The sequence below is a fragment of the Festucalex cinctus genome, chromosome 11 (genome assembly GCF_051991245.1).
Source record: "Festucalex cinctus isolate MCC-2025b chromosome 11, RoL_Fcin_1.0, whole genome shotgun sequence".
Lineage (NCBI taxonomy): Eukaryota > Metazoa > Chordata > Actinopteri > Syngnathiformes > Syngnathidae > Festucalex > Festucalex cinctus.
In genome coordinates, this window is record NC_135421.1 from 10,728,144 (window position 1) to 11,016,501 (window position 288,358).

The window sequence follows — 288,358 nt, forward strand, 5'->3', positions numbered from 1 at the left end:
AAAGGAAAGGAAAGGAAAAGAAAAGAAAAGAAAAGAAAAGAAAAGAAAAGAAAAGAAAAGAAAAGAAAAGAAAAGAAAAGAAAAGAAAAGAAAAGAAAAGAAAAGAAAAGAAAAGAAAAGATTTTGAAAACCTTCACCACCCTGGCCTAAATAATCACATGCCTGGAAGAGGCAAAATATCAACAATAGCAGATGAATATCAAAGTTGAGGTACTAAAAATAAAATAGAATAACAGAAGGAGATGGAACAAGCAAAAGATTATTATTTTTTTTGTCTGCACTCCACATTACACATTTCAAACTTCAGTATTAGAAAAACAATGAATATTGTTTAAAAAAAACAAAATAGCATACATGATTTTTTTTTTTCAAACTGCATAGAAAAAAAATGTAATGCCACTGTTTATGTGGCCTAAAATGAATGTTTTGTATTCTATCATACTGTATAATGTTTACAAATTCTCGCTAAGCAATGCAAACTGAAAAACTGGGAAAAAAAAAAAATCCTTTCCAAACCAGCTATCTGGTCTGGTAGGATAAAAACAAACACTCCCACGATGGCTTTTGCTTGCTAGAGGTTGGACGCTCAAATGAGCCTTGATCTGATTTCATGCTCTGACTTTAGCCTGCAGCTTGGTATGTGTTATTGGTTGTCTTTTTATAAATACTTCTCTGTGATGTGGATGACAAAAACTGAGGAGGTACTTTTAGAAGCCAAGGTTAAGAAATGTGGCACACTTGGTTAGTGGTACAACTTGATGTTTGTCTGATGAAAATATGTTCATTTCCAGTCGAGGGGGGTGCCTACGAATCTGAAGGAAGGACCTTGTTTTGAGAATTTTCCATAGATTCATTAATAATTATTAGCCATTTATGTTAAATCGAGAGGTATCAAACTTTGCCGGCGTGCTCCACCCATACACAATTACAAGGAAAAAAAAGAAAAAAGAGCAATTAATGAACTGTAATGCCTTTGCGGTCAGCCACATTTGCTGATGCACTCTTTATTGTGATGAGACAAAAAATCCAAACCAAATATAAAATGGAATCATTGCAAGGAGCTTCTGTAGTCCGCCAACTCATGCCGAGACTCTCAACACACACTAACCAACTCCAGTGCCATTTACTAGGCTACACTACGCCCCTTAAAGGCACTCATCCAACACATTACGAACAATAACATTTTATAAACTACTTGTTTCTTTACATCCTCTTTTATATTTTTTTTATGATGTCTATACAAAACAGTGCTATTGTTTTATTTGTTGTTTTTTTTTCATTGAAAACAAAATATGGTGGATTTTGTGGTGCTGGAATAGATTAATAGTATGGGTCTGTATCTCTCCAATAAAATATGATTTAATAAGTGTGATATGATTCAAAGATGGTGATGAACTTGTCAGTACTATACATGTGGCATTGATTTAAAACAAATACCTTAAAAAGACGATTTGGTACATAACTCGAATTCTCGATATATTTTAAAGTGGAAGTATTTCATTTGGTTCGTTTGTTGCACTCGTTTCTTTTAAATCAGAACCGATTCAAATTGTTTTTAAGTTCATTTATGAAAATTGATTTTACACAGCTTTAAATTAAATTATTAGCTTGGTCACATAATGAATTAAACTTGTAAGTCAAGGTACCACTGTACGTAGTTGAAATTTGGTTAACCAATCAGACAAATCAGCAGGATGAGATTCTTTCTGAAGGAAACCTGCAAATGAGCCTAAATTGGCCACTTATAACCAAAATAGTCCTACGTGTTTTCCTGCATGGTTCCTTGAGACTTGTGGGTCTACTTATGATAGACATTCCTCTCCTCAAATTTCATGGTCGTCTGTGAAACCCTCAAAATGGTGAGTTACTTGGCCTGTTAACAACAAAGCCGGTTCATCAACAGGGCCGAAAATAGCGACATACAATACAGTGTATATGCATCATGTTTACAGTTGGCAGTGATTTTGAAAAAAAAAAAAAAAGGTGTAATGCTAACAGACGCTTAGCTCACAGGGGTGCCTGTTGTTTGTCTTAACAGGACTTGGAGGTTGATGGGTGGTTATATTTAGTGAGGAGCTTAGCTTTTAGGAGGTTAGCGTGTGGGGAGGGCCACTGTGTAGAGCAAGACTACATTTGTGTGTGTGTTGGGAGCTGGCGTCAGTGGACAGTTGAAGAGCTTGGCACTCCACATGCCAAACCGTGTGCGCGTGTTTGTGTGTGTAGAACAGGTCTATGGGTCTGGACAATCCACCCCACCCCATCCCATCTCCACAACCCCACGCCCCTTGCCTCATTCCAGTCAGGAATCTGCCCTTTAGTTTATTAAAAGCTGGTGAAACAATGGAGGGAGGTGAGGTCGGGAGGAGGAGGGGGGCAAATAGAACATCATGACGTAAACGGAGGCACGTTGCAACAGGGGAACAAATCATACAGCCGGGTGATGTTGTCCTTGGGAAAGACAAGTAGAGAAAGAAAAGGTTTTCCTTTAGGGGATAAAATGGGAACATATAGGTGTCGATTTTCTGTCTTCAAAGGAAGTGTGAAAGCTGGAACGGAAGTGGAATGTCGCCAGTGTGTAAAGGTACTAAATCTGAGATTCAACTTCCCGACGAACCCTTGAATAGACCTTTCCAGGGAGGCTGAGGAGTGTAATCCCCCTGTAGTTGGACCACACTCTTCTTAAGAAGAAAACCACCCCTCAGTATGTCACTCCAGAGGTACTCTCTTTGCGCCCATGTATTGTTGCAAAAGCGTGTCAACCAAGAGAGCCCCAGAACATCCAGAGCCTCTAGGAACTCCGAGCCGATCTGATCCATCCCAGTATCTTTGCCACCAAGGAATTTTAAACACCTTGGTTGACCTCAACCAGCGATAAGAAAGACCACCTAAAAGACCCAAGATTTTGCTTCTTCAAGCAAAAGCATGTGGGTGGGATTGAGGAGGTCTTCGGAGCACTGACCATCTTACGGCCACATCTCCGGTGAGACACCTCAACAATGAAGGCACGGAACATGGTCCACTCGGACTTAATGTCCTCAGCATCCCCCCGCAACGTGGGTGAAATTCTGTCAAAGGTGGGAGTTTAAACTCTTTCTGACTCTGCCAGAAGTTCCCTCACAACAATAACGGTTGACTTTTTAACCTTGGTTTCATCGGACTACAACATATTTTCCAGCATTTTGCTTATGGTATCGATCCCATGTCAAAAATGAATTTGTTTAAATGTAATTGTACAGGTTGTAGGTCACATCACTCGAGGATAAAGTTTGCAACTTATTTATCTTGGTCTCATTTTTATTTTTATTTTTTTATTTTTTTTATTTACTTGAATTCCTGAACGGGGTAGATAAGTGGTTGAATGTTATGTTTGATTTATTTATGATCTGAGAGAACCCCAGTAAGCAGCCTCCAATTTAGCGATTAAAACAAATGATGTTCAAACAGATAAAATGTCAAGACCTAAGTAAAATTGAAAGAGTCCTCATTAAGGCACTTCATGATGCTGGATGTGCACTTCTCTTCTTCATGACAGGTGATCTAATATAGTTGTTTCACACCGTACATTGGACTGTGCAGTCAATTTGGAGTCTTTGTTCTTGGTCTGTGTGATGTTGCAACAGACAAGACTATTAATAGTGCAGATGATTGATAGAACAAAAGATGAATTAGATATCTCTACTCCGTCCAAAGTCTAAAAAAAAAGTCTTAATAAAGAGACGCAAGTGAAACACTGACATTATGTGTCTAAATGGGACACCATGACGTCCCCCTCCACACACAAGCACACACACCACACTGTTGCAGCCATATGTCGTGTGCAAGAGAAGTTCGCGGTGTGCGCATGGATTCGTTCCACACAGCAGGGCACACGTATAAATATCCGCGGCCCACTTAACTTATGGCTTTTGTGTTGTCACATTTGCAAAGCTGCACTTGTCAAAAAGTAAGTTGTGTTTGCTCCGTGGCCCTCCACATTGCTGGGATGCTCACCGGATGGCACGTGGGGCAGGCGCAATGAGTCGGATCGTCACAGGGATCTGCAGCTTTATTGCACGGGTCGACAAGCCGGCAGCTGAGTATATTGAGTGCTCGACCGAGGATGGACCTGGTCTTTCAGGCTTAGAATTTTTGTGCCCGGATATTAGACTTGCATGGTGCGTGGTGAATCATCAAAGAGTATACCACAGGCCCATGACGTATGTAGGCTGAAACCCACCCATCTGTCTAGGATACCAGGTTCCAACTAGGACTAAATGAGCCAATTTATCTGGTTGGAGTTTTAGAAATTACAAGGCCTGGTATTTCCTACTCAATTCCAGACATGGTTCCTTGCGAGACTCTTTCGTCTATTCTGTTCTGATAGACACTTCCACCGAATTGTGTGTCATTCGGTAGAACCTGTGTTTGGCTGCTCTCTTTGCACCGCCTGGTGCTGTGTCCCTAAAATTCACATGCAGCAAGATGGCTGACAATGTAAACTGACAGGATATATGAAGTGAAAAAGCGGGATGCTATAATTTTACCAACGTCCATCACCCGTCAATTTTCGTCAATGGATTGGGGCGAGTTTGTTGTAATGTCGACATGCGGAACAATCGCTAATGCTAAATGATATATTGGTTGATTCTTCAACAGCGCTAAACAAGTCAATGAAGTGCACTCACCAGCTATTGGACGCTAGCTGTGCCGTTTACCTCGCGCTGGTCACGCAATGTCAATGAAAATATACCACTAGAAAGTTTAGCTTGCGTTGTGTAGGACTCCATTTCCTATGATTCTTAGAACAGACCTGTTAAAGTCCCTTTTAACTGGTTTATCGTATGAATCGTTATGACAACTGTATGATTGACATACACATGGCAAAATACAGGACGCCTGGACACGACCTGCTTAATAGCGAAATTCGCCATGACCCGGGATCCAAGGGAAGTCTGGTCTCCCTATGACAATGACATCTGCATTAACATGCCATGGGCCTGTAGCATCCTCAAAGATGACCTCGCAAAGGTGTTGCGCTCGCAAATTGACCGACCCAAAATAGTAATCATCAAGGCTGTAATTTATAAAGGCAATTTTAAATCATTATGACCATACTTTTATTTCAGAAAAGATGAGTGTGAAATGAGAAGACAGAAAAAGCAGGCAGGGTTGATGCTGTAATGTTTCTTGTACAGTATGACCATGACTACTCCATTAGCCGACAACCCGACCTCCCCCTTGCAAAAATTTGCCTCCCAGGGTTAGCAGTCTGACGTGCATTCCTGAACAAAAAAAAATAATAATAATGTTTCACTGGTTGACTATTATACTTGATTAATGTATGACTTCTCAGAGAAGCCCCGTGAGCCGCCTCAAATTTGGCAATAAAAAGGTTGAAGATGGTAAATCGTCAAAAGGTCACTGACAATGAAAGCACTTCATGATGCTAGATGCTATCTGAGATAAACAACCTCAATGGTCTAATAAATTTCTTAAGCGCTGAAAATACAAGACAAGGTTAATACTTGACTATCTATTATGAATATTGTACTACTGGCAGGTATTAAGTTTAGGGTTCTTTACATCAAAGATATTTTTACAATATATTAGTGCAAGGGTCGGGGAAAAAACTTGTATATAGGAATGAAAACACAAAAGCAAATGCCTAAAAGCAAAATTGCATTCCAGTAGTTGTTATTAGCGCCCGGCCATGTCCGTGTGTAGCGTATTTCCCACCTCAGCCTCCCCGTAGAGATGTCATCGTATCTGCTTGCCTTTGGTGTGAAACAACTTCTCATAACTTGGTAAGCCCTAAAGCCTCCCAAGCTGAGGGATACGGAGACAGATCGTCTTGCGGCTTTGTGGTTTGGCTTTCCTGCTTCTTCTTAATAATGCAGAGACAAGAGGCCACCCTTTGGCCAAGTTTTATTGAAAAGAAAATGAAGCAGGATTGGCAAATGCTAATTTTCTGTTTGAGTTACAATCCGGATGTGACAGTTACTACATGTTTCATGTTGTTTAATGAGGCTGGTGCCTGCGGCTCTCTGGATTTTGGTTGCAAATTAGTTCTGGGATAACAGAAATGTCACACAAGTCAGTTTAAAGAGCAAACAGAGAATATTTTCAGTGATGGGCTCATTTCACGGAATCATTCATGTCGTATTTCGTTTCAAAGGAAAAGTTACAAAGAAATGCAGAACACTTGCAAAGCTCGGGAATTAGAATCAGCACGGTACACTTTGAAAAAAGTAACCCCAACCATCCAAATAAAAACCTAGCATGAGTTACACTGAAATTCTGACAGTCCACTTGGAAATCTCAAAGTCCAACCTCAAAACACACCAGTAAATTTTAAACAATCAATATGACTGACAATGCAGACAATCGAGTGCAGTTTTTTATTTCTTCATAAGAAAGACTGGTTGTGCTAACAACTACCCTAATCTTCTAGTCTCAATCCTCAGTTTTAGTTAAAGTAAAACGCCCTGATTGTGTGGAAAGGATCTCTGACTTTGAATCATTCTTATGAGGACGTGATGAAATTTGGACAAGATGTATATCGCTACACTAGGTTGTTTTAATATCTTTTATACAAAGGTTCACTTTTTGGGGGGCTAGCTGCAAACATAAATTCCAAATACAGTAGACATGTACAGTTTCCTGGCTCACATCGAGGCAGAGGTATCATCCTGGCTATAATGGGTGTCTACCGATACCAGTTATCGTATCGGTGCTAATACCAGTCTTATTTTAAGGTATCGGTACTCACAGCGGTGACCGATACCATTATTGACTGCCCTCCTGCAGCCATTTTACGATCAGGTGTATTCGTCATTTCTTTTAATGGAAAAACAAACACATAATGGCACTCTGCTTTCATGTAATGCATGCAAGGTTTTTTATTTATTACAATGACAGAACACCTGCATGTAGATCCACATCTGCCACCGCGGCTTCAGTGAGTGACCATATATGCAACTACAAAACGCACGACTTTCTGGTGATCGGAACCCACGAATGAATCAGCACACCAGACACTGCACCCCCACTCCCCGGAATAAATAAATAAACTTCAGTTGCTGCTTCAGGTCTTTTCGGTACATTGCTGTTGATATAGCACCTCCATAATGGCACAATGCTGCAACTGCAGTTAAAATACATTGCTGCCAAGCTCAATTAACACACCTGGGGCGCTATGTTGAGCGATATCAGTCCCTCAGGTTGGAGGTGGCGAGCAAATTAAGTGGAGGTGGCCACCTCTGAATTTTGTACCCAGGAACAACCTTGAGTAGTCTGTAGTTGTCTTGTCTTGTTTGTCTTCCTAGTTGTAAATCTTGTGATTCCAAACTGAGGACTAAATTTTGGTCTCTGCTTTTTAGTCATAGAAACCAGAATTAAAACCATCTGAATGAGGTCAGAAGAACATTTTACAGATCAGCCTCAGAAACACAATTTGGATCAACGGATCAAATGTGGTATTTTTCCTGCATAGTTCTAGGTTCTTTTTAAGATATTTCTGTACAAAACAACACTGTAGCCATTCATTCATTCATTCCTCTTGATAACAAGGTTACAACAGCACATTGCTGCTGGACACACTACAAACATGATAGAACACAACTGATACCTAGTTTATTTCTCAGAACTTTTTATGGAGTACAGTACTTGAAGCCTGAACAGTGCAGTGTCTGTTTTCTCTCAAAGTTGTATTTACTCCACCGGATCTCAGAGCATGGGCTGCTGTGACTTGCATGAGATAATAGGTAATTTTCCTTTACCTTGAAATTTTACTGTGTTGCTTTGTCTTAAGTAGCCATTAAGTAAATTTGTTTACTTTAATTGATCCGATCATGGATTACTCACAATAATCCACAATAAAAGACGTTGTTCTGCTGCCAACCTAGCAATTGTTTTGTTTTTTTGAGGGGGGGGGGGGGGGGGTTAATGATCAAAGATAGAACCCAAGGTGACTGCGTTCCAACAAAACCGAGCATGAGCTGGGTCCAGCTGTTGTTTGGAAGCAGCCAGGCCAACATTAATCTGAGTCCAGTGCGGGAGTGGGAAAAGATGGTGAGGGGAAGCCGTAGACATCCATAAGATAACCAATGTAGCCAAAATATACCCACTTAAACCTTAGAAACATGAACATAAACTTTTTTTTTAAATAGTAGTGCAATGTCAAGTGTATCACTTTAAAAATAAGAACACATTAGCCCGAGCCAGAAATTGTGAGCTAATGTTCATTAGCACGCCTAATAATCAAAATGCTAAATTTTGGGCATAGTCATGGAATTTTAACATATTAATATAGGGGAAGTCAAACCAAACATATTATTTACAAATTACAATAATTGCAATTGTGACTTTACTACATCTTTGTGTCGGTGCCTGAGGAATTAACCATCCGTAACCCTGCATTAATGGGGGAAAAATTGGCAGCTTTTACAGGCAGAGTAAAAGTGACCAGTATTGAGGAACACATGATAAAGTATAAACTATTGAGGCAGTCTGAATTTATAGTATTTGAGTAGACAGGAATTGTTTTGATTTACCCCTAATGCTTTGCAGCAGAATACAAATTGCGCATTTTATTTTATTTTTTTGTGTGTTTGTTTTTAAATGATCACATGGTTGTTTAATCAAACTGAACTCAGACAACAGTCAACAGACAAGCAGAGGTCAGCGGGTGTTAGGCCATAATTGGAGTGTCGTTTGGTTTTCCAGTTCTCTCTGCTCGTAATGGCGCTGTCATATGTCATCTTAATGTGAACTTAAAGGCCACAGGGCATGTACATAGCGTACAGGATGGGCAGTAGGGTTCAATTAAAGCTCAGTAGGAAATTTCCATGAGTTCCCTCCTGAGGCTAAAGCCTCATTTATGCTCTAAAAATAGATGCATTTGTTTTGAACATTGTAAACGTCACAAAAGCACATCAACATTAAATAAAATACAACTAATTTTCATCAGGAATTAACCATTTATCTGTTTTCACAATTTTTTTGGGTGGCATTTCCAAACATTTAGAAAAGTTAAGTAACTCATGGTAAAGCACCCCATAATTCATGACAGTCATGACTATTGGAGATGATTGTCAGAAGTGTGGATGACTGAACAGAAGTGATGCTTCTGTTGAGGCATGTGGAGCGTTAGTTATTGATTTTTTTTGGTAGATTTCTACTTCCTGTTTTTGTTCCCATTTCTATTGGCGTAAATAGATTATTTTCCAGATACTGTATTCGCCAGCTTTTTTTTGTTTGTTTGTTTTTTTAATGAACAAAAGACTTTGATTTTCAGCTTTTATAACTGTTATATAATGTATTTGAGTCCATCTGTTTGTGCCATCTGACAATAAGTAAAGTTGAGTGAAAATATAGACAGCTATGTTATCCTCTTGCGCTAACAAGCTAACCACTTGACTGACTAGACTCCATGTATCTAACATATAATATAAATGAGAAAATGGATTTTGTTACGTTTAAAGTGTATCTAAGTTATTATATATTTTCTAAAATGCTTCACACTCATATGAACTTTAAGTGAACTACTTTGCACCCATTTCTTCAGATGAACTGTACCATACAGTGTGGCTGTGTTAAATGAGTCACACCGTCTCGGGCAGAAGCGAAAACGAGAACTTTCATTGCTAATGGATAATCACATGCTTACTTGCAACAAACTTACATCCATGCAGACAGACATGTTATTCTAAAATAATGCAGCGTTGCACTATTGCGCTTTCCCCACCACTTAGTAGTGCAACGCTATTTTTTGTAACCAGATAGGAAACAATCCCAAATAAAAAGAGAGGAAGCAAGAGAATTGTCAGAGCATCTTTGCCAGTTTGTAACTGACAACTCTGCTCTCCTCGCTGCGAGTAAAAACCAAAAGTATTGTCTTCTCATCCTTGTTTCTCTGTGTTCAATATGTTTTGGTGTGTAAACCTAACCGATTTCTATAACAGAAGTAATTAACATCTACTGTATCTTAAAATGGCAGACAAGTCATTATTATGTATCTACTGTCTAACATGTTTCTACTTGGCCATAACTACACGGAAAACTTCATATACAACAATGATCACAAACACAAAAGCTACCTGAATGACCCCTGAGTTCTATAACAAAACAAAAAAAATGCTAGCAAGTCTAACGAAGAGAGCAGTTTTTGTGTAGGGTTTCGTGTTGAAGTGAATGCGCTTAAGGTGCTGATTGGTGTTGGCGGTAATCTATCTTGCAGCTCATTTCAAACATCCCGGCAAGCATTCATTTGAACAGACCGCATGCCAATTCTCTTTTTACCTCAAGCGAATGGCGTTTGATTTGAAAGATTTGGCCAAAAAGACGTTATTACACTTTTATTTGAACTCGTTCGGAGAGGAAAATCAATGAATTCACAGCAGGGAGTGCTCATAAAAAAGCTGAATGATATGATTTGCCATTCATGTGCCAAACACTCAAATTCTCCCACTCTACATAACATGATATGTTAAGTACATTTTCACAGGCAAACGAAGGACACATATACTTGACTATTTACCACTACCATGTTTTTTAAAGGTCCCTTAACAGCAACAACCTTGGTGGGTTGGATAGTGGACAACAACATGATGATGAGGAAATGCCCCGAAATATTTTTTCTCTCTCTTTTTTTTTTTTTTTTTTTTTTTTGCGGAGTGTATTAATACCACTCAGACCTGAACAGTGGATTCCTTCCATAAAACAGCAAAAACAATATTTTAGGAATAGCTTTTTAAAATTCACAACGAGAAGTGTTAGGTCGGCCAACACTCCTCCCTGTTGAAAAGCCTATTTGACAAATACATCAGTGGCAGAAAACTGTGGGATTACAGTTGACAGAATTACATATCCACAGCAGTTAATGGGTTATAGGAGCAATTTACATAAAAATGTTACTTGGGTGACGAAATGTCTTATACAGTTAATAAAGGCACACAATGACCTTCAAACGGACTAATTCTATTTCTATTGTTTCCTTTGGTAAACAGATTGTAAATTTAAATCAATCAGAAGTATCAACTAAAAGCTTACAGACCCTATTCTTAAACCTCTGTGACTATGTGCCCCCCTCTAAGACCTGTGACCCGAGACATACATGCAGGCCACTTCTTAATTCACAACACATTGCCTATTAGCACAGCAGCCTCAGCTGAACTAACTGCAGCTCTTAACGCTATTGTCTGGAGGACAGTAAAACTGTGATCTTGGAAAAATACTCTACATAAATACATGTGAAAATATGCTGTCTGACTTGGTGGAGGTTTGTTGCAGTTGTGAGAGGTCTTGTTGGGAAAACTATTTGTTTTAATGAAAAAGAGAGGAAAGGGTTTGGCTGCAGGCTGTTTGCGCATGGCTTAGGTTTCTCTTCCATAATAAAAAAACCGGAGACGTGAGCGTCAAGGGGGGCATCCGCTAACAGAAACGACAGATTTCACGATGCGTCACAAAGTTCGTGCATAGTGCAGTAGTGACTTAAGAGAAAAAATTGTATTGTTAAGCAGCTGTTCAGTTTCCTTCGTTTCCATGTAAAATGGTTATGTTGATGTTCGTTAAGCCTAAAAGCAATCACTGTTCTATGTGTAAGGCCCCGATACAGAATGGACGGTTGAAATAGACCCACAAATCTACAAGCATTAGAGATACTATCAAACACGTAACAGAGGTGGGACAGTGGCTGTTTTAAAAGGGAATGCTGGAAAGGCAGGACTATGGTGTGAAGCTTAAATCTGGCACTCACCTCTACTGCATCATGTTGAAAGCATGTGTCACTCACTGTCCAACTATTTTATGTCACACCTTACACTGACATTGGTGTCATCTAATTATGTGTGAGCAAATCCTGGCTTGATCAAGCTGTATAAAAAGGGCTAAAGATATCTTTGTGTAAGTTGTGTTGTCCCGTTTTCATTCAGGTTGTACATTTTTGTTTGACTTTTGAACCATATATTTCTTTCATTTTTAGGTCAAAGTCTTTCCATTCCAAGCACTGATGTTATGCTGTATATTTGTCCTCAACCAGACTGTGTTGGATCAGGACAATTGGAGATGGAGAGGCCCTATGACGTGAACCCTCCTCCAAGTTTGTTTCTACAGCATGCTGGACTTGAAGATCCATTATCCAAGTAGTAAACAGTGAGCGAGATCAAGGCATCATCGTTTTTGACCTCCTGAATCCAACTTGTGCAGAATACTTGCCGGAGAACCTTGAACAAACACAACAGTGTCGGAACGCCTTGTAAGGACCCAGCACCTGAGGGTGGTCCGACCATGAAACCTTCAATCAGAGTGGGCCCGCCCTCTGGCCTCCTGCTGGTCCTTATGTGCTGCCCCCTGCTGGGCCTGGTGCAGTCTGCCAGCAGCAACAAGGCCAGCGACAATAGACGCCCCTTGCACATGAGCGACTCGGACCCGCAGCGCTGCATGAGGCATCATTTTGTTGAGACAATCAGCCACCCCATTTATAAGTGCAACTCCAAGGTAAGACAGCAAGAATGACATAAAAACTCCACTTGTGATTTAAATTTCCACTGTGGTGGCTATTTTTTGGTAAAGTTGTTTAAGCTAACACAATCAGTCCACTCTGGAAAACATTTTTGTTCCGAGCATCCAATATGCACAAACAGAAGCTACTGCCAACACAATCAAAGGGCACTGAATTTGCCTTGCATTTTTATAAAAAGGAATATGCGGAGGTTATGTTTTCTATGGTTTGGATTTATGCTTAGTCAGGGGTTGAACAGAGGGTGGACCTGTTCAAAATACTTTGGCTAAGTCAAATGCAACTCCCTTAGCACTACACAATTATAAATAATAATAATAATAATAATAATAATAATAAAATAAAAAGGGTGAAATACAACCTTCAGTCAAAGCAACACCTTCTAGACAGTCTGGAAAGTCATTTGTATTAAGTGGTTGCTGACTCACCTCATAGCACAAAGGTCTTGAGTTTGATCCCGTGCTTGTTGGTTCTTTTTCGGTGTGCTCTGGCTTCCTTCCACAGTCCAAGGGCAGGCATTTGTTGAAGACTCAACCCCTGCTCACCACTATTGAAATAGAAACAGACAAAAATTGTGTCATGTTTCATGTAAAAACTTCTTAAAATGGCTCTCATAGTGAAAAGACCCTCATTACTGCATTTTCCAACTTTGCTATAGCAGGCAGCGAGTGCCAGTAAGTCACACAAACGAATAAGGTTGAAAATTGAGTGTTGATTTACCGTGAATGTGAGAGATACATTACTCTCCGTAACTAAATTCCCAACCAAATACACACATGATGAGAATATTAATAATTTGGATGAGACCGGGATGATAAGCCAATATTTTCAGCAGGGGTTGTGATTGCTAACTGAATTCACACTGAAACTTTTCAAAAACCCAAAGAAACAAAATCTGATCAGTTTAAACTAGATCGTTCTTGTATAAACTTAGCATTAATTGATCATGTGAGTGTTTGTAGTAGTCTGTCTTGAGATGGATGATCACTCCAACAGCCCATTTCTTGCACTTAGTAATTGGGTCTCTAGATCCTTACTATTTTGGAAAACTTGACTGACTATAAGTTATTCCTTGTGCTGTTTGCTTTACCATTGAAAATCCCCACTAACATCTTCCTTTCCCTTCAAATGGACTAGTACAGTGGTTCTCATTGGTCCTCGAATACCCCTATCTAGCCTGCTTTCCATGTCTCCCTCAGCCAACACAGCTGAGGATCATTATCAGGCTTCATGCAGAGCTTGCCGATTAGCTGCTCGTTTGAAACACCTGTGTTGGCTGAGGGAGACAGGGAAACAGGCTGGATAGGGGTACTCGGGGACTGCGGCTGAGAACCACTGTACTTAGTAGAGTCTGCTTGATAGAACGGAAGTGGTTGGCTGAATTTAGACTACATGGTTCAAATCACCCACTTCAGATTTTTCTGTTTCCTGGCAACACAAATGGAGTGTTACTCATGCAAGTGTAAATAGGGCTAAAAATCTGATAAGTATCTCCCAATGCAAGTGCAGCTTAAAAGCAGTTAAAGCACAAATTGGTTAGATGCCAACGTCACTGAAATTGGTGGCATATGCACAAAATTAATAAACACATTCAAAAACATTTGCCTAATATCTAATCAACAACAAACAAGCATAGTCAATTGACTATGATGTAAATATGCTGCATTAGTGGTGCATCAATCAACAATTCCACAAAATAACTGATGACAGTGGCCATTGTGGAGATTACCTTCATTTAAATAAATACAATAAATGTAGACATCCTGGATATGTGGCAGTTGAAATGTAAATGGAAATTGACAAATAGAGAAGGACTGGATACAGGTATTAAATTGGAACTGGGCACTTGGACATTGAGTATAAATCCAGCTTGAGAGTTTCCGGTAGAGTTTCTGCTTCCATGTTACTACACTTGGAACATTCTGCAAACTTCACTTTTGCTTGAAACTGGATGTGGATGTCTCCCAATTTGCACTGCATCTTCTGCAGTTTAACGGTTGGATTCAGAAAGACCAAGCAAAAAAAATTTAGGCCCAAAAAAAAAAAAAAAAAAAAAAAAATCCAACTGGATACAGTCTCGTGCAAAAGTCAATGGCAATTTTCTTGTCTTTTGTTTAAATGCCAGCACAGTTGTTAATTGTGCGTGAGCGATCAGGCGTTGGGTCTTTTTTTAATATTGTTGTCCTGAGTGTGTCGAGCAGGTGGCCCGAAGCACAGCTCAGCTGAGGCGCGGCGGCACACTCGCAGCAGGAGTCGCCCATTTTCTATAATGGTCCTCTGGGAATTGGCTCGGAGGCGACTCTTTTACACAATCCACCTGCACGCTCATTGCTCATTTTCTTTTCTCATACTATATGTGCCTAAGTATGTTTGCTGTGTCTGCACCTACTTTTGTTTTATAATCTAAAGAAATAATTAACATAATAAATGTAGTTTGTACACAGTCAATTTTTTATAATAAATTTTACTCGAGTCTAAACAGTGGAAAATTTACACTTGGAAGTAAATTTTATTCAGTGTTTTTAGTGGGTATGAGAGAATTTGCCTATCCCATGAAATAACTAGTAAAGATTTTTACTCAGAAATCTATGAAAATTTTGCAAGGAGAGAGACTGACTAAATTTTACTTGGTTTATCCATCCATCCATTTTCTTGACTGCTTATTCCTCACAAGGGTCGTGGGGGCTGCTGGCGCCTAGCTCAGCTGGCTCTGGGCAGTAGGCGGGGGACACCCTGGACTGGTTGCCAACCAATCACAGGGCACACAGAGACGAACAACCATCCACACTCACAAGCACACCTAGAGACAATTTGGAGCGCCCAATTAACCTGCCATGCATGTCTTTGGAATGTGGGAGGAGACCGGAGTACCCGGAGAAGACCCACGCGGGTACGGGGAGAACATGCAAACTCCACCCAGGAAGGTCCGAGCCTGGACTCGAACCGGAGACCTCAAACTGGGAAGCGGACGTTCTAACCACTCGACTACCGTGCCGCCCTACTTGGTTTATTAAAAAAAAAAAAAAAAAAGTGACCTAAAAGTTGAGGAACGGACTCACCATCTTGGTCCACCTGAGCTATGCCACTCTTACTGTTTGCTTATATCCAAACGTAGACCAAAGACATCGATTTTGGTCTCGGAGTTATGAATATTCCAGCTGACACGAGCGATATGCTAATACACAGTAGGACCTGCATGGCTCGGGGAGTAGGTTGGCTGTCTCCCAACCTTGTTGTGGAGTTTGTTCCTCAACCCTTGGGTGACTTTTCTTCTTCTTCTTCTTCTTCTTTTTTTTTTTTTTTTTTTTTTTTTTTAACTCTCTTCCAAGTATAAATTTTACTTTGTTTAGAGTGGGACCACATACTCAGTTTAGAGTAAAATTTACTCTACATAATTTACTGTGTATCACTCTTCATATGCTAATGACATATTAGCATCAATATTTTGACAGGGAAAGCTTAGCTATGAAGTTGCCACAGAGAGGTAACACTGTACACAGACGATGTTAGACTGAAATCCCCATGGACCATGATGCTCACCAATGGTGCTGTGAGCAAAAGTGAGAGCGAGAAGAAGATGGGGGAACATTTAAAAAAAAATAAGACAGGAACTGGAAAAGAGTAATAGGCAGTGGGCCGAGGGCTGATTGCATGCATTTGAACTTGGACTTCATTTTTTTGTTAACATCAGCTTCATTTTTCAACAAATGAAACAAAAATTGTTGGCACTCTTTATCTCTTGCACATTTTATATTGTTCGGTAATTTTTGGGGGGCCTTCTTCACCACTGCGGCAGTGTTCGTAGTCCAGGACAGATCTGCTGTGATGTGGAATGAATGGACTGGATCAGGGGTGGCGAGATCCCGTCCTCGAGGGCCGCAGTCCTGCTGGTTTTGGATATTTCCCTTCTTCAACACAGCTGATTCATGATCAGCTCATCATCAAGCTCTGCAGAAACCTGATAACGAGCCTGTTAATTGGAATCAGCTGCACTTCGAGTAGGGAAATGTACAAAACCTGCAGGACACCGGCCCTCGAGGACCGCAGTTTGCCACCCCTGGACTGGATGATCACTCCCCAATACTCGAGCTTGTGCACTGCTCTTGTAAGGAAACAAACTACGGTATGTTAAGGGGAGATGCACCTGCCAACTGAATGAGTGGCCATGTACAAACTTGTGCCAATGTGCAATCTGTCGCAATAGGTCATTTGAAGATGACTAACTCAAGTCGTTGTTGTTCATTTAATATTTTTAATAGTTAGTTCATTGATATGCTACTAAACCAGAGAGTATGAAACTAAATTGGACAATTATGTCCTTCTTCCTTTTTTTTTTTATTTTGCTGGGAGACCACAAAGGATCAAATTTTTTCGATCATTTACGTTCCTCTTATTTTCTCTCCTTTTATGGCCATTTACATTTCTGTAACACCAATAAAATAAGCTTAATAAACTAAACCGTCATGTCAACTTGTCACCGTGAGTGTGTGGCTTATCAAGCCATTCACTGACTGAAGCTGCATAGCCAGCTCCCACTTAAACCCGCATAACTTCCACCAATTTGGGTTTTCCCTCCCACACCATATATGACGAATAACATAATAGTAATTTGAGATGAATATTCAGCGACAAAGAAATATAGCTTCAGGTCTTGACTCTCGAGCTTCTCAAGTGCTTGAGCAAGAACTTGTAAACAACATATATGCTAACATAGCCTACATGCTAACAGTTGACATGTTTACTCGTCATTTACATCGCCTAACTTTATACAACATATAAAAATAGCATCACTAGTGTTTTCCAAAAATATGTATACTTGCTGTGCCTTGCGCACTTGATATTTTTGTGTAATGTTTCGTTGTGTACTCACTGTAGAGTGACCACGAACAGCTGACTTGTGACCAACAGCTGTTGTATATCGACGTCTGCGATTGGCTGAATAACATCACGTGATTTGTAGCTTTACGTACTATTGGTTCAACGTACATAGTAGTCTGCAGCGTTTGCCTGCGCGTTTAATGACATTTACAACTTTATTTTGGGAAAAAGTGCAATAATTACAAGTGCCAACAAGCAAAATCTGATTCAGAAAAAAATAAACTTCTAAACATAAACGATCCAGGTCTTCTCTCACCAGGGATCATTAATGTGAAAAACTAAGACAGATACGCGGCCTTGGCCTACCGCTTATAATGACGATTAGCTGAAATAAGACTGAATACCTGTATATGGGAATAATGATGAAGACATAGAGAGTAAAATATTTTAATACTAATTGGAAGTGTTAGTAGAAGATTTAAACAAACATATTACTGAGCTACAGAAAATAGATCACTCTGACAATATGGGGAAGCCCACTGAGTATGTGACAATTGTTGTACAGGTATGTACAACTGCCCTGCATGTCAGTGCATTTAAAACTTGGGAAAGCACACCCAGAAAAAATGGAACTAACTGGGGAACAGACGCGGAGCGACATCCGTGCGGAAGCTGCAAGGAATAGAAACCATTTGAGTCTGTGTGTCAAGTCACAGAAGACATTGGAGACACTGCAGTAGCATTTGTTTCCCACATACACATTTATCTGTGGCAGCTTGCCACAAATGGATTTTGGACGTCACTAATAGATTTTGTCAATATAAGACCGTTATATTGGTTGGTAAATGACAGCATCAGCAGTGTGTGTGGCGTACGCGACACTGTCACCTAAGAAAAGAATTGTTGCCGCTCGACAGCCTGGGCTGAGGCCCAAGCTAAGACAAACGGTCTTAAAGTGGCGACAACACGCCTGCACCATGTCTATGTGTGTGCGTGTGTCCCAGACAGGCTTGTAGCAAAGTGGGTACATGGGTGGCGACACACAGCAGCTGACAGACAAACGTGACACAGGAGTCTGTTTAGGGAGGCGACAGGAATGCAGCAAGCTACAAAGCAGAATGTCGGTCTGATGGACAAGGCGGTAATCTGGCGCGTGCGCTGCTTTGCGTCACACGACTTGACATACTCGGTTAGAGTCGCGCTCCACACAAAGTCAACACGCGACCGTAAATTAGCCCCACACGCGGCGTGTCCAAGTGTGACCCCCGATCTCCCGGGTCAACTCGCCGCTATTTGAGTTCGCAGGTGCAAAGCCGCAGCTGGGAGATTCCTATTTGTTATTTCAAGAAGCCATTTCTTTTTCTCAGGCTCTTGAGCTGTATTCGAGTAGCTGGGAAATGTTGAAATCTGCCCAAACATAAACAAAAAAAAAACATGGCTGACAAGCATGATAAGCTACTATTTGTTGTGACTTTCAGCAGTCCTGATAACAAACCTGGACATTGAGCCACAAGTTCCCACCCTTACCTTTAAGTAATGATGCTGTGAGTGGCAAATCATCCTACAGTATGTGAACTAAGGGTGTCACGATTTCGATTTTTTATCGAAATCGATCGAAATTACGTCACGATTTCGAGCATCGAAATAGAAGAGAGGACACACGATTCGATGCCCCCCCCGCGCGCCCGCCGCCACCGCCACCTCCCAGGAAAGCAAATGAGACGCAGCCATTCAGCTACTAGCTAACGGCACTTGTTAGCTGACTTCTCCTGCAGTCATGATGGCAAGCGCGGACAGACACAGCAATGGTGCTTCAAGCCGCTCCCGCTTCTCTCGTCACCAGTTTGGAAACATTTTGCGTTCCCGGTGAGTTATGTCGACAACGTTCACGTTGTCGATAAAAAGACCACAGTTGCAAGATATGCTATGTGCGCGTACTGTACTCGGCCACGGTGTTACGCCCGGCTCGTCAAGGGGAAGGGAAGTAACACAATAACAGAAAATATAGAGTAGATAAACACGGGTCGACTTTAACATCTGAGTAGTTTTAATTGAAATTTCAGGCAGGGGTTTGACAAGGGAGTGAAAGTGGAAGGTGAACAAATAATAACCGCATTTGACAGAACTGACAGAACGGAGGAGAAACAACAATAACCAATAGGGGTATAATACACGGATACACAATAGCGTCGCGCTGGCACAGTCGTCCAATCGGAGTGTCGCGCTGGCACAGTCGTCCAATCGGAGTGTCGCGCTGGCACAGTCGTCCAATCGGAGTGTCGCGCTGGCACAGTCCTCCAATCAGAGTGTCGCGCTGGCGCATTCAAACTGAAGTACCATTATACGGGCACCAGCCGACACAAACACACACATACATACTAGGGGAGCGGAGCCGGCGGCGGGCCCGAGCCGCCAGCCGTAACAACGGGAAACACGACAAACATGACGGGACATTTACGCAGGCATCACAAAGATTTAGATTTATCAAATTCAACTAGAAGTGGGAAAACAACGGTCCAACCAACTATTTCATCCTCATTTACAGTGAAACTTCCACACACTTCAGCTCGCGCGAAACGCCAGATCCATAGGTCTATTTATAGCAGCAGACCTGCAGCCTTGGAAAACGCTGGATTCAAACATTTAATTAGTGTACTTGAACCACGCTACAGTATGCCCCGCAACTGTAAATGTTGGGATATAGTTTGTTCAGGCTGTATTTGTTCCATGACTTTGGATACAATATATTTTTTGTTGTTGTTGCACATTGCACATTATTTTAAGAGGAACGCACAGCACACTGTTGTAACCAAAAACAGTCAATAGATGGCAGGCACCCACTGTGACTTTTTGTTTTTGTTTTTTTATTTTTTATTTTACACTTCAGTAAGAACAAGACGGTTAACTTTATATTGTAAATAAATTCTTTGAATTTGATCATTCCTGCCTAATGTCAATTATCATATATTACATAAATTTACACAAAAATAATATGGAAATTGCATCACCTATATGTAGCCGATCTTTTGAAATAAGATTTACTGTACAATGAATAGAACCAATGATCATAGACTAGCCTTAGCCTACAGAAGCATATGCCTCTGTGTTATAAAGTGGGGGAGCGGGGAAAAAAAAAAAAAAAAAAAAAAAAATCGAAAAAAAAATCGAATCGTGACCCCAAAATCGAAATTTAAATCGAATCGTGGAGTTGGCGAATCGTGACACCCCTAATGTGAACAACTACATTGACAGAGAATTCACACTCATTTTCATGAAAAGGACATGATATACATGCGAGAGATGGACAAGTTGGATGATAATACCATCGAAGTTAGCAGTGTCATGCAAGTCTTGCAGTGTTATTTTCTGACACGTTAGCCATCATTTATGCCGTAAAAAGTAGGGGTGCACCGATCACAATTTTCCAGCCGATCACCGATCCCCGATCTTTTAAAAAGTTTGACCTGCCGATCCCGATTTTTGCAGATACCGTTTTTATTCATTGCAGGCAGCATATACCTTCAGTGTTCCAATCTTGTTTTACTGGAAAACAATGAACAACATCGAAGAATTAATACAAATGGGTTGTTTTAACTGCACATAAAGTAGTTCTCTCAAATAAAAATGAAAATCATATTAGTCATCTCATCAGAAGAGGACAGTGGTTGAGTTTTCAGACCTCTGAAGAGGGAGATGAAATTGGTGGAAAAGATTGATTTATTTTTAAGGGATCGGCCGATCACCGATTTTCCAAAATTAAGGAAATCGGGGCCGATAAATCGGCCGGCCGATCGATCGGTGCACCCCTAGTAAAAAGTATTCTTTATGGTGTTTGTTAGTTATTAAACTGTTTAATATCTATTAAACCGTAGCAGCACAAACGAATGAAATGGATTATTTCCCCCACATTTTGCGTGTGGTACGAGGCTAGCTTCGCCCGATAAGCATCTGATTCAACACTGCTAAATCTGAATCTATGCAATTAATGCCCATTTTTGCGTGACGTCAACACCAGGATCTCTATGGATAATGGGTAGTACTAGAAACAGTACACCACAAATGGCGTTTGGTTCATTTTAGGGCTATACATACATATATATTAGGGGTGTGAATTGCCTAGTACCTGGCGATTCGATTCGTATCACGATTCACAGGTCACGATTTGATTCGATACCGATTAATCCCGATACGAATTATTAGTCGATTGTTGCGATTTTTTTTCATTCAAATTTAGAAAATACTAATCAGTAAGCTTGTAGAGTGTAAGATTTATATGAAAATGTATTATTTATTTATCTGAAATTTCAGTCTTATAGAGGTTGTAATCTGTTTCATGTTTGAACAGCATTAAAATAAAATATTAAGGCTTAATGTTCCGTTCATATAACATTCTTCCATGCTCAAGGTGTGAATCCTAACCCGAAGTCAGACGTTTTGTTGAATATATAATAAGACATTGAATCGGTAAGACTACCGAATGAACAATTCTGAGCTCTCTTAAAAAAAAAAAAAAAAAAATCGATTCAGCCGCCTATTGAATCGATTCGAGAATTGCGCGATGTAGTATCGCGATATGTCGCCTAATCGATTTTTTGACACCCCTAATATATATATATATATATATATATATATATATATATATATATATATATATATATATATATATATATATATATATGTATATGTATATGTATATGTATATACACATATATCCAAACATGACGGTACGATATTACCACGATATGAAGGTCACGATACGATAATTATCATGATATTGTGAGGAGGTTGGCGATACAAAAATAAAAAATAAAAGGTCACAATATTGTAAAAACGTGAGCTCCTACTAAAAAAAAAAAAAAATTGTGCCTTTGTACATAACATCAATGCATATAAACAACCTACAATCTGTAATAACACTTAATATTGAGACACTTACTTGCTAATGCAAGCACACATTGAGTTCCTCCATATATTGACTCACTTCACAAGCATATTTCGTTCCCCTTCATCTAACCATTACCGTGGATTGTAAACATAGAAGGGCCAAAACATGCCTTGTGAAAATTAAACTGCACTAAAAAAAAAAAAAAACTAGCAACCACAGGGTGCTAGAACTGCACAAATGGAAACCTGACTTTTTGAACAGATGTTCTACTTTTAATATTGTGACATGACAACGACGATATATTGTGGCAGTTTTAATGTCGCGATATCACAATATTGCCGTTATCATTACATCCCTAGTTAATTATATTAAAAAAATAAATAAAATAAAATACAAATGCTGTGAATTTGCCAATAAATAAAATATTCTCAAATGTACATTACGTTTACATCTGAAATTTGAACACAGTGATAAATTGTAGACATATTTAACACTGCCGTTAATTTTCCCTATTGTCGCTCAAGAAAATTTGCTGAAATTTCCCACTTTCCATTTTCCTGGACATCACTGTTAACACCATTTCTGTGCTTCCTTCTCTGCTACCAGATGGTGCTTCTGGCACGCTGTGAGGGCCACTGCGGCCCAACGACGCGCTCCGACCCGCTCATCTCGTTCAGCTCCGTGCTCAAGCAGCCCTTCAAGAGCACTTGCTCCTGCTGCCGCCCGCACACCTCCAAACTCAAGGCTGTGCGGCTGCGCTGCGCTGGCGGCACTCGCATCACCGCCACGTACCGGTACATCCTGGCCTGCAACTGCGAGGAGTGCAGCTAAGCTGAACTAAGCAAGTGGAGGGGCATTCCCTCTCTCTCCCGGACCCTGAAAGACTCTTACGTGCCAACCGGCTTTTTTGGAAGGCCTAACTTGAACTGAATCCAATGTTCTCCATGACGACAAACAACTTTCCTTGTTAAAGAAGAAAAACAAAGTAAAAAAAAAAAAAGTTGGCTCATTTGTGAGTCAAGCCTTCATGGAAGCACCTGCACTGCTTTACCTCCAGCCCACACCCTAACCCCCATAACTTTTTACCCACTCCCCCCGCAGGCTTTCATCTGGTGATGTTTACCATGAGAGGCATTGGCAGGCAAACACGTTAGGTGAACTATAAAAAGAAGAAGTAATAAAAAAGGCAGACAAATAAAAGACAGAAGGCTGTGTCTGCATCTGCGCAGTCGTTTTGGACTCTTCACGGACTGTGTGACGTGCTTGTTAAATGTCGTCTATTTGAATCTAAGGTTCACATAATATCACTCTGGATTTATGCAAGTGTCCTGTATTGCGTCACTTGGAAGAAACTTGACCTTTCCTCGTGGAGTTCCCGCTAATCTGCTTTGAAGAATATGGAATATCTAACCCTCTTGTCCCATTTGTGGTTTTCTCCCTCTATAAGGAATTAAAATAACATTTTGCCAAACTACAGAATTGTTTTCATTATTAATTTGGATTTATTTATTTATTTCATTCAGTAAAGTCGTTGTAATACAGTTTACAAGTTTTTACATTTTGTGTGTAAATTCAAAAGTGGTATGTAAATGTGTAAATTGACTGGGCTCAGCCACGTAATTAAACTCAGAAGTCAAGTTACCAAAATAAGCTAATATAACTTGTTACACCTTACCCATATGCCAATTTGCCAAAACTATTTACATCACCCTGTCAAGAGACAAACGAACTATTACTTACCTTTCAAGCTAACTAGCAGCTTGCTATATGTACAAGCTATTTCATATGCTAGCTAGCAAACCAAATACTGTAGCAATATATGTAGGCTAACCAGCTGGCTCGCGCTCATCTAACTATTGTAAAACTTATACATATACTTGGAAGTAACTAATTCAAAGGCTAAAAATACACAAAACAAAAACTTTTACTTAATTTACCAACATGTTAACGTTAACTTACCTGCTTCGATGTCAGGGAAGAAATGAGATATGGGCACATGGCATGTTAACTATGATTGCCATTTTAACCGTTCATCGAAATATGTATACTGAATGCTGCACGGTTTTCTTGAACTAAGGTTACTTTTGAATAACATTTCTGATCCAATTATTCAGACCCCAAATAAAATACATTAGCTTAAATAAACATTGTAAATGCATAATTCAATCTACTGGTTATTAAGTAATTAGACAATTTAATTATTTCACATTTTACCTTGATACTTTTAATTTTGAGTAGTTATTTCATAGCCTATACATATATATATATATATATATATATATATATATATATATATATATATATATATATATATAAATATAATTTTATTTATTTATTTATTTTAATTCAATGTTGGCACAACGTTCCATAGGAAAAATGGGAATCACTACAGTTGAATTATTTCAGGCTTCTTGCTGCCCTCTACTGGCCATATGTTCCTCTCTCTCTACTTCACTCATCTTACATGTAAGCGAGCCTGACATTATTAAAATTCAATGCGATCCCCAATTATTACTATCAATGATGGTTCCAATACTCCCTCCTCTGGCTAATTTGCTCACTCTCTGTGGGGAGAAGGGCAAATTAATTGATGTAACCGCATTGAACTTTGTAAACATGCCAAAATTACCAAAATTGTCCAGAGCACAGTAGGAAACTGGGGGAGCGGCGAGGCAAGGCGAAGAAATGGGAGAAAAAGAGGTCGAGTATTTGCTCCTCTTGGTTTGTAAAATTAGATGTTGCAACAGCAAGTCACCTGCATGATTTGTTTGACAGTCATGATACAGTCAAGACATTTTATAAATTGAAGGCAATGTTAAAAATGATGCTATTCGACTTAATTTGTAAGCATAACGTAGTCGTGGATGGAGGGGGCGCTACTAATGCGTTTAATAAATCTTAAATGTGGACTTAAGCACTTTTCTTCCGACGAACACTAGGCTTTAACATTATTGCACTTAAAGTTTGGATGCAGTTATAATATATGCCACACCTAGTTCTTTAGATTTATTTTCTCTCTCTCCCTCTCTTTTTTTTTTTAAATCACAGTTTTATGTGATTCAATGTCACCATACCTTAGAGATATCCCCGTTTCATCCCCCAAAAAAGTTCAGATCATCCAATGAACGTCACATTCATTACATTAATTTACACTCTGGAAATGAATAAACTAACAAGGTGGACATTTTTAGCAAATGTTAGTATTTAATGAGCACATGGTGGACCTTCATTTACTGAAAAAAATAATATTCTTGAGCATTTCTAATGGTTACATATCAGGTTTAAGTTGCCATGTCAACAGTAAAAACAATATTTGAGAGTTTTAGACAGTCATATATATTTTCTTTTTTCCTTTATTCTAAACAAGAAATTGGAAATTGTCTTCTTAGCTAGAGCTATTTATGTAATCTCAGTGAGTCATGTTAAATACAGTCCACATATACAAGATTTGTTGTATTCTCTCAACTGGGAAGCGGGAGAGGCCGCAGGTCAACGCATGATGGGATTTGTATGTTTCTTGTCTCATGATGGCTTCCATGTGCACCATCTTATACTTGTGCTTGTGCTTATTTAAAAGGGAGAGAAAATTGACTTGTTGTTGTTGTTGTTGTTGTTGTTGTTGTTTTACCTCTTGACTTCAAGAAGATATGATATAATTTTGCTTTTCGAAATATAGAGGATGGAACCATATTTTTTGAACATGGCAAAGTTGAAGGTAAGAGTCATTACTTCAACCAAATTTTCTTTTCAGCTTTTATAGGGTGGATTTTGCTTATTATGACAAGTCGACTTAGTGTTGCTTATAGTGACAAATGCCTCTGTTAAACCATAGTCTTTTTTTCTTTTCTTTTTTTTTTCATGGACAGTCAACATTTCAGATGAGGCCGGACCAATGCACATGTAATAGAACATATCGAAATTAATAGTGTTTTTTTTTTTTTTTTTTTCAAAATGAGTGTTTTATTAGCCCACCACTAGATGGCAATCGTTCAAGTTTGCTGTGAATGAGAGGAAAATATCTTATGCAAACATGTCAGGTAGTAAGTTTTAATAAATGACCAAAATATGGGTAACCCATTTATTGCTAAATATTTTTTATGTAATTATGACTAAATGTTTTTGAACCTGAGGAGAACATACCAAAATAAAGATTATTTACATTAGTATACATTTTATTCAGCAAAATGGGGGAATGGTCATAGAGGGAGCTAAGGTTCTTTTAGTAATCGTTGATGTGGCAAATGCTCGTGTCTTTCTGCGTGGCCTTATCTGTGCATTGGAACTCAGCTGCCCAGAGAAGCTTAATTAAAAGTTTGAGTGTTTTGAAAAGTTATTTTCGGAGCTTGATGTCAACCTTAAAGTGTCCTGAAAAGTCCATGAACTTATTGTCTGTTTACGTAGTTGCCACATGAGTGGGCTGCAAACTCTTGTTGATGTTTTTGTTGGTTCATGCACTTTGAATTTACAAAGGCTTCCACTTGTGTGTCTTTCTGCGACTCTTCAGTCTCACTTTTGCAATCTACTGATGAAACTCGAAGGTCGGTTGCCTTGATCCTCTGAGAACATCCTGTTTGAGGTCCTGTTGATCCATTGTTAGATGTCATCTGCGTTCTCATGATGCCACAATGAACAGCAAGACGAAGAGGACTGCACAAAGCCGCATTTCACTACTTTTTTTTTTCTTTTTTTTTTTCTTTTTCTTTTTTTTTTAACTACTACAGTCTGGCATTAACTAGTTTCTTGGTGGAGTGAAAATGCGTCACAGTGTAACAGCTACCCTGTTATTGATTTTGCTCTCCCATGTTTGGGTACCATATAAAAACAGACTGAAATAATACTTCAAATCTATTGGAGACTATACACTTTTACACGCTATTGTATTGTTTTTAAATCTGTCTATCCCTGCGTCTATGAAACCTAGTGACGTCCCTGCAGTACACTTTGAGGTTGGCCATGGCGGCCGCGGCGGAGCTTATCAAATGTTCAACAAACAAGCCATGTAAGTTGAGTCAAACTGCTACATGTTGATAATGTGGACAAATGAATTGGCGATGTTAAAGGACAATACATAGTGAGTTGTTCATGATTGTGAAAAGGCGTCCAATAAAGAGACATCTGACAGTGTGATCATAAAATCAATTTAGGGCCCTAAGCTCAGGATGATATTTTACTAGGGGCGGTAACCTCTGGCTACCTCACGATACAATACAATATGCGATACAAGGCTCACGATAACGATGATCTCATGATATGACGATACTGCAATTATCAATATATTGCTCAGGTAATAAATTAAATCCTAAAATAACAATAATAATAAATAAAAATAAAATAATAATAATACAATAAATATGAATTAATAATAATAATAATAATAATAATAATAATAATAAAATAAAAACATAATTTAAAAAATTATAATATAATAAAAGTAATATAACTAAATATAAATATAATATAAATACATAATATAATATATAAACAAATATAATAATAATAATAATAATAATAATAATAATAATAATAATAATAATAATAATAATAATAAATAAATCTAAAATAAATAAATCTAATATATAATAGGGGTGTGAATTGCCTAGTACTTGACAATTCGATTCGCATCACGATTCATAGGTCATGATTCGATTCAATACCGAATTATCCTGATACGAATTTATAAGTCGATTGTTGCGATTTTTTTCCTCAAATTTAGAAAACACTAATCAGTAAACTTGTACATGTACACTGTAAGATTTGTTTGAAAATGTATTATTTATTTATCTGAAACTTCAGTCTTATAACTGTGAGCCACTGGTTGTAATATCTTTCATGTTTGAACAGCATTGAAATCAAATATTAAGGCTTAATATTCCATGAATATAACATTTTTCCATGATTTAGGTGTGAAGTCTAAGCCTAAGTAAGACGTTTGTGGAATATTTTTCCATCAAAAATTAATGTTTAAAAATCAATTTGGCCGCCTATTGAATCGATTTGAGAATTGCACATTGTAATACCGCGATATATTGCCGAATCGATTTTTTTACACCCCTAATAAAGGGGGTTAAAGAAAACAAAAAGTCCAGTCTACATTATTATATCTTGTTTTTCTTTATATTTTTTTCTGATTGCATGAACACTAAAAATAAAGGAATTACTGTACATAACTATTAACACCTTAACCTCAAGGAGCAAACCGTTGGACGGGATTTTCACTACTATAAACACATAGTAGTAAGCCTCACACTTTTTGCAGAACAATATTTGCAAAGCATTAAACACATATACATGAAAGACACCGAAGTATATCATAATGTCACTTTTTTGCAATTCCAAAGCACTGACAGACATGTAACCCTGCTCATGAGCCAGTTGATTAAACACACAAATTAGTTGTGCAAACACACGATTACATTATTGTAGACACAGCAATCAGGTTTGAGCGCGAAAGAAAAAAAATCAGCAGGTAAATAGGAGGTGAACATCCTCAAAGAAGAGGACCACATTTGTCAAATGAAATTTGTGCAACACTAGTTGATGTCATCAACCAGTGACGCCGAGGAAAGCTAGACTAAAACTTGCCAATGAGGATATTGCCTATGATTTTTACAAAGTTTTCCTAAGTTAAACACAGCAGTGTGTAACTGATTCAGAGTTTAAACTTATGCAACGTGTATTTCATATGGTATCATTAGATGGTTTATTGTGTGTATAGTTTTTACAAGTGTTTCATTTTGCACAGAATGTGAGATGTTCTGCATCTTGTGTTCAAAATATAAGCCCTGTTTTCTAAATCAGGATTAGGCAATCATAAAAAAAATAATAATAATAATAATAAAAAAAAATCGTAAACGCAAAATAAAGTGTTTGCATTCATAGAGGACAAAGGAAATCAGAAAGTATTCGTATTTGACTAAAAGTCAAAGAAATTGGATTCTTCTAAATTATATTTAAAAAATTGGACAAAAAGCCTTTCTTCCTTGAGGTTTTGTGTGAAAAATACGCTTGCTGGTAACAATGATGTTTTCTTTTTGCCCCTGATATGAGAATGGTTACGTAAAATAAGTTGAGGTCAGCTGTGTTATGAAATGTATTGTTGATATATATATTTTTTGTATTATTATTGTACTGAAAAAAGGTGCTTAAATGTTAAGTAAGTTGTTTCCAAAGCGTTAACTCATTGATTCATCACAAAAAATTATCGCATTAATCACAATATTAATTTTGACCGCAGATGATCCTTTAGCTTGACAGCGGATACGTTAAAGTTAGCACAGGTTGTGTTTGAGCAATAATAACTACATGCATTAAAGTAAAGTATTTAATAAATGTTTGCATATGTCATTCAAAATAGCCTATTTGTTTTAATCAATATATTGGGGTATTTTTTATTTTATTTTTTTAATTATGCAAGTAATGAACTGGTTAGAAAAAGAGGAAGATGAGAGTGTGCAGTGGATCAAAAAATGTGGAAGACATCCTCATAACATTAAATGTATAAAGAATTAACACATAACAGGTGCTCTTCATCAAATTTGGCGGGTAAAAAAATGTTTATAAAAAAGCCCTTTTAAATTAAGTGATTAATCATGATTTAATCAAAATTCTAAGATGTGATTACCGGTAATCTGATTTAAAAATGTTATAATTTGACAGCTCTAAATTTAACAAAAAGATAAATAAAAAATGCCTGTGTGGCTGTATTTCTTGAACACCACAGTCTATCCATGAGGTTGGTGAAAAAGCACAACAAACTATGATGTTCCTTGCGAACTGGGCCAAAATTGTAATATGCACCCCTGGTTATAAGTCTGATTCAATATTAGATGCAGTATTATATAGACTGAGCCAAGCTCAACATAAAGGCCCGGTCTGTCACTCCCGTCACTACATGTGTGAATGAGTGAGTGAAAAAAAAAACCCATCAGTGCATGCTGTCAAGGTGCCGCGGGAGTGATGTCACGCAGCCGACAAATTCGCCCGGCCCCGTTTGCGACACGTCACCCCCCGCTCTGCGATTGGCTGGAGGGGTGTAAACACTGTCCTTCCACAGAATGGATGGATGGATGGATGGATGGATGGATGGATGGAGTTCTGTCCAAATAGTATAGAGAGATCCAACATTCACAAACTGTTAGTGTCCCCAAACAGTAAACATTTAATACTGCATAAAGTTGATTCAACCTTTACTTAATTGTATCACTAATAAAATGTTCTTTGATACTAATTGAATCAGAGAAATGTAAAAAATATCCAAGTAATAGTAGTAGTACGTACTAAATTAACATTAACTTTATATGATTACCGGTAACTTTATCCAAATATTGATTAATATTTAAAGATATAGTTCAGCCACTTGGTAAATATTTAATTAAATATCATCTTGGCTTGATTACATTTCCAAATATTAAATATGAAGTTAATCCATTGTTGACTTAATTTGATTTAAAATTATACAAATAAGGCGGCACGGTAGTCGAGTGGTTAGCACGTCCGCTTCCCAGTTCTGAGGTCTCCGGTTCGAGTCCAGGCTCGGACCTTCCTGGGTGGAGTTTGCATGTTCTCCCCGTGCCCGCGTGGGTCTTCTCCGGGTACTCCGGTCTCCTCCCACATTCCAAAGACATGCATGGCAGGTTAATTGGGCGCTCTGAATTGTCCCTAGGTGTGCGTGTGAGTGTGGATGGTTGTTCGTCTCTGTGTGCCCTGCGATTGGCTGGCAACCAGTCCAGGGTGTCCCCCGCCTACTGCCCAGAGCCAGCTGAGATAGGCGCCAGTAGCCCCCGCGACCCTTGTGAGGAATAAGTGGTCAAGAAAATGGATGGATGGATTATACAAATAGTATTTATTAGGTAGATAAACATTGATAAAATGTTGTGTTTGTTTTGAATTCAGTATTTGGTGGAACACAACTAGCTTTTTTTTTCTTTTTGGTACTATTTATTCATTATTTATGTATGTAATTTTAGAGCTTATCCTGTATTTATTTATTTATTTATTTATTTATTTATTTATTTGGAGTGAGGGGTCAAAACTAAGCACTTCTTTACAAACATTCTGGGGGCGGAGTCTCTCTGGGGGATGCACGCCCCCCTCCCCGCAGTCAACTCCCGCCCACCCATGTCTGTTTATAATACAGATGCGCCCCTGCCATGACCGCAGCAGCTGCAGGCAGGCAGGCAGGACGACGAAAGCATCGAGCAGAATGACGGCATCCGGCAACACCTACGACGTGATCGTGGTCGGCGCAGGAATATCTGGTGAGCGACGCGTCACTTTGACACGTTTTAAGACACATATTGTTTACCTTAGCAACAAAGTAAATTGGCTTGTGTGTGGAGGAGACAACTGTTGCACCGTACCCTCTGCATACTACTACCGTATGTACCTCTCCCAAGCACATGTAGACGACATTTTATGCGACATAATAAGGTTATATTATGTGTGTATGATGAGCAGTAGCAGCAGAACGGCGCCTGTTGAATAAGAGCTCATGATCTACACACAGAAAACGGACTTTGCATTACATAAGAGCAGAAGGAAGAGGGGTGGATGGGTGGTGGAGTCTCTGTCTCTGCTATCCTTTGCTTGCTTGCTTAATTATTTCATATATCTAATTGTTTGTTGCTTAATTACACAGACTGTCATTGTCTTGCTGGGGAAAATTTTAAAGATAAAATAGCAGCAGTGTGCAAATCTACCTTTAAGTCATAAGTCATTCATATTGAGAAGCTGTGACTTAATGTCACAAGATTATATGAAAATAACTATAACAATCAACTCTTTTTTTTATATATTTGTGTTTCAATTGATTTATGATGCTGTTTTATGTATTTATAGTGGTATTTTTTTCAGTATTATTGCATGTTCCGTATTTATTTTGTCATTTTTGTTAAAATGGTATTTATTTTTATTTCTCATCCCTGTAATATTTGTAATATTTTTAAATTATATTTTGCTTTTATTTTTATTGAATGAATATATATATATATATATATATATATATATATATATATATATATATATATATATATGTTTAATCACATCTTAGGATTTTAATTAATCACTTAATTAAAAAGGGATTTTTCTCAACACATTTTTCCAGCTAAATTTGACAAGTACCTGTTATGTGTTAATTCTTTCAACATTTAATGTTATGAGGACATCGTCAACATTTTTTTTATCTAATGCATGCTCTCATCCTCCTCTTTTTTCTAATCAGTTAATTGTTTGCACAATTTAAAATGGGGGGAAAAAATGACCCCAATACTTCCATCCATCCATCCATTTTCCTGACCGCTTAATCCTCACAAGGGTCGCGGGGGGTGCTGGCGCCTATCTCAGCTGGCTCTGGGCAGTAGGCGGGGGACACCCTGGACTGGTTGCCAGCCAATCGCAGGGCACACAGAGACAAACAACCATCCACACTCACAAACACACCTAGGGACGATTTGGAGGACCCAATTAACCTGTCATGCATGTCTTTGGAATGTGGGAGGAGACTGGAGTACCCAGAGAAGACCCACGCGGGCACAGAGAGAACATGCAAACTCCACCCAGGAAGGCCGGAGCCTGGACTCGAACCGGAGTCCTCAGAACTGGGAGGCGGACGTGCTAACCACTGTCAAGCTAAAGGATCATCTGCGGTCAAAATTAATAGTGTGATTAGATTAATCTGCGCTACTACATGATTAATGCAATATTTTTTTTGTGATTAATTAATTAGTTAACGCTTTAACTTTGACAGCACTATTCGATTCGATTAAGATTTTTGGGTCTACGATTTGATTCAGAATCGATTTTCGATTTAGAGAACGATTCTTGATTCAAAATTATTTGTTTGACAATGATTTCTGCTGCAATTTATAGATGTGCAATGAATCGTCACAATCTACTCGGGCCTGTTTTGCAAGACAATGGACAAATGGAAACAATTTCTTTTTAAAATTTTTATTTTATTTACATTTATTAAGTTTTGAATAGTAAGGAGGGTGCTACTCTATGTAGCTAGCTATAATTTTATCGCTTTTAAAGTATATTCTGCCCTCCTAGAACAGACTGACAGTTTAGTAGACAGCATACAGTCCCTCAAAAAGAGTCCAGTGCTGTTTTGTTTCACCGTTCCGTACTCACTATGTGGACGATTGATAGCTGTGACTTGCTTCCTTGTATTTATTTGCACAACTCAACACAGTACAGCTTGTTATTCCTGGCTAATAGACACTACCTCACTTCCTGTAGTGTGTTCAACTTCCCTCGCTCTAATCAGTCCCCCAAGCAATATGAACGCAAACGAACAATGCTATTACACTCCAGTTGGGGTTAACTGAACACACAAAACGAAGAAAATTGCACACAGTACACACTTAAATGCAAACGCACTTTGTTTAGCTTGTTTCCCCGAACGTAGCTAGCTCAAAGCTAGCGCACACTGGAGAGTGCCATCGACTCGCTAACGCTAATTAGCGCGCTACTTGCGGCACGTTTATCCCTCAAAAGAACGGCTAGTCATACAAAACGCTTTAGGAATGCATACAGAGAATCATCTTCACATTACTCACCGGCATATGTTCTTCCTACACAGCAAAAAAACCTTTTGTTGGCATAACTTGATTGCGACCTTTTCCTTCTACTCCTACAACTTAACAGTGTATCAGAACGCGTGGAACCACACTGCCCCTAAGTGGCCAAATCGGCCATATATTAGGGATGTAAAAATATAAATATATTAGGGATGCAACGATACCGGCCATTATTGTGATATCGTAATATTAAAACTGCGACAATATCGTCGTCGTCATGTTGACAAGATTTAAAAGCTACACATCTGTTAAAAAAAAAAGTCAGGTTGATTTCCATTTGTGCAGTTATAGCACCCTCTGGTGGTTAGTTTTTTTAGTGCAGTTTAATTTTCATTAGGTATGTTTTGGCCCTTCTATGTTTCAAATGCAGATGAAGGGGATTGTAAAATGCTTTGAAGTGAGTCAATACGTGGAGGAACTCAATGTGGGCTTGTATTACAGAATAAGTGCCTCAATATTAAGTGTTATTAGAGATTGAAGGTAGTTTATATGTATTGCTTTTATGTACAAAAGCACAATCTTGTGCTTTTTTTAGTATGAGCTCTTTTTTTTTTACAATATTGAGACCTTTTTTAAATATCGCCATCCTCCCCACAATATCGTGATAATTATCGTATCGTGAGTTTCATATCGTGATAATATCATTAATAATAATAAGCGATTCTTGTGAGAATTGATATTTTATATTATAAAGTATTACAAAAAAAAGTAGGTTGTTGGTAGATTGTTTCTTTGTTACAACAAAGATTTTTGGCAATAAATCTTATGCCAAGAAAAGCCTTTTTATTAACCCTATAATGGTAATAAAATGGTCAGCAGTATATGAGTATATGAGTTACGCCTATAAAAATTGCAAAATATTGCTGTTGCCATTGACTCTTATTTAGTGCGAGGTGGATTGGATGATTAAAATTTAAATATCTTATTCACTTAACAACCAGTGGCCTCGGTAGCATGTGGAAGAACCACAAATAGCTGTAACAGCCTGGCATGTCATTCTCATGCTAGTCACCAGTCTGGCCACACAGCTGCTGTGGGATGTCATCCCATTTTTCAAGTTAAAAAAAACAAAACAACTGTCTGCTCAATTTATTAAATGGTTGAAAACATTGTTAGGAGAATCAGAAGCTTATTGATCCATTGTCCCCACTGAAAGCCATCAACCAATTACATTTGCTGCTTACACTTTCAAACTCATGTTACGAAGCGAGCTTTGTGTCAATATGCACCCGCGCCTCTTTGTTTTCTCAAGTTTTCAGTAGTGGGGTACGATATTGCAAGATTTGTGATCTGATACTGAGTGAATACAGAGCCTGGGAGATGCTTTTCTTTTTTTTTTTTCTTTTTTTTGTCGGCTCCTCTTGGCCGACGCCCTCTTTGTGCCAGCTTCAACTGAGTGTTCGTCTTTTCAGACAGAGACATTTAGGTCAGTGTCACTTCAAATTCTAGTCAAGTATGTACACAACACACGGTAGGGAAACAAGCTAATTCAATAAGACTAGCTTCATCCCCTTGTATTGTCACATTAGCCCCTTGTAACAACATCATTTGTTTACATGTAAAAAAAAAAACCCTCACGGTCAGCTCGATGACTATTTCCCTCCGCAGTTGAAATGCAATTGTCCTTTTGCTGCTGGAGACCGACGCCTCTGGCCAGCCAGTCCCTCGGGGGTGTGATGACTTTTATGAGGAGACATTAAAGCCTTGTGACAGCCGCTTATCACAGTGAGAAGGAGGAAGAAAGCTGAAGAAGCAGGGGGAATTTGGTCTTCCTGCTTTGTGTCAGCAGAGCGAAATCAAATAGGGGGAGCTAAAAGGAGTGTCAGGGGAATGTGAAAGTGGGAAGAGGGTGTAAGCACGGGCATTTTTAGACCCCTGCATTCCCATTTATCTATTATTGATCGGCAAGTCGGCAACAATACAGTACATGACCCAAATACATTTGTGTCAACAGTCATTTCAGGGTCATGATGCAAAATTGCGAACATGCAAACTACTAAGGGAACCCATTCGTGGAAAGGAGACAACACTTCATGTTTGCACTGCATGCAACATTCCTTCAATTTTCCTGAGATTAATTCAATGTGCAATGACAGAACTTCCATGTACCCCTGAAGAATTTGCTTTGCCAAATAAGTGTCAGCAGTTTACTTTGAGATTTGAGACTTTGGACTAATGACTTTTTACATAGACGAAGAGCACTGCAAGTTGTTAAATGGAAAACAGCTTGTGCTGTTATATTTATCTTGTCATCAAATTCCTCATTGGTCTACTGGCCTTGTGTTTCTGCATGTCAATATTTCAGTGGTGTTTTGTGAGGGCCAAAAGGGCCTCCTCTGCTGGACTAAACACTATCAGAACAATAGCATTAAAAATGCTTTTAACCTATGCACTCACTACCACAAGGAGGTGGTATATGCAGATTCATATGATACGCGGTGATAGTGTTAAGCAGCACAATGTAACAATTTGAATTTCTCCCTATCATTGAAATGCTCAATCGTACAAGTCAATAAGCAGGTGGTCAGCATCCTCATTCAAGGACATGAGACCCGAAGGGAATTGTAATTGGCCCAGGTGGATCAATATCGAGCCTCTTAGTATCGTGATTGAAGAGGCACACTTGTTTCTTACCCCGGGTTTTCACCGGATGCGGTTGCGGTGCGGTTGCGGTGCGGTGCGTCTTGACTGCGTGCTCCGGACGGGTCAATTTTTTTGTCAATCCACACCGGCTCTGCACAGCTGCGGTCCGGCAGCTCCGTCGCCGCCCACTTCCCAACGTGTCTCGCGGGACCGCGCGCGCGCGATCATGTGGCATTTCACAACGAGAGGTGGACTTCTTTTGATTTAACCTTTTCTTCTTCTTCTGCTATGAGATTCCATGCATCCTTTTTTTGGTTGTCCTTGTAAAGTATATTAATAACGAGAGTCGGGTCAGTGCGGGTCCACTCTTTATTTCTGTCTTCCCCATCCGGCTGCCGCTCAGTACGGCAAGCGAGACGGGCACAACAAGCAATCGCGAACATCAAACTCACAATACATTACAGTCCTTATAAAAAGGATGTGCCGTGTCATATATTATTTGGGGTTTTCCACCTCCAATATAAACCTCTCCTCGTCCATGTTCGCTGGTGTCTAAACCGTGAACGAGCACATGGCCCGGCGACGCCCACGTCACGTTTTGCTGAAAAACTTGCGAAATAGGAGCTGGCGAGTGTTTTATTCTGAAAGGTAACCGGAAATTTATTTTGAAACTGCCTCGGTCTTCCTGTCCCGCTCGATGTGTTTTGTGCTAGCTTGCCATTTGCCGGAGGCCTACCGCTGCGGCGTCCGGCAAAAATAGAAAATAGGTCTATCCTTGCGGAAGGCTTGCGGCACGCCGCAGGCCTTCCGCAGTCGACACGCAACGCACCCGCAAGCGGTGTAAACTGCACCATTCGAATGAATGGAATCTAATTGCTTGCGTCGCCGGACCGCACCGCAACCGCACCGCAACCGCATCCGGTGTAAACCCGGGGCTAGCTTGTAGTGGATTGTTTTTGTTTGCTTCCCTGGAAGAACACGCATCCTTTCATCTGAAAAAAAAGTCACAATTTGTCACATTTCATTTAGGGATCTAACGATAAAGGCAATATCGTGATACCATGATATTGAAACTGCAACAATATCGCCGTCGTCATGTTCACAATATTAAAAGGGAACATATCTGTTTAAAAAGTCAGGTTGATTTCCATTTGTGCAGTTCTAGCACCCTCTGGTGGCTAGTTTATTAGTGTAATTTAATTTTCATTAGGGATGTTTTGGCCTTCTACGTTTAAAATCTATGCTAATTCTCAGATGAAGGGGAACGTAATATGCTTGTGAAGCGAGTCAATATGAGGAGGAACTCAATGTGTGCATGCAAGTAAGCTCCTCAATACTGTTATTAGAAATTTGAGGTGATTTATATGCATTGGTGTTATGTACAGAAGCACAATATTGTGCTTTTTTTTGGTATACAATATTGTGACCTTTTTTAAATATCAACCCCCCCCCCCCCCCCCCCCCCCACACACACACACACACACGCACACACACCCCATCGTGATAATTATCGTATCGTGACCTTCATATCATCATAATATCGTATTGTGATGTTTGGATATTGTTACATCCCTAATTTCATTGTCATTTATTGGAATTAAGCAGCTGATTCAACTTCATATGTCTACTGAATTTGAATCATATCTTAACCCAATAGGCCTTTTCATTTGTCGGCAGCGTAGGTGTGCTTGAGTGTAAAAATTGAATCTTGATTTTCGTGCCTCGTTTAGCGTTTTTCGGAATTTGGCAGATCGCTCTGTGTAGTGCTGGGCATTACAGTGAAGGTATTTTGCTAGACGCATCTATCGCACTTGACAATTTGATGGCTGAAAGTATAATAAACTTTACTTCTGCTGGAATCACGTCTAAGTATTGGCACAGGTAGTATAATGTGGTTTTGGTGCATGTGATTGAGGTGCAGGCAGAAAAATTCCGAGTTCCACAGATGAATATGGTGGACGTCATCATATTTCATTCATAAATATGACAACAGCCTGCATCAAAGCCTCCGAGTCATTATAGAAATAAATAATGCATTGAACATCTTGTTATTGTTATCGCTATATTGTGTGTGTGTGTGTGTGTTGTGTGTGTGTGTGTGTGGGTGTGTGTGTGTGTGTGGGGGGGGGGGGGGGGGGGTGTTGTCATGTCTGGTGCAGAACAATGGGAGACTGGCTACTGCCAAGTGATTCCTTCTTAACCATTCGGCACGCCACTGTTGCCGAGGCAACGGCATGCCACTGTTTTTTTTTTCCCCACTGCTAAGCATGAAAAGGTGTGTGTATGTGTGAGCTGAGTTTGAACTTGCATGTAACAAAGGTGGTGAAAGCACGATTTAGCTGTGGGAGCAATGCAAAATATATGGAACAAATTCCAATATACAATATAAAATAAAATTGCTAATTGAATAGCTCAACACTCATCATTATTATGTACTTATTGTTAAGGTGCATTTATAATGGCCAGTGTCACAATATGTATTATTTAACCGGGTGGTGAAATCAGAGAGAGACCTGGCCAAAATTACAATAACACATCATCTCGTCTTTTATTGGTCCAAAGAATGGAAACAGGAAGAAGATTTGGTATATGAACTAGTGAGTGAAACACATAAAACACAAATCTAAAACAGCTGGCCTTTGTGGAGTAAAAAATTATACAGGAATGGGCAATGTAATAGGCTAGTGTACTGTGCATCATTAAATTGTTATTGCATAAATAAACAAATGGATCAGACTACAGTGAATCCCTGTTGATTGTAGGGGATACCTCCCAGATCTGTAAGGGATCACGTCAGTCAAATATTTGTTAAAATAATATAGTGTGGCCAGTCACTATAGCGACAAACCTGGATAACCCCCCCACCCCCCATTGATTTGCTCAAATTACCCAGTTGATCTGAAAGATGAAAGCTTTTACTATTGTATCCACCTTTTTATCTTGCACTTTCAATGGATAGCTTTGCATCCTAGATGATCTCAGTGTTTTTTTAACGTAAGAATAATGGGCTTTGTAATCAAACCAAACAAGATTTCTTATCAAAGGAAAATCCTAAGAGGAGGCTACTTTTTCTTTGTCCGGCGAATGGCTGCAGGCATAAACAAGCGCTGCACAGATGCTCTTTGTTTCCAAAGACAGACATTGACCTTTCCAACCTGGCAGGTAATAGCATCACTTTAATAGCGTGGATTTGCAATGGCTGTGTCCACGGCTAATGCGTACTCTAAAGCCTGGACGGGCTGAGTGTGTTTGTGTAAGAAAGGGCTGCTAGTTGGTTTAATGCAGCCCAAACTGTGTTTAAAGTAGTATAAACCTTTCCTGCTTCAGCGTGGCTTGTGGGATTTGAAAGCAGCAGGAAGCCTGAAAGTAAATTCAGGCCAAAGGCTAGGCAAACATTGTAAAATTGAATAAGATAAACATTTTTATTTTGACTTGTTTGATCAGTCACACAGTTAAATCCAGATCAAATATTTATTTTTAACGCGTTCCTGTGATCAGAATGAAGTAACAGTTCATTTGTGTCCCTTCACTTTTTATCTTAATGCAAATGAGTAAGCACATCACCATGGAAGTGCTATGGAAAATTAATAGATGGAATAATGGAAATAGAAATAATATGTTTACCTTACCTTCATAGAGCCTTTATTAACTGTCCAGGCAAAGTTTTAAATAATGTTTAAATAACCTAAAAATATTTAAATCACTGTTAATGTAAGGAATATAAAATGTTGAGTATTAGTAATTAATGACTACATAGTTACTTAACGTTTTTATTTAGTGTTAATTTCATCAACGAAAACACAAACAAAAATAATTTCATCAATGCACATTTTTCACTGGACTAAAACTAGACTAGACTAAAACCTTCATTAATAAACAGTAATTGGGACTATATCAGTATGCATTTTCGTCGACTAATGAAGAGGAGACGAAAATAATAAAAACTGGACTAAAATCTATGGACATTTTAGTTCATGAACAAAAACGAGATGAAAATTATTTGATTTTGTAAAAAAAAAAAAGAAAAAAAAAGCCAACATTCCAACAATAATGTTAATCCGACCACTAACTAATGCTTGCTAATTTACTAGCTTGTAGCATGGAGCCATAGTAGCCTCTTCTTGATATACTGTAATTGTGTGTCAAGTTGTTTTTCCAAAAAGATTAGAGAAAATTGTATGTGAAATAATTTTAGATCTGAAATGTTCAACACATCTTTCTGACAAAAAAAAATTACAGGGGTAAAATGATTGTCCTGACTAAAACTAGACTAAAACGTTGGCGGTTTTTGTTGACTAAAACTAGACGAATAAAATTATGTTTTTATTGTGTGTTCAGTGTTTTAGATAACCCTAAAAATAGACTAAATAAAATGGGAAGGGGTGGACTAACTGATAAAAACAAGCGTGATTTAAACTGGACTAAAAATGAGACTAAATTGTCACACAACTGTAAAAAGAAGTTATCTACATTAATCAAAAACAAACCAATAAATCAACCAAATCTTAAATGGTCAAGGTGAGTTGTGTGTTTCATATAAAGCCTTTTTTTTTTTTTAACTTCAGCAGAAAAAACGTTTGGCTAACCTATTATAGCTTTGAACGTGAGTACATATCCAATTCATGTGACTTGTGATTGTCACGCCGCCACCAGGCGTGGCGGCTCATGCTTTTATTTTTGTGTCTCTGTTTCCCGTTTTACTCTGAAATCCTAACTCTCCTCTCACCCCAGGTCACTTGCCCTTCCTGCCGCTCACTCATTACCGGTCCCCGCCCATGATTATCACCACCTGCCACCAATCAACCCACACAATAAAAGCCACCTGCATTCTCCCCTCCGTTGCCGAAGTGTCACCGTCAGTGCATGGAAGCGTCCACAGTCCTTATGTCCTCGTTCATGTTGCCTAGCGTTGTTGCCTTGTTTTTGTGCCTTTTCCTCCCTTTTGGAGCGCCTTTAGTTACCCCTTTTGCCTTGTGCCCTTTTTCCTCCCTAGCGGAGCGCTTTCTGTTGTCCCCAGTACCTTTTGCCTGTTTTTTCCTCCCTAGTGGAGCGCTTTTTGTTCTCCACTTTTTCCCCTCCCTGTTCTCCTCTCAGTTTGAGAGGAGACCACTGTTGGCCGGAAATAAACCTGCTGCCTTGGTGGCCTACCTTACGCCTGCGTCTGAGTCCTACTTGACCCCGCCTTGTCAGTACACTTCGGCCAGCATGGACCCAGCAGGCATGGTCGAGGCCGCACTGCAGAGCCAGGAGGCCCGGCTCAACAACCAGGACCGGACCCAACAGACCATGTTGTTCCGGATGGAGGAATTGACCAGCCAGGTCCACGAGCTGGTAGGCCTTTCACGGCGTCGAGCGCCAGCTCCCACTGGACAGATTCCTCACCCTGAGTTCTCTGTACCGACCACGCCATTCACCGGGGTAGGATTGAGACTGGCCTCCCCAGAACGATACTCCGGTGAACCCGGACGCTGTCAGACTTTCCTCACAGAATGTGACATTCATTTTGAACAGTTACCACAGGCATTTCCCACAGCCCGATCCCGAGTGGCCTTCATGTTGTCTCACCTGACGGGACGGGCCAAAACCTGGGCGACCGCGGAATGGGCCAGGGGTTCCTCGGTCTGCCAAAGCGTACAGGACTTTCGAATCGCTTTGCGCCAAGTCTTTGATCCAGAAAATAATGACCGAGAGAAGGCACGAGCACTGAGCCGACTTCAGCAAGGCAACGAATCTGTCAGCGACTATGCAGTTCGCTTTCGAACGTTGGCAAAGAGCAGTGGCTGGAACGCCATCGCACTTCACGACCATTTTCTGAAAGGACTCTCACCCGCCATTCAAGAGCTTCTGGTTCCCGTAGATCTTCCCGCGGACTTGGACGCCTTGATTTCCCTCACCATCCGCACCGATCATCGTCGCCGGGAACTGGCTAAGATCGGCGGACTCCGAAGGAGGGAGGAACCCACCCCCTGGTCACGACCACCGGGGCCCGGAAGGCCGCAACCCATCCTTCCTTCCCGACCTGAACCAGGAGAGGTGGACTTCGCCAGAGAGGAACCCATGCAACTGGGAAGGGCCCGGCTAACGCCCGAGGAGCGACAGCGCCGCCGCCGAGAGGGCCGATGCTTCTATTGTGGTGGTCTTGGCCACCTAGTGGGATCCTGCACCACGAAGAGCGGGTCACCGGTGAGTCCTCCGTCACCCCGACCCGCCAAGAACCACAGGCTCACGCAAATGCAGATAAACCACCACAATGTCACCACAAATCTGTCAGCCCTCATCGATTCCGGTTCCGACGAGAGCCTCATGGACTGGGAGCTCGTGAGGCAACTACGAGTCTCCACCGAGCCACTTCTGTCAACCATCCAGGCTCGAGCGCTGAACGGCAAGGAAACTTTCAGAATCACTCACATCACTGAACCTCTGGAAGTGCACATCGGACAGCACCTCGAGACCCTTCGCTTCCATGTGTTCCATTCTGCTTCCCCCACTTTGGTTCTGGGTCACCCTTGGCTGCGTCTACATAATCCCAGAATCGACTGGAACTCTGGAGTCATTCTGGAGTGGGGAAAGGACTGCATGACTCACAGATTGGAACAACCCGCACCCCGGAACACCACAGCCCAGGTTCACCAGGTGTCCCTCGCCTCGTCCGCTCAAGAGGAATACCCGAACCTGCACACCGTTCCCTCCTGCTACCACCACCTGCGGGAGGTTTTCAGCAAAACCAAGGCCATGACTCTTCCTCCCCATCGACCGTATGACTGCCCGATTGACCTGATCCCCGGATCAACCATCCCCAAGGGGAGACTGTACTCGGTCTCAGGACCCGAACGCCAAGCCATGAACAATTATATTGACGACTCCTTGAAGGCCGGCCTCATCCGACCGTCTTCCTCACCTGCAGGCGCAGGTTTTTTCTTCGTGAGTAAAAAGGATGGATCCCTACGCCCATGCATTGATTACAGTCCCCTGAATGACATCACTGTTAAGAACCGGTACCCCTTGCCATTGATGTCCTCTGTGTTTGACCAGCTGCAACAAGCTAGAATCTTCACGAAGCTCGATCTCCGCAACGCCTATCACCTCATCCGGATCCGCGAGGGCGATGAATGGAAGACTGGTTTTAACACTCCCCGGGGACATTACGAGTACCTGGTCATGCCTTTCGGCCTCACGAACGCTCCCGCAGTCTTCCAGGCCATGATTAACGAAGTACTCAAAGATTTCATCGACCACTTTGTGTATGTCTACCTGGATGATATCCTAATCTACTCTCCTGACCAAGCAAGCCATCGAAGCCACGTGGACCGAGTCTTGCAACGCCTGCTGGATCACCAGCTTTACGTGAAGGCAGAAAAGAGCCTGTTCCACGTCAACTCCATCTCCTTCTTGGGATTCGTCGTGTCACCCGGAAAAGTGGAGATGGAAGCGGACAAGGTCAGCGCCGTGCGGGATTGGCCCACGCCGGACTCACGAAAGAAGGTACAACAATTCCTCGGATTCGCCAACTTCTACCGGCGATTTATCAGAAACTTCAGCACCATTGCTGCCCCCCTGCACGCCTTGACCTCCCCGCAAGTTCGATTTAGGTGGAACACGGAAGCTGAAGGGGCATTCAAGGACTTAAAAGCTCGCTTCACTAATGCCCCTATCCTCAGAGTCCCTGACCCCAAGCGCCAGTTCGTGGTGGAGGTGGACGCCTCGAGTATTGGTATTGGGGCAGTCCTGTCCCAGCGTTGTCAAGAGGACGGCAAGACACATCCCTGCGCTTTCCTCTCACGAAAATTATCAAAAGCGGAACGCAACTACTCGGTCGGTGATCGGGAGCTCCTAGCTGTGAAGGTGGCTCTCGAAGAATGGAGACACTGGCTGGAAGGCGCCGAACTCCCCTTCGTGATTTGGACCGACCACCGAAATCTGGAATACTTACGCCAGGCCAAAAGACTCAACCCTCGACAGGCCAGATGGTCTTTGTTTTTTAACCGCTTCGTTTTCTCTCTGACCTACAGACCCGGCAGTAAGAACATCAAGGCTGACGCTTTATCAAGAATTCACGAGTCCGAACCACTGGAAGCCGAGCCGGAGACCATTCTGCCCCGGGACTGCATAGTCGGGGCCATGAGGTGGCAAATTGAGGACGACGTCAAAGAGGCACTACGGAACGTCACTCCCCCCACGTCATGCCCACCACGCCGACTCTTTGTGCCTGAGGAACTGAGGGCCCAGGTAATACACTGGGCCCATACTTCACGATTATTTTGCCACCCTGGAGTTCGCAGGACCGTGTATGCTGTCGCCCGGAGATTCTGGTGGCCGGCAATGGAGACCACAATCAAGGACTACGTAGCTGCTTGTCCTACCTGTGCCCGCAACAAGACGTCAAACCAGTCCCGGATGGGTCTACTCCAGCCACTACCAATTCCATCCAGACCATGGGCGGAAATTTCAGTGGATTTTGTGACCGGACTACCACCATCCCATGGTAAAACCACAATCCTCACAGTCGTCGACAGATTCTCTAAGATGGTTCGTTTCATCCCATTAACCAAGCTCCCATCCGCCAAGACCACAGCCGACATCATGATCCACCACATATTCAGGTTTTATGGTTTCCCCTTACACATCGTTTCCGACCGTGGACCACAGTTCGTCTCCCGATTTTGGACTCAATTTTGCAAAGCCCTAGGTGCCAAAGCCAACCTGACTTCTGGGTACCATCCTGAGGCCAATGGGCAGGCAGAACGGCTGAACCAGCAGCTCGAAACCGGTCTCCGATGCCTCGTCTCCCAGAACCCAACAACCTGGAGCAGGTATCTAGTATGGGTCGAGCTCGCGCACAACTCTTTGCCCACATCTGCCACAGGTCTCACCCCGTTCAAGTGTGTCCATGGCTACGATCCCCCATTCTTCGCCGAACTGGAAGAGGAGGTAACGGTCCCCTCGGTCAAAGCCATGATCCGTCGGTGCCACAAGGTCTGGTCGGCGGCCCGGACGGCGCTTCAACGCCAGGGAGACCGGGTAAAGAGGGCCGCCGACCGGAAGAGGAGACCGGCTCCAGAATACCGTCCAGGCCAGCGAGTTTGGCTATCAGCCAAACACCTCAGGCTCAAGGTACCATGTCCAAAGTTGGCCCCGCGATTTGTGGGGCCTTTTCCAGTAACCAAGTCCATAGGACCTGCCGCCGTTCGACTCCGTCTGCCACGATCCCTCAGAGTTCATCCTACATTCCACGTCAGCCAAGTCAAGCCTGTTCATGAAAGCACACTGGTGCCCTCCGAACCCGACCCACCCCCCCCGGAGATGATTGAAGGCGGCCCCGTTTACAAGGTTAGAAAACTTTTGGATGTTCGTAATCGGGGCCGCGGAAGACAATACCTGGTGGACTGGGAGGGATACGGCCCGGAGGAAAGGCAATGGGTCCCCTCCCGGTTCATCGTGGATCCCTCGTTAATTGATGAATTTTATGAAGATCACCCTGACCTTCCTGGGCCGTCAAGAGCCGGCCGTTGAGGGGGGGGTACTGTCACGCCGCCACCAGGCGTGGCGGCTCATGCTTTTATTTTTGTGTCTCTGTTTCCCGTTTTACTCTGAAATCCTAACTCTCCTCTCACCCCAGGTCACTTGCCCTTCCTGCCGCTCACTCATTACCGGTCCCCGCCCATGATTATCACCACCTGCCACCAATCAACCCACACAATAAAAGCCACCTGCATTCTCCCCTCCGTTGCCGAAGTGTCACCGTCAGTGCATGGAAGCGTCCACAGTCCTTATGTCCTCGTTCATGTTGCCTAGCGTTGTTGCCTTGTTTTTGTGCCTTTTCCTCCCTTTTGGAGCGCCTTTAGTTACCCCTTTTGCCTTGTGCCCTTTTTCCTCCCTAGCGGAGCGCTTTCTGTTGTCCCCAGTACCTTTTGCCTGTTTTTTCCTCCCTAGTGGAGCGCTTTTTGTTCTCCACTTTTTCCCCTCCCTGTTCTCCTCTCAGTTTGAGAGGAGACCACTGTTGGCCGGAAATAAACCTGCTGCCTTGGTGGCCTACCTTACGCCTGCGTCTGAGTCCTACTTGACCCCGCCTTGTCAGTGATTTTGTCATTGTTTCAGTCACAGTTATTCACAATATATTTTCCTCAGCTATACTTGACTTTTCTAGAGCCAACCTTTCATTTTTTAATGTCCCGCATATTCCTGGTAATCCTCACTGAAGTTTCCAATTGTGAAATTCCATGGCATTTTGGAACCCATCACGTCAGTGTATAGTGTATTTTCCGCACGGGTGTTTTGGGGAGTTTTGTGTTTTCAGGAACACATTTCCTATTTCACATGAACCAGCAACACTGATGGTGGTATGCACTGGAAACAGATTAAAACAAATGGGCTCCTCAACTGATATTGTCCAGGCAGAAACTGTGTATGTGAGTGCGTGCATGCGTGTGTGTTTTCCCACGCCCGTTTTCCTTTTCACTGAGGACAAGAGTGTGAACGGCTGCCAGAGTGTGAAACCCGCCCCCTTTTCTCCCATCACATGATCACCTGCTGTCTGACTTGTGGTGTGTTTCTCATGTGTTCATTGCTGCGGTTACCACAGGTCAGCACATTTCAAGTTGGAATATGAGTCAGTTAATCCTACTCCTTTTAATCCTATTGTTATGAGAGTAACGGAAGAAATTGAGATGAATGGTCAAAAGGAAACGACTGGGAGGACAAAAGTGCAGGAAGGAACTGATTGGTTGGGCACAAGGAGAGAAGGGTTAAACCGACAAGACTAGAGAAGCATACTAAGTAGAAACAAGAGTCTACATAAAGGATCACAACAACAACTTTTAACAAAAATAGAATAGATAGGAACCAAAACTAAGTTGACATGATTAACCAGAAAACTAAGCAAAATGCAGACTGTGTTGTGGCTGATTAGGTCATTTTGCCCCTTTTTCAGGTTTGAGTGCAGCCAAGCTGTTGTTAGAGAGCGGACTGAGGCCTGTGGTCTTGGAGGCCCGCGACAGAGTTGGCGGTCGAACGTTCACTGTGCGGGTAAGAACCAAATCCTGAGATATTACCCCGATGAATTTGTTGCTAACATGAAACAAAAGCAACTTCCATCATAGACCACAAAGTTGTTGGTTAAACATAATGGATCAAATTATAATCTTAAAGTTTATTTCATTTCTAGCTTAGCTTAAGCTAATTAGCAACATTAAAACTGCAAACAACCCATAAGCAAATCTTTGCGAAAGGCACCAAAAAAAGATGACCAAGTCAATGTTATAACTTTTAAGAATTCACTGTCTTAAATATATTTATATTATGTTTTGTTTCAGAGTAAGGAGACTCAATGGGTGGACCTGGGTGGGGCTTATGTCGGTCCGACGCAGAATCGCATCCTCCGATTGGCTAAGCAGTACGGTGTGAAGACATACAAAGTCAACGAGCAGGAGGCTATGGTGCATTATGTCAATGTGAGTGTTCACATATTCTTCCACTTGACTGTTTTGGGGGATGAAATATTTGTAGTGTTTCATAATGCTGGTTGATGAATGGCTGGATAAATGTGAGCTAGCTTTTGCTACAATTTAAATGCTTGGGGCACTGTCAAACATTTTAAGACAAATTTTGAGTCTGGCCCGTTATCATCTGAGCATAAAATCGTCTTCGCATTAGCACCACATGCAGATTATTTTATCATTAAAAGAGTAAATACAATTGAAGGACTCTGGAACGGGCTGAGAGTTAGCAGACACAAGTGTCATAGGAAGAAACACAGAGGAGCGAGGCTGTTACTGATCAGAAACAGACTCTTGTCTTCTTGAGGTTTTTGCCCGATGTTTGAATGGGGACAGACAGAGAAAAGTTATTAGTCCACAACAAAATTGTAATGTCAATGATCAGTGCTGTCGAAATAGCAGCAGTGGGGTGTTAAGCAATGCCATTCCAGTCCACATGAGGAAAAGACCCACACCTCTTTGTCTTGATATACGATAGTTGACTTTGTTGCACTGAAATGGCCTCACATCTAATTACGTTAATGGAGTAAAAGACAGACTGTGTGCCGCTTTGGTAAGTTCTGTTAAAAGGCACAGGCGAATAAATCCTGGCTCAACTGTTCGACCTCTGATGCACATCTTAATCAGGAATGCAGTGTGAAAGTGATGTAACTATAGTACCTCTCCATCCCGAATCGGTACGTTACACATTTTGCATATTTACTCGTATGTATGCGATCCACGCTTTATGAATAACATTTTTGGGGTAGGCCATATATGTTCATATCACCTTCACGAAGTAAAGGTAAGCGCTTCCACTCATCTAGGAAGACTTTCTAAGAGATTTTTCACAAACTCTGAACACACCATCCATATAGATCTCATGTGTACTCTTCTGCAGTATGATAGTGATGCCAATCTTTGCCTGAGGGCTATGATGCAGTTCATTCTTTATTGTGTATGAAAGGATTGCTGAAAGCTCTCAAAGAAGAAAGATGCCATCTTTCTTTGCTTTTCCTCCATATCTTGCTAGCATTGGGCGCGCCGCTGTCTTTAAACCTGTTTTCATCCTCCGCATAATTCGATTTTGTGCTGCTGCCATGTTTTTACCCCAGCTCTAAATCACATGACTGACTCCAGCGTGTGCTTCTTATCTGGATGTAGGCTAAGTTGCTCAGGTCAATGAATCATGTCAGAGAAAGACTTTGAGGATCTGCCATATACACCAAGAAAACTAAACATCACTGTTAGCATCAGTATGTTATTGACATGACCCACTGTGCGAATGAGTCTCCCCTAACGACTATCACAGGAGGATCCATTTGAAGTTTTCTGGCTAGTTCCCATGAGAGTGGGCCCCATCCAAAGCTCAATGTTTGGCACACAATATATTGTGGTGCATGTGTACAATCATATGAGGAATACCAATGTTCTAACGTCTAAATACTTTGCTCATAGTGGTAAAATTACCATTGCTCGATTTTGGTTGTTCTGCATATAAATATTAATGCTTGTGTTTGGTGTGTCATACATTGTTGTACTTTTAGTGTCAGGAAGGTGTCGTGATTTGTGTTTGTGTACATTATCTTTTGGTTTGTTTCTTGTTATGGCATGACATTTTTCACAAAACCCGAAAGTCAAATGATTATTGTGCGCATCAACTTCTGGTGTTCACAGCGAATAGAACATGGCGCAGGCAAAAAATAAGTCTGTATCGTACTGGGATGCTCTTCATGCATTTTAAACTTTATTAAAGCAGCTTTACCTTTCATTCGTTTTCCCTGTGATACAGAACTAAAATAGAAGTGGATTTGTTAGGGCTCGACAGAGTCGAGGAGAAAGCAGATCCCACAAACGCAGGCTCAGAGGAGGAAAAATACAATTCGCTTTATTTCTTTGGCAAACCGAGTGATCAAGCTTGCTCGCAGGCAAGACAATGATAATTACAAACAGCGCTTGCACACAGCAAGGAACGCGAATGTAACAAAAAACACTTGCAAACGGCAAGGAGCACTAACGTAACCAAAGACACTTGCAAAAGGCAAGGACATGAAATAGAGGAACACAAAACACTTGCAACCGGCAAGGACTACTCGAAATGTACACGGAATCAATCAACACGGAAATACAACAAAAGGCGACGCGGATACTCACACGTGAATACAAACTAAACTTAGGACGACAGCAAATTCAAAACTTATCAACAGGAGAACGCGGAGAACACTTGGACACAATGGTGAGCAAATAATAATCCGACAGCTGGCAGTGCTGCTCGGAGTCCTTTTAAAGTCCTGATTGCCAACGCGATGCAGGTGCGGGGCTGGGGAACGCCCCCCTCGTTATTGGCACTGGAACACAAACAAGAGCACAACAGGGCTGAGAACCGAACCATGACAGGATTTGAGCGATTCGGTGGGATTAAAGACCACACGCGAAAGTGTCAGATGCCCGAAATCCGAGGCTGTTCCAAGCCTTTTCCCTTGGATTAACTTTATGCCGCCTCATAAAAGGGAATCTGTGTTTTTGATCGATGCTGCTGCAAGTAAATGAGCCTTCTGTCATGTTTCAGTTTTGGGGGGTTGGGTTTTGGTTTAGTCTGGGGTGTTTATGTTGTCTTTTTGTCCGGTTTTGTCTCCCATAGCCTCGTCATAGTTAACCTCATCCACCTGTGTATGCCTTCCCTCCGTATGTGTTGCTAATTAGTGCCCTCTGTTTGCTGTGTTTCCCAGGTGTGTCTTGTTAGTGACTTGTTAGTGTTGTATTTAGTGAGTGGTGTTTGTTCATGCTTGTGGGAGCATTGTCTTGTCTTGTCCAGTCCAGTCCAGCCCAGTCCAGTCCAGTTGAGGTGTGCTAAGCCATGCTAGTAGTCTCAACGTCTGGTCAAGTTTCTCAACGTCTGATCAAGTGTCTCCACGTCTGGTCAAGTGTCCCCACGTCAACTCAAGCGTCTCTACATTTACTCAAGTCTCCACGTCTCCTCAAGTCTTCACGCCAATCCAACCCGGGATTTACACCGGTTGCGTGTGCGGTGCGGCTGCGGTACGGTACGGTGCGTCTTGACTGCATGCTCCGGACGCGTCAATTTTTGGCCAACTCACACCGGCTCCGCACAGCTGCGGTCCGGCAGCTCCGTCGCCGACCACTTCCCGCCGTGTCTCGCATGACCGCGCGTGATCATGTGGCATTAAAAACAACGACAAACACACAGAAAGTCTGTGGTCAACAGAGAAGCAGAAAGAGAGGTGGACTTTTATTATTTTGTGGCTTTCCACCTCCAATATAAACCTCTCCTCGTCCATGTTCGCTGGTGTCTAAACCATGAATGAGCACCTCGCACGTTGACTCCAGGCACACCCACATCACGTTTTGCTCACACGCTTGCGAAATAGGAGCTGGCGAGTGTTTTATTTTGAAAGGTAACCGAAAATGTATTTTGAAACTGCGTCGGAATTTCTTTCCCGTGTGTTTTGTGCTAGCTTGCCATTTGCCGGAGGCCGACCGATGCGGCATCCGGCAAAAATAAAAAATAGGTCTATCCTTGCGGAAGGGCTGCGGCACGCCGCAGCTGAGACGCAGTCGACACGCAACGCTCACGCAAGCGGTGTAAATTGCACCATTCGAATGAATTGAATCTAATTGGTTGCGTCGCCGGAACGCAGCGCAGCCGCACCGCAGCCGCATCCGGTGTAAATCCCGGGCAAGTCTCCACGTCAATCCAAGTCTGTCCACGTCAATCCAAGTCTCCACATTCTGCTAAATTATGCCATGCCAAGTCTATCCACGTCATGCCAAATCTGTCCACATCATGCCCAGTCTGCTCACGTCCCGTCCAGTCATTTATTTAGTCATTGAAAATAAAGCTCCATATATTGCCCTTCCCGTTTGTCTCCATGCCGTGTTTCTCTGCCATTGGGTCCATCTCCCCACCATCCACTACATCCTCGCTCCACACTATAACACCTTCACTGGAAACTTGGTCAGTACATACTGAGATTATGAGACACGTACAAAAACACAAACAGACGTTGCCATCGTCATCATTGAAAACAGACTATAATACTTCAATAAGGTACTTTATATCCTAACTATGAATTAGGCCAACAGAGTTAGCGGTTACCTTTTTACTTTATGAGAGACTGTGGGGGAGTGTGGGGGGAGGTCGTACGTGGCTTAATTTCAACTACGACCATTGGTAAACAAACCGATCCTATTGCTAGGGTTAGGGTTATTTAAGTATTATAGTATATGCTGCTTTAATAAAGTTTAAAACACAGGAAGAGCATCCCAGTACGATACAATGGCTTTTATTTATTAGTAAGCCCTGGATGCACAATGCAGTTCGAGGCGTGCGTCACGTCAAGTGGACCTAAACGTTTGACTCCGCCCACACGGATTTTCAACCTCAAAGCGCCTTTTTCTTTCTTTCTTTGTTGTTAAACTATAGCTCAGGCGGGTTTGTGTGCCATTTTATAACAGCTTATAACATATTATAACTCTAACCCTACCGCACCACGATTACAGCTATTTAGTGTTTGAACACACTGGTAAATGCCACGCACTTCCGACTTCCGGGTTTCACACATTAGCGCCTTTCCCAGCCACTGCTGGCCAGAAATTCCAACACTCACACCCTGTGACGCGGCCCACACGTCGAAAAACAGCAACCGGAAACCGGTTGTGTAAAACCCGGAAGTCGGAAGTCCCACCTGCTCCGTGGCATATACCCCATTGCACAACAAAAATTAAAAACGGACCAAAACACAAATAGTGACCTCAACCGTCCAGGAATGCGCTGGGAACATGTATTACTGCTCTTCGGCCTCATTCTCAAACTGTTTAGCTCCGTCCCGGCTGACTGAGGGTTGAGTGTTTGTGATTTTTGATGCTTCATATTGTGTTTTTAAAAAATAACTTTACGTATTATGAATAGCATTTTTGTTAATTTTCCCCTCTCATATTTGTGCCAAAAGTATGTCCTCCTTAGTGTTTATTTTAAATGGTTAAAAATTCAGCAATGTCATTACAAAACTTGTACAAATTATATAGCTACTCTTTTTGCTTGTATTTGATTGATGCACAAATGAATTCTGTTTATACTTTGACTTGAAATACTAGTTTAATGCATTTAATATGTGAAACACTCCCTTAAAACTTACTCATATTTGAATGAAATTCACACAAATATGTTCTATTAACATGAAAGCTGTGAAATAAATACATTTAAAAATGTCCCTAATTTCCTTGTAGACTTTTGGAGCTGCCAATGACCTGGAAGGCAAACTCCTTATAGGGGTGTGGTGGAAAGTTAGTGGACTAATATCGACTCAGCACTTGTGCACAGCCATTGTGTAATCAGGGACTAGCCTTGCTAGCATAGCCGCATTGCTAATCAGCTTTTCCTTGACAGATTGTGCTCCAAAAGGCCAGTGCTTGATTTCCTTATCAGCAGGCTTCTGAGGCCTGCAGCTGTCAGCACTGCAATCTTTCACTTCACTCATTGGTCAGTAGACTTTTTATTTGACATTTTATCACCTAATTATATTTACAGTTGGCCATATCACTCAAACAGTATCAGACAGGCCTATTGCCGCATGGTTAGAAACATCTAATAATTAAGTGCTAGTCTACTCTTTTATTGCCATGTCATCTGTGGGCTATAATTGGTTCTTTATACAGTATTCCAACAACGAGTGGCCGACTTAAATGTCCTTTATTGAAAAGCATTTTTGGACTTTTACTGTAATTCAACACAAAAGGGGTAAAAAAAAAATATTGCCACAACTCCCCGGAACATGAACATCGACACACACAACCTTGCGATCAAATGTCTGACTGTAATGGTCATGAAAAATTAAAGACGGCGAATTTGCCGGCTGCGTGACATCACTCAATTTGAAAGTACACATGGATTATTATTTTATAGATTGAACTCTTTGAAATGAATTCATGTGTGAGTGAGTGAGTGAGTGAGTGAGTGAGTGAGTGAGTGAGTGAGTGAGTGAGTGAGTGAGTGAGTGCGTGAGTGAGTGAAAAAAATAATAATCCGTGCGTGCTTTCAAATTGTCACGGGAATGACGTCACGCAGCCGACACATTCTCCCGGCCGCATTTGCGACACGCCACCCCCCGCTCTTCGATTGGCTGGAGGGGTGTAAACACTGTCATTCCACAGAAACGTCCCGCTGTTTACAAAACAAACACAAAATGGAAAAATACAGGCTGGGGGGCTGGGGGTTTAGGACAAAATCACCACCAGAAATGAAGACAAGCCCTGATCTGTAAATTGAGAAGTAGTTTGTTTGTTTGTTTAAATCCTGTATTTAAAAAGTGCCTTTTCCAGAGTGAAACCGGAAGATAGGGCCTTTAACTTCCTGTCCTCCTTTGTCTTCTGCCAACTGATTTGCTGGGGTAAGTCGGTTTGTTGGCAACTTCAATAGTTATGCAATCAAATGAAAGCTGTATCACTACTGAATAACACTGTAAGGCCAGTGTTATTAACAATGTGATTATGATTGTTTTTAGTGTAAACAGCACTGCTAAACTACTCCTAATAGTTTGATTACATACTTTAGCGCCACCTACAGGACACAGCTTGGGTACGTGTTGTCTTTTCAGCCAAGCAAAAGGCAATTGGCTGCTCTGATGTCGAAGCAGATGCTTGTGTGCATCCCCTCTCCCCCACTCACATGCTTGCCTTCCCTGTTCGTTTGCTTCACCACAATTGCCATGGAAACTTGTCTTTCTGTGGCAGCTGACATTAGAATAAATACACCCCCCCCCCCTCAAAAAAAATGGATACACTAAAATTTGACAGCTAAGGCTGTTTGAAAGCACTATATAAATAAATATGACTTGACTTGACTTCCACCCATCCATTTTCTTGACCGCTTATTCCTCACAAGGGTCGCGGGGGATGCTGGAGCCTATCTCAGCTGGCTTTGGGCAGCAGGCGGGGGAAACACCCTGGACTGGTTGCCAGCCAATCGCAGGGCACACAGAGCCGAACAACCATCCACACTCACAAGCACACCTAGGGACAATTCGGAGCGCCCAATTAACCTGCCATGCATGTCTTTGGAATGTGGGAGGAGACCGGAGTACCCGGAGAAGACTCACGCGGGCACGGGGAGAACATGCAAACTCCACCCAGGAAGGCCGGAGCCTGGACTCAAACCCGAGTCCTCAGAACTGGGAGGCGGACGTGCTAACCACTCTACCACCCTGCCGCCCTGACTTGAATTAAAATGTGGGGGGAAAAAAAAAAATCAATTATGTCCACAATGAATAAATATTGGTAACTAAATCACATGTACATAGATATTCACAGCTTAGCCACTCCTTAGTCTGGCTGCTCGGACCATGAGAAAGAAAATTATGTGGTCTGATGAGACAAAGATTGAACTCTTTGAAATGAATTCATGTGTGAGTGAGGAGTGAGTGAGTGAGTGTGTGAGTGAGTGAGTGAGTGAGTGAAAAAAGAAAAAAAATCTGCCTAGAGGTGTAGACTGAGGAGTTGTTAAAGTGTCTCTACATCCTGTATTTAAAAAGTGCATTTTCCTGAGTGAAAACGGAAGACCGTGCTTTTAATTATAAACAAAATAATTACGTTATCAAATTAATTATAAACAAAAATAATTACGTTATTACATTAATTATAGACAAAATATCTTCTTACTCTTGAAAGTGGCTCAAGTATCCCTTTTAATGTCTTTGGGTGACTTGTAAATAGACACTAAAGAAGAAGAAAGAAAGAAAGAAAGAAAGAAAGAAAGAAAGAAAGAAAGAAAGACATTGGACATATTTGCTTTTCATTTTCGCAGGGAGCAAAAGTTAAGCATGAAACAAATTGTGATAGCAATAACCTTTCCTTCAATGAACTTTCTCCCCATGAGTGTTAAGAAACTGGTCAAAAGTCCAACCATTGACAATAGCACAATATAAAAGTCATAAAACACCAAGTACCGGTCAGTAAAGTAGAACATATTTTGGAGCTCATCTAAATGTATTTTGTCATTATTATGTATTATATATTTAAAATGCATACGTTCTTCCAAAACTGTAGTACAATTTTGGTAACATTACTGAAAAATGTAACTTTTTTTTTTTTTTGTAGGCGTTTGTAGGAGCTTTGCTTTTTTTTTAGCTTTAGATTTTAGGTTTAGATTTTTGTAGGATGAATTATAGGATTTTTAAATAATTTATTTCAATTATGAAATAAATAAAAAATTAAGGAGAAAGGTTCACCACCTCTTGTGTAACATAAAGTCCAGCGTTTATGGCAGTCATGACTCTAAAACTTTCAGTGTCATTGTTACGCGTGCGTGTGCATGTGTGTGCTATCCAGACAATCAATAATAAAAACCAGTCTGTCATGTTATGTCCACAAGCAACGGCAGTGCAGTAATCCACTATTTGTTCATAGGTGAAATTCATTGAAGTTCAAGTTTATTGGGCACAACCTTAGGTACATTGTGCTTAAGGTCGGGACATGCTCAGATGCATGCTCCTTGTGTAACACGTGTAATAGTTCATAGACAGTGTCATTCAGAACAAAACAGTGACTTGCTGAGCCCATTTGCTTATTATTCTGCTAATCAAAATAGCAGCACTCAGCAAGCCACAAAAGTCTCTCAGTTGAAATATTTATTAGTTTTTTATTAGGGCTGTCAAAGTTAAAAGTGTTAACTAATTAATTAATCATGAAAAATTATCGCATTAATCATGTATTAACGCAGCTTAATCGCACTTTTAATTTTGACCGTAGATGATCCTTTAGCTTGACACATGATGGCTACGTTAAATGTAGCACAGGTTGTGTTTGAACAATAAACGGAACATGTTTTAAAGTGAAGCATTTCATAAATGTTTGCGTGTGACATTCAGAATATTTGCTCATGTCAAACTGTTGGGGTCATATTTTTTCCACTTTATATTATGCAAGTAATTAACTGATTAGAAAAAAGAGGAGGATGGGACGTCCTCTTAAATTAATTAAATGCTGAAAAAATTAACACAAAACAGGTGCATTTTAAATTTGGCGGTCAAAAAATGTTGATAAAAAGCCCTTTTAATTAAGCGATTAATCAAAATTTTAAGATGTGATTAATCTGATTAAAAAATTTAATCTATTTTTTATTCAAGCAAAGCAGCTTTATTTATATAGCACAATTCCTACACAATGCAACTCAATGTGCTTCACACAATCAAAAGCTCAGCACCTAAAAGCATTTACAAACAAAACAGTGAAAGAAATTCAAAGACAAAGAGAATAAATGTAGCTTACTAAAATTGCTAAAACAACACACATTGACAACATTTAAACACGTTTACAAACAACACCTTTAAAAGACATTTATAAGCAAGAATGTACAGTATAATTAATGATTGAAAGGCCTTAATTTTAACCTGGGTTTAAAAGTATTCACACACTTACCCCGGGTTTTCACTGGATGCGGTTGCGGTGCGGTTGCAGTGCGGTCCGGCGACGCAAGCAATTAGATTCCATTCATTCGAATGGTGCAGTCTACACCGCTTGCGGGTGCGTTGCGTGTTGACTGCGGAAGGCTTGCGGCGTGCCGCAAGCCTTCCGCAAGGATAGCCTATTTTCTATTTTTGCCGGACGCCGCAGCGGTAGGCCTCCGGCAAATGGCAAGCTAGCACAAAACACATCGAGCGCGACAGGAAGACCGAGGCAGTTTCAAAATAAATTTCCGGTTACCTTTCAGAATAAAATACTCGCCAGCTCCTATTTCGCAAGTTTTTCAGCAAAACGTGACGTGGGCGTCGCCGGGCCATGTGCTCATTCACGGTTTAGACACCAGCGAACATGGACGAGGAGAGGTTTATATTGGAGGTGGAAAACCACAAAATAATATATGACACGGCACATCCTTTTTATAAGGACTGTAATGTATTGTGAGTTTGATGTTCGCGATTGCTTGTTGTGCCCGTCTCGCTTGCCGTACTGAGCGGCAGCCGGACCCGGAAGACAGAAATAAAGAGTGGACCCGCACTGACCCGACTCTCGTTATTAATATACTTTACAAGGACAACCAAAAAAAGGATGCTGCATGGAATCTCATATCTTTCTGCTTCTCTGTTGAGCAGACTTTCTGTATGTTTGTCGTTGTGAAATGCCACATGATCGCGCGCGCGCGCGGTCCCGCGAGACACGTTGGGAAGTGGGCGGCGACGGAGCTGCCGGACCGCAGCTGTGCGGAGCCGGTGTGGATTGACAAAAAAATTGACCCGTCCGGAGCACGCAGTCAAGACGCACCGCACCGCAACCGCACCGCAACCGCATCCAGTGAAAACCCGGGGTTAGGGTTGACTTCTGTTGCAGCTCATGCCATTTGCATACAGCACAACAGCTACATGCTGCTTCATCATGTTTGCTTTAAAATTTGGACTCCACTAATTGCCCCGAGTCTGCAGACCTCAAAGCCTTACTGGGTTTTTTATTCGATTAGCTTTTTTATTTGAATGTATTAATAACCCAAACCATCCAGTGATTTATAGACAAGTGGCAGAATTTTAAAATATATTCTATAACTGAAAGCTAGTGTAAAATCTTTTGGACTGGAGTAACTTCTAATCTCCTTTTTCTGGTCAGAACCCGAGCTGCATCATTCTGAATGAGCTGCAGCTGTTGAATGCTCTGTTGAGGGAGTCCAGTCAGAAGACCGTTACAATAATCAAGTTCTGGAGATTAATTGATAAGCATTATTTGCAAAAATAAAACATTATTTTTTGTCTGTATGTAGCCTATGTTGACACCTGAAAATGTTTCCGGCAAGCAAAAGGCCAATTAACACATTCACTGCCAGCCCAGCAAAAATGCATTGCATCATTTGACGTCTTTTTCCGTCAAAGGCAGTGAATGAGTTAATTCATTGAAAGGTAGCATAATAGGAATAAATACAAAAATAAACTCTCCATCCATTGTGTCCATCAGGGAAAGTCTTACACCTACAAAGGCTCTTTTCCGTCCACCTGGAACCCCCTCGTCATGTTGGACTACAAGAGTCTGTTCAGGACCTTTGACAAGATGGGCAAGGAGGTAAATGCTGAACGCTCGCTCTTCTATCCTATATTCAATCAAAACTGACCGATTGTTTTTCCCTTTTGCTTTGAGATCCCCAGCGAAGCCCCCTGGAAAGCCCCTCATGCTGAGGAGTGGGACCAGATGAGCATGCAGCAGCTCATCGATAAAATTTGCTGGACCAGGTACCATGTCAGTTGGTTGCATTTGTATTGAAACTGTAAATTGACTGAGCTTATATCATTAGAAGTTAAACAATCACACATCTCACTAACAACTGTCGATTGGTGATGGTGGAATGGGTGTCCCATCACTTCACATCAACTTCCTGTGTATACTCTTCTTAACACCAACTCCTTGATGAGTGTTGCAAAGAAAAAAGGCAACGAAAAAGTCAAATGAATACAGCTTACAGTTACACAGTTGTAACACACCGTCTTGTGTTTGAAGGGCGGTTCGTCGCTTCGCCACGTTGTTTGTCAACGTGAACGTAACCTCTGAACCTCACGAGGTGTCGGCCCTCTGGTTCCTGTGGTACATCAAGCAGTCGGGAGGAACCTTGAGGATCTTCTCCACCACCAACGGGGGACAGGTATGAACTCTTACTGCAATGTGCACACTTTTACTGGCCTATGAGGCAGTTACGATTGAGCACTGTGAACTCTGCCTAGTAACAAGTGGCCATGCAAGCGTCCAATCTGAGCAGTCTTGTTGAATGATTTGTGTTGCTTGTTATAATGGTAGGAGAATGAAGTTGTCATTTTTAATTAATTTCAAAATTCCCACACTGTAATGAACGCAGCAGTTATTCTTCTCGGGAAATCTATATTCTGTATTGTGACTCTATTCTCATTTCATTATATGGTTGTTTACTATTTAATCATATAAACAAAAAAAATATTTTAATAAAAGAAATAAGTTAAAGATTCTTTGGTACGGTTTACATGTTAAAATGAGTTGCAGTCAGAAATACAAAACTTATTCAACCATGTTCTTTGTCGTCTCTTGGTTTTATCATATGCTTTATACATATTAAAAACTAATGGCCTATTTATTACAATGTACTTTGTTATGTAAATGTATCTAACATTTTTAACTGCCGTTTGGTGATGGTTTCAGTATATGCATGTGTAAAATAAATCTATAATAAAGCCAAATATATAAACCCTATGTAAATATATTTCATTTTAAATTTTTTATGTATTTATTCTAAAACAACAGTGCTTATTAGCGACAATATGTACAGTGGACCGCCCACGGTCTTTTTTTTTTCTTTCTTCTTAATATATATATGTAACAATATGTACAGTGGACCGCCCACGGTCTTTTTTTTTGTTCTTCTTCTTTATATATATATATAATATATATATATATATATATATATATATATATATATATATATATATATATATATATATATATATATATATATATATATATATATATATATGTATAGGCGGCACGGTGATCTAGTGGTTAGCACGTCCGCCTCCCAGTTCTGAGGACTCCGGTTCGAGTCCAGGCTCCGACCTTCCTGGGTGGAGTTTGCATGTTCTCCCTGTGCCCGCGTGGGTCTTCTCCGGGTACTCAGGTCTCCTCCCACATTCCAAAGAAATGCATGGCAAGTTAATTGGGCACTCCGAATTGTCCCTAGGTGTGCTTGTGAGTGTGGATGGTTGTTCGTCTCTGTGTGTCCTGCGATTGGCTGGCAACCAGTCCAGGGTGTCCCCCGCCTACTGCCCAGAGCCAGCTGAGATAGGCGCCAGCGACCCTTGTGAGGAATAAGCGGTCAAGGAAATGGATGGATGGATGGATATATATATATTTTCCCCCCAGGCATCCTGTGCTTGTTTGTTTTTGTGTCTTCCTTTCTTTCTTTCTTTCGTTCTTTCTTTTTTACTTTCTTTCTTTCTTTCTTTCTTTCTTTTCAAAATGCATGTTGCATTACACTGTGGTGTTTGTCATCTACAGCAATGAGCCTCTCTCATGGATATTGAACACGATCCGTCGTTCGATATATTTTGGGTGGGGGTTAGAGGGACTAGGGGAATGGACTCTACCCTTGTTGGAAAGGCAGGCGGGCTTATTTGAGAGATATTTATTTGTTAAGGGATAGATATTGGAACAAGAGACAATTTGAAATAGTTACTTGCTAATTGCTCTCTCCATCACCAGGAGAGGAAATTTGTGGGCGGATCGGGTCAGATCAGCGAGTGCATGGCCAAAGAACTAGGTGATCGGGTCAAGCTGCAATCTCCGGTCTGCAGGATTGACCAGAGTGGCGACATGGTGGTGGTGGAGACAACGGACAGACAGACATACATGGTAACACACCTTTTGTCCATGACGTCACCTCACACATACTTTCGGGTGGCAAAAGATTGATTTTCCTCAGATGGTACTACTCGTAAACAAACCCTTCCATGTCATTTGACTAAGGCAAACCGATTGAGGAAAAAAAAGTGTTTATTGATTGAATGCTGCTTACTAGTGTTGTTCCGATACTGATACTGGTATCGGCAGAGGTGCCGATACTGCATTAAAACAGTGGTATCGGTATCGGTGAGTACTCACAAGTAACATGCCGATACCATTAATTCCAATGCTAATATTGGATTTTGGATGCAGCACTGTCACTGATATGTGACATGCTTACTGCATGCCGATCGAAGATATCCTATTGGCCTTTGAATGCTCTGAACCAATAGCAGGACAGCTTTTTCATGTTGAGGAAAAAAAAAAAAAAACTATGGTATCGGTATCGGCCGATACTGCAAACCTGGGCATCGGCCAGTATCGGAACAACACTACTGCTTACTACTACTACCGACAAAGTTTATGAAGTGTCAGTCAAAAAACAGTGACATGAGGTACATTGCTACAAAGTTAAATGGATGGCTAGCCACAGGTAAGATGCCTCAAAAATAGACATGGTTTAAATTCAGACATAGCTAACATGATCACTCATGGGATGGCTCATTATTGCTTTTTGATGGTGAAATCAATTATGCACTATAGACTTCTCAGCTAGGCATCCACTTAATCTAAACTCATGGTCATGATAAAATCAATGCTTTATTCTTTACAATGGAAACTACTCCTTGTTAGCCTGGGCATAGACCTGTTCCTCGATTTAATGCACACGGAACCAACTGACCCTGAATTCAACAGATCCACTCAAAGCATCCCTTCTAAAGTATATTGGTGAAGTCTTTTACATCCAGAATTGACCGTAATTCCATCAACGGATACAGAATGGTCACGTGTTTCTGAGTTGCACTGCTCTCTTGTCATAGCTAAACAGACGTACAGAAGACTACAGCAGGCTAGAACAACGTCAATGTGGCGGTCATATTGGTAAAATAAACCACTAACATTGTGGCTCATGAGCATGACCAGATGCACTCCCTTTAAAAGTGGCTACTACGCCACCGGGCAGTCTTTCTTTTGATCCGCTTAACCCACAGGTTTCACTGCATTAATATTGAATTGTATTATTTATTTATTTATTTTAAGAAGCACCTAAACATTTTGCGTTATGTCTTACAGTACAACCCCAAACACAACAACTTTCTGTCATAATTTTCAGTTCAGGTCAGCGATATTGTCACTTCCTTTTGCCACCTGGAAGTCTGCTGGCAGGTCTATATCTTCATGTATCTTTGCAATCCCGTCACAGAGAAAAGAGAGATACAAGCACAATAAACATCTGTTGCTATTTGCTGCCATCTACTGGCTTTTTTTTTTTTTGCAACCTCCTCAGGCCAAGTACGTGATTTTGGCCATCCCGCCATGTCTCCATCAAAAGATACACTTTAACCCCGAGCTGCCTCCACTGAGGAACCAGCTAATCAATCGTGTCCCCATGGGGTCGGTCATCAAGTGCATGGTGTACTATAAAGAGAACTTCTGGAGGAAAAAAGGTGAGGGAGAACTTGTTATTTGCTTTGTATGTTTGTTTTTTGTTTTTCATCAACTTTGGGTGGGTTGTCTTCAGGTTTGTGCGGCAGCATGATGATCGAGGAGGAGGGGGCACCCATTGGACTGACACTGGATGACACAAAGCCTGATGGCAGCGTGCCGGCCATTATGGGGTGAAAATGGACGTCCAGACAAATAAGAAATGATAATACTGTGAACACTCACCATTGGCAGATGAACTAGGAATCCAAACTAAAATAAAGGGGGGGGGGGGGCACATTTAGGCCATAAATATATAACAATATAATGAAAACACAACGTACAGCTATAACTGTACATGTGAGAACATACTGTATTCTTACACCACTGTACAAATCTTTCATTACATATGCTCTTACTAGCTCTCATTCAAAAGGTCATATGTCGAGACCCAGCACAGCAGTCCCTGCACTCGAGTATACAACTGAACATTAAAGGTGGTTTTTAAATAATGTGTGGCAGATTTATCCTGGCTCGCAAATGCAGAAGGCTCTGCGGGCTGACCAAAGAAGAAAGGTATTGCTACCATAGCGACAAAAGATCAACACAAACTTTCACTTCCATGCCTAAAATGTTCTTTTGTGTTTAGGTTCACCAAGATCTGTGAGAGCTTCTCCAGAGCACTAGACACCGAGGAAGCTCTGCATGTGAGTTTGGAATCCCAAACAAACAAATGGAAGACTGAAATCATTTACAATCTATGTAAACAATACAGTATGGGCTCCATTTACTTTAAAGGTTTGCACACAGGAAACTGTGCACAATCTTGATTTCATTGGCGCAGAGTGTGGAAGCTGATCTGCTTACCATGAGTACGCATAACTGTAAATACCAAACCAAAAATTGCCATGCAGAGATTTCAAGTTGATTGAGTGGATGTGATGATGCAATGATAGTTTGAAGTTTGAAGCAAAACAACCCACAGGACAGTGTTGGGCACATCACCCTAAAAAAGTAGTTATAGTTATAGATTACTTATAAAAAGTAATTCAGTTAGCAATGGAGTTACTGCTTTGTAAAAGTAAGTAATTAGTTACTCAAAAAAGTAAATAAAGTAACTATGAGAGGGTTTATCGCATCAATAGAAAAGTGCATGGACTCAACTTCTTACAAAAGAGAGTGAATGAATTACAGTAGTTATTTACTGAAAATTAGTCTAACTTTATTGAGCGGCAGCATACCGACAGCACGCAGTCTCTTAAGAGTGACAGTGAACACGCAATATAGCACCCGCTATTTGGGATCTCAGTTAATCAAGCCATTAACGTGTGCACCAGGCGATCCACTACGAGGAGAAGAACTGGTGTGAAGAGGAGTACTCAGGAGGATGCTACACGGCCTATTTCCCCCCAGGCATCCTCACCCAGTTCGGAAGGTAAGCAGAGTGGATAAACGAGCTGTGTCCGTGGTGAACAGCGGTTAAAGTCTTTCCATGTCTTCCTTGCAGGGCGCTGAGAGAGCCGGTTGGCAGGTTGTACTTTGCAGGCACCGAAACCGCCACTGTGTGGAGCGGCTACATGGAGGGTGCCGTCCAGGCTGGAGAGAGGGCAGCCAGGGAGGTCAGAACACACAAAATATCAGACATTGTTGGAAAAGTGGAATATTTATGCTAGTTTTAAACATAGATACCTTGAGTATATATTCGTAGACAGACGCTCCAGTCAGGATTGAAGTTCATGACTTGATGAAGCAATAATATTAATGTTAAATAGTATTCATTGTTCTTTCTTGTTTAAAAATTACTTTGCGACTTAGAGAAACAACAAGGCTCTTTGCTGGGACCCATATTGTTTGCCAAATTATGTCTTTCTTGACGCAAATAATATTAATGCTAAATCCCAATAAGACCAAAGATATGTATGGCTTGACAGAATCTCCATTCTTCTGGGTCATGTTGAGTGCCTGGTGTCATGCTAACATTATTAGCATCATGCAATACCCTCTTACCTCCACAATATAACAAGATTGGCTGCCAATCCCTCACTATCACCAGGGATCAGCTTGGCTTTGTTTGCCTGATTGGAAGACATCCGACCTACCTTAATTCACTTTGATGCTAGAATACTGGAACCGGAAAGTCACTTGTGAATGCATCCATGTCTCATGTGTCCCGTTAAAGACCCATTTCAAGTTTAGTGCACTGCATACTTGGACCACTTACTAGGCTTTGTTGAAATAAAATTCCCTTGCGCCACAATTCTCTTTTTATATCGCTTTAGTCATCTATACAAAATTCATCGGTCTTTTGATGTTAAAGTATTTGTAGCATCCCTTTCTTATTTGTAGCATCCCTTTCTTATTTTCCTGACAACACTGAGACAGTGTGTCTCAAGTGTCTCTTCCACAAACACTCTTTGCATTTTGGATGAACACTTTATTGCAGATTTATCACACTAGTACAAATGTGACATGAATAGTTTATTGTAAAAGGAAACAAACTGTCTAGTCGCATTAGTAATACCACCGTCTGGATGCAGTGGCACAGTTGAATGATAGATGACGTTGTGATTGGTGGTTTACCAACATACGCAGGTTACACAGGAAAACTACAGTACAGTGAAAAAGATTTTTGAGAAAAAATGGAAGGCAATGTCTGTTGTTTTTACAATTTTGACCTTGTGCTGAACCACATTGTTTAGTCCAGTGGTTGTCAACATTTGTTTCAATGATAATCAATATTTCATCCCCTGTGAAAGTGAATAGCCTACTGAATGTAAATTTAATTTAAAAAAATGTGTGTGTATATATATATATATATATATATATATATATATATATATATATATATATATATATATATATATATATATACTGCGATTGGCTGGCAACCAGTCCAGGGTGTCCCCCGCCTACTGCCCAGAGCCAGCTGAGATAGGCGCCAGCAGCCCCCGCGACCCTTGTGAGGAATAAGCGGTCAAGAAAATGGATGGATGGATATATATATATATATATATATATATATATATATATATATATATATATATATATATATATATATATATATATATATATATATATATATATATATATATATATATATATATATATATATATATATATATATATATATATATATATATATATATATATATACACATATATATATATATATATATATATATATATATATATATATATGTATATATATATATATATATATATATATATATATATATATATACACATATATATATATATGTATATATATATATATATATATATATATATATATATATGTATATATATATATATATATATATATATATATATATATATATATATATATATATATATATATATATATATATATATATATATATATATATATATATATACACATATATATATATATGTATATATATATATATATATATATATATATATATATATATATATATATATATATACATATATATATATATATATAAAATTACTTATACATTTTCAATATATTTTAAAATCACACATACCTCCTGGAGTGCCGACACGTACCCCCATTTGAGAACCACTGGTCTAGTCTGTATGGTTCACTACAAAACCTATGTAACTGAATCATTTGATATGCAGGTAGGTACCATTTTCTGCTTGGCATTGCTGCTTGCCGCACATCCTCCGGTGCCCATGGGTCAGCTGCAGGGTCGTCAGCCAGGAACTACTCACTGACGTTTGGCTCCTTTAATCCATTCTGTGGTGTTTCTCTCAGCCTAGTGTAGTTTTTAATTCTTTTAATGGGTTACTCTGACAGGAAGGGGATCCCACCCCTGGCGAAAAAGGTGGTCTTGTCATTTCTGACTCCTCTTCTGAGTGACAGGCTACGGTATTTTGCAGATTTGATCTTCAGTCTGGCCCATGACATTAACTCGTCCATTCCTTTCAGCAGTCGGAATGGATGTACATGCTGCTGTCTGGAGGAGGCTGGTGAAATCGTCCATATAGCTCCTCAATGGAGGTAACCTCCAGCCAGCCAATGTTTTAACTCATTCACCACGAACAGGATTGGAGAAATGGCATGCCCCATTGTAATTCCCACTTCTAACTGCTGCCACCCGGTGTTGAAATCCTGGAGAACAAAGCACATCTGTGGATTACTGAAGTAATTTGCTACCATGGTCTTGATGCAGGGAGGCATGTGGAAGAATTCCAGGGCATAATTAATCAGCTGATGTGGAACTGATCCATATGTGTGAGTGAGGTCGAGCCAGAAGACGTGCAAATCAGTCTTCTCCCACTTGGCCCTCTGGATCTCGTCTCAGATCATTGTAGCATGTCCAATGCATCCTGGAAGCCTATGTCATGATTTTTGAGCAGGTAGGTACTCATCTTCTGGCCAGCACTGAGAAGCATTTCCCTTCAACGTTTAACAAGGCGATGTTCCTGAATTGCTCAATTTCCTTCGAGTTTGCTTCCTTGGGGATGAAGACTGCTACAGCCCTTTGCCACTAAGTTGGAAAGAGTTGCTTCTTTTTTTCAGAAGGTCATAGGTGCCAGAGGAACTCTAGCACATTGGGGCAGCAGTTTGTATAGAGGTTGTAGGTGCAGGTCTGGAAACTTGGTGTTCCTAATGGCGTTTTTCTTAGCGGGTCGCTGTACTGCCTTCTGACATACTGTTCCATTTGTTCTCTGGTGGTTTTCGAGCATCCCTTACTTTTTTCTGCTCTGGCAGTTGCTCAGGGATCCTTGAAGAAGCTGGTTCACTCTTCCTGCTTCAGTTTGCTACTCCTGCCGATGGATTTGGTTCTATGGAGCCTGGCTAATATTTGCCTAGCGTCCTTCCACAGGAATTTTAGACCTACTCTTTCTTGCTGGCTTGCCTTCTTCCAGTACGCAGTTGCCGGCGTCTTTGCACAAGCTTGGCAATCTCCTTTTCCCTCCTGCTCCATTCCCTTGGGGCAGCCCTCTCTTTGGAGATAACTTCGTCGAACCTGTCCCTGCAGATCTCGTACAGCCTGTAATGTCCCCAAACAGGTTGCACGTGCCCTCTACCCCACCATGCAACCGTTCCTCCAGGATCCTGGTCAGGTCTGTATCCAATGTATTGTATGCCATGCCTCTACTTTGTTTGACTTTGGCCATCTGAGCTTGTTCTTTCTTGCTGTTTTTTTAAGACTCTGGTTGAAGCTCTGTTCTGTTTAAGATGGTTTGGACTGGGTCTTCGATGCTCACATGGGGGTTAAGCCTCCACCCAAGGGCTTCCTTCTCATGTACCGTCTGTGCATTCAATAACACTGGGTCCGTTTGCGCTGTGGTTTTCTACTAGGCTTCTGGCCCCTTACTTTGGCCATCTAAGCTTGTTCTTTCTTGCTAGTTTCTTAGACTCTTCTTGAGGTCTCTGTTCTGTGTGAGATGGTTCGGGCTGGGTCTTGGTGCTCGCATGGGGGTTTAGCTTCCACTGAAGGATTTCCTTCTCCTGTACCGTCTATGCATTCAACAACATTAGGCTCTTTTATACTGTGGTTTTTTTACCTGGCTTCTGGTCACTCACTTTGGCCTTCTGAATTTGTTCTTTCTTGCTCGTTTCTTAGACTCTGCTTGACGCTCTGTTCTGTGTGAGATTGTTTGGACTGGGTGTCGGTGCTCACATGGGGCTTCAGCTTCCACCGAAGGGCTACCTTTTCCTCTACCGTCTGTGCATTCAACAACATTAGGTTCTTTTGTACTTTGGTTTTCTACCTGACTTCTGGTTACTCACTTTGGCCATCTGAGCTTGTTCTTATTTGGTGGCTTTTTGGACTCTGCTTGAGGTTCTGTTCTGTGTGAGATTGTTTGGACTGGGTCGTGATGCTTACATAGGGGTTTAGCTTCTACTGAAGGACTTACTTCTCCTGTAACGTCTGTGCATTCAGCAATGTTGGCTCTGTTTTCACTGTGTTTTTCTACCTGGTTTCTGGTCCCTCTTGTCTCACCCACCATAGCGGTGGCAGGTTGCTGTTGGCCGCCCTGACCACATGTTGCCTTCCCCTGGTGGATTCGCAGTCCTCTATACATAGTCTTTTCCCATCCGCAGGCACACTTTTGGTGGATTTTGTTCACATTAGCTGAAGCTCCGTTGTTCTCGTTGTACATTTCCGTTGCCATTGTCTTTGCCGTGTGGTCCGTCCTTTTAAGCCCATCTTTCATCTCACCTCTTGGAGGGCCTGTGAGTTGTTTTCCTTTTGAATTCTTCGTAGTTACTGAACTAAATGCTGTATATTTAAAAAAAAAAAAAAGAAAAAAAAAAGTAATTGTGACCTTATATTAGGTTACCTGTGGTTACATATTGTATTAACTTATGTGAACATTCAAGTCTGTGATGTTAGCTAATGTTACTTGACATTGTGACGTTACCTTATGTTACATCATGTTACTTTACATTACCTTACATCGTGTAAGGTACATGACAAATTCCAATTGACTTTTTTTTTTTTTTTTTTTTACATAATTTTAAAACAAACCTACCAAATAAATCTTATATAATCCGTGTTCGTTAGTCTAATAAAGCCTATTTATTTGAAATGAATAATCCTCAGGTTGATGTATTTAGTATTAATGAAGTATAATTATATATATATATATATATATATATATATATATATATATATATATATATATATATATATATATATATATACTCTAAATTAATAATAATGAGAGTATTTATATAAAATACATAAAGTATATTGTTTGAATTGCATAATAATTAGGTTACCTATACACGATAAATATACTGCTAAGTGGATTTTTTTTTTTTTTTTTTTTTTTTTTTACAGTTTTACGTTTTCGGGCTGAAACTGACAGACATCCCAAAAATGTAAAAAATACATAAACCTGAGGATTATGCATTTCAAATAAATGCCATGGGGTTTATTAGACTAATGAATATGTATCATACTGTATAAGGTTTATTTGGTAGGTTTGTGTTAAAATTATGTTAAAAAAAAAGAGGAAGAAAAAAAAAAGTAAATGGGTATTTATCATATAAAAATATTACATAATTCTTAAGTTAGGTTTGAAATATTTCTGTGAGTGTGTAGATTGACAGCCATGCAGAATTTATGGGGAATAAACATTTACGCCCCTGAAATAAAGTAGCAAGTGTTTTTAAGATGAAAAGAAAAAAAGTTAATAGTTAATAAAATATTTATTTAAAAAATAATAATAATAATAATAACCCACTGCCCTTAATGCACAATGACCACTATTTACTGTGCTGCAGATTTTATGCACGATGGGAAAAATCCCCCGCAGCCAGATCTGGCAGACAGAGCCCGAATCAGAGGTGAGAAGAGTCATCGGAAATTTTACTACACATGCTTAAGTGATACATGTTACTGAAGCCCCGCCTCTTCACCATCCCAACAGGAAGTGCCAGCGCGCACTTTCGTCACCACCTTCTGGGACAGGAACCTGCCTTCAGTAGGCGGCTTGGTCAAATTTGTGGGAGTGTCGGCCTTTTTGTCTGTCGCCACGGTGGCTGGCATGATCGCCTACAAGAAGGGCCTCATCCCTCGGTGTTAAATGCCAGTGCTGCTGTCTCATCACCGCACTTATACTAACTTTATAAGCGCGACTTTCCATGTGGAAAGAAGTGTGCTGACTGTTAATCCGTAGCTACATTTTTTTTAACTATTCATATGACAACCTGAATAGCTAAGCTATATAGATACCTCTTATCACAATAACGTCCATCTCTCTACATGCACGTCTCCGTTAATCCTCCATGCCGTTGCACTATGTGACTTTTTTTTTTTTTTAAACAAATCCTGCTCAAATATGCGTATCTGAACTTTTGGTGCACTGTGTGTGCTTTTTGTGCATCTGATGATTTTTAGGTGCTGATTTATTGTGATGATGCAGCAACTGTACCATTGCAGTGCAGGTTAAAACATAGGTTTTTTTGTCTTTGTATTCTACTGTATTTCTTGTCAACGTGTACTAATGGAAACAATGCACTTTCACGATACATCCATTTTAAACGGCTCTTTAGGACACGAGTGATTTCTCCTGTTGATTTTGGGCGAGTGGCAGGGTTTACCCTGGTCTGGTCTCCGACCAATCGTGGGGCACAGATAGACAAGCAAACACACCTATGGACAATTTAGAGTCCTTAATTATTAATCTCGAATGTGTGTTTTTGGAATGTGTGATGAAGCCAAAGTTTTGAGATTCAAACAACCTTTCAGATAACAACTATTCCAGTTTAAAAAAAACAAAACAAAAAAAAACTTGAGTTTTTGGTAGGCCACACATCCCCAATGCTGACTGGCCAATCAAAGCACTGGATTAGCTAGCGAAAAAGAAAAAGAAACAATACAGTATGTCACAAACATGGTCCTAAACATGTACTAAATATAAATTTATTGCAGGGATTTATTGACATAAGATAAATATGCTGAGTATTTTTAGTTAAATGAAGTGAGTGCTGTACGACTGTTAAGATTGCGTTTTAGTCGATGAAAGCATTTGAATGTATTTCTTGAACACTAATTGTACAAATTATACTCATCGCTTATTATTTCTTCTTCATTAAGTGGTATATTTTTATGGTCTGCATAAATGTGCTTCTTCTTGTGTCGCTTTAACGTCAAACATTAATAGGATCGGACACCCATTCATCATCAAGTTTTTTTAATTGTCAAAGCCAAATTATGAATAAAGGATGGGTTTGTTGGATAAACAGTTATTGTATTAAAAAAGAAAAAAAAGAAACCAATCACCTACTTGTATTGTACAATTAATGTGTATCTGTGCATGTGTGTGAAACTGTCTGTGTCAGTGAAGTTGTTATGGTTTGTTGTGCCTTTATTGAGAAATTATGGCGCTTTATTCATATTGTTGGATTTACTTAAGTGCCCGTGTGACTGAAAATCCCATACACCCCTCCTCATCCAGGTTCACTGGAAGTCAAAGGTCTGATAAGGAGTCAAATCAGAGGCCCTCAGTGGGAACTACTTTAATGTAACATTCCCTTAAAGTGTCCGTTGAACATTTTTAACAGACAACAAAGAAAGATTAGATCATTTTGCCATCACACTGCTTCTTCACAAAGTCCACCAAACAGATGTTGGACACAGTCCACACTTAATCTTGGGCTATTTTCATCTGCCACATCTTCTCCCTTAATTCCCTTAAAAACACCCTTGTACATGTACGTATTTGATTGCTCATATAAAAGTGGAACATGTAGGCTACAGGAGAGGGGAAAGTTACATTTGACTGCTTTTCTGTGCAATTCCTTTGTTGTTTATGTTATGCGTCGTAACGTAAGAAAGGACAGTCTACCATCTGAAAATGGGCTCAGTTTCTAGTTGCAGTAAGTACACAATATTACAATATCAAAGAATTATTTTTGATTGCTTGGCATTAGTGGCATAATGATGGAAATGTACAGTATGTTGTTTAATATCCTCTAAAAAAAGCACAGAGTCAGTGGTTAGCATCAGACCCGTCACCAGAGCCCAGGCTTAAGGGGGGCACATGAAATGCATGGGCGGGCCCAATTATTATGAATACCATACTGACAGCATTAACTTGCCCAATATATTTGGATAAATTTATGTAGCACTGTCGTGCATCTATCCATTGAATGGCGCCCGCTGACAGTATTATCATAGACCGCATTTACAGTACACACACATAAAGTAGACTGCAGTGGCGTCGTGAGTACGTTGACACCGCAGGCATATTGGATGAAGCAAAGTGAAGCTATTTGTAAAGATGCCTCCTTCTGTTTTTCCTTGGAGATGGATCATCAAGCCACAACTCATTGGATTAATAAGGAATTATTATTACCTTTGATTATCTTATCCCATTCAAAGTCAATCTTACTATTTTTGCCGATGTAATATTGCCACATCCAATAGGGCGGATGTGCTGACATATTGCTTCGAACGGGCCACCTGTTTGAACGGTGTCTGCAGCAGAATTAAAAAGGAAAGCAAAATCCTACCTCATAGTAGATGCCCAAATGATATGTGGGTCCCGTAGTTTTTTTTTTTTCCTTTTTCCAAGTGACTCTTTAGTTGCCGACACAAAAGTAGTTTGTAGTAGGCTATGTCCCTCCTCACTTGTGTTGTGCGCCAGCATCCTCAGAAACTTGCAGCTTCACTTGTACAAAATGTATATGACTCTTGCATTGCACGCCAACAATGACATATTTGTCGTGTATGCGTATAAGTCAGCGTAAGGCATACCTAGCATTATTTTCAGTATGACTGTGATGGCTCTTGCAGCTAAAACTATCTAAGACTAAGGCTATCAATCAAACAAAACCATACCAATATTTCTTCATATTGTGACATCTTGCAAGAATGCCGCCAGAAAACGTTACTTGGCAATGTCACCCTTTTTAGTTGTCTTGTACAAACGGCCACCGTTGGCCGTAGCCAAAAACAAGAACAATTCGGCGAGTGGCGAGCACTAGAAGCAATGAACTGAAGTAGCCAACACAAACGTAACATACCTCCGACACCGGGAGACCTGTGTTGCGTTTACTGAGACTCGTATATAAGAGTGCTAACCCGAATGAATGGAAAAATATAACAATAAAAAAAGGAGAACCATTTTAGAGATCCATGCCTCAAATGGGCGGGCACAATCATCTTGCTGGGCGGGCACGGACCGCTATGGCCCGCCCATGGTGACGGGTGTGGTTAGCATATCTGCCACACAGTTCTGAGGTTCCACGTGTGGTTACCGTTCGTGAAATTTTGGCTGCAGATGGTCATACAGAAGACAGAAGACGATATTGGTTTTAGACGCCGTGTCGCCATCTCCTGGCCAGTATGAGAAATGCTCGCGGTGACAACTTCCGGCAACCCCTAACAAAAATACGGGCCGTTTTTCGATATGTGTCTCCTGCAATTTATATAATATTTTCGTTTCTGAAATAAAAATTGAAAATCAAACTGTTATTGGACTTTTCCTTACCCGTCCCAAACAGCCATATGAGAAAATCAAGCTGTATTTCAGCTTTGGTGTTTCTATTTTAAAACGAAAATCAAACGAGACGTTTTTCTATTTTTAAGATCTGTTTCCAAACATAATATCTCGATATTATGTTACACTAGAGGTTGTGATAAAAAAATAAAATAAAAAATTGTACCATTGATCGACTGTAAGATGAGCTAATCAAGCCTTTCGATGTGTATATCCTTTTATTGATGAATATCAGAAACTCAGAAAAATGAATCTTTATTTTTCAGGAATTTTTAAGACCAAATGTCCTTCAATTCTGGAATGACCCATGTAGCCAGATTGTATATGTGACTGACTGGTAAGCAGTTCTGTGCGTATCCGCTTTTCACCCTCTCATGTTTTGGGTCTGTGGTGGTGTGATCTTGTTTTCTTTTAGTGTTTTTGGTTATTTGTCATGTATTCCTTGTCTCTTCCCATGTCTCGTTATGTCTAACCACGTCCACCTGAGTGTGCCTTCCCTTCCCAGTGTGTTGACCAATCAGCTCCCCAAGCCTCTTGTATCTTGCCCAGGTGTCTGTTGTTATCTCGTTACCATGTGTATTTAGTTACCCTGCTTTCTATTAGTTCTTGTTGAGTCATTGTTGCTGTCTATCCCATGTTGTCCATGCCATGCCTTGTTGCCCTCGTGTTTTAGTCGCTGTAGTTTGTTTTTGACCTTGTGAATTTGTATTTTGCAATTGTACCTTGTTTACCTTTTTTTTCTGAATTAAATCCCCTTTTTTACTTGCATCCCCGCCTTGCCCTGTTTTTGTTGTCCCTTGCATTTGGTTCCTGCCTCCGACACCCCCCAAACGTGACACACCCAAAGTCATGTGATAGGCTCCAGCTGACCCACGATCCCAATATGAACAAACCCCGGGGGGGAAAAAAATATGGCTATTCTTCAAAAATGTATCCAAATTCGCCCATAGACATCCCGCATCAACTGCAGCTTTATAAATATACACCCCAGTGGCTGCTATTAATTCCCCACACACGTTCCTGTGCATGGAAAGTGTCAAATGAAATCCGAGCATCATCCCTGCTCATCGTGTTTCTCTAGATCCCCTCTTATGTTTGTCGTATAATGGCTGTAATAAGTGTGCAGCAGCTTTTTAAATGTGGAGCAGGGTTAAATGGTGGTGTATGTGCTGAGGCTTTGCTACTTGACATATGGCACCTTAATTGCGCTGATCACTGCCATCTTAGCGCACAACGCCGCTGGCTCGTCCAATCACGGATTGACATGGCGCACTTAGTCAGCGACGCCACTTATAATGCACTGTGACATGTCGGGCTTGTTTGTTTTCATGTACACACACATACGTACACGGCACGCACACGAACACACACTGGCCTCTCCTTATGCAGCAGCCCTGCTCATGGTCGCAGCAAACTTTGCTGTGATATGAAATGTGACACTGTCAATTTGCCTCCCAATCCATCACAATGGGAATTGGATGCAGAGATGGCAACAGTACATGGTAGGTTGGAGGATTGTGTGGGGCCGCTACCACCCAAGTGCAACCGCACCACCCAAGTGAAATGTGCCGGAAAATGTTCCAAGACTCAGAATGTTGTTAAATCCATCCATCCATCCATCCATCCTTTATACCCATTAACTTTTCAGGGTCACGGGAGAGCTGGAGACTGTCCCAGTCCGTTGTAACAGTCACTTGCAAATGCTTGAATCAGGAACATGTTGGGAATCACCTGATTCGACGTGCACGTGCTTAGTTTTAGTTTTTAGTCCAAGTGAAAAAGTAGTGTCATAAATTGTGAGGGAAAGCACAATTTTGAGATAATAAAAGGTCCTCCCCAACCAAATTATTTTTGTGATTACATAGCATAGCCTGCTTTGAAGTTGAACTTGATAAACGTATATCATGTTTATTATGTGTTTAGCTATATTCCATTGTAATTCATTGTTGTATTGTTTTAACTACGGGTGTTAAAAAAAAAATAGATTCGGCAATATATCGCGATACTACAGCTCGCAATTCTCGAATCGATTCAATGGGCAGCCGAATCGATTTTTAAACATCCATTTTTGATGGAAAAATATTCAACAAAACGTCTTACTTAGGGTTAGGATTCACACCCTAAGCAAGTTATATTAATGGAGCATTAAGCCTTAATATTTTATTTCAATGCTGTTCAAACATGAAACAGATTACAACCTATTTGTTAAATACAGTGGCTCACAGTTATAAGACTGAATTTTCAGATATATAAATAATACCTTTTCATACAAATCTTACAGTGTACACGTGCAAGTTTACCGAATAGTATTTTCTAAATTTGAGTAAAAAATCGCAACAATTGACTTATTAATTTGTATCGGGATTAATCGGTATCGAATCGAATCGTGACCTATGAATCGTGATACGAATCGAATCGTCAGGTACTAGGCAATTCACACCCCTAGTTTTAACTGTTAAAACTAGCTCATCATTTATGCACTCAGGGACAGTAGGAACAAACTCCTGGGTTAAGTTTGGAAATTGATAAAATAAAAATACAATTTACCACAAGCTAAATTTGACTTGATTGCATCAGTGTAAATGTGATTTCTATTGGAAAAACAATTACAATCCAGCAACATTTGAGGAACGTACAGTTTGTGAGCATTATTTTTTATTTTTTTTGGAGGCTACCAAGCAAACAACTCGTTCAAAGTGCAGTTTTTATCTATGCGTATGGGTGCTATTCTCTTTTAGTATTTTGATAGACAGGTGCCGGTGCGGGGCGCAGATTGGGGTTGGACTGAATCTCGATAAACATTTGACTGAATTGTTTGACAGGAGTGGTCGAAACGTCCATTTTGAGCAGGGGGTCGGAGAGCCACGGAAGCATGCCCAACATGTTCAGGAGCCCTGTAAATTGGGGCGTTGTGGCCCTTCGACGTTGGTTTTGTCTGTCAATTGTGTTCAAAAGTAGTGGTGAAACATATGCTCCACATAGAAATAAGTGGGATTGGTGCAGTACCACATGTCTCCAGCAGAGGGTGGGATCGCTGTGTGGTTGAGGTTTGTATTTGGGCTTGAGTCAGTCGAGAGAAGGCACGAGGGTCGAGAGTGTAAATTTCGACGTTCAATCAAGTGTTAAATCAAAATAAGAGTGATTAAAGAATCATTAAAGCTGTCAAGGATATATATATATGTGTATATATATATATATATATATATATATATATATATATATATATATATATATATATATATATATATATATATATATATATATATATATATATATATATATATATATATATATATATAACAACTGAAGAAGAAGAAGAAGAAAGTGCTAGTCAACCTCCCACGTGTTGTGCCATTGGTGCTTTTAAGATGATAATCATAATCATTTGTTCAATGAGCTGATTTCTACAGTGATACAGATTGTCCCATGCGGTTGTCATATTTAGGAATGAAATACACTAACATCCACCACACGCATCCGGGGAGCGCCTGATCTGTGCCTGTGCTTCCATCAAATCTACCAAAATCGTGTTACACCACCTGCGCCGCAACTAGGACCTGCCTTTAGCTGGTCTAAATTCTAGTTCACTTTATGCCAACCAATTGTCAAGTGAGCCTCGGACAGAGGGCGTTTTTTATTGCAAGGCGCAACACGGTCTGCCAAATTACAAAACACAATAAAATAAATAAGCGATGTGCCATTTTTGACACCCATCACACGTGTGCCTGTCTACCAAAATAGGGCCGCATTTTCACAAGTAGGCTAAATGGTAGATTAACTCTGTAATGGATGAATTCACTTCACATTATTTGTTTTGTGAACAGTTATTTTGAAGTAAATAAATGGGAGCTTGATTAAGCATCCAGGAACAGTGTGTGTTCTTCCTTACACGCTCCACTGCATAAGAAAGTCAGGTCAGATAGAGGTAAAATGTTGAGAGGTTAAAGTAATGCGGAAGCACTATGGTGTAAACACAGAGCTCGTTTGCTCAGCTTCTCCTTTCTCAATAAGATCGGCCCCCCCGTTGGAGGTAAAACACTTTGATTATAGCGTAAATGACCCACCACCTTAAGTGCCCCCTGAAATGACACGAGCAACAACTGCAATTTTACATCAGTCCTGTGTGGTGAGGGGGGGACAAAACACAAATTCAGGACAATTTATGATAGCAATTTAGGTAGGCTATCCATAAATACAGGATTTTAGAGATCTTTTTTACTCAACTACAAATGGAAAAAACATTTGTGGTACCTTGACTTACATGTTTAATTTGTTCTGTGACCAAGTTCGTAATTCAATTTACTCAAATATAATAATAATTAAAAAAAATCTCCAATGAAATAAAATGAAATGCTATTAATCTGTTTGAGGCCCTCCCGCCAAAAGACAACCTCCATAAATGCTTTGCTTTCAATAAGTAAAAACGACACTGTGTTGTAAGATATAAAAACATAAAAAAGAGAACGTAAAGAAAGAAACTGCAGTTCAGATGAGATCCCCCGCTGCTCAAAATTGTCCATGGGTGTGAATGTGCCCTGCAACCAGCTCAGGGTGTACCCTGCTTCTCGCTCTAAAGCTTCAGTTACATTGCACCTGACATGAATAAAGACAAGAAGTATAGAAAATTAATGAATGAGGTTGATTAATCAAAAGTTGCTGATAGAAAGTACTCATTATGAAACCTTTGAAAATCACATAAGGTTCATCAAATGGTTGAAACAACCCAATCAAAGTGCTTTGAGGCAAGGCGTTTCACTTTCAGCTTGGCGGCATGTCAGCCTCACTCGCCCTTTTCCTTCTATTTGTCCATCTGTCCGTCTATCTGTCTCCCCCTGCAGACCTCTCCCTCACTGTTGTGGAGTGATAAATAACCGAAGTAAATAGCAAAGCCACCTGAGTCTGCCATGGTAAGAAGTGTAGGCAGGAGGGACAGTTGAGAGAGAGGTTTGGCCAGTCTTAATCCCCAGTGTGGAGTGAACGCAGTACGGCAGGAAGTCAAGCGCTGGAACTCAAAATAGTCTGCTGCCCATCTAGGCAGGTAAATGCTTCTGTGCAGGGAAGCGGCAAATGAGTGCCGGTACAGTCGGTAAGATAACCAGCAGTCTCTGTCTTATTCAACCCCGCTGTGTCAAAATGTCTCCCAATATCTTTGTAAAGGCAATATAGTTGATAGCGCTCTTGTATTGGCTCTCTTTAGATTGTACAGGTTGACCCAAAATAGTTAGTAAGAGGATACCCAGTAGTAGAGTACAGCGGAATCTCCAATGTCAAACAGCAGATCAAATGAGCAGCCAGAAATCTTCTGAAAACTCAAAAGTGTGCAACATACAAAATGGCCGGATGGAGGTTGTAATCCTTTCAGAACATCTGCTTTCAAAAAGATGACCAATCAGCAGGCAGATTGCAACTGGAGGCCTTTGGACATTGCTGATGCAAAAGGAGGCAGCCTCGGGACTTGTCATCCCTCTCTTACCCGTTCACGGATGGCAGCCCTGCGCTCGTCTCTCAGCCCTGACCCCGTTCACACGCTCTACTGGTCACCAGAGCCCAAGAGTTGATGTTTGTTGGGAAGAGGACTTCACTGCTATCGCTGATGCTCAGGTGAGCACGTGGAGAATAATCTCCATCTAGAGAGCATACAGGACTTTTAGATTTACTCAATTATTTGTCATTTCATGTTGTGATTGTAAAGTGCTGGTCCAGTGGCTACAATTGGCTTGTGTCCAGTCTAGGATGTACCCCGCCTCTCTCCCAATGTCTGGGATAGGTTCCAGCTCACCCGTGACCCTAATGAGGACAAGCGCTATGGAAAATGGATGCATGGATTTATGGTCCAGTGCCTCGTGAGACCAATCTGTTCCTAAGGGGGCAACAGTGAATCACCGTATGGGCACTAGGACGGTCCAAACATTTAATGCTTCAAGGCAAAAACTCATTTGGCCACTAGTTTTCTGTCAACTGTTGGAACATAATTGAATTAGAAATTAGCTAACTATTGCTGCATCGGGCATAGTTTGAAAGTTCGAAATTAGGGCAGTGGTTTACACACCTGACTTATGTGTGCAGGCAGTTCGCTTCCAAATCAATGACAATTTGATAACGTCACCGGTTGTCTCTCACTATATGCAGCCTACGATTTGATGACGACTAGTCCAGTAGTCTTCATTTCGCGCAACTTCACAGGGAATAAATTCCAGCTCCCTGTGACCCTAATGAGGAAAAGTGCTATTAAAAAAAAAAATAATAATCAATGGATGGGACTTCAAATATGTGCCCAGGGGCACCATTTGACCCCAAGGACAACATAAGTATCCTGCAGGCCTGTTCCAAAAACACTTAATCAGTCACAGTGATTTTCTAGGAATCATTTGAAAATCTAAACAATAGAAGAGATTATTGTGAGAGATCAGTAACATCATTAGTGTTAATGAATAATGAATAATTATTAATAACTAGGACTGTCACTAATCTTTTTAGAATTGATTATCCTATAGATTATTCTATCATAATTGCCCGTTTCAAGGCAGAAATTTCTGTCAACCAATTTGGTGGTCGACTTAGCTGAGTTAGCTAATTTTTTCCCCAGCCCTAATAATAACATACAATACAGGGAGTCCTCGAGTTAAGGCACACTCGACTTAAGGTGTTTCGACTTTATAACGGTTACGCCCAGTCCGCCATTTTGGCTGCATCCGCCATTTTGCCTCCTCATCCGCTATTTAGACCTTAGCTAGCGCTTGTGTACTTGTGGGAGTATCTTTCACCCTCTTTTTTTCCACATCAGCCTCCCCCCATATTTTCCATCCACCTCTAAGCAGTAATACAGCATCTTGTTTTTTTTTTTTTTTTTTTATGTAATATATTTTAGATTTTTTTTTAATGCAAATTATTTTGATGTAAATATTGACTTTCATGGGGAAATTCGACTTAAGTCGAAATTCTGGTTACATCGCTAGCGTAGGAACTTAACTCGAGGACTCCCTGTGTCATTAAACACAATTTGGGGCAAATTTGTTTATTCAGACGAGTGTATCACACTGGTAGCCCTTCACATTAACCAGCAGCTGAGAAGTAGCTCACAGGTGAAGGGTTTTGTATTTCACATGTTGGAGGAAGCCCGATGAAAAGACTGGAATAAATGTAAACGCCACACAGGAAGACCAGAGCGGCGATTCATACCCAAAACTGTGAGTCAGATGTGCTAACCACAAGTCCACCCTCGGCCGTCTGTGTATTAACACAGGAAGACTCTGGTCACATATTTTATGTTCTTTCCACACCCCTTTTCTTTCTTCTCCATCCTTCAACCTCCCACGTACCAACCCCAAAGTGTCTCTCAGGCCTGACATTCGGCCAATGAAAAGTTACACAGGGCATGAGGAGAAAAAGAATGCAGTGGGGGGAAAAAAACGAGGCCTGTCACAGCAGAGAGGTCACGTTGAAGGAGGAAGGTGTTAATGAAAGCACAGCAAAGGACGACGAGAGCGAGCGACTAAGGGTTGGCGATAAGAGAGATAAAGGGAGAGTTGTGTTTTGGCTTAACACCAGCCCTCCAGTCTAATCTCCCACAGGGACAAAGAATTTTTAACAAGGAAGGAGACGGGGGTTCTCGGTCCGTATCGCTGCTCACATGTCGATACGTTGTTTGTGTGTTGACTGATGAAAGGCAAGAAAAGCGCTAGATGCAAAGTACACCACCTCTCCACAGGGGTCTAATTATTGAAGCTCCAACCTCATTCTGCAAAATATTTCGTATAATTCCTTCTGGGTTTCCCAGAAAATATCCACCATGTTTTCTTGTTCTGTACATGAAGATAGAGTGGTGCCTTGAGGGTAGAGGTAGAAATTACTCTTACTGACAAACAATATAACATCATGATGATAACTCGAGACACAATAATTGTGATATTTTGCCATTACCACAAATACAGATTTTTATGTCGGCAATCTACAGTCACATAAATTTGTCCTTCCCAAAGCATATCCAGATCCAACAGTTCAAGATCCAAGAAAAAACTCAGGTAACTTGTCCCAAATTTCGTAGTAACCGTAAGCTGCAAGCTGGGTCAGGTTATATCCATCCATCCATTTTCTTGACCGCTTATTCCTCACAAGGGTCGCGGGGGGTGCTGGCGCCTATCTCAGCTGGCTCTGGGCAGTAGGCGGGGGACACCCTGGACTAGTTGCCAGCCAATCGCAGGGCACACAGAGACGAACAACCATCCACACTCACAAGCACACCTAGGGACAATTCAGAGCGCCCAATTAACCTGCCATGCATGTCTTTGGAATGTGGGAGGAGACCGGAGTACCCGGAGAAGACCCACGCGGGCACGGGGAGAACATGCAAACTCCACCCAGGAATGGCCGAAGCCTGGACTCGAACCAGAGTCCTCAGAACTGGGAGGCGACGTGCTAACCAGTCAGCCACCGTGCCGCCCAGGTTATATCCTTTCCATTTAAATCAATAATAATAAATAAATAATCGAGTCTGGGTGATACATTTACATCGATAGGCATGCGATCTGGTTTCCTACTCAATAGTAACTAATGGTTGTGAGTGATGGCCTGTCAATGTGGTGATGTCACAACAACCCCAAACATGTTAACAAGTATTACAATTAACAAGCCAAATTATTTTGGTAAATACAAGAATAGACACAAAAATGGGAACACCAGATATTTATCAAACTTTACAATATATGCGCAATTTTCCAATCAATACCTAGAAATGTTGCTCCAAAGGTAGCCTATACTTTAAGTGAACTGTACTATGACTGCACTGACTCAGCTTGCTGAGTAAATTTTAACTCTAGATAAATATACTTTACTTGAAAAATAGTCAGGTAACTTGTTGCCTTAAAAATTTCCAAGTAATGACAATTTCTGCCATTAATTTTACCCAGCTTGTTAAGTAGGCATTACTCAATGACAAAAAAAAAATAAAAGTTTTTTTTTCTGAATATCAACATCTTTCAAATCAAAGTGAAAGTCAAGTCAAGTCAAAAAGGTCTTGCGGTCAAGGTTTATTTATATAGCAGGTTTAAAATACTGTAAGTAAACATTGCCCAAAGTGCTGCACATATTAAAAATAATACTATGGTAAAACTGTGACTTTATGGTGACTTTCATTATGTTGTATGTGCTTTCACTAGTCTAAACATGGTTTGCGTTTGTGCGGAATATGAGTGACAAAAACTCCAACCGTATTTATCCATCTCATGGGACGGCCACTTTGTCTTGCACTTCCGGTTGTTGTCGACTGAAAATGACATCACGCTGCCTGTAAGGACTAATGCTGCATTCGAAGATGGTCGGAAGTCGGACTTTTCCGAGTTCAAACCAGGAAGTGTGTACGGGAACTTGAACTCGGAAATTCCACTTGCGAAGTCGGAAGAAAAAAAGGACCCCGACTTCACCAGCGGACTACAATGTGACGTCACTCTGTATGGCAAAACACAATTTACTTGAGTATAAAACTAGATAGCTCTCTTCATTCATAAATATTCAACATAACTTCACATAACGCGGCGTACGTGACAGTATTGCCGCTATCTCCCTGCATGAAATTATACGATCAACTACTAACTGTGTGGAATGCTTATGAAATAAGATTAAAACAATAAATGAAGCAAACGTGCAAAAAGGTAAGTTTTCTGGAGGTCAAAATATGTTTTGAGGACCAAAATAAAAAACAATGTATCACTAGCCGCCATTTTGGTTGTTTACTTTTGCCTCGAACGCTTTCAGGTCGGAACTGGGAAAAATGAACTCAGATCTATCCGACTTCCGGTCAGAAGTCCTCAAATGCAGCATTAGCTTGCTAATGTAATGTGACCAAACCCTGACAACAGTTGACAGTCTTTAGACTACAGAGATTAGACTAAATGGGGGTACATACAATATATTGTTAAGAGAATTTTTGATTTGATTTCCAATTTAAAGAGTTCCACGAAACTTGGACTGTGAAGACTGAGGGCCTCATAGAACTCTTGTCTCAGGCTCTTACTACCACAGTACAAGTAAAACATGTTCATGTTTAAATGAGTTGGGTAATTTTTTTTTCCTTACTTCATTCTATAGACCATTTGTGTTGGTTCTGGTATCAGTGGACACCACCTGGTGAGTTTGCACCTGCACTGAACCTCCAGCACTATGACCATTCAAATAAATGACTAGCCTGCCTCTTTCCTCTGGGGAATATGCTCGGCCAGAATGCAAGAAAGACTGCTCTGAGTGTGCTGGCATGCCCGTGTGCATGTGTGCTTTTTAGGAGGCACTCTTCCCAGGCGGTCCTAAGAGATAAAGCCCACTGAGATGCTCTTATGGCGGCACACACCAACACCAGCGAAATCCAATCCGTGCTTAGTGCCTGCGTCCCACCTTTTGAAGTTCCGACTTGGAATATTCGAGTGTGGTGAATCGCCTGAGCTGCTCTGTTTCCATCAGTGGCCTGAATCATCTCCCGACACCACCACCATCACTTTGTTTTTCAGTACTGGAAACTGAAAAAAAAAAAAAAAAAACGTCAATATTGTGGGATTTCTTAAAATCGCAAAAGTCACGTAAAATACTGTGATAAAATAACAGATGTTTCTCAGACATAATTAAATAAGGTAACCAAAATACAACAAATACCCATCAGTTTGATTCTGTGCCATTCTACCACACTGCAAACTACAACCATACAATACTTTCTTACAATATGATAGCTGTCATGTTTTGGTTCTGTTTGGGGTGGGTTTTGCTTTGTTTTTGTTGGGTTTTGAGTTTGTCATGTTTATGTTCTGATTTCCTTGTCTTCCCTATAGTCTCGTTAAGCCTTGCCATGTCCACCTGTGTTTGCCTGCCCTTCCTCATGTGCCAACCAATCAGCAACCCCTTCCACTTGTGTCTTGCCCAGCTGTGTCTCGTCGTGTGTAATTAGTGTGTGTACTTAGTTATCGGTTTTCGTTTCAGTGTTTGTCGGTTCATTATTCTTGTTTCCCCATGTCCATGCTGCCAAAGTTTAGTCTGCTCCTGTATAGTTTTTCCCGTCGGTATTTTGTTATTCTTTGTCACCAAGCCCTGTTTGCCACTTTAGTTTTTGTTTGATTAAATTCACTCCTTTTGCGCACCGCTGCCTCACTGACTCGTCCGCTCCTGCATTTGGGTCCACCACCACACTTCATAATTCCTGACAATAGCATTCATTCAAATAAGAGGTTGTCATGGAACATTACATGAATGAGATCATTGATAAAAGTGAGACTTCGCCACCACTCATATTGACACGTTTGGACTTTCAGCTGGAGAATATTGACTTTGATGACCTTAATATTGCATTGAAATAATTAATAATACAAAAACATCCATCCATTATCCGAACCGCTTATCCTTGCATTGATTTAGTTATTAAACTGCAGCAGTGAGTTACAAGGACGCTTGAGATTTGTATGAATAGAATTGCATCAGCATCTTTAATTTGTAAAAAAAAAAAAAAAAAAAAAAAACACAGGCTACATATAAAAGAATAGAATTTATGCAGACTTAAATCACGTTCTAGATCAGGTGATGTCAGAACTTTAAAATACAGTATGACAGAATTATTACAGCTGACATGTCCAGTGTCAACAAATAAGCAACCTTGAGCCACGTCAGAAGATGGATGAAGTCATTTGATAGGATGTTTCTGGGGGTGTGAGGTGCAGGAGACATGTTCCTGTGGCCCTGAGGCTTAGCTCATGGCAGATGAAGGTGATGAGCGACGCGATGAGCTCATCTTAAGCAGCCCCCCTCTCCAGAGGGAACGTTCTGACGAGAGCGCCGCTAAGGCGGTTGAGCTCTCGCCGGATTAAAATATTCCATCTCATCCCGACTGCTGTTGGGTTTATAGAAATGTCAGCGCCAGTGAGAATCCTCCCTCGTCTTTATCACCGTGTGCTCTTCCGCAAACATGCTCCAAAGTCATCAAATATGACGTTGCTGACGAAACAAACCTTGGATTTCGTTGGATTCTAAATGATTTACTGTAAACTATTATCGGATTCCAAATGGTTTGTATTACTTTTACATACCATCGTTTCATGAAACATGAAAAGCTGAAGTGATAGTCACTGATTTGTTTTCATATCAGACAGAAGAGAAAATCTAATGTTTTACAAGAATTCTGCTCATGAAATTGGTTAAAGTCAACCTTTTTCTCTTTTTTTTTTCTTTTTTTTGACAATATGTTCCATGAAGCCTGTTTAATATTGCATTAGTGGAATATGAGTTAAGCAGCAAAATCCAGCCATTTTTATCCATCTCATTTTGCCTTTTGCTGTCGACTGAAGATGACATCAATGTTGCTCAGGTCTCAGATAACAACCAATCACAGTGCAGCTTCAGAAAACAGGTGAGCTGTGATTGGTCGTTGTCTGAGTCCTGAGCAACATTGATGTCATCGTCATTCGACAGCAAGTGGCAAAATGGCCGCCCCCTGAGACAGTGGTGTAGTGGTCCCTGGATAAATAGGTCTCAATTTTCAACATCTTTTTTCAAGTGGTCTAGAAAAATGTCCTTCTTTAGAAATAGTGACATGTAAGAATTAAAAATCTGTCACTTGCTCACACACACTTCATTCAAGGACGCATCTGTTGAGGAAGGACGCATCTGTACTTGCTCCTGCACTCGCTCGAGAATCTAACTACTTGTTGATTTTTGCATTGGGATTTTTAACTACATTGTTGCAGAATGCCTGGCGGAAAAAGAGCTGACGAGAATGAGGAGATAAAATCTTCTCTTAAAAAACACAGTGGAATGGTGGCCGAATTACTTGAAATGAAGAAGAGCATTGAGCCACTTCTTCAGGAAATACAGCAATTGAAGACAGAGACACAGGAAAAAGATTGACGCATTGTTGCCTTTGAACAAAAAGTGGATGATTTGGAACAAAATCTTCATATCAACGATGTGATAGTCACCGGTATCAAGATCAAGCCGCGGCGTCGCCCTTTGAGAGCTGCGGCTAGCACGAGCACGGAAGATTCTGACCAATCTTCAGGGAACGAGACTGTGGAACAGCAAGTGACACTTCAACTCAGAGATTTGGGATTAACTGTTGATCCTGCGCACATTCAGATGTGCTTTTCGCTTCCAACTGGAGGGACACGACCACCGGCAGTTCTGATCAGGTTTGTTGACAGAAAGAAAAAGATTGCTCTTCTGAGAGACCGTCACAAGCTTCGTGGGAAACATGTCTACATCAACGAAAACCTCACCAAACGAAATGCTGACATCGCCAAAAAGGCTCGACAAATGAGAAAGAATGGACTTATCGAAAGCACGTGGACAAAAGACTGCCGAATTTATATTCAAACTAAAGATAACTCTGGTGTTAGGATTATTATGTATATATTATTCCATATTTTCTCTTTTATTGCATAGAGTTAATTTTAAAGCATATACTCAGTACTTCACTATCAGTTTGGGTTGCTGTATGTGTATTCAACCTAAGGACGTCTGGAATGCGGGAATGAAGAACTTCACACCAGGACAGGAGACAGCATTCAAGGATTAGTGATCAAAGGATGTCTTCTGTGTTAATGATTTGTGATGCCCCAACGCTGCTATTTCTCTGCCTCTTTTTGTGACCATTTGTTAGCGAACTCCATGAAAAGACAAGAAATGTGAATGTGTGTCAGAGTGGGCCAGAGGATTGTGACCAGCACACATCTCTTGCTCATCTCTCCTTGTACAAGTAAAGGTCTTGCTTTCTCATTTTAATAATGTCTGTCTCCACATTTGTGCAGTTTAAAAATGTCATAGATGGTGTTTAAACCTGACATCTGGTCAACTAAAATGCGGCTACTCTGCGGCTGGCGTGGGCCGCTCTGCTGGGTGAGCTAGGCTGGGCAGCGCACAGGAGTCATCAGATCGACAACGTGCTAGCAACCAGTGGTGCTACCTGACCAGAATCGAGGGAAAATTGCTTGAATCGCAATGGGCAGAATGCAAGCCGATCTACTCTTCTGGAAAGCACAACATGTGTGAAAGCTGATCCGAGGTCAGCGAAGACCCTACTGGTGAAAGAGAAGTATTGCGCTTGCCTTGGCTGCTCGCCTGGCGGGGTGGGCCTGCTGGTGGCGTCTGGGGACCGACTCACCAGTTCCAAATGACTGGGACTAGCCACAATCTACACACGGACATTCAAGATGAACTGAGCGAGCAGTGTCTGGGATAGTATGGGATGGATAACGATAAAAATTATTGACTATTCTAAATAATGTATATGATTGATGCGTTATAGTAATGGGTCGATGGGGACGGGTCTCGAATAAGCTTCGGCTTCTACCCGTCAGCCCTTCTTTCGGATGTCAATGTTGCAAATGATGTGATGTGACTGATGTAAGCTGTAATGTGTCCGAAAGGAAAAAATGAATAAACTAAACTAAACTAAACTAATGAAATTATCACGACTTGTTAAGAACAGTTTGGTAACACAAGCAGACTGATATAATGTAAAATGTATTTATCATGAGGCAAACATAAAGTATGTCATAAAACAAATCACAGTATTTAGTGAACAATGAACACAAATATTGAATGGCTGAACGATGTGTATCTCGGCGGAGTTTACGCAATACTGACTGAAAAAGAAGTGGGGATACTCCATATACCTGCATATAACCTGGACTACACCACTGCCCTGAGATGGATAAAAACGGCTGGATTCTGCTTCATAACTCATATTCCACAAATGTAATATTAATCAGAATGTCATATTTAGACTAGTGAAGACACATATAACATATTATAGTCAAGAAATGTTTAAAGTTGACTTTCACTTTAATGCTCAATTTGATTTAAATTAAATTAAATGTGATTAATTTGATTAAGACCCTACTGGGATAAATCCACTTTTTTTTTTTTTTTAAACAACACTGTGTTATTGACAGCACAAATGGATGTACGTATGCAATGATCAATTCCCCTGTCCAAAGGTTACAGTGCAAAGTAGTTTTGTGAAAACAGACAGACAGACAGACAGACAGACAGACAGACAGATAGACAGATAGACAGACAGACAGATAATATCAATAATACTTTTTTTTCCCCAAAAAAAATCGTGTTTTTTATTTTATTTTTATTTTTTTAACCCAAAAAATTCTTCTTCTTCTTCTTCTTCTTCCCAAAAAAAACACACAAAAAAAAACCTTCAGTATACATTTTACACAAAAATCTGGGGAAAATGGGGGAGGGGCGGGGGGTTCAATTGAAAAAACACATTCCAAATAAACAAAATAGTGGGGGAAAAAACAAAAACATTTTACGAATATGCAAATTTGCGGGGGTCGCTGGTCGGATATGCATCAACAGTAAGTTGTAATATCACCACTCACCATAGTTGGCAGACATGTTTTAGTTCACATCAGATGTAAAAATCCAGTAGGTCCTTCTATGTTTTGAGAGAGAGGTATTCATTTAATGTTTATTAATTGAGATTATAAACTAGTAGGTTGTAGTGCAGAGCATCATACTTAGAGCTGTTTCGAGCACATTACCTTATTTAGGTACATGATGGTGGCATTCGAACATAAATGTGAGACCATGTGCTATTTGGGACTTTTGGAGGGTATGATTACTGATGTTTGGCGCATTATTCGGAGAGCTGCATTTATCTGGAAGCTGTCATTTTGAGAAACTACTGCTGTTACAACAAATAATGTTGCATTCTAATAGTCTTCATTTGTTTTCAGCAGACACACCTTTTTGTGAAGGAACAAACAAGGTAAAAATAAATGTGTTTTCACCATTTTTCCCTCCACCACAAAATCCAAGACTTCTTTCAATTTCCTTAAAGTATCTGCTGGTGCTGAAGGGCAGATGAAATGGTGCAGAGAACTTAAAAAGCGTTTTTTTTTTTTTCATGGCAGTATTTGCACATTCAAAGCTTTCTGCATTTGCACTTTCATGTGCAGAATTTCGTCAAGGTCACAACACCTCTCTTGTGCAAACTGACTCATGCTTGAGTTGAAAGTCGTTTGCTCACAAGCCGAGAACATGATGAAACAGCAGTCACAGAGAAACTCTCCTCTACAAATTTAACTTGACTACTAGAGGTGAGAAATCATCTCACAATTTTTATCATAATACTTTTCCGATGATGCTAATCACACGCTACAAGATCAATTAGGGCTGAGAAAACATAAGCTACCGTATTGTATCCTATTATCCTGTCTTGAACTTTAAATTAGCTTCAAACATTTATTTGATATAGTCATAGTCTGATGTCACACTTGATGTTGATTTTGTGTTAATGAAGCACAATTTAAAATTAGTTAAAATATCAAATAATGCCAGTGGAAAACTCAAACCAAATAAAAACAAAACAAAACAGACAAACAAAAATATTTTAATATGTCTGTGACATGCGTTTTGTCAAACTAAAGAGAATTTTAGCACCGTATTGCACTAACCAATGCAGACTATGGCTTTCGTTTCATTACCATGACGACCTGGACAGAGCAAGGAGTTTGAACGAGGCAAGTGGCTTTTACTTGTGGAAGCGGAGCCCATTGAGTAGAATAAAAGCTTTTGTTGTTGCACAGGCAGTGGCAGAGGCAGCAATTCATACACTGATCCAGTAGTATTGCGGTGCAGGTGGCGCATACATGCAGCGAACACATCGCCAAATTATAATCCTCCATGCTCAGCCTGTCAACTTCCCTTGAACAATCAAGTGTCATCCAACAAAACTGCTGAGTTACTGAATTTTTATCTTTGATATAGGGTTCTATTGTAATCGACAGTGCATCTGCCCCATGGTGCAAATGAACAATCAGGGTCTACAAGTGCAAACGTCACGGAGCCAATGTGCTTCCATGTTGAGACTAGCGCTTGACTAGCACGCTGCATTTAAAGCCACAGTGTGTGATCGTCAGTGCCATCTAGTGGTGAAGTAATGAAAAATTCATTCAATTCAAAAACCCACTATTGATTTCAATAATATACTAAAAAATATGTTCTACCACATCAACGTACATTTTTATATATATGTGCCCGCTCCGGCAAAAGGGTCCGTCGGTATGCTCAATCTAGAGATATGGATGATATTAGACAGTTGATCTTTATTTGTCCATTTTGAGATTTCTCCACAAATGGGGTATATGCCACGGAAGAGGCGGGACGTGATTTTGCACATCAGTTTATTTCCGGTCCGGGTTGCGAAAACGCAACCATGGGGCACAAAGTCGGAAGCACAAGTATTTTTGACGCAGCCCAGACGTCGCAAACCGAACCGGAAACAAACTGTTGTGCAAAAAACAGTCCCTGCTCTTCCGTGGCATATAACCCATAGCCTCCTTGAGGTCACTAGTTTCATTTCCAAGCAGCACAAAAGTAAAAATTGTAATAGAAGTGTATGATAAGCAAGTACAGTATGCCTCGTAAGTAGGAGGCATGTTTTTAGCCTAGCTGCTAGCTAGCGCCGCTTCTTGTGCAAGTGGAAAAACAACCCAAATTTCCTAGCCTATAACGTAATTCACAAATGAGTAATATAAATGTTTTGAAGATTAGCGGATCTGCTAATGGATGGATGGATGGACATAGCAACCAAAAAAAGTCAAAACACACCATTGAGCACGAAAGTGAACTGAACAGTCATCCTACCTTGGAGCAGAAGCTATATTGTCATCAGTCTGGTTACCGGCAAATTGTCATCCAAACAGACAGAGATATTCTCCAGGGTCGTTTTCTTAATGAATCTGTGTTTACTTTTAATTCAAATTACTACATTCACACAATTAACAATGTCAAACTCGAGTGGGGGATGCAGCTGCGATGCCCCTGAGGCTGTCACTCTGCTCCTTCACAGACCGGAAAAAACAAAACAAACAAACAAATGAAAATTTTTCATTTTCTTCATGTGACCAAAAGCAGCTGAGACATCACATCCATGATAAGCTATCAATAAAGCACTTTTCACAGGCCACATCAAATGCGAATTGGCAAATAATCTATTGATTGAGACAAAATTATGAAATCAAATTTGCCACTGTGGTAATCTGACCTCATTTAAGTAAGAAAATACCACAACAAGCAACAATAAAATAAGCAAACTTTGGCTGATGCCTCAGCAAATGAATTGTAAGCTGAATGTGACGTTCAAAGTTGAGGCTGATTTCATCTCTTGAGAGGTCAAACTTCCAAAACGTTTAAAGGGCTAAAATCTCGGATGATGACCTGGCCTACTATTGGAATTGACTTTCCATTGACATTTTAAGAGTTCCTGAAATTTTCAGGTTCATATCTTTTCCCTAAGGTACTGGTTGCTATGGACATTTGAAAGATGAAAGTACCAAAACTTTAAACCCCTTTTTCTCAAAAATAGGGATTTCTACCTTCCAACATTAAAACTGCTGTAACTTTTTCCATTTTTGAAGTACGTCCATGTATTTAAATATAATTTTAAAGGGAATTAAGTGCAGAATTCGAATATATCAAAATCGCAATCTTGATTTTTTTGGCACATATGGACCCTTTTGCCAGAGCCGGTCACATATATAATGGTAGGTCTAGTGATCAGTAATTATATTACATGGCTGTAGTTTCACCATACAAGAGGCTGATGTGTTTCACCGACATTGTCCTACTACAGATGCCCAAAGGACAACTTTAACGAAACGAAAACGGACCCCGGCAACAAAGTGAAACTACTGCTAACTATTTAAACAAACTGAAGAGTCCAGGGCATGCCAGCATTTGCATTTGTGTTTATTTTTGTCATTTGCGATCCATACACGCTTGGAACCATGGCTGACCAATAGAAAAGGTAGCACATTTTTGCCAATGGAAAAGCCTTCCAAGGAAGCACAGGTGGTAGGTGTAGAATAAAGTGGACATCACGAGTAGACATTGTTGTCTATCCACAAGCATGAAGGAGGCAGCTGCTCTAAAGCAAAACATAGCATTTACCATTCATCTCATAGCCTGCTGCTCTCCATGTGCCTGATAAGCACCCTGCAGACACCTCCTGGGCTGCAGTCAGCCAGACAGATTAGCTCCCCTTTGCCATACTCACACATACTGCGTGTGCGTGCTTGTGTGTACATGCGCATGCCAGCAAAAGCACTAACCAAATGATTAATCTATTCTATCTGTGAAGTTCATTGGTCAGATTCACGTCAACAGGCATTGATTTCTGCTTTGATAGCAGCACCAGGAGAACCACTAGTCATGATGATGTCTCTTATGGCTTCTATACACCAATCCGACATCAGCCAAATGTGACCGATACCGACTGCGGCGACCGGCTGACTGGCAGCACATCACGTCGGGAAAATGACCAAAATACACACAGATACTCTATATTAAAAAGAAAGTCCACAGGCACCATTTTGATTCCTGCTAAATCATCTTTAGGTTCGAATTTAATTGTGATAAGACACCTTTGTGTATTTTTCCACTTTTAGCTGTGTGAAATTCCCTTTTTTACAAATCAGTATTGATGAAACTAACCCCTCCCCCCACAGGAAAATGATGACGACTCAATCGTGCTTCATGAATCAAGAACATAGCCTACCAACACAACACAATATGACACAAATTACTTCATTCTTTTTTCTTTTTTTAGACTTTCAGGTCATCCCTAACATTATGCCTGGTGAGTTCACATGTTGAAAACGTGAGAAATTGAGTGTGCGTGCATGGATTTGAGTCAAAGTGGCTGCAGGGTGAAGAATAACAGGTCCCCTCACACAGTTCTCGAAGCGAAAAAGATGATGAATTCCACACGCAATACTTATCATACAGCCTCTCGGCGTGGTACAGTTGACTCTCCACATGAAAAATGGAGCAACCTCTGCTCTAAACTCTACCACAGGGCTAAACGTAGGTAGTACTCTTAAAAACCAAAACGGGCAAAGGATATCATTAGGCAATGTCAAGATGGGCCGCTGATCTGCACCGATTAGCTTCTTCAAGCAGGAAATAGCAGCTCGCATGTTATATAGTATGTTACAGACGAGAGCCCATCACTCCATGCAACAGCCAATATGCTGTTTAGAAACTTTGTAAGGGATTTCTGTGAGTACACAACAACCTGAGAACACACAAACAACACCCCCCCCCACCCCACCCCCACAGTGCAGATTGGCCCACCGGCTGAGTTGAAAATGGTGTGTTGGTTGGAGATAAGATTTTCTCTGATGTCCTGATTCCTGTGATTCCTAAGCCAAATGGGCTTCTACTGGGGAGCGCCTTGAAACGGGGTGTTTGGCCTTGTATGATACTGTGAAAAGCTGAAGAGGTGGGTGGCATCCTAAAACTAAAAATAAACTATAGTAGATTCCAGTGTAGGATATTTCACCATGACTAATTCTGAGTGGGGAAAGTTGGAGATTTCTTCAAAGGCGCCACTAGAAAAGAAACCCTTACATGTTATTGGACGAAGGCAGAAGAAAAAGGGATAAATGGCTTGAATTATGATTATGATTATAGTGTTCTTCTCCACTTCCTATGTTTCAATGTGTTAAGTGTAGTGTTGTTCCGATCCCGTTTTTTAGCCCCCGATACCGATTCCGATACCCAGCTTTGTAGTATCGGCCGATGCCGATACCATACCGATACCTAAGGTTTTGTTTTTTTTCTCTCAACATGAAACAGCTGTCCTGCCATTGGTTCAGAACATTCAAGGGCCAATAGTATATTTTTGCTCGGCATGCAGTGAACATGTCACACATCAGTGAATGTTGTGCACGAGCAAGACACAAGATGCTGCATCCAAAGTCCTATATTAGCGTCGGAAATAATGATATCGGCATGTTACTTGTTAGAACTCACCGATGCCGATACCACCGTTGTAATGCAGTATCAGGCTCTCTGCCGATACCAGTATCAGTATCGGAACAACACTAGTTAAGTGTCAATTTTAAAGATGTCAAGTGAGGTAAATTGCATGATTGCATGGCGATTGACATTCATTGGAAATGCAACTGGATATGACAAGGTTTTAGAGGGGACCGATATAATACAATATAGTAGCACATAAAACAGGACTGGACAGGACAGGCAAGGGGTAGCGAGCATGGGTATTATTTTAGCTTTGGAATTTTCTTTTTTTTTTTTCATCTTTTTTTTTCTTGAAAAAAGGAATTTCCATTTTAGTTGTTTTTTAAATTTAATTAGTTTTGATTACTTTTCAGGGTGGTTCTGTTAGTTTTTATTAGTTTTAGTTTTAAGTGAGTTTTAGTTAGTTTCAATATTAGTTTTTGTTTAAAAAAAAAAAATGTGTATTACTTGTGTGCAATATCTAATAAACACCATGATAAAATGAAAAAAGTAATGCATTTCTTACCGAGCACTGCATTTCGGCTGAGTTAATTGAAAAAAGCAGGCGACCTGAGCCATTAGAGCCAAAAGTTAAGGACGCAGCATCATCTGATGGTGCTTTTCTATTGGCGGCTGCTAGAAGACGTCACTTCTGTGCGACACACTATCAAACTTCCTTATTCTAATTAATATCGCAAATAAATATATTTATCACATTTAAAATCAACCCCTAAGGCTCATGTATTAAATTACCAAAGACTAAAACGAAGGTCATTTTCACTATAATTATAGTTTTAGTTAGTTTTGAAAACGTAAAATGTAGTTTCAGTCAGTTTTCGTTTTTAAAAAAAACATTTTTATTTTATTTTGTTAATGAAATGTTTTTTTAATTTTAGTGTTAGTTATTTCGTCAGTATTTGTTAACTAAAATAACCATGGTAGTGAGCCAAGTGTGTGGCTATGCAGTAGTGTTGTTCCGATACCGATACTGGTATCGGCAGAGGTGCCGATACTGCATTAAAACAGTGGTATCGGTATCGGTGACTACTCACGAGTAACATGCCGATACCATTAATTCCAACGCTAATATAGGACTTTGGATGCAGCATCTTGTGTCTTGCTCGTGCACAACATTCACTGATGTGTGACATGTTCACTGCATGCCGAGCAAAAATATACTATTGGCCCTTGAATGCTCTGAACCAATAGCAGGACAGCTTTTTCATGTTGAGGAAAAAAAAACACTTAAGTATCGGTATAGTATCGGTATTGGCCGATACTGCAAAGCTGGGTATCGGTATCGGGGGCCAAAAAATGGAACAACACTAAAAAAATCGGAACAACACTACTATGCAGTACCTAAATACCATAAAGACTTGAGTGCAAATGAGAGTTAGTCATCTGAGTTGCTGTGCTGGCACAATGAGGATGGGCAGATTTAACCTCACCCACCCAAGAGGAAAGCACAGGCCAGGTTCTCGCTCTAACAGTGAATGAGCCTGGTCACAGTCGCCGATAAGCATTTTTCTGAGGCGGGGCAAACCTGACCAAACATAGAGTTGGAAGGAAGAGCGGACATGACGTTAGAAAAGCGACTTGTGGGCACTTCCCACATATTTTGAGCTAGTGTAGTTGCTGTAATTGATTAAATGTGCATGTAGCAAGTTTCCCAGTCTGATTAGTACAACCCAGTGTTTCTCAATTCCGGTCCTCAGGCCCCCCTAGCCAGCCTGTTTTCCATGTCTCCCAATTCCCAATGCAGCTGATTCCAATGACAGCTAATCAGCCAGCTCTGGAGAAGCCTAATAACGATCCTCACCTGCGTTGCAATTGGGAGACATGGAAAACAGGCTGGCTAGGGGGGCCTGAGGACCAGAACTGAGAAACATTGGTACAACCGTAGGCTATCCACGGTGGCATTTTCACCATAGAGACAGAAAATAAAATTAAAAGTACGCTGCTAAGAAATCGATGTATTCAAGTTAGGCGGCCTTAGCGAGTGGCAACGTAAAATGGCTGCCGGTGGCTTCACTTTTCACAACGGCATTGTTAGTCCATTCATATATTAGTTGGTGGTCTTGACACACGTCTTGCGGTGTCAGCTGCTGGTGTTTTAATGATGGTCTTTCTGGTCATTTAAAAAGCTGAGTTTCATGTTGAATGAACATTATCATATCACTCGCATGACATTTTGTAATTCTGCCACTGAAGAATGATGTTGATCACAAAGAGTATATCACAGCAGATAAAAAAATTTGATTGCACAAATAATTTTGAACCGGGCCGAACAGCGGTCAACAGCGACCTATCCAGACAGACTTTCTTTCTGTCTTTCAAGTAAGTGGGTATGGCTTGTCAGGCTAGGTGACACCACTCACGTTTAGGGACCCAGGACAGTCTGCCAGTGCCAGGGGCGGACTGACCCAATGGAGGGCCGGCGACCCGGGCCACGAAAAATAAATAAATAAATAAATAAATAAATAAATAAATAAATAAATTTTTGCACCCCTCGTGTTTTACAGTACATATAGCCAGTGCCACCGTGACACCCCGACCAGGAGGAGGACACGTGTTGGTTTGGTGGTGCAAACCTCAAACACAAGACATTTTCACCAGCTGACTCTGGGTGAGAGGCGGGGCACAAATAGACAAACAAGCTGTCACACTTGCATTCACTCACACATACAATTTAGAGTGCTAACCAGTCCGCCTGTGCGCTACCCAAGTTGTTCTCATTTTAAAACTAATTTTCCTATAGTAGAATAATAATATCAATTTAAAATGTTGCCATCATAAAACCGAATTGTGCAGATAATGTATTAACCATAATGTGGTGGCATGACAAAAGAAAGCCAAGAAATAAAGGCAGAACATGTATGGAGTTTGCCTTTAACACATCCGCAGTCCACACAAGCAAACAATCAGCAGAGTATGTCTTAAACCAGTAGTTCTTAAAGTGTGCTACATGTACCAATAGTGGTACACAGGCTCCCTCAAGTTTGACGAAAGAATCACTGAATACTGAAATTGTGCATGCATTATATAATGTTACATTTTCAACTATTTTGACTTTTATGTCTTCCAAAATTATCCATCCATCCATCCATCCATCTTCTGAACCGCTTGCTCCTCACAAGGCTCACGGGGGGTGTTGGAGCCTATCCCAGCTGGCTATGGGTGGGTTACACCCCGAACTGGTTGCCAGCCAATCGCAGGTCACACAGAGACGGACAACCATCCACACACACACAAGCACACCTAGGGACAATTTGGAGCACCCAGTTAACCTGCCATGCATTTCTTTGGAATGTGGGAGGAGATCGGAGAACCCGGAGAAGACCCACGCAGGCACGGGGAGAACATGCAAACTCCACCCAGGAAGGCCGGAGCCTGGACTCAGCATTTCAAAATTATTTGGGCAAAATTTATATTTATCTTTTATATGCAATGCAATTTAATTAATTGTCATAGTTTACAGTTTTTAATGTTAATATTCAAACTGTGCATAACGTTACAGTAGCTATCAAAAAAATATTAAATAAACCTTTTAGTAATCAACCAGTTTCCTTGTTTTTTGATGAACACATGGCCCAACTATGTGACTGTGCTTCAGTGTCGGTATGGTGGTACTTTGAGAGCCAAGTATTTCTTCAGGTGGTACTCTGTGGAAAAGATTTGAGAGCCACAGTCCTAAATTAAACATACAGGTAGTTATGTTTCATGGATGGAACAACAATACCAAACATTGCTGCTGTGAGGTTGATTAAATGTTCTACTCTATATGTAATAATCTTTTTTTTTTTTTTTTTTTAAATCCATGAATAAAATAACAAGCTCATCATCTTGGGTTTACAAACTGCTCAATTATTCATTTCACATTGGGCAATCATCTGGCAATGTATTGAACCCACCAAAGACTATAAACTATGCAACTGCAGTGTGTAACATAGGCTTGTGTTGGCCGCCCTGTCCCCTCAGACAATTAAACTTTATTTGACCTCTAGTTCAAAACGTTTTGTTTATCTCGTCGCGTGATTTGGTTCACATTTCTATCAGTCAAACGCATTAAAACATATATTTACAGATAGATTTATTTTAGAAATGACATTGTGGGTTCTGTCTTTCAGCTAGCTATCTTGGTTGAGATCCAAATCGTTGATTCACAAAACCAGTAGTGCCACTTCCTCAACCGCCAACTTCGCAATTGAATGCTCTAAGGCAGTGATTCCCTACTCGGGTGCCGTGGCACACTATGTGCTATGAGAGATCATCAGGGGGGTTCCAGAAAATGGTCTAATTTCACATAATTTGGCTGCAAATAAATATTGATTAATTAAGAATATTTCTTAATCTATCTATGACAACAATAAAATGACAGGCAGAATAATTACATTATTTTCCATTAGATGATAGAGGGTACAGTAAAGCTGTAAGCCTATTGCTATTTGCATACAACAGAATAAGTAATGTTCAACTAAACAAGCCCAGATTTTACGCTGAGTAGGCAAAATAAACTTGAGCATTATTTCAGTAAATATAAGGACCTTAGAAACTTCTCACCATGTCCCAGCATTAAAGAGCAAATCAATCAAAAAAATAAATAAATCAATCATCACAATAATGTTCTATTGCCCCACTAGTGTAAAAATGACATTTTGATTAGTATTGTATTTGTGGAACATTAAGCAGCAAAAAAAAAAAAAACAAAAAAAAAAAAAACACACACACACGTTTTTCCCATTTCAGGGTGTGGCCATTTTCCCACTTGCTGTCGATAGCGGAAATTGATATCAGTTGTTCAGGGCTCAGACCAATTCATGGCTCACCTGTTTTCTGAGTTTGGTTATGAGACCTGATAATGCCAATTTATTTGCTGTTACTTTGCTTTTAGTGTATTTCTATCTGATGCATTTGCTTGCTAACAGTTAATCAGAGCCGCTGTTTTGCATACTGTGATTAATGGCCCAATTCATTCAAATCATATCTAAAAAGAACATTGACACAAAAATATCTTCATTCTTCGCAACTCTAATCACTGTCATTCAGTTTGGTTTGTTCCTGCTTGTATTATGAATGTTGAGCAAGGTATGTGTGCATTTTTTTTTTCTTTTTCATGAAACCATGGATGGTGGCTGCTAAAAAATGACTTCTCACCCATGTTGTTTTCTTGCTGTGGTGTGAAAATATGGACATCGACTGCAAGAATCAAACATTGTATTTCAAGGACAGATTCTTATAAAATTCGTATATGACTCTTGCCGTGACCACCCCTGCCTACCACGTCTTTGCCATTGATGTTCATTGCATTGGTTCCGTTTGCTGTCTGTAATGTAAATGGATTAATGGAATTCTCCCTCCAAATTGTGGGCTGGTCGCTTTGGGGTAAATCATCACATCGGGCCCCAAAAGACGCGACATGGCTCCCCGGGGATCTGACCTGCAATAGGCTGGGTGTCGGACCAGTGAAAAAAGGTTGGATGAAAACTGACTTGCAAAGTAGAAACTTGCTGCTACGTGCTTTTACCAATACCAGAATAACAACTGCTAATAAAATGAAGCATGAATGTTAACTATAAAGTAAAAACTTATGTAAATGTGGATATGCATTTGGTGGTGTCCTTGAAATCTAATTATATTATTTGTGAAATACAATTGAAATTTGACACATTAAAATATACAAATTTTAATACTGAAAACAAGAGTGTTTATTTATCTATTTATTTATTTATTTTGCAAGTCTACGACACCACTAGGACTCCCCTAAGCCAATGGAAAAGTCCTGAGGAAACTGCGGCTCGTCAGCCTACACTGTTCTGTTGCGTCGCCATGTTGGCTCTAACTGTTTCACCCGGCCTCAAGGAACCCTGGGAATCCTCCCTGAGCCAACATGGAAGACGGCGGGGCGCAGTTTCACAACCGCTGCTCTGGTGGGCGGAGCATGGCTTTCTGGGTTGCTCTGTGGAGCTGAACGAACGGAAGACGTTGAGGTGGGGAAGAAAACGCGAACCCGGAGAGGTGAAGTGAAGTCAAGCGCGTCGTGGGGGGGAGACGCTTTTGGATTGTTCCCCGACAACTTCAGCTTCGCGCGAGAGAGGACCGACGGTGTGCAGCCACGTCCTGGCGGGCACGAAGGTTGTCAATCGGCGGCTTCTCGGGATGTGAAGCTCAGTGTAAACCCACCTGGACTCAAATTAAAGTGGACGCGAACAGCCGGCTAGACTGCTTGCAAGGCTGAGGCTAGAGACGCTTGCTTTCTTACACCGGAGTGTGCCATCGGGAAAACTGGGAAAGGCGGGGCCGGACTAGTGGTCTCCCACACCGGGATTACCGAGCTCCCCCTGCGCCGCTTCGTACCCAACGACGCAGCGGAATTCTAGGGGGGAGCCGGGGGTGGTCGGGGGAGCTTCCACGGACGTCAACCCGGGATTATCCACCGACGACACCGCCGCCGTTGGGTGCGGGCGACGTTTGTCAGTCATTGCTGTCAACGGTCACCTGGTCGTGGCCCTTTTCCCTCCCTGTTTGGAGTCTAACCCAGTATTACTCAGGATTTGCACCTTCCCGGTGGAACTGGGACTATGGCGGACGACGACATTCTCTTCGAAGATGTGTACGAGCTCTGCGAGGTGATCGGGAAGTAAGTGTTTGCATTGCTGTTATTCCTGCATTTTGCCTTTCCAATTAGAGAGAGCGCATATTTGTAATGTACACGCATTTAGTGGCGTCATTGTGGTTGGATCAATAGTAGCCCCACTGGTGTGTATGATCCCTTAATCCCTCTTGTGTCGACCCCTGAACTCGCTTGTAACAGTGCAGTGCATTTATGACACACAGCAATAAGAAATCTCATGGAAAACAGTTGTTGCATTCTCACTTTTATTGCCAACATGGGTTTAGGATCCATTACGTTTGCACCAGTGCACAACGTGATTGCAGTTGCTAACTTTCTGCACAGATTAAAGCGCACACAAGCATGCACACACACAGTACCCTGAGTCATGCACGCCACACACATCTGGTCATGTTTAGGGAGTGACGGCTCAGGCTCATCTCGGCCACATGGAATAACATTCATCCCGAATGTGTGCAGTTGTGCACATCTTTTCCATCTGATGAGCCGCACATTAACTGCAACTGACTCAAGTCGCCCTGCAATGTGATTTTCTGCTTCGATGTTTAACTGATAAAGAATGGAGGAACTTTAAATCGACAGTAGTTTACCCCCTTCCGAGTTGGTATCATAGCTGCACGGAGGCGGGAGGGCGTCCGTATGTAAGGGAATGCTGGAAAAGGGAGACAGAAGTGTGAAGTTTCACTTCTTCCGCTCTGTTGTGTTGAAAGCAAAGTCCGTTATCTAAGGCTGCCTCTTTCCCAGTGTATTTCAAGTGACACATCTTGGCTGTTTTTATGAAACACATGACACAACCCGCATGCACAGTAGGGATGTCACGATAAGGCCAATATCGTGATGTTAAAACTGCCACAATATCGTTGTCATCATGTTCACAATATTTAAAAGGAACATATATGTTAAAAAAACTCAGGTTGTGCAGTTCTAGCACCCTCTAGTGGCTAGTTTATTAGTGCAATTTGATTTTCATTAGGTATGTTTTGGCCTTCTATGTTTAAAATCTATGTTAATTGTCAGATGAAGGGGAACCTAATTTGCTTGTGAAGCGAACAATGTGTGCTTGCATTAGCAAGTAAGTGCCTCAATATTGTTATTAGAGATTGTAGGTGCTTTATATGCATTGCTATGTAGGAAAGCACAATATTGTGTTTTTTATTTTTTATTTTTTTATTTTTATTTTTTAATTTTTTTTAGTATGAGCTCTCTTTGTGATCTTTTTTAAATATCAGCAACACCCCCACAATATTGTGATAATTATCGTATTGTGACCGTCATATCGTGATAATATCGTATCGTGATATTTGGACATCGTTACATCCGTAATGCGCAGACACCCTCATTTCACATTAGAGAGAAAACAAGCATCAACACGAAACAATGACAATGAGGTAAACATGCATCCATTCATTTTCTATACTGCTTTATTCTGTTCATGTTCTGTCGCAGGAACTGGAGCCTATCCCCACTAACTTCAGATTAAAGGCAAACTACACTCATACTACACACAACTGCAATTGGGTTGTTTTTGTCACAATTTTGCCCCTTCTCGACCAACGACGTCAAACACCCGACAATCTTATGTCTTATAAGATTTCGTTGTCTTATTAAGATTATCCTTATGTGTGAAGTGTGTTCAGAGTGATTTTGTTGACTCTGCAAAATGTGACATGAACAGAATGTAGCCAATCAAAGTAGCGCTCTGACTGATGAATGAGAAAGCGCCAGTAAATAAAACAAAAAGAAGTATCCTACCTACCCAATTTTCATCCATTTTCATCATTTTCACTCGGGTCGCGGCAGTGCTGGAGGCTATCCCAGCTCTTCGGGCGGTAGGAGGCCTACCCATTGTCGTTTTTGTATAAATGTGGGTTCTCTAGGCGGCAGGAATTATTATTCAAAACAATTATTTCCTTTCAGACATTACCACGTTATAACACTCAGTCTCTGGTCTTCTTTGGAAACATTCGGCAACCATTTGGCGCATACCCGGAAGAGCCTAGTCATCTTCGTGTATGTGAAGTCATGTGATCAAGCGAGAACTTTCCCTCAGAGGACTGGATTCTTGAGATCCCTAGCTGTCAGTAAGTTGGTCTCTCTGTTTCTATTGTTTAATTGAACAGTCTCAGAGTACACAAAAGCCAAGGAAATTTAGTAGTGCTTAAATACATAAAACTCTCACACAAAACATGCTTTATTATTTGATCGATCTTGTAGACATATTACAGAGTCTGATTGTGTAATACTGACATCTTGCTAAAATTGAAATGTAGTGACACGAGGAGTGAGCTTTACCATCTCCTGAGATACCAAGTGTTATGGATTATCCGTATTTAGTTATTGAAATCATCGAACACTGCCGGGTTGCAACTTGCGCCCAGTGCTGGGAGACTGTAACTGTCACTGTTTATTCATTAGCAGAGAAGCTAATGGACGAGTTCTTTCGGATAATGTCTTGATGCTAACCCCGATATCGTTATTCAAATCAGGCAGCATTATGCCCGATGTCCAGTGAAATAATTCGTCACTGCTCATTGATTAGCTGTGGCGCTAGTGTACGAGTCTTGATGCTAACCCCAATCTCTGCTATTCATAACTATTCATATACTTTTTACCAGGTGTCTGGTGAAATTGTTTGATGCTGAAATGCGATTGAATAAGCAATATTTGTCCCATTCATTCGTCTTTCTGTCACCAGTGAGAGGTTAGCGGCTATAAGTAGGCGACGTGTCTGTGTGTTAACATTTTTAGTTATTACTTTACCTGTATATTTCTCTTGACTTAATGGCTTTCGATAGTAGAAAGTACCGTTCCATGTCTCTGTCTTTTTCACATAAAAACACTTCTACTGAACCGAAATAGGCTCACACCATCCTGCTGTCGGTTTGAATAAAAAACGGCAATGAAATGAGACAGCATAATGCAAATGAATATACATGATCGTAACAGCAACAAGTCAACAACCTGAATGTGCAGTGTGAGCAACTCTGTTAGCTTTTGTAGTCAGAATGTAAAAATACCACTTCTTGAATCGTACATGTGTTTAGTAAAGCAGGACTGCTTTTAATTCTAAGCCATTGCTACAAACTACACTGCTGCATTGTTCTTAGAATTGTGTGTGCAATTAACTCGAAACATTCCCTTGCTGCTGTGCTGATACCACCGGGATGACTAATAACCCAAACTGGTTATAAACGGTCTGTGTTTATTTTTTGACGGCCCATCCTCTCCAAGCGTTTATTCCCTTTCACAGCTCACCCTTTTTGTTTTGCAAAATAAGCTTTAGTACCTGCGCTACACCGGGGGAAGTAGCAGCTGATATCACAACGTTCAACGAACCAGCCAAGGAATGAAAGACTGTCGAGGGAGATGCTTTCTTTGTTTTTGTACACAACAGAGGCGCTTGAATGAACGCCGGAATGGAGTCTGTTCCTGCTGTGAGCGACACACGAATAAGCGAGCGCCATCCGAATGATGCCCTGCTTCGGGGTGCACAAACTTGACAGTCAATCAGTCAAAACCCATGTGACGACTCGCGGGTCTTCTAGAGATGCTTGACAGGCCGATAAGACCTGCACTGCATGTTTAGGCAAGCTTGAAAATGATGTCTTCAAACATATACGTGTGGCGACCCAATGGGATCTTAGCAGCGCCTTTTGTGTAGGACGTTTTGGACGGGCGCCGTCAGAGCTGACACGGGCCAGCAGAAACACTCAAATAAGAGCCATTTGTACAAACACACATCCGAGTTCTCTTACTAATTTAAGTGAATTATAGCCTGTAACCTTCCAGTACAAGTCAACCACTCTACTTCCTGCCACAGCTCTCTACTTATTGTATTTATTCTTGAGAAGCAGAATGAGACTATACAACGTGAAGAACACTAGTTTTATTAGGACCCAGTGGGGAAATCAGTCATTTCTGTACCACTACCAGGCGTCAATTATATTGGTATTGTGTTCACTACTTCAACTTAACTTTATAAAGGGGTGGGCCTTACAATTATTAAGTTCCTTTCATACAGGTGTTGACATTATCCGTATTTTTTACGTCTAAAACGTACAATCTATCAGCATTGTACATTAATGCAGTCATCATTACAGTGAATATTTAGAAAGCTGCCGTTGGGCCAAAACCTTTTACCTCCAAAATCAGGAGACTCCAAAAACGGCATATTTGTTTAATTTTCAAAGACGGCAAGCCGTTTTCAACACTTTCGATTGGTTAATAATTTGTAAAAATAACATACATGTGTGGGCTGACCAATAGTATATGATTTCGGAAAAAAAAAAAAGCTAAAGTGTGACTTATGAGGTTCCGGCCCGACGCCAGCAATATGAAAAAAGAAGAAAAAAAAACACTTCTAGGTGATAAATATGAAACAATCACATCAAAAACAGTAAGAGCAGATAACTGAGCAGCTCTTCTCGTGCCATGACGTGACAACATATATTTGTTGTCATTATGCAAATTACGTCATTTTGCGCGATTCATAAACTCAAAACTTTGTGTGACAGTAGGCCTGTCTTGCTAACACGTTTAGGACGATATATTTTCACAGAATCTATTAATAAACGATTTTTGTTTTTTTCCAAGCCACTGATATAATGATGTAAGTAAACATAATAACTCAAGTACATCCTTTTCAAAAATTAATTTTAATTCTGAAGAATGCTTAGCAGTTAGCACTGGCATTGAAATTAGGCCTGAACAATTTTGGAAAATAATCTAATTGCATTTTTTTTTCTCCGCTCAAAAATTGTAATTGTGATTTAATTTGTATTATAAATAAATAGAGATGTAGTGGCAAAACAAGATAAAAATGAGGCTCGTCAATTTAGGATGGATGATGCATCATAGTCACCGAGATGATCCAGAGACAGCCCATTTCTGGCCCATGCTGTCTTCTGGCACATTTTCCAAAATAAAAGCAGTGAATGAGCCAAAAGTTCACCTCTATTCCATCATCTCTGTTTATTAAAATATTGGTATATGAGTTGATAAGTGGCGACAATAATTCCTGTGCAAGCTATCCAGGTTCAATTAGAATGCAGTTGCCACATTGTTGACACCACCAGCCAGAAATCCATTAAATGATTATGAGGCCAACATCTGTCTCCACATGCTGGTAATGGAGCCAAGATAGCCATCACGCTGAAGATTTAACAGTCAACGCTGTCCTACAATGTACTGTATTGCTACAGAGATGATTTACTCCAGTAGGAGGACAAGGAATTTCCCTTCATTTGCATACTTCCTGATGTAGAAGTAGGCTTCATAAGAGCCTGGATGTCATTATGTAGCATCAGCCATCAAGGATATTTTGCTAACCGTATCAGATCATGATGCAACATTTATACAGTAATACATCCATCCATTTTCTTAACCGCTTTCTCCTCACAAGGGTTGCGGGGGCTGCTGGAGCCTATCCTAGCTGGCTATGGGCATCAGGTGGGGTACACCCTGAACTGGTTGCCAGCCAATTGCAGTATGCAGTAATCAATATGGATGATAATAATAATAATAATAAAAATAATAATAAAAATAAAATGAAATCTCATGGCAACATCTAACCATCCATTTTCTGTCGCACTTTTTAAAATAGAATACAGAAACAATGCTGTGTCTTTCATTTTTCGCTGTGATTTGATGGGGGGGTACTGCGAACATAGCTGCTTCATTTGTGCCATGACACAACAGAGGAAGGGCTGGACTCCTTCTTCTCATCTGACAGAAAAAAAAAAAAAGTATGAACAGTTGCTAGTCAGTCAGGTGACTGTTGGTGGTTGTGGTACAACTTTGCTCGTTCATCCTTCCAAGACTTTTTTTGGCTTGGCCCCAATATTGGAAGCTGGAAGCTGTGTTGTACATCTCTGGGTGGCCACAAACCATGATTAATTTTGTTTGTCCTACATTGTTTGCCACGCTATGCTGTGTGTGTTATGTATCGGACATAGTAAGCATATTGTCAACGGTGCGTGTCTTCCAGTTCAAATTTACCAGTTTGACCAAAAATGTGCTGTTTCCAATTCGCATTGTGTCAATCGTGCAGCCCAGCATGGAATAATGTAATTGTGTCACAAGAATTGTCCAATTCCCATTGGGTTACTAGTCTAGCATGGTTACATCTTGTGGACTGATAGCCACGAAGGAAATTCAACTTTTGAAGGATGTACGTGTGCATGTGTGCGGCTGTGCGCATGTGTGAGTGTGTGTGAATACCAAGGATGAGCATTTGTAGCAATCGGTTGATCATCAAGAAATCTGTCATGACTCATTTGTATGGAATTGATTGTTTAAATGTGTCTCGCTCTCGATGTAAATGATGTAAAACGGAGTTCACTGCTTGGGTGTCTTAACCAGAGGCACTGTTGATTCAGTATTACATAAATAAATGAATAAAAAATGATGTTACTCACCCGCTGCGCTGCATTTTTTTTTTTTTTTTTTTTTAACATCTGTTGCACTACGTCACACGTAATGGAGCGCACGAGTTGAGCAGTCGGTCATGTATAACACAGAAACCCAGCAAAGGAGTATATAACTTGCACACTTTTGCAAATAAGAGGCAAAACGCTCTTACATCTTTTGTCTTTCCCAGCTGTAGTGTAATGTAAAATAATTGGTTAAAGAGGAAGTCAAGTCAAAATTGCTATGTCAATTTGAAATCATATGCTATTTTTTAATAAAGAATGGAAGCGTAAAACACTTTTTGTTTTTTAAATCCAATTCATCCATTAATCGAAAAAATAATAGACCAATTGATTGCTAGCAATCGATTGCTGAGATCATTTTTAGTAGCAGCCCTAATATTTTTTTGCTCTGGACTCAATAAGAAAAACTACTACTACTACTAGGAGATCAGTTTGAATAAAATCTCAAGCCGAAGTAATTGTATATTTTCTGTTTTTCATCTGGTGACTCACGTCCCCCCATCATGAATCCACATTAAGAGGGAGACTGCTGAATAACAAACATACTTAAAAAAATTTTACAATCTAAGTTGACTGTAATGCTTTTGGCCCATTAGGCAGTAAGGTAAACAAAAAAGCTTGCACAATCCAGATGATTCAGTCAAAATGTTGATGCCTTTTTAACATTACTACGCCTGACTGAAATTTGCGTGATGACTGTAGACGAGTGCCGAGGCGGGCTGTCCTCATCAGCTGGTTTTCTCTTTGTGCTATTAAAAATACAGTGACGCAAGATGAACTGGGCATTGTTTATACATTTTGAGGACAAGCCGGTTGTGAGTTATTAAAATGTACGGATTAGGACATTGAAGTGCTTCATAATAATAATAATAATAAAAACCATTAAAAAAAAGAATATATTGGGCTAGTGCGTTGTGACTGAATGGGGTCCCGAGCCTTGTGGGGGACATGCATGTTGTGTCGTTGCCTCCAGGAGGTCTTTTGTGTGCGTGCGTGTACATGTGTGTGCGCACAAGCAGCTTGTATAATATAATCTTAGCCACTCTGTTGGGGTTCTGAGGGTGGGAGAAAATGTGCTGAAAGGCTGGTTCCGACACGCACAATTACACATAGATGATATAGCAGCGAGATCTCACACTTGGCCACTTAAAATATTTATGCATTCCCATCAAGCCGGAACAAACTACCCTGCCAAAACTTTGCTGCTCTCAGTGGTAAAACAAACAGAAACAAATACATACAAGTCCAGTCACACAGTGTGACTGTGGACTCTTCCAAAGTTGCACACAATCTGGTTGTTCTTCCAAACAAACAAGTCATTCATTTTGTAGAAGGCTCAAATCTCTCACCTTCATAAAACCTTTATTAACGCTAAAGGAAATGTTTTAAGTAGGGATGTTCGATACCACTTTTTTTCAGACCGATACCGATACTCAGACCCTCAGTACTCACCGATACCAACTGCTGATACCAGTAGTACATTTTGACAAATAAAAAAAATCACTAAAAGATATTTTTAAACAAATATATTTCCTTTAATTTTGACCAAAAAAAAAAAACCCAGCACAGTCACTCTTCAATAGTCTTAACGCTCAAAATAAACCACAAAAATGCTCTTTTAGTTTAAGATTCACAATTTTGAAGTATTTCCAAACCGGTGAAGTTTTGGTGAAAAACTGCTGCAAGCTAGCGCCAGTTACAGGCAAGGAGGAGTCACTTAACGTCTTCCCCCTCTGCCATCGGTCGCTTGTACTCGTCTGCGTCACGAGTACTTGAAAAAAGGCTGGTATCGGCCCGATACCGATACGTGGTATCGGTACTCACCCATCCCTAGTTTTAAGCATCATATTGTTGATATTTTACAATAATTTACTTGCATTTTATAATAACAGTCATATGCATACCTAAAGGATAAGTTTATTATGCTGGACGATCAAAAAAAATTTTGTTAGTAGCTCTTCTGGTTTACCACCAAGCGGCATACCTGGTCTAAAATATGTATGCAGTGCAGAGCAAGGAGCAGTTTTCACAGATACACCGGGAAAATTTATTAATAAGCATGAGCTGATATGAGCAAAAATATCAGTGTTTTTTTTCATGTAACACATTCTATTTCGTTTTTAAACAAAATATACGGAAATTGGTACATTAAGACACATGACATGTTAAGTTTATAAGTAAATAAATGTTGATATTCTTCCTCTGCTTTCATTTTTCTTAGCAAGACACTGTGTCCAATCACCGGTGAGCTATTTTTGCATTAATTGAAGGCAATTAACTTCAAATACGCTAATGGTTTTTATTTTTTAGGTACAATGCTATTTAAAGTTAACAAGCAATATCGATTCTGATGCCTGCGTATCGATACATGTTTTGTAATGAGGCCCGCAACGATATATTGCCGTATCGATTTTTTGAGCACACCCCTATCAGCCATCATTATCATTAAGCGCATCCAACAATAAGTGGCTAAAAATGATCCGGTGTCTGTAAAGGTTGCCTACATTACTTTACAACAAAACTCCACATTCCTCATCAAAAGTATTGTAAAAAATATTTTGGGTAGAGGTGAACAGCCTTGCCCGGCAAGATGAATTCTTGCATTATTTTTGGGTTCACAAATTCCCAAGAATACATCTTGCCGTTGATTTCCACCGTTGATTTCCACCTGTGATTGGTCCGAACCCCAGTGGTTCGTACCAATCACAGAGCGACATTGTGTTTGGTGGCGGGATATGCGGCTGTGATGAAACCAGGAAGTCAGCGCCGACGCCGGGGCAAACAAACAAACGAACAAACAAACAAACAAACATACATAACATGTACGAATGGATGCTGCAATTAATTCTGTTCTTCCAGAATCACTGTTTCCTTGTTGAATGTTGAACAGCAAGAGGCGCTTTGTGCATTTTTAGCTGGTAAAGATGTTGAAAATGGCTTGCTCTCTTTGATGATGACTGAATGGCACATTTGAACAATGCGTAGAGTTTCTGAATGGTCGGAGTCAAGCAATGTGTACGGAAAGAATAATTCAGAATGTGCACATGTTTCAGGAACAGGGATTTTTGGGGTTCTTGGTCTCAGTTTTTGTAAGATAACCCCAAAAAAATGCAGCTTTTTTTTTTTTCTCCTTCTTCATGATGCATTGTTTTTTTAGATTATAGTTTTATGACCATTGAAAAGTGTCATAACTACAACCACTGCAGTAGCTAACTGGAAAACAGGAAGATTGGTATATTGTAATAGCAAAAATATAACCACCAAAGTACTTGAAATGATTGACACAAATGATAATCTGAATTAGTTTGAAGCTGGAAGCTTTGTTAATGATTTCCGGTTTCCAAGTGAGTTGGGACTCCAGCGACGTTTATGTGATCTCACTTTTGATGTCATGAAATTATTCAAAGGAAGAGCTCAGCTGCAAAGTATAACCAGTAGGCCAACCATTTGTTGTCAGATTGGCAAACTTAATCTCTCCCTGTGAGCTCAAAAGTGCACTCCTCTTGCATGACTGAGGAGTTCCACGTTGTCAAAGATTCTTCCTAATATAAACTGCCTAAAAGCTTAGAGAGTGACAGAAGCACAGCAGCGTGACAAGTGACTTAGTAGTGAAGAGTCTGCAGAGGTTCCTAATCGCTGTACTATTATAAACATCATACTTTATGAGAATGAGTTGCTTTATAACTGGACAGGACTTTCTGCTTTTAATTTGTATCTTTATACCCTAGTACAACCGACATCACTTTATCAATGTCACAAAGTTGAGCGTGTGAGCACAGCAGCTTCCGTGGTAATTGACAAGGATCTGCTTTCATTTGACTAATGGTAATGCATTACCACCCATTTCATGCTGTGTGTGTTTAAATGCACACCTACAGAGATGCCATGTGTGAAATATTCGTTTTTGTGGGAGGTGCATTTGGATGAATGAATTAAACATGTCTGGTGTTTTTTTGTTGTTGTTGTTGTTTTGTTTTTTGTTTTGTTTTTGGTATAAGTCTTAGTATTGCTTTCCTGTTTCTTTCTTCTTGCTGCCATCATTCAATCTCCAGTACAGTTTCCTGGCAAGTAACACACACCATCACCTGGGATACGGTTTACACCCCACTGGAGAAGGAGACCCACTATATAGGACACGGAGAAAAGATATTTCCTTTGTAGAGCTCTTGGATGCCAGCTGGCTTCTGGAAAGTGTGCAAACAGTCAAAAGCCACACATGGAGATTGAATTGACTTACTGGGTTTCTATTCCACATTCTGCAAAGCTAGGTGTACTTTTTACATTTAAGAGGAACAACATTCAGAAAAAGATGATGTTGAGACACTAAACCTTTTATTACCACCATACAGAATATTTTAATGAATGTTTTATTGTTGTATAATTGTGATGTTAAGATTACCATAATAATATATAAATAAATTGAAACTCCTGACAAAGAATATCGACCGTTGAATTTTTAACAAAAGGCCAATGCCGATATGCGTCAAAATGCCAGACATTGGCGCCGATAATCGGTCTGGTCGGTAATCACTGTTTTATTGACTTTTTGCAGAAGTACAACCTCCCCTTCCTGAGAAGCCACATTGCGATTACATTTTTATCAATTGCCCAACTTTGCCAATTGCATTTTAGTTATCCTCACAGGTGCCTTTTTATAGACCTCACTTAATCCACTGGGGTCTGGGACACAGTCTCAATGGAAAAGCAGACCAAGGTCTTCCCCAAACAGTTTCCACAAAGTTGGAAGCATACAATTGTTCGAAATATCTTAAAATGTAAAATTAAGATTCAGGGACTACGAAAGATGCCAACCCCCCCCCCCCCCCCCCCCCCCCCCCCCCCCCCGATTGGTTGATTAGAAAAAGAGGTCTGTGAGTGTGTGCTGGTGGTGTATGTGGCATAATGCAATGAAAGGTTGATTAGGTCATAGCCCACACACACACTGAGTTGTACTGTGTGGGCTAGTCAACATTCTCTCTTTCTCTGGCCTGACAACCTAGTGGTCTGTTGACGGGGCAGCAGTATCACTTTATACATGCGTTGTCAATATTTACACTTAAAATAATCTTGTGAGGTCAGAGAGAGAGTTGTGTTCAGGACACAAAGGAATCTCGGTAGCCAAACACAATCCATCTGTTTAAGTAATATTTTCAAATTCTTATTTTTCAAGTAAGGAATAAATAAACAGGTAGAACGGTGGATGACTGGTTAGCACGTCCGCCTCCCAGTACTGAGGACGTAAGATCGAGTCCGGGCTCCGGCCTTTCTGGGTGGAGTTTGCATGTTCTCCTCGTGCCTGCGTGGGTCTTCTCCAGGCACTCCGGTCTCCTCCCACATTCCAAACACATGCATGGCAGGTTGATTGGGCGCTCCGAATTGTCCCTAGGTGTGTTTGTGAGTGTGGATGGTTGTTCGTCTCTGTGTGTCCTGCGATTGGCTGGCAACCAGTTCAGGGTGTACCCCGCCTACTGCCAGAAGCCAGCTGGGATAGGCTCCAGCACCCCCGTGACCCTTGTGAGGAGCATGCGGTTTAAGAAAATGGATGGATGGATGGATGGATGGAATAAATAAACATCATGCATAATTTGATTTGAAAATGTCATGTTACACAAAATCTAAAAACTATTCTACCTTAACTTTGATAACAGGTGTACTAAACAGCATGTTGATGACATTGGATGTTTTGAATGTGATTCCACTCATTTAACATCATGTGTATAACCTACTTGTCTCCTTTTTTATGCCCTAACAACCCTTATTGAGGCTGTCCCTTCTTTGAATATGTTTTTTACAATGGTTAAAAAATAAAAATAAAAAAAAATCCAAGCTTGCTCACTATACTAAGGTCGCTTGCCATCGTCCATGATGGCGGTTTTCCAGATTTTACTTGACAATGGTGATAAAAATTTGAATTGTGTGAAAAGTGCGCACATTTGTGGAAGTTTCCCTACCTATATACACTATCATATTATGACAAGTATTTTATATAACGCACACAGATTAGCTCGTGTCTGCATTTATCAGATTGGAAGTATGTTGTGTGAAAGTGTGCAGAGTTGTCCTGCTTTGCTTGGTGTTAGGGCTGCACAATATATCGAAAAAATATCGATATCGCGATATTGGCCCTTGCAATATGCATATCGCAAAGGCACGCAATAAGTTTTATATGGAATTTTATGCTTTTTATATGAATTTGACCAGTCAGATGCTAACTAAAATGTGCATCGCCATTCAATAGTTGAAAATTATCAAGACATAATTACAGTTCATTAACTAAGATTACATGAAGGTTGCTTATTTTGCCCCATGAAAAATGTTTTTCTTTCATTAGGTAATAAAAATGTAATTTCTTTCGGTAAATGTTAAATATCGCAATAATATCGATATCGCTATATTCAGGAAGTATATCGCATATCGCATGTTTTTCCAATATCGTGCAGCCCTACTTGGTGTTATGTATTAAAAGATAAAGGCAGATAAATGTTACATAGGTCTTCCGTTATGTTGCTGATAAAGCATTTTTGGGGGTTTTCTGTGTTAAAGAAGCATCTCATTATTTTTCTTAACATTAAGATTTACTACTATTGAATATTTCATACTGTATGCATGCAAAGGGTGCTTGAGGCTTACATAGCCTAATAGTAAAAAGTAAAGTAAGTCGCACTCAAATGCATGAAAAGCAGTCTCGTGTGAGATTAAAGAGAGTGGAAAGCATTCTTACAACAGTCGCCAGTGGCAGCAGGCTTGAAGGCCTGCTGCTAAATTGCTGTAATAGATTACACTTTTTCGCTCTGTTCAACTCTCTTCCTCCAGAGCTACTTTTATTTAGCTGTGATTCTCAGCATCTATTTAAAATGTTGCATTGTCCACTCTTTCAAATTCATAATCCTGCCCTTTGTTAATGTTAGAATTCTTGCACAGTCACTTAAACACCCATCTAATGGATTAGGACGGCGATGAATTAAGTGCCACTCTCAATTGGCATAATTCAAATATTTGTTGTGGTAGTGTAAAGAGAAAAAACACATGCTATTGAAATGGATTAGTTTCAGATTGGAAGTGGGCCTCTTACAAATGTGAAACTGTGGATAAAACTCTGTTATGTATTCAAGCTGTGCAATGTAGCGTAAACACAGATTGGATATAATATCCTGTCATTGTGATCTTGACATAATTTTTCATATATTAATTGCTAATATACACGCACACATTCTGTACATCTAACCTACAGCAAAAGCATATGTGATTAAATATGGTTTAAAGGCTACATTAGAAGTATGATGTTCATTAAAGATAATTAAAGAAAATAATTACCACTGTGGCGAGTGGGGTAATGCAGAGGTTACCCTTATTTCAATCAAAGAGCGGGAAGAGTCAGCCTAGTGTCGCTATGTAACATCATGTATTGTATTGTTTGTGTATTATTGTTTAATTAGGTTTGATGTTTGTGGTAATTATTGATATTCAGTTTGGCCATTTGCACATGCTGATTATTTTGTATGTTCCGTCAGTGTGAACATGACCATATTATTATATTATAGATTATGTCACATGAAATGTACATGTAAAGAAATACGTCTTAAATCTGAATTGGACACTTGAAGTAAATCCAGCCTAAACTAAGTTAGTGAGCTAATTGAAATGAATGAACAAAAGTGGTAAGTGCTATTTTTGGCATTTGTGTATTCCGTTTTCTCCCGATGAGATTCCCGTCAATTCACATTTGGGAAGCCCTCCAATCCAATCGGCAGCATTAAGATTATGCTTGTAAGCCCACTAGCGCGGGTGATCATGTGGGCAGATTATCACTTTATTGGAAACGCCCCCCTCTGTTGTTGGGGGGTGGGGTCAGACCAAAAAACAAAACAACATTGCTAGACGACTTCAGTTGTGTTGTGTACGGCGAGTAGTCTTTGATGTTTCGACTGGGGAAAAACAATCTGGACGCTTTAATCTTGTTTTCTTGTTAGTTTTTAGGAAATGGAATATTGTGACAATGTTAAAGTCCATAGACTTGTGCTCTTTGAACAACAACTAGCCTAGAAGCGAGTTGGTTTTTATAAATGTTCAAGATCTTTTTATGTTTTTGCGCCAATTTCGATAGTTATCAATGGCAAGAAGTGGTCAGCAATCTGTTCAATGCTATTCTTCTTGAGGCTATGTTCACAATGTATTGGCAGCATTTACAATATGTCACAGTTGTTTTATTCTTAAGAACATGGCTGCGTAACAGTGCTATATTATTTTGTGAAAGGGATAATGTATCAGATCACATACCAATGATAAACACTAATCACATAATCTTCAGCTCGCCTGGAAAAACAACCATATTGATTTGTGTGTTAGATAAATGTATTTGAGATAAAGGTTTTGACTACAAAACACAATCACTATCAGTAAGGGGGACAAAATATCGATGTATTAATGCAGAACACGATGCATATAAACCACAAATGTTTTACTTTGTTTTTCCATGATTAATCACGTTTCTGGTCACATTGTTTTGACAAGGACACCTTTAAGAGCTGATTACTTTAACTTTGATTAAATATTATTAATAAATATTACAACACAGTGTTTTTTTCCTTTTAGCAGTATAACATCTCATTGCTGTCTTGTTCCAACAAGGAGCATCCTTGTTGGGATCATTAAATAATTTTACCCAAATACAGATAAGGAGTGGAACAAAACATCAATACAAGTTATGTATGCTATATAGCTTGTACTACTTTATCAGTAGGGCTTTTGCAGAAGCATTGCCGATATTATATGGGTGGCGTAAGTCAATATTTTTTTAAAGAAAAGCAATGGCTCAGAATAACTCGTAAATTGGGGCACTTGTAAGTGGAGGTGCGATTGTATATTGTTCCGACTGGTGCATTCAATGCAGCTTGCTTTTCATAGTTTTCCACAGTACTGGTGTGCCGTGGAAAACTATTTTGAAATGGTTGTCTGTCTGTCAGCGTTGTTAGCAGTGAAATGAACTGCACCCATTGCCTTGAGCTGAAAGCAGTGCCATAGTAGCAAGCTAGTTTGTGTGGGTGTGTTGCTGCCTGTGTGACAAGGACAGCAACAGGAAACCTAAATCATTAATTTTAACGATATGTGTGTCTGTGCATGTGTGCGTGTCAGGTTGCAAGTTAGTGTCTGCTGTCTGCTGAAAAGATGTTTGGTAATGTGCAGCTGCTTATGACAAAACCCCACATAGGTGTGATGTCAATGAATACGAAGCAGGTGAAAGATAAGAAGGCAGGGAATTCATTGAATGGCGTGTATAAGGGAGAGGGTGTACAGCTACATTTGGCATGGTAGCATTATGGCTGTGTTGACATACTGTCAAGCAGATGGCTGACACATGTGCCACATGGTAAGCGGCACAAGCACACAAGACTTGTGGAGGTGAGCAGGGCAGGAAAAAAAACAAAGTGTCCTAAATCAAGACACCCCGAATGTCACACAACGATGTTCAGTTACCATGCACACACGCGCTATGTAAACTAAAGATCCTCCTTGCCAACTGTTATGGTGACTTTTGCTTATTTAAAGAACACTTAAGAAGGCACCACAGCCATTAATCATTTATCAAGTTTGTTTTTTCAATTCTTGCTACACACTGACTGACTTTACTCGACATATAATTACTAAGTTGTCTGGGGCTTTATGCCCCTGGCAGGGTCACTCAAAAACCCCTTATGATGAAGACAAACATTGCACTTTGTTTTCCCTTTCCCACATGTGCGTAACTGGGGCCCTCCTTTTGAGCCAGTCCTGGAGGTGGGACTCTGTGGCGAGTGTCTGGCACAGGCCACAGAGGCAATGTGGCTTCAAGAAAATTACGGTACACGATCCGGTGTCTCTGGAGGGGGAAGCAGTGAAACATTAACTCCGTGTACAGTGGAGATGGGGTGCAATTGACCTCGACTTGTGACGCTATGGAGGGGAGAATACTTGCAAGACCTCCTCAATTCCACCGACACGCCTTCCTTTGAGGAAGCAGAGTCTGGAGACTGAGGTGGGCTCTCCTATTGCTGGGGTTGAAGTCACGAGGTGATTTAAAAAGCTCCGTGTTAAGGTCTATTCAGACGTGCTGGAGAAGAGAGCCCATCAGGAATTCAAATGTAGGATTCAGTTTAGTTTAGTTTTTAGTTTAGGAGAAGCAGTGTGGTTTTTGTCCTGGCTGTGGAACAGTGGACAAGTTCTACACCTGACCCTTGACAGGGTCATCACGTGTGCTTTGGAAATCACCCAGCCAGTCTACACGTGTTTGATGGTCTCAATATTGCATCTCTGCTTTTTGCAGATAATGTGGTACTGTTGGCTAGCCACAATCTCCTGGAGTGGTTCACTGAGTCTAAAGCGCGGTTGGGATGAAAATCAGACCCTCCAAATCTGACATTATGGTCTTCACTCAGAAAAGGTTAGAGTGACCCCTCCAGGTCGAGGATTAGATCCTGCCCCAAGTGGAGGAGTTCAAGTATCTTGGGGTCATGTTCACGAGTGAGTGGAGGATGGAACGGGAGATCAACAGGAGGATCGATGCAGCGTCTGCAGTGATGCAGACTGTTTTGGTCCGTCGTGGTGAAGAAGGAGCTGAGCTAAAAGGTGACTCTCGGTTTACCAGTTGATCTACCTTCCTTTTCCAACTCTTGGTCACGAGCTGTGGGATCACAGTGTAAAGTGCCTTTAGATAACTTCTGTCTCTGTGCCGTTCTCACAGTCTAGACAAGGCGGGAAAACCTGGCTTGTTTTAGGCAGTGTGAATGGGGGTTTCCCTCTTATCAGGTTCCAGTAGCAAACATGAAGACAAGATGGTAAATATTTGAGCGTGTTCATGCGTCATGTGGCCATTCACGCATTCTGTCTATCATAGCTCTAGCAGACTGTCCGCTCCTTAAACCTCATCCAGTGACCACAAGAGGGATGCTTGCATTTAAGTATTTCTTCTACTCTACTGGGCTCCGGCACCCCCGCGACCCTTGTGAGGAGCAAGCGGTTAAGAAGATGGATGGATGGATTAATGGATGGACGGACGGACGGACGGATGGACGGACGGATGGACGGACGGACGGACGGACGGATGGACGGACGGACGGATGGATGGATGGATGGACGGACGGACATAACAGTGCCAGACGCTGCCCACTTCATAATCTGCAAAAAGGGACTACAAAGAGACAGCCCTCCTTCCTTCCTTCCAAAAGATCTCCTTTTGTCAGAGCACACGTCAGAGAATCAGCATCTGCGCTCACGCCGCTGACAGCTCAGAGAGAGGAACAAATGAGCAGAGACGCTGTACAAGGACACGAGTGGGAGTGACACAAAGGAGTCAGAGAGTCTGTGTGTGTCAGTACTCACACATAAATACAGTCTCTTGCATACTTTTGATGGGCTGTTGATTCATTGGCACCAACAACAAGTTTGTAATTGTTTCCATCGAGTGGCTAGTTCAACTCAACATGATGTTGCATTTCAGAAAGGCAGAGCGTTATCTGGATTGTTACCACTCGGGGGTATGTAGTCGAGAGCATGGCGATGAGGAAGCACATTTGTCTTTTTGGCATTCCTTTCCAATTGTCCACCAATCAGCCTTTCTCAAACTTAGTCTGGGTTCACAAGTATACAATCGATAATAGGCTGGACATGATCAGGATTTTTTAAGCTAAGTATCAGTGCTGTCATAAAATTTACACAATGCCAGGACAGGGGGTTGAAGTCTAACACTGGACACTGTATAAAAGCCACAGGCGGATAATTGTGGATTCTTTTGATGCAGTGACTAAAGAGTCATTGATGGGAGAAAGTGTGGCGGTTTAATCACACAAGCAACATTAACGTCGGTCCGCTGGTCTGGGGCTTGTATTTCTGTTGCTTTGCCTTCCTCTGCTAACAGTGTAGCGTAATCACTGTTTAAGTCTAGCTTCTGTTCTTTTATGTAGATTTAATCATGTGACACCTGTGGTATTACACGCCCAGTGATTGCGGAAAGCCAGTTTCTCACCATAGCCTGTTGCTGTTTGTGCCTTGAAAAAGCACAACTTTAACAAAACACTATTGTCAAGAGAAGGAAACAGAAAGAAAGAGAAGAACTGTGATGCTCAAGAAGCTTGACTCCAGCTACAGACTTCCTCTTCTTGAGTGATGTTTTTTAGTCATTTGCATTTTTGTTTGTGTAATGCTGGTCCTTAAATACTTTAATAATTGTAATTGATAGGGCTACCATTTAAAAATGCTTGTCGGAGCCTGCACAACCATTTATTTCCTTTTATCACCTGAAACATTCAGACGTGCAATGATAATGATCTCCAAACCTGATTTGCACGTTACCACAGACTGTAACACTCGTCAGACTAATTAAGGCAACATGCCTTATTTGTATTGTTTGGTTCTTAAATTTCAAGAAACATGATCTATTTAAACGTGCTTGGCCAGCAAGCAGCACGCCACAAATTCACTGCGACACTAACACCATATGCACACACAACACATACTGTATGGTGGCCCAAAAGCTGACCTTGCTGCCATCTGTGTGTGTGCGTAGGGGTGCGTGTGTGTGTGTGTGTGTGTGTGTGTGTGTGTGTGTGTGTGTGTGTGTGTGTGTGTGTGTGTGTTATATGAATAAAGAAATTGTGGGTGTTTGGGTCGCAGCTACACCTGCTGTGAGTTCAAAGACCTGGTTATATCTGTTTATGATGCAACCCGTGTTGCTGGCCGATATAAACGGTTTATTCAATAAAAGGTATAAATTTTGTCGAAGGTTGAGATTTTGACTACAGTCATACCGCAGTAATGCATGTTGATGATGTCATTATATGGCGAATGTTGATGACATCATCGTATCTGCGTCCCACTTTGCACACGGCTTGCGCTCAGTATAACAATGGCGTCAAGCACAAAATCCACAGAGCCGGAGGAATTTATTAAAAATAGTGTTTTGCAGGGGTGCACCGATCACAATTCTCTGGCCGATCTCAAATCACTTATAAAGTCTGACCTGCTGATCGCAATTGTTGCCAATCCCGTTTTGTTTTTTTCACAACAAGCAGCATACACTTTTAGTGTTCCAATCTTCTTTTATTGGAAAACATTGAAAATTATTTGCAAAATAATACAAATGGGTTGTTTTAAGTGCAAATGATGTAGTTCTCTCAAATAAAAATGAAAAACCTATTAGCCACTGACTTTTACAGACTTTTAAAGAGGGCGATGAGGTCGGTGGAAAAGATCGGTTTATTTTACTGGATCAGCTGATCACCGATTCCCCAAAATTAAAGAAATCAGGGCCGATAAATCGGTGCACCCATAGTGCTATGTCAATTATTTGGACATGGTTCGGATTTGAAGTCAGACAGCGACCAGAAACATGTAATTTGCCAGATTTGCCGTGCGACCCTGCTTTCTAGCAAAAGAAACATTTGTTTTATCATCTTAGAAGAAAACATGTTACCGAGTAATAGTGTCAGTGCATGTTGTCATCAAATACGGGACAGAAGGCAAACGTTTGCCCTCCTGCCAAACAGCAGACCTCAATTGTGCAAGCTTTTTAAAAGGGGAATCCATATGATAAAAAGAGCATGCAGTGGACGTGCTGTTTACAATGGCCACTTGTGCATGCCCTTGTGATCTTCAAGTGCATACTTGCTCTAAGCCAGTTACACTGTTTTCAGTTAATATATCATCAATATTTTTTGTTTGCACTATTTTGCACCAGAGAGTGCTGACTTTTAATTATGATTTGAGATTTTCACACTGAATGTTATCCAACGTAAATTTATTCTTTCATTGTTTTTTTTTAAATCAATTTATAAAGGACTATGTAAACCAGTAAGCAAATTATTTATTTAAAAAAAAAAAAAAAAAAAATCCTATACTGTGATATATATACCTTTACCGTGAAGGGATGCAGTTTATACCGTGATAAGAATTTTCAGCCATATCGCCCAGGCCTAATTGTGACCTCTAGACTCCGTCAGGAAGCCTGTTGAGATACTCTCATGCATCCATAAGAATTACTGACTACATTCAGAAGACCTGCACAATCAAATGAGATCTAGTCCAAAAGATCTTGAAAAATGGTTACATTTTGGGATGATTTTTTATTATTTTTTTAAATTTAGAATCAACTCACCCTCCTTACCCATATATAATAATTAGGGGTGGGAATTGCCTAGTACCGATCGATTTGATTCGCATCACGATTCATAGGTCACGATTCGATTCGATACCGATTAATCCCGGGATGAATTTTTTAGTCGATTGTTGCGGGGGCTTTTTTTACTCAAATTTAGAAAATACTAATCAATAAACTTGTACATGTACACTGTAAGATTTGTATGAAAATGTATTATTTATTTATCTCAAGTCATCTTTGCTTAAAGTTTGAACCCTAACCCTAAGCAAGACATTGAATATTTTTCCATCAAAATTTAAAAATCGATTCGGCCGCCTATTGAATCGATTTGAGAATTGCGCGCTGTAATATCGTGATATATTGCCGAATTGATTTTTTTTAACACCCCTGATAATAATATATCATAATAGAATATATAATATAATAACAATATGATAATAAAGCACACTGAAGTAGTGATGTCACAAGACCAAAATTTGGGCTTCTGTACTTGCATAATTGAGCTTCTGTACTTGCATAAAACACCTCGGAGCACACTACTGATGTTTTGAAACATTTGGTTATGCTTGAAAGTTTACATACCTTTGCGGCATGTAAACTTAAAGTGGGTTCAAGGAAATATTTGTGGCTGTGTCTTCCGGGAGGATTATCTTCATGATTGTTTCTCGATCCTGTCAATCAATATGCATAACGACATCATGCGTGCTCGTTCCTAGCCGCGCATGCGCACTTCGAGTGTTTGTAGCATGTAGCTAGCTTCGTGTAGTGAGCTTCGGATCCGGCCATTCATCGTTCTAGAGCTCCACCGAGCTAACCGCATACTTCGAAAATCGCTGAGAGCCGCAAGAGGACATCCGTATGAAGTGAGGCTGGCTGCAGAGTAGGGGTGTTAAAAAAAAATCGATTCGCCGATATATCGCGATACTACATCGCGCGATTCTCGAATCGATTCAATAAAAAAAAATCACTTTTTTTTTTTTTTTTTTTTTTTTTAAGAGCTCAGAATTGTTCATTCGGTAGTCTTACCGATTCAACGTCTTATCATCATTGCCTTTTTTTTTGTGTGTGTGTGTGAATCGATTTTTAAACTTCCATTTTTAATGGAAAAATATTCAACAAAACGTCTGACTTCGGGTTAGGATTCACACCTTGAGCATGGAAGAATGTTATATGAACGGAACATTAAGCCTTAATATTTTATTTTAATGCTTTTCAAACATGAAACAGATTACAACCTCTATAAGACTGAAATTTCAGATAAATAAATAATACATTTTCATATAAATCTTACACTCTACAAGCTTACTGATTAGTATTTTCTAAATTTGAATGAAAAAAAAATCGCAACAATCGATTTATAAATTCGTATCGGGATTAATCGGTATCGAATCGAATCGTGACCTGTGAATCGTGATACGAATCGAATCGTCAGGTACTAGGCAATTCACACCCCTACTGCAGAGACTGATTAAGATGAGCTCGGACGTTAGTTACATTTGAGAGGCGTTTTCCCGCAGGAGAGCTGGTAGGATGGTCTTCCGCATGCGCAGTTTTTTAAAATTGACAAACAGATGTTTGGCTTCCACTTTTCGAGAACATCATTGAATCCACCTTTATGAACACAACTGTAATGTAGAAAAGCTAAAAAGCACTTAATGACACAAATATGCACATGCACCTCTTTACACGTCAAATTCAACTTGTGAAAATATCAAAACAATTGCCACGGTATTTTGGATTTTATGGGCATTTAAGCCATTTTCTCACCATACAGCCCGTTCACAAGTAACGTTCAAGCACAAATTATCCACTACTGTACAAAAGTATTAAGGCACTAAAGGATTTTTTGTTTATTATTAGGGTTTATAAAATCTCATTGACTACTTTTGGGGAGCTCATGCGTCCCATATACGCTCACCAACTGTCCAATGGCTGTAAATATGTCCCTACTACATTACAATGACGGCCGAACGTTGACATTGTCATATTAATTGGTGAAGAAAAAAAAAGGGGAAAAGAAAAGATCAGCACCAATGGACTTTTTGGACTTTTTTTCTTCACCTGTGAGGAGCATTTCCTCATGCTCACGGCATTGAAGTTAGAAATTATGGTAGGCTATCGCATTATTCATGTCCCCTAAAATTTGAGATACGGTATTGGTACCATACCGGTACTTGGTGCAACACTACACTGAAGTGAAAGTCATCCACCTAAACTTGAGCGCAAAGCGTTAATTTATGCAGCTCAGGGTAAAAGGGGGGTTTATTTCAAAGTCTTCATTAATTTTAGTGGTTGCAAAAAAACATACTGTGTAGATCATCCTATGAGGGAGTCTCCTGTCAAAGATTTCGAAGTATCAATTCTCATCTTGAAAGCGCAATCGCTTGTTTACGTCCACAGCGGTTTTCCCAAGATAAAAAGCACACCTGCATCGTGAAAGGCTAGCCAAACTGGACATGTCAAAGACACACCAGCGCCGGTTGCTCTGCTGAGTTTCCTTTCCCGCCTTCTGCCGCCATGTATAATTCATATCCCTACAGGCAATATCAGGCAGGGTTCAGATTGATTGAAGCCTTGCTACACGAGTGCGGCCTCATTAATTTGCAGCGGATGTGCCGTCGCGAGCGCCCAAGCTCAACTTTTGCACTGCAGCATGACATCATCGGCCGAACACTGCAGTGGTCAGTTGCACGCAATCAAGCCAGTGATCAGATATTTACAGAATTAACATTTATTTCATAGAGCTTCTCAAGCTGCGTGTGTGTGCGATAGGCCTTGAAATGAAAGTATCTGTTGCTTTGCCTGGATGAGATGTTAATGTCTTAGCGCCCTGAGCAACACACCGCCATCCAACATTAATTTTAATGCAAAGCTGTCTTTTCGGTCTCGGATAGTGCCTGAAGCAGCTAATAAAGATTATGGGAGAACACAAATATTGATTCAAAATAAGTAACAGTTCCTCCTGACTCACAGTGTACCAATTACGGCTCTAACACTTAAGTAAGGGTTCCAAAAAATATTATTTCCTATCAATATATAAGCTAGTGACAGACCGAAATGCTTCCCCCCAAGGGGCCTTTACAATTATTGAAGCCAATATTCATTTGCAGACAAAAAAAAAGGGGGAGGCGGGGGACCAGTGTCAAACTAACACTTTACTTTGGTTTAATTGCCGTTTAAAGGTTAGGGGAAGTCAACCCAAAAAAATTGCTTTACAATAATATATCCCATGCAATGCCACTTGTCTCAACATGGTACTCTATTCTGATACTGCGGTTGTGGAATATAAGTTAAGCAGCAAAATCCACCCTAGTGCTGTCACTAACGACTTTTTTTTTTTTTTAAATCGAGTCGGCTATCAATTATTCCATCGATCAATTGACTAATACTCCCCCCCCAAAAAAAATAAAAAATAAATAAAAATAAAAAATCCCCCCCAAGTTTTTATTTTTTTCACCCCAATTTTTTTTCAATTTTTTTTTTTTTTTCAATTTTTTTTTTAAGTCCACTAAGGTTGAACCTGAGTTGAATTTAGTGGATATGAATACTCATTGTTCAAGTTTATTGTTCATATTTTTTTCCTCAGAATGGAGTGATTCCATATTTATTTCCCTGCACTTACACTTGCTCTATAAAAGTAAAATTTACTGACTGGCACAATGTTTTTTCTTCATTTCTTTTAGTGTTTCTGAAAGCCAAGATATTGCACTTTGGAATGACCTTACGACTGTTTCATGCTTTTTATCTGAGTTTGATCTACAGAGTAAAACGTCTGAGTGAGTGCTCGTCCAAGACTGCTGATTCCATACATTTTGCTAGGGGTTGTAGCTCCGACCAATGCATTTTTGTGTCGACTACTTTTTCTGGTCGACCCAACCAACTTGGTCGAATTTTGTTTCCAGCCCTAATAATATTGTAAATATACAAGAACATTTAACATATAGAACTAACTAATTTTTGGCCCTATTGAGGTTACCAAAAAGGCGAATAACGTCATTAGAATAATAAACACTAGGGGTGTGAATTGCCTAGTACCTGACGATTCGATTCGTATCACGATTCACAGGTCACGATTCGATTCGATACCGATTAATCCCGATACGAATGGTCACGATTCGATACCGATTAATCCCGATACGAATTTATAAGTCGATTGTTGCGATTTTTTTCATTCATATTTAGAAAATACTAATCAGTAAGCTTGTAGAGTGTAAGATTTATATGAAAATGTATTATTTATTTATCTGAAATTTCAGTCTTATAGAGGTTGTAATCTGTTTCATGTTTGAACAGCATTAAAATAAAAATATTAAGGCTTAATGTGCCGTTCATATAACATTCTTCCATGCTCAAGGTGTGAATCCTAAAAAAAAAAAAAAAAAAAAAAAAATCGATTCTGCCGATTATTGAATCGATTCGAGAATCGCGCGATGTAGTATCGCGATATATCGCCGAATCGATTTTTTTTAACACCCCTAATAAACACATAGATTTTTATCACATGGTGCTTAGGCCTTAATTACTCAGCCTTGACCTACAGTTTGTTAGTCACAGTGAAACGAAGCAACAAAAACAGCTCTGGCCAGTGTATGTGTAAATATGATATTTTCATGTCGAGCATTCTATAATGGATGCTACGTTATAGTATGCTATGGTATTGCCCTACATATTTGTCTCCCTGAAGCTCCGTTTTTCACACTGCATAGACTTTGGGAGTAGCTCCATTTATTGGCTTTAAATGCATAGACAAAAAGGGCCAAAAGCGAAAAAAAGATTAAGTCTTTTTTTAGCTCAAGTGTGACGATGAGAAATAGTGGGCCTGGCGGAGTTAAACGTAATAAGCACTCCTTGCAGAATGTGGAATGAATGCTCTCCTCATGGTCGTGTAGCACAGCGTGTCCAAGATGCTGCGAGTCGCCCCCCCACCCCCACTTAGCGGCGACACCACGGGATGTCTCCGACTCACTTTCACTCGGCACCGATGCAACTAAAGACAACACAGCGTGATGGTGTGTAATCGCTGTGTCACTACAATGTGTCAAAGCCTGTGTGTTTCTGTGTGTGCATGACCTCCTAGTTTGTAGCAGTGTGTGTGCATGGGGTGTGTATGTGGGCTAATCTTAGCTTTTGCGTTGGCTTCAGCCAACGATGAGGATTAAGATACATAAGCACACTAGCAGCAAGGCATTACACGACAGCCTGAGATATGCATAAAAGTTGTGAGAAAGTCACAAGACCAGAGTTAATTAATTAGGAGTTAAATCTTACTCACGGTACTGTGGTTTACGCTACACTGGATAAGACGGTATGAATGTGACAGTTGATGTGCAAATGTCAAATGACAATGCAGAAAGCAAAACAAAAGGCTGATAATCTTCTGTTCCACGTGAGCGACGTTGTAGGAGACAAAGCAAAGACACACGACAGATGGCAGCTTCGCTCTCACAAAGCGGACCTTTTTTTAAGGCGTTCCAATAAAGTAATTGTGAGGAAACAACAAGGATTACACCCTTTGTTTCTTTTTATGATTTCTAAGTCAATCAATATTATATATTAACGCTAAAAACGATTAACTGTGTCTTTTATATTTGAGGTGTGAAATGTAATTTCAGTCAATACTGTAGATAAAGATAAAAATACAAATAAAAAATTGTTCCATCGGGTCTTTTATTTAGGATAAGTGATTATTGTAAGTTTACAATAAATGAGTCAATGAAATATTTTTAATGGGATGGTGGAATCTTTGTCTATGAACTCCTGTTTCAATACCATCATCATTTTTATCATATTACTAGCGAACTAGTTAAGTGAATGAAGAGCCCTACATCTAATCTATAATTACTTGTTTTACAAATCTATATGGTACCTACTAGGGGTGTTAAAAAAAATCGATTCGGCGATATATCGCGATACTACATCGCGCGATTCTCGAATCGATTCAATTAAAAAAAAAATCGATTTTTTTTTTTTTTTTTTTTTTTTTTTTTTTTTTTTTTTTTTTTTTTTTAAGAGAGCTCAGAATTGTTCATTTGGTAGTCTTACCGATTCAACGTCTTATCATCATTGCCTTTTTTTTTTTTTTATGTGTGTGTGAATCGATTTTTAAACTTCCATTTTTAATGGAAAAATATTCAACAAAACATCTTACTTTGGGTTAGGGTTCACACCTTAAGCATGGAAGAATGTTATATGAACGGAACATTAAGCCTTAATATTTTATTTTAATGCTGTTCAAACCTGAAACAGATTACAACCTCTATAAGACTGAAATTTCAGATAAATAAATAATACATTTTCATATAAATCTTACACTCTACAAGCTTACTGATTAGTATTTTCTAAATTTGAATGAAAAAAAATCGCAACAATCGACTTATAAATTCGTATCGGGATTAATCGGTATCGAATCGAATCGTGACCTGTGAATCGTGATACGAATCGAATCGTCAGGTATAGGCAATTCACACCCCTAGTACCTACATATAAAGAAAGTCTCAGCTTTGTAACAATTGACATTTTACAGTGAAATCTTGGCAAGCTAAAAGCTAACTGCCTACATAGCTACCCATTTATGACTTGCATGCATCAGACTCAAGTTCTGCGGACTGTCAACCATTTTGTTTAAAGCATAACGTTCTTTTTCGACTCACCATTAGCACTAAATGAAGTAATGGTGATAGGCAGTCGTCTTGACTGAGTTGAAGTCTTTTGCTGCTTCCGAATGGCTCAGGTGGTTACTACCATGTTCGCAGATCATGAAGGATTTTGTGAACAATCGCAATATATTCAAACATTGAAATTATGGTTTGCAATGATTTGTCGTTTGATTTTGAGAAGCACTGTGTGCCATGTCAAAGCCAAATAAATGTGATACAAAAACGCAAGCATCTTAATATCACAACATCTTGGAATATTTACTGTATGTTCTTGCCATACTTGTTTTTTTTCCATCTGTGTGGTGTCCATGACAAAGCCAAACATAACGGAGACAAATGGAAAACTAATCATGCATTAAATAACGCCATTGTGCTGTCAGGTCAGTAGATGACAGTAACAGACATGACTGTGAGCCTCTCCGACCTCTCACCGAGGTATGGATTACATCTAAAGTCACTCTTGGGCAAGCGTTGGCGTCAAGAGTGTCATCTCATCATTACCGCCTTGAACTTGGACCTCACACTGGCTGATTGGGTTCTAGGGCAGACATGCGGTTCTCAGATGGACATCGGCGGGATAATAGCCAGGTAAAAAGGTCAGAGCTCTCATTTGGCTGCAAGGTTCACAAGTTGACTTTTCAATGCGTTTTGCTGTAATAAGGCATCTACAAGCGCAATCACATGTTTCGATCTTGGATCTTTGCTAGTACAGGATCTTATTGTGGAGTAAAAGGAGCCTTCGGTCAGAGTCACTTGCTGAGCATGGAGTTATTGTCAGGCTGCAATGGCAGACAATTGACTGTGGGGCATAGATTTGGTGTACTCTGCGTGCAGAGCCGATTGGCTTCCGGGACACCTTCACTGACATGTGGATCAATGCCAACTTGCACAGGAAATCCCATATACACTAGTGGAAGCAGAGAAATTGACTCCTCCACTAAGGCTCCTGTAAGGTTATTTTGTGCAGTGGTATTTGTCAGGCAAGGATCAGGAGCTCATTCTGTGCTGCAAGAGGTCTTTATTAGCTGCACCAAGTAGAAGGTGAGGTTTCCATGGCCATATGTGCATGCCGAATGGTTTTTGCTCACATTTGCTCACAAACTGTTTTCTTCATAGTTATTCTGCAGTTGTTAGTCCCAGCATTACTACCAGCTGAAGGACTGGAACACTGTTGAATACGACTTACAAGTTGAGCATTTTTCTTGTTGGGCCATCTTCCGCATTCTTCTGCTTCTGCTCTTGTGTTAATTACATTTGCCACCAAACTAGGTGGATTGACTCACGAAAATCATGAATCAACGAATCAGTTGTTTATTGCGTCGCGTTTTGAGCAGAACAATGCTGCCCTGAGGAGCTATTCAGTAGTAGAAGGCTGTGTTTCCAGAACTCGACTTCCCATAGCTGACATGTGTTGTCTTTCTTGAGACAGCAAACTAGTTCGGATGAAATCAACAGCATGTCTGCTGGTTGCAGCCAACCAGTTCACCCCCTCGTGCCTCATTCGCTTCAAGACGCCACAACAACAATCGGTTGCACACAATAAACGGAATCCATGATAAATTACGTGATTAATTAATCACTACTATAGATAGCCAAAGCATTCTGACCAAAGTTTGCATGACAAATCTTTTATATGAAAAAACTCCATCAACAATATGTAAGAAATATGTTTGTTGTTATTGTGAACTGCTGAAGGCATACACAAGTGATGTTTACCCTCTACACCAATTTCACCTATGTTCAAAAATATAACCGCTCATTTCCGTCCATTCCCTCCTGAGTGCCACGGTGTGTTTACTCTGTTTGGACCGCAGGCCATTGAAGTAGCTCTTGTTGCTTGATGTACAGAGAATGGCACTAAAAGTTTTGAAGTGCTGTTAAAAAAAAAAAGACTGTCCAATCTGACTGTGACTCTTAAGGACAAACTAGATACCAATGGTTAATATTGATTAATAATACATTCATATAAAGAACACCTTGAATCAAAATGCTGTAAAGATGTGTAAAAACAAGTGCAAGCCAAGAAACAACACCGATATATAAACACATGCTTGTAACAGGCTTTTATACAACCTATAAAACAGACACAACAGCAAACAATTGAGTCTTTAGTTTTTGTTTTAAAAACCCTGTCAAGCAGTTGCACCTGTTGACAATTTCACAGTCGGTGTGATTGGAAGAAAAATGCTTGTTCACCAAACGTCTTCTTTCTGATATTTTAGCACTGCAGCAGTTGGACTGCTTGCTCCCCTCCGAGCGCAGAGGCTGTTGTGTTTATGTGCACACAATTCTTGTGCTAATATGAATACACAGCCGCCAATGGCTTGATTGTGGTAAAGCAGCAATAAAAGCCAATCCGATATGGTCCTCCTCAGAAGTAGAGCATTCAGTGAAATGGAAAGGCCAAGCAAATGGCCCTCATGAGTCAGCAGAGTTGCGCACAGCTGCAACATCCCCGATAGCTAGTTTTTGTTTGACTTCACATGACAATGTCACAAATACTGTATATTCAGGACAGGCGCTGCTCAGCGCGGCAAAAATGCAAAGTTATCTGATGACAACCTTGCCATACATTTTTGTCAAGAGCATTAAAAACTTTACAATGAAATATAACTTAGTAGGGATGGGCAAATGAATAGATCATTAAAAGAATTGATTGATTGTGTGGGATTTACTGTTGATTAAATTCATCTTGAACCAACTGAGATGATATAGATTCATCTTGACTAGTTGGCGCACAAGCATGAGTTGAGCTGAAGCTAAAGTTGACCTTCATCCGTGCTGCTAGCACATTTTTTTCCCTGCAGTCAATCAAGGACAAGAATGTTTGTCAGATGCCCATACATAGTTATTGGACAACCTTTGTATGAGTGGTTTAATGTTTTGAAATGTTTGACTGACTTTCCTGTAATGTCTCTGCATCCAAACTAAGACGTGTCCACATTTAGTAATGACTTGCAATGATGAACACATGCAAAGACGAACACATACCTAGATATTTAGATAGGTTCCTCCCAGCTTATTACGATAGTTAGCACTTAGCAGGGTAAAGCGAAATTGTTTCATAAGCAATCAATTAAGTATAAACACGTGAAGTTCAGAATTTCAGGTTTTGGTTCAGCAGAACAGTTCATTTATTGTCAATTATCTGCTGAAAAACCTGACCATTACCAAAGGTTTTCAATACTTTGGTTAGTTAAACAAAATAAGAACAATATTATTCATCCTTCCATGTTCTTAACCGCTTACTCCTCACAAGGGTCACAGGGGGTGCTGGAGCCTATCCCAGCTGGCTTCGGGCAGTAGGCGGGCTTCACCCTGAACTGGTTGCCAGCCAATTGCAGGGCACACAGAGACAAACAACCATCCACTCTCACAATCACACATAGGGACAATTCAGAGTGTTCAATTAACCTGCCATGCATGTCATTGGAATGTGGGAGGTGTACCGACCCACATAGGTAGAGGAAAAACCCAGGAAGGCCAAAGCCTGGACTCGATCTTGCGTCCTCAGTACTGGGAGGCAGACTGTACTAACCAGTCAGCCACCATGTCGCCAACAATATTATTATATAATATAATTATTTGCTTGTCTTTAAAACAAAGGGAATGTAGGTGTGCTCAGATGTGATAGTATTTATTTGAAAGACAGTTGTGGCAGTCAATGGAAATACTTGTTGTCAGCCAATCACAGGGCACACATAGACGAACAACCATCCACACTCACGTCAGCGCCCAATTAACTTGTTTAAAAGAAAAGTGTATTCGTGTAGCACAGGATTTCCCCCAGAAAACTTGCTAAGCCCAATGGTTGAGGACGATTGGACAAAATTCTGCTCTTTGTCGGGGGGTAGGGGTGGGTGTTTGAGGACGACGAATTACATGTTTGTCGAAGTGGGGTGTGGGGGTGGCAAAAAAATAAAAATAATCAGTGATTACTATTTGTCGTTCATTGATCGGGGAAGTCCCAAGTTCAAAATTGTTATGTGTTTGTGTGTGGCGGTGGGAGCTTAGCCTGGTGGGGAGGCAAGGAAAAGCCTGCTGGGCCGCCGGGCAAATAAAATGCTAGAGGAAAGCCTGTTGTAGTGCAATACCTTATTTTGTCAGACTATATGTCACTCTGGATTATGTTGCACCGGTCAAAAATAATTAATGCATCATGAGGAACTGTAGAACCAAAAACTGTCAATTGGCCAATGCTTCTGGTGGAAAGAAGGTGGTGGTTGATAGAATAATTGTTGAATTAAGAAGAATTAACTAACAAGTGTGATTTGCAGAAGATGATTTGATTGATTTAACTATATTGTTTTTATCATACATTTGCTAAGTTTTCATAATCATTCATACTAAATACAGTGTTTGCATCTGGGGGAAAGGGTTTTGCCAGGCTGGCAAAACTGCTCTCAGAGATCTTTCGCCTGGAGACCAAAATAACGCATTCGCTGGCAAGCGAAAGTGCCTTTGCATGGAACGTGATGTTTATTGAGTTTCTGCAAAGTCATGCTCGAACGTCAAAGAAGAACCTGGATGGAGAAGATAAGCGGTATCGCACTCGGTTCCCCTCCTCTTAGTATTTTGAGTGTCAGGCAATCTGAATACAAAGAGAGGGTTCAGAGGGACTGTTTTAGAAGCATAGGTTTGAATTGTATGGCACAGTTCTCCTCTGCTCTCCTCGCTAGCGTGTTAGAAGGTTATTATGGTGTTAGCACAAAGATCCAGTTTGAATTCAATATCTGGCGCACCACAAAAATAAATTGCAGAACCAGCCAATATGACCATTAAGAAGGAAACAAAAGTGTGACTTATAGTCCGTAAAATACAGTATAGTATTATTAATGTAGTGTTCCGCTACAATTGCTTCAAGCAACGAAACTGACATCAGTATCTGAGTTACTGTACTGTATGTTCAATAATATAATCACAATAAATGCCAGTAATGGTGGTTTGTGACAATGATCTGCATTTCATGTGATGGCTGTGTGAACATTTGAGAGCGGTTCACCGAGAATTACATGGAACAACTTTGAAGTGCACAAGGATGTTCACTGCTAATCCACAGACTAGCTGCAGGCCCACATTTGTATGTAATTTATTGTCTTTATTGTAGCATTTTTATACCCTCAAGGTATCTCACATTTGCAGAAGCCTTCAAACAGATAACTGCAAAAAAAATAAAGATTGACTATAGGTTGAAAGGGAACATAAAGGGGAAAATACAACACAGTAGGGGTCTAATTAAGAAGCATTAGAGAAAGTGTTTTAATGTCTTTTTATTCATGCATAGAGCAATAGAGAGAAAAAAAAAAGTGTTTTTATTTGCTTTTCTCTTTCTCTCAGTTGCACATCACATTAGTGTCGGCCAGTAATGTGACATCTGTTAGCGCTGCTGCATTTCCAGAGGGACATCTCCACGCACAGCTCTTTCTCACTTCTTAGAATAACTAGATCCACTCTCTCCAATTTAACGTGTCTGCCTGCCTGCCTCAACGTCAGGCCTGGAGTCCAAAGTCAATCTGTAGATTCTCCCTCAGTTCCTTGCTCTCAATCACCTCTCAATGAGGTCTACTGGAAGAGATGCAAGGTTATTAGAAGAATATTTTGACATTTTAATATTGTTTTCCCACAAGGCATGTAAAATATACACCTGCGAGTGCTGTTGTATGCTCTGTTTTTGTGTTGCTACACTTTGTTAAAGAAGTTGTTTGAAGTTTTACAATTATGGTAAAATCTATGCCAATTTGTTAACTAGTCTATTAGCATTATAATTTAGTTTTAAATTGTGAATTGATGCGGTTTGGTTGAACATTTTGCTATTTAAATATTAGACTTTAAACCAATCTGATCAGCTATCTCCGATCTGCCAATATTTAGCATTTTATACACATTGTACATATTTCTTAATTTGCCTGTTCAATTAATAACGTGATTGACTAAATAAGATCTTATAGTTGTAGGCTTTCCTACACTTTTGTCTGTAGAAGGCCGGCACAAATGAGTTTTGGCCACCACTAAAAGATTTTAGAGCTACTTGCCAATATGTAAACATTATCTTTCTTTTGCTGTGCAGAGATGCGGCTCTGCTCCTTGTATGTGTCTGCTAATCGATACCCGTGTTGCTTTCCGGTACAATACTGCATATACAGCACCTCAAATGATTGAAGTATCAAAAGTATCATTAACTCTTTGACCACAAAAACGTTTAATGACGTATGCTAAAATCCTAATGAATGCCGCCATAAATGTTAACTGCCGTTTACTAAGTTTTTCTTTTCTTTTTTTCTCAATGGGCAGTGCAACGTCTAAGTGGAGCGCTGCCTGGTCAATGGGTTGTGGAATCCCAAAACACCCACTAACTATGGCCAGCAGATGGCAGCATTGTATTTCTTTTCAATGGGCTGACGGTGTATCAAAATTACAATGAAACATGACGAATCTGATGAAATTAAAGTTTTCAACGATGGTGTGGATGATCAAAGTCTTTGTCACTTTAAATCTAATTCACAGAGTGTCACTAAACAAAAAATATTTGTGTCAAAATCGCTGTTGTACAAAAAGCTCGTTTCTCTAATTTTTTTTCTATTTTTGCTTATGTCACTCAAATGACCTATTTTCAAATGGTGGTTAGGTTACTAAAGAATGGAATAAGGTAGAAACATACTTTTTTTTTTAATGGTTTTATAGTCGTAGCGTAGCGCACGATAATTTGTTTCCCTTGAAAGATGAGTGAAAATGCTTGAAATCAGCTGGCACTGTCGGGGTTGTTTTTTGGATAACGTTTGGCAGTCAAAGAATTAATCGATCTTGGAGGTATCAGTAGTATTGACAGAGCGAACGGTATCTATCCTCCACGGCACTCCAGCAGATGTATTGGCCGTCTCATCACAGCACACTTTAGTTTTTGTTGTATTTGTGTGTCTTTTTGCTTGGAAACACCACTCCATGTTGGCTCAAGCCAATATACAGTCGTCAACGTCTTCTGAGTTTTGGATTATGCTCCAAAAAGACGATTACAGGAAACAAAACTTATTTTGAGATGAGGAGTACTTTAAAAAATGTGTCTTAATAGGTTAGTGTGTCTTAAGTTTTAATGTGTTAAAAATATGTGGTGGGTCATTACTATTCTAAAAATATTTTCTGTACGGTTTCCCTATATCATAGAATTTCATATATCATGGGTGGGTCTTAAATGGATCCCTCGCAATAATGGGAGGTTTCCTATAAAGACAGTTATGCATATATAATATTTAACCAGCCGCCTGTGTGTCCACAGTATTGAAGCGATTGACCGTCCACTCCCACTCGTTCTCATTACGTCGTTGTATGTCAACTTGTCCTCTTTTTATGGGCAGTGTCGAGAATTAAAAGTGCGGGACGTCTCCTCGGCCAGTGATTACTGATGAGTGAAATGATCCTCGTGGCACAATGAATCACAGACACGCACACACATCCCTGGCGCTTGCAGCGGAAGTTTGGGAGCAGAGTTACATAAGAAGGCTCACCATTGAAGTCTGTGTGAAATGCGAGGAGACAACGAGGAAACTTCTAGCCCCCAGTCTGACTCATGTGAACCTGAACGCTTCCCAGTGCGTGTGCGTGATTGTGAGAGAAAGACGGTGTGCACACATCTGCAATAAGGACAGGCAATGCGACGCATGCAAGGTGAAGCCCGAGCGTGCGTTCCAGGCCCCGGCTCAGTGTGATCATTAACTTTTATAGACTGCAATGTGAGACACGAGGATATGACTGAGATGATGTGCTGACTATCACTACACATTTTCATTACACACACTCACTGAAATAATCCTGAAATAATGGCCTCCACTCTAAAAGACCCTCTACTCTAAAGATGTCAAAGTTTTTCCTTTTGAAAAAAATTGCAGGTTGGCTGTTACAAGTTGCCTGTAATTAGCTTCACAATAGCACCTTTTACACTGCCTGTAAAAGCTGAAAAATTTCCACTGTTTGGGATACTAGGAGAGTTATAACAACAGTACAATGTATGAGGAGTTTGAGAGAGTTCCACAACGTGGTTAAACTTCTGACACTCATTTTCGTCCCCGCTGTGTTGAAGGTAATCGGCCAAGCATTTTATATGCCACACCGGGTCCTGACGCTAACGTCATTTAATAATCTTAACTACAGAGTGCTGTGTTGCTATGTCAAAGCTGGGTTCTACTTATGTGGGCAATCCGGATGTTATCATTTTGTGGGATCTCCTTACTAGGGATTTAATGATATACAAACATCATATATAATATGAACCTCACGGTAATTATCTTGATAATGTGGGGAGGCTGGCAATACTACAATAAAAGGGGGGGGATTGTGTTTCAATGCCTTCCACCCTAATTGATGCCTGGTGGCTGGTACTCAATTGTTTTAAAGGTTAAAAAATTTTTTAAAACCCTCCCTCAGCTACTACATGAGGAAATAGGGTGCTTTCTAACTCATTGCCATTTGTCCTAATCTCCAACATGATTAATTGGTCATTTTTGAAAATACAAACTGGTGCTAAATCCAGACCACTTATCGCACGCTTTCATCATGTTACCGGCTGCAATGATAATTGGACTTTCAATGGATGTCATTCATTTCTCTCTAACGTATGCAGTGCCGTGATAGAACGTGTAGCACAGAAACAAAGGCATTCATTTCAATTTCTTTGGCCTTTTTTGGGGCTTCATGATGGTTTGTGGTCATATTAGTGCGTCTGAGTGATGAAATGATTATGATCCGTTGTTCTCTTAATACTCCAATGTCGCTCATTTGCAGCCTAAACATGCACTTTTTCCACTAGAGCAGGACGTCCCTCCACCAAGCAAATAAGATGACCAGTTTTATGTTATTTTTTTTCCCCTTCTTCTTCTGAATCATGTTGATTTGAACTGCAATGACAGCTTTGCAGCCCTCTCGGGCGCTTTATTATTGGCATCATTTTTAATGATTTCCCTCTTCTTGGGCCATGATGCAGCGATGGACTGGAAACGGTAGAGGCTTAGAGCCAACAAATTAGAGTGAGTGAAGAATGTTGAACTGGTAATCAGCCCTCTTTTCCCCCCCCATATTAGACCATTTCATTAATTAGAAAAAAAATCTTGTGCTGCATCTGCACAAACAATTGTGTATTTCACAGCATGATATATGCTGGAGTAAAAAAGGTATTTATCTAGGTTGTGATATTTTGCAATACAAAATGGACGCTTGTTGAAACAGCAATTATTTTAGGCCTCATGGATACATTGCTAAAAGGTATTATACTAACCGCCAAGTGATTCTTGCAAAACTGAGGATTAGGGATCCACTGAAATGAAACTTCTTGGCCGAAACCGAAAATGAAGAAACCAAAGCTGGAAAACAAAACACCAGAAGAATTAGAACACCTCCTCAGCTGGAGCATTTTCTGCACATCCCCAAACCACATGGCCAAATTTGTTAAGTACGAGCTCTATGGTTCCTTCAGAGCAGTGCTTCACATATGGATCATCTGAAAATATTGTAAGCAGAATACAAAAATGAACACTAAATCAAAATTGGGCACTGAGACCTACTGTGTAAATCCAGCCTTGGCTAATACCAGCTGCATAATGTCCTGTAAATACAGTGCATGTTCTATCCATCCATTATCCATACAACCTTGGACAGACGCCAGCCTCCTTCAACCCTGAGCAGCCAATATACGATCCATCCTTCACAATTTTCAAATTGTAATCTCAGCACATTATTACAGTGCTCAGATTGTTTAGCACCCTCTATGGAATACAGTACATGGATACTCGCATGCTCGCAGGCCCTCAGCGCCGCCTCTAATTGCCGGATCACAGTGGGGCTGCAGGCTGTACGCCCATAAAGGCGGCGTCTCCACTTGTCTTTCAATGCTTTCTTAATGGACAAACTTTGATCCAGCAATAGCCCCACAGTTTATGAATGATTTAGCAGTGGGATGGTGGCGTCTTGCTAATGGGCCTGCCACGCCATTAACATAGTAGAAGTGGATCACATTGACATCACACACACAATGGAAGACACTGACATGAGTCAGACGCTGAGTCACTGGGGACCTCATCAAATTTGAAATGATCTGTTATTACTGCAATTTCAACAGTATGTTCTATTCAAATGAGCATATATTGTATGAACTAACATAGAGACACTGGGCCATTCCACCGGCAGGTAATTAACTCATTCACTCGCAGCCATTTTCACAGAAGCAATCCCCTTCACTCCCGGCTGTTTTCCTGGATTTTGACTGATTTTGCAAGCCCACAGAATATTGTGTTGTATTGCTAAAAGAAAGATTAAAGTCTCATCTTTCATCAGGAAAAAATATATATATTTCTGTTTCCGTTTTGCAGCAATTAGCATTAGAATATAGCTAAGTTTTATCATTATTCACAAATCTATTTAGAATTCTGAGTTATTGAGCTTTTTTTTCAACATGGCCCTGCTTGAGCTCCTTTGCTCTGCTGCCACCTGCTGGCCGTTTGTGTAGTAACTACCATTTCCTCAACCGTTCTTTGCAGTTGAGAGGCTGCAAAACCTTCTGTATGCTGTAGCATAAAAAAAACACACTAAAAAAACGTGTAAAGATGTCTTTGGGACACTTAAAACATTTAAAATAGAACGTATTTATACGTTTTTGGGAGCAAATGAGTTAAAAAGGAATCAGTTGTTTGATTGGCCCGTTGGTTCATCCAACATATTACAATATTACGTACATACATTTTCTGTGTGACTAGTCCACATTAAAGCTGCTGAATGCAATTTTGTTGGCGTGGCCCCACAAAATTTTTGGGTCATTTTACACTTAATCTCGTACATTCTAATGAATTTTCAGAGTAAAAATGTTGGCAACACATTACTCAGTGGCACTATATTTTTTGCACTTACTTTGTATTAAAATTAGTGCTGTCAAACGATTAAAACTTTTAATTTGATTAGTCACACTTTTTAATTTTGATTAATCAGCTAAATTACTTGCGGATTTGCGTAATATAAAATAAATACAAAATACCGTAATATTTTGACATTAACGCATTTTATTATTTTAGTCATTTGCGAACATTGATTAAATGCATGTACGCAATTGCATGCACGTGCGTATTGCTCAAAACTTAACAGCATCATATCAGTTGGGTGCAATTCAGCAATTATATTGCAAAGAACGTGCTGAATGCTGACGTAAATTTAGTAAGAGCATCATATCAACTGGGTGCAATTCAGCAATTATTAATTAATTAAATGCAAAATACTTTTGTTTTATCTAAAGTACCATCTGGGTGTTTTTTTTTTAAAGCGAAATTTACCACCGAGCACACCAACTGGAGTCACCCCGCTCATTTTGGAACAACAGGCGTAGGAAATGCCGTGCATTGACCTAATCACTGACCTGCGCAGCCTTCAATGTAAACATCCGCAGTTACGTTCAAGGCTCAAGTGCGGTCCAAAAAAATAGTGCGATTAATCTGCGTTAATACGTGATTAATGCAACAATTTTCTGTGATTAATTAATCTATTAACGCTTTAACTTTGACAGCCCTAATTAAAATAATAATAATAATAATAATAATAATGATAATAATTAGGGGTGTTAAAAAAATCGATTCGGCGATATATCGCGATACTACATCGCGCGATTCTCGAATCGATTCAATAAAAAAAAATCGATTTTTTTTTTTTTTTTTTTTTTAAGAGCTCAGAATTGTTCATTCGGTAGTCTTACCGATTCAACGTCTTATCATCATTGCCTTTTTGTTTTTTTTGTTTTTTTTGTGTGTGTGAATCGATTTTTAAACTTCCATTTTTAATGGAAAAATATTCAACAAAACGTCTGACTTCGGGTTAGGATTCACACCTTGAGCATGGAAGAATGTTATATGAACGGAACATTAAGCCTTAATATTTTATTTTAATGCTGTTCAAACATGAAACAGATTACAACCTCTATAAGACTGAAATTTCAGATAAATAAATAATACATTTTCATATAAATCTTACACTCTACAAGCTTACTGATTAGTATTTTCTAAATTTGAATGAAAAAAAATCGCAACAATCGAGTTATAAATTCGTATCGGGATTAATCGGTATCGAATCGAATCGTGACCTGTGAATCGTGATACGAATCGAATCGTCAGGTACTAGGCAATTCACACCCCTAATAATAATAATAACATAAGGCTGTCATTGGATTGTAAGCGAAAAAACTGGATTGGGACAGCGAAAAACACACATATTGAGCCTTGACAATTATAACACCATGTTGTTTAAGATGTGAATACACAATCCCAAAGCACAAAGTGCTTTGCAAGCATAAAGTGCAGAAAGAGCTTCGCGGTGGTTTAAGAGATAATATTCAGGGATAATTCCAGCCAACATTAATAATGCTTACCTTACAGAGAAGAAGGTATAACAATGAAAAATATGGCTTTGCTGTCCACGGGATAGTTTGTGTAGGGATGCACGATAATGCTATTTTCAACCGATACCGATAAACCAATAATTTAGAGGTGCCTATGTCGATAACCGATAAATAAGCCGATAATTGTTTGCAAAATTAACTTGAATACAAATATACTTTCGAGTCCTACTATAAGTCTAACAAATACATTGAAACAGTGTATAAACTTTGCACAATGTTTCAATGTATGTAAAGCACCATGAAGCTGAATTTTATTGATATGAGCCACAACCACAACAGATGGACCAACGTGGCATGTCTAGAATTATCACTGGATTTCATTATTTATCTGTATGAAATCAAATTGTCAATAATTATTGTCAGATTTCTCTATTATCTAGTTTATCTGTTTGACGTCAAATTGGTCGATAAGTGCCCATAATTATCGGCCACCGATATTATCGTGCATCCCTAGTTTCGTGTCTTAAGAAGCTGCGCCGGTTCACTGGTTCTGGTGTGACAACGCAGGTGATTGGCTGCCTCCACTTCACACATGACATCATGGTTGTTTGGTTGGAGCCCAAAGGCTCCTCAGTCCTGTTACCATGTCTTCTCTTGCGTCACGATTACCAGTTTAGCCAGTTTACTTGGGTGGCCTGCCCAAGTATTAACATGGTGTGGGAAACACCGGATTGGACACAGTAAATTCATGAGTTAACAAGCGAGCCAACTACTTCGTACCCCCCCCCCCCCACCCCCCGCCCGCCCGAAACATAAAAATCACTATTGAAGAGTGGAATTTTATGTTAACTTGGGTTATCTTTATCTGGTATTTACATTTGTTTACGATCTTAAATATTACAGTTGGGACACTATAAAAAAAAAAAAAAAAAAAAAAAAAAGAATTTGTGAAGGGGGAGTACTTTTCACAGCACTGTACATAACATGAACAAGAGCACATTCCAAAAATGTCTGTATGGCTTGTAAATATAAACTTCACTAGAACGGAACAGATCTAAAGCAGTTCCCAGATGTACTCCACTCATCAAAATGGTGTTTGGCTGATAGATGGTGAGTTGTTGTGCAAAAACATGTATGTGACATGTACAATACAACATATGGATAATAGTATTGTGACATATAAAAAATAAAGAATCCTTCCTTAATTGGTCTGTGTACTTTTAAGGAGATGCTGATTGGGTACTTAGTCCAAAGCTAGGCAACAAATCAGCCAGTTAATCCACAGTAGACCTCCTCACTGCCTGCAGACTGTCTTGAAAAAGCATCCGGCAGCAAATCTCACGCTTGGCTCAAAACCCAAACACACTCAGGGGATTGGACTGGAGAATTTTCCTTTTCCTCTGGTCCCCCCCTCCCCCCCTCTGCTTTTTTTTTTTTTTACGCTTCCTACTGCTGTTTCCACTTTGGCAGCACCCATCGCCTGACTGCTCTTTTCTGCCTTATCATCTCACTTTTCTACTTCACCATTGGTGCTGCTTACCTGACATTTTTTCTTGCTCCTTCAGACCTTTTAGCATTCATTCAAACAGAAAATGTTGCCACTCTAACCTCTGTACACCACGTTTGCACACTCTTGTGGTGTCTGTGCTGATTTCAATGTTTGCTTTAGCACTACCTGGCATCTGAATCCATACAACACGCCACAAATTACCCCTAATGCTGAATTAATACATTTTACACTAAATTTTGTTCTTTGTAGCACAAACCACAATCAATTGTTATTGCTTTACCACTAGACAATCCTTCTGCACACAAATGGTCTTGGAAAATGGTCTTTCACTTGTAAAGTGCTTTTTCCACCTGTGACGGCAGCCAATGCGTTTCACACTGAATTCACCTGAACCTACTGATGGCTGCAGCATCACGGGGTTCAGTATCTTGCGCAATTGACATGGTCACAAGGTGTTTGAACCCACAACTTCTTGGTTGCGACATGAGCACGCTATCACTAAGCCATGCCACCCCATAACCATCACTTTGTATCGTGCATGTACAATTTAAAATGTCAGCTGATTTATAAGTAGGCCGCATGAGTATGTACGCTACCCGATAAAAATTGGGCATTTTTGGCTCTGGGTAAAATTTTAAGATAAAACTAAAATATGGACTGTAACCTTTACAGGTGAACTTAATTTGACCTTCTTGAAACATTTTACTGCACATACAACTAGCCGTTCTAACAAGGGGCGGAACAGATTGCTTTCATTGTCAATAATGAGATGAAAGTATTACATTTATTATCCAATATTTTTATTATTATTTTTTTTAATTTGTAAAAAATAAGGTAATGACGATAGACTCTTGTCTCTACCGGCTTGTGGCTCATGAGAAGATTTGATTTGAAGGGCAATTTTAGTGGCCAATTTAATTCCATTTTAAAACCATCTGTATAAAACATGTTCATGAATTAAGCTATACACAGAGACATTACATTAGAAATACAGAGAGCGTGAACAAACCTCCACATTCACTGAGACACTTGTACACAAAGGCCATATAGATCAATGAACACATATTTTCTCCCGGATGATTCATACTGACTGAATCTGGGTTAATTGACACATCCTTCACAATATTGCTTCTTTATAAACGTGTCACTGAGCATCAGAGTCAGGGGAGTGAGTGCAAAGATGGGAGATGAAGTCCCATCCTCTCAGCCACCGGGCGACTCGGCCACTCACGCTGCACCAGTGCGTGGGCAGGGCAGCGGCAGGAAATGCACTCCTGATACCTTCCCTCCGTGTCAGCAAGGCAAGTAAACGTCTCTGGCATGGGACGCATGCACACTCGGCAACACTTTACCCAGAATAGAACGGGCTTTTTAGGTCATTAGGTTTCCTCTAAGTCAATGATAGCGTAGTCACTACACCACTACTACACTGTACTGCTTCATTCGCCTGATTTTATCCCACTCGTGATGGTGGCCAAGATGGCTCACCTAAAATGCAAAATAAATAAATAAATAAATAGATAAATAAATAAATAAATATCTTACAATTAATGCTTTACAGTATAGGTACTTAATGTCAGTTGAGTAAATTAGCAGCCCTGGCACATAAGAAAATGCAGAATGTAAAAATGAGGAGTGCATGAAGCGAGTTGGACTTCCTCCATAGGTGGTCTCCATGCTTCAGGCCTTGTCTGGGACTCGCGTGGAGCAAAGGTTGCACATGGAGGTTGAAAGGGAGGTTAAGGAGGAATCTGTGCTCAGGGACCACAGTGGGACTTCCTGTCACAACTGCTCATCGTCAACCACCCTCACTCTGTCCTTCTATCCGTTCTCTGCACCTGGAGTCATGTTTTTCACCACAATGTTCCTCCCTTTGCTGCTCAGGTTGTTTTTTAATTTCATTTTTTCTTGTCTGATTTATCTTTGCAGAACAGAAACAAAAAATGTGATTCTTTTTCAAGTGCGTTTACTGCAACGTTTGGATAGGGAGAAGGGAAGAGAGAAAGAGAGCATGTGTTGCTTTTAAGTGGTTATCTCATTTTTCATAAGTAGAACAAGACGAAAGCAAAGCCTTCTATGATTCCAAATGATAGTATTCTGTCTCCTCTAGTTGTGTTTGTCGTCCGTGTTTCATAAATTTTGGCCATGGCATGGACAATTATTTACGCAACAGCAGATGGGAGGATTCGTCTGATAGTTTGCATCTTAAGGGTAATAATATTTTCAACGGTGTTGAGTCGTAACTTTTGTAAATTAAAAATTGAGTTTTAAACCAATTTCTAAGTAGAAATGTAGAGGAAGGAAACAAAGCAAAGCAAACAAGTCTCAGTTTGTAAACATGGACACCACACAGCATTGTGGAATGATCACTGTTCTTCAGACTTTAATGGAAGGTTAACGATTATCACTTCATACTTTTTTTTTTTTTTTTTTTTTTTAATCTGAGACTTGTTCACGTGCTTCGGTAGGTACTGCTTTTTTTGGTTACTTAAATTTGTGTGTGTGTGTGTGTAAACAATTCTTCAAAACTTCATTGAAAGGCCTCTTTTTGAGAGTGATGGGTTTTTGTTTTTTTTGTTTTTTGTTTTATGTTTATGTTGTTGTGGGTACCTTGCGGAAGTTTGACCCAGGAACAGATTCCTTTATATTTCAGTCATTGTTTTTTGAAAACTCATTTCAAAACCCAAATAGTGTCAACCAGCGTTCTGGAACGTGTTGTGTTTAAGCCTACGATTCCACTGTGCAGCTGACGTGCATCAAAACCTGTCACCTTCTCCTGAACGTGTGTGTGCGTGAGCGTGCTTATGTGTGTGGGGGTGTAACTGTAAGTGTGTTATGTGTGTTTGTATTAGCACACTGAACAAGCATCGCAGGTGCCACTGCTGCCTTGTCCCGTCTGCTGCCTTAATCCCCATGGGAACGTAAATAAGCCGCCCCGACGGTGCTTCCTTACATAAGCGCAGTGCCACAAGGAATGAGGGAGATGGAATACAGAGAATGGAAAGCTGTGAAGAAATAGCAGAATAAGATTCTTTGACGATGATGCTGTTTTTCTTCATCATTTGTTTGTTAGGTTGCTTCTGCTATCAGATTCATAGTTAGTTCCTGTCTTTCTACACATTTAACTTTAAACAACAACTTCAAATGATGTGTTAAGATGAAATAAATGTTTAATTTTTGATACCGTGTCACTTTTCCGATGCAAAGTACAATAGAATAGAATAGAAAAAGCTTTCAAGTATTCCTAATGTAGAGCATGATGAAATTAGATGTTACTCCTTTGTGTGATTACAAAAAAAGAAGAGGAAAGTACAACGATGATAATGTACAAATGAAAATTATAAATGTGCATAATGCAGTCGGAGAAATGAAACTAATAAAGATAAAAATAATACAATATACTGCGATTGGCTGGCAACCAGTCCAGGGTGTATCCCGTCTACTGCCCAGAGCCAGCTGAGATAGGCGCCCGCACCCCCCGCGACCCTTGTGAGGAATAAGCGGTCAAGAAAATGGATGGATGGATGGATGGATGGATAATACAATATAGTGAGGTGAGATTGTAGTGCTCTTGTAAACAATTCTGATACATTTGTAGAAAAGGAAAAATAAAAGACAAATGTAGTTAGTAGAAGCATTGAGGGACACCCAAGGAAAATGAACATCTCATTGAAGTAGGAAGAAAAGGAGACAGAGATTTGAAGATGTTGCTGTTGGGCCTTGGCAACTAATCAAGTTTGGATGCACTCGTAAATACATTCCGAGTGTGTTCTGCTACACTGAAGCATTTGCAAAACCTTAATACATAAATTGTATATGTGTATGACTACATTCTCATCATTACAAGGTAATGCAATAATACATTAGAATAACAAAAAATATTGCCACAATATAATTTAATATCACAATTTAATATATATTACAGTTGTAGAGTAATGATTATGTTGCGCAGTTGAACAGTATGCAGAATTATTTTTATATACTGCAACTGTCCCACCGTAATGGCCTTGACATTCTTTTAAAAGTTTTCTGACAAATATCAAAATTTCAAATATCTATAGGTTGTCAACTCTTCATACTTGGGCTTTCGTTGTATATTTTTAGAATTGTTTTTTTTTCTCTCGAGAATTCCATCAATAATCAAATAATCAGATAAATATATATATTTTTTTTATCTTAAAATTTATTGCAAAATCCTTTTTTCCCCAGTTACTGTTTGCTAACCGTTTGTGCAGGGAGTGACTGTTTCAGGTTCAACATATCAGTTACAAGATATTCATACTGTTGCCGCACATAACGATTCTTTTTTAAATAGATTAAACATTTCCCCCCCCCATTAATTGAATATGATTCAGTCACTCATTTGGTCCATATCATTACAGAAATTCAATGTGTGTTGTTTTCCAAAGTAAAAGCGGATATTTGCAAATTATTTATTTTGGCTAAAACTATAATCAGCCTGCTGTCGTGAAGAATTAGATTAGATAAATCCGAAAATATTAGCTGTTGAGAGGATGAAGTCACAGGATTTGGACAGAGAATTTTAAGTCAAACAGTGGCTCTAAACAATTATCAAAATAATTGATCGTTTTGACACCTCTATTTAAGACCCAATCTGCAATATATAGAGACCTTTTTTTTTTTTTTAATGTTCCCCATCCTGCACATTTTAAACACATTTAAATGAGTAATTAAACTAAATTCAGACTTTATTGTATTGCGTTTTCTCACTGAGCTTGCTTGCTTCTGTTTGTCACAAAGTTGAAGTTTACTGTAAAACCGACAAAACTATATAGAATATAGAATTAGAACGTTATATACAAAGTAATTAGACTAGTAGATCTCAGTGCTTCCCGAGTTCCTGGCATGTTGCAGCACAACGTAGTACTCCATTTGAAGTGTGTTCGGCCTTGTCTGTGTACTGTGAAATAATAATAATAATAAAAACAGTTGCTTAAACATGCGGTATGTAATGATGTGGCCAATGTGTGTATGTATTAAATATTTGTTGTTTATGCTGATTGTGCAAACAGGCTGACAGGAAGCAGCTTGGTGGAACATCGTCTTTCCTTGTCTCTTGCGTGTTGAGGCATGTTGTCCTTCGTGTGTGGGTGTGTGTGTGTGTGTGGGTGTGTGTGTGTGTGTGTGGGGGGGGTGACTGTGTCGTAAACACCGCTGACATTTACCGAATGAGATGCAGTGTGATTGATGCAGCGCGGAAGGGGAATGCGGGCGCTTAGCTGCAAATCGCCTTTTACGACACCAATACACATGGCGATGCAGTACCGGGCACCACGTCTTTTTGATACCCTAGTAAATTCCCAAACGTTACACTTGCACTGAATGCAAACAATCCGTATTGAGTGTTCCGCCACATTCTCTCGTCACATGGTTGACTGTGCTAGACACATTGTAAGGCCATAAGGCCACAGTGATTCCTCCCGCTTGTCAGGTCAGCTGCAGTTCATGGGGTAAAACTACGCAGTGGTGGTCCATAAGGGCTTGTGATCATGAAGTGAGCACGTAAAGGTCATCTACAGTATAACTTTTACTCTGCTAGTCTCATTTATTCACTTAACACTTGATTTACACCACCTCACACTTGTTGGTGTCATCCTGTCTCTCTGGGGCACTGCTGTTTTGGTCTCACGTTTTTGCCTGAATGGTGAAATCTGGTTTAGTGCATGTAGCGGATATGGTCCAGACTTACCCACAATCTAGAGAGACTATAAAATATATCTCACACATACTTAAAAAAAAAAAACACTTTTAAACTTATTTAAACACACTTGTAAAACAAATTTTAAATGTGATTGAACAAAGTGATGCATTTATCTTTTACCGATCAGTTTGATCGGCCATAAAGTTTTTAATTCGCTGATTGATTGAAATTACAGCTGCATTGATTCCCACATACACATTTACTGTACATGTAGGGGGCCGGCAAAAATAACTATTGGCCACTACTAAAATATTTTGGCATGAACTATCAATGTCAACAAGTGTTGTAACTTTCAATATCTTTTACTGATGCGCGGAAATACCCTATGCTGCTCGTGTGGTCCTTGTGTGGGTCTGCTAATCATTTCACCGTCATCTTGACTTGTTGCTCTGCCTGCTGTGGAGCGGCCCCTTTGGACTCTGTCTCTGTAGCTTTGAGCTGCAAGCGGCTCCAGGTCCTGATGGCCCTCCATGATGGTGTTTCCTCATTCCGCTACCCTGTTCTAAGCAGTGTATCATCATCCATGTTATGTCTAGTAGTCCATATTTTAGTCTATAACTGATTTTGCCCATGGCAAGGGGGGCACAGGGTGCGGCAAAACGGGGGCTCAGAAATTCGCTGTGGGAGGGATTGATTTTCATTCAATCTTGCCTTTTAGCAAACTTTGTGTTTTTAGTATGAAGGATTCTATACAAATCAAGTATTGCTTATTTTTGATAGCCTCTTTCAGTTATTTTAATCAATTATAGCCAGCAAAATAACCAAGCAAAATAAGCACCTTTTGGAAGGTGTCAGTGCATCTGCAAAAAGTTTTTAATTTTCCTGAAATAATTATTCTTCAATTATGACAAGTATACAAAACCGATTTCCATTTGGGGGTAAATCTGAGCGATTGAACATATGAACCCCAGCCCCCAAAGTTTGATGAATTAAAAATGTAGGGATGGAAAGCATTTTCCTCTTTAAAATTAAATAAATAAATAAATAGTAATATGGTAATAGTAATGTTTTTGTCCCAGTTCCCCGCCACAGTTTTAATTAGTCAATCATTCAAGTCAGGGGAATTTGTCATTAAAATTTATGCATTATTTACTCAGAAATGAATGAAAACGACAAAATAACCCCATCTATTTCTTTCTTTCTTTCTTTTTTTTTTAACGAAACAATGGGAAAAGTATGAATTTTCACAAAAATGTAATGATTACTTTCTTGAGTCCTATGATGAGTAACTCACAAACGTAACCTCCTTGCTGGAAGTAGAAGTTGGATTTATTATTAATATTATGGACAAATCTCTGACATTGGAGTGTACTTTGACCTATGCTACTCGGGTTTAACAGCCACCTTTCAGTCTTGAAATAGCAGCAGACGTATTGCATCCTTGACTAATATTGCTATTGCAGATTCTGTTCATGTTGGCTAAGACTATCAGAAGAGGAGGCTGCTCTGCTTTCAATCCGCTCTTACTTTTCTCTTACACTCACTCTCACTTCCTGCTCTTTTAGCATGGGGGCTACTAAAGTGCGAGCGTCGTCAGAGCGGGCCCCCATGCAGCTGACTTCCATTCAGAGCTCTAATGGCTTAAACTGTGTGCAGCTGAGCCCTCGTCAAAGCTAGAAAGCCTCCTCCGCATAACCATCATTTTTTCCAAGACACCCATATCCGCCTCTTGACTTGACTGCGTTTCACTGACACCCCTCCTTCCCCCCATCATACTCTCCAGCTGTTTCATACTGTACTGCGGGGTGGATATTGAGAAGTTGGTCTCACTAGGTCTGTTATTAAGATGACAAAATAAGGTCTAAAAGGAAGGTTTACATGGCAACAACCAAGTAAAAACAAACCAAAAAATGTCTTAGCATTTTTGGAAAGTTATATGCATGCCAGATTGCCAGACCAGTAGTGGACATTGTCCATATAAAGAAACTTTCCACACATACACCAACTGCTTATCCTCCTCTCTTATCCAAAATTGACTTTCAAAAAACCTTTATCAGCATAAAACTGGGTGTAGTATTTTACATATGCAATACATTTTCGTACTCAGTAGCAGTAAAGTGAATGTTCACTTTCCTGGAGAATCGTATCTAAAATCATTATATTGAGCAGCATTATTTTTTTTCCCTTGGGGGGGGGGGGTATGATCATGGGGATGTTGGGGGGACGTGTGGGTTTTCTTTTTATTGTACTATGGATGTTTTAATTGTTCAGCACTGACAAGGCGAGGTCAAGTAGGACTCAGACGCAGGCGTAAGGTAGGCCACCAAGGCAGCAGGTTTATTTCCGGCCAACAGAGGTCTCCTCTCAAACTGAGAGGAGAACAGGGAGGGGAAAAAGTGGAGAACAAAAAGCGCTCCACTAGGGAGGAAAAAACAGGCAAAAGGTACTGGGGACAACAGAAAGCGCTCCGCTAGGGAGGAAAAAGGGCACAAGGCAAAAGGGGTAACTGAAGGCGCTCCAAAAGGGAGGAAAAGGCACAAAAACAAGGCAACAACGCTAGGCAACATGAACAAGGACATAAGGACTGTGGGACGCTTCCATGCACTGACGGTGACACTTCGGCCCAGAGGGGAGAATGCAGCTGGCTTTTATTGTGTGGGTTGATTGGTGGCAGGTGGTGATAATCATGGGCGGGGACCGGTAATGAGTGAGCGGCAGGAAGGGCAAGTGACCTGGGGTGAGAGGAGAGTTAGGGTTTTCAAAGTAAAACAGGAAACATGGACAACAAAACAAAAGCATGGGCCGTCACGCCGGTGGCGGCGTGACAGTACCCCCCCCTCAATGGCCGGCTCTTGACGGCCCAGGAATGTCAGGGTGTTCAGCGTAAAAATCATCAATTAGCGAGGGATCAACGATGAACCGGGAGGGGACCCATTGTCTTTCCTCCGGGCCGTACCCCTCCCAGTCGACCAGGTATTGTCGCCCGCGGCCCCGATTACGAACATCTAACAGTTTCCTGACCTTGTAAACGGGGCCGCCTTCAATCATCTCCGGGGGGGGTGGGTCGGGTTCGGAGGGCACTAGTGGGCTTTCGTGGACGGGTTTGACCTGGCTGACATGGAACGTTGGATGAATTCTGAGGGATCTTGGAAGGCGAAGTCGAACGGCGGCAGGACCTATGGACTTGGTTACTGGAAAAGGCCCCACAAATCGTGGGGCCAGCTTTGGACATGGTACCTTGAGCCTGAGGTGTTTGGCTGATAGCCAAACTCGCTGGCCTGGGCGGTATTCTGGTGCCGGTCTCCTCTTCCGGTCGGCGGCCCTCTTCACCCGGTCTCCCTGGCGTTGAAGCGCCGTCCGGGCCGCCGACCAGACCTTGTGGCACCGACGGATCATGGCCTTGACCGAGGGGACCGTTGCCTCCTCTTCTAGTTCGGCGAAGAATGGCGGATCGTAGCCGTGGACGCATTTAAACGGGGTAAGACCTGTGGCAGATGTGGGCAAAGAGTTGTGAGCAAGCTCGACCCATACCAGGTACTTGCTCCAGGTGGTCGGGTTCTGGGAGACAAGGCATCGCAGTCCGGTTTCAAGTTGCTGATTCAATCGTTCTGCCTGTCCATTGGCCTCAGGGTGGTATCCAGACGTCAGGTTGGCTTTGGCACCTAGAGCTTTACAAAATTGTGACCAGAATCGGGAGACGAACTGTGGTCCACGGTCTGAGACGATGTGCAATGGAAAGCCGTAGAACCGGAAAATGTGGTGGATCATGATATCTGCTGTGGTCTTGAACGGACGGGAGCTTGGTTAGTGGAATGAAGCGAACCATTTTCGAGAATCTGTCAACAACTGTGAGGATCGTGGTTTTACCGTGAGATGGGGGCAGTCCGGTTACAAAGTCTACTGAGATTTCTGCCCATGGTCTGGATGGGATTGGTAGTGGCTGTAGTAGACCCATCCGGGACTGAGTGGACGTCTTGTTGCGGGCACAAGTCGGACAGGCGGCGATGTACTCTTTTATGGTGGTCTCCATTGCCGGCCACCAGAATCTCCTGGCAACAGCATACATGGTCCTGCGGACTCCAGGATGACAAAACAGCTGTGATGTATGAGCCCAGTGTATCACCTGAGACCTTAGTTCCTCAGGCACGAAGAGTCGACGTGGCGGGCAAGACGTGGGGGGAGTGACGTTGCGCAGTGCCTCCTTGACATCGTCCTCAATTTGCCATCTCATGGCTCCAACTATGCAGTCCCGGGGCAGGATGGTCTCAGGCTCGGCTTTCAATGGCTCGAATTCGTGGACTCTTGACAACGCATCCGCCTTGACGTTTTTGCTGCCTGGTCTGTAAGTCAGAGAAAATACGAAGCGGTTGAAAAACAAGGACCATCTGGCTTGTCGAGGGTTGAGTCTTTTGGCCTGGCGTAAGTATTCCAGATTTCGGTGATCGGTCCAGATCACAAAAGGGAGTTCGGCGCCTTCCAACCAGTGTCTCCATTCTTCAAGAGCCACTTTTACGGCGAGAAGCTCCCGATCTCCGACCGAATAATTGCGTTCAGCTTTGGATAATTTTCGTGAGAGGAAGGCGCACGGATGTGTCTTGCCATCCTCTTGACAACGCTGAGACAGAACTGCCCCAATTCCAATGCTGGAGGCGTCTACCTCCACCACGAACTGGCGTTTGGGGTCAGGGACCCTGAGGATTGGGGCATTGGTGAATCGTGCTTTTAAGTCTCTGAATGCCTTTTCGGCTTCCGGGTTCCACATGAACCGGACTTGTGGGGAGGTCAAGGCGTGTAGGGGCGCGGCAATGGTGCTGAAGTTTCTTATGAAACGACGGTAGAAGTTGGCGAATCCGAGGAACTGTTGAACCTTTTTCCGAGAGTCCGGCGTGGGCCACTCTCGTACGGCGCTGACCTTGTCCGAGTCCATCTCCACCTTCCCGGGTGAAACAACAAATCCCAGGAAGGAGATGGTGTTGACGTGGAACAGGCTCTTCTCAGCTTTCACGTACAGATGATGATCCAGTAGGCGTTGCAGGACTCGGTTTACGTGGTCTCGGTGGCTCATTAGGTCAGGAGAGTAAATCAGGATGTCGTCCAAGTAAACATACACAAAGTGATCTATGAAGTCCTTGAGTACTTCATTTATCATGGCCTGGAAGACGGCTGGAGCATTCGTGAGGCCAAATGGCATGACCAGGTACTCATAATGTCCTCGTGGAGTGTTGAAGCCCGTCTTCCATTCATCTCCCTCGCGGATCCGAATGAGGTGATAGGCGTTCCGGAGATCGAGCTTGGTGAAAATCTTAGCCTGTTGCAGCTGGTCGAACACCGAGGACATCAAGGGCAAGGGGTACCGGTTCTTAACAGTGATGTCATTCAGGGGACTGTAATCAATGCATGGGCGTAGGGATCCATCCTTTTTACTCACGAAGAAAAAACCTGCGCCTGCAGGTGAGGAAGACGGTCGGATGAGGCCGGCTTTCAAGGAGTCGTCAATATAATTGTTCATGGCTTGGCGTTCTGGTCCTGAAACCGAGTACAGTCTCCCCTTGGGAATGGTCGAACCGGGAATCAAATCGATCGGGCAGTCATACGGTCGGTGTGGAGGAAGAGTCATGGCCTTGGTTTTGCTGAAGACCTCCCGCAGGTGGTGGTAGCAGGAGGGAACAGTGTGCAGGCTTGGGTACTCTTCTTGAGCCGGTGGGACGAGAGTCACCTGGTGAACCTGGGCTGTGGAGTTTCGGGGTGAGGGTGGTTCCAACCCGTGTGAGATACAGTCCGTTCCCCACTCCAGAACGACTCCAGTGTTCCAGTCGATTCTGGGATTATGTACACGCAACCAAGGATGGCCCAGAACCAACGTGGAGGACGATGCGTGAAAAACATGGAAGCGGAGAGTCTCCAAGTGAGATCCGATTCGGACTTCCAGAGGTTCAGTGATGTGGGTGATTTTGAAGAGCTCTTTGCCATTCAGCGCTCTAGCCAGGATGGTCGAGGAAAGGGGTTCGGTGGAGGCTCGTATTTGCCTTACGAGCTCCCAGTTCATGAGACTTTCGTCGGATCCGGAGTCGATAAGGGCTGACAGATCTGTGGTGACATTGTGGTGGGCTATCTGAATTTGCGTGAGTCTGTGGTTCTTGGCGGGTCGGGGTGACGGGGAACTCACCGGAGAGTTGCCCTTCGTGGTGCAGGATCCCACCAAGTGTCCAAGACCACCACAATAGTAGCAACGGCCCTCTCGGCGTCGGCGCTGTCTTTCCTCTTGCGAAAGCCGAGCCCTTCCCAGTTGCATGGGTTCGTCGCTGGCGAGGTCCACCTCTCCTGGTTCCGGTCGGGAAGAAAAGATGGGTTGCAGCCTTCTGGCCTCCGGTTGCCGTGACCAGGGGGTGGGTTCCTCCCTCCTTCGAGGTCCGCCGATCTTAGCCAGCTCCTGGCGACGATGATCGGTGCGGATGGCGAGGGAGATTAAAGCGTCCAAGTCCGTGGGGAGTTCTACGGGGATCAGAAGTTCTTGAATGGCAGGTGAGAGTCCTTTTAAGAAATGATCGTGAAGTGCTATGGCGTTCCAGCCACTGTTCGTTGCCAATGTTCGGAAGCGGACAGCGTAATCGCTGACAGGTTCTTTGCCTTGTTGAAGCCGGCTCAATGCTCGTGCCTTCTCTCGGTCGTTGTTCTCTGGGTCAAAGACTTGGCGCAAAGCGACTTGAAAGTCCTGTACACTTTGACAGACCGAGGAACCCCTGGCCCATTCCGCGGTCGCCCAGGTTTTGGCCCGTCCCGTCAGGTGAGACACCATGAAGGCCACTCGGGACCGGGCTGTGGGAAATGCCTGTGGTAAATGTTCAAAATGAATGTCACATTCCGTGAGGAAAGTCTGACAGCGCCCGGGTTCACCGGAGTATCGTTCTGGGGAGGCCAGTCTTAATCCTACCCCGGTGAATGGCGTGGTCGGGACGGAGAACTCAGGATGAGGAAGTTGTCTGGTGGAAGCTGGCACTCGACGCCGTGAGAGGCTTACCAGCTCGTGGACCTGGCTGGTCAATTCCTCAATCCGGGACCGCATGGTCTGTTGGATCTGGTCCTGATTGTTGAGCCGGGCCTCCTGGCTCTGCAGTGCGGCCTCGACCATGCCTGCTGGGTCCATGCTGGCCGAAGTGTACTGACAAGGCGAGGTCAAGTAGGACTCAGACGCAGGCGTAAGGTAGGCCACCAAGGCAGCAGGTTTATTTCCGGCCAACAGAGGTCTCCTCTCAAACTGAGAGGAGAACAGGGAGGGGAAAAAGTGGAGAACAAAAAGCGCTCCACTAGGGAGGAAAAAACAGGCAAAAGGTACTGGGGACAACAGAAAGCGCTCCGCTAGGGAGGAAAAAGGGCACAAGGCAAAAGGGGTAACTGAAGGCGCTCCAAAAGGGAGGAAAAGGCACAAAAACAAGGCAACAACGCTAGGCAACATGAACAAGGACATAAGGACTGTGGGACGCTTCCATGCACTGACGGTGACACTTCGGCCCAGAGGGGAGAATGCAGCTGGCTTTTATTGTGTGGGTTGATTGGTGGCAGGTGGTGATAATCATGGGCGGGGACCGGTAATGAGTGAGCGGCAGGAAGGGCAAGTGACCTGGGGTGAGAGGAGAGTTAGGGTTTTCAAAGTAAAACAGGAAACATGGACAACAAAACAAAAGCATGGGCCGTCACGCCGGTGGCGGCGTGACAAGCACCTTGAGTTGCATTTTAACTCATTCACTGCCATTGACGGAAAAAGATGTCAAATGATGCATTTTTTGCTGGTCTGGCAATGAATGTGTTAATGTATGAAAGGTGCTATACAAATATTGATTGATGGATTGAAATGCAGCAACTGTTTTGTGTCCCACCTTTGCTGGCCATGGTGACATTAAAAATATCCAGTTTGACGCTTTTTATTTTTTCACGTGAAAAACCAAGTTTTGAAAAATTTCATGTGCAGATGACTGTACTCAATCAGACTGTCAGTTGAAAAAGTAATGAGCACACCAGGCCCACAAGTGGTGAAGCGATCTTGTAAAGAAACTCCAACTTCTATGCAATTTTTTTGTCTTGCTGACCAATACCGTTCAACAGTGTACATTTTATCTTCATTATTATTGTCATTGTTATTATAAAGACAAAGGAAAAATGGGAGGCAGTGTGGCAGACAATCTGTTGTTAAACACGTCATGGTGTTAGTTTTTTTTTTTTGAGTGTCCCATTATACAATACAATACAATACAATACATGACAGGTACATTATGTCGAAGGCCTAACATTGACATATTAAATGATGTTAATCGATGAAACATTTTCACGCCAGTGGAAGTTTTTTATTTGCTTCAGTGTAGGTCGTTAAATACCGTACATTAAAGTGACTCGTCCTGGCCATGTCGCAAGTTAAAAGATGATGACGTGCAGATGAATTGGTCAATGCTTGACCAATGTTTGCATCTCAGTCTCCAAAAGCACTGTCAGGCCATGTCTGTGTTGCAAAGCAGCTTGGGCACAACTAATCAATCCCTTTTAATTTTCAGTTAAATGCGATTTAAAGGTCCCCTAGCTCACATAACACATTCACACATTCTCTATTAAAACAATTCATTTTAAGTTTAAACGCCCATACTTTTTTCCAAATCGCTGCCTATTTTGCAATGTATCCTTTCACTTCATCCCACAGGCCGTGTAGGTGGTGGTTGTGTTGGGTTTAGCCGTGAGCCAGCGAGGTGTGACATTTTCCTCCCTGTGTCTGGGGTTTCCAAAGGCGGTCAGACTGGACTGTAGCAGTGGTGCGATAACAGCATGGACATGACTCCATTACTAATAAGAGCCCATATGAGTGTGCCCATTAATACCACCAATAATTAATCAATTGCATATTACCAATCAATGTCACCAATAGTCCAGTTATTACAGCGTGTGTTGATTTATGTAAATATCGTGGTAATGAATATTCATGTTCTCTGCGTTTGTTGATGATGATGATTGATGACTTATTTGGCTGAGCGATTGATGCATGTGCCATGTACACATTGACTTTCTTTTGTATTGGATCCCATTTGTTTGTGCCAGTGTCCATATTGAAGTGGCCAGTGACTGGTGAGTGTATGTTTATGCTGTTAGTGTGTCTGCATGTGCCGCGGTTGGGCACGATGCCGTCCTACCTCACCCTTCTGATGCTAAGCAGCTTTAGCTTGATTGCCATCTGTTCCACCAGTCTGTATTTTTGTACAAAGACAACCCCCGTTTTCCTCAGCCACTAAATCACGCATAAACAACACTAGAGCACACTTCTTGTATACAAAACCTTAGAGAGTCACTAACGTGAATATATGAATATAGATGGAAAATGAAGGTAAATGTGGTGGTGTTCCCCCTTTGCAGCTACAGTTTCTCCCAGCAAGACTTTCTACTAGATTATACAGCATGTTTGTGGGATTATTTATTTATTTATTTATCTTTTTTTGGGGGGGGCATATTTTGAGTCACCATTAATGTTGGACTGGAGAGAGCGCCTTCTAGCTTGCTTCTAGTTTATGCCAGACTTTTTGGTTGGGCTTGAGGGTTCAACCTCTTTTGAAAATGAATGGACCCGAAATATTTCCCAGGGCCCAGGGGACCTCCACTCAAAATGTGAGTTGAGAAGTCAATGGTGTTGGAACTGAGAGAAGGGAAGGGCCTATTGGGTCTACTTTGTTCTAGTTAATCATAGAAATGTTCGCGGCTGTTTGAGCAACCTGCTTAGAAAATGAATGTGCCTAAAATGTTTCCCTGAGGAACTCCACTCATAATTGTTTTTCTGATTGTTGCTGAGTGTTGTTCTACAAATTATATACTGTAATTGACGTGACATGATGCACTATACAATGTGTGGGCGAGAGTGCTGGGACAGGAATATAGTGTTCACCCACCTAAAGAGGATTGGACTCACCTACTGCATCCCCGTTTACTCATTTTATTGTCCACAATTTTGTGTTTAATCTCAATACTGAAGGGAGATTACGTTGAGTAAATGTACGGAATGCAGCATACACAGTCTTCTGACTAACACAACAGCTGTTGTCACACTTGGACTTTACACAATCCGACTCACGATCACAAACTTGGGAACTGAACAGGCCATAATGTGCTGAATGCTTCACCAAGACAAACTTATTCATTTTCGACAATTTCTAATCACATTTTTGACGCCTGGTCCGATAATCCGTTAAATGCACAGGCGTTAATGATAAGGCAGTTAAAAGGCCAGCACATTTCTGACGCACTTCCCCTATTGATGAGTGCAATATTGAGTCCCTATCCTATACACAGTAGTGTGTCTCAGTTCCCTCCCTGACACCACACAGGAAGTTTCTAGAGAACATAAGGCCCATCCTTACTCTTACACAAAGCTCCATGGCAACATCATGACAGGTGGAAACGTGTGTACTTGTGTGATGTAGACAGTGTGTGTCTCCCAATGCATTTTGGGACACACTCTGGTAATTAACATTTGGAAGATCGGATGGCATCATGTTGGTGTCCTTTATCACCTGCTCTTTTGTCATCCAGACCATTGTGTTGCGTGTTTGTAATTTATAAGGTGACTTGCATTGATTTCCATAGTACCATCGAGGCCATTTTTAGCCCTTTGTCCCAGTGCTGTCAGCCTTTTTGAAAGGAAGTCAACCTTAAACATATCTTGAAAATAATATGTTATAAATTACATCACTAGGCTAAAATGACATCCTGATTAATATTACATTTGTGGAATATGAGCTATGCAGCAAAATCCAGCTGTTTATATCCATCTCAGAGGGCGGCTATTTTGCCACTTGCTGTCAACTGAAGATGACATCAATGTTGCTCAGGGCTCAGGCAACGGCCAATCACAGCTCACCAGTGAAGCTGAGCTGTGATTGATTGTTACCTGATACCTGAGCAACATTGATGTCAGTTTCACTCGACAAGAAGTGGCAAAATGGCTGCCTTCTGATATTGATAAAAACTGCTGGATTTTGCTGCTTCACTTGTATTCCACTAATGCAATATTAAACAAAATACTGCATTTAGACTAGTGGGGCTACATAGAATATATTATTGTTAAGAATTTTTTTGGGATTGACTTCCTCTTTAATTCTATAACCCTGCCACACTGCCTTGTTGTGACGCGCCACCTTCGTCAGTCTCTTGAGTATTTATCCCCATGAATGGGATATTACTCCATTAGAAAGGCCATTCAATGGCTGTTGCGGCCGGAGCCACTCGACATGCCGATTTGCCACAAACAAGCAGAGTGGACACTCAGCCTTCTGAAATGTCAGTGGCCTCACATTAACGAGCCGTGAAAGCACCGGTGTCAAACGGGACTTGATTTTGGACAAATACCGTATCTTCCCGCTAGTTTCACTGCACAAACACTATGGTTTTTATTTAGCGAAACAACATTGTTGTACGATGAATTTCGTTGAAGTGAATTGACTGGTGACCACAGCAGGTTGAAGATCTGGTATTTATGGATTTTTTTTTCCACAGAAACCAAGAGTGAGAGCAGGTCTGTCACATTACCATAATAGGATTCTAATATTCGGCCAAGTTATTGGTATGTGTGTCTACTGCAGATTTCCCTTTTTGTAATTCTTAATGTAATTCTGGTGGGATAAGAGTCAGGATGCGGCCTTTATCTCTGACTATTCCACAATACTGGGATAGGGGTGCGACACACAACACAAAATTTTACATCAGTCACTGGATGAGAAGTATTTTATCTACCACACCAGAAGCTGGCACTGAAATCATCTAATTATCTGATTGCGAGATGCCATTTCTCTGTGCAAAAGTGCATGCAGTTGTGGCAATATCCCGCTTCAATGGATTCTAGCAGCTGCTTTCAGAAATAATAGCCCATTTCACACTGCCTATAAAAGCTGTACTTTTTCTGACTTGTTTTTTGTGCTGCTGTTCTATATGGACAACACAGAGGCATTATATGGGATTTCAAATGGTGACCCATGAATATTTTCACTTTCTAAAGTAGGATCTGGCGCAGGAGGCGTCTGGCACTCACTTTTTCTACTCAGATTGGTATTATGTATCATGTTATATATCAAACCAGATCTCTTCATATAATAGTTGCAGCAATGCCACTTTTAACTATTTGTATGATTGTAAAATCATGTCTTCTGTTGTGGATCCGATGCTGCATTTTTGCGTGATTTCTGTGTAAAACGGGCTCATGCGTTTTCTTGTGTTGTTCACATTGTCGCAAATCCTCTTCTGTCATTATTGCATGGTCGTCTTAAAGCATTTCCTCAATATCTTCTCCAGGGGTCCCTTCAGTGTGGTGAGGAGATGCATCAACAGAGAAACGGGACAGCAGTTTGCTGTCAAAATTGTGGATGTGGCCCAGTTCACCTCCAGTCCTGGACTCAGCACAGAGGGTAAGGTTTTTCTTTCCACATAAAACTTTAAAAAAAAATAATAATAATTTTTTAAAAGTCTCCATAGAGATGCTGCTTCCTCCTCGTTTGACCATGTTTTGAATGGCCCTTCACAGACAATGAAAAGAAACATAAAAAGTGTGACAGGCCATGACCATTGGGAGTAATTTTAAGTGAAATAATAAATTGCAGACTCAAACTGTCACCCATATAAAACCTTTAACAATTAACTTATAAAACATATAAAGACAAAGAAACACACTTGTGGAGTCGGTCCTTGGAATGCTCACTGAGCTGAAGTCTCACAAGATTTAAGAAGTCACATTATCCTAGTGTTGTGTTTGAGGGTATTTGTTATCTACTGTAGCAATCTGCCAGCGCTGTGATTAGATATGTGATGACTCTAGAGGACGAGTGATGGCACTAAAGATAGTTGAAAGGTGTGGTGAAGCCTGATAAGAAGATTTGAGCTAAACAAAGTGAGGAGGGTGCACAGCGATCTTGGAACATATGAATACAACATTAGGTACTAGTACCAAATTACCTTTGTAAATATTTGCTGATGTCATCTCATTAGAATGTACAGATGTGCCTAATGTTGTCTCTGCTGAGTGTTAGTGTACAGTACATATTGGAGGTGTCAATCTGCGATTGTGAGCAATTACAGTATTAACATTGGACTACTTCAACGCGGTCTCATTAGCAAAGATAAATTAGTGTGAGGATGTGCAGCCCGTTTGCTTTTGCCATTTAGAATGACAAACGTTAGCAACCACAGTATTGATAATGTTAAACGCATGAGATGGATGCTGGAAGGTATTCACTCATAGGCCTGGCACATTTCTTGCATATTTTATAGCCATTTAAAATGTGTCCAAGTGTTACACCAACCTCTAAGGTTGAACACAATTCCCCCTAGGACCAAGGGGGCCTCTATAGTAGTAATGATTTATTTTCTATAATTGCAACATAATGGTGGTAGTAGTAGTAGTAGTAGTAAAAGTGGATTAAATAAGGTAAGTCTCAATTGAAGGGCCGGGTGTACAAAATGCAGGGCCCGAAACTGCATAATTGTGATATTAAATGTATGCTGTCTGATGTGACGATCTTGCATGACATTTTTTATCATTGGCACCAAAAAAGCTGAAGAAAAGGCAAAAATATGTAGAGGTGATCCTTGTGAGGTACCCAAAGGTCTACCAAAACAGGTTGCAAAAAAAGCCCCCAAAAAATGCAGAACACATTGATTGAAATCCTTTGATGCTTGCTGATTTTAAGCTTCAGCATACAATGAGAGACCTTGGAGTACCTCACCAGCTTAAAATCAGCAAGCATCAAAGGATTTCAATCAATGTGTTCTGCATTTTTGGGGGCTTTTTTTGCAACCTGTTTTGGTAGACCTTTGGGTACCTCACAAGGATCACCTCTACATATTTTTGCCTTTTCTTCGGCTTTTTTGGTGCCAATGATAAAAAATGTCATGCAAGATCGTCACATCAGACAGCATACATTTAATATCACAATTATGCAGTTTCGGGCCCTGCATTTTGTACACCCGGCCCTTCAATTGAGACTTACCTTATTTAATGTCAGAAGTGATGTCATGACATATAGCGTTGCATCATTTGGAAAAGATGTCACCAAAAAGACAAGTGATATCACTGGAACATGACACTATTATTGTCATTGAGAAAATGTCGTGATCATGTGGTACTGTGGTGCACTCCTCTAGCATGGCACGCACACTCTCTGCTCAGACCTTAGAGTGAGGGAAGTGGGTCAAATTGTTCGTGCCTTGGCAATGGATTGACCAACCTACACACGCGCACACACACACACACACACACACACACACCAGTCAGTGTCTCTCAAGCGTGTCCAGAGGTCTGTCTGACGAATAGGTCAGCTCTCCAAGGCGATGAGAGAGCAAAGCAAGCCAGCGAATGAGCAAAATCCATCATGTGCCTCTGCCCGCTCGCTTCCTCTCCTTTCCCGCCTCCCAATTCCCCAATCCTTTTGCACGCTTTCACCGCCCCCCTCCACTCCACTCCCCCCTTCCCACAGGTCTTCCTTCTGCCGTTCTTTTATTTCCCCTCACATTGTGTCCTCTTCACCTCCCTCGTCTGTCACCTCCTTCTCCAGAGTCACAAACGACACAGCGCTGTGTGTTAGTGTGTCTGCTCCTATTGTGACATCTTGTCTACGCCGTCTGCACAAGTTGTGAAGATGCACAATCATACGCATGCTTGCATAGTTAGTTGGGATGCTGCGAAGGGCAGAAAACAGAATAACATATTACTGTATTTACTCAACTGCAGATAGAGGGCAGGCATTATTCCCTCTCCTGCCTTTCAACTTGTTTGTCACTGTTGGAGTCGGCACTTGGCACTCAAAAGCACTCACACGTCACACAAACCAGAGGGGTGGAATGGCTTTTGAAAAACGGTTCGGTCCCACTCTTCCAGTTCACTTCGCATGTCCCGTCGGTTCAGAGGCATATGCAAGTTTCATTTTTAGTGAGCAGTGTACAGCAGCAATGATAATAATAACAAAGTAGCGGATAATGCTAACCATCATTGGGCTAACAGTCAGCTATTTCTATGGTACGCTTTTTAATTGCCTATGTTTTTGCACCGCTTCTACAAACATTCACTGAGACCGCCAAAAAAGTAGCTGGCAAATGGCACCAGATACCCATTTTGAGCGAGACCATACTGAATAGCTCCAATGCAATAACTCGTTAAACGTTACGTTAAACACATCAGTCTATGTGCATCTTAAGACTTATTCAATAACATGAGCTTTTATTTAGGAGAGTATTGAATAGATCTCTTGGAAAACAATCTTTTGTTGAGCCCAGGTAGATAGGCACCTATGTTAAATTAGAAAAATCTCATGGGTAACCAGCAAACAAAATCATCCATCCATCCATCCATCCATCCATCCATCCATCCATCCATCCATCCATCCATCCATCCATCCATTTTCTTAACCGCTTATTCCTCACAAGGGTCGCGGGGGTGCTGGAGCCTATCCCAGCCGGCTTCAAGCAGTAGGCGAGGTACACCCTGAACTGGTTGCCAGCCAATCACAGGGCACACAGAGACGAACAATCATCCACACTCACAAGCACACCTAGGGACAATTCAGAGCGCCCAATTAACCTGCCATGCATGTCTTTGGAATGTGGGAGGAGACCGGAGAAGCCGGAGAACACCCACACAGGCATGGGGAGAACATGTAAACTCCACCCAGGAAGGCCGAAGCCTGGACTCGATCTTGCGTCCTCAGCACTGGGAGGCGAACATGCTAACCAGTCAGCCACGTGCCGCTCACAAAATCAGTTTTAAAAAAAAAAAAAAAAAAAAAAAGTATGATTACTAAAGCAATTACCTTGTCCAATGTAGTCCCAAAATGTACTTAGTGTGAACCGTGAACGCAAAACTAATATATTTTCACGGATGGCATATATAGAGTTACAGTATTTCTGATGACTAAAATTTATTAAAAAGTACAGAGTCGATGATGATGATGATGATGATGATGATGATGATGATAAAGCTGTGAACATACTTACTGTTAGAGATGTTAAGAAAAATCGATACGGCAATATATCGCAATATTACAGCGCTCAATTCTCGAATCGATTCAACAGGCGACCGAATCGTTTTTTAAACATTCATTTTTGATGGAAAAATATTCAACAAAACATCTTACTTAGGGTTCAAACCTTAAGAATGAAAGAATGTTGTATTATTGGAACATTAAGCCTTAATATTTTATTTCAATGCTGTTCAAACATGAAACAGATTACAACCTGTTTAAGTGCAGTGGCTCACAGTTATGTTTCAGATAAATAAATAATGCATTTTCATACAAATCTTACAGTTTACATATACAAGTTTACTGATAAGTATATTCTAAATTTGAGTAAAAAAAAAAAATTGCAACAATCGACTTATAATTTTGTATCAGGATTAATCGGTATCAAATCGAATTGTGACCTATGAATCGTGATGCAAATCGAATCGTCAGGTACTAGGCACTTCACACCCCTACTTACTGTGATCATTGTTTCACTTTTAACCTAACTGCGGACTAGATAAACAGTAAATACAAATTGTCTAAGAATGTAGATAAATAATGTGTGTGTGTGTGTGTGGGGGTGTGTGTGTGTGGGGGGGCTAATAATTACATGTAATCAAATGTCCATCCTTGAACCAAATTAAATATTTGTCTACTCTGTCCTGGCGCTTCGTTCTTTCTTTTTGACCAATGTCTCAGAATAAATTTCACTCACTGCCAGAAAGTTGCATAGGCAACTCACTGTTGTGTTGCCTCTGCTCTGTCCTATTTCATGCTTTGTAAAAATGGCTACTGTGACAAGGTTCTGTAAAACAACAATGTAAGAGCTAGCTCATTACCTTTTCCACATCCTATTTGTCAACATCTAATCAATCAACATTTTATCATCAATCAGACATTGAAATCCATGGCCCCGCTTCATTTACCGCACCGTACATCGTAACCTCGCAGCCATTTATCTCCTTTTACAGTTTTCCATTTGTGCCACGCGCCGATTGTCGGAATATTGATTTTTTTATTTATTTTTTTTCCAGAAGCTCACATTTCTGTTCTCCGCATGCATTCATCTCCCTGAGTGCAACACTCTCACCCCCATCATTATCACACTTCAGTATATGGAGACAAACAGGAGGAAGGTGTAACTTGTTAGCATCATTTATTTAATGCAGAAGAGTGTTTGATTGTTGCTAATGTGGCAAACTTGTCAGCACCTCCGCCTCTGCAGATTCTTTTCACTCCTCCATTAACCTTTCTCATCATTAGGAGCCAATTAGAGTACAGGCTTAGTTCCAGGGGAGCCTTTAAAGTGCTGAAGTGTCTTTCAAGATGTCAAAGGACGTTATTGCTCATTTTATGGCATGATGATTGTAGAGCACATGCGTGGCACCCCAGGGATCTGTGTTGCTGGAGGTCTATCATTTTGATGTACAAGCCTGGGTATCTGTAGGACTGTATTAGCGCTAATTTACTTTGCTAATGATGCTAATGTAGTGCTTTTTAAAGGGCTGGGCTTTGTGACCAGTTCAGGGAGCCCAGAGAGTGACAAACAAAAAAAAAAAAAGGAAGCACAGTCTCTTCACTTGTGGAATTAGTACTTCATAATCATATGCACCTCCATGGATCTTCAATGAAAGTTCAGAGGGGTCTGGTTGCAAACATTATTTCAAGGCTAAGGTCAAAGCATCAAAATGTTATGATTTACGTATAGACGTATATACGTACCTATAGAACAAAATCAACATGGCACATTTCCTTTTTCACAGCATATATTAGTGGTTTTGCAAATGGGATATTTTCTTGCCCATGAAGCTAATTTTTATCTGTACAACAAATCCGTTTCCATAAATCTCGAGGCACACCACCCATAGACAAAGAAAACCCTAACTAAACTAAAATGGCTATAGCGTTTAATTTTTTTTAACGATTATCTATTGTATATCATTGAGCAAAAAGTTCACATAACTTGGAAAAGAGCAAATATCTTAAGTTAAAATCAAGAAATGATGGCGAACAATTTGAAATGAAGCAGCACAGGCTTCCCAGCCTTAAATTTCAATTAACACTGAAGCCTAACTTTGCTATTAAATCAGAACAGGTGCATGCTAGTGCACAATGCCTTGCACATTTCTAGTACAAAACAAACAACCGGTGAGTACGTTCTGTTTGTGACATACTGTATGAACACCAAAACCCTCCAACACCACCACATTGACAACTTCACAGAGCAATTACGTATGTTTTTCAAAAAAGCTAACACTGTTAGCTATTGCTACTCAGTGCATCCAACATACACAGTGCAACCTGCTTAGCTTTTGGCTTTGACATGATAGCCGAAGTGTCATACCTTGGGGGATGTGGATGTTTCTGCATGATAGTGCCTCAGCAGGATATTGTTTCACACCTGGGCTGAACTCCAGCCGTCAGCTGGCGGTTATGTTCATTGAAGACTCTATATCATTGCTGTCCAAACTCTCCTGGAGGCCTGTAGTCCTGCAGGTTTTGGATGTTTCCCTGCTCCAATGCACCTGATTCCAATGAATAAGATCATTATCAGACTTATGCAGAGCTTGCAGGTGTGTTGGAGAAGGAAAACCTGCAAATCCTGCAGGACTCTGGTCTTCCAGGAGCAAGTTTGGACACCTCTGCTCAATATTGTCCATAGGTGTGAAAGTTTATCTATCTATCTGTGCCCTCCAATTGGCTGGCAACTAGTCCAGGGAGTACCTTGCAAAACCAAAACATTTATGTATAATAAATCTGAAGTTGTTTGTAATAATACAGATTAATTTATTTGCTTGTTTGTTAAAAAATGCATGGGAATAGGACTTTGATAAAATAATCACAAGTTAAATCACAACCGTAATATTGAGGGAAGAAAATTGCTGACAAACTATAAAATGTATGGATGAATAACAATTACACATTTGTTGATTAATAAATTGCCGATGGTAGATATTATTGATATGACTGTCAGTGGAAAAGGAGTGAAAACTGAGCTCATAAACTATTGTTTTTGTTTTTCTCCCTCTAACCAATTAGACCTGAAGAGGGAGGCCAGCATCTGCCACATGCTCAAACACCCGCACATCGTGGAGCTGCTGGAGACGTACAGCTCCGACGGGATGCTCTACATGGTCTTCGAATTGTAAGTCAAACATATAGTTACAGAGGAAGCGCAATTGTGAATCGCCGCTGGTGGGAGGATTCTTGTTACCGAGCGACAGTGGGGGTTTGCACGAGGAACGAGAGGGCGCATGGAACAGCGATGCATGGAAGGGAGAAGAGATGAAGATTAAGATTTCACACTAGCTCGCAGCAGACGCCTTTCCCTTCCACTCATCCCCACTCTTGTATCCTCATCTCTTCGTCGCTTCCCTGGCTTATTCCAGATTCTCATCTCACTGAACAGAACATTTTTGTGCATAAAGTTCCATCAAAGGCTGGACGAAGATGTTTTCTTCATTGTTCACACTTCTTATTTGTGGTGCTCAAGTAGGGAAATGCAACGCCTTTTCACACAGCTGTAAGACAACGATATTTTCCACTTTTTTTCTGTATAAATGGGGGCTGATGTCAACCAAGCAGTTTTTAGGCTATGTAGGTTAGGGATAGACCGATTATCGGCCGGGCCGATTATCAGTGCCGATAGTCTGCATTTTAAAGAATATCGGCATCTGACTTTTTAAAGAATCATATGTCCGATAATAGATTAATATAAAACTGAATGAATGTAACATTTCAGATAGTTTGAAATTTTGGAAATCTTTATTTACTGTAGAATACAATAGAGATCAGCCTCCTTGACTAATAATTGGTATCGGTATTGGCACTGGAAAAAAAAACACATCGGTCCATGTCTAATGTAAGCCATAATGGATAATGGCACATTTTGTAAAATGAAGATCCACTCACTGTTATGGGTTGGAATTTCACCGCTTTATTCACTACTGTTCTGTATAATTGGCACTGATATAAAAAGGGGGTGCAGGGTACGAAGGCCACCCAGCAATTTTCTGCTTTCTAAGTCAATATCAGAGCCATTGAAGTGTTTGGATGGCGTTGGTGTGAAAGGATATTCTGCAATGCTGCGACATGCGTGTGAAGTTAAACACAATACTCTCATTTCTGTTGACAAAAAAAAAATAAAAAAATCATATAGCTTAGTTTATTACATGACCAAGATCATAACTTAATTTAATCATACGTAAAATCTAATGTTTGAATTGAAATTAATTAAATGCCTTTAATTTGTTTAAAAAAAAAAAAAAAAGAAAGAAAAAAGTAGTACTGTATTTTAGAAGAATACTGTAATTGGCTGGCAATCATTTCAGAGTGTACCTCTTGCCCAAGTCAGCTGGAGTAGGCTTCAGCTCCCCCCACCACCCTAGTGAGGATAAGTGGGAGAGAAAATAGGTAGATCTGAAAGAACAGGGAAAAAACATAACATAGAATCAAAAGAAATAAACTGGTTATATAAATTGCAGTTATTGTACACACTGTAGTATTTGTGTGTTGCTGTGTACCTTTAAGGGGAGTGGCCAATGGATTTTCTTCAGTCCATTTGGTATCTGGGTGTGCGTTGTGGCTGTTGTAGCTCTTCACGAGCGTTTTCATTTTTGTATTTTTATGTGCTTGCTTGACCGTTTGTCCCATTTGACAGTGCATCAGGGACTGACTCTCCTTGCCCATATGTGAGGGCATTACAGCACTGTATCTTGATTACAGTACTTATTTGAGTTGGAGACACGGATATGAACTGTGCAAGCTCTCCCGTTGTTACTTGGTGTGCTTGCTGCTGGGACAGCCGAGTAATTTTTGCACAACTTCGGCAAACAGGGAAACCTGTCCTCATTCTGGGTCCGCCATAGCAGCAGGTTCTCCTGGCCTCTCACGGACCCCGTCGTGTACAGTGGAATAATTTCCCACTCACCTTCCACTTCATTAGTGCAGGCCAAAAAATTCTGCTCATACCTGGCTTTTTCCCCTTTAGTGGTTCTCTCTCTCTCTTACAAAAGCGACACATTCAGAAATAGAGGGAAATTAAATCAATTAAAGTGACAGCCTACTTTTATTCAGCACACTCATCTGGCGCTCCAAGCAACTTGGCCTCTCTCTTCCCAAACCTAAAGCCACATGACACACAACTAGTGGTGGCGTTTGAGAAGTACAACGGGAAATGTTAACATACTATATTACACTGAATTTTTTTATCCAATTCTTGGAAAGTTATGTAGTAGTTATATCAATCATGCACACAATTGTGACAATATCCTGGCTTGCTGGGTACATACAGATGAATTCTGGATGTTCTGTTATGATTGTGAGATGCAGCTATATTTTGTGGGACTTGAGTGTGAAAGAGGCTACAGGTAGATGGGAGAGATATTTGAGCACTTCATCCCTCAGAGAGCAGATAACAGAGCAGGCATATAAGATAACTGCAGACATCTTCATATGTCTCTCCCTGAAGCCTGCTTAAATATGAATAGTGTAATACTGTATAAGATGGATGTGCTGAAAAAAAAGAGCCTCACAGCAGCCTGGCCTAATTGGAGAGGACACCAAGACTGGATTTTAATAGTTGGGCAGGAAATGAAGCCGAGCAATTAGGAGAGACGCAGTAGTTGTAACTTGACTAGGTCAACTATTAATATCATTCAACATGATAACATGTGCCTGTTTGTGTCACTAAAGAGCCAATTAAAAAAAGAAGTCCCTTATACTAATGCAATGGCCATCAAGTCTGTTCCTATTGAGTCGTTGGATCAGCGGGGAACTGGTTCTAACTGGATGAGAATCTCATTTGGTGTACTCAAATTTGTGGCCAATGTTATTTTGTTGGAGATAACACTATTTCACTTTTAAAATAAAACGGGAATTAATCATTAGCTGAAGACAGCAGGCTTCATCCAGTTGAACTTGTACCTAATGTGTGAAAACATTTATTACGTGCAGGTTTGTTAGCAAGGGCGACCTCTAGTGGCTGTCATAATAACAGCAATGGTTGCCCTGTGCCTAAAAATTCTAACGTCACCATATCCATCCATCTGTTTTCACTAGCGTTGCGGGTAAGCTAGAGTCTATCCCAGCTGAATTTGGGGAGAAGGCCGGGAAACACCCTGGACTGGCCACCAGCCACTCACAGGATCCATGTAACAAACCATTCACACTCGCATGAACCTACCATGCATTTTCATAGTACACAGAGAAAATCAGCCACGACAAGGCACGTTATGGTTATTCTATTATATCACATTACAAATAAAGTACAACTGGAGCCTAAAACAATATTTTAATTGGAGACCTATAGAAATAGAACAGGAATAAGTCACGTAACTCTGCGGAAAATAAAAATGGATGCATACAGCTCTTTGGAGCAACCATGTACCAGAGCCTACTTGATACCTATTTGTCATAAAAAAAAAAAAAGATGCAATCTCTGAATAACATCAGATCATCTTTAATAGTGTACACGGAACTTATTAACAGCATGGTAAGTGTCCACATTTTAATACATCTGAGAGACATGGTGCTTCTTTTTTTTCCGTTAGCAACAGAGTTCAAACCAGCTTAGCAGTTAACAAATGTTCTTTTGTGAGTTGGTTGCTACTGTTTATCTTTTTCACCCAACATTTATGCAAATTATTTGAAGAACATATTTCTTACCATCACTCTGACTTTCTCTCTGCATTTGTGTGTATCTCAGCATGGACGGAGCTGACTTGTGCTTTGAGATCGTCAAGAGAGCGGACGCTGGCTTTGTCTACAGCGAAGCGGTGGCCAGGTGAGGTCAACTCGACTTTGAGTCACTGCTTGGGCCTCTGTTTTAATTGGATTTTGACACACTCTTTTCTCGATTTTCTTAGTCACTATATGAGACAGATCCTGGAGGCGCTGCGCTACTGCCATGACAACAACGTCATCCACAGAGATGTCAAGGTATTTGTTCCCTTTTAGAAAAATTAAATAAGATTATAGCGTTTTATATGCAGTGTGGTTGGAAACGATGTGGCTGCAGGTTGGAATAGAAGCTGAAATTCAGCATTTGGAGGCTAAAAACTGCCACAGTTGCTTTTTTCCAGAAAGTGGCGCCCTTTCAGAATCTCTGCTCTGATTAGCGACCTCATACTAGTTCCTAATCTTATTAACATGAATAGAAATTTGGGTCGTTTCAATCACAGACCCAAAGTGTGTCTTCAAAAACACTTTTCCTTCTTTTCAGCCTCGGCAATATTAGTTGGATAACATTTTCGTTTCAGGAAATTCAGATTCCCTGATGATTTGTCTCAACCTAATAGCGTCAATGTGTTTAGATATTTATTTCGGTTTGTGGAAAATGTCTTTATATTGGCAATTAGTTAAACATTATGTATGTATAATACACTACTACTAGTATTATGTTTTTTTGATGACTAAGACTGAGTATAAGGGTCATACTGAAAAGAAAACAAATATTACAATTAAAGGGGGATATTAATTTTATAATTTAGAATAAATAATTTTACACAAAAATATAAATTTATGAGAATAATATCACTCGAATAAAGATGTAATTTTACAGCAATAAAGTTGTGATTTTACAGGAATTATGCTGTTGGGAATTTTGCAGTTTTGCTTGGAAAAAAAGTTTGAAAGTTTAGAGAGTAAGGTTGTGATGTGAGAATAAAATGGGAATTTTTGGAAAGTCGCAATTTTACAGGAATAAAGTTGTTTAAAGTAACACTCGGGAACTTACAGGTTTCACTGATAATGGCAGCACCAAATGGACAAAAGCGATAGTGTTTTGCCTGAAGGAAGAAAGACCACATGAGGACGTGAAATCCTGATGCATATTTGCCAACTTTCCCAATTCACGCGGGACTTGGCGGGAGTATTCCGAATCTCCCACATGGCTGGATCATTAATTTCTTCCGCTAATCTCCCGAATTTACAGCAAAGTAAATAGTTTACATTGTGGTCAATATTTGACAGTATCTGGAAAACCCTGACCTGCTTGTACCAGACTCCCGCTGGAGGCTGTCATAGTCAACAAGTCTTGATTCTACACAAATTATATCCAAGATTTTACCGGGAAAGTTGTCGAAGGCTGAAGGTTGAAAATAGTGTTGCTTTCAAAATAAATTAATCATCATAGTGTTATGTTTTGAGAATAAAGACATATTACATAAAACAGTTCCAAGAAAGTAGTCATAAAGTTGTAATTTTACGTTATACAAGAGTGTTATAATTTTGCATGAACGTAACAATAAAGTTAAACAATAGAATAGAAATGAACAATTTTATGAAAATGTTTTTTTAATTTAGCAAGAATAAAGTCACATTTTCATGAGAATAAAGTTGCAAGATTGCAAGCGTAAAGTGAGATTTTTATTTATTTATTAATTATTTATTTAGCATTTATTTATTTAAAATGTTAAAACATCTTCATGTTATGAGAATAAAGTAACAATATTTTGGGAGCAAAGCTGAATTTTACAGAAAATAGTGATAATCTTTACGGATGTACGATAATGCTATTTTCAACCGATACCAATTAACCAATAATTTAGAAAGTGCAGATGTTGATAACCGATAAGTAAGCCGATAATTTTGTTTGTGAAATTAACTTGAAAACAAATATACTTTCGAGTCCTACCTTAAGTCGAACGTACAAAATGTTACAAGATTGAGGTCTTAATTTTTTTTTAAAACAGCTGCAAAACTACAAAATAAGATAATTATACGAGAATATACTTATTTACTATAATTACATACAGAGTCATAATTTTACATGGATGAAGTCACTATTTTCTATGTGTAATTGCTACAATTTAATAAGATTGAAATTTTAATGTGATGGAATTAAAGTTGTAATTTTATCAAATAATCTCATGGAATTACAACAAGAAAATTAGAAATTTTACAAAACTTAAGTCAACCTAATAAAGAATTAAGCTATATAATTTGACGTTTATACAATTGTACTTTTACAAGAATGAAGATGCAAGAACAAAGTCACAACGCCCCAATATTACAAGAATGCAGTTTCCATTCCATATGCTAATTCTTACATACTACATTGCTACTGTGACCTTGGTGTTGTTAGTATCACTTGGGCTAACCAGCCACTCATTACCATAGAAATGAATCACTATTAGGGATCAAGACCACTTTTTCCCCAGACTGATAGCAGTACGACTACTCAACTCTTTGAATACTCGCTGATACCAATAGTAAAACGGCTGGCGGCCACAAGTATCAACGACTGGTATCGGCCGCCGTTGCAACTTAACTAACGCATTGAAATAAGGCCTGTATCACCCCAATACAACACCTGGTATCAGCACTCGCCCATCCCTATTCACCGTTTAATGCTTTGTGCAGATAGAAGCCGTTTAATCAGGTTATAAATACAGCAGGTTTCTACTATCACCCTATAACAGCTGCTGTCTCGTCCTTATCAGATGTGCTTCCCCCAATTTATATCTTATTTCTCACATGCGCGTGCGCACACACCCACACAACACACACACGCCCAGCCACAAAAGAACTGGCAGCAGTGACGTATGGAAGGAGATAAATACTGAGGCTTTAAATCAATTCAGTGACTTTCATGCATGGGAAGTTGCAGCTCGCTTGAGCAGCTTTCTTGTAAATGTGTCTGTGCGTGTGCATTTTCAGACTAGTTTTTTTTTAACACTGTCCATAAGGAATGAGAAGAATTATTGTTATTTGATCATTATTACTGATTAAACTTGATTAATGGTGTCTTGAAGTGGTGTGCACTACCCAGCTGTAACTCGCAGAGGTGCCGTTGAGTCACTCTTAACTAGCATGCAAGGCAACATGACATTAGTTTGTGCCTATATCAACAATATGGAAAATTATTCCAGCATTTTTCAATAGGACAAACATTTTGAAAATCGAGTCTGTTTGTATATTAACATGTAATGTGGAAGGCCATAGACAGACTAAGTTGCAAATGGAAATGTCACAATAATTGCGGTGTAATCCTTTAAACTGCTACTTTAACACATACACAGCAGCAATACATACAAATAGAGTATAACAATAGTTAAAATCATACTGTATATTATTTCTGTTCTATGTGAAGAACAAATATGAAAACTTTATTATTACACTGAAGGGCCGACTTCTACTTGCTGTTGATTACGCTGCATCTATTCCAGTAGACCAAAGTGTTGCCGGCACGTTGCTACACAACGCTATACAACATTGAAAATGCACAACATTAAATTTGGACATAATAGCAGCGAATGGTAAACCACGGAATAGCAGGGTTTCACTGTATAAAGATGTTTATTTGTCTGATCTCACAAGTAGAAGCTACTAAAGAAAAGAACCAAATCTGTATTTTCAGCAAGTGGGTGTAGGACTTACCATTCAGCTTTTAGTTGCTATGTGCTATAAGGTAATGGGCCTCTAGATGGCAGCTTCGTGTTTTGTATCATGCCACCTTAATACTCAGACTCAGGACATTTATGCTGAGCAATTAACATGACTGTGTCAAGCCAAGAGAGGGGAAAAACATGCACATTAAAACTCCAAATGCATGGACATTATGTTTTAGAGTTGAACCTCAGCTTTCATGTCAATAAAAGTTCATCTGGAGCTTATGATCATCAAAGTTGGGCTTTGATGTAGTCTGTGTCTTGACTTTGGTTTGGTCTGAATGTCTCAGTGATTGCATTGCACTGACTAATGGAAGAACACTGTCTGCTTTTGGATCTCCATTGTTGTTCTTTCCATGGCCACCTCACAGGGAGTGAACACCCTCACTGAGATCTTTGTCTGACTTTACTGCTGTATTCATCACTGCTGGGAAAAAAGGAAATATCCCCCTTGAAGCGTTTCAATTCTGTAAAAAGCACATATATAAAAGAACAATGTGGTTTTTTTGGCAGCGTATTTCACTTTTTTTTTACATTTTACACACGTGCATAAATGTTATGAAAAGATCACACCAATTTCTGTGCAGAACTGGTTGTGAACAATAAACAATTCAAAGAAACATGGTTAATAATATTTCATAATATTTCAGTTACAAGTATATGTAAGTGAGAATTGAGTTTAAACAAAATAGTCGTGATTACATGATCAAATCCTCTCACAGAAATTGTGTGATAGGTCTGTGTTTCAAAAATTTAATCACAGCATATCTGAAAATTACTTTGAACGAAAACTAGATAAATGCACAGAAGTTAACTTTTCCAATAACTTCAGATAGGCGCGTCCACTTTCAACTTTCAGAATCGAGATCCCAGAAAAGTCCCTCCACATGTTTTCCCTCTCGTTTTGTTTTTTATTTACTTGTTTTGTTCTAATGTGCTGGTGATGTGGCAATGTGATGATGTTAACCTTCACACGTCCTTGCATGCCATCAGATGTATGCACTTCTTGAACACAATGTCTGAGCATGGTTCTTGCAGCTGGCTTCTCTCCCACTGCCTAATCACACAATTGCAATGGTATTACGGAGTTCATAGATTATTCATAGATTATACTTTTTTTTTGCTTATTCTTTATTTTATTTTTTTCTGAAATCCACTAAGATGCCCCAAGATGCCCCGTCTAATAGAGAAGTAGTGCTTCGGCACCATCTTATGGCATCTATGGACATTGTCATTAATAAATATTTTTAAGGGTGAGCTTCAATTAGTCACTGATTTTTGCTATTTGGGCAAGACTCAGTTCATATCCACCACACATAGCAGGGTGATTATTGTATACATCATTTTATCTGTATTAATGGTTACTGGATAATATTTCTGAAAAATCCAACAAATATTGTAACTACAGTATTCATATTTTTAACAGAGAAATGCCAATTAAGATATACTGGATGGTTGCTCTTAGAATAACACACAGCATTGTGAAGCGATTGCACATCGAAGTATACTGGAACACTAGTCATTAAAGATAATCCATCCATCCATCCATTTTCTTCTGCTTATTTTGTCAGTTAAAGATACTGTGGGCACATACTTGTATTATAAGCTCACCAATATCATGGGGGCTTGTTGCCATCATGCAGTTAGACATTTAATTTGCAGACTTTTTACATGTTTTAGTTGGTGCTGTTTATATTCGCTACAGTTGTCAACAGATATTAAATGGGCTCAGCAGTTATCACTTTAATTTTTGGCATTAAAATTGATAACTACAGTGTGTCCTAGTACTTCTCGAAGTCAGAGTTAAAGCAAATTTTGAACTTCCACCTCTTGTTTTCTTTAAAATGCAACACAGTAATCCTATTGCAGTAAGAGCATCATTACAGAAAAAGGACCTGACATTTCAGGGATTGATTGTAAAACATTGGTACTGCACCCCTGATTTTTGTATATTGTTTTAATGTACACTAAATGGTTGGATGAATTTGAAAGTTGTTGTTCAGATTTGTGGTTCACATAGCGCATCTCTTAAAATGTTAATTTGCACCCCTCTTTGTGAGCCAGAGCAGTTGAACTAACCATCCAAACCACGTATTCTTACGAGTCACAATAATCAGCTAAAAAAAATGAGCTCGACAAATCCTTTATTTCAAAGTAGCTGGGACATTAGCTTGCCCTCTGTCAGGCCTTCCATTTCTCCCTTCCATTTCCACTGTGGAGCTGCTCCCACTAACTCGCACCGAAGTATGTCGCACACGAAACATGTCGCTCATCAAGCGCCGCACCTCCTTCCTCACAGAGGACAATAAGAGGAGTAAAAGAGGAGGATCGAGGCAGGTGTTCAGAGCTGAAAAGAGCAGCGCCAATTCATTGGCTTTGTCAGCCACGCTCCTCCAGAAGCAGGAAGTGTCTGTAATTTGGGTCTTGATGTAGAACACCCTAATCACATGATACGGAACAAAACAGAGAGTAAAGAGGAGCAGGATGAAGAAGGATTTCCATGCAGTTCTTGAATAACGGTGAGCGTTGGGCAGGTTGGGTTTATTTTGCGATGTCCTCAGAAGCTTGAGGGCGATCTTCATGTAGGACACCACCAGAGCGATGAACACCAACCAGAAGACCACCAGAATGCAAATGTTGATGTATGCTTTCCATTTTGCATCGTGGAGCTGTTTGTAGTGGAAACACCTAGACACACAAAAAAGGGGAACTTGAGTCAACTAAAGTGCAAGTTTTTTTTTTTAATTGATCCAGTCTAAACCCTGGCTGTAAAAACAAGACTGTCCATGTGTGTGCTGATTGTTCAGTCTCAAAAACTAAACTATATACAGGGTTTTCCAGTATTTTATTATTCCCAGGACAGTAAGCAGTCGGTTTGAAAATATTGTAGTCTCTGCGTGAAACCTTAAAAGCACTTCACTTGATTTCTATCATGTAAGCATACCCTTAATCAGAGAAGCCACAGTTCCACTAAGCGGAACAGTTTAGTTCAGCTCGCTTCGGGAGAGATTAGAAGAGTAAACCTTTGCAAGCAATGTGGCTTGTGTGATTGGCGGTGAAATATGGCTCACTTATTTTGCAACCGAAAAGCTAAGATATTGAAAGACCTTACTTGCTATCCAATGGCCAAGAAATGTTAAGGTGCTATCTAATTTTTCTACCAAATGGTCAGCAAATGCTTCGGCATGGATAGCTTATTTTGATAGCAAAAGGCCAAGAAACTAATGGCCTAGAGACAGTAACATACCTCTCATTTATTTTGCTACTAAAAAGCCCAAAATTGTCAGATCAAACTGCTTATTTAGTGACCAGTAATGTAAACACAGAAAATTGCCTAGCAACTGTGTTCACCATCAAATACTTGACCAACCTGTTAACATGTGATGGAGTCTTTGTTATGAAGAAGGCTGAAGCCAAGCCAAAGGCCATGATCCAGATGGCCGCACAGATACCCGTGCTCCATCTGGTGGACTGCAACCTGATCTGTGTCCGAGTTCCCCGATGGATCTTCATGTAGCGATCCACACTGATCAGCCCCAGCAGAGTGATGCTGATGTACATGTTCATGTAGAAGAAGCTGCCCACCACGTTGCACAGCGTGGGCCCCAAGGTCCAGACATTCCCCCTGACATGGTAGAGAATCCTGAACGGCAGGCAGACCACCAGGAGAAGGTCGGCAAACGTCACGTTGATGAGGAAAACTCGCACCGAGTTCTGTTTCGAGCACACATGGAACAAAGCCCACAGAGCCACCAGATTCCCAAGCAGACCCAGGATAAAGATAATGGAGTAAAGCACCGCAAGTGGTTGCTGCAGCGCACCATAATCAACACAAGGCTGCTGAGGATCAGGCGTCATTGTCAAGTTAATCCCGTTGACAAAAGGGGAAGTAGACATCTGAAGGTCAGCAGACATGATGTATGGATAATGATGATCTTCCAACCTGTCCAAGGAAACAAAACAAATATTTTGGTGTCTTTACGAATAAGTCATGCCACCAACATAGCAGCTAATGTTAGCTTGTTTATATGCTAATGCTAGCTTGATATTGCTGGCACTGCTGTTTTGTTGAGCATTCTCTGAGAATATTTATCACAACTATGCACTATCATTATTACATGCTAAAAATTAAAATGCTTGAGAATCATGCTCGTACATGTCACTGAAGTGTGCCGATTTGGTTGGACTCTGCTTGGGGATAAGTAAAGTCTAAAAACTGTCAAGTTACTCGCCCTTTAAATAGTTAAACTTTAATATACCACCAACTATCATCCTAAGATATATTAATGTCATAATTGCTTCAAATATAACGGTATATACAGATGATTCGATTTTTCAAAAAATGTGCCTATACACGTGCATGCGGCAAAACTCTCAATAACTTCCATTAATAACCCAGGCTAAACTCGGTGCCCCCCTGACATACAAACTTAAACTGTTAAGATGTATAATTTCTGAAAAATAGGCAGAAATAATGCATATAGGAAAGTTTTTCAGTTGGTAGCTGAGGATAGGTTCCACAGGGGAGAAAAGGTGACTAGGTGAGTTTGTGAATAGCGAACTGCCAATAGTTATTCACTCCCCATATTGATGTGCAAAGCCAATTGTGTGCACATACAATACTTGTGATCCAGATTCATTTCATGAAGCGGAAGCCATTGTTCTGTTTTCATACTAATAAATGGTGCAAAATGCCATTAAAATCACACAGAGCTGAAGCCCATCCAAGCTGACTTTGGGCAAGAGATGAGGTACACCTTGGAGCGATTGCTAGCCAAATTCAATGTTCAATCAGCATTTATTATCTAATGTAACCCATAAAAAAAAACAAATCTTATGCATACTTTAAATAGGATGTACTCACACAGTCATTTAAGTCCACGAACAATGGTCGATCAGCTGCTCATATATGCTCATTAGACTTCCCCTCTGTCAGAACTGCTTACTCACACATCCAGCCTCTGAGAAGGACACGTTTCTAAAAGTCTCATCAAGCTTCCTGTACAGAGTCAAGTAGCTTCAGACTATAGTGGTTCCGATGAAGAGAGAGAAAATCTTTTGTTCCCTCCGTCCATTTCCAAGGCTGCCGCTCATGTCGGCGTTACCCTGTCCGCGTGTGCCGTCGAAAGTCAACAGAGAATTGCTGACATGTAAAATGCGGTGATGTCGCGCGGAGAAAATGTTGGGCTGTGGTCAACTTTTCTTTTTTCTTGCCACTTGTAGTCCCAATACAGAGAGAGAGGGTTGGCGGAGGCTGGACTCAATTTGCAAGTTCTGGTTACACACATGAGTGCAAGTGATGTCAGCATGCATCATGCACAACTTGTACAATATAATACGCTTTCCACTCCTGTTTCTTATTATAAAACACAGCTACACTATGTGCTGAGTATAGACATTCTGAGGAGAAAAAAAGGTTCCCAAAATACAATACCTCTCTACAATAGTACACTGGCCAAGGCAACCATACTGTCAGCCGAAAAACCCCATTTTTGTTTGTTTGTTTTTTTCCCTCAGCGTGGTAATGTTGCTGTGACCTACATCATATACATTCCCGTAGGTCTTGTAGGCTTCAAACATTATACTGTAAAGTTACTGATTGGCCTAAACTTGGCAAAGGTGTGTTTCAAAAGAAGGCATATCTTTTTCATCTGGCTTTTATAATCTTTAACTTTGATAACAATTGACCATAATATGTATGAGGGTGCTGGAACGTTTTAAGTAATTCATTCTTATTAGACCATTTTTAATCATCATAGAAGTGTGAAAAGTCTACTGTTGTGAATATTAAGCAGATAATCATAAGCTGCTCATTGTAGAAATTTGCCCAAATTATCTTTACAGTAGCCTTTTTATTTGAGTATTTATGACTCAAACATCTTCTAATTAGCAGATTAACACATTAGCTGACATTAGATGGCGTGACTCTTAACTCTGAGTTAAATATATGAAATTTCCATGTAATATTTAAATAGTACAGTCAAACCTCGGTTTTCGAACATAATCCGTTCCAGAAGGCTGTTCTAAAAGCGATTTGTTCGAAATCCGAAACAATTTTTCCTATTATAATTAATGTAAATAATTTTAATCCGTTCCAAGTCTTAAAAAAAAAAAAAAAAAAAAAAAAAAACTTTTTCCAAGTTTTTTTTTGTTTTTTTTTGTTTTTTACTATTTTACACCATAAACTGCACTACTACTGTTTACTATAAACAGAAAAGGGTAGAAATAGACACTGTTTTATTTATATATCCTATCTAAAATGATGGGGAAAAAAACCGAAATGCAAACATTTCTTTTTTAAATTCAATAATTCTGCGGACTACTTTCCTCTTTTCTTCACCAACTTTACCGCTAGCAATTGCTTTCTTTGGACCCATGATTAGGGGCTAAAACACGATGCAAAACTAAAAAAAAAAGATTTGCGTAAATAACAATGCACAAGTCTGCTCCAAACGAACTTTGAGCACGAATGTTCTACGGAGGAAGCATCCTGGGCATTCGAGTTAGTTCGGCTCCCAAGTGAGTCGCGTTCAGGTACGCTCGGCTTTTTCTCCTGAGTGAGTCGCGTTCAGGTACGCTCGGCTTGTTTCAGTTTGGTTGAGAGCCGAATTTTTGCACGAGTTCTGAGACATAAAATTCTCGACTTTTCTGGTTGAAAACCGATTTGGTTAAGAACAGAAGCGTTCGAAAACCGAGGTTTGACTGTATTTCATTCTCTATGCAGTCGATATGAATTAGATTTACAGGAGGTGGTTTCTAAAATTGTTTGTATTGTTTAGGCTGATCAGTTGCTTTATTTAATTCAAACTTACACTGATGGATTATGTACAGTATTTGTATTAATGTCACTTGCCTGATTGGTGGATATTACATATATATATATCAAATTTGCTTCCACATTTGGAAAATCCCTGAGTCTAATCTGAAAATATTCAAATTTTTGTATGTGTATGTTTTTCTTTATACTGACATTACACTTGTCTGAATTGTGCCGCTTGAAAGCAAAAAAACAAAATAGAATTCGAGTGCACATCCAATGTAAATTCAGATTTGATGGTGGCACCTTCCTGTTAGTTGCGAGTCAACCATATTTGTTTATTCAAAATGAAGAAGTAAAAAGTTCAATGTGCATTCTGCCATGCAGTAAAAGCTTCCCTCGTTGTTGACTTTGTGTACACTGATGTTAATTTTCGGGCGTGTGATTAACGTTGGGTGTCACTCTTTAGTTAGCCAGAAGTGAGTGACCACAAAATCATTTCTGTCTCTCTTCTCACTCAGCCTCACTGTGTGCTGCTGGCATCCAAGGAGAATTCTGCTCCAGTCAAGTTAGGCGGCTTTGGAGTTGCAATCCAACTGGGAGAGTCAGGCCTGGTGGCTGGAGGTACATGGAACACTTTAAACATCCCTGTCTCACACGCTTTTGTTGCAAATATGCTCATCCAGAGTGTTTTCATACGCAAATAGCATTTTTCTTTACAATGCACATTGTGTATATAAAACCGCATTGTTATATGTACAGGTCGCGTAGGAACACCCCACTTCATGGCGCCCGAGGTGGTGAAGAGGGAGCCTTATGGAAAACCCGTGGACGTGTGGGGATGCGGCGTCATCCTCTTCATCCTCCTGTCAGGGTGTCTGCCCTTCTATGGCACCAAAGAGCGTCTCTTCGAAGCCATCTGCAAGGGGAAATACAAGGTGAGGATATTACATCAGAATTTGTTGTCTTTTGGGTCACAAAAGACGACATGGGGTGCCTTTTACACTTATGTATGGTTCTCTCACCACATCAGTTTATTTGCAGAGTTTTCAAAAAAATATATATATATATATTTTACAGGTTTCTTCAGTAAACTAACTGTAATGCAAAGGAAAGCCACAGTCATTGATGCACTTTGACCATTTACTCACCGGGAAAGCAGTAAAAAACCTAAACATAATGAGTATTCCTATGCAAGAGCTTCTGTTGGCCACAAGTCAAACACAGCCTCACTGACATTACACACTACCTCACCTAGCTCTGCCTCCTAAAGGCACATCTAACACACACACACGCACACACTATAATGTATAAGAATCATATACAATACTTGTTTTCTCTGCATTTTATGCTTGCTATGTTTTTGTGTTTAAAGCATGTAGTGAGAAAATTACAGCGATATCATGAGGTACGAGTAACCTGGCTCGTGAGTTTTTCAAGATACGAGCCTCAAGTTGACCATTCCAAAACCTTCATTGTATTATTTTAAGCTATTTATAAGTTGACTTGCTGGTGTATTTTGGATTGTTGTCCTGCTGCACTAAGTCATATGTGAAAGATCAAGTTGTGCAGTTCTGCAATGCTTTAACACAGATGAACCCGCGGCAGTGGAGTCAAATCTCAGAGAGCGCTAAAGATCTGGTGAGGCGCATGCTAATGCTGGACCCCGCCGAGAGGATCACCGTTTACGAGGCCCTCAACCATCCTTGGCTCAAGGTTGGGTCTCACCTTGTCACACCTTGAAACCAATTCTCAGTTCTAAATTATGATAATTAATCTCATAATTAATTGAAGCTTCATTTGAGCTGCAGGTGGCAGTAGTGTGCAAATTGTGGTGATGTCTATTGCAGGAGAGAGACCGTTATGCCTACAAGATCCACCTGCCAGAGACAGTGGAGCAGCTGAGAAAGTTCAATGCCAGGAGGAAGTTGAAGGTATACGGCATGAACACCGTTATGATCAAAATTATTAACCCTTTCACAAAAATAAATTTAAAAAAAAATTCTCCAATGACATGACCATAATCCAAAGTCTTTAGTTTGCATTCACAGAAACAAAGACGACTCCTACATGACGTTTTTTTTATTATTATTATTTTTTAATGACTGATTTACTGAAACAAGAAGAATGTACATGCGCACACAAAATCAATGCCAAAATAATAAGTCCTCTGACAGTTAATACTTAATAATTTCAATAACATTTTTGGATGCTTTTTCTGCCAATTAATTATAATTAATATCATTTATTGGCAACAGTAGCCAACCCAACTCCAGCTCCTGATGTCGTTCACTATGCCATGCCCGATAAAAGTTCATTTAACATTCAACAATTACCACAGTGCATAACGTAAATACACTTCATAAAAACAGTTTATTTTTTTGTCTATTTTATTATGCGTTTGGTTTTTATATGATGTAGTGCTGTTTTCCATTATTAAAAATGTAACAAAAATAGTGATTTTTATGTGTGAGCGTATTCATTGTGGTAAGATGACACTAGCCTTGCTTCTTGCAGTCATTTGAATGCAATTGAGTGGTAATTAATTGATCAAGCGGCGTTTCAAGCCTGATTGACTAAGTTAACACGAAAGCCCTTTTCAGTGTATCCGCACAAGTTTCTTCCCGTTTGGGCAGTTCGTCCAGATGGCGGGTCGGTTTCGGAGCTTGAAACTGATCACTTTTGAAACCGGGCTGCAGAGTGGAAAGATTTCAAAACGCCCCGTACGTTCCAATGTGGACACCATATGCAGGATAGTTACCCCTTCGGTGATGACGTAATTCTCTTGTGACTGCGCCCGAACCGCCAGTCTGTGAAGAGCAATGGTGGATAGTCGTGTCATCGTCGTTTTGCACAATCTCCATAGTTTGTTTATGCTTTTACAGCGAAATGTTTTGCGTGATGTTGTACTAAAATCACCCGGCATTGTCACTTCTTCTGTGTTATGTTCGTCTCACTGATCTATATATGTTACTGGATAGCCAATAGCCCATACACGCCTGTGCAAGCCATTGAAGCGACAGGGCAGCCATCTTACTCCTCCCATCTCGCGAGCAGACTACTGTTTAAACCACTTTGAAGACCCCCTTTTCTTTTATCGCTCAGTTCCTAGACCCCAATTAGATTTGACGGAGTCATCTTTTGTTGACTTACAGTCATAATTCTTTAATAAAAAAAAAAAGTACAAGTTTCCTCCTGTAAACATCATTAAGCATATAATTCATACATGTATTTAAGGTAAATTATAAAATGTCTGAAGTCCTCTTGTTTAAGTTTAACAAATTTAAAACATCATAAATCAGGCTATTTCTACTAAGTACTGTCTCAAATGTTGTCCAATTTTGATACTCTAAATGTATAGGATTGTATGCCGAGAAACATTTCTTGGCAGGAGTAATATGGCTGCCTCGTGGCTTAAAAAGTCTATGGCTAGCGGCTATTCAGGTTAGTTGTTCGTCTTCTTCGCTGATTCTTCTCCTACGCTTTCCATTAACTCGATATGACAGCGCTACAGCGCCACGCCATACTTGGTATATACTGTATATTACAGCCATTAAATGTCCTAGGCGTCTTCTTTTGGACACTCGCATGTCTTGAGACGGTTCTGTCTGTACAAGATTTGTTTGAGGAACGAAGCCGGCTTTGCTTCCGTGTAAACATGGCCTAAGTCTTGGTTCCGAACTAAGTTGTTTCAAAAAACACAAAATCAAATGGGGCTACTGTTTTTCAACCATCAGTGTTTTACACTCTAGTTTAAAAAAAAAAGAAAAAGTCTTCAATTTTGAATGTATTTTAGCTGTTTTACTATTTTACTGTTACTATTTTACTATGTATCAAAAGGAAATACTATATAATATCTTATGAATATTATAAACATTGAGCAATATTTTGGGGAAATGTTCAACAGTGCCTATAGTGGGTAAACATGTTGACTAACCTCTATACAATATATGTACGTGTGATGATGATGTCATCACCATGGAGGATGCTCACTTGCTGGTGTGGTTTCAGGGGGCGGTACTGGCGGCAGTGTCCAGTCACAAGTTTAATTCCTACTATGGAGACCCTCCTGAGGAACTCCATGACTTCTCAGACGACCCCACCTCCTCAGGTGAATTTTTAAACTTGTGTTGTGTTTAAGGAACAGAACAACACACCTGCAGTGAATTTAAAAGATAACACACATGGTGAATCAAAACTACATTTGAAGCATTTACTATTAAGGATCGTGTAAATATTCAGTTCTACATTGAGGTGTACAGACCAGTCCCAAATTTATGAAGTCATGCATCCCCTGCAAAACAGAGTTGGGACTTTCCACATCTCACGTACACTTGGGCCCTAAAAAAATGCCTATTTTTAGTCAACATTGCTAGCCTGACGTAATCAACATACACAGATGCATAACAATCACACCCAAACTATACACCCACACTCAGTATAAAAAAAAAAAAAACTTTCCATGTTAATTCAAAACTATTAAATGTGGTCTAAATATACTTACTTTGGAGGTGTGTCCTAACCTAACCCTTTGAACATATAGAAATATGTCAGTTGATGACATACGTATAACAATGGTAAATAAAAAAATTAAAAAAGGAACCTGTGGTTAATCTAAACTACAGCAATTGCTTAGAACACCCAACAGAGTTGACGTTCCCCTTCTCACCTTACCCACCCTAACAAATATCCTGGTTGTAACCAGTAAAAATCCACTCTGTCAATGCAAGACAGAATAAACACCTAAACAACACACCCACAGTGAAATCAGAAACACCCACCTCCCATGGGAATGACCTCATCAGGCATATCTTGAGTGTGTTTTTGTCTTATTACAATCTTTTGTTTTTTCTGCTTCTGTTAATGCTTCCCACCTGCAGGGCTACTCGCAGCAGAAAGTATGTATCTCTATATTTGTGTATGTTGTGTGGTGAATCCTTCCAGCTACTTGGCAGAATGTTGACTGATATTTATTTGAATATATGGTTTTTTTTTCAGGGGCTGTGTCTCAGGTGTTGGACAGTTTAGAGGAAATCCATGCATTGACTGACTGCAGTGAGAAGGATCTCGATTTCCTGCACAGTGTTTTCCAGGACCAACATTTACACACACTGCTTGATGTAAGTCAGTCACTTGTGATCTACTGTCTAGAATAGAATAGATGACAGTAACTATAGCAAATTGGAATCAAAGCACATGACAACCATCTTATCAAAGAAGCATTAAAAATCAAATGCATTATTTGCAACAGTGAAACTGAACAAGCCTATGTGGCAACCGTACATGAATGACATATACTACATGTATAATGTGACTGACAAACTGTCATGAATGACTTGATACGATATATATCAAATTCAACGTGAACATCAGCTGTATTAGTTAGCAGCATTGTACCTAGCAAAAGATGCCCTTTGGGAAGGAGCAACAAGCATATTACAGATCACATCAAGTTGTGGTGGACATCTGCCTGCATCAGTTGTAGTTGTTCAAGTACAGTGTAGTAACCTCTAAAATGTCCCTGACGTTGTACAATTCAAAGTTTCTTGTACTTGTATATGCATGTATCTTATTGTTATTATGAATGTATACAGTATACATATATACAATATATATGTACAGATTTTGATTTGAATTTGCCAGCGATCTGTAGACCAGCATCACCAAACACATTGTGTTCAACCTCAGAGGTTCTACCTAATAAGACAATATTTTTTACTAAGAACATAAGATAAAATACCTGTACACTAACACAAAACAAAACAAAAATAGAATAGTCACCATACAAAATGTATCTATGCTATTTTTTTTACCCCACTTTGAGTTGAGACTCACATTATGTTGTGCAGTCAGTCATGTTGTTGACCTTGATGCTAGTCTCTTAACAAATTAACGGCACCATAAGTTACAAAAACAGACAGACAGACTGTATTTTACATCAGTTTTATTTTGTATGTAAGGTCATCATTTTGACTTGTGTGTTTAACCTATAATTTCATTTGGTTGAGGCTCTATGCGCTCTTCTTTCATGTTATGTGGATAATTGCATATAATTAGCATGTCTTTTTTTTTTTTTTTTTTAAAGATGAATCTGTTGTTGGAGCAAAAAGAAATAACACAAAATTACTTTAAGTATTCCATATAAAGTTATAAAGAGAAACATTTCTAAATGATTACATGCAAATATATTGTACATAATAGTTGTACAATATATTTAATAGAATTCAACTGTACTTAACACATACACTGTATTGGATTTTTAAAAAGTTGAAACCACTGTGCAGGTTGAACATTTAATTCAATGATACTTTTGAGTACTACTCGAGGGAGCCCAATACCACACTGAGAATCACTGCCCTTTAATTTTACTCAGAGTTTTGTTCAAATCTGTCTACCTGACGAGAAACTTTTATGGTACATATGCAGTATCATGAACAAAAGAAGTGACACTTGGCGCTAGCAGGACACACTTTTGGCGGTGTGGATCAGTGGTAGAGTGGTCGTCCCACAACACAGAGGTTGGGGGTTCGATTTCATGCTGTTGTGACCACGTCGAAGTATCCGTGCGCAAGATACTGAACCTCCAGTTGCTCCTGATGTTGCGTCACCAGTAGTTGAATGAGTAGTCGAATGAAAAGCGTTTTGAGGGCCTTGTAAGGTGGAAAAGCGTTGAGTACCATTTGGTCATCTGTGTGTTTCTTGAAAAGATTATTAGAAGAAACTCATGATGATACATGGACATACAGAAAAAACTTTCCACTTTAATGACGTTTTCCTACAAAGCTCCCACTCATCAGGATGAAAGAGCTTGCAAACAAGAAGATATCATCATAGTTGGTTATTTCCTCGTGTTTGAAGATGATCTGTGCGCTCGGCCTGGCAGGTTGAAATGGATTGTAGTGTAGTGGTCAGTGTGGGCGTCTTGCACGTGTCCGAGTCGTTTCTGCTCGGAACGGAGCGGCGAGGGAGTCATAAACAATGGCGTCCATTGTGAGGATGTGTAAGAAGCACAGCTGTGTTGCGAGTGCAGCTGAAAGTAGCGTGCACTGCGACATGGTGGATGGCTGCAGATGGAGTCTACTGACCTAGAAAGCTTTGTTGGAACCCCTTTCCTGCACCTGCCTGGTGAGTCTTCGACAACTTTCATGTGTTGGCCTCCAGGTAATTGAGTCAGAGTGGAAATCCTCTTCTCTGGTCCTTTTGATGTCTGACTTGAGGCTGATTTCTTTTAATCTTCTAAAGCTTTGTGGTTGGTTAGCGAGGGCCGGGTAAATGGTGCCTTTAAGGAAGTATAGTACAGATTTGCTCATTTGAGCACATCTGTTCTGTGACACTGGTTGGCTTACGTGTTGATCCTATCTGGAAAAAATGTGTCTCATGGAAAAAAAATATGGGCAGGAATCGGATGATTCTCCGGGGAAGACCCAGGACATATTGGAGAGACCAAGTCTGCCAGTTGGCCTGGAAAGGACTTGGGATTCCCCACAAGAGCTGGACAAATTGGTTGGGCTAATGGGAGTCTAGCTAGGTAAGGCAAAAAAGAAAGACTGATTGTTTCCAATAAGAAGTTATTTTAATACATTGACTAACTTGTTCCAGCATCAACCTGCCTCATCATGAAACCTAGTCATCATTTTGAATCACATCTTAACATTCTCTAAAGCGTCATCTGTGTTAAACTTAAAAGTAGAACTACTCCCGGCGGCACGGTGGTCTAGTGGTTAGCACGTCCGCCTCCCAGTTCTGAGGACTCCGGTTCGAGTCCAGGCTCCGGCCTTCCTGGGTGGAGTTTGCATGTTCTCCCCGTGCCCGCGTGGGTCTTCTCCGGGTACTCCGGTCTCCTCTCACATTCCAAAGACATGCATGGCAGGTTAATTGGACGTTCCAAATTGTCCCTAGGTGTGCTTGTGCGTGTGAATGGTTGTTGGTCTCTGTGTGCCCTGTGATTGGCTGGCAACCAGTCCAGGGTGTCCCCTGCCTACTGCCCAGAGCCAGCTGAGATAGGCGCCAGCAGCCCCCGCGACCCTTGTGAGGAATAAGCGGTCAAGAAAATGGATGGATGGATAGAACTACTCCCACCTACCATTTAAGATGGAGGACAATGTTTGCACTTTGCAGAGATATACTATCAGCTAGGGGTGTTTTATTGGTATTGCTGGAATTGTGTAATGTCTAATACAGTGGTCACCAACCTTTTTGAAAATTCTTAAGCAACTTCTTGGGTAGTGATTAATGCAAAGGCCAACCAGTTTGACACACACTTCTGATATAACAAATTTGCTGAAATTACCTTGAATCATGTGTTGTTGTTATGTGTGAATAGTAATTGATAATATTAATTTATTTGAAGACACTGATCCTGTTAATGAGTTCTCACTACAATTAGGAAAGAGAAATGTCACTATACAACAACACTTTGTTTCCATAAATGTCTGCAAGTGTTTACGTCCTCAAAATTCACAACGTCCCGTCACTGGTCAGTGATGTTTAACATGTTTGTCCAAATAATTTTCTGGTTCTGTGCTTATCATGTGTTCTTTAGATGTTCACTGAATTATAGTTTAGAGTCAGCAAGTAAAGACATGCACATCTGATATTTGAGTTTATTTTGAATGGCAAGCACCGGAAACTTGTAGAGTTTGTGCTAAGGCAAGATGGCAAAATGTTTTTTAATATGGCTTTTACGTTGATGCTTAAAACAAGACATAACCTTGCATGTGATTATGTAATAACATGGGCAAGCATAATTTTGGTATTTTATCCACTTTTCTCCTGTTTAGCAGCCGCGGTGTAAATGTATCCTCAGTGTGACTCACACATTTACTGAATTGTTCCATATTTTCTTTTTGTTGTACTGAGCCCTCAGCTGCTGTCTTTGTTCACACTGTTGACAAACATTGAGGCCTTAAACACACTCTTCTCAGTGTAATATGAGGCAGTCTCTTTTTTCCTTTCAACAATTAACTTTAGTCCGAGCGTATTCGACAAAAAAGAAAGAAAGAAAAAAAAAAGAAGTCTTGTTTCTCTGACAATTTTTTTTGGGGGGAGCTTTGGGGTTTTTTTCTAAATATTTTTTCTGTTATACTGAATTTTTTTTCTGTCATAATAAAAAATCAGAAAAACAAGAAAAACTAGAGCTGCGAGCAGCTATAAAGGGCCCTCGCAACCCGGGCCACATTGGGGTATATGCAAGTCGGGGGACTTGCACGTTGGGGTACTGTTAAATAGACAAGGACCATGGAAAATAGAAATGCATTTGCCGTGCCTTGTGTGTAAAAAGGTGCAGTAAAAGGCCAAAAATGATGCACAATTCCCAAAATAAATTCAAAAGTGTGGACTTTCTGATGTGTGTGCAAAGTTTCATGAAAAGTCGCTCGTTTGATATTCAAAACCAGCATCTGTTTATTTGAAAACATTGCATGGCACAGAGATGGTGTGTGATCAAAGAAAAAGCTTTTTGATGACTTTTAATGTGGTGTCGCTGTGCAACACATATGTATTCATGACATAGTGAAGTATTGTGACAGTTTTGTAGGGTCCAGCAAACAGTAAATGTGTGACAGTTATTCAAGAAAAAATGTAGCTTTGAAGCAGGCTAACCAATGACATCATCTAAAGGGGAAAAAAGCACATGAGCATGATCAATGCATGCATACTGTAATGACAAAGCATTCAATGAAAATCAGTCATGTTAGATTCCATGATTCTAAATAGCAGAGGTAACGTGTTGGTGCAAAACGTTGTGGTCGTGTTGCATGTTACTCAATGGCTGTGTGTGTCAAAACGAGTTTATTTGAAAGAATATACAAATATATACACACGGACATATATATTTATACAGTATAACAGTGCCGCATGTATTGGTTTTAAGGAAAGAGTTGAAAAGCAGTGTTCAGAAAAAAGCATAAGACGCACAAAGTACCATTTCACTACATGTAATACGTTGTCAAGGAGACATGTGAATTAAGTGGTTAAGATAGTGGCTACTGTGCAAGTAAGCTTCAATTGTCTCTAAAAGGTTAGCATATGTGTTCTACATGATATCAATGGCTAGACGTGCTCGTGGAGAAACATTACAAACAGAAAAACACACTAAAGGTGCCTTTAACAAACCTGTTAATAAATGAGAACTTAATACATATATGTATGGCATACTGTATATGATTGAGAAAGTTGTCCTGTTTAGTTTATGTATTGTATACTTACGGAAAAAAGTTGGCAATCTTTGCGTATGGAGATGATTAGAGGGTCTTTATCAAAAAAGAGTTTGCTTGTTGATTTGTTCATGTTCTGTAGAAAAGCAAAGGAGTAGAAATAAATACAGTATCATACTTCATAAACATACAAGAAATTTGTAGCTGTATTAACCATTGTTGGTATTTGAAGTGATAATTTAGGAATAGAAGTGTAGTGATTGCAGAATTTATAGAGTGCTTACCTTGTATGACTTTGTAGATGGAAATGTCTTTTGTTGAAAGAGCTCTTTGTTGTCTACTATATATGCAAGGACAAGCATAAGTAGGTGTGGTTATGAAGTACTTGACCATTGAAATAAAGCAGTGGTATCAAATGTATGGACCGTGGTTTGGCTCAGGCCTGCAAAGGGGTTTAATGTGGCACAAGAGATAATCTTGTAAGGTACAAATAATAATAATAATATAATAGGTATGCCTCTGAGTTTTCACAAATCTAGGTCAAGTCAAGTCATCTTTAGTTATTTTGCGCTTGAATCATCCAATCGGAAATGCTCCATAAAAAATGTATAGAGGGTGCGATTTATTGCAAATTGCACAATAAATCTCTAAAAATTCATGTTAATGACAAGTCTGATGTGTGTGCAAAGTTTCACGAGTTTTCACACATGTATAGATAAAAAAAAACAAAGCAGCACTTTACTTGGCAACCAATGCTTCGTTAAAGAGGAGTTTTTTACCTCAAAATGTGATGACCGGCCCTTACGGGACTTCCTGTTGGGTTTAGCACATGGCACCAAGAGACTTTTTTGTACATTGTGGGCTGTTAAATTTGTCTCAAAATTTTCGTAGCTCTCGCTGCTTCGTACAACTGTGAATGCTTCATTAAGAGGGAATTTTTTCCTTTGCAAACTGTGCATGCCACGGCAACAGCGTGCGACGAAATAAAAAGCTTTCAATAACTTTTCATCTTCAACATTTTAAGATGAATCACACCAAGTTTGGAGATGATCGGATAAACTCTGTAGGAGGAGTTCGTTAAAATAAGACCCCTATGAAATGGCCCAAAAAATGGCAACACGTTCCAAAGTAAATCAAAATGGCGGACTTCCTGTTCGGTTTAGCATATGGTTCAAAAAGAGTTTTTTGTACCTTGAGGGCTGTTACATATGTCTTCAAATATTGGTAACTCTAGGTGAAATGTACAGCCGGGAATGCTTCATTAAGTTAGAATTTTGAAACACAAAATTTGATGCCTCGCCTCGCGCACCAACAGGCTTTTTTGTAGATCATAGTCTGTTACATATGTGTACCAATTTTCGTGGCTCTCAATTAAACGTACCACGGCAATGCTTTGTTAAGTAAGAATTTTGAAACTGTAAATTTGATGCCCCGCCACCGTCATATAGTATGTCAAAAACTTTAGATTTTTTACCATGATGTTGTCCCAGGTGTTGAGATGGTACAGCCCAAGTTTGAAGTCAATCGGGTTAACCGTGTAGGAGAAGCGGGCAAAAGTATGACCCCTGTAAATGTGCAAAAATGGGCCAAAATTGGACATTCAAATACTCATACCTCACTTCCTGTCTATTTTAGGGTACACATATCAAAGAGGTTTTTGTTCATCTGGATGTGCTACAGGTGCCACACAATTTTCGTAGCCATAGGACAATCGTAGCGGGACAGGGATCCGTTAAACCTATGTAGGTGGCGCTACAGAGCCATTTTTCTGTTATCACGTATGGCGACTTTAAAATATCAAATTTTTCGCCAGCCCAGATCTCCGTGTAAAGTTTGGTGAGTTTTCGTTCATGTTTAGTGCCTCAAAAATGTGGTTGTTTGCGGAAAAGAATAATAACAAAGAAAAAGAAGAAGAAGAAGAATAACTAGAGCTGCGAGCAGCTATAAAGGGCCCTCGCAACCCGGACCACGTTGGGGTACTTGCACGTCGGGGTACTGGCACGTTGGGGTACTGTCAAATAGGACAAGGACCATCTAAAATGTTTTTGACAAGCCTTGTATGTGCAAAGTTTAATCAAAACGCAAAATATGGTGTGCAATTCCCAAAATAAATTCAAAATGGCGGACTTCCTTTTAGGCTTAGCATACGGCTACAGAATACTTTTTGTAGGTCTTAAGCTAATAGGTATGCCTCCCAGTTTCCACAAATCTAGGTCAAGTCATCTTTAGTTGTGTATCGCTTGAATCATACAATTGGAAATGCTCCATAAAAATGCATAGAGGGCGCTATTGAGCACAACGTTGGGTTACTTGCACATCAGGGTACTGGCACGTTGGGGTACTGTTACATGGAACAAGGACCATTTAAAATGTTAGTTTTTTCCATGCCTTGTCTGTGCAAAGTTTAATGAAAGAGGCCAAAAATTATGTATAATTCCCAAAATAAAATCAAAATAGCGGACTTCCTCTTTGGTTTGGCAAATGGCTACATAATACTTTTTTGTAGGTATTAGGCTGATAGGGGTCTGTCCTAATTTTCACAAATCTAGCAGAATCATACAATCGGAAATACTTCATAAAAATGTCTAGAGGGCGCTATTTATTGCAAATTGCACAATAAATCTCTAAAAATTCATGTTCATGACAAGTCTGATGTGTTTGCAAAGTTTCATAAGTTTTCACACATGTATAGATAAAAAAAACAAAGCAGCACTTCACTTGGCAAACGGCATCGCTATAGCAGCAGCGTGCGACAAAATAAAAAACTTTTGATAACTTTGCATCTTAAACATCTTAAGATGAAACACACCAAGTTTGAAGACGGTCGGATGAACTTTGTACGAGGAGTTCGTTAAAATATGACAACTGAAAAAGGCCACAAAAAATGGCAACAAATCCCATCGTAAATCAAAATGGCAGACTTCCTGTTTGGTTTATCACATGGTTCCAAGAGACTTTTTTGTACATCGTGGGCTCTTATGTATGCCTGCAAATTATCATCGCGCTAGGTGAAACGTACAACCGGGAATGCTTCGTTAAAGAGGAGTTTTCTAGCTCAAAATGTGATGCCCGGCCCCTGGGGGACTTCCTGTTGGGTTTAGCACATGGCACCAAGAGACTTTTTTGTACACTGTGGGCTGTTACATATGTCTACAATTTTTTGTAGCTCTAGCTACTTCGTACAACTGGGAATGCTTCATTAAGAGGGATTTTTTTCCTTTGCAAAAAGTGCATGCCACGACAACAGCGTGCGACGAAATAAAGAGCTTTCAATAACTTTTCATCCTCAACATCTTAAGATGAGTCACACCAAGTTTGAAGATGATCGGATAAACTCTGTAGGAGGAGTTCGTTAAAATATGACCCCTATGAAATGGCCCAAAAAATGGCAACACATTCCAAAGTAAATAAAAATGGCGGACATCCTGTTAGGTTTAGCATATGGTTCAAAAAGAGTTTTTTGTAGGTCATAGCCTGTTACATATGTGTACAAATTTTCGTAGCTCTAGATTAAACGTACAACCGGCAATGCTTCATGAAGTAAGAATTTTTAAACTCTAAATTTGATGCGTCGCCGACGTCATATAGTATATCAAAAACTTTAGATTTTTTACAATGATGTTGTCCCAGGTGTTGAGATGGTCCATCCCAAGTTTGAAGTTAATCGGGTTAACCGTGTAGGAGAAGCGGGCAAAAGTATGACCCCTGTAAATGTGCAAAACTGGGCCAAAATTGGACAGTCAGATGATCATACCTCACTTTCTGTCTATTTTAGGGTACACACATCAAAGAGGTTTTTGTTCATCTGGATGTGCTACGGGTGCCACACAATTTTCGTCGCCATAGGACAATCGTAGCGGGACAGGGATCCGTTTAACCTATGTAGGTGGCGCTATGGAGCCATTTTTCTGTTATCATGTATGGCGACTTTAAAATATCAAATTTTTCGCCAGGCCTGATGTGCGTGTAAAGTTTGGTGAGTTTTCGTACACGTTTAGCGTCTCAAAAATGCGATTGTTTGCGGAGAATAATAATAACTAGAGCTGCGAGCAGCTATAAAGGGCCCTCGCAACCTGGGCCACATTGGGGTACTTGCACGTCAGGGTACTGGCACGTTGGGGAACTGTCAAATCGGACAAGGACCATCTAAAATGTTTTTGACAAGCTTTGTTAGTGTAAAAGTCCAAAGATGGTGTGCAATTCCCAAAATAAATTCAAAATGGCGGACTTCCTTTTAGGTTTAGCATACGGCTACAGAATACTTTTTGTAGGTCTTAAGCTAATAGGTATGCCTCCCAGTTTTCACAAATCTAGGTCAAGTCATCTTTAGTTGTGTATCGCTTGAATCATACAATTGGAAATGCTCCATAAAAATGCATAGAGGGCGCTATTGAGCACAACGTTGGGTTACTTGCACGTCAGGGTACTGGCACGTTGGGGCACTGTTACATGGAACAAGGACCATTTAAAATGTTAGTTTTTTCCATGCCTTGTCTGTGCAAAGTTTAATGAAAGAGGCCAAAAATGATGTATAATTCCCAAAATAAAATCAAAATAGCGGACTTCCTCTTTGGTTTGGCAAATGGCTACATAATACTTTTTTGTAGGTATTAGGCTGATAGGGGTCTGTCCTAATTGTCACAAATCTAGCAGAATCATACAATCGGAAATACTTCATAAAAATGTCTAGAGGGTGCTATTTATTGCAAATTGCACAATAAATCTCTAAAAATTCATGTTCATGACAAGTCTGATGTGTTTGCAAAGTTTCATGAGTTTTCACACATTGCACAATAAATCTCTAAAAATTCATGTTCATGACAAGTCTGATGTGTTTGCAAAGTTTCATAAGTTTTCACACATGTGTAGATAAAAAAAACAAAGCAGCACTTCACTTGGCAAACTGCATCGCTATAGCAGCAGCGTGCGACAAAATAAAAAACTTTTGATAACTTTGCATCTTAAACATCTTAAGATGAAACACACCAAGTTTGAAGACGGTTGGATGAACTTTGTACGAGGAGTTCGTTAAAATATGACAACTGAAAAAGGCCACAAAAAATGGCAACAAATCCCATCGTAAATCAAAATGGCAGACTTCCTGTTTGGTTTATCACATGGTTCCAAGAGACTTTTTTGTACATCGTGGGCTCTTATGTATGCCTGCAAATTATCATCGCGCTAGGTGAAACGTACAACCGGGAATGCTTCGTTAAAGAGGAGTTTTCTAGCTCAAAATGTGATGCCCGGCCCCTGGGGGACTTCCTGTTGGGTTTAGCACATGGCACCAAGAGACTTTTTTGTACACTGTGGGCTGTTACATATGTCTACAATTTTTTGTAGCTCTAGCTACTTCGTACAACTGGGAATGCTTCATTAAGAGGGATTTTTTTCCTTTGCAAAAAGTGCATGCCACGACAACAGCGTGCGACGAAATAAAGAGCTTTCAATAACTTTTCATCCTCAACATCTTAAGATGAGTCACACCAAGTTTGAAGATGATCGGATAAACTCTGTAGGAGGAGTTCGTTAAAATATGACCCCTATGAAATGGCCCAAAAAATGGCAACACATTCCAAAGTAAATAAAAATGGCGGACATCCTGTTAGGTTTAGCATATGGTTCAAAAAGAGTTTTTTGTACCTCGAGGGCTGTTATATACCTCTACAAATTTTGGTAACTCTAGGTGAAACGTACAGCCGGGTATGCTTTGTTAAAGAGGAGTTTTTTAGCTTAAAATGTGATGCCCGGCCCCTGGGGGACTTCCTGTTGGGTTTAGCACAGGGCACCAAGAGACTTTTTTGTACATCTTGGGCTGTTACATATGTCTACAAATTTTCGTAGCTCTAGCTGCTTCGTACAACTGGCAATGCTTCTTTAAGGATATTTTTTTTCCTTTGCAAACAGTGCATGCCATGACAACAGCGTGCGACGAAATACAAAGCTTTCAATAACTTTTCATCTTCAACATCTTAAGATGAATCACACCAAGTTTGAAGATGATCGGATAAACACTGTAGGAGGAGTTCGTTAAAATAAGACCCCAATGAAATGGCCAAAAAAATGGCAACACGTTCCAAAATAAATCAAAATGGCGGACTTCCTGTGAGGTTTAGCATATGGTTCAAAAAGAGTTTTTTGTAGGTCATAGCCTGTTACATATGTGTACAAATTTTCGTAGCTCTAGATTAAACGTACAACCGGCAATGCTTCATGAAGTAAGAATTTTTAAACTCTAAATTTGATGCGTCGCCGACGTCATATAGTATATCAAAAACTTTAGATTTTTTACAATGATGTTGTCCCAGGTGTTGAGATGGTCCATCCCAAGTTTGAAGTTAATCGGGTTAACCGTGTAGGAGAAGCGGGCAAAAATATGACCCCTGTAAATGTGCAAAACTGGGCCAAAATTGGACAGTCAGATGATCATACCTCACTTTCTGTCTATTTTAGGGTACACACATCAAAGAGGTTTTTGTTCATCTGGATGTGCTACGGGTGCCACACAATTTTCGTCGCCATAGGACAATCGTAGCGGGACAGGGATCCGTTTAACCTATGTAGGTGGCGCTATGGAGCCATTTTTCTGTTATCATGTATGGCGACTTTAAAATATCAAATTTTTCGCCAGGCCTGATGTGCGTGTAAAGTTTGGTGAGTTTTCGTTCACGTTTAGCGTCTCAAAAATGCGATTGTTTGCGGAGAAGAATAATAATAAGAATAATAATAATAAGAAGAATTCCTACAAAAACAATAGGGCCTCGCAGCGGCACCGCCGCCGCCGCTGCTCGGGCCCTAATAAGAATAATAATAATAAGAATAACTAGAGCTGCGAGCAGCTATAAAGGGCCCTCGCAACCTGGGCCACGTTGGGGTACTTGCACGTCGGGGTACTGGCACGTTGGGGTACTGTCAAATCGGACAAGGACCATCTAAAATGTTTTTGACAAGCTTTGTGAGTGCAAAAGGCCAAAGATGGTGTGCAATTCCCAAAATAAATTCAAAATGGCGGACTTCCTTTTAGGTTTAGCATACGGCTACAGAATACTTTTTGTAGGTCTTAAGCTAATAGGTATGCCTCCCAGTTTTCACAAATCTAGGTCAAGTCATCTTTAGTTGTGTATCGCTTGAATCATACAATTGGAAATGCTCCATAAAAATGCATAGAGGGCGCTATTGAGCACAACGTTGGGTTACTTGCACGTCAGGGTACTGGCACGTTGGGGTACTGTTACATGGAGCAAGGACCATTTAAAATGTTAGTTTTTTCCATGCCTTGTTTGTGCAAAGTTTAATGAAAGAGGCCAAAAATGATGTATAATTCCCAAAATAAAATCAAAATAGCGGACTTCCTCTTTGGTTTGGCAAATGGCTACATAATACTTTTTTGTAGGTATTCTGCTGATAGGGGTCTGTCCTAATTTTCACAAATCTAGCAGAATCATACAATCGGAAATACTTCATAAAAATGTCTAGAGGGCGCTATTTATTGCAAATTGCACAATAAATCTCTAAAAATTCATGTTCATGACAAGTCTGATGTGTTTGCAAAGTTTCATGAGTTTTCACACATGTATAGATAAAAAAACAAAGCAGCACTTTACTTGGCAAACAATGCATCGCTATAGCAGCAGCGTGCGACAAAATAAAACTTGCGATAACTTTGCATCTTAAACATCTTACGATGAAAGACACCAAGTTTGAAGACGGTCGGATGAACTTTGTACGAGGAGTTCGTTAAAATATGACCCCTGAAAAAGGCCACAAAAAATGGCAACAAATCCCATCGTAAATCAAAATGGCGGACTTCCTGTTTGGTTTAGCACATGGTTCCAAGAGACTTTTTTGTACATCGTAGGCTCTTATGTATGCCTGCAAATTATCATCGCGCTAGGTGAAACGTACAACCGGGAATGCTTCGTTAAAGAGGAGTTTTCTAGCTCAAAATGTGATGCCCGGCCCCTGGGGGACTTCCTGTTGGGTTTAGCACATGGCACCAAGAGACTTTTTTGTACATTGTGGGCTGTTACATATGTCTACAAATTTTTGTAGCTCTCGCTGCTTCGTACAAATGGGAATGCTTCTTTAAGGATATTTTTTTTCCTTTGCAAACAGTGCATGCCATGACAACAGCGTGCGACGAAATACAAAGGTTTCAATATCTTTTCATCTTCAACATCTTAAGATGAATCACACCAAGTTTGAAGATGATCGGATAAACACTGTAGGAGGAGTTCGTTAAAATAAGACCCCAATGAAATGGCCAAAAAAATGGCAACACGTTCCAAAATAAATCAAAATGGCGGACTTCCTGTGAGGTTTAGCATATGGTTCAAAAAGAGTACATATGTGTACAAATTTTCGTAGCTCTAGATTAAACGTACAACCGGCAATGCTTCGTGAAGTAAGAATTTTTAAACTCTAAATTTGATGCGTCGCCGCCGTCATATAGTATATCAAAAACTTTAGATTTTTTACAATGATGTTGTCCCAGGTGTTGAGATGGTCCATCCCAAGTTTGAAGTCAATCGGGTTAACCGTGTAGGAGAAGCGGGCAAAAGTATGACCCCTGTAAATGTGCAAAACTGGGCCAAAATTGGACATTCAGATGATCATACCTCACTTTCTGTCTATTTTAGGGTACACACATCAAAGAGGTTTTTGTTCATCTGGATGTGCTACGGGTGCCACACAATTTTCGTCGCCATAGGACAATCGTAGCGGGACAGGGATCCGTTTAACCTATGTAGGTGGCGCTATGGAGCCATTTTTCTGTTATCATGTATGGCGACTTTAAAATATCAAATTTTTCGCCAGGCCTGATGTGCGTGTAAAGTTTGGTGAGTTTTCGTTCACGTTTAGCGTCTCAAAAATGTGATTGTTTGCGGAGAATAATAATAATAAGAATAATAATAATAATAATAAGAAGAAGAAGAATTCCTACAAAAACAATAGGGCCTCGCAGCGGCACCGCCGCCGCCGCTGCTCGGGCCCTAATAATAAGAAGAATTCCTACAAAAACAATAGGGCCTCGCAGCGGCACCGCCGCCGCCGCTGCTCGGGCCCTAATAAGAATTCCTTCAGGAACAATAGGGACCTCGCAGCGGTCGCTGCTCGGGCCCTAATAAGAATTCCTTCAGGAACAATAGGGACCTCGCAGCGGTCGCTGCTCGGGCCCTAAAAATCAGAAAAACGTGAGGGGAAAAAAATCAGAAAAACAGGAGAAAAAAATACTCAGACAAATAAAATAAAAATTATTCAGGCAAACAGGTGGGAAAATTATTCAAAAAACAGAAAAAAATACTACAAAAAGCAAACCACCAGCTTCTGTTTTTCAGAGTATTTTATTTATCATCCATCCATTTTCTAAACCGCTTGCTCCTCACAAGCAACCTGGAGCTTTATTTATTTATTTTTCTGACCTCTGAACTCCAAGTGACTTGTTGCAGACTCGCTAATAGCAGACACTTTCCCGCATGCACTACGTTTCCGTAGAAACTTAACTGTTAGCTTACTAAAGTCATGCAGATCGGTTGACATGTTCATGTACTTATGTACTCCATAAAACGAAAAACCTATCTTATATTAGAATGAGCATGTTCTCCCCGTGCCTGCGTGGGTCTTCTCCGGGTACTCCGGTCTCCTCCCACATTTCAAAGACATGCATGGTAGGTTAATTTGACGCTCCGAATTGTCCCTAGGTGTGCTTGTGAGTGTGGATGATTGTTTGTCTCTGTGTGCCCTGCGATTGGCTGGCAACCAGTTCAGGGTGTCCCCCGCCTACTGCCCAGAGCCAGCTGAGATAGGCTCCAGCACCCCCCGCGACCCTTGTGAGGAATAAGCGGTCAAGAAAATGGATGGATGGATATTAGAATGATAGTATAGATTAAAGAAGCATAAAACATGGCCAAATACTGTGTGTTACTAATTAGGTACATGCCTTACCTTAACTGAGCCAGTAAGTTATATAGTTGGAGGTATGCGGGAAAATGTCCGCCATTAGCGAGTCTGCAACAAGTCACTTGGAGTTGAAACGTAGGAAAAAAAAATAAAAAATATATATATATATATATATATACTCTGGGGGGGGGGGGGGGGGAGCTCTGTTTTACAGAATATTTTTTCCCCCTGTTTTTTTCCCCTATTTTTCTAAATATTTTTTGACTTTTTCTGGTAATTTTTCCTCCTATTTTTCTTAATGTTGTTTTTCTGATTTATTTTTTTTTAATGATAAAAAAAATAGTAAAACAGAAAAGAATTAGTCAGAAAAACAGGAGTCTTGTTTTTATTTTTGTTTTTTCAAGTGAATGCAACACTTTTCTGTACGTACTAGTCTGACTATTCATTCAAAAAATCTACTGGCCTGCTCGTCATATGATAAATTTGATGTACACTAGAGCTGTATTTATGAATCAGCTGTTTGATTGCGAACTCTTCATTTGCATGACATGTGTGGAAACACCCAGATGCTCTTTTCACAAAGGTGTTGATGAAGTGACAGAACTGAAGTGGTGATCGTGATATTCCACGAGTTGATTAATGGATGTGAGGGTTTGTCTTTTGCAGCTCTACGATAAGATCAACACCAAGTCGTCCCCGCAGATCAGGAACCCGTCCAGTGACGGCGTGCAGAGAGCCAAAGAGGTAAAACGACACACGATCATTCCCAGCAACATGTCTTCTCTTTTGTGATTAAACAGGCTAACCTGCTGTTAATTTTCCTTTTCCACTGCACTGTGCCTATTTGGGTCTTACTCATTAATGTAGCACTTGCGTGTTGGCAAATCCAGTTTTAATTATACTTCTTAATGACATGTCTGAATAAGAAATATGTTTAATTTGAATTGGCTTTTTGTCACACTGAAAATGCACATTTTTTTATGCTAAATGTGGAACAAGTGCACTTGCCATTTTTTAACAATCGCCGTATCATGTAATCAGATATATTGTTGTAGTAGTTACTTTGTGATCCTGCTAATAATTTGCTAATATCCTCATTCGTCTCCACTGTTGTTGTATGTTCGTAATCCAAGTGATACGGTTGATGTGGCGTGGTATGCGTTGTTGTTGTATCCAATCAGCCAAGCTGGTGCTGTGCAGTGGAAAATTGTTATTAAAGCGTCTCTTTCCACTGTCCCAGTGCTTGGGTTTTGTTAATCTTTCGGCCTTTTTGCTTACTAATATCTTCACTCTTCAGCACCTATGTAGCGACAATGTCAGGGTTGCGTTTTGGCCACTTTTTTCAGTAAAGAAAAAAATGTGAAAAGCTGTTGACCGTGTTCTTCTGATGCTGGTTTATTTTGCAGCTGCAAAGAAGGGACAAAGCCTGGATACACATTTTTATATATTTGAGTCCTATATACAGTATTTTATTGTGCCTGGTGATGAACCTTAGTGACCTCCCTGAGTGCTCTTTGTGCTTACTGCCACTGACTCACGCTCATTGTCTGAGCAGCTGCACCACAGCCCTTTGGCCTGTTTGCACTGCGCTCTTCTCATAAAGCTCTTTGACGTCCCTCATTAGCTGCTTGATACGTACACACACTAGCAACACTCACACTTGCAGCACGCTTATACAAGGTTACATTATAGCATGCACAGTCTCACCCTACTTGTGTAAAGTCTCATTTGATTGGCGTTATATATATTGCTGAAGGAGGCTGACGAGAGTATGGGGAAAAAAAATGCTTGTGTGTGTTACATGGAAGTATGTACACAACCAGTATTTGTTTATTTTGTGCTTTCTTGTAGGAGCATGTGGTTGGCATCCAATCCCGAATTCCACACACAGGGAAATCTATTTCAGGGAAAGCTAGCTAAATAGCATTGTATTCCACAACAAAGGGTGTCAGGTTCGCTTTTGGTTGCGAAGAAAATAAGAGAAGAGAATCTTTTATTGTGAGTACAACAGTTTGCAACAAAACTGTGGAAAAGTGCAGCCAAACCGTTGGCATCATAAAACCTTTTACAGGCAAGTCGAGCAATCACTTTAACTGCTATGTACATGTAAAAATAAGTAGTGAAGGGTAAAACTGATACATCGTTTACTCATTATCTGCAGAGGGTAGAGGGATGACTGCCTCGGTTTGGGAGGCGTTCCTTCGCATAATGACTAAACGCAAGTCACCTTCCATTGTGCTGAGCAACCTGGACAGAAACACGTGGACCACTAGATCATAATAATAAATTGCATTTCTCTGTAGCTCGAATCATACCTGTCCCCTTTGCCTTCATGGATTGCTGCAGAAAATATAAAACACACTTGTGGAGTTAATCCTTTGAATGCCTCACAACGGTCTCACAACATGATTAAATCTTGCGTTAGGTCATTTTTGGGCGATATTATAGACTTGGTTTTCCCAGAAATATGTACTTTAATTGGGATGTTCTACTTTAGAGATTCTGCTGTATTTTGAAGGCAGCACAAGGAGACCTGTTGATGTTATGACATCATTTTCTAAATGACGCTTCAAAGCGCCAAGATTGTCTTCGTGTTTAGAAAAGGTTGAAGTTGCAAATAGCAGTATACAAGGTCTTATGACTAGACATGGCATCAGATGTCACACTTTATGTAAAATGAGCTGCCTTGTGTCACCCTATAATGTAAACATTTCCTGAGAATGTAATAAAATGCGCACTCCCAATGTGATCAAAAATATAAAATCTATTAATGTGATAATTTCACCAATAATGTCTGTATGTCTGTATGTATTTATTTATTTATTTATTTATTTATTTATTTATTAACTTGACTGATATTGATGCACAATATAGAAAACTTCACAGATTCTACATTTTGTTTTGAGAGTTTAAGACTGTTATATGCATTCACAGTAAACATTGGAGTGTTAAAATTTTGGTTTTAAAATTAATTTTCGGACTTGATTTCAAAGTGTATTTCTGATTTACATGGAGTGGGTGTTGGAGTTATTTGACAAGGGTTGATTTATTTAGTGTTAAACCAGCTATGCAGAGAGTTAATGAAAGTAAGCTCCTCCCACTTAATTACAACTGCTCTGCTGCAAAGTATTATGTAATAAGGTATTACATTTTTGGTAAAAATGTTATTTCAGTATCAGTCAGGATTATTTTTTTTATTATTATTATTGTTGAAATTATTGCATTGCATTATTGGGTTATATTCCATTTTTGATCAGGTTAAAGGCAAAGTCCGGAGTTTTGACTTTCTGTTTGTAAACAAACTGTTTCTGTTTTTAAGCAAACAATTCAAAATGGACCCCTCCAATGGCTCAACACAGGAGCTCAACGTTCACGCCCCCTGCCTTTGACAGTACTCAGCGATTGATCGCTGACAGGGTTAATAGCTCAAAACAACAATTGGTCTTTTGACTTAACTTCAGCTTCAATGCCAGGTGTAAATATAAGGACATAAGAAAAGTTCGACCCTCGTTCTATATTGCCGAGTTACCCTTGTCTCAAAGTGACTTAGCCTAGTATGTCGCTAAATCAGCAAGTTAACATTTTATTTTCTGTTTGTCACTTACCTGTCCAAGCAGGCCAACTCTGTGTCGCTCTTCAGCCAAAGCCACTCCTATGGGCTCGGAACCGAGCAAATGCAATCCCAAGATTTACTCTTGTTTTCAACTGTGCATGGATTGTCAATGCTGCTTATCGGTAACGCATTGACTAACAGTCCATTCATGTGTAAGTCCGTGCGTGCTGTCGAGTTGTGGCGGGAGTGACGTCATGCAGCCGACAAATTTGCCCTTCGGAGGACCCAGCCTTATGAATTTGGACACAGCAAACTGCCTACAGTGAGTGACACGCCCCCTGCCACCCCCCGCGCTGCGATTGGCTGGAGGTATAAACAACTGTCTGTCCACAGACACCACCCTGAAATGTCCCACTGTTGACAAAACAAACACAAAATGGCAAAATACAGGCTGGGGGTGTGGGGGTAGAGGAAAAAATCAGCACCACACATTAACAGAAGAAGACCGCGAAGGGGTTCATGGGTATATATCCTGAATTTATATAGTGCATTTTCCTGAGTGAAAACGTTGGACTGTGCCTTTAAATGCAAATTGTATTACATTTTCAGGCTTTATTATATTGTTAGGAAATAATTACACTATAGGGTGCTACATGGCCTCGTGATCACAAATAATAACCTGAGCTGCTTGCTGCTTCACCAAACATAATGTGATCACGTTGCAGCCTGCTCTGGTAAGCGTCCGTTACAATTGGTGTTATACTTTCCTAACAGGAGCTCTACTCCACTCAGCTTTGATTTCCTGCCGCTCGCTCACTCTGATTGAGGCTACACAACTTTCTGTCTCCGCTCTTATTTCTCACTGATAAGGTGCTTCAAACACTGGACTAATTACAATAAAAGGACATGGGTGTTGTTTTCCAACTAATAGCAAAAATTAGCTGCTTTTGCTCACTGCACTAATCCATTAACCTGGCGGAAGACGACCTTTTTAAACATTTTGACTGCGACTGTGTAACCTGGTCTCCCTGTGTCTTCCTCCACTCAAGACATCCTCCTCGCACCAAGAAGACAGTGGCGCTTTGAAACATCTGGAATATGTAAGCGCTCCATCACACGTGCTACCAATGCTTTTAGATCTGTCGGAGGCGGACAATCAAGATGGGTTTGTTGCTTGACAAACTACATGAGCACCTGATTGCTTCACAATGGCGCGTATTGAAAAGGCCCCGCAACGCACTTCCTCCCCGCCTCACCTCTGCAACGCCACATTCACCAGTCAGGCGCTAACATAACTGAAGCTGACTTCCAACCGAGCGCTGCCAAATAAGCAGGCAGGAGAAGGGGGGAGATTTGTCGACTTTGTGTCCAAACTTGGCAGTGGTGATTCCGGGGGCGGGGGGGACATTTTTGTGAGGGTCGGTGCGGTTGTCGGGATATTACCGAAGAGATTTTTGGGAGACTGCGGTGATTGAAAAGGTCCCTGTCGTCGTCGTTGTCCTCAGGTGCTGGAGGAGATCTCCTGCTATCCGGAGAACCACGACGCGAAAGAACTCAGACGGATACTGACTCAGCCGCATTTCATGGTGAGTTCAAGAGCGCAGGCGCTGTTAATAGAAAGTCGTTCTCTTGTTGGTGTTATGTTTGTTTTGGTAATACCAAGAACAGTGCAGTGGACTGAAGGATTCAAATCCAGTCTGCTCCAAGTTGTTGGATGAGGGTGTAAATCATGTCGCGTACGTCATAAGTTTGCCACAGCAGTTGGATCATTTCTGTCATAATCAATGACTGACATACATTGAAAATATATCTGTAATGATACATTATTGATTTGTGACGTAAATAAGGGAAGATTTATAGAAACACATATTGCATAAAAATGATTATCTCAAGTCCTGTAAAATAGTTGGCATAAAATAACTCGAAATACAATTGGTGCGCTTGAAATTTTGAAATTCTAAATGAAAATGTCAAAATGACAAAATATACATAAAACATTTTTTAATTTAATAAAAAATATTTATTAAAAATTAATGTTTGAATAAAAAAAGAATGTAAACACAGCTTCACAAAAAATAAGAACATACAATGCTTGTGATTGTATATAAGCATTTAGATTTTACATCCAATTCGGTGAAACTCAATTGCTCAATTATGTATCTATTAGGCACCCAATTTTGATGTCTATGCTTCAATAACTTGGGAATTTTCATCAATTATCTGCTGTTTTAGTCTTTTTTTTTTTTTTTTAACTACATGAGTACAATACATATACAATTGGAGGTTGCCCATTTGGGATGCAGTGCGGTTGTCTACAACAATACGTTTTGAGTTTCAAAGGTGAGACAACTTGAAGTAAGTTTTCCAGCATGTAGGCAGCGTGAGTTAATCTGTTTCATGGAAAAGCCACTCAACTGTCATCAGTGTCCCCGCCGCTAATCCCATCACTTTAATGTCACCAGTTAAAAAGAGGAGGGGGGAGGGGAAATCCGACTGGGGCATCACACTGCTGTGGTCAACGTCTGTGACCATGCAAGAAAAGTTTTAAATTTCAATAAACTTTTTTTTTTTGTCTGAAGAACAACATGATGATATCAGATATTGGAATTTGAGTTATGTCCATGCAGCTTTCCACATGGAATCATTAATGCTATAGAGTTCAGATTAGTTCTCTCCATCATTATAATAAAAACATATTTTAAATAAAATCCTTTAAAAGAAAAAATTTCATTAATTTTCCTGATATAGCATGCCAGAGCTATAACTCCTAAGTTTACATGTATGTGGTGATGGTGGAGATATGAGTCTAGGAAAATATATTCATTTCATACTGTATGCTTACTGTGATAGTGGAGTTGGAAACTATATATCAGGAAAAAGGAAAAAAAAATCACATGAGGAATTGAAAAAAGGGGAATCATACATGTATAGTGATAGAGGAGTTTACAGCAGTAATGAAGGAAAACATTCATAGGCTATTGTAGTATGATAAAGTTAGGAGCTATCAATTGAGGACAATAGAATCATGCACATACAATATAGTAATAGTGGAGTTATGCGTGCAAGACAAATTAATCTTGTGCGTACAGTTAAGTAATGTTCATACATGTACTGATAGCAGAATTAAGAATTGTGAATTACGAAAAGGAAAAATGGAATCATACGAGTCTAGTGATAAAATTGAATAGATTAAATATCACACTCGGGTAAGATGCGTTTGTGCTCTCACGCTACATTTTGTTGTCGCTCAAGGCGTTGCTGCAGGCCCACGACGTGGTGGCGCATGAGGTCTACAGCGACGATGCGCTGAGGGTGACGCCACCACCCACCTCGCCCTACCTGAATGGCGACTCGCCCGAAAGTACCAACGGAGACATGGACCTGGAAAACGTCACCAGGGTGCGCTTGGTGCAGTTCCAGAAGAATACGGACGAGCCGATGGTGCGCTCCCGCTCCACTGACCAAGTTCAACTGGTGTTTCACAACCTTAATTTCAATTCTTCCCTCATCAATGTTTGTTGTCGATGAATGTAGGGCATCACTCTGAAAATGAACGACTCCAACAACTGCATCGTGGCGAGGATCATGCACGGAGGAATGATCCACAGACAAGGCAGGACACAAAAGTTGGATAAAATAACTTGGCAGCAACCCATCGTTGGCCGTAATGTGATGTCGTCGAAATGATTTTGTCTTATCAGGCACCTTGCACGTTGGAGACGAGATTAGGGAGATCAATGGCATTAGCGTGGCCAACCAGACAGTCGAGCAGCTGCAGAAGATGCTGGTGAGTGTGTGTGGGTGCTAACAATGCTAAGTAGTTAGCACGTCATCTGTTTAACGTCATGTGTGTTTGCAGAAGGAGATGCGAGGCAGCATCACATTTAAAATAGTGCCAAGCTACCGGTCGCAGGGCTCCTCCTGTGAGGTAACGCCTTCCTCCTCCACCACCTCCTCCTCCTCCTCCTCTTCTTCTTCTTCTTTTTCTCCTCCTCCTCTTCTTCTTCTTCTTCACTCATCTTCTCACTAACCGCTCGCCAGGGCGCTGAGTTTGTGTGGGGTGGATTGTGTGAATTTCTGTGTGTTTCGCTGCCACTGGGTGACTTGGATATCCAGCACACCAATTTCACAACCAAGATACCGGAACTTCCCCACTCCATGTCCCATCCCCTCCCGTCCTCCTCCGCTATGCTCCAGGAATGACAAACACTTACTTACTTGCCCCGTGTTCGCCAGTCCCCATCCCTACTGTCTGTACTCCTTCCTTTTAGATTATTATCTTGCATTTCGAACCGGAATATCATCAGAAGTAATGAGGAATCACCTGTTTGTAGAGATTCATTTTAATTCTGTCAAGATCTTGTCGGGAATGTATTATACGAGGGTCAGTCAGAAAATATGAGCGCTCTTCAATTTTTACCTTAGTATAAAGAGTTAAAAAAAAATTGTTTGAATGTATCAACTTACTATCAACTATTTTGGATATTTGTCATGGTTTCCCCGAGTGCTTTATTAGCTAAGTGGCTCCTTCTGACCCCCATGGAGGAATAGTAGTCGCTGACTTATTGGTGCAACCATTTTCACTATGAAAACAGAAAATAACATGAAAACGCCACAGAGAAATTGATATATTTGAGTTAGACGCGCTTAGAGATTGGCAAGGCAAGATGGCCACTGTGTCTTCACCTCTCGCTACGGCGAGCAGGCAGCATTGTGAGTCCATTATATACATGGCCGTGCTCCTGACAGAACACAACCACCATTCAACAGCTGGCAAAACGCTTGAGATGTGATGATTTGCTAAATCAGTACAGGTAGATATTTTTTCGCGGCATGTAGGATTTAAACTCAAACAGCAAAAATGCAAAATGCTTGCAGTCAACAAACGTGAAATACTGGGATCATGAACCTGAAACTCGTGATTGAGGGGGATTTACTGTATTCATCATTTCTAAGTATATCTATTTGCTGTAGTATTTGTATTTTAATTATTAGATAGCTGCAGGACAAATATTTAGAAGGGTGGTTATTTATGAAAGCATTTTATTTCATGAAGTTGATATAGTGATAAAAATGTGGCAAATGAAGGCACACAAGTGTAAATTCGGATTTTCCTGTATACTTTTTTTTTTCTTATTTTTTTTAATGGTTGCGTAAGGGAAATTTGACCAATTGGGCCATTTTCAGCAGTAAAAAATGTAATGTATTGTCTAGGACCAATTTAATAAAATTATTATTATTATTCATGTACAATTAATATATTTACAAACACATTTTTCCACTTGCTGTTGACAGAATATGACATAACCTGTGCTGAGGAAATAGGTAATGACCAATCACGGCTCATCTGTTTTCTGGGTTTGTTTAGCAAATGAGCCATGATTGGTCGGTGTTTCCTCAGCACAGATGATGTCATCTTCAGCCGACAGAAATTGGCAAAATTAGTTTTTAAAGGTTCATGAAATACAATGAAGTTATCACATTAATTTTAGACAAAATATTGTCTTCTTACTGTTAAAAATGGCTCAGAGAGTCAAGTATTCCTTAAAGAATCCTTGCTATATTGAAGCTGCAAACGATGAACTGCGATATAGCAAGAGATGCTTGTGACCCTTATAGTCACATTTGAATGTCTTTCGGGCCACAGTACATTTTTGCAGTGACCGCTGTAGTGGAAATCTGTACCAAGTCCAGGATCACTCCCTTGTCATGATGGTGTGAATCACGTCAATGCTGTGGTACATCTCAGCCACAGTCGCTGTCCAGTGTGTGTGGGTGTGCGTGTGCTCTGTTGACCTGTGTGTCTTATTTCAGAAAGACTCCCCCACCACGTCCAGGCAGTCCCCTGCCAATGGCCACTCCAGCATTAACAGTTCAATCTTGGTAAGGATGTCCGAACCCGATGGGGGCAAAAAAAAAAAAAAAAAGTCCTTCCCATTTATTTACGTATTTTTCAACCTTGCGTCAAGATGTACGTGTGTATTTAAATGTAGGAAGAAACCCTTAAATGGTTCCCAGGGCAGATATTCCACATCAATCCTGTGTTGTTCTCCAAGGGTTCCCCCTTTCATTGTGTCCGATATCTCAGTTCACAAATTGGTGTGCCTCGTTAACGCCCGCTGTGTGCTGTGCATCATAGCTGACACCACACATCAGCTTGGCCATGCGCTTTGCTTGCAGCAGGTGTTCTGTTCTTCTGGAGGAGGTTTCTAATGTTCCTCAACAGGCCATGACGATGCATTTCCAATGTTTGTATCCAACCTCACTGACCTGTCGTGTGTTCTCTCTGCTCCTCGATGCTTCTTCAGGACCTGCCATCAACCATCCAGCCCAAAGGTCGACAGGTGAATATAATTTCTTGCTGGCTCCCACTTGCTTCTCGAGGGCTTCGTTTCCACCAAGCAATATGGTTCAGTTCCCGTTTAAAAACTGCCATGAGGGAGGGTCTCAACTAAACTCAACTCAACTCAACTTTATTTATAAAGCACTTTAAAACATGCATTGCTGTATACAAAGTGCTGTACATGAAACAGAAATTGGTCACCAGTAAACAGTAAGATCAGTAAAATAAGAGCAAAACAAATCATTGTAAGTAAGTATACAAGTGAATAAAATTTACATGAATAAATTAATAACTAGAAGTAGGTAAGTGAATAAATGAATAAATAAATAACTAAGTAAACATCAATCATGGCGCTAGTTCATGATCTCGTATTTATTTGGACTAGAAGTCACAAAAAAAAATAATTACCGGTATTATATAAAATATATATGCGGTGTAATATAATGTATATAAAGAATGTAATGTAGTAATGTAAACTACTGTAAATGAAATATATATGCTCTATAACATATTTTGTAGCATCCTCGGTTGAAATATAGGTCTCTCCAACTGATGCTTCACAACCTTTATTAAACCTTCCTTTGTGTGAACAAAGTGCTACAATACAAATAAAAACAGCCATTAATAACTCAAACGGTATATTTTGTGTATCCTTTTACCATTTTAAGCTATATACTATAAATGAAATGCCTTAAATGATTACCTTTTATAGCCTTGAAAAACTCTTGAGTTCAATTGACATTGTAAATAAACATTTGAACCTTGCCCTTTGCCTTTGTAAATACCTTAAAACAAAAATAAAGCATACAGAACTACAGATTCTTAGTCAATAAAAGACAATCTTGAGCAATAGCGTTGCTAAATAATTTACCAAGGAGCGTTAGCACACTCCAGTGGACGAAAACGGTAACGTTTTACTTTACAGTAGATTACACAATGAATATGAAATATAGCAACATTTGTTATACATTGAAACATTACTCCAATATGAACCTCGTTCCCTTCTCAACCAGGTGCTAAAGAATCACTCGATGATTTAGTTGTAAACTTCAGTTTTCTCTGTTTTTCTGTGGTGCACACGTCTTCTCTGCACTTGGAAGTTGGCTCTACTAGTACGTCGGTTACTTACGTCAGTTCCTGCCAGTTTATGAGAACTTTTCCTGTATCCTTCAAAGTAAAAGTATCAACTGTATTATAATAGCAGAATAAAACAATAGGGTGGAGCTAAACATAGTATAGTCCACTGACTGAGGAATATGTCACATTTGTGTCATGGAATGAGAAGTAAACTATAAATGCCTTTTTTAACTATGGTAAGTTATGATATGTCTCTCACCCAAAGTCATCTGGGATTGGCCAAATACGGTTAAGGGGCAAAGAAAATGGATGGCTGGATGTAACATGAAAACGTGAGTCATCCCAGGATTTGCCACTCTGACCGTCATGGTGGTGAACCGAACTGAAGTTTTCTGCTTGGTGGGAACGTCCTCATACACTCTTTCCTTTATCCCCCTGCCAAAAGTGAGGATTTTGTGTTTTCCCCTCGCCGCCTCTGCTGTGCTTCAAAGCTCATCCAACAATCTAAAAGTCAGGTTTCACCCATCTGTGTGATGTCCTTGCTGCTTTTATGTTGAAAATATGGTAACATTGATGATTAATTGATCATTAATGGGGAATTTTCTCCCAGCCCTATTCTGGAAATCCAATCATTGGCCACCAAAAGTAACACACAACCATTTTGCACTGACAACTACACTAGCTCCCATTCTGTGGTATTAATGGCACAGGCATTCTTAACACCATCCATCCCAAAAATGCCAACCCCAATGACGGCCCTGTGAGGTGACTGTGCATGGTTGCGTTACATCCACATGGGGCATCCATGAACTGCATTTATCTAAAACCAGCAAAGCAGCCTTCACTAACCGTCACCCCGTCACAGACTAGGCGTTCCCCCCCTAACCTTTTAGATATTTAGATACAGTAGTTGGATCGGTGCATAACTTACTGCAGTACATTACAAACCTTAATGAATGTCTATTTTCCTCATTTCTCATTATATAGTAATACAGTAACCATGAGTGTAGTCTTTACATTTTTTATTATTTTATAATTATTATTATAATATTCAGAATATAATTGTAGCGCATTAAAAGGTTTTCTTATTAACTTCAAATGTTATCTTTATAATAATAATACAGTATTGATATAATGGACTCTTTCTGTATAGAGTATGGATGGATGAAATTTTAACAGAAAATAATTATATAGAGAATTAAAAAGCTTTCTTGTGAAATTAATATTATTTTAGCCTGTAGTACAAGTTGGTCTCATTCAATTTTCATCCTATTTGTAGTGAATGATAACGGTCTTTGATATTTCATCATGGCCTAAAATTACGAGTATTGACAATTGTCAGGAAATAGACAATTCTATATATATATATATATATATATATATATATATATATATATATATATATATATATATATATATATGTTTTAACAATTAGCAAAGGTACACACATAGACACACGTGTTGTGTTCAAACGTGTGTTTGCATGATGTTTGTGATGCTTTCAAATCCATAGATTGTACCCAGACCTCCAATCAAGGACAAAATGTCTGTCAAGGTAAGATATCGGCCTCCGTTACCCCGAAATCCCCAACCCAGGCCCCTCTCGCCACACGATGTTGAAAAAGTGGTTTAGACCAAACAAACAAGGCCTGTGCCACGACTACCACAGACACCTAGCATAGCCTAGCGTAGCCGCTCCTCTCTCCTTGTCCTCGACTTTCTTTGTTCCGGCAACAGCAACTTTTAGCTCACCCGACCCCCTCCCCACAGATCTACGTGCGGGCTCAGTTTGAGTACGACCCCTCCAAAGACGAGCTGATCCCCTGCAAGGAGGCCGGCATTCTCTTCCGCGTGGGCGACATCATCCAGATCATCTCCAAGGACGACCACAACTGGTGGCAAGGCAAGCTGGAGAACACCAAGAACGGCACGGCCGGCCTCATCCCGTCACCCGAGCTGCAGGAATGGTGCGACTGCAAATTACATTTTATTTCAAACTATTATTATCATTATTATAAAAACATTCTATTTAACCTTTAGTTTTTGAGATATTGTCTTGGAAGTTTTATTATTACGATAGATGTGTTTTAACTTGCACACGTTTTGGATGATTTGCGGTCATTTTATTTTAGCCTTTATCAACTTTTGAGGCATTTACATGTCATCATTTTTCCTTAACATGCACAACTTTTGGAACAGTAATTGTATCTTTTTTTCTTTTTTTTTTCTTTTTTTTTAACCTGCAAAGATTTGTCATACATAACAAAATTTTAAACTGTATAGTTTTTTTGTGATTTGAGAAAGTTGTATTTTTACCTGTCCAGAATCGATGTATATATGCTAGTTTTATTTTAATCAGCACAATGTGTAGGGAATTCACTGTTTTATTTATACATTATTTTTCATTTTATTTAACCTGCACATCTTTTGCAGGATTTACAATACTTTATTGTAAACACATGACAGTTTTATTTTAATATGCAAATATTTTTGGAGGCTTTACCTGACATTGGTTCCTCAATTTAATGGACTAATACTGGGACAGGTTAAAGCCGATTATCCATTAAATTGAATCACTTTTTGTGGCCTAAAAGCATCCAATAGAGTACAAAATTGTGTTGTATTTATTGTTGTTGTTATTGTAAATGTAATATTGAAAATAATATTAATAATGTAATATTAAAACTAGGAATGTTCAATACCACTTTTTTTCAGACCAATACCGATACTCAGACCCTCAGTACTCACCGATACCGATACCAACTGCAGATACCAGTAGTACATTTTGACAAATAAAAAAAAATCACTAAAAGATATTTTTAAACAAATATATTTACTTTAATTTTGCCCAAAGAAACAGCACAGTCACTCTTCAATAGTCTTAACGCTAAAAAATAAAACACAAAAATGCTCTTTTAGTTTAAGATTCACAATTTTGAAGTATTTCCAAACCAATGAAGTTTTGGTGAAAAACTGCTGCAAGCTAGCGCCAGTTACAGGCAAGGAGGAGTCACTTAACGTCTTCCCCCTCTGCCATCGGTCGCTTGTACTCGTCTGCGTCACGAGTTCTCGAGTACTTGAAAAAAGGCTGGTAGCGGCCCGATACCGATGCGTGGTATCGGTACTCGCCCATCCCTAATTAAAACAGTTTAAAAAGTTGAATTTTGTTTATCCAAGTTTCCCTCACTGGTCCTTGGTGGGGTAATAATGGCGAGCAGATCGACACATTCATGAGCATCGAGGTTCATGCGCTTCCTTTTTTCCCCCTCGATTGCATGCCATAGAAAAGCGCTTGTCAAAAAAACAACTTTATAATCAACCAAAATCGGTACAGTATGGCATGCTCAACAGATGTGTATAATAAGGTAGATTTGGCTCTCTTGAGCTGCGTTCCTACGGGCGTTAAGCTAAGCTAATGTCCGTGTTTTCCCATTGCTTTGGATGGGAATGTCGCCCCTACCAACATGGCCGTCACTCAGTTAGCTGGATCTGGTCCATAATTGTTCGCCTGTGACAAAAGTGGCACAATCTGAAAGTCCATGTTCAGTCTCTGCCTTCCTCTTGATTGCTCTAGTAAACAACAGCGGAAAGTTCTGGAACTAACTTTTGACAACTGCTCTACAAAAGGGACATTTTGAGCGGACTGGACACTTTTTTTCTGTCCATTAAATCCGAAATCCATTAAATCAGGGTCCATTAATTTGACGTTCCACTGTAGTTTTAATTTAATCTTTGAGGGTGTTATATTAATTGTACTTTTCCAACACTCTCACTCATTTTGTTTGCAGGATGTTGAGTTTATGAAGCGCTTCACTTTGAATGTGACTTGTGTGTACGTGTGTTTGTGCGGCAGGCGTGTGGCGTGCATGGCCATGGAGAAGACCAAGCAGGAGCAACAGGCCAGCTGCACTTGGTTCGGCAAGAAGAAAAAGCAGTACAAAGACAAGTATTTGGCCAAGCACAATGCAGGTATGCAAAAAAAAAATCACACGCATATGCACACAAACGCGCTGAACAGATGCATGTGCTGTTTATGCGCACTTTTGACTACATTTGTTGTTCATACATGTGCAGTATATTTGAGCACGTTAGTACATGTAACATGTATCTACGTTAGGGCTGGGAGATATGGCCACAATCTAAAATCTTAGTGTCCAAAATATAAAATCTCAGTGTCAAAAAACATTTATTAAAAGGTTTCATTTCGTCAAAAATAATTCCTGTGCAAAATGTTCCGACAATAATTATGTATACTGATTCTAAATCAATTTTAACAAAACTAAAACATTCATAGTTGGTACTTACCTCATTCAAACCCAAAAACGTGTAAACATTTTTTTTTTTCTCTTTTTTTTTTTTTTTTTCTCGCTTTGATGCACCTTCTGACATGAAGAGGTGGCTTAAAGCAATGGTAGTTATTACAAAAAACGGCCAGCAGGGGGCTGGGACAGAGCATATAAGAGACTATAGCCAAAGCCATGTAGCAACAAGCTCTTTTTGTCAGTGTTTTAACCAGGAATGTGAATAATGATGAAACTCTGCTATATTCTAATGATAATTGCTGCAAAACACAAACAGATACAGGTATACTTTTTTTTTTCCTGATGTAAGAAGAGACTCTAAACTTAATGTTGGTAGGTTCCACGTTTTATAGAAAAATTGAACACAATATTGTGTGTGGGCCTTGCAAAATCAGTCAAAATCCAGTAAAACAGCCGCGAGCAAAGGGGGTTCCTTCAGTGAAAATGGCTGCGAGTGATTGAGTTAAATGCCACAATTAAATAGTTGGTAGCTATTGTAAACATGTCTTGGAAAACTCCCATGCAGCATTCTGCCAATATTACAACTCACAATAACATAAGAGAACATAAGAACAGCTTTTAATAATCCAGAAGACATAACTCGATTTCAAAATTTAGCAAAACGATTCGATTGTTAAAATCCCGATTAATCAAATGAATTCAATGTATTGCCCAGCCCTAATTTATATATGTACAGTGGCATGAAAAAGTATCTGAACCTTTTGGAATTTCTCTCATTTCTGCCTAAAATCACCATCAAACGTGATCTGATCTTTGTCAAAATCACACAGATGAAACAACAGTGTCTGCTTTAACTAAAACCACCCAAACATTTACAGGTTTTCATATTTTAACAAGGATAGCATGCAAACAATGACAGAAGGGGGAGGAATAAGTAATTGAACCCTCTGCCTAAGGATACTTAAAGAGCAATTGAAACCAATTTTTACCAAACAATTTAAGTCAGGTGTGTGCCCAATCACTGATGAGTGGCTTAAAGCTTCCCTGCCCACTATAAAACACACACCTGGTTAGAATTGTCTTGATGAGAAGCATTGTCTGATGTGCACCATGACTCGCTCAAAAGAGCTGTCGGAAGACCTGCTATCAAGAATTGTTGGTTTGTATAAAACTGGCAAAGGATACAAAACCATCTCTAAAAGTCTGGATGTTCATCAATCAACAGTCAGCGAAGTTGTGTACAAATGGAGAGAGTTTGGCACTGTTGCTTCCCTCCCAAGGAGTGGCCGCCCACCAAAGATGACGCCAAGAGTTCAGCGCAGACCACTCAGAGAGGTAAAAAAGAACCCTAGAGTGTCTGCTAAAGACTTACAGAAATCACTGGCACAGTCCAATATCGCTGTGTATGCATCAACTATATGTAAAACATTGGCCAAGAATGGTGTTCATGGGAGGACTCCACGGAGGAAGCCACTGCTGTCTAAAAAAAACATTGTGGCTCGTTTAATGTTCGCAAAAAGGCACTTGGGCACTCTACAGAAGTTTTGGCAAAATATTTTGTGGACTGATGAAGCCAAAGTTGAATTGTTTGGGAGGAACACACAACGTCATGTGTGGAGGAAAAATGGAACAGCTCACCAACATCAACACCTCATCCCCACCGTGAAGCATGGTGGAGGGTGCATCATGGTTTGGGGCTGTTTTGCTTCCTCAGGGCCTGGACAACTTGCAATCATTCATGGAAAAATGAATTCAAAAGTTTATCAGGATGTTTTGCAGGAAAACCTGAGGCCGTCTGTCAGACAGTTGAAGCTAAAAAGAGGATGGATGCTGCAACAAGACAATGATCCAAAACACAGAAGCAAATCGACTTCAAAATGGTTTCAGAAGAACAAAATACACGTTCTGGAGTGGCCAAGTCAAAGTCCAGACTTGAACCCCATTGAGATGCTGTGGCATGACCTCAAGACAGCGATTCATGCCAGACATCCCAGGAATCTGACTGAACTACAGCAGTTTTGTAAAGAAGAATGGGCCAAGATCAGTCCTGATCGATGTGCCAGACTGATCTGCAGCTACAGGAAGCGTCCGGTTGAAGTTATTGCTGCCAAAGGGGGGCCACAAAATATTAAATGTGATGGTTCAGTTACTTATTCTTCCCCCCTTCTGTCATTGTTTGCATGCTATCCTTGTTAAAATATGAAAACCTGTAAATGTTTGGGTGGTTTTAGTTAAAGCAGACACTGTTGTTTCATCTGTGTGATTTTGACAAAGATCAGATCACGTTTGATGGTGATTTTAGGCAGAAATGTGAGAAATTCCAAAAGGTTCAGATACTTTTTCATGCCACTGTATTAGTGCATGTGCAAAATGTTAGTACATTTGCAGTGTGAGAATGTGTAGTATATTTGAGCATGTGAAGTATTTGTGTGTATTCATAATCATAACTATGTGCAGTACGTTTGTACATATATTAGTACTTGTGCAGTATATATTTGAGCATGTGCAGTATATTTGAGCATGTATAAGTGCATGTTGAATAATAATATTGATGTAAAAATGAATGTGCAGTATGTTTTGTGTACAATATTGGAACATATTTTAATACATCACAGGTGAGAATGTGAGAATGTCATCATATGAGAATGTGTTTGTACATGTATTTGTACTGTACATGTATATGAATTTGTGCTGGTACATGTGCAGTATATTTGGATGAATACATGTTTCTGCGTGTGCACTTGTGTTGTGTGTATGCAGGTTTCCTTTACGTGCAATAGGTTTAGTTACGCATGTATGTATACTCTATGGGCATGCGTATCCGATACATGTGCACATGTATTCCTGTATGATAAGATAAATATAATAATATGAGTGAAGTATATTTGCATGTATGTGTTAAAAGTGTTTGTTTGTTGTATACTTTTGTTCATGTGTGCAGTATGATATGTACAGCAAGTTTAGGTGCATATGTTTGGAAATACATGTGCAGTTTGGGACTGTGTGCTATTTGCAGTATGGGTGCATGGGTTTATGAATTATTAGTATATGTGCAGTATGCCTGTGCTTGTTTATATTAGTATTTAGTCGATTGGGTATATTATTCATTCATGTGCAGTCATTTTGTACAATCGACATGGTAGTCGGGCTCTTCTCCACGTGCAGCACCAAAAACAAAAAGATATGATATACAGTAGATATGAATGAAGATAATCTTCATTTGGTTATTTCATGAAAAGTGTATGATGTCATGAGGTCACCCGTCTGTCACCATTGTCATATTTGACTTTCTTTTGTGCTTGTGGTCTTCCAATGACAAAATCAAACCCATTGTAGTCCAGTGGCCCCGCACAGCCTGATTTGATTAAGTCAAGTGAGCCAGACCAGTCAAATGTGACCTTTGCTCTTCATTACATCATTTACTCAACTCAACTCAACTTTATTTATGAAGCACTTTAAAACAGGCATTGCTGCAAACAAAGTGATGTACATAGAACAGAAATCAGTCATGCAATATGAGTAAAACAAGAACAAAACAAACATTTTAAGTGAGCAAGTACATGTTTGCATTATGACTGATCACAGTTGATTGTGAATTGTCAAAAGTATTTGGAACAGAAAATGTATAGTATTGCACTTCCAAATGAAATGAAATGAAGTTTTGTCGCTCAAAACTGAAATTGACTCCTGAATCGTGCAAACTAAAATGAGAACTACACGAAATGTATAGCAAAGAACATCATCTCCTGCTGATAACATCAAACTTTAGTGTTGTGTTTGTGCTGTTTGCATGTTCGGATTGCCTTTAAAATGTCTGCCAAGCAGCTGATACAAATGACACACTTGTATCAACATTTTGCGTGTGCATTTTCACAGGCATTCTGTGTGTGTATGTGTGCGTGCGTGTATTAAACTGCTGTTGTAACCCTCCTGTCCATCTCTCTTGCTTGCTCCTACTGAACGACCTCTGTGCATGTAAGTAACCTTTGCGGACGTCACTCTCTTCTCCTTCTCCATGCTTTTACTTTGAAAGCTCCCCAGCGGGTTACTTCCTGTCTGTCTCTGGTGGCCTTTCACTTTACTTTCTGTTGTTTGTGCCCAAACAACAGAAGACTCAAGCCGCTTTGTGCGACTTTTGTGTGTGTATGCCTCGATTAGTTACTGATCAAAACTAGTAACTTAAAATGATAATAATAATAATGACATTAAATGTGTTGAACCTCAATATAAATATGTGATATTTGCTTGGTTTGGATCTGAGTCTTTATGTTCAGGAAAACTGTCCCACACACCTTTGTCAGCCTTTGCACACGCTCACGCGTTCTCCTTTGCTCCGCCCCCTTCAGTGTTTGACCAATTAGATCTGGTCACCTACGAGGAAGTGGTTAAGCTGCCCGCTTTCAAGAGGAAAACGCTCGTTTTGTTAGGTGAGACCATTTTTGACTTTTCACCGGGCCTTGTGCAGAGCTGTCAAATTAATTATTATTTGTAACACAAACACATATAAACAACACATTTTGTGGTATTTTTCTTTTCATCTGATTTGAACTGAAATGTTTTCCAGGTGCTCACGGCGTGGGCAGGAGACACATCAAGAACACGCTCATCACCAAACACCCCGACAGATTCGCCTATCCCATCCCACGTGAGACAACATACACACACACACACACACGCTCTAAATCTTTGTGGAAGCATCGGGTGTGTTACGCTGCTGCGTGCGTGCGCCTGCCGCAGACACGACGAGACCTCCGAAGAAGGACGAGGAGAACGGCAAGAACTACTACTTCGTGTCGCACGACCAGATGATGCAGGACATCAGCAACAACGAGTACCTGGAGTACGGCAGCCACGAGGACGCCATGTACGGCACGCGCCTCGAGACCATTCGCAAGATCCACCAACAGGGACTGGTCGCCATCCTGGACGTCGAGCCGCAGGTCTGCGTGTGTTTGGATGGCCTATTACAATATTACAGGAAAGACAACTCTTTGCAAAAAGAAAGTTACATTATGACCGGAAAAACAAATTAAGTTGTAAAGTTATTGTCACATTATATTTCTTAATAATAAAGTACTGTTACTAAAAATCTTACTATTATCTGTAAGTCATTAAAAAAGCCCAAGTATTATTATTAAGTATTTTATGTAAATATTACGGAAGCATATTGCATTCACTTGGGGGGGAAAAAAAAAAACAACAACTCCTGTTTTTCTGACTAGTTTTTTTGGAGAGCTTTGTTTTTTTTTGTTTTGTTTTGTTTTTTAGCATTTCTTTTTATTGTTATTATTATTATTATTATTATTATTATTGTGCTTTTCTAAATATTTGTTATATGTTTTGCTGAATATTTTTCTGTCAAAAAAATATTTAAAAAAAAACAGGAAAAAAATTATTCAGGAAAAACAGGAGGAAAAATTAGTCAGAAAAACGGGAGAAAAAAATTATTTAAAAAACAAAAAACAAAACAAAAAACAGAGAAACAAATTCCGAATAACAGAAAGAAAAAAAAGTTATTCCAAAAAAAAAACAGAGCACCAACTTCTGTTTTCCATGTATTTTTTTTTTTTTTTTTTTTACCTCTGAACTCTGAAGTGACTTGTTGCAGACCACTGACCTGTATATATGACTGGATTGCCGATAGCCCATTCACGCCAGTGCAAGCCGTTGAAGTCACAGGGCCATCTTGTTACTCCCATAATAATTTTTTTTGTTTTTTTGTTTTTAATAGTTTTTTTTCTCTCCTGTTTTTGTGATTAATCTTTTGTCCTGTTTTTTTCCCCGTTTTTTTATTATTATATTATTTTTAGACAGAAAAAAAAAATAAAAAAATAAAAAAATATATATATATATATATATATATATATATATATATATATATATATATATATATATATATATATATAAAACAGTAAAAAAAAAAAAAAAAAACTTAAAAAAAACAACACTCCCCAAAAAAATAGTCAGAAATTTTTTTTTTTCCATGTAAATGCAATACGCTTCTGTAGAATATATTTGTAAAATTAGCCAAAAATAAAATTTAAAGTATTTTTTATTCAGTCATGGGAAAAAAATATAATTGCCAATTTTAGAAGAAAAGACATTTCTTTTACAAAACATTAATTTTACAACAATAGAGTTTTTGCATTATGAAAGAAGTCCTAATATTAGAATATTGATTGTAATTTTACAACAATTAAATGCCAAGAACAACTTAAGTTGTCAGTTTTTAATTAAAACGTTCGGTGTCAATATTGATTCATGTCATTTGATAATTTATTATTATTATTATTATTATTATTATTATTATTATTAGGAGGAGGAGGAGGAGGGGCTGACATGTGCTCGCCCTTTAACTTGCAAGCGTTTTGAGGAGTGGTAATGAGTCAAACCGCCAGCAGAGGGTACTGTTGCACCATTTTAGATTGCAAATCCAAAGAGGATTTTTTTTTTAACTGTTTACCGTAGGGTCAGTTGGACTTCGCTATCATGGCCACCACAGCGAAATTCAACAGACTTTTAGTTGGACAGTCTGAAGCACACAATCCAACAGCAAACGTGTAACACCCAGTATGTGTATTGAAAATGAGCAGAAGTATGTTCAGGAAAAAAGTATAACAATCTTGGAAAGATTGTCACGTGAACAGCCACTAAATCTTGTGAGTTGGCGTCACTCCAGTACTTGACTAAACAAATGTGTAATTTTACAAGAAAAATGTCACAAATGTGAAAATGATGTCATGAATACACACGTTTGATGTTTCTGACAGGCACTGAAAGTCCTTCGCACTGCCGAGTTTGCCCCGTACGTGGTCTTCATCGCGGCACCAACCATCACGCCGGGCATCGACGAGGTACATCACGCACACGCTTTGTTGAATTCACTTATGAAAACTTGAGCATGTCTTTGCATGCGTGCACGTGTCCGCATGTGTGTTTGATTGCTGCTTTATCTTTGCACACAATGCATGCGTGTTTGTATGGTGCCCGGCCCAGACGCCCAGGTGGTGTCGCACGCTACCAGTAAGTACCACCTGACACCTGCAAGCCTATCGTTACTGCTTCTTCATTGTGTGTGTTTGAATGTTGTTGTTTTTTCCCATGGCCTGCTGCTATTTTGATGCCACGCAAGTCTGACCAAGCAGTTTAGCACAGCAAAACCTTTATATCTTCAAATTAATTCAACAAAATGTTTTTTGCAAGAATAAAGTACACATTTTTCAAGACTGAATTCATAATATTTGGGAAGAATACATTAAAAGAGCACAGTCCTAATTTTACAAGGATAGTCATAATTTGCCATCACTATAGTTCTAAAGGAGAAAGGAAAAATTATGATAATAGTTAATACACAATACACAAATTGTTGCTGTAATATTGAATTGAATATGAAAGGGGGAAAAATATTTTTAAAATAAATTATTTCTTTTGTTGTTTTTTCAATTATAAAGGCAAAATTATGTGTAATTTTTCAAACATTAAGTTGTAGTATAATGTTATTGTGGGAAAGTTGTAATTTAACATAATAAAAAAGGTCATAATTTTACAATAAAGGCTTGATGTTATGTTAATACAAAAGTAATGTAATGAGGGAATGATGCAATTTTACGAGAATTAAGATGTTATTACAAAAACAACACGGTAATAATTTTACAAGAAAATTGTATAGAGGAGAAGTAATATGAAAATCTAGTTTAGTATTTTTGTTAAAGTCAAAACATTCTAAGGTAGAAAAAGGTCTAAGTTAGTCATAAAAATAACGTCACCAAAATATTCAAAATTTTGTGTCTTAATTTGTATTTTTCAAGACTGAAGAAATAAAGTGCATTTTGACATATTACAAGAAAAAAAGTTTGCATGCCGTAATTTTACAGGAATTGAGTTTCAATATAATATTACAAGTCAATTTTTTACAAACTTTAATTGTCATATTACAATAACAGCATGCCATGTAAGGAAAGGAAGTTTGTAATTTTACAACAATAAAGTTACCGGTTATGTTACATGTTACATGTTACATGTTACATAGTTACATGTTATGGAAAGTAATGTAAATAACATTTAAAAATAATAATAATAATAATAATAATAATTAATAATTATAATTAAAATAATGTATCAAGGTTAAAGCTGTCCTATTTAAAAAAAAAAATAAAAAAAAAAAAAGGGAAAGATGACCAAAGATGATGGCATGTGACTAACTTTGGCCCCTCCCCCCTCGCTCAGGACGAGTCCTTGCAGCGTCTTCAGAAAGAGTCGGAGATCCTGCAGAAGACGTACGCGCACTATTTCGACCAGACTATCATCAACAACGAGATCGACGACACCATCGGCCACCTGGAGGAGGCCGTGGAGCTTGTGTGCAACAGCACCCAGTGGGTGCCTGTCTCCTGGGTCTACTGAAGTCCCGCCCCTCCTCCCAACCGCCATCGTCGCCCGAGACCACCTCGCCATCGTCATCGTGGTGTTGTGCTACAAAAATGAATATTGTCTGTCTGTACCACCTGGGTAGGACCTTTTTTTACTAGATGTGTTTCTGTTCGAGACGAGCCCCGTCATCCCCCCCACTGTCAAAAGTGGGTGGAGCCTTCTGACTGGAAAAAAGAAAAAGCACACAAACATGCTTCGGCCCTCGTTATTTATTTGTCCTCCTTTCCTTTTTTTTTTTTTTTTTTGTAATCCTCATGATCCACTGACTTGGACTTTCTAAATAAATCTATACATGTGGTGTTGTTATTATTGAGGGGGAAAAAGAAGAGGATGAATCATGCATGTGGACGATTTTGGTCAGTGTTCCTCGTGTCCCTCTGTAAAGAGATTTAAAAAAAAAAAAACAATAAAGAAAATGACAAAGATGCTAGTCGACCTGTTTAAGATCCTGGAAGGTGATTGGCTGGATGTCCTCCTATGCATGTCCCTCCTGTCAGGGCAGACATTTTCCAAGTGTCCATCCTGTCACAATGTCCATTAACTCTTCATCTTACAAAATATGTTTGACTTCAAACATGGCTGCTTTTTTGTGCACAAAAGGGTGTGAGTGTGTGCAAGGTGAGGCAGCGTGATAGCACCCCATCAGTATGAACAATTTTTTAAAATATGTATTTCCTTTCATGGTTTACTCAGCTTTGGAGTGTTTTTGCTCTTTTGACCTGCTACACTGCGCACTAGGAAGTTGAAGAAAAAGACACCACTAGACAAGAACAAAGGCATAAACATGGGAAAGGCATGTTTATGGGAAATAATATTGTATTACAAGAGGGGGAAAATGACATGGAATTATTTATTTTCAAACGTTATAGAAAAAGGTGGGATATGATGATGGATAGAATTTTTTTAATTGAAATTACAAGAAAATTAAAATATAATAGGGGTGGGGGAAATCCTGTACAATCTAATTAAAATAAAAAAAATCTAAATGTGGAATATTGGGGGGGGGGGGGGTATTTTGATTTATAAAATATTTAGACAGCAAATCATCAAATTTGGCAATTATGCTTTTAGTATGGGTGTAATTTTAACCAATTATGTCCAATCTAAAGTGTTAAAATGGCGTGCTCTTTAGTGATGTAATGTTAATGGTTGAACAAACATGCCGCTTGTGGGATCTTCTGAAAAGTGACAATTTTTGAGGTACAAGGTTTTGACTCGACACCAGCGATATATAAAAAGAAACTTAAAAAAAAAAAAGTCCCAAGAATGAACTTGCGGATTAACAACAAAACAAAAAAACATTGCGAGCTAAGGTTTGTTTGTTTTTTTTAATGTTATATCAAACAATACAAAACAGCATAACAGCCAGGGGGAGACAAATACTCCGGAAAAGTAACATCTACAAAAATATATTTAAAAGCTTTGCTTGCTTTTTTATTTGTGGAGTGTCAAATGGATTTAATATATTGTTTGACTTCATTTTCAAACATGAAAAAAATTTGGTCTCTGGTTAACCTTAACGACATTTGTGTAAATGCCATTTAGCCCATATTAGAATAAGATTAATGAGATAAAGATGCCTTTTTACTTCCAGATGGATAATAATTGAAGCCAAACAGTATATTTTAAAAACAGAGAGAAAGTTGTGGTTCTATAATAATGAAAACAGAATTATTTATTAAAAGTATATTTTCAAAAATTTTCATAAAACGGTCAGTCCCAAAACAAATTAAACATATCCTCCGAAGAATCACAAAAAGAGCAGTCAGTGTTAATATTTTTCTTCATCAGCGGCTTTCACTTTATTATTTGGAAAGCGAATTCCAGATTTTAGTTCAGTCAAGGTTATTGATTAGGTTGTTCCAATGAAAAATAAATAATAATTAATAATAAGGTAAAGAGGCAACATCTTTCTGAAACAATTTTGCGAGCCAAAAGTCGTCACGGTCACTGACGAGGTGGGGGGCCCCGGGCTACCGCTGATGGCGCTGAGTCGGACGGACCGCTCTATCAAAGCCAGCCAAGTTGCACCTGCTGCTATCGGTAAGTTTTCGTTTTTATTGTTTAATGCCAAAGGCAATAAGACATAGTTGTGTTTAATGCAGAAACCTCACGCAAAACGTGCCTCGTACTTTGAGCAAACTTATCAGAGTCCGACTATCTTACACTGCATGACGTGCAAAGTTGCTAGCAGCTAACTTAAATTGAAATATACTGAGTCTGACACGAGTTGTAATTAATTAGCCTTTTGTGCTTTTATAAAGCTTGGAGAGAATGAGGTTTACCAGCTTCTAACATTGCCATTTTATTGATAGTGTACTGGTTGATTGTGTCGTTGACTCCTTTATGTGTTTTTGTGGTACAAATTTGCTAGTTGTAAGCAGCAGTGGTACTTTTTATGAAAGCGTGCTGCTTGTGTGTTTTATGAATATATACATTTATATTACTTGGTTGTGTGCATAATAAGTAAGAACAAATTTTGATTCGTTCCATGGGATAAGCAAACTTATAATTATAGGGTATTTCTAGGAATCAAACTCATTTGAATTAATTACCGAGAACTCTAAGACAATGTGGAAACACAATTATAAATTCCCTGCTGAACTTTTACAACCCAGAATTCTCTTTATCCAGAACTCAAAGATCCCGGGCTTGTTGGTTGAAAAGCAGCTAATGTGTGTATTGCATGCATTAGTCAAGTCATTTAGGTTATAGTTTATTAAAATCTCCTTCTGTAGAAATGCGACGGAAGGAGAGCCGATTGAAACAGAAACAAAAGGAGCTGCTGGGTGCTGTGAAAAGCAGTCAATCACTTATCAGTTGGATGAAAAATATCGCAAATGGCAAGAATAACATACAATACATTGAACAACAAGCACAAATACATTGTTCTAGTTCTGTTAAATATTTTACCACTTTATAGCTGGTTTGTTATTGATTAAGTGCAAGAGTTGTAAAATAGATAAATACAAAAGCAAACTGCCTTTTTTCCAGTTGGAGAGCAAGTGGATAATGATAGATCAGTCTCCAAACTCAGCAGCAGCAGGTTATTCACAGTGAGCCACTTTCAATGCCTACTTGTTGCATTGCATATTATACTTGTCTGACCAATTATTCTCCCATTTTCTTTTATAGCTTCTCCACTCTCTGACCAAATCAGTCCAACTCCCGCAAGATCAGCAGCAGCAACAGCAATCTCTTCACAGATCTCAAGAGAAGCTGTTCAGCGTACCCCAACAGGTAATCTAAAGATTACTTTTACTTTGCACTGCTCCTTGCTCCTCTGAGTTTTCAAAGAAGACGCAGGCCTTCTGCTTACTTTTAGTTCAGCAGTCAGTGCGTTCCGCTTCCAAGCTGACACCAAGATTATGCCGTGGTTCGAACCCAGAGTCGGTAGACGGTGCCGGAATTCCATCGGTTATACATCGTATATGTGCCCCTTTTTTGACTTTGAGCACCTGCCCCTCCAAAGGTCACTTCACGCCAATCAATTCAAGTGAATGTACTGTTGTCCGATCATTTAATCCTTCCAGCATTAACATGGGAAAGGGGGATTTGTTTTTGTTGTTTTGTGCGTGCATGCATGCGTGCGTGTGTTCTTAAATACTGCAGAGTGCCTGCATGCGTGCGTGTGTTCTTAAATACTGCAGAAGATCAACTATGTGAACCACTACACAACTAAGGACCTCTCACATGAGCTTTGCTGGTCAAACTCAGCTTGCTCTGTCATGCTTTGGCCACCCTGTAAGTGATGAGAAAGTAGGCAGGCTGCTGTGTACTGGAAAGATTTGTTGCAGTTAAACTCAATGACGCGTGCGGTGAAACTTGCAAGGTTGCATGATCTGTATGCTATGATGCTAAGCGACAGATGACATCCCGCTTTCACCGCCACTGCTCTTATAGTCCCGTTCCAATCCCTCATCAAAAGGGGCAAATGTGCAGATTAGTCTGCCCGTGAAGGTCAACTCCACGGTCAAGTCGAGCACTCACGTAAAGAGTTGCAAGCGTTGCCGAACGTTGCGAAAGTTGAACATCCACTTGTTTTTTATTATTATTTATTATCCATCCATCCATCCATTTTCTTGACCGCTTATTCCTCACAAGGGTCGCGGGGGGTGCTGGCGCCTATCTCAGCTGGCTCTGGGCAGTAGGCGGGGGACACCCTGGACTGGTTGCTAGCCAATCGCAGGGCACACAGAGACAAACAACCATCCACGCTCACAATTCGGAGCGGCCAATTAACCTGCCATGCATGTCTTTGGAATGTGGGAGGAGACCGGAGTACCCGGAGAAGACCCACGCGGGCACAGGGAGAACATGCAAACTCCACCCAGGAAGGCCGGAGCCTGGACTCGAACCGGAGTCCTCAGAACTGGGAGGCGGACGTGCTAACCACTCGTCCCACCGTGCCACCCATTATTTATTATTATTCAGAAAAAAAAATGTCATGTAATAGCAAAACTGAAGTAGACCACCAGAAAATGAACATTTGTTCGGCTAAATTAGATAAAAGGTATTAAGATGACGCTCAAGTCAAAATATGTTAATAAAGTCATCTTGGTTTAAGAAAAAGTCTGAATTTCACTGTGAAAAAAGAGGAGCAAGGTCAGGTGGCGGCCACAGTATGTACGTTTACGTTTCTTAAAAGCATATAAGGGTAAGGTTTGTTTTTTTTGTGTTTTTTTTTAAATCGATGTTGAGTAAGTTAAACCGCCATTTATGGTATTTATGGCTTTTATTTACATTTTTTAAACGACTATGTATATAGTAAGGCCCTTTTTTTTTTCTTTTTTTTTTTAAACGACCAGGCAATTAGTAATTTTATTTTTCCTGTTTTCTAACTTACGGAGAAGGATTCTTGCGAAAGTTAAACAAACTAAAACACAAGTCACTTGAATGAAGCACAATAAATGCTGATTGTTTTATTAAAGATGCAGATGTGCAATTTTAAAATGACGTACTACGTATACAACGAATGGCTGCTGGGCCATCCAATCCCGTCTTGCTTGGGGGCGCTGGGCAATGTTGCTACTCCACTGCACATATCACAAAGAATCAGTTACGTGACTATTTGCAGCCTCTGTGTTACGTGATGTCAAATATTGTTTACGCTTATAAGAATAAAGTATATAGTAAAGAAAAAAAATGGCAATTTTACAACTATAAAATTTCAATATGCAATGAAGAGGTTGCCTCTCAAAAGTCGCAATGACAATAGGCTACATCTAAGAAAGACAAAAAGTCAGAATATTAGTTTGTAAGAAAAAAAAGAAGTAATTTTTTTGTATTTTTACAATAATGTGTTGAATTTATTAGTAATGCTATTCTTAGTGACATCAAAATAAAGACAAGCAGCACACAGTGGTACATAATATTTAAATTTAATAGTAGAGCGGCAAAGAAATCTTTACACACGATTCACCTGAATCGTCATTCATAACTGCATATGTCAATGACACCGTGCGGGGTGGTGTGAAGCGGGATCCCATCCAAGCACAAATCGGGTGCATCCATAGGAGGCACAGGCACGTCGAACGACTCACAAGCGCTAATGAATGTATTTATGCAGAGAAAAAAACACGACAGAGAAGACATCTGTTTCACTACATCAACCTTTAACCTTAAAAATTACAAAAAGAGCATGTGTTGTGTGCTATGAATATTACATCATGTTAATTAAAACTTCAATAAAACATCTCGCAGACAAGCCACAAGGAAGTAGAGAGCCCTATTCATAACCGTAACTCCTAATCCTACCAATGAAGTCAACACCTGCTTTGTGGCTTTAAAAGGAAGCTTGACTGTATAATGACAAGTTTGCTCTGTGTGATTTATTTGGTTGTTACTAACATAACTATGAGATTCATTTTTCAAAAAATAATTTCCAGTTTCATACATTACGTAGAGACTTTATTTGGACGTATGCGGCTGTAGGAATAATTGTAAATAAAAAGTTATCATACATTTGCTGCAATGAAGAACTGCTTCTGCTTGCAAAGAAGAATGCCTTGCTTTGCTCCGCACTCACATTCACATAGCCGAGCCATATGTTATCTTATCATACATTTGCTGCAATGAAGAACTGCTTCTGCTTGCAATGAAGACTGCTTTGCTTGCAAAGAAGTATTGCTTCTGCTTGCAATGAAGAAAGTTTTGCTCTGTTCCCATTCACATAGCCTGGCTATTTGAAGATGACTCAAAAAGCCGAAGAACCACAACATCTAACGCAGCAGAATGGTTAGAACCAGTCTGCTGAGGTAGCCTGTTTTCTGTTAAGAAATGATTGCAATCTTGACCACACATATACTCAGCAATCTTCCACTCACATGCACAACACATAGACAAACAAGTACACATTGTTCCAACTATGCCTTGCATTTGCATTTTTAGGGTTGGAACACCCATGTAACTAGGGGTGTGGAAAGGGGCGTGGAAAACCATATAAAAAGAGAGGGTGAAGAGAGGAATCTTCAGAGAGTGCAGTTAGAAAAGCTTCCACATGTTCATGTGCAAGGAAGTCCACCATTCATTCCAGAGAAACTGAAGAGGAGCCAAGCCAAAAGGAAGTACTGCGTTTGACCATGTTGGCCTCTCACACCTGCAGTGAGCTGTCCGTCCTCGGCTTCCGGCAGTGTCCCGTTGCGAGCGTTGTCCGTCCCATTGACCACTTCTTCCCGGAGTTCCTGCTGCAGCAGCCTAGAAATGAGGCTGTTGAAGCGGTTCTCCGTGGTGGAGGCCACCTCTGACGACACCGTGGTCAGGTTCATTTCAGCAGGGTCCACGCATGTGCCGTTCACTTTGGCAAAGACCACCTCGCCCAGATCAAGTCCTGCAACCGACGATGGTGACGAGCACGGGATGTCCCGCACCAGATTGTAGTTCTCCATCCACTCCTTCAGCCATTCCAAGGAGCAGTCACACCTCCAGGGGTTCTTAAAAAGGTAGAGGCGACCCAGGAAGTAGATAGGCTGGAACACCGGGAAGGGGAGAGTGGTGAGGTTGTTACTGTTCAGGTGGAGCGTGATCAGACTGGTCAGGTTTTCGAAGGTTCCTTCCTCGATGTACACCAGCTGGTTCCTGTCCAGGTACAGGATCTCCAGCTCTACCAGGTCGCTGAACCAGGTCTTGGAGACATTGGTCAGCTGGTTACCGCCGAGGTTGAGCATCTTGAGCCGACTGAGACCCTTGAAGGCGAGTCGCGGCAGGTCAGACAGCAGGTTGTCATTGAGGTAGAAGTTCTCCAGCCGTACAAGGTCCTGGAAGGCCTGGTCGTGGATGACATTGATGCGGTTCTCTTGGAGGTTCAAGTACCTGGAATGAAGTGAAGGGAATATAGGTCAGAGGACCAAAACCGCCACGCCAAGTCTGAGATCATATACAAACATGAGGAAAATAGGCCAGAAGGTCTGCAAGAACTTAAAGATCTTCATGAGTTACAAGAAATATAAATGCCCAACATTCAAAATGGTTTCCAAGAGTCAGGTTCAGATCTGAATTACAGTTCAGAATCCCAAACTATCCATGTTTGTGTGGCGCCTACCACGGTCAATCTGGGTCGGGTGATTCTGGGATGGCACTGCTGTGCTTTTCCTCACATGGTTTCTCTGTGCCCCACCATGTCTTTTTACAACTTCTAACCCCACACAACAACAACAAGAACTGCAAACCTGAGACCATCCCAACTCCAACAACCATCAAGCTGACACCATCAGCCCACTTATACACCCAGTAGTAGAAAAACAGGCCAGATTGTGAAATGTACTGTAGCAAAGTCAGTCCTGGTGCCACTTCCGACCATGACATAGACCATTTCCGGGCCCAAGACTTACTTAAGGCTGCCCAGGCCCAACAGTGAGTTGTAGGCCACCGCCTCAATCTTGCTCTTCTCCAGGTAGATGTGGGTCAGGTTTTCCATACCCCGGATGGCACCGGGGATCCTGCGGAACTTGTTTTGGAAGCAGAGCAGCTCTTTGAGCGCTGTCTGCTCAATGAAGATGCGGTCCGGGATGTTGAAGAGGTTGCAGTCGGACAGGTCCAGGCGCACCAGCTTCTTCAGGCCTGTGAAGGTCCGTGTGTGAAGGTAGCTAATGTACTCGTTGTGTGCCATTTTCAGTTCCACCAAGTTGGAGAGGCCCTGAAGAACAAAAGTTTGGAAGTGTACTATGTTGATTGAGAGAAGGCCCAAGGCAAATTTTAATGAAGACCACTAGAGGAGGCCTCCAAGAGCAGTTTACAGTCAAAATAGTCTGGAGAAGTATTTTTGTGAGAGAGGGCCGGGGTGAGGAAGTGGAGAATAATATTTAAAAAAAAAATTAAAAGCTTGGATTAAAGGGGAAGTCAAACATCCCCCCCCCAAAATATTTTGCACTTTTTTATATTTTACACTTGCTGTCGAGTGAAAATTACATCACAGTTGCTCAGGTCTCAACAACCAATCACAGCTCAGCTTCAGAAAACTGGTGAACTGTGATTGGTCATTGCCTGAGCAATTGTAATGTCATCTTCAGCCAACAGCGAGTGGCAAAATGGCCGCACCCTGAGATGGATGAAACGGCTCATATTCCACAAATGTAATATTAATCAGAATGTCATGTTTCGACTAGTGAGGCTATAACATATTATTGTCAAGAAAGGTTTCAAGTTGACTTCCTCTTTAAGGAGATTTATTTTGATTTGTCTCTTACTCAAGCATTTAAAGAGCTTCTTATGCAAGCCTGACACATGCACGACTTTTGGCCACGATATTGTCATGGCAAGTCGTGCCATTTGGGGCACAAACTGGGATATAACTCGACGTGAGCTGTTGGTGAATTATTCGTGGCGCTTCGTGACAGTTGTGGCATGGTGCTCAGTGCGCGCACTGGAGCACAGCCTTCCCACATCGTCCCGACGAGTTCACAAACAGTTCGCGCATAGTTCACGACCCAGTCGCAACATTTTGTCGTGACAAAAATTTTGAACATTTCAAAATTTTTGCCCCGACATGGCACGCAGTCACGACAGGTATACGCACACTTCACGCCACTTCACGACGAGCTCGCGCACTTCGTGCCAATTTGTGCCTCAAGATCGTGCAAGTGTCAGCCTTGCATTACTAAAGCACATGTTGGCATACTTAAGCTAAGTAGTTTTCTGCTTCCATGACCAATAAATCAACAGAATTGTATCTTTGGATTCTATTGCGGCATGGGCCAGCCTTAAATAGAAGATACGCCACTGATGTTTTGTCAGGATTAACTCATTCAATGCTAGCACAGAAAGAAAAAAAAATTACATCTTTAGCCGTCAATGGCAGTGAATGAGGGCGGGGCTAGACCGTTCTGACCTTGAAGGCTCCAGGGGTGATGAAGGAGATGTTGTTGTGGTCCAGTGAGAGGGACTTGAGAGACGGCAGGGTACCAAAGGCCCGTTCCGACAGGAACTTGAGTCTGTTCTTGTCCAGGTTGATGGCCGAGGCCTCGCAGGGAAATTCTCTGGGCAGCTCAGTGAGTCCGGAACGGTCGCACAGCACGCTGCAGCTCTTCTCTTGCGTGCAGGAACAGGACTGCGGACAGGCCCGAGCGCACGCCCAGCGGGCCAGCGCCTCCGGAGGCAGCAGGCAAAGCATGGAGACTGTGGATGACATCAATGTCAAATGTGAACTCAAATGATGCACACCACATCAAGATGACAATGCCAAATCCGAATGTTCGGATTAGAGTGAGAATGAATGATCACGCATTGTTGTGTGTACTAATGTCACAGCAATGATTGGCGTATGAGCTCATACAGAATTCATCCGAACTACTTCACACTTCGCATTTCGGCGTAAGATGTTTAAAGTTATATTAAGCTTTTTATTTTGTTGCATGCTGTTGCCGTTGCGACGCAGTGTTTGCAAAGAAAAATGATGCTGTTTTTGAAACATCACTCGAGAAACATGGGCGAAAGCTCATCAAACTTTGCACACACATAAGGCCTGGTAAAAGAAAAATTATATTTTGGGTTATTTTCCTACGTATGTGCCAGTACCCCAAACATGGCCAGGTTTGCAAGGGCCCTTTATAGCTGCTGCAACTCCTAGTGATTAAATTGGATTTTTCATTTTTTTTGTACTAAGATATGTTTATCGGCAAAAGCACAATGGGGTATATGCCACGGAAGAGGCGGGACGTGATTTTGCATAACAGTTTGTTTCTGGTCCGGGTTGCGAACGCGCAACCGAGGGGCACAAAGTCGGAAGCACAAGTATTTTTGACGCAGCCCACACGTCGCAAACCGAACCGGAAACAAACAGCCCCGCCTCTTCCGTGGCATATACCGCATTAGTAACCCATTCGAATGAATTTGGGATTTGGTGGCTAAATGGGAAATGAAGTTTAAGTTAAAAAAAGGTTTTATGGAAATCGTGTGAATGGTTGTTTATCTATACAGCGGATCCTTGATATAACGACTGGGGAACCAAACAGAAACATTTTTCCAGGGCATCCCAATGGTGCATTTGTGCAGTACAGTCAAAGTCTGTTAGTTCTACAATTGGCACAATTACTAGAGAGGAGAAATTAGCAAAGTTTTAGCAAAATTTGAGAAATGGCTGTGTTTTAAGCCAAATTGTGATGTGTGGAAAAAACAATGTTCGGAATTGGTAGCCAGAATTTCCTAAGGGATCAATAAAATATCTTGAGTTGCTTCAATACCTACCTATATAGGAAGGCGAAAGACATTTGTGGAGGTATTAGAGTTTTGCGGTTGTAATATTAATGAAAGCAGTGGTCCACATTCCATAAACATGCAAATTGATCATTCTAAATGTGTACTATGGGGTATATGCCACGGAAGAGGCGGGACGTGATTTTGCACATCAGTTTGTTTCCGGTCCGGGTTGCGAACGCGCAACCGAGGGGCACAAAGTTGGAAGCACAAGTATTTTGACACAGCTCACACGTCACAAACCGAACCGGAACCAAACTGATGTGCAAAAACAGTCCCGCCTCTCCCATGGCATACACCCAATTGTGAATGTAAATGGTTGTTTGTTTATGCGTATCCTGCACTATAAAAACAGTTTATAAAACCCAAATTGGATTTAAAAAAAGGACCGAGCCAAATGCTTAGGGTCAACCATTTAAACCAAAAGTTTTGGGTCAAAGGAAGATTTGTTGTGTTGATGTAATGGTGATTAAGAAGAAACATCTGATCTGAGATTTGCCTCACAACAATTGCTACTGTCACTGTATGTACCTGCGAGGATTTCACTCTCTTCAACCTCTTAGCATAATCATCCTCTTTGTGTGGGTGAAGGCAAACTACAGTGGAAAATCTACAGCCCGGGGGCCATATGCGAAAATTATTTAACCAACAAATGTTTTTAACATATCATAAATTGAAGAGAATATATTTAAGTATTTGTATATACTGACCAGTGAACGCGATGAACGTCATTACTGTCGACTGTCATCTGGGAGATGTCAGGATTAACGCAGCTCTGAAATCACATTTTTTTAAAAACAACAACAGTCAACTAGAATGACCGAAACAAAAGTAGCTTCCCAATTTCTATTTTGCAGATAAGGTCTGATATCAGGAAGGATTTCAAGACATGCAGAACGTGCCGTTGGTTACCTGCAGATCTTTCATTGATGTCGCATCCGCGTGTGGAATAAGAACAAAAAGAAAGAAATTCACCATCTGAATATATATCCATGCATTCTGTTTGTGCACCCTCAGCTTGCTGGTCTGCTGCCAGCCTCAATGTCAATTTCACAGCAAAAGTCTGTCAGCCTCCCACTCTTGAAATGTACGTGTGTCTGCGCACAAACACACACACATGCAGCAAAAAGCCATCTCATAATGGCAGGCAAATCCCCTTGGATGTTGTGATGCATGGAGATGGAGATGGGAGGTTGGCAGCGGGATTACCGAAGTAAAGCGAGCGAGGCAGAGTGTTAACTTGGAAACATACGCGCACGCATGTACCAAACAAAATGTCCTCAAAACGTCCTACGGAATGTACAGTAAAGGGTGTAAAAGTAAGAAAAAGTTTAGTATTATCATTTTTAAGCTATTAATTACCTATATTTGTACCAGAATTCAGTATAAGATGAATTTACAAAAAACAATTTTAAAAGAAAAAAAGATTTTAATAGTAAACATTTGTTCATCAATATGCCCAACTCATGATCAATTTTACAAGAAGATTTATTATTTACAAGAATAACAACTCCACAACCCTTGTGAGGAATGAGTGGTAAAGAAGATGGATGGAAGAAGAGAACTTCAATCAATCAATCAACTTTATTTATATAGCACCTTTCATACATTTAAAATGCAACTCAAAGTGCTGGACATCCATAATGCAATAAAATAAAAGAAAGAAAAAGCCCCCCCATCCCCATGATCGTACCCACAGACACACCCAAAACCCAACAAACACATGAAAACCACAACATGGCGGGGCACAGATGTACCCTGTAAGGAAAGGCACCCAGGAGGAGTTCATCCACAGTGAGATGGATGAAGACCAAGCATCCCTCTCACTGTGGAGGCTCCCCCATGAGAAAACACTGGAGCTAAAAATTTTATAACTACTACTAAATAAAAACATTTAAACACTAAAAGAAAACGGTTAAACACAATAGAAAAAATAAATAAATAAAAACAAATCTACAAGACAATATAGATTAAAAGTTAAATAAATAAAAGGGGATAAAAAAGTAAAAATAATAATAAATAAAATAAAATAAAATAAAATAAAAATAAAAAAGGTCAATCAAATGCCAAACTAAAAAAGTAAGTCTTAAGCCTCCTCTTAAAAACATAAATATTCTCTTCAACTTAACATTATTTATGTGAGTGGCTCTGGCTAAATGGTCCCCAGGAGTTAAAAAAAAAAATAAAAAAAAATCAAATTTAGATATTTACATAATTCTGCACGTTATTCCCTTTAAAATTATGTCTAATACATAATGACAGTGGCTCAAAGACTGACGAAATTACCGTTGTGGGTGCAAGCGACCAAAATGAATTTCCTCAGTAGGTTGTCCAGGTTGGTGGGAAGCTCGATCATCTGGGAGGAACTCAGAATCGAGTTCCTCTGAATTGAGAGGAGCCAGATGAGGTGGCTCGGGCATCTGGTTATGATGCCTCCCAGGTGAGGTGTTCTGGAAACATCCCACCAGGAGGAGGCCCCCAGGGATGACTCAGGACACGTTGGGAAAATTATGTTGCCCAGCTAGACTGGGGACAACTTGGGATTGTCTGTCCCAGAAGAGCTGAATGAAGTGGCTGGGGAGAGGGACGTTAGGACTTACCTGCGTAAATTGCTGAACCATTGGCCTGATCTCAGATAAGTGGAAGAAAATGGATGGATGGGTGAATTAAAGGATATCATATCGCTATATATACACGCTTCACACATTTGATTCGCATTATGGGTCAAAAAAAAAAAAAAAAAGGTGATACAGCAGGCCAGCTCTGCCCCATCAGGCCTTGGAGTTTGACACCTATGCTTTAAACATATTGTTTTCGTTGCTTTAAATTATTTTCTCCAAGTGACACCAAATATTTCCCAATCCAATTTTAATGGGTGTCACTGGTAATGTAGGTAAATGCATTTCTGAGCATTACGTGCCATGTCACCTCTCCACTCGCACTCCCCTCCATCCAGTGTGACACCAATAAAGCTTCCAAAATTGGGGCAAGCAGGGTGTAAAAAGAAGTGGATGTACTCTGTCTAACATGGCATGATTGTGCTGCCTAAAAAGCTCCAGCAGCTCCATCATTGCAAAGGCAAATGCAGGTCAGCTGAGGGGGATTTAAGCTTTGAGCCTCACTTTGCTCATGTGCTTTCCCACGGGAATAAACAAGACAACTAGGACAAGGGCAGGACAGTGTTCATGCCATTTCATTGACTTTAATGCTTTTCACTTTTATTTTTTAACACCAAGTCTTTATTTGTTTCAAATATTTATATTCAAATGTAATTTTTTTTTCTTTTTTTTAACTGTTCTAAACTGCTTCGATCTGTTTCTTCTCCTCTGGACTGTTGACATCAGCAACTGTATTTACAGTGAAAATCAAACCTGAAACATTTCTTAAAAATGTTATATGTGACCTCACTAGTCTAAACGTGACATTCTGATTAATTTTACATTTGTGTAATATTGGTTATGAAGCATATAATACAGCCATTTTTATCCATCTCAGGGAGCAGCCATTTTGCCACTTGACTGAAGATGACATCACAGTTACTCAGGGGTCAGGCAACGACCAATCACAGTTCAGCTCTTTTCTGCAGCTGAGCTGTGATTGGTTGTTACTTGAGACCTGAGCAACATTGATGTCATCTTCAGTGGCAAAATGTCCCCCGAGATGCATAAAAACTGCTGGATTCTGCTGCTTAACATATTCCACTCACACGCATTCAAACAGAATACTATATTAGACTAGTGGAGCTGCATAGAAGAACATACTGTCAATTTGTTTAATTTTATTTTATTTTTATTTTTTTGGGGGGTGGGTGCAATCCCTTTAAAGTCTCACCATGTTTTCTCTATTGCATCCTCAACTCAACTTTATTTAAAAAGCGCTTTAAAGAACAGGCATTGCTGTATACAAAGTGTTGTACATAAACAGTTTTGCAGTAAACGAGAACAAAGCGAACATTTTCAAGTGCCAATACAGGGTTTGTTTGTTTGTTTTTTTTGGGGGGGGTGGGGGGGGGGATTAAGAGTATTAGAGGCAAGTAGTGAAGTTGGCAACATTCAAGAGGTTATCAAATAGCCCTGTTTATTTGACCATTTATGACTAAAACCTCTTCTAAACAGATTAAAACTCCAGCTGTTCACAACAGGTACTCCTGCAAGCCTCTAGGTCTAACCAAGTTCTCAAATTTCCGACCCTGTCTGCAGATTTCATGTCATGTGTAGTGTGTACGTGTAGAAAGGCATGTGCAGTTTTTCAGCTGTACAGCCATCCATTCATCCATTTTCTTGACCGCTTATTCCTCACATTGGTCGCGGGGGGGGGTGCTGGCGCCTCTATCAGCTGGCTCTGGGCAGTAGGCGGGGGACACCCTGGACTGGTTGCCAGCCAATCACAGTGCACACAGAGACAAACAACCATCCACACTTACAAGCACACCTAGGGACAATTCGGAGCGCCCAATCAACCTACCATGCATATCTTTGGAATGTGGGAGGAGACCGGAGTACCCGGAGAAGACCCACGTGGGCACGGGGAGAACATGCAAACTCCACCCAGGAAGGCCGGAGCCTGGACTCGAACCGGAGTCCTCAGAACTGGGAGGCGGACGTGCTAACCACTCGCCCACGGTACAGCCATTCAAGTCAATTACCTGCATTGAGCAGCTTTAAGTACTCGACAAGTTTGTGACATGGGTAATTGTGGTGAAATTGACTTTTCTGGAAATAAGTCCACAGACACAGAAGCAATTACAAATGAAATCTTTATATAATTTCTTCAAAAGAAAAAAAAAAAAAAAGCCCATCCAAATCAATAACAATTTAGAAAGTGTGCTGCCCCCATAGGCATGGGGTGGCATTGCTACAGGCATCTCTCACTCCCTCTTACTACTACAGTAAACATGCTGGAGTTTGCTTTCCAGAACTTTTGCATTCAAACATATTTATTCTGATAAAATCTTACAAATGTGCAGCAGTTATTTCCCAAGCTGCGCATTAGCCTGGAAGCTAATACAGAAAGCAAAGTCTACATCTAAAGAGCTCTGCAGTTCTACAGTTGACAGCGGAACCGCGACCGGAAGCTTCCGGGCTCGACGTGTTCAACCTCCACGAGAACTGAAGAGCAGTAATATATAATGCTAATACAACAATGACAATAAACCACATGTTCGTTTCTTTTAGGATTGCCATGTGCCAGACATTCACTGGAGAAAAATAATCGGACCAAATCAAGTTATGCGCACAGGAGTTTCAGAACACTTTCAACGCTAACGCTTAGGAAATAGGTTTGCTCTTTGATAGCTTGATTCCAAACCTTGGCATGTTTTGTTTTTGTTTTTTTTCCTTCAATTCTATTTGCAATATTGTTTTTTTGCAGACCAATCAAAAGAATTTCAATAAATCAGATGACTGGCCCCGCAGAGGCCCTGAACACAGCTGTGGATTTTATCATCAAGTAGGTACTGAGTCCGATGTTTCTTGAACATTAAAAAGCTCACACTACCCGGAAAATAGAAATTTCACGCATACAGGTGACATTCAACATTCAAGTGCCAGTGTTTTTTTTTTATATTTAGTACTGTCTTTTGGTCAAGTTTTCTGAAACTTTCAAAGAATCACTTTTGAGGCTTACAAAAATAAATATTTGTCAAAAATGCTTAATAAATTACACAAAAACTAGCAGCAAAAGTAGACTCTAGAAATCTGTGCAAATGGCTAAATTCCCCACCCATCAACTGCTAAATACCCCCCCCCTCCCTGGTCCCAAATAAATCCCGGTTTTTAACGTTGAGAACCCATCCCCTTTGTAAACAAGCTGCGTTTATTTTCAAACTCCCAACAATCTCCTCACACGGCAAATTTGGAAGTCTAAGGACACATAAGCCAGACATGTATATAAAACTCTGGATGTGCAATAAAAAGAATGTTCGTAAAACTTGACGGGTACACGCACACGAACGCACTGGACGCGGCGAAGTCAAGTAGCACCATTCAACCTCGGCTTCTCAACGCGATCAGTGCATCTGCTTTAATTCGCATTAATAGTTTTATTAAAAAAACGTTTTCAAGGCACAACACACCTGATGAGAGAATCCAAGCATCGGCACACGTGCTGATGTGTGACCGTTGCAGACAGTACTTTAAATGACCCCCCCCCCCCTCCCATGGGCGAGTCAGGAACCCCTCCCCCATCCAGTGGTTACACCAATGACAACTGCGCCATGTTCCACTTAGCCCCGCCTCTTCACTTCCTGGTTGAATTGCTAACCCTCAGTTCATATTTTAAAGCAGGGGTGGGGATCATTTTTCTTATCTTAAGAAAAATTTGAGGAGCTGATTGAACAACTAATTCACTTGTAAACTGTTTCCCCGATGAGATGGCCAACCCCTGCTTTAAAGTGACGAACCACCACCCACCCAAAAAACGCAGCTTGAAAAAGAGAAAATGTTTGTTAAGCCTGCGACTCACGTGACCTTTCACCTTGACCAAAAAACATAACACTTGCACATGCGGACCGTCGCGGTGCGAGATCGGGTCGACGCAGCAATATTTGCCCTCCCGATACGGTGGTCCTTTAATGCAGCCCACTTTTACAATTTATGCAGGCTTTTTTTGTTTGTTTGTTTAGATGCAAACGCAAAACAAAACAAAAAACGACTCAGTTATTTTTCCCTCTACAATTTTGTACATAAAAAAAAAAAAAAAAAAAAGTGAACAAAAACATCGCCCACTTTCTGTAGCTAGCGCTCGGTAACATGGTAGCTGCCGTAACACTGTCAAGTCAATTGAAATAAGAAGGAAAACAAAATGGAGTAACAAGTTTGTTTAATCATCAGCCATTGTTGGCACTGAACTGGATGTCATGGTTATTTCCAAGAACAACCATTGCTTTCACGTTAAACTGAAAAAGGAGCCAGTTCAGGATAGAGTGAGCAAAAAAGAACTTAAAATGCGGATCATTCAGAGCGGCACAGTGGGCCCGTCAGCTGTTTGGTAGAAAATTTGAGGTTCAAATGGAATTGTGACTCAAAGAGCCACAACACTTCAGTTTTTGCCAAGGTTTGATTACATACGAGCTTGTTTTGTCTTATTTTTAAACTTTCTAACACCTGCCACCAAACTAAACAGTCTCTAAAATTAGAGCTCTTGGCCATTTTCCCAACTGGTGAACTAAGAACATGTATATTAATGTTCTCTGCCTTTATGAATCGAAACAGGTTAAATCTAAGTGATCCTCCGGTTGTTGGTTTGCCAATTTTTTTTTTTTTTGGTGGGGGGGTTTCTTCTCCCCAAAAACACTTCTTCTAATAATAACTGTGCATATGTCAACATCCATGCTCACTCAAGAGGAGCGCTCACCGCTGTAGTGCACATGCGCATACGCTTAGCGTCACGCTGCGCTCATGTGATTGTTTTGAGTCAAGCGCCCGGCTGAGAACTAGTCGGGCTAATGTACTGTGTCAGTGAAGCTACACAGGGGAGTTGTTATGGTCTGGCGTTGTTTGTTTCTAAACATGTGGTTTCCCATCAGGGTGGCATGGCAACCTACTCCTTTGGCGACTAGTTGCCCCACCAGTCCACACTTCCTGAGTGGCTGTAGTTTCCACCGTAGCCATCGCCATAGAAGTTGCCTCCAAATCCACCTGGAGGACGACGCCACAAAAAATTTACATCAGCTAGTAAAGCACAATTGTTGACCATCACAATAAATTGTTATACTAGGAAAAAAAAAATGTTTAAATGGGATTTTGTGCACAAATCAAGTAGTAGGAGTGGCCATTAAAATATATTGCGGAAAAACAAACGAGGCATATGACCAACCTCCACCAAAGCCACGGTTCCCTCCGTGTCCGCCAGAGTTTCGGCCTGTGCGGTTGCCACCGAAACCTCCAGATCCTCCCGGTGTCTGTCGGTAGTCTCGGGCACCAAAACCACCAGAGAACCTGCTATGGATTAGAAGTGTCAAAAGTTAATTTGACTTAAAGGATAAACTTTTTTTTTTTTTAAGCTCATTCACTGCCTTTGACAAGTATACTTGTCAATTATATTTTTTAGAGCGGGGATAAATGGGGGAGAATCTGATTATGCTCCACTGTAAATGTCAAACTTGGAAACAACTTTACTGATGCCCAACCACTGGTAGATGACATCATTGCCCCATTTTATACGAAATAAACACAGTTTCAGAGTCCATGGGAGAAAGGGTTTGTATTTTTGGCAAATCTACATTTCTCTACTGTCACTTAGAAAAGAACGGGACGAGGCAAAAAGGAGGGAGTCTATTCTGTTATTTGGTAGATTCGGTTTATATATAGTTATTGAACGTAATATCGTGTGGGTGGTGAAAATTTTGAAATTTTCTAAAATGGCTGGCAGTGAATGAGTTAATTTACAATTATTGTTTAGAGACCTTGTTTAACTGATTTCAGCTTCTCAAAGTAAATGCTCTTATTTCTGTCATCTTTCATGAAAGAAGAGCAATTATCTTTGTTTAATCAAAACAATTTCACCCAACAAAAAAAAACAGTAAATTGTGGAAAACCAGCGATTGAAGAAAATGGTACAGACAAAGATTTAGACAGTGGAAGACGGCGAATTGGATGTAGTTAGGAGAGGCCTCTTTAGGCCCTTTTCACACTGCATTTAGCAGGTTCATTGTGTATGCGGTGAGGGGCAGGGACCATGGAATGGAGTGTTGCTGAGGAACAAGTGCGTCCACCTGGAGAGGAGCAGGCGGAGTGATGTGTTATTTTGGCAACCTCCTTAACAAGAAACGGCATGATGACACTATCCAAGTTCCCGCCAAGCTATTAGTTTTTCTTGCTGCTTGTCATCTCCTTAAAATGACACAGGGCTGTTCTTTTTGCAACAATTAACAATACAGCTTGTCAAGGTGTGGTCTAACCAGCGGCAAAATCTCTTTTTTTAATTCCTGGCAGGCTGCTACGACCGCACTTCCAAATATCGGCACACTGGCAACCAGAAATTCTGTCTCGCCGCGTCAACTCTTTCATGCAGAATGCAGTGTGAAAAGGGCTTTACATGTGACAGTTGGATTTCCAGAGTAGCTGGGTTTATATGGAGCCACGTATTCCGATTGGAATGAAACCCAACGGCCAAAGAGAATGAAAATGCCAAACAGAATGAAAACGCCTCAATCGGAATGGTATGCGCATGCTCTGCCTTCACGTAGATGCGTCATGACGTCGTCGTTTCTGCACATTAAAATGACGGCTTCTTGCCAAGAGCTCATCGGCGAGGGTAGAACTTGTTTTTAAGTACTTGGAACTTCGTTTTATGAAGATGTTGCTTCAACAAAAGTGTTAAACTATCACAACTACTGTGCCACATGTTGAATGAAACATGAATCATGATAAATTACGTGATCTATGTTTGCATGTCCCACGGCTGCCGTGGAGTTGATCTGATTAACAGAGAGGAGCATGTAAACAGCAAATTGGAATGGGTCATGCCACAAGTAAACAGGTGATCAAATCTTCATTCCAAATTATTTAAATCTGAATAACAAAAATAAAAAGTCCATGTTTAAACCCAAAACTGTGTGACTGACCTTTATGCAACTATAAAAAAAATAAATATCAACCTCTCTTTCCAGGGCCTTACAATATGCGAAATACTTTTTTTTTAGGGGGGGGGGGGGAGTTGTCATTTTTCTACGGTCAGATCTGTGTGAGTTACCTCTTAGAGCGGCCGCGACTGCTGCCCTTGTGCTGGTGCTCGTAGGCCAAGCTCTCAAGCCAGGAGGGGACCTCCTGCTTTGCCTCCACCAAAATGTCCAACAAGTCTTTGGTTATGTTGCTGTTTTTGTCGTTAAAGAACGACGTGGCCAGACCTGTGTGAAAACAAGCCAATGCAAATATTAAGGAACATACAACATTGATGTGCAAGCAAAGCAATACATGTTAGTGTGTACTAAGGCTGCAACTATTGTACAAATCGGTAACTAAAAATGTACCTGGTACCTGGTTGCGTCAATTTGTGCCCAGCGCCATTTATTTCTCCATGATGTGCTCTCACGTGTTGAATGATTTCCCCTTCCATATTTGAAGATGTGCTAGTCGTCTATCCCTATTTGTCATTGCGCTGTTTCAATACAAGTTCAACACAATTACTGTCTCTTAGAACCCTTTCGACAGCGGTTCTGCAGCGCCGGTCGTCGGGGGACGAGCGGGGCCGTGACGTCAGCTGTCGTCTGATTGGCCGACAGCAACGCCGTGGCACACGCCCATTTCTTTGTTGTAAGTGAGAAAGGCAGAAGCGCCCGCCGGTCTTCGCCAAAGTCATAAAAGTACAGTATATACAATAAACATAATACTGTTTTACAACAACGCTTAACTACATAATTTAAAAGGTACTTGTGGATGGACTTGTAATGTTTGTGGTTTTAAGAAAAATTATGAGGCTGGTCGTGTGTTCCTATTCACTTGAGAGCTCCAGCGGCAGCTCTTCCATTCACAAATAGCGTCGCGAGCCGGTCCTGAAAAATACATTATATATAATAAATATATAATGTTTACAACAACTCTGAACTATATTTACAATTTAAAAGTTACTTGTGGATGGATATGTAATGTTTGTGGTTTTAAAAAAACATCTCAAGGCAGGTGGTGTGTTCCTATTCACTTGAATGAGAGCTCCAGCGGCAGACCTCTCCATTGAGAAATAGCCGTCTTCGCGAGCCGGTCGTGAATCGCAATATTTCATCCATGGTGGTCTATATAAACTCATTCACTCCCAGCCATTTTCACAGAAGCAGTCCCGTTCGCTCCCGGCTGTTTTACTGGATTTTGACTGATTTTGCAAGGCCCACAGAATATTGTGTTCTATTGCTATAAAAGCATGGAACCTATCAAAAGAAAGATTAAAGTCTCTTCTTTCATCAAGAAAAAAAGGTATGTTTCTATCCGTTTCCATTTTACAGCAATTAGCATTAGAAGAGAGCTCAGTTTCATCACTTTTCACAAATCTATTCAAAATTGTAAATTGCGATTTTTTTCTACATGGCCCTGGTTGATATCTGCTGGCCGTTTGTGTAATAACTACCATTTCTGCAACCGTTCTTTGCAGTTGAGAGGCTGCATCAAAGCCTTCTGTATGCTCTAGCATTAAAAAACAAACAAACAAAAAAACACACGTATAAATACGTCTTTGGGACACTTACTTTAAAAAAAAAAACGTATTTACACGTTATTGGGAGCAAATGAGTTAAATTGTAAATATGGTTCAATGTTAACGCGACTTCCCACTTGGGAAATGTTATCTCAGATCCGCACGCAATGCGGGAGTGCAAGCTTGGCGTGGATGCTTCAAATGTTGCTGCCCCCTTCTCACGCCAGTTGTAATGGAAAACCGGCGGTTGCGGTCTGGTGTGGTTGTGTGTGATGTGGTACCAGGCCGTGCGGGCACGATGGAAAAGCGGCAATAGTAACAGTGGCTTTAAACCAAACTTATTCAAACCAAGCAACTTCAAACCAAACTCATTAGCTGGCTAACTACTCCCACTCACAGGGATCAACCCCACTCCAAAGCAGTGCACCTCTACACTATACTGGCCACATACTGTACATGCTCAGACATACCGAGATCCCATTATATTCAAATCTGACAATAACCACAACAGTTTAAGATTTGCTCTGATTCGAGTCCAAAAATTCTCAAGACAGTACATGTATAGAATAAACAGAAAATTCATACCAAGGTTGCCCACACGTCCCGTACGGCCAATACGGTGAACGTATTCTTCAATGTCACTGGGCAGGTCAAAGTTAATGACATGCTTCACGTTAGAGATGTCCAGACCCCTCGCAGCCACCTAGTAAACCAAGATCACCATTTTGTATCTACATCACATTGAGCACACACATTCTGTTGTGAATTTCTTACAGCTGTGGCCACCAAGATTGGGCAGCGCCCTGAGCGGAACTGGTGCAGAGCTTCCTCGCGGTCTCTCTGGGACCGATCACCGTGGATGCTGGTGCAGGCGTAGCCCTCATGATAGAGGAAATCCTCCAAAGCATCTGCACCTTTCTTGGTCTCCACAAACACAAGAGTCAGAGAGTCTTTGCCTGTAAAGACGGAGGAGAAAGAAAGCAATTTACTCATTCGTTGCATTTTTGCTGGGAAAGGAGACTCGAGTAGTTATACGAACAAACGTAATTTCCGGACTACAAATCACACCTGATTAAAAGCCGCAACGCAACAGGTACATATATTGGCCACAGCTATCCACGTTACAAGGTATATTTAGGTTTGTTTGTTTTACCTTATACAAACGCTACAAAAAACAAAACAAAAAAACAAACAAAAAAACAAACAAACTGTCTGAACACTGCTAGTTACACAGTCGTCACTAGTCTAGGGTTGTCCCGATCACATTTCTTTGCACCGAGTCCAAGTCACCTGATTTTGAAGATCTGCCGATACCGAGTCCCGATCCGATTCCTCGGCAAATTATTAAGGGGGGGTGAGTGCTTCCAATTTTTTATTTATTTTTTTATTTGAACAAAACCATCCCAGTAATTTTGGGGGGGTGCCATCAGAAGTGCACATAATAATGAATAAATATTAGGGATGGGCGAGTATGATACCAGCCTTTTTTCAAGTACTCGTGACGCAGACGAGTACAAGCGACCAATGGCAGAGGTGGAAGACGTTAAGCGAGTCCTCCTTGCCTGTAACTGGCGCTAGCTTGCAGCAGTTTTTCACCAAAACTTCACCGGTTTGGAAATACTTCAAAATTGTGACTCTTAAACCAAAAGAGCATTTTTTGTGTTTTAATTTGAGCGTTAAGACTATTGAAGAGTGACTCGCTGTTTTTTTTGTCAAAAGTAAACGAAATATATTTGTTTAAAAATATCGTTTAGTGATTTTTTTATTTTTATTTGTCAAAATGTACTACTGGTATCACTTGGTATCGGTGAGTACTGAGGGTCTGAGTATCGGTCTGAAAAAAAGTGGCATCGAACATCCCTAATAAAAATAAATAAAATGTTTTGTTTGGCAATATGTTTACGGCTGGATGATTTTGTTGTTTTGTATCCCCTAAAATAATAATCATAATAATCATAATAATAATAAAATAAAATTGCCAAAAATGAAAACCCCGATCATTTTCTCCCGATACCGATCAGCTGAAAATGACGTAATTGGGACTCGGTTTCCAATTACGTGATCGGGATCGGGAAATCCCTACTAGTCTCCCAGAAAATCCCCTAATCACCATCATTACCTTCCTCCTCCTGTGTACTAAACCTAAAGCCCTCCTTCAACAGCCTCAAAACTCCTTCGTAAACATGTTCCGTCTCTTGTTGTCACTGGCATCAGTTACACCAACAAGGCAAATTCAACTGATGAGCTTGAGCCATCTTCAACATGCAGAAGTGCAGCCTTTCAAAATCCCTTTGGTAATAGCAGCTTTGTGGACACTGCTCCACACTGTCAGAATCCACTGGTCAGCAATAGTCACTCTTGTAAGTGTTATTCTTAAGCTTCATACACTCTTGGCATGCGGACAGTTTTGGTAAAAGGTAACATCATTCAAGCTTCCCACCAAACTGTGCAAATGACTTCCGAAACTGGACAGTTTCATTGAACCGCTGTGGCATGTTTGGGAATTTCATAATGTCAGATATGGGAAGACTGATAGTAAATCTATTGGCGGCATGAAGGCTCATCATTCATATATAAACTATCACATTTAAAGCAGCAGGTTTTAGAGGATGGGAAAAATGCAGCAACCTTTAATTCGGAAAGTACGTTCTTCTAGGTAATGACAAAAGGAAATCAAATGATATGTTGAAAATGATAAAAGGAATATGCACTAGCTTTACGTTGTACTGCCATTCATTTGCATTTATTTGAGTAAAAAGACAAGAAAAAAAAATACTGTAAATGGGCAGCAGTGGCTTTCAGTGTAAAATCTTTAAGTACAATGGCAGAGGGGTTGATGGAAAGGAAGGAAAGGTCATTCCACATCATTTACAGCTAACCTCCATTGCACCAGAAGGGAGAACAAAAATCAACGCTCCACTTCGTCATTTCTCAAACATGAGCAAATTTAACGGGACCGTGTCAGTCCTAATAACTGGCATGAAACACCAAGCAGAAAACCATTTTAAACATCTCAGCGCTCATCCAAGCTGTGGAAATACAAATTGAGCAGCATACTGGCTGGGGAGCAAAGGGACAGGGAGGGGAAAAGGGGGGGTGGGGGGTGGGGGGTATGAGTGAGCTGTGGGATGTGATGTTTTGTTTTTTTTTGTATTCACACTCACCTGTCTTTTCTGGGGCATCGGTCCCACTTTCCTGAACCTCATTGGGAATAACTAAGATAAAAACCAAAACCAGGCCAAAATGTGAGCCTGCGTGGTATACAGCGTTCAGAAGTTATGCAAACAGCCTACTAAACACTGAACAAATTGGACTGCAGTTGTTTAGCTAGGCATGGGGGCACCACAAAGAAAACTAAGAATTTAGACCTGTGAGAGGAAAAACAAAACAAAAAAAGCATATGTTGGTCCTCACACCTGTTGCATTGAGCAGGTCCAAGAGGAAGGACCTCTTGTCGGTCTCCTCCACCCAGACCACCTTCTGGGTAATGTTTTCCGAGGTGGACCCAACGCGACCGACTGCCAGGAAAATGTAGTCCTCAAGGAAATCACGTGCCAGGATCTAAACAAAAGAATGCCCAGTCGTCATTAGGACTTCTGTAATGTTTGAGGTAACAGGGCTGGGCAATTCAAATTTAATTGGTTTCAAATTTTGGCTTCTTACAATCATTTAAAAACAAAAAACAAAAAAACAAAACTTAGAATCCAAGAAAAACGACTGTGCCAAACAGGTTCTGAAATGGCCAAAGCAGTTATGGGGACAGATTTGGGCCTGACTGAGCGTATTCGTAAAATGTTTGACATGATCATCACAGGCTGCAACGAGAAGACTTCCGTACAGCAGTAGCCTTTGTGCAGAACATAGCAGTTATCAATGACCATGGCGCGCGGGGTGTTGCCTTAATTTAGGAGTATAATCAATAGTTTCCTCAGACTCCAAAAAGCAGACAATTTAACATGCAGCTTGACGGTCCAAAGGCATTTAACAGTCCATCTTACAGTTCAGAGTTTAATAGTTTTGATTTTAAGAATAGATTAAAAAAAATAAATGCTCTTTGGGTGTCTTCTGAGGAAAAACTTCAAATTCATAATTTTTTCCTGATTTGCACAAAACTTCACCAGGAAAGGTTTTTCAAATATTCACACAAATTTAGGGGGTTGGAGCTTAGAATTTCCAATTTTTAAAACCAAAGCCCGAAAGTCTCTTGAATGCACCTGTGTTTGCAGCAAGCATGTGACAATTATTTCTGCCTTCTTTGTGAATGCGTTAAGATGTTTATGGACACTTCAGTCAGTTTTTAGAGCTTACTACTGTAATGTTACGGATCATTTATATTTTGTGACAAAGGCAACCAACAAGACCATGGCACTGATTTTGATTCATAGCTGCAACTGTTTCCACCATAACAATGAACATACAATATGTTACAATAGAATAGATACTGTAACTTCACAGTATTACCATTATATGAATATTAATTACAGTATTTCTTCCATAATCACCCAGCCCTATGAGGTAATGTCTTATACAGACCTGGATCTCCTTGGGGAAGGTAGCGCTAAACATCATGGTCTGACGGATGCCTTTAGGTGGCATGGTGTCTTGCTCCACAATGCGTCTTATCTGTGGCTCAAAGCCCATGTCCAACATGCGGTCAGCTTCATCCAGCACCAAGTATCTTCGCATTTCATTCAAAAATAAAAACACACATCTTGCTTTAAACACATCCCAGGACTCCTTCCAGGTCAAACTGCACTATGATATACTGACTTGCAGTAGTCAAGACCGATCTTGCCTCTCTCCATCATGTCTACCAGGCGGCCCGGAGTGGCAACCAGCAAGTGGCAGCCTCTCTCCAATTCTCTGATCTGCTGGCCAATGTCGGCACCACCGTATACCACACACGGGCGCACGCGTGAGCGATAGGCAAACTGGAGCAGGACCCGGAAACACATTCTCATTATTGTTATGATTGTAATTACTTACAGCTGCACAATGTATTGCAAATTGCTTTATGATGGCAGCAGACAGTGCCATGCGTATGAAGTCACCTTTCTGGCCTCATCATAGATTTGCAGTGCCAGCTCTCTGGTAGGAGCAAGGACGAGGGAGAATGGGTACTGCTTACGGCGCCCGTATCTTCCATTCTCCTATTGGGTTCATACATGCCTCATTAGATAGAATACATCATTCAAAGCTAGAAACAAAGATAAGTTTTCTACGGGGATTACCTGTCCACTATTCTTGGCAGCCTGCAGAGCATCTCCTGGCCCATCTGTGTATATTTGACTTAACACGGGTAGCAGGAAAGCAGCAGTCTTTCCAGATCCTAAAATAAACCACACAGAAAAATATATCAAAAACTGGGTTGAATAATCCAGTCATTTCTTTCTGTACGAGTTGAACAAATCTTACCAGTCTGCGCACATGCCATGAGGTCTCTCTTGGACTTTATAATGGGAATGGCATGCTTCTGGACAGGAGTGGGACGCGTGTAACGACTCAGAGTGATGTTGCCCATGATGATCTCCCCCATGTCCACATCATGGAACTACAAGTATTGAATCCAGTCAGTTAAGTGATAACTTGACTGACTTGACCATCGATGACAAACTCACGCTGTCAATGTGGGGTGGGCAGTTGCTTCCAGTGGCCTCCACCGGAATATCATCATACTTCTCAAAGTTAATCCCCGTGTTGCTGCCGGAGAAGAGCTCACTAGAAAATGAGATTAGCACGTTTAAAATGAGCATAGAGTAGAACCAACTTGACAGCAGGTTGTTTGACACGCAAATTCATGTGTGGCTTACTGTTCAAGACGCTCATTCGGAGCAGTAGGCTTGGACCAATCTTCGTCTCTGGATTCCTCCGCCCACCGACTATTTCCTCCGCCAGAAAAGCCACCGCGTTCGTACCTGAATACAAAGAACACCTGAATACTACGCTCAACTGTTCACTCAAATACAAAGAAAATACAGTAAGGTTGTTTAATTGTGGCACATAGGCCTTTATAATAGCAGATTTACCGTAATTTCCCGACTATAGGCCGCGGCTTTTGTCACACGCTTTCAACCCTGCGGCTTATACAATGATGCAGCTAATTTACGCATTTTTTCTGACGCCCGCCAGGGGCGCTTGAGCAGAAAAGGTAAGCGTGAGACAGGTGGAATATATGTGTCGAGGAAGACGCAAGTTTAATGTAACTTCGCGCTTTGTGCATGAATAAAATTAGTATGAACAGACCCTCACAGACCCCGTTAGTGCTGTGTTACTACCGTATTGCTGCTGTGTTACTGCTGCGTCACAGGCACTGTTTGGAACGAAAAGCTAAGGTATATTATTAAACCTTTGAAAACTCTCTGTATACCGTCTTTTTTTTGTAAATATCTCATGTTTCAATGTGGGCACATGCGGCTTATAGTCAGGTGCGGCTTATGGATGTACAAAATGCTTTTTCCTTTAGAAATGTACTGGGTGCGGCTTATAATCAGGTGCACTCTATAGTCCGGAAATTACGGTACTCGTCATCTTTATGGACAACAAAGCCTTCATTTAGAAAAATCTAACCTACGTTTTAAAACAAAAATAAAAAAAGCATATGTATTAGTGCGTTAAATTACGTTTATTTGAGGTTTTATTTGATTTTCAAGTTGCATAGTGCCAGATCAAATACATCACTGTAGATATTATAAACAGACCCAACAGGCAGAATATAGGACTGAACGATTATGAAAATCAATGTAATTACCCCCCCCCCCCCCCCCCCCCCCCAATTATCATATGCGATTGTGTTTTCTAGGTCGTTTTTAATGACTTTTTACCCAATAAGGAATTACAGTGTTCCCTCGTTTTCCGTTGGGGTTAGGTTCCAAAAAATACCCGCAATAAATGAAATCCGCGAAGCAGTTAGCTTTATGTTTTACAACTCTTATACTCTTCTCATTGAGGCATTTACATGTTCTCCCATGTAATTGATAATGTTCAAACCTTCATAAATTTTATAAAATGGGTATATTACTGTAAAAAAATATGCAAACTTGTACTTAAAAAAAAATCCGCGATACAGCGAGACCGCGAAAAGTGAACTGCGTTATAGCGAGGGAAGACTGTAATTACAATCAACGGTTCAGCTCTATTATAGAAAAAAACATTTTAAAATGTATTGAAAAAAAATTCACAACACACACGTCTTGTTTCAACCTTGTGTGGCAAAAAAATATCAAAATGAGATCGCATCTACGGGTCCAGGCTTTAGCTACAGCTATGTCGATCGACTGCTCTTCCTCTCTGCTGTGCATTTTAATGATCACTTAAATTGTAGATTTTGCATCTTATCAAATCATGATTATATTGCAAATGCAATTAATTGTTCAGCCTTTATCAAAAACTGGGAGTCTCACCTTCCCCTTGAGCCTGCTCCACGGTCGTTAAAGAAGGCAGACTTTGACCTGTCATTACGTCCTCCAAAGCTGTTGTAGGTGTTGTCTCTGGACTGTCCACCCCAGTTGCCATCTTTGTTCTCGTAACCACCAAATCCTAGAAGGGAGCAGAAATGAATCCATTTGCAAAGAGTTCCAGCAATTTCCTGAATTCTGGTTTCAAACAAGCAACATCCTGTAATAGCTTTGGTTTAAATTTTAGTCTAACTACTAATTGGTATTAACAGCGTTCTCTCACTTTCTCCGGTGATATGTTCCATGATCCCCCGCAATATGTAAATTAAGGTCAAATAGAGGTTGACTTTTGTGACGGGGGAGAGAATTACATCTCATAAGATATTTCACCCCCATACACTTAACACTTGGTAGATTTAATATTAACCTTTAAAATGCAAAATGAAAAAGAAATACCGACACTGTAAATCCTTGCACTTCCGGCAAAAGTTGTTCTTCATCTTCCATGAATGAAATGATCTACTAGTCATGGGAACTCATTTTCAGTTCCCACAACAAGGATTTACTACTATGATTGGACCTTTGGCTATTTTGCGATGTGGGATTCCGGTTAAGGTAAGCCACTTTAGAGTGCAGTGTGAACTGTATAAATCCGATTTTTTTTATCCGATCTGGGACTCTTTCGTATGTGGATCTAAATCGGATATGTATGCGATGATTCTGAACTGAACTGTGAACACTCATCCATATGCATCTGACCTATAGTGAGACATTTTCTAGGGCAAGATGGGGTTTCCCCATCTGCATTTAGCAATGGCTGATTAAAAGGAACTACACCCACCTCGATCATGACGAGGTGGTCCACGTCCTCCAAATCCCCCATTTGTGCGGTTGTCGTGGTAGCCGTTCACAAATCCGTTGCTGCGGCCACCATCCCATCCAGGTGAATCTTATGAGGGGGGAAAAAATAACTATCAGTCTTTGTAAAGAACTCCAACATCAGCCCATTTATATTTAAAGACAGAATGACACCAGCAACTAGGGCTGCACAATATTGGAAAATCATGCGATATAGTTGCTGAATATAGTGATAGATATTATTGCCATATTTAACATGTACCTAAAGAAATGAAATTCTCATCTAATGAAATTACATGTTTTCATGCAGCAAAATAAGCAAACTCAACATAATCTTAGTTAATTAATTGTAATTACCTCTCAATAATGTTGGACTATTTGATGGCGGCGCACATTTTAGTTAGCGGCTGACTGGCCAAATTCAGATAAAAGTATAAAATTCCATATGAAACTTATTGCATGTCTTTGTGATATGCATATTGCATGGGACAGTATGGCGATATTTTCGATATATTGTGCAGCCCTACCAGCAACAAGCTAGTAAAACTGACAGAATTCACAGAACAATGTTTAGTTTTAACAGTAAATAAGCAAGCATTGTCTGAGAGATGCAGAGATGCAGAAATACAGAAATTTTAAATCTGGTGTGTTTCTGACAGCCCCTTTATTCTGACAGTAAGGACTAACATACACCCCCACCCCAACTACCATCTTTTGTCAGTTGGTATATACAGATGTGAAAAGAATAGACAAAGTCAACATTTCTCCCTCTTCAGATGCAGTATCATAGCAGTAAGGCGCGATATTCCTTCAAATCTGCAAGATACTGCCGGCAATACCAGGACAGAGGTTTTTACACCTGGCGATCACTGTTGTGCCAAAAGCAATTTGTTTTTAAACGTTACTCCAGATGTTGGTTGATGTGTGATTCTGGATTGCCTTGTTGATGATTGAAAATGCAAAGTTGCAGTAATATCCTGCTTTGCTACTTCTGTCGCCACAATTTAACAAAATTTGTGTCAGCATCTGGGCTAAAATGGCTTATCCATCACATAGATTTCCATTCATGATCAGAGTAATTCAAATTCAGACTGTCGACGCAAAAACCCTTGACAACCTTAAAATTTGGAATTAAGGGACATCTTTGAATGCTACACAAATAATTGCAATAAACTTTCTGGCTAACAAACACAGCTCAAGGAAGTGTGACATTATTTAAATAATTAAATGTTCCAACCCCTATAAATGCTAGAATGTGAGGAATTTCTCAGACTGTTACCAAGTGGGGAAAAAAAATTGCTTTTTTTTTTTTTTTTTTGTGCTTAGAGCAGTGTAAAGCGTCACACCTCAAAATAGACCAAACATACAGTTCCCTCCAAAAGTATTGGAATGGCCCAAATGTCTTCACTTAATGTCTTTGATTGTTCAATCAGAAGAGCGACAAAATGCCACGATTGCTTGTAGACTTTACTAGCAGGTTTGAATAACCCAAATGTGCATGTGTACTCCGCTGCCCGAGAGCGACGCGCACGCCGTCTCGTTCGTTAGCTTCGCGGCCAGTTAGCATCACAAACTCAAGCCAACTAGATGGTGAGTTACCGGTCACGGTAAAACTTTTTCCATGTATTCGCACATATATTTTTTTACCAGCGCAAAGTTTCCAACGCACTGAAAGGGTTTTTTAACTCATTCACTGCCTTTGACAAGTATACTTGTCAATTGTATTTTTTAGAGCGGTGCTAAATGGGGGCGAATCTGAGCATGCTCCACTGTAAATATCAAACTTGGAAACAACTTTACTGATGCCCAACCACCGGTAGATGACATCATTGCCCCATTTTATAGGAAATAAACACAGTTTCAGAGTCCATGGGAGAAATGGCTGTATTTTGGCAAACCTACATTTTTCTGCTGTCAATTATAAAAGAACGGGACGGGACAAAAAGTAGGGAGTCTATTCTGTTATTTGGTAGATTCGGTTTATATATAATTATTGAATGTAATATCACGTGAGTATTGGAAATGTAAAAATTTTCTATAATGACTGGCAGTGAATGAGTTAATCTTTACTGGACATAAATACGAAGTAATGGCTTTATTTCCAATGAGCAAATGCATCAGTTTGTGGCTGTCCAAGCTGCTTCTTCGACTTCCACTGCTAGCACTGCGGCTCAGTGCTCACACATGTTGGAACACGTGACCCGTTGCGTCTTTCAGCTGAGAAAACGTGACATGCGATGTGACGTCACTCCCAAACGCAAGAGAAACATTTTCTCCTCGAAATGGACATTTTGAATTCTACATACATTATAAAAAAATAACGTAGAGACACTTAGGAAAGTAACTTTAATCAGATTACTGGTTTGGAAAAATGAACGCGTTAGATTGCTCGTTATTGAAAGAAAATAATCAGGTTACATTAACGTGTTAGTGACAACACTGCTACTCACTGCCATGCGAGCCGACACCACAAACGTGACTGCCACAGTGCTCCACGCACACAGAAACACTGAAGGTGGAATGGCTTTTCAAACTCGTTTAAGCAGTTTGGTTCGCATGTGTCCCATCAGTAAAGAACCGATTGAAAACATGCCAGCCAACCAACAGTGCCAGGTCTAAAAATAGCCCATGTAGCATTAACACTAGCCACACATCAGCTAACAGCTATCATCCAGTGTTCTTTTTAACTATTTTTATTGCTTGTATATGCACCATTGCTTCTGCAAACATTTGTTACGCCCACTGAAAACGTAAAAATATATATCGGTTTTGAGTATCAGACAGCGAGAGCAGCGTAACGACACTCTCTCCAATGCTGGTGCATCGATGGAGCTTACAGATTGAAATCTCTATATGCCTCAAACACGACACTTGTGCATTATATAAAGTTTATTTATTGGGCCTTTTATTTAGGAGAGTATTGAATAGATCAGTTGGAAAACCTCTGTTGAGCCTGGCTACCTATATTTCATACAAAAATATCTTGTGTAACCGGGAAAAATTTTACGAGTATGAATACTGCACTGAAAGATGGTTTAATGTAAACAATAAGAGAACAAGCAGGAGTGCTTCTAGGATGTCCTGGATTTGTTGAAAAAAATGTCTCTTTGGTGCTCAAAGGCCTTTATTACAACATGGCCAGTTGATTACAAATAAAGAAATAATGAACATTGGCTCTGGATATTTGGTCACTATGGATTTTGACTCTATACCAATATTGCACATGAAGAGGGACTAACAGCCCTTGCACATTATTGAGAAAGAAGATCTTCTGAACAAATGCCACCTGCTGGATTTATCGTGGAACTAACAAAGTGGACTTTATACAACAATGTTTTCCTGTTTCTTTATCAAATGTACAAACAACAGAAAGGCACAGAAATGGGAGCTTGCTTTGCACCCAATTACACTAATTAGGGCCCGAGCAGCGACCGCTGCGAGGTCCCTATTGTTTTTGTAAAAATTATTATTATTATTATTATTATTATTATTATTCTCCGCAAACGATCGCGATTTTGGGTACCTAAACATTCACGAAAACTCACCGAACTTTGCACACTCCTCAGGCCCGGCGAAAAATTTGATATTATTAAGTCGTCATAACAATGCGACTCGATAGCGCCCCCTAGCGTAGAAAAATAAAAACCAAGCCCGGCACGTTTGAGCTAGAGCAACAAAAATTGGCAGGCACGTGTAGTACCCCGAGACGCAAAAAAAAGTCTATTGGGACCATGTAGCTAAAATGTATAGGAAGTGAGCTATGAATTTTTTTATGTCCAATTTTGGCCTATTTTGGCACATTCACTGTGGTCATGCTTTTTCCCCCTTTGCAAACATTTTTCATCCAATTGACTTCAAACTTGGCATTTATCATCTCAAGACCTGAGAGAACAACTGGGCAAAACATCTTGCCTTTTTGAAATACTATATGACGGGGGCGGGGCATCAAATATTGCCTTTAAAATTTCATTTGTCCAGAAAGAGCAAATGCTTAATAACTCCCATGTTCAAGCTCCAAAAAATCTCAAACTTCTCAGGCAACGTAATAGTCACGGCCTGAAAACATCTATATGATAAAATTCAGTTATACATATAGCGCCACCTAGTGGTTACAATAAATGTCATACTTTACGTTTTTAGCTACTGTGCTGAGCTTGTTGAAGGGATCCATTTGAAAATTGGTCAGAAAAGCCTTAAGATGTTGATTATGCCCCACACCGAATATTGTAACTTTTCGCCAAAGGGCGTGGCCTCTACGGTGACGCAAAGTCTGAAGATTTTTCGTGAAAATAAAAGCTGCATTGACCGAGATGATCCTATCTTCTCAAAATTTCACACATTTGATGAGAGTCCAGCCCTAAAGACATCTATGAACTTATATTTCATCTAACTGATCGCGCCACCTAGTGGCAATTTTTTTTCTTACGAATTTTCTTCTACGTTTTTCTCCAAACACGTTAACTGGACCTACCTCATATTTGCTCAGATGAGGGTTTCGGCCTTCATGATGTCACAACACGAAGTTTGTGAGTTTTCGCGAATTGCTGTGGGCGTGGCTAAGCGCTGTTAGCCAAGAAAACAACGCCAGTTTTGAGGGTCTAAACATGCACAGAAACTCCTGAAACTTGGCACACACATCTGGCCTGGTAAAATGAGCAATATTTTATTGTTGATTGTGCTATTTTTAAAAAAATGACTCAATAGCACCCCCTCGAAATTTTTAACGAAGCAGCCCCGGTTGTACGTTTAAGCAAGAACGACGAATATTTTTAGGTGTATGAGGGAGCTCAAGACCTACAAAAAAGTCTCTTGTACCCATATGCTAAAATGAACAGGAAGTGAGCTACGAATTTTTGAATGTCCCATTTTTGACGATTTTTGCACATTCACAGGGGGCAGACTTTTGCCCACTTCTCCTACACGTTTCATCCGACTGAGTTAAGACTTGGCCTGGACCATGTCAAGACCTGAGCCAACGACAGGGGGAAAAATTTTGACTTTTCGAAATACTATATGATGAGGGCGGGGCATCAAAATGTGTGTTTCGCAATGAAAAAGGATATGCTTGATAACTCCCCGGTACATGCTCCAAAAAATCCCAAACTTGACATGTATGTTTATAATCAAGGCCTGAAGGTATCTCTATGACAACATTCAGTTATAAATACAGCGCCACCTAGCCCTTGAGGCATGAAAAAAAAATACCCCACATACGGTATTTTGTACAAAAAATGTACACTCATTCTAAGTGTGATAACGAAGTCATTTATGAATATTCTTTTAGTTTCCACCACTCAAAATGTTCACTGGCATCAGACTTATCCAAACATATATATATTTTTATTTATTTTTGATAGCCTCTGTGGACATTAAAAGCAATATCGTGAATGAAGGATATGCTTAATAACTCCACGGTACATGCTCCAAAAAAAATCCCACACTTGACATGTATGCTTATAATCAAGGCCTGAAGGTATCTCGATGACAACATTCAGTTATAAATACAGCGCCACCTAGCCCTTGAGGCATAAAAAAAAAAAAAAAAAATACCCCACATACGGTATTTTGTACAAAAAATGTACACTCATTCTAAGTGTGATAACTAAGTCATTTATGAATATTCTTTTAGTTTCCACCACTCAAATTGTTCACTGGCTTCACACCGATCCAAACGTATGTACGTTTCCATTTTGTTTTATTCATTTTTGATTGCCCCTTTGGACAATAAAAGTAACATTGTGCAATGAGTACAACGAGCGATGATGTGTATATACACTTTTACAAAAAAATACCAATCAGGGCAACTCATTGCCTAAAAATAAAAAAGGACGCTGATTTTTGCAGGTCTTAACAATCACCAAAACCCGTTGAGCTTGATACACACACTGGCAAAAAAATATTCTTCATGTAAACGTTTATTATGCCATTTTCAAAGAAATTTTGCTTCCAATATGCCAGTACCCCAATGTGCCAGTACCCCAACGTGCAAGTACCCCAACGTGCAAGGACCCCAACGTGGCCCGGGCTGCGAGGGCCCTTTATAGCTGCTCGCAGCTCTAGTTTATATTTGGGCTTTTGGGAAGAGAGATTTGTTTTTTCTGATTACAATAGGTTCCTTGATAAAAAATAAAATAAATAGTATGGTGAGGACGCTATATAGATGATGTGCTGCTATTTTGGTCTGGATCAGATGATGAATTAACTCAATTTCATGGTTATCTAAACAACACAAATGCAAATCTTAATTTGAGTTTAGAATTTGCTGCAACAGAAATTACTTTTCTTGATTTAAAAATCTATAAAGATGAAAAAGATCTTCATACTGTAATTTATAGAAAACCGACTGACCGAAATACAATCTTGAGAGATGATAGCCACCACCCTCCATGGCTTTTAAAAAACCATTCCATACAGTCAATTTCAGCGACTGAGGAGAATATGTGATGACGTTCATTTCGACCATCATGCACAAGAAATGGAACAAAGATTCATAAATAGAGGATACAAAAAAGAAGCTATTTTCACATCAGAAAGTTAAGTCTAAATCGAAATGACTTGTTGATGTCCAAAGTAAAAAATAAAGAAAGTAAAAATCTAGTGTATTTTGTTACACCTTATACCTCCGAAGCTAATAAAATTAAACATATAATTAAACAAAATTGGAGTATCCTTACAAGTGATAACTTTCTTAGAGAAATACTTCCACATACTCCAACAATAAGCTTTCGGAAGGCACCCACCCTTAGCAATAAACTGGTGAAGAGCTATCTCCCCCAGGGCTCGACAGTGCGAACATTTCACTCGCAAATGCGGGTAACTTTCAAGTGCGTGCTAGTGAACAAAAATGCCGCTCGTGCGGCGCGAGTGCATTTGGGCTCCCTCTGCACTATGTTTAAAACGTACATTCAAAAGTCGCTGTGTCCTCCTCTGGCTCTCCCGCACTAGCAACGAGAGCGTGCCGCCGTGCGCTGACTCAATCTAATAGTATTTGAGTGAAACATGAGCTGCTCCAATGTGATTGGCTGGCTACTTCCTGATCGGCACAGCATACGTGTACACGCGCACCACGCAGACTACAATTTACATACAAACACATGCTTTTCCACCGGACCGGTTCCACATGGAAGCGGCATTTTTTTGTCCCCGGATACCTCCATGGGACTCTTTCGGGGCCGAGCGGTTCATTTTTAACCGCCGTTTAGAACCCTTTCTAGCAGTGGTTCTGCAACGCCGGTCGTCACAGAAACACATGAAACTTGGCACACACATCTGGCCTGGCAAAATGAGCAATATTTTATCGTGTATTGTGCTATTTTTACAAAAATGACTCAATAGCGCCCCCTAGGAATTTTTAACGAAGCAGCCCCGGTTTTACGTTTAAGCAACATCTTCGGATATTTTTAGGTGTATGATGGAGCCCAGGACCTACAAAAAAAAAAAAAAAAAAATTCTCTTGGACCCATATGCTAAAATGAACAGGAAGTGAGCTACGAATTTTTGAATGTCCCATTTTTTACGATTTTAGCACATTTACAGGGGGCATACTTTTGCCCACTTCTCCTTCATCCAACTGACTTCAGACTTGACCTGGACCATGTCAAGACCTGAGCCTACGACAGGGGGAAAAATCTTGACTTTTCGAAATACTATATGATGAGGGCGGGGCATCAAATTGTGTTTCGCAATGAAAAAGGATATGCTTAATAACTCCCCAGTACATGCTCCAAAAAATCCCAAACTTGCCATGTATGTTTATAGTCAAGGCCTGAAGGTATCTCTATGACAACATTCAGTTATATATACAGCGCCACCTAGCCCTTGACGCATTAAAAAAAAATACCCCACTGATGGTATTTTTACAAAAACTGTAAACTCATTCTAAGTGTGATAACTAAGTCAAAAATGAATATTCTTTTACTTTCCGCCACTCAAAATGTTCACTGGCATCAGACCTATCCAAACATACGTATTTTTTATTTAGTTTTATTTATTTTTGATAGCCTCTATGGACGGTAAAAGCAGTATCGAGAATGAAGGATATGCTTAAAAAGTGCAAAAAATATGCAAAAAATCCCATAATTGACATGTATATTTGTAGTCAAGGCCTGAAGGTATCTCTATGATAAAATTCAGTTATAAATACAGCGCTACCTAGTCCTTGAGGCAAAAAATAAAATAAAATTCCCCACTTAACGGTATTTTTACAAAAATTGTAAACTCATTGTAAGTGTTCACTGGCATCAGACCTATCCAAACATGCATACTTTTGCATTTAGTTTGATTTCATTTTGATAGCCTCTATGGACACTAAACGCAACATTGTGCAATGAGTACAAGTGATGGGTATATATACTTTTACAAAAAATACCCATCAGGGCAACTTATTGCCGAAAAATAAAAAAGGATGCTGATTTTTGCAGATCTTAACATTCACCAAAACCCATTGAGCTTGACACATTCATCACACCTGGCAAAGAAAATCCACATGTAAAGGTTTATCATGCCATTTTCAAAGAAATTCTGCTTCCAATGTGCCAGTACCCCAACGTGGCCCGGGCTGCTCGGGCCCTTTATAGCTGCTCGCAGCTCTAGTTTTACTTTATTTTCTATCAATTTTATGCCAAAAAACAAAGTGACAACCACAAAACCAGAACGTGACCATGTGTAAGAGAGAAAATGCTCAATACAACATAAGCCATGCAATTAAATATGTATTAATTTGCAAAGCCAAACACATTTTAACTAGAAGATGCCAACAATAATGAACATCACTTGGTATTTATTTGCAGTACAGCACTTGTTTTCCAAATGTTCCCATGTGACAAGTAAATTGATATGCACGTACAGCCTGGTGTCAACAGTCAGGAGTCGGACATACAGTTTTGTGAAGGTATGTACACAACTCCTAGTCAAGGAGGCCCAAATGATACAAGTCAACATTATGTAACACTTTCCACAACAGCTGCAGCTGTATTAAAAAAAAAAAAAAAAAAAGTAAAAAGTAAAAGTAAAGAAAAAGTGCTTTACACTACACTGAAGAGGACAAACTTTTGAGGCGTTCCCTTTGACACCCATTTTCAGACGTCTACATACTGCATGGCAGGTACCTGTTTGCAAAGAATTCCAGAATTTTATCTCTGCATTAGACAATTTCCCCCATGCTTGTTTTCAAATCAAGTAAGATGTACTGAAATGCAGTCAAAGTACTGTTTCTTCAGCACAGAATCCAATAAAAAGTTTCAGTCCAAACCTTTGTCAACCGACGGTCAGGATTACTTAGGGCACAGAATATGTTATTGCCAAGGCTACCATTTGTGGGAATAGTAATCCATTCATGTTCAAGTCTTGATTGTGGTACAGGGCTTTACTTCTCATATTAGTAAAAAAAAAAAAAAAAAAAAAAAAAAAAAAAACAGCCACAAGTGATGCAGTGCGTTAATTTATCAGAGGTACCATCACCATGCTTCTGTGGTTTTAGCTCCAATGGCCAAGACAAACTGACTATAAAGTCAAGAGGGCATGCCAGGGTGTACCACATGTGTTTCGCCAGCCCCCGCTGTAGGCATGGTAAAGGGCAACCTCTTGAGAGGCCAGTCTTGGGTAACCTGAGCAAAGGTAGGGAAGCAGGCTATAAAAAGACTCACGTGGAGTGACCAACTCATGCAATATGAGAGGGTGAGGCCTCGACTCAGCACTAATAGTTACCAATGTCGGCGTCATCCCATCCTGACACAGAGGGGTTATTTCTTTGGGTCCCCTGGCTCTCGGCCTGCCATGGCTTTGGGGGAACTTGGGAAACATTGGCAAATGGCCTTGAGGGTACAGTGGAATAACTAAGGAGTACAACCAGAAATTCTGGGGAAATGCCCCAAAGGCAACACTCTATAGCAGGGTGCACCAATTCCGGTCCTCGAGGGCCGGAGTCCTGCAGGTTTAAGATGTTTCCGCCCACTAACACATCTGATTCATATAATCAGCTCAAAAGCATGCCTGACAACGATCCTGATCTGTAGTATCAGGTGTGTTGGTAGGTGGAAACATCTAAAACCTGCAGGACTCAGGCCTCGAGGACCGGAATTGGTGAGCCTTGCGCGATAGGATCAGCTCCGAAAGAGTTTGGTACTTTTTCAGTTTTGTGAGGCCACCACAGGAAGGTCCAAGTGATCCAAGCAGGAAATTGTGTTCAACCATAGAACCAGAAATGGTAACCCAGGAAACTGTCTGGCTGATCATTAACTACATATTAACTTCATACATATACTGTAACCAAGCAGCTTATAAGGACGTATCTCACTTGGCAGTGCAGGCTTTCGCGGATGCGTGTATGTAATGAGCGCTGGTATTTCATCAGGTTTCGCTCAAGGCTGCACAACGTTGCAGAGACGTTCACCAGACCCTCACAAACAGTTTTTATGCTTGCAAAGGCATTTTGAACATGTACAAAATTTGATGGTGACAAGAAAAGCGGTTTGCAAGTACAAAGATAGTTTGTGAGGGTCTGCCAAACATCTTTGCAACGTTTTGCAGTCTTCAACGAAACACCAGCACTTGATACACGTGCGCACCACCACAAGCCTGCAGCCGCGTAGTGAGAAATGGGCTTTAATGTACAAAAAAATTACAGCTAATTGGACAATTTTGTCAAAAAACTTCAAATGGTGACATCAGTTGTAATTTGATGGTTTTTTGTTTGTTTTTTTAAACTAGATTAACTTTATCATAAGCAAAACAATTCAATTTCAATTACAACCACACATTTACAAAGCTGGTGCCAGTGCATAATATAGTTTGCTGAAAGCGTAAAGGCTAAAGACTAATATGAAAATGACCAGTGGAGACTTAAAATTCCATTAAGACTGGTGAAGTCTTAAATGGTACCAAGTTTTACTCCAATAATACTGTTAACTTTGCATGAAATGTAATCAGGAGCAATGAATTCTAAATAGCACTTTCCAAGCAGATGCTAAATGCGAATTACTATTAAATCATCATGAATAAATTTTCCACATTCATTTATATATATATATATATATATATATATATATATATAAAAAATAAATAAAAGAGCTGGGAATCTGACTGTCACGATTCGATTACGATTTTTGGGTCTACGATTCGATTCAGAATCAATTTTCGATTCAAGCGATTTTCGATTCAAAATGATTTGATTGACAAATGATTTCTGCTTCAATTTAAAAATATGCACAACATTGTCATGATCTACTCCAGTCTGCTTTGCAAGACAAAATGATAAATAGTAGGGGTGTGAATTGCCTAGTACCTGACGATTCGATTCGTATCACGATTCACAGGTCACGATTCGATACCGATTAATCCCGATACGAATTTATAAGTCGATTGTTGCGATTTTTTTCATTCAAATTTAGAAAATACTCATCAGTAAGCTTGTAGAGTGTAAGATTTATATGAAAATGTATTATTTATTTATCTGAAATTTCAGTCTTATAGAGGTTGTAATCTGTTTCATGTTTGAACAGCAATAAAATAAAATATTAAGGCTTAATGTTCCGTTCATATAACATTCTTCCGTGCTCAAGGTGTGAATCCTAAAAAAAAAAAATTAAAAAAAAATCGATTCTGCCGATTATTGAATCGATTCGAGAATCGCGCGATGTAGTATCGCGATATATCGCCGAATTTTTTTTTTAACACCCCTAATAAATAGAGACATTAAAGTCTTTTTTTTTTTTTTGTTTAAACATTTATTAATTTTGTATTGTAAGTACCTTTTGCCACAAAAAAAAAGCACGTGGGCTACAACTGCCTTTTCCCCTTCTTCATTTCTAATTTAAATAAAATCGATTTTTGGACATTAATATTGATTCGATTAATAAATGAGAATCTCGATTCTTTTATGAATCGATTTTTTTGGCACACCCCTAATATATATATATATATATATATATATATATATATATATATATATATATATATATATACACACATATACACACACACATATCCACAGTGTATTACAGTACTGTATTACATTGCATTATTGTTCCGGCAAGATGAAGTGTATCATATATGTCTGCAAGCATCCCAGCAGCACAGCACATAATTTGAACCCAAGGTTAAAATGAACGTGAAGTCCACCTATCGAAATCTAACCTTGTCCCACCCCTTCACACTGGCTTTGCTACGGCTACTTCATGCATGTGGAAATGCAGATTTGCCCTCAGCAAAAGCAGAGAGAAGGGACTTACATAGATTTACTGGTGCCACAGAATAACCGCACTGTCTAGCAGCGGAATAAGCATTTCCTGCTGTGGAATAAGAACACAGTAGAGAAAAAGAAGAAGGGAAAAAAAAAAAAAAAAAAACACGAAAAATATCGTCAAGCGAGTTATACAAGAATATTTCAAAGGTGTATTCAAGTGTCAAGTGACGTGAGCAAAAAGTGATACCAGGCACTACAACAATTACTACGTCATTATTATTAAGGCTATCGTTTCATCTGGGGAACCTTACCTAACACTTTTGTGCAAATGGGCATGTATGACCCCAAAATTATTTCATGTGTTCAAAATGGGACTCATTCTGACATGCGGGCAGTCTAAGGTGAAAATATGATGTCAATTTTATTTTGTGACTCACGAGCACCAACTATTCCCAAAATATCAAATGATATTGTGATCACTTTTATTCTGTACAATATAACAAAATAAACTATCACATTGAAATTGTTACAATATAATCAAATGTTTGGCTATCAAGTAACTATAAACCTCACTGTGTTTTTCTATAGTTTAGCTCCCTTTACCATAATCTCGGGAACATGTAACAAAGGAAAACAAATGGGCTGATGTCTGAAGGGTAAACTCACCATTTTTGGGACCATCTTTGTTTCTCAAGTGAGGTGGAATGTAACGTCCTGGAAAAATAAAATAAAACAGCATGTGTTGGAATTTAAACTATATTTTTAAAACTTGAACTGCACTTCTTAGAATGGAACACCATGCCACTGAACTATACAGATGAATCAAGTACAGACGGATCTACATATTCAGTCATAAAGGGATCACAGTGTACCTCACATCCTACCTTACATCAGGCGTACTTATTCAAAGATAGACAAAACCTTAAGGTCAAGTAAATACTTACTGCCAGTTCCTCCGCCTTGTCCCTCAACAGAGTTCAAGTCTAGGGCAGCAAGCTACAAAAACGACAGAATATGAGATCATTACAAATTGTAGAACTCCATGTAAAAAAAAATAAAATAAGGAAAAGAAAAATGTGGGCAGCATACAAGACAAAAAGTACAATTATTTAATTTTACGAATGATGCGACTTATCAGCGGATGTCCGTCAATTGCACGAAACGCCACGCACTAACAAAAATTGCGACACGTACTTGGAGTTAATATACTGGCGAAACTATTTACGCGCCAATCTTGAATGTTGTCTCTTAAGTGTGGTTAGTGTGTTCCTGGTAAACCCGCAGCCAGCTATTCTTTTTTTCCCCCTCCTGCGCCACGTTTCATTTTGACGAGGCCCAATGTTAGCTAACCTGCTTTACCGGCCGGTAAATTAATTTTAAGAACGGTGAACGGCAGATGGACATTTGACAGCGTGCGTATGCTGGGTTAAAAGACAACCTAGTCCGTTAAAAACTAGTGGCTAGGGTGAAAAGTGGCGTCGACAGGTTGTTACGAGGCCTCCGCCATCACAACCTTCCCTCACCAGCGAAACCAGCGTCGCCTCCATTTTGCTAGTGGCCATGTTAGCTTTAGCCCGAGCTAACAACGAGACTCTACATCAGACGCGCTTGACGGCAAACCGCGACATTTTAACACAAAAAGTCGGAAGTAGACAACGGAAAAACCGACTTACCTGCTGATCTAGACCGTGTGGATTATCAACGACCACATGACTCATAACTAGAGAGTAGTGGGGGATTATTTTCTGAGGAGAAAGGATTTTTTTTCTTTGTTCGCGCGACCGGGCTACACTGTAACTTTTGATTCCTCGTCTGTCGTCAAAATTAGACCGAAGTTTGTTTAAAGCACTGACAAGACAAAAAAAGACGTTCACTTAAAAATAAATAAAACGCCGACACTTATGTTAAACTTAAGTTTCGAAAGAAGCGGCCGCTGTTGCTGCTGCCGGCGGGGTTGACCGTGCTGGAATGAGACGCTACGGTCAGGTAACGCGAGATATCACCAGTATCGACTGTAGAGAGGGACCGGAAATATCGCGAGACTCCCCTTACTTCTTATCTGTGGAAGTGCAGTGTTGTGTAATTCCATCAAAATGTACGGTAATGTGATCGGCGTTTGTGTGTCATCGTGTGTCATGGAAATTTATTACAAGATGTAAACCATTTCACAATCCATAAACCATGCTTATGAAGCAAGAAAAAAAACACGCGCGCACACACAAAAAAAACATTTATTTTTAATGACAAAGAAGGCCTGCACAATTATGACCAAAGTGATAATCACAATTACTTTTTATTCATATTGACTTACGATTATTAATCATAATTATATATCGCCTTAAAAAAAGAACATTTGTATTTTTATTGCTGTAGATATCAACAAACAATATATAAACAGTTTTCAGTTCAACATAAACCTACCCCAAAATTACATTTTTCCAAGGCCTATCAACTGAATACGCTATATGCTGAATATGCTATTATCTTGTTTCATGAACATCACTTGCCCTGAATCCAAAACAAGCTCAGACATTGGATATTGATCCAGGCACTTGCTCCTCGCCATGGCTGTCTCTGAATGTCCGCACTATGGGCCACACCATTTTAGTGTTAAGGCATGGGTACCTTGCACCCCTGTGAAGGCAGGCACCATTAATGCTGAAACCATACATGCAGGTTAGATAATGCCATCCCATCAACATCTTTTTTTTTTTTTTTCCAGGGACATTCCTGCTTATTTCAGCAAGATTGAGCCAAGCCACATTCAGCATGTGGTACAAACATCAGTTTAGTGTCATAGTAAAAGAGTGTGGCCTGCCAGCAGTCCATACCTGTCTCCCATTGACAATGTGTGGCAAATTATGGAGCGTAAAATACAACAACAGAGACCTTGGACTACAGCTGAAGTTGTACATCAAGAAAGAATGGGAAAGAATTTCAAACTATAATGCTTCAACAATTAGTGTCCTCAGTTTCCAAATGTTTCTTGGGTGTTTGTAAAAGGAAAGGTGAAGTAACACTGTAGTAAACATACACCTGCAACCAGCCCCTCTTTTTTTTTCTTTTTTTTTTTAAACATGTTGCGGACATCAAAGTATGGAATCGCCAGTCTTGGACAAGCACTCACTCAGACGTTTTATTCTGTGGATCAAACTCAGAAAAATTCCAAAGTGCAAGATCTTGGCTTTCAGAAACACTAAAAGAAATGAAGAAAAAAACATTGTGCTGGTCATTAAATGTTACTTTTATAGAGCAAGTGCAGGGAAATAAATATGGAATCACTCCATTCTGAGGAAAAAAATGGAATCACTCCATTTTGAGCAGAAAATAAGGACACCCAGCCAATTTCCTTTCCTTAATTGGGCACCTGCCTCAAATTACATCTGCTTGTTAGTCAGCAGTTAAAAACAGTGCAATTATCACAACTTGGAGGCCTGCTGGACCAAGTGGATTGGCAAGAATCATGGCTCCAATGAGGGAGATGTCTATTGAGAGCAAAGACAGGATTATCAAACTTCTTGAAGAAGGTAACTACATGTATGGTTGCCAAAGATGTGGGCTATTCACAGTCAGCTGTATCGAAGATCTGGACCAAGTACAAACAGCATGGGAAGGTTGGTAAAGGCAAGCGTACTTTTAGACTAAGGAAGACATCCAAGTGTCAAGACAAACAACTAAAGGCCGTATGTCTTGAAAACGGAAAATGCACAACAATACAAATGAAGAAGAAATGGGAGGAAGCTAGAGTCAATGTATGTGACAGAACTCTGCAAAATCGCTTCAAGGAAATGGGATTTACATACAGGAAAGCTAAAAGGAAACCATCATTGACGCTAAAACAAAAAAGAACAAGACTGCAATGGGCTAAGGAAAGGCAATCATGGACTGCGGATGACTGGATGAAAGTTATCTTCAGTGATGAGTCACGAATCTGCATTGGACAAGCTGGAACTTTTGTTTGGTGCCGTTCCAGTGAGATTTACAAAGAGGACTGCCTACAGAAAACCGCAAAATTCCTACAGTCCTTGATGATATGGGGCTGCAAGTCAGGCAAAGGCACTGGGGAGATGGCTGTGGTTAAATCTTCAGTAAATGCACAAGTTTACATTGACATTTTGGACAGCTTTCTTATCCCTTCAATTGAAAAAAATGTTTGGGGATGATGAAATCATTTTCCAAGATGACAATGAATCATGCCACAGAGCAAAAACTGTGAAAACATTCCTTGGAGAAAGACTCATCCAGTCAATGTCATGGCCTGCAAATAGCCCAGATTGATACACTTGATAGATTGACAGACTCAACCCAATTGAAAACCTGTGGTGGAAATTAAAAAAACAAAAAAAAAAGGTCCACAGCAGGGCTCCGACCTGCAAAGATGATCTGGCAACTGCAATTTTTCTTTACCGCTTGCTCCTCATAAGGGTCACGGGGGTGCTGGAGCCTATCCCATCTGGCTTCGGGCAGTAGGCGGGGCACACCCTGAACCGGTTGCCAGCCAATCGCAGGGGCACACAGAGACGAACAACCATCCACACTCACGAACACACCAAGGGACAGTTAACCTGCCATGCATGTCTTTGGAATGTGGGAGGAGACCGGAGTACCCGGAGAAGACCCACGCAGGCACGGGGAGAACATGCAAACTCCATCCAGGAAGGCCGGAGCCTGGACTCGATCTTGCGTCCTCATTACATATGTGGCACAGCTCCATGCTGGCCTTTATATAGCATTTTTGCACATTATTAATGGTTTCTATAATTGTGACGTAAATCCCCACTCAAAGCCAGGTCCCAAAGGCATGGCCCACCACTAGATGTTTTATTACAGAGTTGGTAAAAATTAAGAATAGAGATAAATAAAGGGTTGCAGACCACCACAAATGTGTCCTATCAAGTAACCTACAATTTGTTTGAGGGTGAACGTAATCAGAACTTGAACAGGTTTTTATTTGAATGTAATGCAGTCAGGTTACTCGAGCAGGATGAAAAGCTCCATGTCACACCTGCCAATAGCTATTCACTGGTTGGGCCACATTTTCAATGTGGGTGTGTGAGGCAGAAAACTACTATGTAAAACATTTTGAAAAAAAGTTTTGTATTCAGACTGAATGTTGGTTGAGTATTAGCTGTATGTACATCATATTATTTTAAGAACATAATTTTATGTAACAGATGAGAAAAATAACATCTCAAAATTGAAGGCAGGATCAGGGAACATGAGAGCAAATGATCAGCTCATCAGCAAACGCTGTACAAATCTGATAACGATCATCATCATTGAATCAGGTATGTTGGAGGAGGGAAATATCTAAAACAGGCAGGAAGGGCAGCGGGTCTTGAGGTCCCGAGTTCCCAAGCCCTGATTTATGGTCGATAAATGTGTTGAGGTTTGTTCTGCACAATCTGCAGTACCATCTGCTGGATAATCCGACATATTGTTTTTCGACTTTTTGCCATTTATTATACACTTTTATCCTGTTCTTATTTGGACGCAATTGAAATCTGTCATTTGTCATCAAAGAAATATAAGGGCTTGAAATTAGAAAAATATAATCAATATGGCATTTTAACTAAAATAGTTATTATTATTATTATTATTATTATTATTATTAATAATAATATTTTACATATGTTATTATATATATATATATATATATATATATATATATATATATATATATATATATATATATATATATATTTTTTTTTTTAATTGTATAACCATTTTACGATTGGCTGTGAGTTTAGCTAGCAAGCCTACATTACCCACAAGCCCCATCATCAATTCCTCCGGAAGAAATTTTTTGCTCGTGTTAGCTACTTCCTCTTTCCGTCAACGGAGTTTAGGTAGGACAACTTTTGCATCACTGTGGGTTTCGAATCTGCTGCAAACTATGATTTTATACAGTCATCCATTATAAATGAACATTTAGGATTATGCTGAACACGTTAGTGCACATGACACACTGATTATTTTGCATCCATAACCCTGAAATTTGTTGCTTTCAGGAGACGTGTGTGGCCTCGGGGTGATATTGCTTAGCTGTAGTATGAGTAAGCTAAGTCGATAGAGCTGCGTTAGTTGGTGCATTTACTCAATAATGTCACGATTGAAAACACAACATTTCGTCTAACTAGGTTTATTTATCGCCATATTAATAGTTTGAATTAGCGGAACGTGTCGAAGGAATCGTGTGTATCAAAAGACCGGCAGTTAGCTTGCTAACTTGCTGTAGCCGTCAATCAAAGTGAATTAATGGCTCATGCTTCGATCAATGGTGTCTTATTTATCTTTAACCCGATTTACAGTTCACGATGGGACGTGTGATCAGGGGACAGAGAAAAGGTGCGGGCTCCGTGTTCAAAGCCCACGTCAAGCACAGGAAAGGCGCCGCTAAACTCCGCCACATTGACTTCGCCGAACGCCATGGCTACATCAAGGGAATCGTCAAGGTATGTTCGGAATCTGATTTTTTTTTTTTTTTTGTGCAGGGGAATTTTAAAGTGACGTTCCCGGTCTGTTTCAGGATATCATCCACGATCCTGGTCGAGGTGCCCCCCTGGCCAAAGTGGCCTTCCGTGACCCTTACCGCTTCAAGAAGAGGACAGAGCTCTTCATCGCTGCTGAGGGCATCCATACGGGACAGTTCATCTACTGTGGCAAGAAAGGTAAGAGGAACGTATTCCTGTTATAACAGATTTATATTAAATCTACAAGATAACGTTGCATTCCTCTTTGCAGCTCAGCTGAACATTGGCAATGTCCTTCCCGTGGGCACAATGCCTGAGGGCACCATCATCTGTTGCCTGGAGGAGAAGCCTGGCGACAGGGGCAAGCTGGCACGCGCCTCCGGAAACTACGCCACCGTCATCTCGCACAACCCTGAGACCAAGAAATCCAGAGTCAAGCTGCCGTCCGGCTCCAAGAAGGTCATCTCCTCGGCCAACAGAGCCGTTGTCGGTGAGGATTGGCCGACGGGATGATCATATCCATCAACTGGTGTCCATGATTTTTTAAAACCTATTTTGTGTGTATAGGTGTGGTTGCTGGCGGTGGTCGTATTGACAAGCCCATCCTGAAAGCGGGTCGTGCCTACCACAAGTACAAGGCCAAGAGGAACTGCTGGCCTCGTGTCCGTGGTGTGGCTATGAACGTAAGTGTCCTCGCAGCGGCGTCCGCCGTGACGCTCCTCTTAGTGCGTACACTCATTTTCCGTTTCCACACGCAGCCTGTTGAGCATCCCTTCGGCGGTGGTAACCATCAGCACATCGGCAAGCCCTCTACAATCAGGAGGGACGCGCCCGCCGGTCGTAAGGTCGGTCTCATCGCTGCCCGTCGTACCGGTAGGCTGCGTGGAACAAAGACTGTCCAGGAGAAGGAGAACTGAGTTTGCTCAAAATAAAACAAAAACTGTTCCAAAGCAACACTGTTTCATTGTTTTTTTTGCCAGTTTGTGTACAAAAAACACCGTTGATTCAAATAAATTCCTTTAAAACTTCTTTGTGTAATACAAGTTAAAGTCTGAATTCAATAAAACACTCTTTTGAAACAAAGTAACTGTACATAGTGGTTTACAAAGGACAGCCAACAGTTCAAAATACTTGAAGGACAAAATAATGCTCTTCAAAATGTTGAACTTAAGGCTATAACAATGCAGAAGGGAGAACTGACTATTTTTGGATATAAATATTCAAAAGATGCAAATGACAGAATTTGGAGGTGGATGTATTAATTGGGTGCTCCGAATTGTCCCTAGGTGTGCTTGTGAGTGTGAATGGTTGTTTCTGTGTGCCCTGCGATTGGCTGGCAACTGGTCCAGGGTGTCCCCCGCCTACAGCCCAGAGCCAGCTGAGATAGGCTCCAGCACTCCCCTTGTGAGGAATAAGCAGTCAAGAAAATGGATGGATGGACTTTACTCAATCACATTTTTTTGGCAACCACTCCTACATTTCAATCATTTTATTATCCAGTCATTCACTAAAAATCTGAAATCTACTTGCTCTTCCCTGCTTTCTACCACAACATATGAATACCTTTTACAACATTTACTTCATCTCATTCTCATTGGCCTCTGTTGAAAACGTTTTATTAAAGGTGGACAAGTGGTTATTAACCTGCCATGCATGTTTTTGGAATGTGGGAGGAGATATATACTGTATATCCATTTTCAATGGGTTTCAAGACAGGTGGGTTTGCTCGCCAGTCAAGTACTGTTATTACATGGCTACTAAAGCAGGTATTGGTGGTTTTGGCTTTTGCTTGTCAGCAGGAGGAACCTTTAACTGCACTAAAATTTGCCGGTAAACAGCTGCATTGACTGTGGGCTGGATAAAATACAATGGACTCACATCAGCAAATGACAAATCTTCCCAAACCATTATTGTGGATAGAAACTTCACACTTGACTTACAAATGAAATGAAAATTTTACACATCTGAAAAGAGGACTTGGGAACACTGGCAACAGACCAGCGCCTTTTCTCCTTAGCCCAGCACAGATGTTTATGGTTCAGGAGTGGCTTGACACATGGAATTCTACAGCTGTAGCCAATGTGATGCAGACATCTGTATGTGGTCTAAGTAGTAAGTAAGCAAGCTTTATATAAGCTTTTCAGACAGGTTACAAAGCACTTCACAAAAAACGAACACCAGCATCTATCCACTCTGAACATTTTCCCTTTCCTCTACACGCTGTTAATGTACTTTAATTCAGTGTTGTGTGAGAACCCAGCTTCTTTTGCAATTAATTTTAATTACCTTTACCATTTAAAAGGCTGAGGAAAACCTCTGCAGGTGTTTTGCATTAGCTGACAAGATTGGGACACGGGGCCTACAGTAGGGGTTTTTCCACCGCTGGAACTTTTGGAGAACTTTTCAGTTTTCCTGGGTAAAATTAAGTTCTCGTGTTTTTCCACCAACAACAATTACCAGGGCAATTCAATTTCCCAGGGGCCATCCAAGTACTATCTCAGCAGCAGGGTCTTTTTGAGCCAGGCAGGAACTTTGAGGGGACAAGCTGCAGTGGCCACGGCTGATTTTTTCAAATTTGGGGGCGTTGTTTTTACATATGTTGGACTCATTCAAACTCATTTGAATTAATTACCGAAAACTCTTAAGACGCTGTGGAAACACAATTCAAAATTCTCTGCTGAACTTTTACAAGCAAGAACTCCCTTTACCCAGAACTCAAAGTTCCTGGGCTTGTTGGTGGAAAAACAGCTACTGTAGAAAACCTTGCCATATTCTAATTCTGTAAAAATAGATATTTATATCTTACTGCCATAATCATCAAAATTCAAACAAAAGCTTTAAATATTTCATTTTGTGTGTGGTGCACTGACAAAACAAATGGACCTCCCTCAAAATCCACATTTTTTGGCACCCATCTGTTACTTTAAATTCACAATGATGGGTATCTAAAAAATTTTTCCACTTCTTTAGGTTTGTTAGTAGTGGAGTAAACATGACGCAGACCAAGATTCAATGTTCTTTATTTGCTAAGGGCGCAATGCATTTTTTTTGTTGTTATATTTCTGTGCACAAAAAAACCTCACAAAGTGAAAGTCCACATCGCGACTGTAGCTCCAGAATTCAACGTCACACCATGGCCAAAACAAAAGTCGGCAAAAAACAGGGCGCAGATTAGAACTCTGTACAGTCAATATCTTCTTTAAAAATAACAAAAGGACAAAAATGTTCCTTTTAAATCAAAATCTATTTTTTAGTGAAATACAACAAAATAAATTCTATAAAATAAGAGCAAAAATATTTAAATATAATACGGTGGGCAGAATATTTTCATTTGCAGGAGTATTTGGTATGTTTTAGACAGAAAAAAAAAAAGGAAAAAAAAAACACATTCAAGTTACCAATTAAATACAGTATTTACTGATGTTTACCTTTTTACTACAGAATCACAAGTTAGTTGCAATGTGACTAACCAGCGGCTATTCCTAAGCACCGCATCCCGTGATGCCCACCTGCGGCCACCAAGCAAGATGGTGAGCGACTGGTCAGTTTACCCCAACGGGACGCGGGTCTCTTCCAAAACGGGGCGTGGGGCCTCCACAGAAGAGACGGAAGCTAAACCACTTGGTCTATGTTACACCACAAAGATGGCCGCCGGTGCAGCGATTCTGTTGCATATGTTTTTTTTGGGGGGGTGGGGCGGGGGTAATATTTTATCTAAGCTGTCTATCCCACCGGCATAACTCCATTGCCAAATGTGAAGGATTATATGTGCAATTGAAAAGCCACTTAGTCGTACATTGGTTCAAAAATATTGCCCTCATTGTAGATGAGTAGAAAAAAACCAAAAACAAAAAAAAACAGTAACGCACCCCCTGTGGAGATGTGGAGTAAGAACAGTTGTAGGTTGTTATGAACGTCTTCCTTCGGGCTACACTATTCTGGTGAAAAGCCATGCTAAATGTTACAGCATATTGACTGACTGAGCTTCAGAAAAAACAAAAAACAAAAAAAAAAAAAAACAAAAAAAAAAAAGGGAAAAAAAAAAAGGAAAAAAAAAAAAAGGCAATGATTCTCCAACCAAATGTTGCATGAACTGCTTTTTCACGTCAAACAGCCCACCCAGGCCGTCAAACTAATTTGACACCCGGGGAGCTAATGAAGAACAAGAACATATTGGTGAGAATAACAAACGCATCCTTCTTCTTCTGCGTCTTCTTCTAACAGTTGAATGACCGTTAAAGCATCCCATGGCTGGAACAAACTCTTACTGCGGAACATGGGCGATGAACACAAACGTCTTGTTTCTTGGGCAGGGAATTTTTGTCGGAATCCATCTTTGTCGTCAGTATGATCTGCAACCTCTTTCCCAACAGCGAAGCACAGCGAGTGATGCTACTGGGCGACCCCAACAGTTACAAACATGAACATTATGTACACCTTTCATCATCATCGCCAGCTCTGGGTTAAGTTTTTTTTTCTTTTTCTTTTTTCTTTATTTAGAACTCTCAAATCCACTCCCTCCGCTCCTGCGGCGCCCCCCGCTGGCCACGCTCTGAGAACCAAAGAGCAGAGGAGGAGTAAGGAGAGCGGGAACGACAGAGGCTCCAGGCACAGCAGAGGAGGGAGGAGGCGGTAAAAGGGGGCTTCGGGGAAGGTTACTCCTTAGGCAGGGCGGGAGCCGGGGTGGAGGTGGGGGCCGGGGCCGGGGCGGGAGCCATCTCCTCCGTGTTCTCCCAGTTCTCTTGTGCTCTCGGGCCGGGGGCGGGGCCGCCGGGGCCAGGGGTCGGGCCCGGAGACGGAGCCTGCGTGGGGCCCGGAGTCGGTGCCGATGCAGGGCCGGGGCGCTGAGGGTTGTTCATGTGCTGCGCGGCGGGGCCGGTGTATGGCTGCCCGTGAGGGTGGTTGTTCTGGAGGAGAGCATCGCATATTAAAATATATACAGCATTATACGAGTAGGATAATTAGACAGGATCAAATCTCATGAATAAAATCCACTGGTCTAAGACACAGTTCAGACCTTAAATTTAGGAACAACTTTCATTTAATCTGTGTTGAGTAGTCGTCATTTAAAGCATTTATTTTATTTTTTTAAATGACCATTAAAATCTTCATGGTACAATATGCACTTATTGACGGTGATATTTTGGCTTTGCAGTCAAGTTAAATAGAATTTAACATGACTTTTTTTGTTGTTGTTGTTGCTGCTGGCTTCCGTCTACGGAAGCGTGTTGGTATTCACTTGGGGGTGGGGGACGACAAAAAAAAACAAAAAAAACAAAAACTAATTTTTTTGGGGAGCTTTGTTTATTTTTTTTTCTTCTGTTTGTCCTGAATATTTTTTTTGTTTGTTTTACTGAATATTTTTTTCTGTCATAAAATAAAATTATTCCGAAAAACAGGAAAAAATAAAATAAAATAACTCCGAAAAACAGAAAAAAAAAAAAAAAAAAATTCCGAAAATAAATAAATAAATAAATAAATAAATAAATAAAATTACTCAGAAAAACAGGGGGGAAAAATTTACTCAGAAAAACATTTTACAATAAATAAATAAATAAATAAATAAATAAACAGAAAAAACAATTATTAAAAAAAAACAGAGAAAAATTCTGAAAAACAGAGCACCGACTTCTGTCTTTCGGAGTAAAAATTTTTTTGGGACCTCTGAACTCCAAGTGACTTGTTTCAGACCACTGCCCTGTATATATGACTGGATAGCCGATAGCCCATACACACTAGTGCAAGCCGTTGAAGTCAGAGGGCGGCCATCTTGTTACTCCCATGTCGCAAGCAGACTACTGTATAAACTATACGGTATACGTACAGATGAGACATCTGCAGCTCGTCGGCAGGTTAGTATAAGGCCGGAGGCGGTGGGTGTTTTGTTCCGTTTTGTTTATTCTTCCTTGTAAAAAAAAAATAAAAATTGGTGACCACCCCGGCACAAACCCCCCCACCCCGCCTCCGGCCTTATCCCAAACTACCTACGAGCTGTATAGGTTTCATCTGTATGTATACCGTATAGTTTATACTAGGGGTGTGAATTGCCTAGTATCTGACGATTCGATTCGTATCACGATTCACAGGTCAGGATTCGATTCGATACCGATTAATCCCGATACGAATTTATAAGTAAATTGTTGCGATTATTTTAAATTCAAATTTAGAAAATACTAATCAGTAAGCTTGTACAGTCTAAGATTTGTATGAAAATGTATTATTTATTTATCTGAAACTTCAGTCTTATACAGGTTGTAATCTGTTTCATGTTTGAACAGCATTGAAGTAAAATATTAAGGCTTAATGTTCCATTAAAATTACATCTTCTATGCTTAAGGTGTGAACCCTAACCCGAAGTAAGACGTTTTGTTGAATATTTTTCCATTAAAAATGGAAGTTTAAAAATCGATTCAGCCGCTTATTGAATCGATTCGAGAATTGCGTGATGTAGTATCGCGATATATTGCCGAATCGATTTTTTTTTAACACCCCTAGTTTATACAGTAGTCTGCTCGCGACGTGGGAGTAACAAGATGGCCGCCATGTGACTTCCACGGCTTGCACTGGCGTGTATGGGCTATCGGCTATCCAGTCATATACACAGGTCAGTGGTCTGCAACAAGTCATTTGGAGTTCAGAGGTTAAAAAAAACAACAACAAAAAAAACTCAGAAAAACAGAAGTTGGTGCTCTGTTTTTCTGAGTACTTTTTTGTTCAGTTTTTCAGAATTTTTTTTATGAAAGAAAAAAATAGACATCCATTTATTTTTTGCAGTTGAGGATTTTTTTTTTTTTTGCCTCTTCAAAATACATTTCACAAGCTGTCGGGATTTTGTGTACAAAACCACAGACAAGTTGGGTTGCGGTTCTCCTTGCTATTCCTCATCAAGTAGCCGTCTGTCCCTTACAATTACAAATGGCTTGAAATCACCACGAAAGGAAGGGGAAAAAATGAGAATGTTTACTGATGTAGAGTAGTACAGGTTGTTGATTTTATATGCACTAATGCAAGGCATTTCATTGCATTTTAGAAAAGTAACTTACTATTTATGTTACAACAGTGGTAACTTTTTGGAACCTGTTAAAAACAACTGTCTGGCCACAAAAAACCATGCTAAAAAGAACTATGGATTCTGAGAACTGGTTCACCTCTAATATATTGTGTATTGGATTATTGTTAACTTTGTGTTCCTATTTGAAATGCTGTATTGTATTAAGTGTTACGGCTCCCCCTATTGTTGAACAGAGGGAAAGGTTAGACATGCGCAGTGGATGTTTGATGGGTGGTTTTTGGTGTGATGGTGGAAGAGAAGCAGGTGTTCGACTGTGGAGAATAAAAAGTTTAAAAAGGCAACAAACGTCGTGTTTGATTAGTACAAGTCAACATTGGTAGCAGAGGATGGTTTGAGGATGGCTGCGAACTACAAGGTACCGCCAAAGTTTGACGAAACCAGACCGTATGAGAGTTGGAAAAATGAAATCAGCGTTTGGAAAAGGATCACAGAGTTGGACAAGAAAAAGCAAGCGCTTGCTTTGGCTTTAGGGCTGGAAGGAAGAGCCCGCGAAATCGCCATGGAGATTCCAGCTGACGACTTGGACAAGGATGATGGTATGGAGACATTATTAGCTAAACTGGACGGTGTCTTTCTAAAAGAGGAAAAGGATCGTACTTACGAAGCCTATTCTCATTTTGATCGAATTACGAAAGACAGCTCCGTTTCAATGGAAGATTACATCATAGACTTTGAACAGCGTTACAACCGGATGAAAAAATATAACATGACACTACCTGATGCTGTGTTAGCATTTAAGCTGCTGGAGACGGCTTGTCTCGACGAAAAAAACAGACAGCTCGCGCTAACGGCATGCACGGAGTTGAATTTCTCGTCAATGAAATCTGCGCTCAAACGGATTTTTGGAACGAAAACGACAAGTTCGTCGAACACGATACAGCTGAATCAGGACGCAGCTTTTCTCACGGATCAACGAGAAATAAAAGGAAAACGAAACACGTCGTTCAAAAGTGGTCAAATCAGGACACCGCTACCAGGCACCAATCCATTGGATAAATTTGGCAAACGTTCGAGGTGTGCTGTGTGTCAAAGCACATTTCATTGGGCCAAAGACTGCCCCCATAAGAGGAATGAGCAAGTAAAAATAATTGAAGATGAAAATGTGGATGAAGTGAACATAACATTGTGGACACAGGACCCCATGTCTGACTCAGAAATCTTTTTGACTGAATCTTTTGGAACAGCCATTATAGACACGGCGTGCACTCGCACAGTATGTGGTGAGATGTGGCTGGAGAGCTATGTTAATCAGCTCAGTCAAGAGCAAGTCAACAAGCTGATGAAAACAGAGCACCACAGTTGTCGGCCATTTCGTTTTGGTGATGGCAAAACAGTATATTCCAACAGAAAAGTGAGACTTCCGGCTAAAATAGGACAAACAAGATGTAATATTGACACAGAAGTGGTCAATGTTGACATTCCCCTGTTGTTGAGTAAAACATCCCTCAAGAGGGCTGGAGCAATTCTAGATATGGAACATGACAAAGTGGTAATGTTTAAGCAAACAATACCCCTGGAGTTCACCAGTTCGGGACATTACTGTGTGGACATAAGAGATGAAGAGAAGGATTTGCAAACAACAACTAAAGAAGAAGTCCTTTTGGTGACTGAAAATATGCGTCCAGATGAAAAGCACAAAGTCCTGCTCAAGCTTCACAAACAATTTGGCCATGCATCAGCAGACAGACTGCAGAAGCTTATTCAAAGTTCAGGGAACAAAGACAAAGACTGCCTCACTATTTTGCAACAAATAGTACATGACTGTGACATATGTCAGAGATACGGCAAAACTAAGCCAAAGCCAGCTGTTGGACTGCCACTAGCTTCAGAATACAATGAAACAGTGGCAGTGGATCTGCACGAGTTGGAGCAGAATGTGTGGTACCTTCATGTCATCGACCAGTTGTCACACTTCAGCGCAGGAACTATAGTGAAAACCAAGAAGGCATCCGAAATCGTCAACGCCTTCATTCACACGTGGATAAGTGTGCATGGACCTCCACAGCACATCTTCAGCGACAACGGTGGAGAATTCAACAACGAGGAATTCAGGGACATGGCGGAGAATTTCAACGCAGAAGTAAAGACGACAGCGGGGTACAGCCCTTGGAGAAATGGACTATTGGAGAGACAAAATCAGATTCTTACAGCCATCATCCTCAAGGTAAAACAGGACAATGGCTGTGATTGGCAGACTGCTCTGGACTGGGCCCTTATGGCGAAGAATTGCACGCACAGTGTTCATGGGTATAGCCCCCATCAACTTGTATTTGGTCAAAATCCTAACCTACCTTCTCTGTTAGTCGATAAGTCGCCTGCACTGGAAGGTACAACAATGAGCGCTAAGGTGGGAATACATATTTCTGCTCTGCATGCTTCTCGATAAGCTTTCACTGAAGCTGACTGTTCAGAGAGGTTAAGAGGGCACTGCGTAAGCAGCTCAGGCCAACAGATGAAAAATATGAAACTGGTGATAAAGTCTATTACAAACGAGCAGACAGTGCAGAGTGGAAAGGACCCGGGGTCGTTATTGGTCAAGATGGAGTTGTTGTGTTTGTCAGACATGGAGGTGTGCTTGTTAGAGTGCATCATTCAAGGCTCAGTAAGACACACACACATGATTATTATAAAAGTACAGCAGTACAAAATGTTTGCAGTGAAATCAGGGGTGAAAATGTGCAAAGCAGGGTGACAGAAACTATACAGGATGTGACACACAGTGAACAGCTAGACAATGACGATGAACAAAATGGAGACAGAGAAACCAATGTAGGAGAAGGGGTACATCCAACAGAGACACAAATTGAGATTGAGCACAATGCTGTATATGATAATCCTGTCATCATTGACAGTGTAAAGTTGAAACAGGGACAGACTGTAACTTTTATGAAAAGGAATGAGGATGTCCCTATGAGAGCAAAAGTGCTTGGCAGAGCAGGCAAAGCCACAGGCCAGTATAAAAATTGGTATAATCTCCAATATATTCAGTCTGATGGTAGCGACGGTGAAAAGGAAGCAGTTGATATGTCAGGTGTTGATCATCTCAACATTGAATCGGGAGTCATGAATGATGATGTACTTATTACAAAAGACATATCATTTGATGCAGCTAAACAGGAAGAGATCAAAAGCTGGTATGACAATGATGTTTTTGTGGAGGTAGAAGATACAGGCCAAAAGAGTATTTCTACTCGATGGGTATGTAGTCTCAAAGAAAGTGACAAAGGTATAGTACCTAAAGCCAGACTCGTTGCCAGAGGCTTTGAAGAGTTTAATATTTAAGAGCTACAAAAAGATTCACCAACTTGTGCATCTGAATCCCTCAGGTTGCTATTGACCGTGATTTGTCAAAATCAGTGGAAAGTCCATTCTATGGACATAAAGTCAGCTTTTTTTGCAAGACATGGAGTTATCAAGGGACATTTATGTCCGTCCACCTCTAGAAGCAGGCAGAAATGGAATGTTGTGGAAACTAAAAAAAATGTGTATATGGTCTTGCTGATGCATCACTATATTGGTATAACAGAGTCAAAGAAACAATGGAGAGCACAGGTGGACAAGTATCAAAAGTGGATCCTGCAGTCTTCTACTGGTTAGACGAGAAAGGCAAAGTTACTGGTGTGCTTGCATGCCATGTGGATGACTTTCTATGGGCAGGTTCATCAGACTTTTCTTCTGATGTGATATCTCAACTTCAGTCAGCATTCCATGTTGGACGTGAGGAACACGACAATTTCCGTTATGTGGGAATGGATATTGTTTCTGTTAATGGTGTGATACAGATGCATCAGCACGGCTATATTGAAAACTTGCAACCGATTCACATCCAACCAGCGCGTGCTATACAGAGGGATTCACCTGTAAATGAAACTGAAAGAGAGCAACTTAGGTCTAAGATAGGACAGATCTTGTGGGTTGCTAAACAGACGAGACCTGATGTAATGTTTGACTCGTGTTGTTTGGCATCCAGTTTAAAAGATGCAACAGTGCAATCTATTCATGATGCAAACAAGGTCATTCGGAAACTCAAAGCTGACAAGGTGACACTGAAGTTTCATCATTTGGGGAATGGTGATTTAAAACTAACCGTTTTCAGTGATGCTTCATTAGGAAACCTCCCGGATGGCGGTACACAAGGTAGTACATTGATCACCCTTATGGGAGATAAAGGAAAATTTTGTCCTCTTAGTTGGCAATCCAAGAGGATTAGACGGGTGGTTAGGAGCACCCTCGCTGGTGAAACACTTGCAATGTCAGACGGTATAGACAATGCTGTTTTCCTTGCAGCACTCTTCTCTGAGCTTACCACGGGGACTACAAAACTTAATGCTCCTGGGTTGGTCTGTGTCACTGACAATCACTCTGTATGACACCCTCAAATCAACAAAACAAGTCACAGAGAAAAGGCTGCGATTGGACATTAGCGGAATCAAAGAACTCCTTCACAATAAGACAGTTAAAGAGGTGCTCTGGTCAGTGACAAAGGCTCAACTAGCTGACTGTTTAACAAAAAAGGGAGCATCACCTCTGGTCCTCTTGAAAGCACTCAGTGTAGGACTGTGGTGTTCAATTTGAATGTGTTTGCCCTCTTTAATAAAAAAACAAAAAAACAAAAAAAAGAGGGGTAGTTTGTATGTTTGAATTTATGGGTTCTTTTACTGTTGATGTTTTGTATGCACTTTGCTTATTTTTTTTAATTTGCCCCTGCTTCTATCAGTAAGAATTCTGATGTCTTTTTATTTTTTATTTTTTTTAAGAAAGAAGAGGGAGATTGTTAACTTTGTGTTCCTATTTGAAATGCTGTATTGTATTAAGTGTTACGGCTCCCCCTATTGTTGAACAGAGGGAAAGGTTAGACATGCCCAGTGGATGTTTGGATGGGTGGTTTTTGGTGTGATGGTGGAAGAGAAGCAGGTGTTCGACTGTGGAGAATAAAAAGTTTAAAAAGGCAACAAACGTCGTGTTTGATTAGTACAAGTCAACATTATTATACTGCTAAACTTTTAGAAGGCATAAAAGAACTGAGATGTGTATTATACAATAACATTTGTATGGTTTATCATGATCATTTGGCATATTACAGCATTGATGACTACCTGCTGAAATTGTGTGGATCCAGGAGAATGTGGGTACAAAGAGGTGTCCTCCGGCGGGGACGAGTCTTGATCATCAGGGGCTTCCTGTTCATCTGGCTCCTGCAGACAGGATAGGAAGACGACACATCTATTGACTGCTTGCACCCGTGGCGACACATTGGATCAACTTAAACTATGGGAATGGTCATAAATCAATTTCAACACTGACATACACAAACACCTATTTCATTCATACACATCATTCTATTTCTAGCTTTGGCCACAGATGACTAATAAGAAAATAAAATAATATTGTGTGGGAGGTCAGTTCATTACCACATTACCCCTTAAAATACCACCATTATTATTATTATTATTATTATTATTATTTATGTTTTTTGTTTTTTTGTTTTAAACTTTTTCCTTATGTTGCGGTGCCTGGAATACTGACCTTCCCTGGGCTTTCCTGAGTACACTTGAGCTGTGTATGAAATATTAAGAAGCATGTCACTCCATTGGAATTCTTTTAAAAATCAACATCAGCAAATGCAACTAATTACAATCATAAACACGACACTCACTGTATTACAAAAATAATAATAATAGTAATAATAAAAATAAATAAAATAAAATAAAATAAAAAAAAGCCCATTTTACGCGACTACTCAACACTGCAACACAAAATCATCTACCCGACATTTTTCATCATGCATTTCACGCCTCCTACCACGTTTATTCATTCAACATTTTGGTGCTCTTTATGCTACACAGCAGAACCTACAAAGTCCTAAAAAAAATCGACCCTAGAGTGGTAGTTTGGCTCAAACTAAATTTAACAAAACAAGCTGACTCATGATTTGAGTGACTTAAGTTCAGTGATTCTTTTTCTCATTAACCATACAACAGCAAATGGAACTTGGTATTGTTCACATTATACTTAGCAGCACTATTACAGTACATAGGTTTCTCAATGTTTTTTTTAATAATTTTTTTTTTAATAGGAAACATGCATATTTTTCAAAATTATAGTCCTATTTAAGAACAAAATTGTTTTTCTGAATAACTGACATAGCACTATGCAAATTAGATGCACTTTGGCAAACAATACCTTCATATCATGTTACAAACCCCCAACCTCCTCCATAATGACCCCAACAGTCATTGTTGAGCCTGAGGGACACCGAAATATTCATCGCAATTGCTAAAAAAAACAAAAAAACAAAAAAACAAAAAAAACAACAACAAAAAAAAACAAAAAAAAAAACTTTTGTTTAAATAAGCTTTTCATCCGTATATTGACCAGCGTGTTTGACTTTTTCCATAATTGTGACGAGATCTTAAAGATTACCAGTAATTATTCTATTTTAATGTAAAACAACCTAAATCCTCCTGGTCCTAATTTTGAATAGCTTAAAAAATACAAAATAATCAAAAGTGATACATTTTTCCAGCCATATCGCCTAGCCCTAGAATGCTCTTAATCTTGTTCAACCATGTCATGATTTTTAAATAGAGTTTTATAGTCTTGGTCACATCACAGTCTCGACTTGTCTTTGTATTATGGTCTCGATCTCAACTCCCAAAAGTTTTGGTCTCGGTGAGTTTTGGTCTGGGGCAAGTTTTGGTATCGGATAATGTAGTGTAGTAGTCTTGAGCGCAACATAATCGATTACTTTTTTTTCTGTTTAAAATTAAAAAAAAAAAAAAAAAAAAAAAAGAAGGAAAAAAAAAATTACATGAATAAGAATTTGTCAAAAACCTTTTTTATCTCAAGAAAATAGGCAACTTTGAAATTTCGATTGCATTTAGGGGCACACGGTATTTGTATTTAATTGCTGTTATGATCATGAGGGTCCTTGGTGTAATTGTAATTTGGATATACTGCTGGTGACCAAATTTAAAATAGCAAAAAAGTGTGGCCAAAATGTAGCGAGCATTACAGACCAGGTCTGGTACATTCAAATGATTCATTTGAACCCAATTATTCTCTTTGTTCATGTCATGTCTTCTTCCAACTTTCATTTTATTTATTTTTTTATATTCGAGTCCGTGAGTTCAAACTTCGGGCTCATCGCACGGCAGGCTTTACATTCTTGAAAAACTCCACAAGAAACAAAGTTAATTATTATTAATTTATATATTAACTGTTCATTGAAAAGCGTTTTGATTCACACTGTTTTTTGTAATGTTAACTTACGTTTATTATTTGGTAATTGTAAAATGTTAATATTCCTCTCTGGCCCATTTGAATGAAATGTTATTACATTTGACAAGTTTTATATATTGAAAGGTAATTGTTAAATAGATTTTTAATAGGATGTAACTATTAAATAAACAATGACGAACATTTACTACTATCCAAATAAATAAATAAATAAAAATGTAACATAACATAATTTAACAAAACTGGTACTATTGAGTACCGGTATCCATACCCAAGTACCGAGTATTGGAACAGTACCGGTTCAAATATGAAAGGTACACCCATCCCTAAACAGCGGTTAACTTGCACATTGTCTTTACATTTAAAGATGCCACGGTAACATTTTGGACCCTTTCCGACTGGATTGAATTCTCCTCTGAAATTTAAACAACTTTTAACTGACTGACAACTTTGGAGGTTCCACTGTATGGTATAATGAACATACAAACTGCTAACAAGTGAAATGTTTATAATATGATAGCAGCCTGCGTAGGTCTTGC

General features: G+C 40.2%; 9 protein-coding genes across 33 annotated transcripts in view; 5 read left to right on the top strand and 4 right to left on the bottom strand.

The window, feature by feature from the left end:
- The window catches only part of ndp (norrin cystine knot growth factor NDP), a 25,973-nt gene extending 2,312 nt beyond the window's left edge, over nt 1–23,661 (top strand). Inside the window, exons 2-3 of one of the 2 annotated variants that reach the window (XM_077536823.1) lie at nt 11,960–12,474; nt 22,806–23,661. In XM_077536823.1, coding sequence (XP_077392949.1) covers nt 12,265–12,474; nt 22,806–23,030 — 435 coding nt within the window. In that variant the 5' untranslated portion in view covers nt 11,960–12,264 and the 3' untranslated portion in view covers nt 23,031–23,661. The remainder of the gene's footprint in view (nt 1–11,959; nt 12,475–22,805) is intronic. The other variant, XM_077536824.1, reaches the window with a different exon arrangement.
- A 7,670-nt stretch (nt 23,662–31,331) lies between these two features.
- Nucleotides 31,332–71,521, top strand: mao (monoamine oxidase). The gene is made up of 15 exons (XM_077536883.1): nt 31,332–31,456; nt 47,289–47,383; nt 47,671–47,808; nt 58,786–58,890; nt 58,966–59,057; nt 59,323–59,464; nt 61,048–61,197; nt 62,636–62,795; nt 62,870–62,966; nt 63,295–63,348; nt 63,422–63,479; nt 64,110–64,207; nt 64,280–64,391; nt 70,025–70,087; nt 70,171–71,521. The coding sequence occupies exons 1-15, from the start codon at nt 31,336–31,338 to the stop codon at nt 70,324–70,326; spliced, it is 1,641 nt and encodes a 546-aa protein (XP_077393009.1). The 5' UTR covers nt 31,332–31,335; the 3' UTR covers nt 70,327–71,521.
- Nucleotides 71,522–100,386: 28,865 nt separating this feature from the next.
- On the top strand, nt 100,387–225,219 carry caska (calcium/calmodulin-dependent serine protein kinase a). Of its 17 annotated transcripts, none has more exons than XM_077536210.1 (30): nt 100,387–101,173; nt 160,225–160,337; nt 166,962–167,067; nt 170,629–170,706; nt 170,789–170,861; nt 181,592–181,694; nt 181,833–182,008; nt 182,664–182,786; nt 182,921–183,004; nt 185,082–185,181; nt 185,951–185,968; nt 186,069–186,190; nt 201,791–201,868; nt 205,727–205,777; nt 206,183–206,263; nt 207,930–208,118; nt 208,212–208,290; nt 208,379–208,464; nt 208,537–208,605; nt 210,492–210,560; nt 210,986–211,021; nt 213,611–213,652; nt 213,868–214,064; nt 215,951–216,066; nt 220,721–220,786; nt 220,924–221,004; nt 221,097–221,299; nt 223,130–223,213; nt 223,356–223,382; nt 224,586–225,219. In XM_077536210.1, the coding sequence occupies exons 1-30, from the start codon at nt 101,115–101,117 to the stop codon at nt 224,760–224,762; spliced, it is 2,886 nt and encodes a 961-aa protein (XP_077392336.1). In that variant the 5' UTR covers nt 100,387–101,114; the 3' UTR covers nt 224,763–225,219. The 17 variants fall into 17 exon arrangements, with proteins under 17 accessions (XP_077392336.1, XP_077392343.1, XP_077392335.1 ...); XM_077536209.1 differs by having other exon boundaries at nt 100,388–101,173; nt 220,706–220,786; XM_077536217.1 differs by lacking the exon at nt 210,492–210,560 and having other exon boundaries at nt 220,706–220,786.
- Nucleotides 176,441–179,773, bottom strand: gpr34b (G protein-coupled receptor 34b). Its single transcript, XM_077537264.1, has 3 exons — nt 179,178–179,773; nt 177,684–178,256; nt 176,441–177,001 (listed from the first exon to the last, which is right to left on the bottom strand). Exons 1-3 carry the CDS (start codon nt 179,183–179,185, stop codon nt 176,458–176,460), a joined length of 1,125 nt encoding a protein of 374 aa, XP_077393390.1. The 5' UTR covers nt 179,186–179,773; the 3' UTR covers nt 176,441–176,457.
- Nucleotides 225,220–226,721: 1,502 nt separating the features above from the next.
- LOC144030967 (uncharacterized) lies at nt 226,722–236,701 on the top strand. Its single transcript, XM_077537634.1, has 4 exons — nt 226,722–226,832; nt 227,784–227,845; nt 227,925–228,029; nt 236,336–236,701. The coding sequence occupies exons 1-4, from the start codon at nt 226,772–226,774 to the stop codon at nt 236,429–236,431; spliced, it is 324 nt and encodes a 107-aa protein (XP_077393760.1). The 5' UTR covers nt 226,722–226,771; the 3' UTR covers nt 236,432–236,701.
- Nucleotides 230,155–236,731, bottom strand: nyx (nyctalopin). Its single transcript, XM_077537633.1, has 5 exons — nt 236,391–236,731; nt 236,189–236,253; nt 234,115–234,401; nt 232,619–232,923; nt 230,155–232,100 (listed from the first exon to the last, which is right to left on the bottom strand). The coding sequence occupies exons 2-5, from the start codon at nt 236,208–236,210 to the stop codon at nt 231,293–231,295; spliced, it is 1,422 nt and encodes a 473-aa protein (XP_077393759.1). The 5' UTR covers nt 236,211–236,253; nt 236,391–236,731; the 3' UTR covers nt 230,155–231,292.
- Nucleotides 236,732–240,220: 3,489 nt separating this feature from the next.
- Nucleotides 240,221–269,032, bottom strand: ddx3xa (DEAD-box helicase 3 X-linked a). Of its 5 annotated transcripts, none has more exons than XM_077535800.1 (20): nt 268,709–269,032; nt 267,980–268,031; nt 267,702–267,749; nt 267,082–267,141; nt 254,838–254,945; nt 254,003–254,138; nt 252,413–252,517; nt 252,221–252,320; nt 252,018–252,153; nt 251,834–251,931; nt 251,654–251,752; nt 251,373–251,533; nt 251,136–251,280; nt 250,019–250,163; nt 249,767–249,817; nt 247,377–247,558; nt 247,188–247,305; nt 245,172–245,325; nt 243,294–243,415; nt 240,221–243,115 (listed from the first exon to the last, which is right to left on the bottom strand). In XM_077535800.1, the coding sequence occupies exons 1-20, from the start codon at nt 268,751–268,753 to the stop codon at nt 243,033–243,035; spliced, it is 2,148 nt and encodes a 715-aa protein (XP_077391926.1). In that variant the 5' UTR covers nt 268,754–269,032; the 3' UTR covers nt 240,221–243,032. The 5 variants fall into 5 exon arrangements, with proteins under 5 accessions (XP_077391926.1, XP_077391925.1, XP_077391929.1 ...); XM_077535799.1 differs by having other exon boundaries at nt 243,294–243,418; XM_077535803.1 differs by lacking the exon at nt 267,082–267,141 and having other exon boundaries at nt 243,294–243,418.
- Nucleotides 269,033–272,793: 3,761 nt separating this feature from the next.
- rpl8 (ribosomal protein L8) lies at nt 272,794–274,462 on the top strand. Of its 2 annotated transcripts, none has more exons than XM_077537243.1 (6): nt 272,794–272,884; nt 273,347–273,490; nt 273,565–273,706; nt 273,780–273,998; nt 274,076–274,191; nt 274,267–274,462. In XM_077537243.1, the coding sequence occupies exons 2-6, from the start codon at nt 273,353–273,355 to the stop codon at nt 274,423–274,425; spliced, it is 774 nt and encodes a 257-aa protein (XP_077393369.1). In that variant the 5' UTR covers nt 272,794–272,884; nt 273,347–273,352; the 3' UTR covers nt 274,426–274,462. The 2 variants fall into 2 exon arrangements, with proteins under 2 accessions (XP_077393369.1, XP_077393370.1); XM_077537244.1 differs by lacking the exon at nt 272,794–272,884 and adding an exon at nt 272,897–272,985.
- Nucleotides 274,463–276,511: 2,049 nt separating this feature from the next.
- usp9 (ubiquitin specific peptidase 9) overlaps nt 276,512–288,358 on the bottom strand; it is a 72,098-nt gene continuing 60,251 nt past the window's right edge. For 2 of the 3 annotated variants that reach the window (XM_077537238.1, XM_077537237.1), the window contains exons 45-47: nt 286,107–286,136; nt 285,677–285,775; nt 276,512–278,415 (exon numbers count right to left, since the gene is read on the bottom strand). In XM_077537238.1, coding sequence (XP_077393364.1) covers nt 278,164–278,415; nt 285,677–285,775; nt 286,107–286,136 — 381 coding nt within the window. In that variant the 3' untranslated portion in view covers nt 276,512–278,163. The remainder of the gene's footprint in view (nt 278,416–285,676; nt 285,776–286,106; nt 286,137–288,358) is intronic. The other variant, XM_077537239.1, reaches the window with a different exon arrangement.

Coding starts and splice junctions, on each gene's coding strand:
- mao (XM_077536883.1), top strand. CDS start 31,336: ATGCGCCCCTGCCATGACCGCAGCAGCTGCAGGCAGGCAGGCAGGACG. Junction 61,198..62,635: donor CGGACAGACAGACATACATG/GTAACACACCTT, acceptor CAACCTCCTCAG/GCCAAGTACGTGATTTTGGC. Junction 64,392..70,024: donor GAGAGAGGGCAGCCAGGGAG/GTCAGAACACAC, acceptor ACTGTGCTGCAG/ATTTTATGCACGATGGGAAA.
- caska (XM_077536209.1), top strand. CDS start 101,115: ATGGCGGACGACGACATTCTCTTCGAAGATGTGTACGAGCTCTGCGAG. Junction 183,005..185,081: donor ATGCCAGGAGGAAGTTGAAG/GTATACGGCATG, acceptor GTGTGGTTTCAG/GGGGCGGTACTGGCGGCAGT. Junction 221,005..221,096: donor ATTCGCCTATCCCATCCCAC/GTGAGACAACAT, acceptor CGCCTGCCGCAG/ACACGACGAGACCTCCGAAG.
- gpr34b (XM_077537264.1), bottom strand. Junction 177,002..177,683: donor ACTCCATCACATGTTAACAG/GTTGGTCAAGTA, acceptor TTGTGTGTCTAG/GTGTTTCCACTACAAACAGC.
- LOC144030967 (XM_077537634.1), top strand. CDS start 226,772: ATGGCGCTGAGTCGGACGGACCGCTCTATCAAAGCCAGCCAAGTTGCA. Junction 227,846..227,924: donor GCAGCAGCAGGTTATTCACA/GTGAGCCACTTT, acceptor TTTCTTTTATAG/CTTCTCCACTCTCTGACCAA. Junction 228,030..236,335: donor TGTTCAGCGTACCCCAACAG/GTAATCTAAAGA, acceptor TCTATTTTGCAG/ATAAGGTCTGATATCAGGAA.
- nyx (XM_077537633.1), bottom strand. CDS start 236,210: ATGACGTTCATCGCGTTCACTG. Junction 234,402..236,188: donor GACGTTCATCGCGTTCACTG/GTCAGTATATAC, acceptor TGTCATCCACAG/TCTCCATGCTTTGCCTGCTG. Junction 232,924..234,114: donor TCACCCCTGGAGCCTTCAAG/GTCAGAACGGTC, acceptor TTTGTTCTTCAG/GGCCTCTCCAACTTGGTGGA.
- ddx3xa (XM_077535799.1), bottom strand. CDS start 268,753: ATGAGTCATGTGGTCGTTGATAATCCACACGGTCTAGATCAGCAG. Junction 254,946..267,081: donor TGTGGCACCAGTAAATCTAT/GTAAGTCCCTTC, acceptor CCCCCTCATAAG/ATTCACCTGGATGGGATGGT. Junction 247,559..249,766: donor CGATGCCCCAGAAAAGACAG/GTGAGTGTGAAT, acceptor CCGTCTTTACAG/GCAAAGACTCTCTGACTCTT.
- rpl8 (XM_077537243.1), top strand. CDS start 273,353: ATGGGACGTGTGATCAGGGGACAGAGAAAAGGTGCGGGCTCCGTGTTC. Junction 273,491..273,564: donor ACATCAAGGGAATCGTCAAG/GTATGTTCGGAA, acceptor GGTCTGTTTCAG/GATATCATCCACGATCCTGG. Junction 273,999..274,075: donor GGCCAACAGAGCCGTTGTCG/GTGAGGATTGGC, acceptor TTGTGTGTATAG/GTGTGGTTGCTGGCGGTGGT.